General features: G+C 52.4%; 85 protein-coding genes and 1 non-coding gene across 86 annotated transcripts; 38 read left to right on the top strand and 48 right to left on the bottom strand.

The window, feature by feature from the left end:
- Positions 1–246: 246 nt before the first annotated feature.
- Positions 247–1090, bottom strand: LY79DRAFT_215182 (uncharacterized protein). Its single transcript, XM_060551566.1, has one exon. The coding sequence runs from the start codon at positions 926–928 to the stop codon at positions 440–442; it is 489 nt and encodes a 162-aa protein (XP_060414091.1). The 5' UTR covers positions 929–1090; the 3' UTR covers positions 247–439.
- A 188-nt stretch (positions 1091–1278) lies between these two features.
- On the bottom strand, positions 1279–3707 carry LY79DRAFT_515589 (family 92 glycosyl hydrolase; the record flags this gene model as incomplete). The annotated part of the gene is made up of 3 exons (XM_060554730.1): positions 1279–1864; positions 1919–2596; positions 2647–3707. The coding sequence occupies 3 exons, from the start codon at positions 3705–3707 to the stop codon at positions 1279–1281; spliced, it is 2325 nt and encodes a 774-aa protein (XP_060414090.1).
- Positions 3708–4459: 752 nt separating this feature from the next.
- LY79DRAFT_554349 (major facilitator superfamily transporter) lies at positions 4460–6401 on the top strand. The gene is made up of 3 exons (XM_060557851.1): positions 4460–5070; positions 5130–5621; positions 5677–6401. The coding sequence occupies exons 1-3, from the start codon at positions 4873–4875 to the stop codon at positions 6307–6309; spliced, it is 1323 nt and encodes a 440-aa protein (XP_060414089.1). The 5' UTR covers positions 4460–4872; the 3' UTR covers positions 6310–6401.
- A 417-nt stretch (positions 6402–6818) lies between these two features.
- LY79DRAFT_649824 (uncharacterized protein) lies at positions 6819–9114 on the bottom strand (the record flags this gene model as incomplete). Its single annotated transcript, XM_060562528.1, has 8 exons — positions 6819–7165; positions 7255–7867; positions 7921–8075; positions 8164–8523; positions 8582–8629; positions 8686–8765; positions 8817–8893; positions 8942–9114. The coding sequence occupies 8 exons, from the start codon at positions 9112–9114 to the stop codon at positions 6995–6997; spliced, it is 1677 nt and encodes a 558-aa protein (XP_060414088.1). The 3' UTR covers positions 6819–6994.
- A 1639-nt stretch (positions 9115–10753) lies between these two features.
- Positions 10754–11887, bottom strand: LY79DRAFT_590327 (dihydrodipicolinate synthetase; the record flags this gene model as incomplete). Its single annotated transcript, XM_060561135.1, has 1 exon — positions 10754–11887. One exon carries the CDS (start codon positions 11885–11887, stop codon positions 10754–10756), a length of 1134 nt encoding a protein of 377 aa, XP_060414087.1.
- Positions 11888–12954: 1067 nt separating this feature from the next.
- On the bottom strand, positions 12955–13628 carry LY79DRAFT_215152 (uncharacterized protein). The gene has a single exon (XM_060551565.1). It carries the CDS (start codon positions 13517–13519, stop codon positions 13070–13072), a length of 450 nt encoding a protein of 149 aa, XP_060414086.1. The 5' UTR covers positions 13520–13628; the 3' UTR covers positions 12955–13069.
- Positions 13629–18419: 4791 nt separating this feature from the next.
- LY79DRAFT_554331 (Alpha/Beta hydrolase protein) lies at positions 18420–19577 on the bottom strand. Its single transcript, XM_060557850.1, has one exon. It carries the CDS (start codon positions 19524–19526, stop codon positions 18528–18530), a length of 999 nt encoding a protein of 332 aa, XP_060414085.1. The 5' UTR covers positions 19527–19577; the 3' UTR covers positions 18420–18527.
- Positions 19578–19792: 215 nt separating this feature from the next.
- LY79DRAFT_515673 (uncharacterized protein) lies at positions 19793–20461 on the bottom strand (the record flags this gene model as incomplete). Its single annotated transcript, XM_060554738.1, has 1 exon — positions 19793–20461. The coding sequence occupies one exon, from the start codon at positions 20459–20461 to the stop codon at positions 19793–19795; it is 669 nt and encodes a 222-aa protein (XP_060414084.1).
- A 4406-nt stretch (positions 20462–24867) lies between these two features.
- LY79DRAFT_515625 (uncharacterized protein) lies at positions 24868–25754 on the top strand (the record flags this gene model as incomplete). Its single annotated transcript, XM_060554733.1, has 2 exons — positions 24868–25448; positions 25514–25754. 2 exons carry the CDS (start codon positions 24868–24870, stop codon positions 25752–25754), a joined length of 822 nt encoding a protein of 273 aa, XP_060414083.1.
- An 814-nt stretch (positions 25755–26568) lies between these two features.
- Positions 26569–28596, bottom strand: LY79DRAFT_215080 (uncharacterized protein). Its single transcript, XM_060551564.1, has 2 exons — positions 27744–28596; positions 26569–27542 (listed from the first exon to the last, which is right to left on the bottom strand). Exons 1-2 carry the CDS (start codon positions 28097–28099, stop codon positions 26681–26683), a joined length of 1218 nt encoding a protein of 405 aa, XP_060414082.1. The 5' UTR covers positions 28100–28596; the 3' UTR covers positions 26569–26680.
- Positions 28597–28601: 5 nt separating this feature from the next.
- Positions 28602–29436, bottom strand: LY79DRAFT_554318 (uncharacterized protein). Its single transcript, XM_060557849.1, has one exon. It carries the CDS (start codon positions 29053–29055, stop codon positions 28717–28719), a length of 339 nt encoding a protein of 112 aa, XP_060414081.1. The 5' UTR covers positions 29056–29436; the 3' UTR covers positions 28602–28716.
- Positions 29437–30824: 1388 nt separating this feature from the next.
- LY79DRAFT_579834 (family 16 glycosyl hydrolase) lies at positions 30825–32019 on the top strand (the record flags this gene model as incomplete). Its single annotated transcript, XM_060560052.1, has 2 exons — positions 30825–30921; positions 31013–32019. The coding sequence occupies 2 exons, from the start codon at positions 30825–30827 to the stop codon at positions 32017–32019; spliced, it is 1104 nt and encodes a 367-aa protein (XP_060414080.1).
- Positions 32020–32116: 97 nt separating this feature from the next.
- LY79DRAFT_214749 (uncharacterized protein) lies at positions 32117–32722 on the bottom strand. Its single transcript, XM_060551563.1, has 2 exons — positions 32258–32722; positions 32117–32157 (listed from the first exon to the last, which is right to left on the bottom strand). Exon 1 carries the CDS (start codon positions 32572–32574, stop codon positions 32269–32271), a length of 306 nt encoding a protein of 101 aa, XP_060414079.1. The 5' UTR covers positions 32575–32722; the 3' UTR covers positions 32117–32157; positions 32258–32268.
- Positions 32723–36746: 4024 nt separating this feature from the next.
- On the top strand, positions 36747–37823 carry LY79DRAFT_590322 (zinc-binding dehydrogenase; the record flags this gene model as incomplete). The annotated part of the gene is made up of 1 exon (XM_060561134.1): positions 36747–37823. The coding sequence occupies one exon, from the start codon at positions 36747–36749 to the stop codon at positions 37821–37823; it is 1077 nt and encodes a 358-aa protein (XP_060414078.1).
- Positions 37824–38651: 828 nt separating this feature from the next.
- Positions 38652–39653, top strand: LY79DRAFT_669810 (Sir2 family protein; the record flags this gene model as incomplete). The annotated part of the gene is made up of 2 exons (XM_060563697.1): positions 38652–38970; positions 39076–39653. The coding sequence occupies 2 exons, from the start codon at positions 38652–38654 to the stop codon at positions 39651–39653; spliced, it is 897 nt and encodes a 298-aa protein (XP_060414077.1).
- Positions 39654–46258: 6605 nt separating this feature from the next.
- On the top strand, positions 46259–48701 carry LY79DRAFT_515711 (fungal-specific transcription factor domain-containing protein; the record flags this gene model as incomplete). Its single annotated transcript, XM_060554740.1, has 2 exons — positions 46259–46599; positions 46853–48701. The coding sequence occupies 2 exons, from the start codon at positions 46259–46261 to the stop codon at positions 48699–48701; spliced, it is 2190 nt and encodes a 729-aa protein (XP_060414076.1).
- Positions 48702–50739: 2038 nt separating this feature from the next.
- Positions 50740–52198, top strand: LY79DRAFT_554291 (CWC16 protein). Its single transcript, XM_060557848.1, has one exon. It carries the CDS (start codon positions 50937–50939, stop codon positions 52038–52040), a length of 1104 nt encoding a protein of 367 aa, XP_060414075.1. The 5' UTR covers positions 50740–50936; the 3' UTR covers positions 52041–52198.
- A 501-nt stretch (positions 52199–52699) lies between these two features.
- LY79DRAFT_590320 (ubiquitin-conjugating enzyme) lies at positions 52700–53754 on the bottom strand (the record flags this gene model as incomplete). Its single annotated transcript, XM_060561133.1, has 6 exons — positions 52700–52836; positions 52904–53085; positions 53168–53282; positions 53334–53371; positions 53559–53584; positions 53722–53754. 6 exons carry the CDS (start codon positions 53752–53754, stop codon positions 52700–52702), a joined length of 531 nt encoding a protein of 176 aa, XP_060414074.1.
- A 1742-nt stretch (positions 53755–55496) lies between these two features.
- On the top strand, positions 55497–56582 carry LY79DRAFT_590319 (ketopantoate hydroxymethyltransferase; the record flags this gene model as incomplete). Its single annotated transcript, XM_060561132.1, has 2 exons — positions 55497–55913; positions 55971–56582. The coding sequence occupies 2 exons, from the start codon at positions 55497–55499 to the stop codon at positions 56580–56582; spliced, it is 1029 nt and encodes a 342-aa protein (XP_060414073.1).
- A 201-nt stretch (positions 56583–56783) lies between these two features.
- On the bottom strand, positions 56784–57384 carry LY79DRAFT_554280 (ubiquitin-like autophagy protein Apg12-domain-containing protein). The gene has a single exon (XM_060557847.1). It carries the CDS (start codon positions 57249–57251, stop codon positions 56820–56822), a length of 432 nt encoding a protein of 143 aa, XP_060414072.1. The 5' UTR covers positions 57252–57384; the 3' UTR covers positions 56784–56819.
- A 1009-nt stretch (positions 57385–58393) lies between these two features.
- Positions 58394–60568, top strand: LY79DRAFT_590318 (phenylalanine ammonia-lyase; the record flags this gene model as incomplete). Its single annotated transcript, XM_060561131.1, has 1 exon — positions 58394–60568. One exon carries the CDS (start codon positions 58394–58396, stop codon positions 60566–60568), a length of 2175 nt encoding a protein of 724 aa, XP_060414071.1.
- A 428-nt stretch (positions 60569–60996) lies between these two features.
- LY79DRAFT_t127 lies at positions 60997–61103 on the bottom strand. Its single transcript has one exon. It is a non-coding gene; the product is annotated as a tRNA-Met (tRNA).
- A 1947-nt stretch (positions 61104–63050) lies between these two features.
- Positions 63051–65068, bottom strand: LY79DRAFT_590317 (Dfp1/Him1; the record flags this gene model as incomplete). The annotated part of the gene is made up of 3 exons (XM_060561130.1): positions 63051–63194; positions 63243–64598; positions 64661–65068. 3 exons carry the CDS (start codon positions 65066–65068, stop codon positions 63051–63053), a joined length of 1908 nt encoding a protein of 635 aa, XP_060414070.1.
- A 1263-nt stretch (positions 65069–66331) lies between these two features.
- Positions 66332–68447, top strand: LY79DRAFT_554274 (metallopeptidase family M24). The gene is made up of 2 exons (XM_060557846.1): positions 66332–66872; positions 67041–68447. The coding sequence occupies exons 1-2, from the start codon at positions 66677–66679 to the stop codon at positions 68318–68320; spliced, it is 1476 nt and encodes a 491-aa protein (XP_060414069.1). The 5' UTR covers positions 66332–66676; the 3' UTR covers positions 68321–68447.
- Positions 68448–69115: 668 nt separating this feature from the next.
- LY79DRAFT_515578 (helix-loop-helix DNA-binding domain-containing protein) lies at positions 69116–70745 on the bottom strand (the record flags this gene model as incomplete). Its single annotated transcript, XM_060554729.1, has 3 exons — positions 69116–69307; positions 69367–70171; positions 70237–70745. 3 exons carry the CDS (start codon positions 70743–70745, stop codon positions 69116–69118), a joined length of 1506 nt encoding a protein of 501 aa, XP_060414068.1.
- LY79DRAFT_214330 (uncharacterized protein) lies at positions 70719–71992 on the bottom strand. Its single transcript, XM_060551562.1, has 2 exons — positions 71356–71992; positions 70719–71157 (listed from the first exon to the last, which is right to left on the bottom strand). The coding sequence occupies exons 1-2, from the start codon at positions 71788–71790 to the stop codon at positions 70879–70881; spliced, it is 714 nt and encodes a 237-aa protein (XP_060414067.1). The 5' UTR covers positions 71791–71992; the 3' UTR covers positions 70719–70878.
- Positions 71993–72339: 347 nt separating this feature from the next.
- On the top strand, positions 72340–73278 carry LY79DRAFT_579819 (uncharacterized protein; the record flags this gene model as incomplete). The annotated part of the gene is made up of 3 exons (XM_060560051.1): positions 72340–72417; positions 72629–72770; positions 72983–73278. 3 exons carry the CDS (start codon positions 72340–72342, stop codon positions 73276–73278), a joined length of 516 nt encoding a protein of 171 aa, XP_060414066.1.
- A 2791-nt stretch (positions 73279–76069) lies between these two features.
- LY79DRAFT_214242 (uncharacterized protein) lies at positions 76070–78535 on the top strand. Its single transcript, XM_060551561.1, has 6 exons — positions 76070–77086; positions 77142–77359; positions 77409–77630; positions 77682–77738; positions 77791–78064; positions 78122–78535. The coding sequence occupies exons 1-6, from the start codon at positions 76489–76491 to the stop codon at positions 78292–78294; spliced, it is 1542 nt and encodes a 513-aa protein (XP_060414065.1). The 5' UTR covers positions 76070–76488; the 3' UTR covers positions 78295–78535.
- A 49-nt stretch (positions 78536–78584) lies between these two features.
- LY79DRAFT_554256 (carbon-nitrogen hydrolase) lies at positions 78585–80014 on the top strand. The gene is made up of 2 exons (XM_060557845.1): positions 78585–78821; positions 78985–80014. Exons 1-2 carry the CDS (start codon positions 78777–78779, stop codon positions 79858–79860), a joined length of 921 nt encoding a protein of 306 aa, XP_060414064.1. The 5' UTR covers positions 78585–78776; the 3' UTR covers positions 79861–80014.
- On the bottom strand, positions 79996–83107 carry LY79DRAFT_214153 (Rap1 Myb domain-containing protein). Its single transcript, XM_060551560.1, has 4 exons — positions 82601–83107; positions 82205–82546; positions 81809–82153; positions 79996–81755 (listed from the first exon to the last, which is right to left on the bottom strand). The coding sequence occupies exons 1-4, from the start codon at positions 82718–82720 to the stop codon at positions 80136–80138; spliced, it is 2427 nt and encodes an 808-aa protein (XP_060414063.1). The 5' UTR covers positions 82721–83107; the 3' UTR covers positions 79996–80135.
- A 391-nt stretch (positions 83108–83498) lies between these two features.
- On the top strand, positions 83499–85133 carry LY79DRAFT_214045 (DHHC zinc finger domain-containing protein). Its single transcript, XM_060551559.1, has 3 exons — positions 83499–83709; positions 83789–83942; positions 84007–85133. The coding sequence occupies exons 1-3, from the start codon at positions 83621–83623 to the stop codon at positions 84976–84978; spliced, it is 1215 nt and encodes a 404-aa protein (XP_060414062.1). The 5' UTR covers positions 83499–83620; the 3' UTR covers positions 84979–85133.
- A 308-nt stretch (positions 85134–85441) lies between these two features.
- LY79DRAFT_590310 (activator of Hsp90 ATPase) lies at positions 85442–86682 on the bottom strand (the record flags this gene model as incomplete). Its single annotated transcript, XM_060561129.1, has 4 exons — positions 85442–85460; positions 85523–86178; positions 86247–86329; positions 86460–86682. 4 exons carry the CDS (start codon positions 86680–86682, stop codon positions 85442–85444), a joined length of 981 nt encoding a protein of 326 aa, XP_060414061.1.
- A 2870-nt stretch (positions 86683–89552) lies between these two features.
- LY79DRAFT_213963 (uncharacterized protein) lies at positions 89553–93885 on the top strand. Its single transcript, XM_060551558.1, has 3 exons — positions 89553–89595; positions 89666–90258; positions 90316–93885. The coding sequence occupies exons 2-3, from the start codon at positions 90030–90032 to the stop codon at positions 93642–93644; spliced, it is 3558 nt and encodes a 1185-aa protein (XP_060414060.1). The 5' UTR covers positions 89553–89595; positions 89666–90029; the 3' UTR covers positions 93645–93885.
- Positions 93886–94233: 348 nt separating this feature from the next.
- On the bottom strand, positions 94234–94557 carry LY79DRAFT_579813 (FMC1 protein family; the record flags this gene model as incomplete). The annotated part of the gene is made up of 1 exon (XM_060560050.1): positions 94234–94557. The coding sequence occupies one exon, from the start codon at positions 94555–94557 to the stop codon at positions 94234–94236; it is 324 nt and encodes a 107-aa protein (XP_060414059.1).
- A 1008-nt stretch (positions 94558–95565) lies between these two features.
- Positions 95566–96636, top strand: LY79DRAFT_515499 (3',5'-bisphosphate nucleotidase; the record flags this gene model as incomplete). Its single annotated transcript, XM_060554721.1, has 1 exon — positions 95566–96636. The coding sequence occupies one exon, from the start codon at positions 95566–95568 to the stop codon at positions 96634–96636; it is 1071 nt and encodes a 356-aa protein (XP_060414058.1).
- Positions 96637–96749: 113 nt separating this feature from the next.
- Positions 96750–97968, bottom strand: LY79DRAFT_213925 (ribosomal protein L6). The gene is made up of 3 exons (XM_060551557.1): positions 97550–97968; positions 97362–97475; positions 96750–97231 (listed from the first exon to the last, which is right to left on the bottom strand). The coding sequence occupies exons 1-3, from the start codon at positions 97827–97829 to the stop codon at positions 96864–96866; spliced, it is 762 nt and encodes a 253-aa protein (XP_060414057.1). The 5' UTR covers positions 97830–97968; the 3' UTR covers positions 96750–96863.
- A 121-nt stretch (positions 97969–98089) lies between these two features.
- LY79DRAFT_554226 (beta-tubulin) lies at positions 98090–100343 on the bottom strand. Its single transcript, XM_060557844.1, has 7 exons — positions 100146–100343; positions 99920–99943; positions 99835–99860; positions 99718–99759; positions 99603–99657; positions 98743–99533; positions 98090–98684 (listed from the first exon to the last, which is right to left on the bottom strand). Exons 1-7 carry the CDS (start codon positions 100155–100157, stop codon positions 98291–98293), a joined length of 1344 nt encoding a protein of 447 aa, XP_060414056.1. The 5' UTR covers positions 100158–100343; the 3' UTR covers positions 98090–98290.
- A 782-nt stretch (positions 100344–101125) lies between these two features.
- Positions 101126–103491, bottom strand: LY79DRAFT_669790 (ABC transporter; the record flags this gene model as incomplete). The annotated part of the gene is made up of 3 exons (XM_060563696.1): positions 101126–102511; positions 102569–102649; positions 102706–103491. The coding sequence occupies 3 exons, from the start codon at positions 103489–103491 to the stop codon at positions 101126–101128; spliced, it is 2253 nt and encodes a 750-aa protein (XP_060414055.1).
- Positions 103492–106858: 3367 nt separating this feature from the next.
- On the bottom strand, positions 106859–108068 carry LY79DRAFT_213869 (uncharacterized protein). The gene has a single exon (XM_060551556.1). The coding sequence runs from the start codon at positions 107869–107871 to the stop codon at positions 107134–107136; it is 738 nt and encodes a 245-aa protein (XP_060414054.1). The 5' UTR covers positions 107872–108068; the 3' UTR covers positions 106859–107133.
- Positions 108069–113009: 4941 nt separating this feature from the next.
- Positions 113010–116647, top strand: LY79DRAFT_669789 (uncharacterized protein; the record flags this gene model as incomplete). Its single annotated transcript, XM_060563695.1, has 2 exons — positions 113010–113027; positions 113297–116647. The coding sequence occupies 2 exons, from the start codon at positions 113010–113012 to the stop codon at positions 116645–116647; spliced, it is 3369 nt and encodes a 1122-aa protein (XP_060414053.1).
- Positions 116648–119730: 3083 nt separating this feature from the next.
- On the bottom strand, positions 119731–125465 carry LY79DRAFT_488104 (uncharacterized protein; the record flags this gene model as incomplete). The annotated part of the gene is made up of 6 exons (XM_060553303.1): positions 119731–119998; positions 120419–123178; positions 123359–123685; positions 123749–124526; positions 124788–124872; positions 124932–125465. Coding segments are annotated over 6 exons (4752 nt in total), but the record flags the coding sequence as incomplete, so codon positions are not given.
- A 1663-nt stretch (positions 125466–127128) lies between these two features.
- On the bottom strand, positions 127129–127931 carry LY79DRAFT_213695 (uncharacterized protein). The gene has a single exon (XM_060551555.1). It carries the CDS (start codon positions 127765–127767, stop codon positions 127354–127356), a length of 414 nt encoding a protein of 137 aa, XP_060414051.1. The 5' UTR covers positions 127768–127931; the 3' UTR covers positions 127129–127353.
- Positions 127932–129064: 1133 nt separating this feature from the next.
- On the top strand, positions 129065–129821 carry LY79DRAFT_554210 (uncharacterized protein). The gene is made up of 3 exons (XM_060557843.1): positions 129065–129087; positions 129142–129227; positions 129286–129821. Exon 3 carries the CDS (start codon positions 129389–129391, stop codon positions 129569–129571), a length of 183 nt encoding a protein of 60 aa, XP_060414050.1. The 5' UTR covers positions 129065–129087; positions 129142–129227; positions 129286–129388; the 3' UTR covers positions 129572–129821.
- Positions 129822–130196: 375 nt separating this feature from the next.
- On the bottom strand, positions 130197–132561 carry LY79DRAFT_632209 (spermine/spermidine synthase). The gene is made up of 3 exons (XM_060562193.1): positions 131144–132561; positions 130787–131090; positions 130197–130729 (listed from the first exon to the last, which is right to left on the bottom strand). The coding sequence occupies exons 1-3, from the start codon at positions 132169–132171 to the stop codon at positions 130325–130327; spliced, it is 1737 nt and encodes a 578-aa protein (XP_060414049.1). The 5' UTR covers positions 132172–132561; the 3' UTR covers positions 130197–130324.
- Positions 132562–132695: 134 nt separating this feature from the next.
- LY79DRAFT_607196 (mandelate racemase/muconate lactonizing enzyme domain-containing protein) lies at positions 132696–134970 on the bottom strand. Its single transcript, XM_060561892.1, has 2 exons — positions 134424–134970; positions 132696–134361 (listed from the first exon to the last, which is right to left on the bottom strand). The coding sequence occupies exons 1-2, from the start codon at positions 134580–134582 to the stop codon at positions 133165–133167; spliced, it is 1356 nt and encodes a 451-aa protein (XP_060414048.1). The 5' UTR covers positions 134583–134970; the 3' UTR covers positions 132696–133164.
- Positions 134971–135868: 898 nt separating this feature from the next.
- Positions 135869–136834, bottom strand: LY79DRAFT_590299 (uncharacterized protein; the record flags this gene model as incomplete). Its single annotated transcript, XM_060561128.1, has 1 exon — positions 135869–136834. The coding sequence occupies one exon, from the start codon at positions 136832–136834 to the stop codon at positions 135869–135871; it is 966 nt and encodes a 321-aa protein (XP_060414047.1).
- Positions 136835–139198: 2364 nt separating this feature from the next.
- On the top strand, positions 139199–140008 carry LY79DRAFT_669785 (uncharacterized protein; the record flags this gene model as incomplete). The annotated part of the gene is made up of 1 exon (XM_060563694.1): positions 139199–140008. One exon carries the CDS (start codon positions 139199–139201, stop codon positions 140006–140008), a length of 810 nt encoding a protein of 269 aa, XP_060414046.1.
- A 566-nt stretch (positions 140009–140574) lies between these two features.
- LY79DRAFT_515737 (DNA repair protein rad10) lies at positions 140575–141853 on the top strand (the record flags this gene model as incomplete). Its single annotated transcript, XM_060554744.1, has 2 exons — positions 140575–140939; positions 141004–141853. The coding sequence occupies 2 exons, from the start codon at positions 140575–140577 to the stop codon at positions 141851–141853; spliced, it is 1215 nt and encodes a 404-aa protein (XP_060414045.1).
- A 522-nt stretch (positions 141854–142375) lies between these two features.
- Positions 142376–143264, top strand: LY79DRAFT_213477 (uncharacterized protein). Its single transcript, XM_060551553.1, has one exon. It carries the CDS (start codon positions 142471–142473, stop codon positions 142936–142938), a length of 468 nt encoding a protein of 155 aa, XP_060414044.1. The 5' UTR covers positions 142376–142470; the 3' UTR covers positions 142939–143264.
- A 326-nt stretch (positions 143265–143590) lies between these two features.
- On the top strand, positions 143591–145317 carry LY79DRAFT_515642 (family 47 glycosyl hydrolase; the record flags this gene model as incomplete). The annotated part of the gene is made up of 4 exons (XM_060554735.1): positions 143591–143811; positions 143877–144049; positions 144108–144689; positions 144743–145317. The coding sequence occupies 4 exons, from the start codon at positions 143591–143593 to the stop codon at positions 145315–145317; spliced, it is 1551 nt and encodes a 516-aa protein (XP_060414043.1).
- Positions 145318–146701: 1384 nt separating this feature from the next.
- On the bottom strand, positions 146702–147205 carry LY79DRAFT_554201 (uncharacterized protein). The gene has a single exon (XM_060557842.1). The coding sequence runs from the start codon at positions 146937–146939 to the stop codon at positions 146757–146759; it is 183 nt and encodes a 60-aa protein (XP_060414042.1). The 5' UTR covers positions 146940–147205; the 3' UTR covers positions 146702–146756.
- Positions 147206–148124: 919 nt separating this feature from the next.
- Positions 148125–149178, top strand: LY79DRAFT_669782 (integral membrane protein DUF125; the record flags this gene model as incomplete). The annotated part of the gene is made up of 2 exons (XM_060563693.1): positions 148125–148570; positions 148632–149178. 2 exons carry the CDS (start codon positions 148125–148127, stop codon positions 149176–149178), a joined length of 993 nt encoding a protein of 330 aa, XP_060414041.1.
- Positions 149179–149921: 743 nt separating this feature from the next.
- On the bottom strand, positions 149922–151549 carry LY79DRAFT_554194 (NAPE-hydrolyzing phospholipase D). The gene is made up of 2 exons (XM_060557841.1): positions 151121–151549; positions 149922–151034 (listed from the first exon to the last, which is right to left on the bottom strand). The coding sequence occupies exons 1-2, from the start codon at positions 151399–151401 to the stop codon at positions 150044–150046; spliced, it is 1272 nt and encodes a 423-aa protein (XP_060414040.1). The 5' UTR covers positions 151402–151549; the 3' UTR covers positions 149922–150043.
- A 413-nt stretch (positions 151550–151962) lies between these two features.
- LY79DRAFT_669780 (uncharacterized protein) lies at positions 151963–152553 on the bottom strand (the record flags this gene model as incomplete). Its single annotated transcript, XM_060563692.1, has 1 exon — positions 151963–152553. The coding sequence occupies one exon, from the start codon at positions 152551–152553 to the stop codon at positions 151963–151965; it is 591 nt and encodes a 196-aa protein (XP_060414039.1).
- A 567-nt stretch (positions 152554–153120) lies between these two features.
- LY79DRAFT_213413 (HEC/Ndc80p family protein) lies at positions 153121–155900 on the bottom strand. The gene is made up of 4 exons (XM_060551552.1): positions 155618–155900; positions 153738–155540; positions 153550–153680; positions 153121–153495 (listed from the first exon to the last, which is right to left on the bottom strand). Exons 1-4 carry the CDS (start codon positions 155657–155659, stop codon positions 153294–153296), a joined length of 2178 nt encoding a protein of 725 aa, XP_060414038.1. The 5' UTR covers positions 155660–155900; the 3' UTR covers positions 153121–153293.
- Positions 155901–156058: 158 nt separating this feature from the next.
- Positions 156059–157898, top strand: LY79DRAFT_554189 (peroxisomal membrane anchor protein conserved region-domain-containing protein). The gene is made up of 4 exons (XM_060557840.1): positions 156059–156291; positions 156344–156350; positions 156405–156718; positions 156774–157898. The coding sequence occupies exons 1-4, from the start codon at positions 156259–156261 to the stop codon at positions 157479–157481; spliced, it is 1062 nt and encodes a 353-aa protein (XP_060414037.1). The 5' UTR covers positions 156059–156258; the 3' UTR covers positions 157482–157898.
- A 1549-nt stretch (positions 157899–159447) lies between these two features.
- Positions 159448–160937, top strand: LY79DRAFT_515502 (alpha/beta hydrolase fold-domain-containing protein; the record flags this gene model as incomplete). The annotated part of the gene is made up of 2 exons (XM_060554722.1): positions 159448–160166; positions 160220–160937. 2 exons carry the CDS (start codon positions 159448–159450, stop codon positions 160935–160937), a joined length of 1437 nt encoding a protein of 478 aa, XP_060414036.1.
- Positions 160938–161789: 852 nt separating this feature from the next.
- Positions 161790–163358, top strand: LY79DRAFT_515529 (FAD binding domain-containing protein; the record flags this gene model as incomplete). The annotated part of the gene is made up of 1 exon (XM_060554725.1): positions 161790–163358. One exon carries the CDS (start codon positions 161790–161792, stop codon positions 163356–163358), a length of 1569 nt encoding a protein of 522 aa, XP_060414035.1.
- Positions 163359–163982: 624 nt separating this feature from the next.
- Positions 163983–165759, bottom strand: LY79DRAFT_669776 (hydroxymethylglutaryl-CoA synthase; the record flags this gene model as incomplete). The annotated part of the gene is made up of 4 exons (XM_060563691.1): positions 163983–164120; positions 164180–165267; positions 165330–165432; positions 165625–165759. The coding sequence occupies 4 exons, from the start codon at positions 165757–165759 to the stop codon at positions 163983–163985; spliced, it is 1464 nt and encodes a 487-aa protein (XP_060414034.1).
- Positions 165760–170147: 4388 nt separating this feature from the next.
- LY79DRAFT_669775 (BCS1 N terminal-domain-containing protein) lies at positions 170148–172190 on the bottom strand (the record flags this gene model as incomplete). Its single annotated transcript, XM_060563690.1, has 1 exon — positions 170148–172190. One exon carries the CDS (start codon positions 172188–172190, stop codon positions 170148–170150), a length of 2043 nt encoding a protein of 680 aa, XP_060414033.1.
- Positions 172191–173452: 1262 nt separating this feature from the next.
- Positions 173453–174888, bottom strand: LY79DRAFT_554172 (uncharacterized protein). The gene has a single exon (XM_060557839.1). It carries the CDS (start codon positions 174489–174491, stop codon positions 173811–173813), a length of 681 nt encoding a protein of 226 aa, XP_060414032.1. The 5' UTR covers positions 174492–174888; the 3' UTR covers positions 173453–173810.
- A 113-nt stretch (positions 174889–175001) lies between these two features.
- Positions 175002–175652, bottom strand: LY79DRAFT_554171 (uncharacterized protein). Its single transcript, XM_060557838.1, has one exon. The coding sequence runs from the start codon at positions 175624–175626 to the stop codon at positions 175384–175386; it is 243 nt and encodes an 80-aa protein (XP_060414031.1). The 5' UTR covers positions 175627–175652; the 3' UTR covers positions 175002–175383.
- A 4130-nt stretch (positions 175653–179782) lies between these two features.
- LY79DRAFT_515698 (uncharacterized protein) lies at positions 179783–182151 on the top strand (the record flags this gene model as incomplete). The annotated part of the gene is made up of 2 exons (XM_060554739.1): positions 179783–180942; positions 180999–182151. 2 exons carry the CDS (start codon positions 179783–179785, stop codon positions 182149–182151), a joined length of 2313 nt encoding a protein of 770 aa, XP_060414030.1.
- A 460-nt stretch (positions 182152–182611) lies between these two features.
- Positions 182612–183913, bottom strand: LY79DRAFT_554167 (uncharacterized protein). Its single transcript, XM_060557837.1, has one exon. The coding sequence runs from the start codon at positions 183705–183707 to the stop codon at positions 182649–182651; it is 1059 nt and encodes a 352-aa protein (XP_060414029.1). The 5' UTR covers positions 183708–183913; the 3' UTR covers positions 182612–182648.
- Positions 183914–184987, bottom strand: LY79DRAFT_554162 (uncharacterized protein). Its single transcript, XM_060557836.1, has 2 exons — positions 184737–184987; positions 183914–184667 (listed from the first exon to the last, which is right to left on the bottom strand). Exons 1-2 carry the CDS (start codon positions 184839–184841, stop codon positions 184386–184388), a joined length of 387 nt encoding a protein of 128 aa, XP_060414028.1. The 5' UTR covers positions 184842–184987; the 3' UTR covers positions 183914–184385.
- Positions 184988–186095: 1108 nt separating this feature from the next.
- LY79DRAFT_213072 (putative methyltransferase-domain-containing protein) lies at positions 186096–187348 on the top strand. Its single transcript, XM_060551551.1, has 3 exons — positions 186096–186337; positions 186407–186636; positions 186695–187348. The coding sequence occupies exons 1-3, from the start codon at positions 186195–186197 to the stop codon at positions 187180–187182; spliced, it is 861 nt and encodes a 286-aa protein (XP_060414027.1). The 5' UTR covers positions 186096–186194; the 3' UTR covers positions 187183–187348.
- A 736-nt stretch (positions 187349–188084) lies between these two features.
- LY79DRAFT_213060 (PXA domain-containing protein) lies at positions 188085–192252 on the top strand. Its single transcript, XM_060551550.1, has 2 exons — positions 188085–191900; positions 191957–192252. The coding sequence occupies exons 1-2, from the start codon at positions 188269–188271 to the stop codon at positions 192009–192011; spliced, it is 3687 nt and encodes a 1228-aa protein (XP_060414026.1). The 5' UTR covers positions 188085–188268; the 3' UTR covers positions 192012–192252.
- A 2851-nt stretch (positions 192253–195103) lies between these two features.
- Positions 195104–197188, top strand: LY79DRAFT_213010 (uncharacterized protein). Its single transcript, XM_060551549.1, has 7 exons — positions 195104–195289; positions 195367–195495; positions 195640–195809; positions 196195–196271; positions 196328–196424; positions 196480–196889; positions 196951–197188. Coding segments are annotated over exons 1-7 (936 nt in total). The 5' UTR covers positions 195104–195237; the 3' UTR covers positions 196952–197188.
- Positions 197189–197725: 537 nt separating this feature from the next.
- On the bottom strand, positions 197726–198507 carry LY79DRAFT_515657 (peroxisomal biogenesis factor 11; the record flags this gene model as incomplete). Its single annotated transcript, XM_060554737.1, has 2 exons — positions 197726–197888; positions 197966–198507. 2 exons carry the CDS (start codon positions 198505–198507, stop codon positions 197726–197728), a joined length of 705 nt encoding a protein of 234 aa, XP_060414024.1.
- A 1963-nt stretch (positions 198508–200470) lies between these two features.
- LY79DRAFT_590281 (fructose-1-6-bisphosphatase) lies at positions 200471–201621 on the top strand (the record flags this gene model as incomplete). The annotated part of the gene is made up of 3 exons (XM_060561127.1): positions 200471–200595; positions 200652–201433; positions 201491–201621. 3 exons carry the CDS (start codon positions 200471–200473, stop codon positions 201619–201621), a joined length of 1038 nt encoding a protein of 345 aa, XP_060414023.1.
- A 362-nt stretch (positions 201622–201983) lies between these two features.
- Positions 201984–203140, bottom strand: LY79DRAFT_515515 (uncharacterized protein; the record flags this gene model as incomplete). The annotated part of the gene is made up of 3 exons (XM_060554723.1): positions 201984–202278; positions 202383–202719; positions 202789–203140. 3 exons carry the CDS (start codon positions 203138–203140, stop codon positions 201984–201986), a joined length of 984 nt encoding a protein of 327 aa, XP_060414022.1.
- Positions 203141–203447: 307 nt separating this feature from the next.
- Positions 203448–204868, top strand: LY79DRAFT_554132 (homoserine dehydrogenase). Its single transcript, XM_060557835.1, has 2 exons — positions 203448–203642; positions 203751–204868. Exons 1-2 carry the CDS (start codon positions 203606–203608, stop codon positions 204809–204811), a joined length of 1098 nt encoding a protein of 365 aa, XP_060414021.1. The 5' UTR covers positions 203448–203605; the 3' UTR covers positions 204812–204868.
- Positions 204869–205930, bottom strand: LY79DRAFT_554129 (complex I intermediate-associated protein 30). The gene is made up of 3 exons (XM_060557834.1): positions 205778–205930; positions 205217–205660; positions 204869–205160 (listed from the first exon to the last, which is right to left on the bottom strand). The coding sequence occupies exons 1-3, from the start codon at positions 205819–205821 to the stop codon at positions 204980–204982; spliced, it is 669 nt and encodes a 222-aa protein (XP_060414020.1). The 5' UTR covers positions 205822–205930; the 3' UTR covers positions 204869–204979.
- Positions 205931–209418: 3488 nt separating this feature from the next.
- Positions 209419–210629, bottom strand: LY79DRAFT_212655 (uncharacterized protein). Its single transcript, XM_060551548.1, has 3 exons — positions 210333–210629; positions 209753–210261; positions 209419–209695 (listed from the first exon to the last, which is right to left on the bottom strand). Exons 1-3 carry the CDS (start codon positions 210520–210522, stop codon positions 209579–209581), a joined length of 816 nt encoding a protein of 271 aa, XP_060414019.1. The 5' UTR covers positions 210523–210629; the 3' UTR covers positions 209419–209578.
- A 1736-nt stretch (positions 210630–212365) lies between these two features.
- LY79DRAFT_554125 (uncharacterized protein) lies at positions 212366–212955 on the top strand. The gene has a single exon (XM_060557833.1). It carries the CDS (start codon positions 212604–212606, stop codon positions 212865–212867), a length of 264 nt encoding a protein of 87 aa, XP_060414018.1. The 5' UTR covers positions 212366–212603; the 3' UTR covers positions 212868–212955.
- A 4886-nt stretch (positions 212956–217841) lies between these two features.
- On the top strand, positions 217842–218804 carry LY79DRAFT_212571 (uncharacterized protein). Its single transcript, XM_060551547.1, has 2 exons — positions 217842–218205; positions 218256–218804. Exons 1-2 carry the CDS (start codon positions 217972–217974, stop codon positions 218643–218645), a joined length of 624 nt encoding a protein of 207 aa, XP_060414017.1. The 5' UTR covers positions 217842–217971; the 3' UTR covers positions 218646–218804.
- Positions 218805–221619: 2815 nt separating this feature from the next.
- On the bottom strand, positions 221620–221972 carry LY79DRAFT_554090 (uncharacterized protein). The gene has a single exon (XM_060557832.1). The coding sequence runs from the start codon at positions 221913–221915 to the stop codon at positions 221631–221633; it is 285 nt and encodes a 94-aa protein (XP_060414016.1). The 5' UTR covers positions 221916–221972; the 3' UTR covers positions 221620–221630.
- Positions 221973–225423: 3451 nt separating this feature from the next.
- Positions 225424–226717, bottom strand: LY79DRAFT_515731 (cell differentiation family protein; the record flags this gene model as incomplete). Its single annotated transcript, XM_060554742.1, has 4 exons — positions 225424–225607; positions 225673–226048; positions 226111–226266; positions 226324–226717. The coding sequence occupies 4 exons, from the start codon at positions 226715–226717 to the stop codon at positions 225424–225426; spliced, it is 1110 nt and encodes a 369-aa protein (XP_060414015.1).
- A 1059-nt stretch (positions 226718–227776) lies between these two features.
- LY79DRAFT_212393 (uncharacterized protein) lies at positions 227777–231470 on the bottom strand. Its single transcript, XM_060551546.1, has 3 exons — positions 230584–231470; positions 229880–230510; positions 227777–229826 (listed from the first exon to the last, which is right to left on the bottom strand). Exons 1-3 carry the CDS (start codon positions 231262–231264, stop codon positions 227899–227901), a joined length of 3240 nt encoding a protein of 1079 aa, XP_060414014.1. The 5' UTR covers positions 231265–231470; the 3' UTR covers positions 227777–227898.
- A 467-nt stretch (positions 231471–231937) lies between these two features.
- On the bottom strand, positions 231938–232910 carry LY79DRAFT_554082 (uncharacterized protein). Its single transcript, XM_060557831.1, is given in 3 exon segments — positions 231938–232366; positions 232442–232831; positions 232842–232910. The coding sequence occupies 2 exon segments, from the start codon at positions 232719–232721 to the stop codon at positions 232197–232199; spliced, it is 450 nt and encodes a 149-aa protein (XP_060414013.1). The 5' UTR covers positions 232722–232831; positions 232842–232910; the 3' UTR covers positions 231938–232196.
- Positions 232911–233456: 546 nt separating this feature from the next.
- On the top strand, positions 233457–235701 carry LY79DRAFT_515521 (uncharacterized protein; the record flags this gene model as incomplete). Its single annotated transcript, XM_060554724.1, has 2 exons — positions 233457–233665; positions 233751–235701. 2 exons carry the CDS (start codon positions 233457–233459, stop codon positions 235699–235701), a joined length of 2160 nt encoding a protein of 719 aa, XP_060414012.1.
- A 1912-nt stretch (positions 235702–237613) lies between these two features.
- Positions 237614–238734, top strand: LY79DRAFT_669758 (stress response protein Whi2; the record flags this gene model as incomplete). The annotated part of the gene is made up of 5 exons (XM_060563689.1): positions 237614–237689; positions 237747–237783; positions 237838–237973; positions 238044–238390; positions 238449–238734. The coding sequence occupies 5 exons, from the start codon at positions 237614–237616 to the stop codon at positions 238732–238734; spliced, it is 882 nt and encodes a 293-aa protein (XP_060414011.1).
- Positions 238735–239437: 703 nt separating this feature from the next.
- LY79DRAFT_687254 (uncharacterized protein) lies at positions 239438–240694 on the top strand (the record flags this gene model as incomplete). The annotated part of the gene is made up of 3 exons (XM_060564680.1): positions 239438–239542; positions 240067–240183; positions 240236–240694. 3 exons carry the CDS (start codon positions 239438–239440, stop codon positions 240554–240556), a joined length of 543 nt encoding a protein of 180 aa, XP_060414010.1. The 3' UTR covers positions 240557–240694.
- Positions 240695–241324: 630 nt separating this feature from the next.
- LY79DRAFT_212057 (protein transporter sec-13) lies at positions 241325–243079 on the bottom strand. Its single transcript, XM_060551545.1, has 5 exons — positions 243019–243079; positions 242807–242961; positions 242701–242745; positions 242424–242539; positions 241325–242361 (listed from the first exon to the last, which is right to left on the bottom strand). Exons 2-5 carry the CDS (start codon positions 242807–242809, stop codon positions 241614–241616), a joined length of 912 nt encoding a protein of 303 aa, XP_060414009.1. The 5' UTR covers positions 242810–242961; positions 243019–243079; the 3' UTR covers positions 241325–241613.
- Positions 243080–243592: 513 nt separating this feature from the next.
- Positions 243593–244851, top strand: LY79DRAFT_590270 (uncharacterized protein; the record flags this gene model as incomplete). Its single annotated transcript, XM_060561126.1, has 2 exons — positions 243593–243706; positions 243763–244851. 2 exons carry the CDS (start codon positions 243593–243595, stop codon positions 244849–244851), a joined length of 1203 nt encoding a protein of 400 aa, XP_060414008.1.
- A 772-nt stretch (positions 244852–245623) lies between these two features.
- LY79DRAFT_211983 (bZIP transcription factor) lies at positions 245624–246862 on the bottom strand. The gene is made up of 3 exons (XM_060551544.1): positions 246647–246862; positions 246479–246596; positions 245624–246429 (listed from the first exon to the last, which is right to left on the bottom strand). The coding sequence occupies exons 2-3, from the start codon at positions 246489–246491 to the stop codon at positions 245714–245716; spliced, it is 729 nt and encodes a 242-aa protein (XP_060414007.1). The 5' UTR covers positions 246492–246596; positions 246647–246862; the 3' UTR covers positions 245624–245713.
- Positions 246863–258916: the final 12054 nt, after the last annotated feature.

Below are 258916 nucleotides of genomic sequence, written 5' to 3'. Positions count from 1 at the left end.
TGGTAGCAGCACAGCTCCCGCTTGCCAGAGACCCAGTGGCTGCAATGCCGTAGTCAACCGCTTCCTTGCTAGGAACCCGCCAACCATGATGTGTAGAACTTTCTCTGCGCCATCTGTTATCATGGGCGCGGAGCTGTATTCTGCGGTCCTTCGAGATTCTTTGGGGTCCAAAGACGCTCCCCTATTAAACTAGCGGATACGAGCGCCACGTTTGGCCGCAAGTCAGCCGGGCTACACTCCAAGCCGGCACCCCAAGTCTAGCCCCGGTCCTACTAGTTGCGTTAGTCTCCTCATGTTGAAGCCGCAGAGGCAGTTTGAGAAAGAGCGTAAAAAGTATAAGTTGTCCGGCTTAATGTTAAAATCCTAGAACGGCTAGACTTAGACGCCTTACTGCACTCTTTCAAGACATCTAGTAGCTAGATATCCATGTAGAAAGATATTAGAAGAGTATCAAGCACTGTAGCGGGACCCTATAGACAACCACTCTCGCATCTGCGTCTATAGCTGAATCAAACTTAAAGTCGTTGAATGAGCAAACGTTTACATTTAGCCCTGGATTGGCTGGGCCTAGTCTAGGCAATAAGTTCGTGAGGTGGACAGATAGGGCGCCGTCTTCGATACAATGCAGCTTGGCTGACTGGCGACTAAATCTGGCAATAGTACCTAGTAGCGCTAGGTTGGCAGGGAGCGTGCTCTTGGACCCTAAGAACTGTGTTTTGTGTGCATTGTCTTCAAGATATCCCCGGGCCCGGATGGTTATTGCCAAGACCCGATGGATCTGGCCCATCTCAGTCATCGGAATCCTTTGTTCCCAGATGCCGCATAAAAGTCTGGAAACCTGAGAAGTTCTATAGATCAGCGTTGACAGGCCGGATGACGACGCAGATGGTTGCGTTCTGTTGAAGCTTGAGGCTTGGCCCACCTTCATTGAGATACACCGGCATTATGAGTCCAACAGCCTGAATGCGCTGGGACGACAGTTCATAGTCTTGACCAAGCCGTGTTATGATGCTGGCTCTGACATCCGTCAGAGAACCAGTGCCGCGTAAACCGTTCCTTGTGGTTCAGAAGCAGCGACTCGAGAAGCCCCTGTTTCCAATCCGACTAAATGTATGTCCGCAGTGCAATAAATGAGTATATGCCAGACGCAAAAATGACTGCTGACAGTTTTTGGGCTGTCGAACTGTTAAGAAAGCAAAAGTCGTGCTCGGAAAAAGTTGTGGTGACCCGTCCGAGATGGACAAATGAAGTATGTTCAAGAAGCTATCGACATCAAGCTCACGACTTCGACACAGCGACATAGCTCGGCGGCCTGGCCTCTCTACTCCTCCCCCAGTCGGACTCCTTATCCCCCAACGTCAACTCCAATGTCTTGCCTTGCCCGAAAAAATCGTGGCCGATCCAGCTCCTGTTGTACGTCTCGCCGTCAAGCTTGGCACTCTGGACATAGATGTTCTTGTACGCGGCATCAAACCCCACGCATCTCACCGTCGCGGTCTTGCCTGTAGTGGGGCTCTTGATGCTGACCTCCTCGAAGAACGGCGGCGTGATGAGATACACGTCCTGCCCTGCCACGGGGAACAAGCCCATCGCGGAGAACGCGTAGAAGGCGCCCATGGCGCCCGAGTCATCGTTCCCGGCCAGTCCGCCGAGCGAGGAGTTGAACGACGAAGGAATATACTGGTGGATCCGCTCCGCCGACAGGCCCGGGCGGCCGGCGTAGTGGTAGAGATAGACGGTGAGGAACACGGGCTCGTTGGAAATGTCGGCCAGGGGTGAGGCATGGAAGTAGTTGAGGCGGGAGACGAAACCCTCGTCGCCACCCATCAAGTCGATCAGGGTCGAGGTCGAGTGCGGGACAATGCTGCGGGGGATTAGCTTGCCGGTTACTGACGGAGCAGATTGTGACGTGACTTACAACTGGTACTGCCAGATGCTCGCCTCGAACGTCTCGCTCGGGTTCGTTGTCAATGAGCAGAATCCGGCGAGGTTCGAGCAAGCTATTGGGTCTTGAAAGCCCCACGTCCCGTTCAGGTACTTTGGCTGGAAGAACCCGGTGAAATTCGTGTCGGCTCCGTTGATCAGAGACTTCTGGTCGGCTTTCCACAGATTTTGCCAGTTCATGCTCCGCGCCAAATACTTGCTATGGAGCGCATCCTCTCCCAAACCCCGTGCCAGTGTTGCGAGGCAGTAGTCGTTGTAAGAGTATTCCAGGGTCCTCGACACGCTCCTCGAGTTCGTGCCGAAGCCAACGGGGTCGAAGTCGAGGTACGGAATGTAGTGGAGGTTCTTCCAGCTTGTGAGTCCACCACGACCCTCGTATGACCAGACTGGTGGCTCGTTCTCGGCGTCTTTGGTAATTGCTTCGAGGGCTAGGTTCCAGTCTATCGAGGTCAGGTTCTTGACGTAGGCGTCGACAAGGACCACGTCGGCGTTGGAGCCTCCCTGCGTCCAGCCTTTGCACATGGACATACGGCAGTCCGGCAGCCAACCTTCGTGCCTGTATATGTCGAGCATCGAGTTGACCATCTGCGTCTGAGCGGCAGGGTCAATCACTGTGAGTAGCGGGTGTTGGGCGCGGAAGCTGTCCCACATGCTGCCCACTTGTTAGCGAGGTCTGTTTGGGGATAGAGGCCGGTTTCTTACCAGTAAAAGGAGTCAAAGTACGGGATACCACTATCCCAATACGGATTTTCACCGGTGTAGTTCTGAGGCGAGATCATGTTGCGATACAAGCCGCTCCAGAAACTCTTCTGAATATCTTCCGTCGCACCACCTGCTTTGATCGAAACTGGGCTCAGCTTCTCCCGCCAGGCGTCCTTGGCTGTCTCGACAAGCGAGTCAAAACTGCCCAGCGGGTCGGCAATCTCCTTTTCGGCGTTCCGGCACGCCTGATCGCTGCTCTTGAACGACACACCCACCCTGGCGGTGACGGTGTTGTTGGTCAGTTCCTTGAAGCGAACGAAGCCGCCGCCCTGGAGGTAGAACATGTTGAAGCCCCTGGTAATGAAGAGCTCCTTGGGCTCATTCCCAGCGCGACTGTTGACCCAGACCCCGGTATCGAAGACCTTGGCCCCGAAGAAGTCAACACAGTAGTAAAGCGCATAGGTCCCGGCACCGAAGCTTGGAAGAAAGGTGCCGTTGCCAAGCATTCGACCGGTAGGGGTGTCGACCGTCACGGAAGCATTCTGTCGACTGGCCCAGAGGTCGGTCAGGTCTAACAGAATGAGCGGGTGCTCGTCACCACTCGGAAACTCGAATCGCATGAGTGCCGCATGCTGGGACACTGTCATGTCGGCCTTCACGCCCGAAGTCAATTCGACGGAGAAGTAACCCGGCTCGGCGACGGTCTTGTTCGGGTCATATTGCGTCGCACGGTCCCCGATGCGGAAGCGACAGTTGTTGAGTTCGTCGCCGGGGCAGACCTGGGGGAAAAGCGGGAAATTGCCGAGGCTCGGGTTCCCCCCCGTTCCGCTGTCGTGAAGAATGCTGAAGCCGGTGATGTTGCTGCCGTCCGTTGAGAAGCCGCCTGTGTTTTGTCCGTCGACGTCGGCGACGGCTTTAGCGAGGCCGTAGGGTAATGTTGCGCCTGCGAAGACGTTGCCGCCATTCCGAGACCCAATCAAGGGGTCGACATAGGCGAGGGGGTCGAACGACTGACAGACCGCCGCCACCGTGAGGGCAGCGACTGGGGGGAGCAGACGCATTGTACGGGGTGCAGTCAAGTCGACTTGCGAAGGATTAGACCAGGCATGCTCAGACGAGGCGAGGCGAGGTGCTTTCTTTTATACAAATTGGCTTCGAAGAAGGTTGCGAAACCGATCAATGCGCAATTACGAATTTGAGGCCTTGATGCAACCTCATTCCATATGCCTAGTAATTATCATATGTGATTCAGCAAACCCTGCTCTGCTAATAAAACCTTAATGGTTGACCCCGCGGCTGTGCCAAGCTGAAGGTGGTATTACCTGGCCTGGTGACCCCTCGCGGGAGCTCTGGATTATCAGATAAAGACACCGGACAAACTGGCTTTGCCCGGATCTCCGACTGCGCGCGCACGCACGCACGCACGCACCGCAGCAGACTTCAGCGAGTGTCCGGCTCTGAAGCTCATTGGTAGAGCTTGAGATGCTAAATGCTCGCCTGATTGCACCCATCCATATCTGATGGCTGACTTGTTCGGTAATGGCATTTTGAGGGTTGTGTAGATGCGATGGAGGTGCGCTGTGGTGTTGGCAGCCCGTCTGCGAATGTTTGTTTCCTCGAGGTCTAGGTTGTTTGTCGTGTTCGAAACATGACTGTACCTAGGTGATCTAGATTACCTGCCTGTATGTACGTACCGTACCTAGCCTAGGTACCTAGGTGGGTATTGGTTGTACCTAGAGAATTACCGGGGTAGCTCGCAGGCAGAGTTACCCGCCCGCTATTATCTCCCCATCCCTTTGTCCTCTTTCATCCTCTCCAACGTCTATTCAATTATCAATATCAGCTGCTTTACGCTTTATGCTCACGGAATAGAATTGGGCCCTGCCCGCTTTCGTCCGAGCTCCGTTTCCCCTCCCTTGGACCAGACGAACACGAACCCAATGATTCGAATGCTAAGCTACCTGTTTGAAGGGGGCCCGAAACACTCCTTGCTCCAGCTTGGTTCCCAGGATATCGCCCCGTTTCAATGGAGAAGGACACCTGGATCCTTTCGATGCACTCGAATCTCTTCGCATGCCCTCATCTTCATATTCATCTTGCTTTAGTTCATTCTTCAAACGCTGTCCGTACATCAATTTGACTCTAACGTCTTCTCATGTCGTCGTCCCCTGTCTCGTGAACCAAGCTATCCAGAAACACGTTCTATAGCCAATAGCTGCCGCCGCAATGTTGGATATATACCAGATCAACCTTGCAGGTCTGCTCCTCGCCTGCGGCACGCTCTTCGCCTCGGGTAGCCAGGAGAAGCAAAATGTTGCCAAGAAGGATGAAAAGAAGGACACCAAGCAGAAACCCAAGCAGCAGGGCTCTCAATGGGCCTTCTACGTCGTCTATGCTCTCGTCATGGGCTCCGACTGGCTACAGGTCATTTTCACGCTCGCACCCTATCAGTTCTCGGGTCTTATACTGACGCACACGCCCAGGGCCCATTCCTCTACTCGCTCTACAAGAACGAGCACCAAATCCCGTCGGACCTTGTTCCGACCCTCTTCACCACCGGCTTCGTCTCGGGTGCCGTGGCCGGTTACTTCATTGGCTCTCTGGCCGACCGTCATGGCCGCAAGGCGAGCTGCCTCTTCTTCTGCGCCGCCTATGCTCTCTCCTGCGTCTTGACCACGATCCCCAGCGTCCCGTTGCTCTTCCTCGGCCGCGTCCTCGGCGGGTTGGGTACGAGTCTGCTCTTCAGCGTCTTTGAGAGCTGGATGGTGACGGATTTTCATGCCCGCCAGCTGGGTGACCAGGGCCTGGACCTGTCCCGCACGTTCGGCATGATGAGCACCGTCAACAGCATCGTTGCCATTGTGAGCGGCGTCGTGAGCGAGTGGCTCGTCTCCGCAACGGGGACGCGCAAGGCACCCTTCCTGGCCAGTGTGGGCTTGTTAGTCGTTGCCGCAGGGGTCATTGCTAGCAAATGGGTGAGTTACACAATCTCATTAAGTTTGCCAACCCATCTACTAACTGGCAGTAAAGGATGAAAACTACGGCTCAGCGGGCCAATCGTCATCGGAAGCATCAAGGAGCAAGAAGACCACCAGCCTCTGGTCCACCATGACCGACAGCCGCGTTCTCGCCATCGGCCTCGCCTCAACCATGTTCGAGGGATCCATGTATCTCTTTGTAGTCCTCTGGTCCCCCGTTCTCGTCTCGGCCTCGTCTTCCCCGGAGACCCTTCCCTACGGTATCATCTTCGCCTCTTTCATGGCCTCGACCCTCCTCGCCTCTCTACTTTATCCGCGTCTCCTCGCTCTCGTCTCTACGCCATCCCGGCTCCTGCTCTCAGTTCTTTTCGCCGCCAACGCCGTCTTCTTCGCCCTCGGCACTGGTGCACCGCGCGCGGAGCAGGTCACCTTTTGGCTGTTCTGCCTGTTCGAGGCCTGTGTTGGTCTGTATTTCCCCTCCATGGGGTATCTCAAAGGAAAGGTTGTCGACGACGGTGTTAGAGCACAGGTCTACGGCGTGCTTAGGATCCCCCTTAACGTCTTTGTCGTCGTAAGCCTTATGTTCAGCAGCGACGGGCAGGCGGGCAAGGTGTTTCTCGTTTGTGCCATGTTGCTCCAGGCGAGCTGCGGCGCTTTGTGGCTCATGGGTGGTCAAGATGCGTAGGCTGTTTCTGCCGTGGACATATTTCCAATGAAAGAGGACAAACAAAACTATAATGACCATGTTCGTGTTTGCAAAGAAGCGAGTTATCCCTCCAGGTCCACATCGCCGTCGCATCGGAATCTCGATTGCCACCCCGTCATACGTCCGTGAGCCGTTGTCACTGACTGACGTCTACTTAAGCGCCCGTAAGACACTATCACGGAACAGGCCCATCGGGCCGTCTAAGCACCACCTCACTCGCTCGCCCTGGTGTCGGGTCCCGTGGTGCCAGGCCTTGGTATTCTGGTGTTTCTGCCGTTGGTACCTTTCCACCACCACCATCAACAACATTGTCCGACGTTGCGCAGTGTGCAGGCACACCTTGTGTTTCTTGAACTGAGCGATAATGTATACCAAAGACCCACCCTCAGGGCGTGCAAAGAATCTGAACGTCACCTGATGGGTTAGAGAGGCACAACGCCAAAAAGACCGCCGTTTATACCACATTCTTCCTTCAACTTGAAATGAGTGCTATTGCGTACCATGGACGACTATCAGCAACTTTCGCAGCACTTGATCGCGATATTGGTTCAAAACAAACCAAAAAAGAAAAAAGAAAAAAAAACCCAAACCCCAAAACCCATGTATCCCATCATCCCGTATTCCTTCAAGGAAGCACGGTGTGCCGCGACCCGTGGATACTTCGTTATTGCCACAAATGGTTACCTGTGGCAAAGGGTCGCGCCAGCACGGGACGGATCAGCGCTGCACCAAGCGTCGGTAGTTTATCCAGGGAATCCGGCGGAACGACGTCTACACCCTCCACTTCGATCTTCAAGCTCGGGACGCGAGCCAACGACTGCGTTGTACCATCCAACTGAGTAAACTTGCGTTAGCGTACGCATCCTATCTCCTAAAGCTTGACCGTATGCTCAACGAGATCGTGGGTGCGGAGGTCGTACTCACGTTATTGATCACAACCTCTAGCCCGTCACCAATGATGCCTACCGCATTCTTCGTTGAAAGCCTGCTGACACCCACTGCCTCCACGCCTCTGCTCAGGGGAATCTCATCGTAACTCCTCCCTTGCTTGGGCATATCAAGTAACGTAAACGACCCAGCCAGCCTGCCCTTGAGGAAAAGCTGCACTTGACAGGGCAGATCTAGCTCACTCCTTTCAACCTCGACCTTGGCGAAGTACTCCCGTTTGGGCATCCCCTTGCGTCTCCTCAAGCCCCCGAACAAGTACCGCCTCTGCCACTGCTCCTGTTCCAGAGGGCCGTAGAGGGCGTTCACCGTCCTACTAACCGCCATTTTGGTCTCCCCCGGCGCCTGGTCCCAGAACCGCATTGGCGCGTACGTGTAGCCCCAGTCACGTACGTGTGTCACTGACTCACTGGTTAGAGGCCCACCTCCTGAGCCCATGAACGGCCAGATGGGGTACTGCGGCGTGACGGTCGTCCCGGCCGGAGTGGCGAACGTCGTGTCAGAGGCGTACGAGAAGTGCATCGTCGCGTTCTCGAAGTAGAGGGCTTGCCAGAAGGCGACGAGACGGTCAACATTGGCGTGATGGAGCCAGCTGGACGCAAGTCAAAAGAAATGACGTGGAGTGTGGGGGGTATCGCCACTTACAACAACGGTTCAAAGGCAGAGGTTGAGAGGAAGACCAGATCTTGGCCACATGCTGCTGCGACGTGGACTTCGCCATGGGGTCCTTCAAAGTTGGCACCCTGGTTTTGGGCCGAGACCATCTCATCGAAAGAGCGAGCCCTGACAAAGACATTGTACTACAAAACGTCAACAAGAAGAAGCCCATGACGCAGCCGCCCAAAAATCTCTCTCTCATCAATATTGACCGCGGGACTGGCGACTCACCACCTTCTCCTTCAAGCTAAAACCTGCAAGCATCTCATTGGCCGTGGCTGGATAACTCTCGCCATCCTTGACGCAGCGACTCGTGTGGTTCTCCCCGTTGAACGCACCAAACTGGCCATCGAGAGCCGACTTGGGGTATTGGAAACGGTAGAGAGGATTATGGACGATCGTGGCCTGCACCATGCCGTCAGCAGGCTTGTTGATGACCACGGTCGGCATTGCCGTCGCGGGTGGGACATGGTAGTCAGCGGCCCAGTCCCAGTACGCGATTCGTAGCCGTTCTGCGGCATCCATGTATCTCTTCCTGTGAGGTTCCGGGTAAGAAAGAGCGATGCGCTTGGCCTGGTGCACCAGAACCTGCTGCAGAGGGGTCAGGCCCCGATAATAGGAAGCGAAGTTTGTGATCGGTTGTACGAACCTCATAGAGCGAGAGATAGCCGCGATGCCAGGTCCCAAACAAGGCTTGCTTGGACATGTCAGTCGTGGTTGGTTTGGTAATGTTGATATCATTAGACGACGTACGTTGTGTGGACAGTATCCTGTGTGTGCCCCTGTCTGTGGTCCGCCGCCGGACCAAGCCATGTATGGCTGACCATGGATTCCTGATAGACTAAGCACAGTGAACAAGAACAACAGATTTTGCAGATACGAACCCGCTACTTGGAAGTATGATGTTGCATCCGTCTCATTTGCATCTTGCATAGCAATAAGAGCACCGATGTAGAGGTCCCTATGTTATCGTGAGCAACCATGGCCTCCTTACAAGCGCCAGTCTTACCACTGCGGCCCTCTCTCGTTGTATATACTGTTGATATTCCTCCGTACAGGCACCTCACCGGTCCGCATATTGATGCCGGACCTTGCCCCGACGATTGGAATCTCTTGCGTAGAGACAGTCCATCTCACGGTCGCCAGAACACTAAACACGAGTGTGAACTGAGGAGCAATCATTGTAACTGAGAGAAAGGTCTGCAGTCAACCTTGTCGGTAATAAAGAGCACGACAATAAAAATTTCGGCGTGAGAAAAAATAAGGAGGAAATAGCAATTCCTTATATATCACCCATCTGGGGGCGGTCAATTATCCTGTCGACCCAGGAATGGAGCAAACGAAGCCCGTTGCACCGTACCGTTTGCCCCGTACTGCCAGCAGCCTTGTGACTCGCTCAGCATGTGGAAAGTGAAGACTTGTAACGGCCCACACTGATGCCGTTGCGTGACATGGTGACGATATCAGTCCTCTCCTGGAACTGGCGGATGGGCCCATGGAAAGCTGGTGACGGGAGATTTCACTTACAGGAACGATTGTATGACTGCCTTTTTCAGATGTGGTACGAAGAGAGAAAAGGCTCCTGTCCATGTATCACGTTCAACCAAATCCGCGCTTCGCGTTGCGTCTCGGTGCGTACTGGCTTGTTCTGAGAATGGGGACCAGAGGCCACATCTGGAAGGGAACAGTGCCTTTCTCGCCAGACTCTCGGCAGATTTCGAATCCATATACTCGTCGGGTCGCTGCGTTCGTATTCCAACCTAAGCACTGGGGAACAAACGGAGCGATAATGGAGCGGTCAGAGCCTCCCTCTTTTTGGGCGCTTGGACAGCTTCCCCTGGTATAACCACGTTGATCGTCTGCCCGCTTGGCGCCGATAGGTAGCTTGCACTGCCAGCTACTGACCACAACCTACCTCGAGGTGTACAAAGAGTGCCATTCACATCGTTTACGCATAGTTGCCGCTCTTCCGAGATGCTAGTAGCCGCTGGTGGAACCGAGCGGACGAAGCCCATCTTTCATGGTTCGTATGCTGCTCTCCTCACCGCTTTCGGGCTTGAATCGGAGTTATACAGGTTTCCCAATACGGTATATGCATTGGCCAGTTATTCCCAGTCATTACAGCTCCTATGCTGCACGAAGCGTATGAAGTAGTCTGACGTGGCAAATCTGAAGTTATATAACCGCCATTAAAATGGCCTTCCTGACAAGATTACGAGATACAATGTGCTACTAACTTGCAAGATGCTGGTAAATGTGAGTGGTCGCCACTAGTGAGAGATTCGAGCGAAAATAGTGAATGCAGTATGTCGTCAATTTGATTGTGCGCCTGCAGAGTTGTGGCTGTTTCGCCAGAAATATCTTGAATTTATGTCGTCAACACTTTGTGGAATCAAGTCTATACGTACGGTATGTTTCGTGGATATTTGTAGGTTTTGAAATGTTTCTATTCAAATAAACACCAGTGCAATTGAAATGTTGACGTGCTAGAAATGTAAAATGCCCATGTGACCAAAGCTAAAAGGTAAGCTAGAGATAAAGTCAAGCAGATCTCTTTCTTCGGTAACACAACTTTTGGTTCAAACAAGATATGAAGGATGAAATGCAGTTGCCCTGGATAAGAATGCACCCAGAGGCAAAGTCAGAAAGAGCCAGTCGTAAGTAACTCTTGGCCAGAGGCAACATTATCCATAACCCGACTTTTCCTAGGAAACAAGCATGACTCCGTATGTTCATGAGATCCTTCTTTTCGGTCCAACGCAGAGTTGGGACAAGACTCGCGAGACTGGAAAAGATGACCCGTGATGCGATCGCATCAGTCTCACAAAGATTTCTCAAGAACGACAAGGTCTCGGAACCCTTCTTTCCACTTCTTCATCTGTTCCATCGTGGGCTTTGGCAGGGGGCTCCTGGCGACGCCTCCGTAGCCCAACCAAGCTTGAAGACCAGCCTTGACACCTACGACGCCCCCTTGGATGGCGGTCCAGTCGCCTTGCGAGACGACCTCTTGCATGTCCTGAGCTTCCTGGTAGTTTCCCTCTTGGTAAAGCTCGATTGTTCTAATACAGGCTTTGGGAGCAATGTTGGCCAGACCCGCAAGGATGCCATGTCCCCCAGCCACCAGGGACTGGATTGAAAAGTCGGCCGAGCCGGCAAGAACAAGGAATTCTGGAACTCCGGCGCTGGGATTCTTGGCCAACTTCCTCGTAGAGGCGGCGACGCGGTTCAGCTTGCCCGTGTTTCCGCATGTGAGCTTGACGCCGACAATGTTCGGATGTTGAGACAACTGCACAATGACGTCGGAAGATAGGTCCAGCCCCCCCACTGCGCCGGGGAAGTTGTAGATTATGAGCGGGATCGGCGACGAATCTGCCACGGCGTTGAAGTATTCCACGATGGTTTCTGACGACGGCGCAAACAAGCCCGAGTAATAAGATGGGGGGAGAACCAGGGCGTAGTCTCCGCCAGCCGCCCAGGCCTCGGTGCAGTATTGTATAGTCTCGCGTGTACTCTGACTTCCGCATCCGACAATTATGGGCATATGAGAGAAACCAGCATCGTTGATGGCTTGACGAGTCGTTGCCGTGACGAGCTGGCGTTCGGCGTGAGTAAGATGAACTGCTTCTCCATTGGACCCTTGCGTGGCCAGGCCTGTGACACCGGCCTGGGCGAGTCGCACAGCATGGCGAGCAATGGTCTCGATATCCACATTCTCCGTACCCGGCTCAAAGAAGCACACGGTCGGTACGTAGACTCCGGGAACGAGCGGTCGGGTTTCATGGAGGTCCACACCGAGCGATGCGCTGTTGTATGAGCTGCTGAGAGGTGAGTGGGAGCCGGTGGCCGCTAGGCTGCCGACTTTGAGGTTTGACGAAGTATTGGGCCGGAAGGAGACTCCATCGAAGCCGGTTGTGAAACTCCCTGCCGGTGAGGGTGCGTCTTGGTGAGGAGCCATGCCTGGTGCAGAGGTCTTTTGGGAGGTGTTCTTGGTCCTGAGTAGGACGACGGAACGCACGACGTATGTCGTATGAAGCGTGCCAGATATGTAAGGCAAAGTTGATTCGGTACGACAGAAGGCCCTTCTCGGTGGTAGGGTAAACAAGGTACCAAACAGATATTTCGAAGAGCTAGCGGACTTGAGAATACAAGGAGGCCAGCATAAACGAACAGCTCATGGGAAGGGGGGGGGGAGGCGTCGAGCACCTTTTATCATGAGAGGTATGATGGGAAAGAAGCTGAGCAAAAAGAAGTGCTCAAAATAGGTTGCTTCTTCCTCGACAAGTCTTTCTTAGCCCATCTGCAGATTGCGGCGTCCGAGGTAACTGGGTGGTATATTCTCACTTGCGACGGCTCGCCCCAATGCGGTAAGCCAACGTCATTCACCCAAGATCGACATATGGAACAGGGCTCGAACAGGCGAACAAATAAATGTGTGTACAAGATAGTACCTGCCGCCAGTATAGTGTACAAGAGCCAGTCACGCCATACGAATGAAAGGGAGAAACAGGCCGGCCATTCTGACCTGCGTCGAGCAGTCGACCTGCACGGCTGCATGTAGTACGAAGAATGCAGCAATAGACAAGGGATTCATCTCCAGGAGACTCTGGCGCCTGATCGAGGTCCGCTGCGACACAGTGCGTGAAGGCTGGGGCAGGGCCGGTGTTTCGTCCATGCAAGTGAACAAGAGGTCAGCGTAGTGTGTATGCGAGAGAAGAGGATGTCTAGAGATACAAAGCAAAGCTGACCCAACCCAAAACTAACCATGCCAAACGTGGTTGGGGTTGAAGAGGGGTCTCTTCTGGGGAACGCCCCCCCCCCAGACGCACCTGAGTGGGGGTTAGCTCCAATAGACCCGGACGTATCGTACGTAGTGTCAATACCGGTACACAATAAGGCGGGGCATTTCATCTGGGAGCCTGGACAAAAGCAGCCGCCGTCGTCGTCGGAAAGTTCTCCGAGGGTCCAAGAGCCTATCGTGCTATTTGAAGATGCCCAAAACAAACCGGATCCTCGCTGTGCTTTGAGCTGATGGCCCAATGGTATGCGTTCCTAGATTCAGGGTCGTCGTTACGGACGTGACGGTGAGACATCACCGGTCAGGATGAGCCCACATGGCGGGCGTCCCGTCCGTAAAGTCTCACGAGGAGCCAGCAAAGGGCCCATCCAGCGACTCGTGGAAAGCTTCAATAGGTCGATTGAAAACCGTCGGGCGCTGGCCGATGCCTACCTGACCAGATGATTTCGGGCTCATCTGGCCGGTGAAGCAGGCTGCAGGCATGCCCCGCGATCTATGAAGAAACGACGACCGTAGACCGACGTTGACGGACTGCAAGGGACAATCGTGTCTTGGACGTCTGTTCATTGGCCCAGCCAACTTTTTGGGGCTGCGGGAACTTGCCATCAATATCTGCCGACGGAAAGAAAGTGTGAATGAACCCAATGAACGGTCAGAGACAGTAAAGCGCGATTTTACTGCTGATCTGGCCCAGGTGTTGTTGCCAAGTACGCATTTCATGACCGCCAGGCTTCCATTTACCCACCATGGGATGCTCAAATGGCCCTCGAGCAACTGCTGTGAAAGAGGCATGGTGTCGACAAAACATCAATGGTCATGTGGCATAAGACTCTGATGATGCGCCGTCATCAAACCAGCCCGGGTCGTGGGTCAACCCCGGATGCTTGCGGCCATACAGGTTTCGAGGGCCGCTGGGACAAAAGCCTCGAATTCGTCTACGCAGGACCTCGGGATCTTGCAGCCAATTGCCTGTTGCCCAAAGCCAGCGGCTGCATACGTAGGACACGGGATCACAACCATGGCGCAGGGCATGTGACTTGAGAAATGCAGTGTCTGCAGGTCCAGAAGAAAGTGAAGCAGCCGCGCAGCTCGGCCGAAGCAGCGGGAATAAAGACCGTTGTTATTGAAATGCAGCGCTGGTGTACGTATGATGGCAAGGGCAGAACGGGATCGTGCTGCATCAGTTGAGCTGCCTGCCGTTGGTTGACGTGGCGATGCCATGATAGCGCGATGCAGACTGGGCAATCAAAAGTACGGGCCGATGAGATGTTCTCATTGCTGAGATGCTCATGGACAACGTGGCATAAGCCGCGCCTGCTTGGGGGCGGGGCGTACGACAACGTCCCTCGGGCAAAGTAAGAAGAACGACTAATATATCGATTATCGACCGTCACCCGCTCACGTAAGCTTGGCTTGTCGACCTGCCCGTCGATTTCAGGGATTTTCCCTTCTGCCCCCCCATGCTGTTTTCGAATAAATCGCCTCGATCCTGGCTGGCGTCCTTTCATTTCAGGGATTACCCAGTTCTTTGACTTCTGGCACGTTGATTATCAGCCCCGACCCTGGCCTTCGTCTGCCTTATTGACAAGCGAGGGGTCAACGCGTTCGTGGCTCGGATAGAAAGCACCGCGGCGCCCGGGTCTCGAGAGCAGGCCGGGAATAAGCCATGTGCGAAGTGACGCTGCCCATTGACGGTATCTCGGATATGGCTCGCTCTTGGCCACTTCAGAAAGAAGGCCGGACACAATGGCGAGACATGCGCCGCCCCCCAGAACCGGACAACACACAGTGTCGAAGACGCAAGTCATCCTTACTGGAACAAACTAAATACCGAGAGGCCTGTTGGCTTGCATGATGCAGAGGTCCCGCAATGGAGCACCACTGCTCGATGACACCCTGATGTTTGTCTAGATTGGGAGTGTGACTTCGTCATGTGCCCAGAATGCTGTTTTTTTCTTTCGAACTAGTATAGCTCTAATCAGTCCCCAGATTTGCGAATCAAACAACAGAGGCAAATAAGCGTTTCGCCCCAGAACGCGCAAATACAGGTACCTACTTTGCCCCCATCGGATACCGGAGGGATCGACGGCCATCAGACGGAACTAACCCCCACGCTAGCCATCCCCGCAAGAGGCCAACCAACCACTTTTAGACTGGGGGCGACGCGGGTACGGTAATACTCCGCCCTTCTCATGGGCTGCCCGTCAACTCCTCGTCGAGGTCAGAGCTTGCGGCGAGCCTTCCCCCAAGTCCGATAGCTCGTCCAAGGTATGTAGCCATGTCAGCCCAGCCGCAGTCTTACACCACTTTGCTCTCAATCTTACTCTACATCAAGTCGGCAATGATGCACCATACCATCTGCCTAGTGCCTACAGAAGCAACACTCCCCGTCATCCTGTGCCCGTCGAGGCCGGATGCGGCTCATGCTGGGCAACGCTGCTTTCGACCCCTGCTTGGCAGAACACGTATCCTCTTCCTTTAGAGGCTTGCATCGGCTCGTGACCGGACAACGCGCTGTAGGTGTGCCCGAGGTCTTGGCCAGAAGCTCGCGACAGTGGGAGTCTCTCATGTCTCTCACAGTGTTTGTCCGCTCTCCAGCCCATTTACCAGCTCGCCCAGCTCGCTGGGGGGGACGTCCACGTTGGTGTGCTCGGATGCATCTGGGGCGTCTGCTGACCTGAATCCCCACAGACTTCTGCAGAACCTGGCCTGGGCCGTGTGGGAAGTGACATCGGAAATGATCATCTTGCTCGACGCGCAGCTGCGCCGCACAACCTCTTCCCAGTTTATTGTCCAATACGCCAACCGTCTGGTTGGATGGTGACACATCTTCATTATCGCCCTCCCGCGCTGTATGGACAGCCTGCTTTCTGCTTTCACCCCGCACTCTTTGATTGACTGATGGATGGCCCGTTCACTACCGAGCTCCTGGCCTCAATCTCTTGCCTCATTTTCTCTCCGCCCCAGCTGACAATCTGCAGCTTCTCGGCTGTGTCAGGCCTTTTAGCGGAACGTACTAATCGCATTGCACGACACACCACACACCCCCGTCTTTGGCCGTTCTGGAGGGAACCAGACTTCTGGCACCATACAGTTTCTTTACAGGGGTTAGTACTGCACCGATGTGCAATATCTGCGGGCTTGGGTAATCCGGGGGGTGTAACGTCATGCGTTGCTGATCTTCAGAGCCTGACCTGCCACGGAGCCTGACATGATACACACTGTTCCCACGTGGATCAAAGCGCATAACTCCGGTCGCTACGCCTTGGAGTAGAAGAATATCTTTCAATATCCCCTTCGTTTCTGATGCAATGGCGGCCTGCTGACAAGACCTTCCCGTCAGCTCGGTCACCAGGGGAGCTCTGGAAAGTAAGTACCTGCCTTTAACTCGCTCGATGCCGAGAGGGCTGAATCAAAGATGAGACCCCTTCTCTACACATACCGTGCAATTATCCGAGTATCTAGAGCCGAATAACAAGCGTTGCTGGTGGTATGGAAGCTGGATATCACAGCCAAACCACTAGCGTATTACATGAACATGTGTCGGCTCCTTGTGGCTTAATCAGTTGCTTGGTAGAACGCATTGATCCAAGCGTTGTTTTCTCCTACCAGAAGTGATTGATCGATGCTCAAAGACATGCTGCGATCACAGTCGGTAATGCGATATTCTCTCCCAACAGGCGAAAGGAAGACGGAGGAGCTTCGTCTGCATATCATCTTCCGGCAACATGCACACATTAAGCTCCTGGCCAACTGTTCTCCTCTGATTTGTTATTACGTGCCATGGCCATTGTTGATATAGAACTTGAAAAGGCAAACTCTTGGTTTCGATTCATCTATCAAGAAACCACCTTTTAGCTGCGGCCTGTGTAATCGTTTCGCCAGGGTGCAGTTAGACTAACGATTTCCCTGGATTCATATATGATTCTTCGTCTTGACCACGGCTGAAGCTTACATTACACATCGGTAGACATCTTCCTGACGTTAACGCTTACGAGTGACCCTTGCAATCATTCCACAACCCCACATCTGACCGAGGTGACCGTCTCGCTGAGCCCCCACACCCCACTACTTCCATGTGCAGGCGGGACAAGGGATCTCGATAGTCCTTCCCAAAGAAGCTCAGGTGAATGGCCAAGGAGCCCGTACTTTAACCTTCCAGACGTCACTTTATGACTGGGATGGGATTCCTGGGGCGGTTCTTGGCAGGGGGACCCGGTAAGGTGGTGTATGGATGTTAGCGGAAAGCGATTGGGGGTTTGGCCGGGTCCCGGCTAACCGCCTAGTTGTTGGATGACTCTATTTCAATGACATGTCTTGAAGTCCAATTTTTGAATCATGAATACTGTGATGGATTCATGGGGCCTGGAGGGCATGCGGTCCCGCAGAGGGAAAAGCCCGGCTGGAACAGTGCATGCGATGAGGCGGACCGGCCAGCCAAACCCAAGGTTCTACTACAAGCTGTTCCACCAGAACGACATTAAATATACGATATCGGAGCAAGAATGACGGCGGCTGGTGGAATAAGATTTGTCCTCCAATTGTTGCTCTGGTATGGACTGGGGCCGGAAGGTTACTGGTAGAGGGTCTTTGCCTAAGACTGGGCAGGACGTTGTCTTGGCATTCACGCAACCCACGTTTACCTCTCTCTCTTACGTTCAGTTATGAGTCCCATTCAGGTAAGAGTACTGCTTATCAAAAGTATCAGTGTGTCTTTCTGCCTTGGTAACATCCCTTCTGTTACTTTTCTGCTCAACAGCCGGTGATGAGCATCAAACTTGGGCAGTCGCAGCGCAATGACTCAACTATTCAGCAGGTCTCCTTGATGACTTACGCATTTATTGAACTTATTGATGGATATGTGGAACTTATTGATGGACCACGGAGCATAGACGCACCGAATGAGTACAACAACCGAGTCACTTGCGACTCAGTCGGGCTCTCTCATAGCTTGGCCAGAACGACGCATCTTTGTCATTGAGCTCACCAGCCCGCCATTGGGCTTGAAATGACCACATGAACTCGTTTTAGTCCTGAAACGGCTATTACAGAGGCTAAATGTGAGTAACAGAATGCCGACGATGTATCTGGCCTCTCACCAACTCAAGCCTCAAAGAGCCATCCATCTTGGTCACGGCTCACCTTATCTGCTCGGCGTTCTGTTGATAGAGGGCACGTAATGGCTCGAGCTGTTTGCACATTGCATCTAGTCTCGTGAATTTTGTCACACAGCCCGGGAAACCCATTGAGAGAAGAGGTTCATCTTCTGGGACCAAACGTTTCCAAGAATCCGTTCCATGGTATTTCTCTGATAAAAAGGTATGATGAAGACCCAAGCCACCACGCTGGCTAACGAAAAGGGTAGTGATTAATAGTAGCAGCTAGAAAGTTCATGTTCGGAGTCATCAGGCTCACCTCAAGGTACTCGGATAGCTAAATAGCTAATAAGTGCGTAGCTTAAGTAAGTGTAGTACCTGGGTTAGATCCCTTTTCAGCTGCTTTCCTATCTGTAGATTCATACGATCCATGGGTAGTAGTAAGGCCTCCGGATCCCACAAAATAAGCACGCGATACCCGTTTAACCGCGATTAGTTCCCTGCGGGAGACGGCTCGGGCGATTCGGTACCATACTACCTGGAACTCAATTCTTGAAATGACATGCTTAAACTTGTGTTGACGTTTGTCCTCATTCCCGATGAGTCATTGATTATGGAGATCCCTAAACCTGATGAAATTTCACCTGCTCAATTACTATATTCATGTTATTAATTCATCAGTGTATGAGGTCAACTTGATTGGTTCACTCCTGCCTCTCTTCAGGCTTATCAATACCTTTCGACCCGGTCCCCTTGCCTCCAAACGCTTCAACCATGTCTTGTAACATATCCTCTGAATACCAGTGATTCAGTTCAGAGTATATCCTAAGGTTGACATTGCAACCCATCAGTCGCAGTATCCTGCAGGCCTGTTGACTATATTGAGGCAGCACCTTGTCGTCTTTGCTTCCATGGCCCAGAAACACGGGTGTTTTCTGGAACGGTGGTTCTGATTTTGATGAGTGTGATGGAAGGTCAACCTCTTCTCGAATAATAACCAAAGCCTGTTCAAGTGGATTGGTTTCGGAGTCATCTCTCTTCCGACTAAAGTGTGATTCGTGATTTGATGACTCGAAGACGTCGTCGTCCGAATCTATTGGGGCCTCGTCCTGATACTCATCATTCACAGTATGAGCACGCTCTCGCAGAACGCCCTCGATAGTGTCGGCCATAGGCAGCATCCCGCACATGCCCAAAATCCCACCGAGGGGTTCGCCTTCCCATAACAACGAACAGAGGAGTGCAGCAGCGCATCCTTGACTGAAGCCGCCTAAGAATACTCTGTCTTCGCCACCTACAATCTGGGCTTCGTCTCTGATGAGCGCATGTACGAAACGGACGGTCTCCCGAGCATTCCCCAACACCGTCTCCTCCCAATCACCACTTCCGTCATACCATTGGTTGATGATGGAGCGCCTATAAAGTGTTGCCCTGGACCGCGACGCAGTTGGGAAGGTGAACCGCGTGTGCGGCAGTGCTTCTCTTAACGTGATAATATTTGAATCTTGGCCACGGACAGGCGTGGCAAGAAACGGTGGCGCAAACATACGCGCACTTGACCCTCGACCATGCAAAAAGATTAGGGAATGCAGATGTGGCTGCTTCAGTGGCGGTATAACTATGGGGCTTGGAAATATGTGTAATGGAAGGCGTGTTTCATCGGCAACGTTCGCAGTAGATGTAGGGCCGTTGTTTTCAAGCATTTTCAATGATATGTGGTAGATGAAACATTGCTAACCTGCAGCCAACCGCTGTGAAGTGGGACGAAGTTCGCTTATCAGGCCGAAAGGTCTCCACCCGGGGCCGGAGCCCGGAACCCTTCTCGGACCGTGTCCCCTCCCCGCTTATATGCCAGATAAAGAAAAGCTCGAACACAGCTGAAAACACGAACCTATAACGCCATTCGCAAATGCATTGCGAGTAAAAATTAGACTAGATTGTGCTTTATGTCTTCTGCCTTCGCGCACATTCAATACAGAACCTCGTGGGCAGGCTTCATGAGAGCAAGTTCAATTCGCCAAGGTTCCAGTATTTCCTCCACCGCTCCGTCCCTATCGAAGTCTGGCTCGTTGTTGTATGATAACTTGGCCTTGACGAACTCCCAGTAAAGGGGATAGTAGCCAGCTTCCGACCAGTTCCCAATCGCCAAGACATCTCCCGTCCTCTCCGAGATGTAAATGTTGTCCGCTGTAAGGTTTCCGTGCGTGAAGACCAGCTCGTTCCTGGATGAGGCGAGCTCGTCAACAAACTCCACTGCGCTGCGGACAAGATCTGAATCATACGATACAGACGCAACACTGTCTCTGAGAATGCGTACAAATTCCTTATTATCCTTGTAGACCCTTATTCGGTTGGCGGGATTGCACCCAGGACGAGACACGTAGCGATCGGCAATGACAGGGCGTTGAGGTATGTCTCTGGGCTTGGTGGTCCGCAGCGCCTTAAACATCTCCCTAGTTTGCACTACAACGCGATATTTTTGTCTTTCGTCCATCATGCTCCAAACTTGACCCAGCCTTATTACACCCTCTTCGCTGATCTGGTCCTCGAGAACTGCTTCAATGCCAGTCAAAGTCGACGTTGCGATTCGGAAGGGAGGGACGCGTATGCTGGTTTCGTTTGCAAAGTGTAGAAACATTCGAAGTCTCCAGTGATGGTCGGGACTAGCGCGTGTTAGACTGAGGGAAGGTGTCGGGGCTCTTGAACCCGAGAGCAGGAGCTTGTTGGAGGTGCTTTTAGTTCCAGAGTCGCCAGAATCCTGTGTCGTGTTGCTTCCATGAAAGGACTCTCCAATCAGGCAAAGATTCCCCTGTTGGTAGGTTTCGACCTGATCCGTTAGAAAGAATCGACCGAAGTAATTCAGAATGGTCATCATAGAAATATAGAATGGATCCACGGTAGAAGAGGCCATGATGGGGTCGAATGAATGTGAAAGGCCGGGGGAGTGGTCGATGATATAATGCCGCATAACGTCTTGGTAACTGCTAGATGAAACGATCGCGGAATGATCGCGAGAAGGAGCAGCCACCTTATAGACATAATCTCCTATCCAAGATGACGCCTTGCGCGGCTACGGGTTTCATACATAAAGTTCAGATTGACAAGGCTTAAGGGGAAAACGACCCATATTCATGGTTAAAACAACATTCGTACAAACGTTCGGGGATCAAATTCGGACGTTATACACACACACACACACACACAAACACACACACATATATATATGACTTCCACTTTCTGGAGTCTTTATCCCTCTCTTTCGTTTATACATCCTGCTCGGCGTGTCTATCAGAAACTGGGGAAACACGGTCTCGCGCATGCGTGGTGTGCATTCGGACCATAGATGTCCCCATCGAAGGATCTTGAACGACAAGACGCTTGAAACCAGGCAGGTGACTTGGATAAGTGTTGGATGGATGAGGCTGATCCACAAAACCGGCTGCGCCTTATAATCTATCAAGATTTCCGTTCGCGCACTGCTGCTGTTAACCTGTGTGGAAGTTCTATCTATGACTCTGACCCCCAATTTAATCTATTGGATCTTCTCCCATCAGTGCCCCAAATACCGGGATCGCTGCTATGTCTTTTCGCCCTTGGCTGTCCCAAAGTTTCAACCAAACTCAGGCTGCACCACAGCTGCACCCATCCCAACCAAAGCACCCAGAAACTTTATGCTGATTGCCAGGTCCTTAAAGTGTCTGATAATAAGACATTTCTTTCAAGTTTTCTGGCTAAATTCTATAACACCCTGATATATGATGAGATTTCCAAAGGGCTCGTTGAACGGCTTTTTGTTCGAAGGAGCCATGAGTGAAGGAATAGCAGTTTTGGATGGGAGGCTCGAGTTCATCCTGTCTTCTCCTTTGTATGAATGTTGCTAATCCCCCTTCAGAAGCCAACATCTGGCCACTACCTCTATTTAAGTCACTCAGCGGCAGGCAGTCCTGCTCCCTTTACGATTATGGACTTCACCCTCGACTCATCAACGAGAACCATCAATTCCCACTTTATCCCACAGAAAACATACTTCTGATCCCAAAATTCAACATTATTGCAAGAACTTTCATGCATATGTTTTGAAGGAGCAATATGCCATCTAACGATTTCCACATAGCCTCCAACAAGTTGTATGCAAACAATCCCCCCTTCTCCTTCAGGTGTTTCTGTTCCTCCCACTAAATTGGCTGGTATTTGGTGATAAAGGTGACGTTTAGAACTTCATCAAGTAGGAGATCGGGTCAAATCAGCCTTCCAGGAGGCATTACAAGCATTAATACATAATAATGAAGTTCTAATATAGTGATGAATGCGATTCCTATATCCTGCAGTTGTAGGTGCCGTTCTAGCCATACATCTACGCCACCTACACGAATCATGTACGTAACTGCTTTAGACCCGTATTGAGGTTAATTCATTCCACTCAGCCTCGATCTATCCGAATTTTGTTGCGTCAAGAACGATACAGCCTATGATTGAAAAGAAAATGTTCTTGGAGTTTATTTCGTAGCAATTAGCTCTTCGAAATACCTTGAGTGCCGTCAGTCGGACACACAATGGTCTTGAAAATCACCCGTGTGAGCCGGTAGTTTCCAGCACCTTTCTGGAGAGAGCCATAGGTTCGCAACTCTCTAAACCTGTTGCTTGACCCAAATCCACCTGCCTAGCTAGAACACTACTTATATAAGTCAGGCCGTCTTGGTGCTCTGTTAAAAGCCATCAGGACTGAATTCAGCCGCGGTGTAGCCGCGGTGTATCGCAACCTACATCTCCTTTGATGCTCGTGACCAAGAGAGCCTCAGATAGCATACCCATTGACCTTGAGGCATAGCACCAGTGTGGCACAGGATGGTTGAAGAGAGAAGAACTACTGAGGGACAAGACGGCCTCAGACACGGAATAAATCGGTACAAAACTGTGCTATCAAGCTCTTTGTTCTCTATCATCTCTCTCATGAATCATACGAGACGCGGTTCCGAGCCTCTGTGCAGTCGGCCATCGTCTGACGTATGACATGTCGTGGCGACCAGCTGTTCGCCCAATCCCCCACAATTGGGCCAGTTTCACTAGTTCATCAGAAGGAGACGCTTCTAAAAGACTCGCAATGACTCTTCCGTTGTACGTATGGTAGTTTCTGTGTGCTGTATATGCTTAGCTCTGCAATGGTTCGTGTGTAACTTTTTGCCTTCAATCTTGGTGAAAGGTTTAGAATGGGCTAAGAACCACCTTGCGAGTAAACTGGAGATATATCTCAGTTAAATGAAGTCGTTATTGACAAAATTTGATTAGAACTTGGCCAAATGGCTCGTTTGTAAATAATTAAAGCCCCGCATTCATACACGTGTCTGCATGTGAGACCCGCGCAGGTATCTGTGACACGTGTATTGAACTTGGTCCTGTGACCTCTCTATGATACTTGACACGTTGCTAGATATTGAGACATTGCGAGAGTGCAGTCATCAATGGCCTTAATTATGCATATCCAAAGCCGCATCGAGAATCACTCTCAAGCCTTGCACTGGCCGCGGCCAAGCTTCAATAAGAATAAAGTAAAAGGAATGAGAGTTCAATTCAAGACAGTGGAATTTCAAGACCATCATGCATCTGGTCTAACTCACTGACCGTATAAATACTGAGAGCTTCCGAGTCGCGAGGCCGGGAACAATCACAACGCAGTGATGGTGTGTCATGACCAAGGTCCGGAACACGACCAATGATGAGGCAATTGCTTGTTTACTTACACGTAGAATCTTCGTTCTAGCTATAGAATAAAATATAAGCAGACACGGAACTCACTTTCCTGCCTTCCATCCTCGCAACGACGTGGAGAAATGGAGGAAGATCTCACAACGTCCGGCTGGCCAGTTCAGAGCACAACAGGTATCAAGCGATCAACGGGATTCATACAACGAGTTCTCCGACCTCGTTGGGCTGATGGGTCTCTATTGAGCCAACAGAGGACCAACATCAGAGAGCGCTGAGTGCATCATAGTGTACTAATGCTTCGAAGTTGCTTAGCACACCGGAGGCGCCAACGCGAAGGACTCGGACATGTATATATACAGAACTAACCATGATGGCAGTGACGTTCAATCCATACCCATTCAAAATAAGTTGAAACAATATGGCAGCATTTGCTTATCACGTCGTCATGGAGACCCCTGTTACTTCGCGAGGAAAGCTCTCCACGGGGAAACCGTCAAAAGTCTTATCCGCCGATAAGCTTGGGGTTAAGCATACCTACTAGTGGAAAGGCAAGGCCACAAGTCTCATCTGCCACTACCGGTATGCGATTTGAGACCGACTGAGAAATGCTCAAGGTACGGTGTGCGGTCAGCCCTACGTCACTAGCCCTAGTACTCATTGGGCACCGATGCGGTCATGATGATATGATTCTAATGGCGATTGGAAGCCCCGTCAAAAAGCACCGCCGGGGGTCGATGACCACCCAAGAGAGCGGGGGATAAACACACAGTAAAATGCAAGTAAGATTTCGAGCCTCTCACTGAAGTCCAAAACACGTCGGGCAAGGCTTTCATGCCTTGGCTCGATGCGCGCACATGCACACAGGCACGCTGACACGGCTATGTGGCTCACTCCCAAGCCCAGGCGATGTGTCACTGAGTCCCGTCCCTGTGGCCTCTGCAGACCGCATGAGCGCTTGAAAACACCGGCTTTTCTTTTCGGAATGTGATGCGATGTGATGTATGGCCGCCCGCCCCTTATTATGGGGCCAGGGCCTTCTGCTGTTCCTTCCTTGTCGTCGCCGTTACGTGGCGATGACGATGGTCAGCCACAATACTGCCCACTTTGCGGCGTTCCAAGATACCGCCTCCGAAGCGCATCATTATGTTGGTGTTGTATAGAAGCGCTGAGCGTACATAAGAAAGGGGACTGGCCGCGGCTTTGTGAACGGTATCCTAGATAACAATAACATCGATTCATTCTCAAACATAGCAACACTCACCTCGGCGCGCCATACCATCCAGCATTGGTGACACAGCTACACCCAACAGTCTTCCGGTCTCACCCAAGAATCGTTTCGCGATGGCCTCAATGAGCCAGCGTCATCCTATGGACGCCCCCCTCGACGTTCCTGTCCGTCAAGAGAAGCCCGCGGGTCTCCTCACCCGCTTCGTCCCTGCCCGTCTCCAGCACTCCAAATTCTACAGTCTCTTCCTACGCCTCACGCGCGTGCTGCAGTTCCTCTCATCCGTCATCTCTCTCGGCATCTTCTCTCAGCGTTTCTTCAAGGTCTACCGCCTCGTCAACTCCACCAAGACTCGGCGTGGCGTCAACGGTTCCTACGGCGCGGTCGAGGGCATCCTTGCCGCCGCCGTGTTGTACACCCTCATCACGACCCTTCTCGGATGCGTTAAGAAGAACTCTAGTCCAGGCACCAAGTCTTGGCTTCGCTGGTTGTGGGTCGTGCTCGACCTCCTATTCATGGGCGCCTTCATCGCCGTCGCCGTGATCACCTCACCCAATGGTGGCATGGCTGGCCCGAGGCATTGCTACAGCCAGGGACGTCTCAGTAATGGATCCAACAGCACTACTGGCGAGAACGTAAGCACCGATGATACTTGCAACCTGCCGTGGGGTACCTTTATTCTGGGAATCATCAGCACGTAAGTTCCGGAAAACCATGTGCTATCGTAAACTGGATTGCCATACTGACAGCTTCTTGCAATAGCCTCCTCCACGCTATCACTGCTTCCTTCCACGAGGTCAGAGACCGTCGTCGCAGAAACAAGCTCAACATTGCCGAGGAGGAGAAGGCTATTCATACCGCACCCGTCCACAATGCATCCGGCCATGTTAGCGGCGCTCACAACGGGTCTGGACCCGTCGGACATGGACAAACTGGACATACTGGGAACACAGCAGGGTACACCAACAACTCAGTACCTACTGCAAACAATGCTCGCTACTAGCGATACCAAGTTTCTCGACTATGAATTCGTCTTGCGGCGCACATGAGCTCGATGAGTTCTGGTCTTATGTGGTAAGCGATGTTATCAACCAGGCCAGAGCATATCAAGCCGAAGATTATTTACGATTGGATTTTCGAGGATTTTTTATAGGGGCGAATGAGCTCTAATATCAGCAGCAACAAAGATACCGATAAAACTGCCTACCTAATAGACACATCAAAATTGTGTTCAGAATAGTGTGTTTCTTCAAAGTGACGATGTCTGAATGATCTATTGGGAATATTCACGTATTAGTTTGGCCCACGTACCTGTGCCGTCATATTAGCCCATAATATGAAAATGGCGAAACTGAGTTGATCAGAAGAAGTGACGTTCGTCGTTGGCGGTCAATCGTCTGCTTTATTCGAATCCGCCAACGATCACTTGGCCTATTTCTAGCCGACATAGGTGAACACCTTGTAGTCGCGTCCGAGACAACCGCGTTATCACGGTGGTTTGTTGTGCGGGACATTGGATCAAGGTTCGGCGTGAAAAATGACCGATATGGAGCATGAACCTGGGCTGATGAAGTGTCAGACACTGATACAGATTGAACAGCATGCAGCATGACCGCCCAGTGGGAGCTGGTCGGATACGACATACCCTTCGGGCCCGAGTCGTGAACCTGGCCGCGGTTGGGCCACCAGTCTCGCGGCGTCTCATGAGCGAGGAAGAAGTGAAGACAGGTGCAAAGAGCGACAAGGCTGAAGGAAGAGGCCAGTCATCTGCGAGCAGACATGAATGACGAGGGTGGATATGACATGCAGCACAGATAGAGGGGCTTTTACGAGGTATCTGTCAACGGTCAGCGGAGGGGTGTCAGGTGCTCCATCTAGCATAGCACGCCGCTTTTGTCGCCTTAACCGCCCCTGACTCGTTGGTGTTAATTATAGAGATGCCGCTGGCGCTAGCGGTGCGCTCCTGGCTCGTGAGGGCTCGCTTTCCAAGGATCGATCCGCCCGGATGGTTTTTTTTTTTTTTTTTTTTTTTTGGAACGATTTGCCGGGGGATGGCGGCATCGCATATGTTTTTCTTTTGAGATGCCAGCGACTGGGGAAACCTGTCTCTCGAAGGCTGGAAGAGGAACCAGGTGGCGGGGTTGAAAGAAAGCAGATGCCAAAGTATCCGTATATCGTCGACTGTTGGCTAGCACAGCCACCGCCTGACAGCTCGCTAGACGTGGGTTTGAGGCAGCCCGGCCAACTGGATACGAGTGCTCGCAGCCCATGGAAGGAACGAACGCTGCAGCCAGTTTGGAGCTTGGGTTGGGGATAGTTTGACCTCTCGATATGACGATGATTGATTGCATGAGACGGACGACGCCGATGCAGCCGTTCTGGCCCCCGACGCAGCAGCCATTCACACACCCCGCTAGAACGGACTCGAGTGGCGGGTTCATCTTCATGAAACGTTGCGGTCAGCAGCGCGGAGCGACCTTCTCTCACTTTTTTTCTCTTTCTTTTCTTTTCTTTCGGAACCCACTGACTGGTGGCGGCGGCGGCAACGGCGGCGGTTGACTCGACTCGGAAACCCGCTTTCGCTCTGAGACCAAAGCCGGAGGCAAAAGCGATCGGCACAATAGTCCTTCCTCCTGAGCAATCTTGGCCTCTTCTCTCGTGTTGTGTAATGCCGCGTGATGGGCAGGAGCCCTGCGTTGGCCTTGGACCCGTTGACGGTTGCAGCGGAGAATTACGAAGATCTCTGGACCCGTTTTCCCGGGGTGTCCTCGGCGCGAATGGGCGGAAAAGGCTAAGAGAGGGTTTGGATTTAGCCGTTTACATATTTGTACCCTTGTCTCCGTGCACGTGTGCGAAAATAACAATTACTTGACGGCAATAACAAGAAACGATGGAGAGAGGTGAGGAATCTCGCAAACGATGGTGGGAAAAGGAAACTTGTTGGCACTGTGGTCCAGGTACTCCGTACCTATCTGGGTATCTTGGTACGTACCTACCTGGGTATCTAGGTAGCCAGTCAAGGAGGAAGCCCGAAGGTAGCCAGCCAGCCCACTGTTCAACTCTTCGGCCCGCCTCTGGTTCGAGGCTGGAAAATCCAATCCCAACGGATTTACGAGAAAAGAAAAATATGTCAGCTTGCTCTAGGCGAATGCAGCGTACTTTTACTCCTGATTCAAGCACGGCGACACAGGAGAGTGGCAGCCAGCTGTTCCGGTTCGCGATAGGCCGGAAACACAGACGCCATGTGTTCCGGTTTCTGTGCTGACGGGACTGGATGGCGGGCGGGCTTTGATGGAACGATGGAGTAAAGCGACAATTTTTGATAGCATACGGAGTATGTACGGCCATGATTGGCGGACCGTGCTCGGTCTGTCTTACAGTCCTTCATAGGTAGCGCGGTGCGGTGGGCGCGTCGACCATGGGAGCCCTGAAAGATTGCTCAACTCATTTCCTCCCATCATCCATCCATCCCCTGGTAGCCTCATGAGCTGAGCCAAGCAAAGGGTCGTCGCAAAGTAGCCCGTGTTCAAGGGCTGTCGTCTCCTGCATAGCTGGGCGCAGCTTTGCTTACTCCCCGTATGATGCGCTCGCGCTCTCCCAAACCTCGTCCAAGTTAAGGCGGGGGGGTTGTTTTGGCAGTAGTCCAATTAAACTAGCTGTTGGAGATCTGCCTACTTCGGCGGATGAGCCAGAGTTTGGCCTTGCAGCAGGATGCACAGGGCCAAGAGCGGCACCACCAGCGGGCGACGGGGCCCCGAGATTGCACTGTCTCTTGTGTTGCTGTTTTGTGACCAGGGCGGCAAGCTTAGTCCAACTTGGATGGAGAGACCAGAGTGGAAGAGGCGCGCGCACTCAGACACACACACACACACACACACAATATTTAAGCAAGTCGAATGGATAAACCTGCGTGGGTCGTCGACGAAGACATGGGCCAAGTCCAAGGTCGGCTATGCACGGTGTTGTTATAGGCCGGTTCTGACCAGTAGGAATACGGATGGATTCTGGTCAGCGTGTGTCGGCGCGACACAGCGGGCTTGACCAGTGGCGCATGGCGGCTGGGTCTGGAATGCGGCAGAGCGAAACAAAGGAAGCGGGCGGCTCGACGGACAATGAGCAAAGCAAGCAAGCAAGCAGCTGGCTGACACATTCGGACCCCCACCCAGGGGAATGGACCGGCCTCGTGGCTTGGGCAGTGCAGCGCTGGAACGCGCTGGAAACGGGCCGGGTGGACGGAGACGGATGAGATGGATGGATGGGATAGTTGGTTGGTTCGGCGGCAACGCAGCGTCGACGAGAGGCATATGGTGTTTGTATTGATTCGTATGTATCGAGGAGCGGAATTCCACTCGGGGTCAGACGTACACCGTACGGTTACCACCAGTATAGTACATGCTATGCTTATTCGGCGTTGCGTGCATGCATCCTTCGACTAATGTTCTAACGTCGCAAATTGCTTTTGCCAGGAAATTATGCTTGATTGCCCGTGGAACACCCGCAATGATGTAGGTAGGAGATGTACGGATAAACTGCAGTGAAAATAGACTTACGGCCATGGTCCACTAGGGACCATCCATCAGCGTCTTTCTGGCCCTGTGCCTTGCATCTGATCATCTGATCTACCTGACTTTTCTACGTGCATCGCTGCAGGCAGCTGTCAGAGATAGCGAAAAAAAAAATAAGGATAAATATATATATTTAAAGTGTTCTTTTATTACCTTTTAGACACATGGTATACGATGCGCACCGAGTGCAACCCCCAGCAGATGCCCTCAGGAATGCAGCAACACAGGAACGGCAGGAACAGATGACCTGTCTCTCTTCCCTCTTTCCCCAATCCTTTCTTTACATGGGACGTTTTTGTCCACTCTCTGTGGTTCCTTCCTGCCTTCCCTTCCTCAAGTGGGACACGGTACGATGTACATGGGTACTCATGCCTTACAAAGCGGCTGCCTAGGTTCCGGAAAGGAGATGCCGGCTGAGAAGGAGGACAGTGCCACTCCACCCGCTACCTTGCCCTGCTTGCTTATTCAGGCAAAGTGAAGGAATCTTGCATCAACCACTGGTCCTTTGCACAGGCAAATTGATTAATCCTTTTGGGGACTTTTGAGCAGAAAAGGGGCCCATCAGCCCCCTCCCCCCTTAGCCCAAGCCCACATCCAGTTTGCATCCCTTTTTTTTTTTTTTTTTTTTTTAATCTTTGTAGTCACGCTGCTACTCATTCACAAGTCGCGACTTGCAACTCCCACTTCACAACATGGTACACTATTCATTCGTACTGTGCTGTCTGGGCGCACATATACTCTCACCTATACAGCGAAACGGATGCCGAATCGCCTGCCCTGTGTCAAAATGAACGGTCACAGCCCAGTTACTCCCAGGCTTGAACCTGACCTTTCCCTGAAGAGCCAAGTGGCTCAGGGGTGCCCGAGGTCCAGTCTTGCCTGCTGACCACCCCTCCCAGGACGTTAAGCAGGCGCAGGGTTCTGGTTAAGGTACAAGGTCGTATTGATTCGCCCTAGCCACCAGACCGAGCAGGGACATGCCATCCCCTGTCTGTGGACAAACCGAGACCAAGAATTGCCTTTGGCCTGGTCTGCTCATGCTGCCTACGTAGTACCCATCCAGTGTGCCTGCCATTATGCCGTTACCGTGAGTTTTCATTGCTACGTACAGGTGGTGCTGGGTGTTGCTGTGCCTCATCTTGACGAGACTAATAAAACCATCTCCCCCGTTCGTGTGATCTTCCTTCGATACCTCTCCCTCTCCCTCTCCCTCTCCCTCTCCCTCTCTCTCTTCCTCACCTCGTCCTACTTTGCCTCCTCCTCACGAGCTTCCTCTTGTCTTTTCTTACGGTATTTGCCAGTCTCTCGTTAATCGGCATTATTTCCACCACTCTCGCTCGCTTCAAGCCACCCGCAAGCCTCAAGCTCCAGCAACAGGCCCGCCTCCTTTTAATACATCCCTCGAGCCTTTGATATTTCTCTCGTCGATCTACTTCCCGGCACCCTTTTCCCTCATCCGATCTCATTCTTCCCATCGAAGTCCGCAAACCGACAAACAGGGGGAAAAGATGTTCTCCAAGATCCTCTCCGTCGCAACCGTGGCTCTCGCCACCACCTCGCTGGTCTCTGCCCAGACCTTCACCACCTGCGATCCTACCAAGAAGGGTATGCGACCCCCAGTCCCCCGTCATGGGGCATGGTCTCCTTGAATTTGATTTCATGTCGTGATGGAATAGCCTTGCTGACTCGTCTCCAGACTGCCCTGCCGACCCCGCTCTGGGCAAGTCCGTGGATATTGACTTCACCAAGGGCAACGATGACTCCGTCTTCCGCCAGCTTGATGGTACCGATGTCAAGTTCGAGGATGGCGGTGCTCTCTTCTCCATCAGCAAGGAGAGCGAGGCTCCCACTATGGCGACCAAGAAGTACATCTTCTTCGGCAAGATCGACGTCGTCCTCAAGGCCGCTCCCGGCCAGGGTGTCGTCACCTCCATCGTCCTCCAGTCCGACGACCTCGACGAGATCGACTGGGAGTGGGTTGGCGGCGACAACACCCAGGTCCAGACCAACTACTTCGGCAAGGGTGATACCAGCACCTACGACCGTGGTGCCTTCCACACCGTCAGCAACCCCCTGAGCGACTACCACACCTACACCATCGACTGGACCCAGGACTCGGTCAAGTGGATCATCGACGGCGCCCTCGTCCGCGAGCTCAAGTACGCCGACGCCAAGGGCGGCGCCATGTTCCCCCAGACTCCCATGGAGGTCAAGATCGGTACCTGGGTCGCTGGCCGCAAGGACGCCCCCAAGGGCACCGTCGATTGGGCTGGTGGCTACGCCGACTTCAGCAAGGGTCCCTCCAACGCATACTACAAGAGCATCTCCATCACCGACTACCAGGGCAACAAGGGTGCCAAGGGCGCCAAGCAGTACGTCTACGGCGACCGCACCGGCAGCTGGGAGTCCATCGTCATCAAGACCGATGGCGGTGACGACGACACTTCTTCCTCTGCCAGCAAGACCGCCACCAAGACCACTCTGAGCACCGTCACCGCTACCGGATCCAGCTCTGTCTCCGCCACCGCTTCCAGGGAGGCCTCTGCTACCGAGGATGCTTCCGCCTCCGCCACCGGCTCTGCCGACTCCGGCTCTGCCGCCTCCGCCTCTGCCCCCTCGACCGTTGCCGCCAGCTCTGGCTTCGCGACCAAGGCCAACCTTGCTCTCGGCGCCGTCGGCCTGTTCTTCACCTTTGTGCTGTAAGCAGGGTTCTCCGGGACTTTGGATCAATGACTGTACATGCGCATGAAGACAATACAAATCATTCCGCCGATGGCGAGCGGGTTGTACAACTTTTTTGTAACCTTCGACACGATCCTTATCACGACTGAGCTACGCGGGCTTCCCTCGGAGCCTTGGGCGGAGCAGTCGAGGCCAATCTTGACTTAATCAGGTACTTTTAATGATGTCTCTTTCCACGGTATCGTCCTCGGGCTCCGGGGAGGATGCTGTTTACTGCAACGACCCCGCGCAAACATTGAGGCGTTTGTTTTTGTTCGAGCGCGAGGTAGAGGGGAACGACAGAAACATGTCAGCATAAGGGCATTTCATTTCGGATCGAGTTGGTTTAGAAGTTGGTTGTGGACTATGATACCTTGGGGAGAGGCAGTTGGAGATACCTTTGGCCATTTCGCCAAAGGTGGCCGGACGACCTGAAATCAAAATCTTGACAAACATTGGCTTGGCTCCCGTTGCGATCCCTGTTTGAGTGATGAAGTATCCTTTTGTGTGGATGTCACGCCAAGAATAGACTCGCATCCAAGTCGTCAGGCGTGATGCGGTTGCCCCGGTCGTGTGGAACGGTTCAGCAGCAGAGACGTTGCAATTTCACCTCATACTCAGTAGACGAGGGATTTGGCGTTTGGCTCAAAGAGGAGAAGGGGCCGGGGCCCAGCGCTCCCGCGCTCTACCTTATTCGGACCTAATCTCCACTGCCCCTGCATCGCTTACGTACCGTCCCATGAAGCGAGGCAGGCAACGCAGCTTCACACAACTCAGACCCGACCCTATGTATGCACCGTCCATCTATCATGGATTGTATCGTAGCGGGTGACCCTAGTCCGTTGAACATAGAAGAATCATGCAATAATGGACATGTTGCAACATGACAGATGTTCTACCATTAGCCTCAGTGAAGGCGGTCACGAAAGTTACTGACAAAATCGACTTACCAACCAATGGCAACAGCACGGCGCCAATCAGCGTGAGAACAGCTCTTGAACCAAAATGACTTTCCCGCCGTTCCAAGTATCCTTGGCGACATCTCTGCATTATCTGCAGGCTTGAAAACCAATGACAGAAACAGTCGGTCTACAGGCCTGTTTTCATTCTGTCGATTGCTCCCTAATTGTCGGCTGGCGAGTAGACTACTGATTATGAGCATGCGAACACAGTCTTTGCAGTGTCAACACCGCCCTTGCCAACTTACACTGCCTCCTCCATGGCGGCGGTCTTGGTCTTCGCCCGACCCTGGGTGAGCTGTTATTTGCCTCAGTGGGTCAAATGGACACGGACAAATCAAAATGGATCTCCTACCAGGGGGGGGGAGGGGGGGGTTGATTTGTCGGGCTCCCCCTTTTCTCCGACGCAGAGGTCTGGGCTGTCCAGTAAAAACCAAAGTTCCCACCTAGCCCTGGAGCTTGGTTTCCAACCAGCCGTTGAGGGTTATGACTGTGTAGGCTGGCATGATCTGGGCCGTGGTTTCGGTAGTTGAATAAGGCAGTTATAGTTGGACCAACGTCATCTTTATAGCAGCTTAGTGTCCCAAAAAGTGCCCTTGGCCTATGTGACTGAGATCCAACTTTGACTGTCGGCTGCAAACTCGGTCAATTGGGTTAGTTCGATACCCTGATACTTCCATATATTGTGTTTCTTCTAGGAACCTTATTGCACTGCGTTTTTCCAACTGCGTCAAGAGAACCTGTGCGACCTTAACAGAGACCGTCTTGGATACGTACCTAAGTATCCCCCAGCGGCTGCTTTGGGGCCCTTGTTACCCGCGTCGTTAGAGTATTCGTATACCAGTGCTCATTCATTGATGACGGGGGGCGGCTGCTTGGCGTGTTGTGGGCGTGCGTTCTCTCAGGCCGGGGATACGAGAATGACAGTTTCAGTGGAGGAAAGGGAAGAGGAGGATAATGAGCGAAGAGAGGGGGGGCGAGACGGCCGCGGCTCTCAATCTCCCGTTGTCTCGTCCATATGGAGTCGCGGGCCTGTCCTTTTTGGGGGAGGCAAGTGCCAGCTAGACCGGGCTGTTGGAAGAGCAGCCTTAGTTTCTCACCTTTGGCGCTTTTCTATCCAAAGTCGAGCGGTCCGAGAGGGGAGATGAATTCCATCGGCATCGGGGATAGTCTCCGCTTTGTTCCGTCTCCTTCCCGTGGGAAGCTCCCGAGGCAAAACCAGAGTTAGACGGCGTTGTGGGGCCGGCAACTCCCGAAGTGTGCATGTGTGCGTGCCGTATCGGCAATGTAAGACCCTCCAAGGATATGCAGGTACGGCGCATGGTGATGATGCTAGTAGCATTTTGTGTGGCCATTTGGGCGAAGTCCAGTGGCGAACATACTTGGGGGGGGGGGGGGCGCTAAGGAGGGATAATGTTCCACTGTGATCCTGCGGGCATGCAATGGTGATCGTTCTGTTGGGGATCATGTAGCTGGCTTATTGGGGTCTTCTGCGAATAAATAAATAAATGTATGTAAAAAGACAAAAGCCCAAAAGCCCAGCAACAAATCTAGCAACCAATATCTCCACCCCCCTTGCGAAGTTTATCTGTCCAAGAGAGTAGGTACCTGGCACACTCAGTGACCTGGAGCACTCGGTGAATTAGTTTACAGCATTGATCAAGGTATGACAGGAAACCTTTATCTATCGACAAAAACATATGGGGTCAGATGCAGTCTTCGGCGCCGCGACGCCTGAAAATGAGGGAAGGCTGATTAGACTCAGAATTGAGAGATGTCAAAGAAAGAGAGTTTCGGCTTTTTCCTTGGCGGAGACGCGGGATCTGACGGACCGCAGGTAGGGGTCCAACGGCATCTAAATTATCTGCACGTAACATGGTGGTTTGTGCAGCTCCAGCCAAAACTTATTTTGATGAGGCGGGGGATCTAGGCCACTCTCGGTGCAGCAGTGGCGGCGGCGGCGGCACGAGAGCGACTGCATGAAGCCGGAATCCAACATTGTTTCCGCAGTTTATTTATGTTCTTGGCGGGATAACTCCGTCTGGCCGCGACGGCAAAGATAGTTCCGGGATCTGGAAGGGACCCGCGTGCGAGTACCGGTGAGGGAATGTCCTGTATGTGCTCCACTTTTCACCGGAAGATGCAGGCAGGGTGTGGTCTTGACAGCCTCCTCGGCCGGCGGCAACCACTATAAGATTGAGAGAGTGACGTCATGCATTGTATATCTAAAGTTTAGGAACGAGTATGATTGAAGATGATCGGCTGCGAGCGAGCGGGATACGTAGCAATTAACCACTTTGCGGTTTACTGCTCATCAACGACGGCAGATCAAGGTGGCGTACCGGTGGACCCTGCACGGCAAAAGTTTTTGAAGCCGGGTCCCGTCCCCACCAAAAAGCACGTTTTCTGAAAGCTTGACAGAGCTCGGCGAAGCCCGAACCAACGCCGCGGAAAGAGCCCGCACTTGACGTAAGGCAGACAGCCGCGAAGGGGCAACAAGTGTCTTGGTACTGTAGGTACCTACCCTGCTACCTAGGTACCTGGTGAGTGATACATGCATGCCTTGGTCGGTGAGGCAGGTGTCTTGTGGGAGAAGCAATGGCAGCTTTGCTCCTCTTGGGGATGCCGAAATTCACCCGTGCTGGCAATGACAGGACCAGAAGATGGTTTGAGCATTTTCCCAAACCGCCGCAAGACGGTAACTCCATTTTTTTTCCTCCTCTTCTTTTCTCTTCTTTCATGCACGCACGTCTAGATTCCTTGCCCTCCTCGCCCCTCAGTTGGCGGTGTGAAGCCTTCCAACTGCCGAATAATACCGGGGTCGATGACATCAAACCCCCATGAACCACCACGAGCCTCCACGAACCTCCACGAAACTCTACGACTACTTGACAGCGGCGGCCAGCAAGATCCCTACCTGTCCTTCTCTGTCACCGCTTTCTCGCAGAATCGACGTGTACGATGTACAGCGTACGATATACACTAGACAAAGCAAAACTTTGGACCCTCCCTTCTTCGTCCTCGTCCCGGAACGGAGTCGGAGAGTCTTGACCTCCGTCAAAGAGGGCGAGAGACAGAGCGGCAGAGTCGAGACCCCCCGGGGGGTCGAGAGCCGCTCGCTGTTCTCGCGTGTTGTCCCCGCCCCGTCCAAACCACCCCTATCTCGGGACTAAAGATATCCTGGATTTCTAAGCCAGATTTCAGAGTCTATCCACCCAGGCCCGGCCCTGCGTATCATGATGACGCCTCCCGACCTTTTTTTTGGTCCGCTCTGGAAAGGTCCCGCACCGCCCAAACGGCGATGATTGAATACCACACACGGCCCGCCCAACGGGGGGGATCCTCGCCTTGGTCTAGTTGCTCCCAATCGGCCTTTGAACTGCGGCATCGAGCCGCACTTGGGCCCATCTAGGGGCTACCGATCTATTCCCAGTCTGTTCCCGCTCGTTCGACTCCACCCACCTCAAAGTTTTTTTCTCTGGTGCGCGGATTCTATGTCCAGCTTCACTGTTCCTTGGACGACCGGCGTTAACACCCTCTTTCGCCGACAAGTTTAGGACTTAACCTAACATGTTTTGCAAGATGGGTAACTTCAAGTCTATAAGACGAGGGCTGCTCCCGCTTCTGAGGTATAGACAAGCCCCCTATTCACTTATACTATATCCTCCCCGTTTGTGACAAGTCTTCCCTCGGATACTCCATCATCACCCCCTTTCGCATCCTCTTGGCAAGAACAAAACACGCATCACAATGGCCGCTACCGACTACAAGTTCGAGGGCTGGGTTGGCCTGGACGAGAAGTCGTCCGAGGGCAACATGGTCTGGCAGGAGTACGAGCCCAAGCCTTGGGAGGAGACAGACGTCGACATCCAGATCACCCACTCCGGTGTCTGCGGCTCAGACATCCACGTGCTGCGCTCCGGCTGGGGCCCCGCCCCCTACCCCGTCTGCGTCGGCCACGAGATCGTCGGTGTCGCCGTCCGTGTTGGCTCCAAGGCCGAGGGCGACATCAATGTCGGTGACCGCGTCGGCGTCGGTGCCCAGTCCGACTCCTGCCTCGGCCGCCAGGGCCCCTGCGAGCCCTGCCAGTCCAAGAAAGAGCAGTACTGCCCCAAGTTTGTCCAGACCTATGGCGCCTTCCACTACAACGGCGGCAAGGCCATGGGCGGCCACGCCAAGTACCACCGCTGCCCCTCTCACTTCGTCGTCAAGATCCCCGACGGCCTGGAATCGGCCTACGCCGCGCCCATGCTGTGCGGCGGTGTCACCGTCTTCTCCCCGCTCAAGCACCACGGCTGCGGCCCCGGCAAGACCGTCGCCGTCAGCGGCGTCGGCGGTCTCGGCCACATGGCCATCATGCTCGCCAAGGCCATGGGCGCCGACAGGGTTGTCGGCATCTCCCGCAAGGCCGACAAGCGCGACGAGGTCCTGAAGATGGGCGCCGACGACTACATCGCGACGGGCGAGGAGGGCGACTGGGCCAAGAAGTATGCCAACACCTTTGACCTCGTCATCTCTACCGTCTCCTCTTCCAAGGTCCCCATGCAGGACTTCCTCAACCTCGTCAAGCTCGACGGCTCCCTCGTCCAGGTCGGCTTGCCCGACGACGGCGCCTACACCATCTCCCCCGTGCCCATGATCATGCGCCGCGTCAACTTCACCGGCTCTCTGATCGGCTCCCCCCACGAGATCCGCGAGATGTGGGAGCTTGCCGCCAAGAAGGGCGTCAAGCCCTGGATTCAGGTCCGCCCCATGAGCGAGGCCAACCAGGCCATTGTCGATCTCGAGGACGGCAAGGCCCGCTACCGCTACGTTCTCGAGAACTAAGCCGGGCATCAGGACGGCCTAATCATCCGAGCTACTCTGGGAATGGTGTATATAGGACGGGGTTGGTGAAATGATTTATGTGTGCAGATAAGGACATAGCGATTTGGTTACATTGTAGACATGGACATGGACAAAATATCAGGAGCCGCCGCTCCAATTTTCATGACGAAATTTCACTTCCAATACGAGCACGTATATGCAATGTGATGTGTGTGTAAAGGTGCAGAATATCAATGCTAGTTGCTGGTCATAGCCATCAGAAGATCAAGATGATGATGCCCGTGGTGAGATTGGCCAACATAGACAAGTGATCGATCGGGGCGGTCGAGGAGGTGTGATGTCATACCGTTTCGCTGAAGGACTTGGCATTTGCGGGGTGATATAGAGTTCGGTGGCATCTTCACCTCAGCATCTCACCCGCACACATCACTCTGTCTTCCTCATAGACGTTGTACAAGGTAATCTCCTGTCGAGCTGAAAGTACGTACAAATGTCATATACGCATAGCGAGCCAATCATCCTTGCCTGCATCAGGCACCAACGCTAACCTGCCTACCTAGGCATACAAATTTATCTCGGAGGTCGGTTCTGCCTCCGGACGCCTGATGGCGAACCAAACCTAGGTCGTCGCACCGACCGACTGTTGCTATAAAAGGCCAAGCAACAAAACACCCAAGAATGCGAGGAGGCATCGTGGTCCATGTCGGTAATCCTGTCAGAAGCATCAAGCTCCGGCCATCACCGCCGAGCCCATCACGCACGCCTCACCAAACCGCAGCCCAGCACGCAACGCCGCCAGCCTCTCGCCGCAGCATCTCCTCCGCAGTCATGGCGCCTCACAACGACGTTGCCGCCTTCCACGAAGCTCTGCGCTCCAGCAAGCGCATCTTAGCTCTCTGCGGCGCCGGCCTCTCCGCCTCCTCCGGCCTGCCGACCTTCCGCGGCGCTGGCGGCCTCTGGCGTAACCACGACGCCACGGCTCTCGCGACCATGGACGCGTTCAGCCGCGACCCGGGGCTCGTCTGGCTGTTTTACGCGTACCGTAGGCACATGGCGCTCAACGCGCAGCCCAATCCGGCCCACTACGCGCTGGCGGCGCTGGCGGAGAAGAACCCGGACTTTCTGTGCTTGACGCAGAACGTGGATGGTGAGTGAGGACCTGCCGTGTCCATCTATTTTCATATGATATATATATATATATATACATATATATGTCTGTAAACTACAAGGCTAAGGCAGCTAACACAGCCAGACCTATCACCCCGGGCAGGACACAAGACGGAGCAGCTCCGCCGCCTCCACGGAAGCCTCTTCGACATCAAATGCGCCAATCCGAGTTGCACCCACGTCGACCGCAACAATACCCTGGACCCGCTCTGCCCGGCCCTCGCCCCGGCCTCGGAGGACGTCAAAGACCCTTCCCAGACCCTTCCGCTTCTCGATCCGACCCAGGAGCTAGCGCGCATCGACGACGCCGACCTCCCGCACTGCCCATCGTGCAAGACGGGGCTCCTGCGCCCGGGCGTCGTGTGGTTTAATGAGAGCCTCGACGAGGCGATGCTGAATGGCATCGACGAGTGGATCCGCAAGGGCAGAGTCGACCTCATGCTCGTCATCGGCACGTCCGCCAAGGTATACCCCGCCGCCGGCTACATCCTCGAGGCGCGCAGGGCCGGCGCCCGGGTGTGCATCATCAACCCCGAGGCCGAGGTCAAGGGCCAGAGGAGGCCCAAATTGAAGCCAGGGGATTTCGCGTTCGCAAGAGACGCGGCCGAGGTATTACCGCTACTGCTGGAGCCCGTCATTGGGAAGATGCCGACGGACGGGTAGACTCACACGGAGGCGCAGAGGTCGGGGTAGACGAGCGGCAGAAGGAACGGGGCTTCGGCCCGGGGTCTACAAAGGGGCGGCCAGGAAGTGTGCGTGGGCGGCGGCGGCTGAGTCTCCTCCGGCACCCAAAGATGTACCAGCAGCAAAAGCACCACAATGGTCGACTACATCACGATGTAGCGCGTCAAGGATATGTCTAAACGCTTCTCCCACTCGAGCATCTTCGTCGACAGCCACGTCTCGTCGCACCCCCCCCCCCCCCCCCCCCCCCCCATATCTCCAAATTCCTCGTCAACAAGTCCCACAGCCACGACTCACTGCCACCCGGCAGGCATGTTATCAGTCTTCGCCCTAGATCCTTCCGGTCCCTTGCTGCCTCCGTAATTCCCCACATCACTGAGCTCCACGAGCACGTCGCCTCTGACGCGCCCTTGACCACCTCGCTCACCGCCCGCCGCGTGTCCTTGTCGCCCGAGTCGACGCCGCCGTCCCCGAGTCCACCTCTAACCACAAGGCCAGCTCTTCGTGGGATACAGCCGGCCCCAACAGCGGCCACAGTACAGTCGCCGCCTCCTTTACGGAATGATACAGATACATCGTCCGGCCTCCTCGTCGTCCTTGGTAAATAGACGGAGAGCGATGGCAAAGGAGGAGAGCGGCCCGCCTCTGGAGTATCTCACCGCCTATGACTCCGCCGCATCGACGGCACACAGGAGGGCAGTGGGTTCACTGCCCTTTCTCCATAAGTTGGTTTCAGTCTTTCCTTGTCTCGCCGCATGCTTGATCCGCATTCCAAAAGCGTCATTGCCTCCCGCTCGTTGGGCATACTATCTATCCCCACGCCTTGGCAGTCTCCTCCCATCATCTCACCTATCTGCTCCCCCGGTCCCGATATTTTCCATCGCGTGCAAATTCCGGCGAAACTCGTATCTTTCAATTGGTCCTACCTGCGACAGTTGATACCTATATGTTCTTGCCTGCGTCCGAGAACGGCGCTGATGCCGTGCTTGCCTGTTCGATGTCCATGACATGTCTCGATCGCTCCGACTTCGGTGTTTTCAAGCAAATGTGGGCCAAACACCACCTCTTCCCAGGGGGGGTTCCTGACAAAGCCGGATCCTAGAGCATCAGTCGGTTTTGTCTCGCTTCTAGAACGCCCAAATTGTCGGTTTTCATTTCGGCGACACTCCGCGGGGACCACACTTGTGGTTTCCATTCCCAGTACAACTGACGGATGGATACCTGCAAAGCACTTACCTCGCAAGGGCACCAATTCTGAACTCCGATTGCCGACTCTCCATGGGCCTCATCCGAAGGTTCGGACCCGCCGACACTAGTAGTGTTCGGCGCCGGGAAACCAAAGACGCCCGACGGATCCATTAGATCTTACCTTCTTCTGCACCGACTCCCAGTCCCGGGGCCGCGGTGTAGGGACTGTGCTGATAAGAGCTGTCGCGGAGGTGGTGCAGGCTGAGGGATTCTCTGTGTTCCCCGTGAGCACGATGGACGCTGTGCTGTTCTACGAAAAGCTTGGGTTTGTACGGACCAGAGGCTTTTGGGTGTATATCCCGCTCGGTATAGCCCACCAGATCTTAAGGCAGGGGTTTACAAGAATGCATTTATGATACTCGACTGAGAATTCACATCCGTCGGCGAGTTATCCAACCCCAATGTGTTCATATGAGAGACGGCGGACGACTGCATGTGATGTATAGACCCCGGCGAGATAGCAAAGAAGATCAAACAACTGGCCCCCAAAGGATACTAAGATCGGCGAGGAGTGTGGTTAGACCATCATCGAAGCCCTGGTCGCTGCAGCATAAATCTCTCTAATGGATGTTCATAGATTAGCAGACCAACCGCAGGCCTGAGAGCAACGAGAAGCACTTTGCCTTGAGCGTGATTGTTCATCAGTTGAGCGTTGGCATTGTGGCCGTTTGGAGTAGAGTGGAGATACGACTAAAATGGCTGTCGTTGCCTTCGCAGAGCGCGATTGGGAAAGTCATTGATATGAAGATGTTGCTTGCATCGACTCGACGTCCCCACAAACCATGTTACATGTCTCTCGGCAATGCTGATATCTGTTTCCAGGCGGCGAGACTCAAGTGAGCGTGTGTGGAAGCTCATACGTCTTCTGTACCGCCGACAAACCCCGGGAGCGCTAGCGATAGAGCCGGCGGGCCGACATCGTGAGTCTAGCGCAATTGGGAGCTCGATGACGCAAGTGCCGGCTGGGCAGGTCGATAACCCCCTGCTTGATTTTGGTGCTGATGGGTTAAGGTGATGTGATGGGTGTGAGTTCATGATGCGGCACGACGCATGGGGCAGTCCCCCCACGAGGGATGTACACCATTTCTTGGGAACGAGCAGCTTGTGACTCGCGGATTGTTGAAACGAGGCGGTCGGGAGATGCAGGATGCAAGGATCTGCGGGGGTCTCCCGCAAGAGAGGGTGGGAGGGAGAGAGAGAGAGAGTAAAGGCTGCCAATCAGTCTAGAGACGTTGTTGAAATGGTCATTTTGTCGTAAGAGGTCAGAAGGCGGCTGAGCACGAGGACGATCGAGTGCCCCTTGGTTGCCTTTCCTTTTCGGCAGAGTAGCCGACGTGGCAGAGCGGAATGGAAATCAACTGAATGATGGGCAAGACCTTTGGCCAAGGATGAAGGGGATGGGAAGGTTGGCAAGATGGCTGTGCGGTCAATGGCGGTGGGAGGGCGAGCGTGGTGGTGTGGGCTGGTCAAGACCATGATAGACTAATGTGGATGGTCGTGAGTGTTTTTCTGGCCCTGGTCGGGTCGGCTCGCCTGCGGACGTTGTATGTGATGCCGGCGGCAAGACAAAGTCGATGTCGAGTTTTGTGAGATTTGCATGGTTGGCATGATGAGCAGCGAAACAGGGCTGATGATTCGCAGGAGATCAAGTGCCCCGCAACCCCGCGTTACCAGGAGGGTGCTATTCGTGCGTCTGCATCTTTCGTGTCGAGTCCTTGTGTCATTGGTTCTCAAGGGCGGACGGGCATTGACTTGGCGTGGAATGGCTACGGTAGACCATCCGTCGTGTCATTTATTGGACGATGTGTGGTTGAACCGGCATGTAATGGAAATCACAGACATGGTCTGGTCTCCTCTGGCGGTTCGCATGTGGGTAGGGGGGCATGTTGACGTTCCAGGGAAGATGGTGGTAGACTTGCGTGTGTATGTGCGCTCAAACTAGGCACTGGAGTAAGGTAAGTAAGTAGTGTAAGTGTGTAGGTAGGTAGGTATCTTACGGATACTCGACGCAGAAATGCATTTACACTACCGTACGAAAGCAAAGAAAGATTGAAGTGAGGAAGGATGCTGACAAAAGAGAAAGAGGCAACAGGCGGCGTGCCGACGGCCTTGTCTGACTCGGCGAGGGTCCAACTGTTACGTTATGGGTGTCACGACGCTAGTCCCGAAAAGGTAACAACCGAGCTTTCTATAAGGTAATGGGAGCCACTTTCGCTAAAGGGGTGGGGGGCACGCACGCTCTTGCACCCTCTGACAGGTCTGGCAAGCAGTCAGTGCAATGAGTGCAGCAGTTTGCCGGAAGACGGTACGGTACGGTACTGCCTTCTGTACGGATACCAGTGCGCTACAAGCGCTCGTGGGGACGGAAAGCGGCAACCTGACTGCAGACAGGCAGTCCAAGAATATGGGTCTCAAGTTCCGCCCGGGTACCGCCGAGTCGGATCGTGCAGCTGGGCTGGCCTGGGTACACAGCTCACGCTATATCTCTCTCTCTATCTTTCTCCTTCGCAGGCTACGTTACCCGCTAGGGAACAGGACGGGGGTGGGGTGGGGAGGTGAAATGTACGAGACGTGATTTGCCCGTTTATCATTATGTATTACTGTCTCGTAGCATCTTTCCAGAACTCTCACCCTGGAATGGACAGAGATAAGGCCGCAAATGTCTCGTGCTTCAGTTTTTTAGTCTACCGGTAGTACAGGGTAGTATGTCGCCGTCCCTCCGACGCCCCTTGTCGATGTCACTCCCCTCACCAGCCAGCTCACCCCAAGCTAAATTGCCATGTGCTTTTGTGGGGAATCCTCATCCGTCCGTCAACCTCGCGTCCAGTCAACAGCCCATCCCCTTGCCCTACAGATAATTATCTTGCTTCACGTAACGACACAACCTAGGTAGTGGGCATATAGTGTATACAAATGGACATTGTCCCATCTGGACTTGGCCGCCTAACACTTCGGCCAAAAGCTACCTTTTCTCTGCCATTGGACAGCCTCAACTTGACTTTTTCGACACATGCCCATCCCACCCCCCCGTGGAGGCCAAGGCATAGTCCTCGCCCCGTTGATTCCGGGACCTGTTTCCTACCCCTAGGTACGGATAAAGTTCTTTGAGTAGTTCCTCTGTGTCATATTATGATATGTCACTGGCACTCTCGTTTGTTGCTTGTCCCCCGAAACTTTGATACCAGCGCATATGCCTGGTCGGTGAAGGTCGCGCAGAGGAGGGTGAGGCCATGCCCATCCCATCCCATCCGTCCCGTCTTATTCGATTCTCCATGTCCATGCTCTTCCGTCCCCATCTTGATCCCCGCACACCATCAGATTTTCTCCTTCACATTCCCCCCTCCTCCCTTTTTTCGTCGCTTGGTCCGTCACTGGACCCTCACATCGTCAGATAGGAGTTGGGATGACAAAAAAAGAAAGAAAAAAAAACTTGCCTTACACTTCTGCATATTCTGCCGACGGTCAGAGAGAGCTAGAGTCTAATGCTTCGTGCTTCGTCTGAATGGTTCCAATCCTGCCAGATGTCGCCTCACAACGGTTTTTTATTTTATTTTGATTTTTCTTTCTCTTTTCACCACGTAGTAACATTCTAGCCTCCGGGTTCTTGAGAGATATGCGACACAGCCGATCGAGACTGACCGAAGGAGAGATATCCATGAGAGGGGCAGCCGCGAGGGGAACCCATAATCTGCTTGGCATTCGAATCCCCCCGGATGGATGAGTTTTTTGTGCCCCCCCCCCCCCCCCCTCTCCCCTACTGTGGTTGGGCCGGGTTTATACTGTTACCTAGCTAGTTGAGGATGAGCAACCATATTGCTGTTTTCTCCTACGCATTCCCCTTAAACTGGTTCCTCTTCTTTTTCTCTCCCTTCTTCCCTTCCCTCTCCCTATTCTTTCTCCGTCATCTTCCATCCTCGCCACCGAATACCCATCATATTAGTATCGTTACGTCTCCCCGGTACGGTGCAAAGAACGTCCAGTAATTAATGGGTATTACTTGAAGCGCCGAACCAGACAGGGAGAGAGAGAGAGATTCCCTCTTACATAGTGTATACGTCTTTTAATGACACCGATAAGCCAGGCTTATCTCATCCTTGCCTCCATCGTCACTTGAGTCCACCGATATCGATCCATCAACTCAACGCCTGTCCAATCCCGAGCCGCTGTTTCTCCCGGGCCCCAAAACCTGCCCTGCAGCCACACCCCTCCAAAAAACGACCACAACCGAAACCGCATTTCCATCACCAAAAACGGCCGCAAATCAAACCGCCTCGCCCACTCCCAAGCGGCCCCTCCGCGACCTTATCTCTCTCTATCCCCAAGGGACTCAACCAGCGATGCACCCCCTCATCGGACAGTGTGCGTCCCACCCCGGATCTAACTAAGGGAACCAACCACTCAGTGAACAGACAAAGCACTTCCTCAAATTCACCTTGCGCCGTTTCTGATTCCCGCTGCCGCTTATCTCGTACCCCCCTCGCATGCGACACAAGGACAAGATACTCTCCTCCAACTTGTGGACCAATACCCGTCAGCTTCCCACCTTGCACACAATACTCGCGTGGCCTTTGTTCCGCGCCTCTGCTTTACGCGTAGTCCCAACACCACTCCGGTTCCCCCATGAGGCACGTCGAAGCCTCGCAATCACTCCTGGTCGTCCTCCCTCTGCCGCAACCCACCCACCGCCACCTACCTACCTACCTACAAACTTGAAACTTCCTAATCTCAACCCGCCTCGGCGCATCAAAAGTGTCATCTCACCACATCGTGATAGCCCGTCGACTCTCTTGTCTTGCAACACAGGCTTACTCGTTGATTGGACTTTGGCGAGGTCGAGTTAGCCTGGCCAGTCTTGCTTGGCGGATCCTGCATTCGCCCTACGCACACAATTCCGAATCTCACTTCCATTCGCCTTCGAATATCATCCTTTTGCCTATCGGCTTGGTGGCGACCGACCCCAAGACCTGACAAGCCAGGAACATTACATCACTTGCATTTCGTCGCTTGCCGCACCCCGTGGGTCGCATTGCCCAGTTCATATCCCGGCGAGTGTGCCAGCCTCTCTGCTTCTTGAGGAAGCCTATCGTCCTATCACCGTTTTCATATCTGCGGCCAACTCTAGGAGTAACTCACGCCCGCTTCATCCCCCTTCCCCCCCCTAATCTCTACCTAGACCAGACCAGACCAGACCAGACCAGGGCCCGGGGCCCCGTCTTGACAAGCCGGGTCCGTCCGTCCGTCCGTTCATCTGTCTGTCTGTGTGTACCTTCCCCTGCGTTGGCCAAGCCCTGTTCGTATACATATCTTTCGACTGCCACACGCGTGGACTGCCCATCATGTCCAACCCAAGTGCCGTCATCAGGACGGCTCCCATTGCCATCGCACCCAAGCCTCCCCGTCGCCAGAACTCTTATCGCCAAGACAGATTTGCGAACATTGAGCTTTTCCGCGGCAGCATGCCTGCAAGGGAAATCGCCGAGTCCGTTGGCTCCTACACAACTCGGTCTCTCAGCCCTTGCGAATCCTGCCAACAGTCTAAAGTCAAGTGCATCGTGAGCGACGACGAAGACAGCTGCATACCCTGCCAAGCTAGCGGCTCCGACTGCTCCTTGCTCAACAGCCCCCAGCCAAGGAAACGAAAGCTAGGCGGCGACTTCGACGACAGCGGTAAAAGAAGGTGAGTCAGCTCCCATTCTTCTGTTCATGCTATGTATTCGTCTTATTGCCTTTTCCTCCTTGTGGCATACACACACATACACTGCGTGTCCAGAATACCTATTCCTTCTCATCAGAGCTCGGTCACCTTATCCTTTCTTTCCTTGGCGCCCGCTCGATGTTTCTTGGGCCGCCATGGATTCAGCTGCAGTCAGTGGGGGGGGGGCCACTGTTGATAACGAGCCTTAATCTCTGACATGTGATTGGTTCATTAGTTCACCCGCCAGGACCGATATCAGAAGTCGAAGGCAACACCAGCCCAGCCTCTCCAGCACCACCGGAAGCAGCTCCTTTCTTGAAGATATGGCGAACGTCGGAGGTCCAACTCTATTGAAGCGGACGCTGGGTCTCCAGAGTGACCGCTACAGCCAGTATATCGGTCCGACGACCGATTTCGAGCCCTCTCTTATCAACCTCTCACCTTTCAACCCGCAGGATGAGAGCCTTTTGGCCCGCGGCACGCTGCGGAAGGTCAGTGACGATGACACCTTCCTCCTGTTACCTGACTTCAACACGCCGGGCCACGAACACGTCCTCGAGGATATCGAAGAGATCGAGAACCTTGTGAGGCCACACGGCCGGAAGCTGATAGACCTGTATTTCCGCATCGTCCACCCCGCCTTTCCTATCATTCAGAAGACCGTCTTCCTGGAAAAGTACGAACGCAGTTACCGCGAGTTCTCGCCTTGTCTACTGGCCGCCGTCTACCTATTCGCCATTAACTGGTGGGAACACGATGAAGAGCTCGCACGGGTTCCTCGTCCGAACATTCCCAACTTGGAACGAATCATCCGCACAACTCTGGCCGACGCCATGTACCGGCCGAAACTGTCCACCATCCAGGCCGGCCTCCTCCTCTCCCAGCGACCCGAGGGCGATCAGTGGGCCCCAACCGCCCAACTTGTCGCCATCGCTCAGGAACTTGGTCTTCATCTCGACTGCACGCATTGGAAGATACCGCCTTGGGAGAAGGGGCTGCGGAAACGCCTCGCCTGGGCTTTGTACATGCAGGACAAATGGGGCTCCCTGGTTCACGGCCGGCCCTCACACATCTTCTCCTCCAACTGGGGGGTGCCGGCTCTCACGCAGCACGATTTTCCCGATGTGGAATGGGACGAAAACGATGTGGAGGAGAAGCTGGAAATCGAGCGCGGCCGTACGCTGTTCGGCCAGATGGTGCAGCTGTCGCAAATCCTGGCCGAGATCCTTGATACCTTCTACTCGTTGCAAGCCATGCAAACTGTAACCAACGCTGGCGGGCAAGGCACGCACCTGATTCTGGGCATGGCCAAGCCGATCCAATTGAAGCTCAAGGAGTGGTATGCCAACCTGCCCACGGCAATCCGCATGGATAACACGTACACGACAAACCCGACCCCTTCAAGCCGTTTGTCGAGCATAGGATACCTTCACCTCGCCTACTTTGCCACCGAAATCACGCTCCACCGTCGCATCATTCGCTCTCTCGAAGCCACCGGATCGGCCGTCGATCAGTACGTGCAACAGATCTGCCGGAGCGCAGCAAAGGCGCGTCTCATCTCTGCCATGGACTTTGTCAACCGTTTGAACTCGTCCCATCTGCGTTCATTTTGGTATTTCGCATCCAAGACTAACTTCGCCCTCATCGGCACTTTCGGGTCGCTTCTTTGGGCAACATCGCCAGGGAGAGAGGAAGCCGACTGGTACCGAAGGCGCTTGGCGGAATACCGCTGGACACTCTCCGTGAGCTCAAAGCCTGGTGAAGGCAAGGGCCTGACAGAGTTCGCCATGACGATGCTCGACATTTCGACCGGTCTTCTCAAGAAATTGCCAGAGAAGCCATCGATGAGCCGCAGTGGTAGCGTCGTGGATATCGGGCCTGGCAGTATGAGTAGCAGCTATGCCGGCAACGGTTTACTCGCCTTGGGCCAGAGTGCACCGCCTGCAATGACTTTTGCAGCGTTCGGTGGGTTCCAAAGTGCCGATGTGAGCAACGCACAAAGCCCAATAAGCGACGACAGCAGCGACGATGAGATGTATGAGACCTTCGCCCCGACGGCGGGCATGGCGGGTTTGGGCGAATGAACAACGCAACGGCTTCGTTCAGGATGGGAAGCCGGCCAACTACAACAACACGGAGAAACAACACACGCTCACTCGAGTATCCATCCTTTATGATTATTTTGATCGTGGGAAGAAAGAAAAAAACGGGCGGTGGTCTTCTCTCTTAGCAATAAAAAATGGGAGCGCATGATGATCTGCGGGATACCCACTGGGGTGGGCACTGGACGGCGGGCTCACTACAAGGTTGACAAAAGGGGCGTAATAGGGAGAACGTCGTCCACGGCTCATGGCCCCAACTTGATGACGTTTGGACTTTATGCTTTTGTTTTGGGATTGACGACGCAAAGAAAGGGAACGAACCGTTATTACCAGGTGTTGGCGTATACTCTTAGGGAGGGTTATACCGTCCACCTTTTTCAAGCGGAAAAGCAGAGATGCATCATGCTTTATCTTCTCCAGCACGTTGAGCGATCCATACATCTCAGCATAGGTCTCAGGGCTTTCGGAAATGAATGATATCTCTCGATGTCTTGTGACTATATTCATGCTTACTCACTTGGCGTCCTGGTGAAATGCTTGTGTGGCGTGCTGCAATGTGAAGTGCGGTGGGACTTTCAACCACACCTTCAGGTCGCCCACGCTCAGTGTTTGAACGATAGGGCCTAAAATAAAGGAAGCTTGCTGATACATAGGGCCTGCCATAGGTTGCTGAGGCTTTTGGTAGTAGTCAATTGTGTAATCTGTGCCTGACTACCGGGACTTACGCCTTCGGATGCTGGCACTGAAGCCTGGTATACGATCCGGGGCTGCAACACTGCAGAGACACAGGGTGGATAAGTTTGCGTGCGCAAGTGTTTGATGATAAAGTGTGTTCCTGCCTTTTGGTAGCGCTACAGCCGTTTCAAAAAGTCGAGGGCGTCCCAAGATTGTCGTCTTCGGTGTATGTTCGGCTTTATGGGCACGGTATACAAGGCGACGAAGGCAGATCGGGAAGGAAAACCGGTCTTTGTCGGATGAGACTAAGCCAAATGTCAGCTCGTTGAAGCCAGCCCGCCGTCTGTCAAGGAGCGGTGTAAAACAGCGCAGATCTGGGCTGGGACCGAATCTCTCTGAAGTCTGCCAAGGAGCGCTGCATGTGTGTTATTGTTGCTGTTGCTGTTATATCCCACGATAGTCTCTGAGAGTTGCCGTCGTGGTTTGTCGTAGAGTACCTGGCTGTTGAGGAACTTCTAACTTATAACAGCCCCTGCATCACTAAGCAAGCAGCTTCATATAGAACTGAACACTGAAGGTTTGTCTTGGAGGGGCCGTCCGAGAGCCCTTAAAGAGTTTGTCAGGCTTACATGCCATCTCATGCGTCATACCTGGCGAGACGTGACAGGTGGAAACAGAGGTGTTCGCCCAGAAGTGCGATGGGCGCAAGCCGGTAAAACTCATAATAGCCTGGAGGTGGCTTCTTCAAGATCAAAGAGCGACGCGACCTCGTTGGTGACAGCCAAGAAATGAGACAAATGAAGATCTTTGCAGTTTAGACAAGGCACTCGGTCCTTTGGAGAGGCTCCAAGGGCAAGAGAAACGACGTCTTAAGTATTCGAGCCCCAATCGAATCACGCAATCGACGGTGACATTTGCCCATCGGCTTCGAAATCAACGGGTAAGAACGCCATGATCGCAAGCCTGCATGGATTGGAAACGGAAAGCATCGGCCTTGCGCAAGAGTCCCGAAAAGCAAGAGGGTACGTCTCGTGGCCGATAGATGCCCTCAAATGAGACGTGGTTATCAAGTTGCAGCCGTGTTTACCAGAGGCAGCTCGCAGCCATATGCTGCATTACGTCTTGGACGATACCACACTGGGCGGCTAAGACGGCACGGTTCAGCCAACTGGAAACCCCATCGAACTTGACGGGCGAGGTACTCCGTATCATGCCGGACTTCGAATCAATCCAGAAGAAAGTATGAAGTCAGGTCGAACCGGGATGAATGGAGTGGAGTGGTGGCAATCTTCAAGTGTGATACGTGCGCATTTCAGAAAATACTCTGTATTACATAATCTCACTGTCCCATACATACATACCCCGCCATATCCGCAATTCCATCATCAAGAACCACAGAGTTCCGAAAGAAACCCATATCCGACGAACATTGAATTCCGTCGCCGCCGGCGCCGCCATCCACGACAATCCCCAACCCCGCTTCCCAACCTCAAACGGATTCTAAGGACCTCCGTCCCACAAGCAGGCAAGCAAGCGCCCAAGATGCAGGGCTTCAACATGGGACGCTATGTCCCGCCCGAAGTCGAGGGTACCATCTCGGGCAACAAGCTCCACGGGAAGCACGCCCTCGGCGCGCGCGCCTCCAAGCTCGCCTCGTCCGGCGCCCTTACCGTCCGCTTCGAAATGCCCTATGCCATATGGTGCTCCACCTGCCCCAAGCCCACCATCATCGGCCAGGGCGTGCGCTTCAACGCCGAGAAGAAGCGCGTCGGCAGCTATCACTCGACACCCGTATGGCAGTTCCGCATGCGCCACGCCGACTGCGGCGGCTGGATCGAGATTCAGACGGACCCGCAGAACACGGCATACGTCGTCGTCTCGGGGGCAAAGAAGCGGGACACTGGGGACGAGGGTGGGAGCGTCAAGGCGCCGAGGGAGGGGGAGATGGTCATCATGACGGATGAGGAGCGCCAGAAGTTGCGCAGCAGCGCGTTCGCGAGCCTCGAGAAGACGATACAGGACCGCGAACAGCTGGCCGAGGCGACGGAGCGCATCGACGAGCTCGAGGACATCTCGAAGAAGCGATGGGACGACCCCTACGCACGCAACAAGGCGCTGCGCAAGTCATTCCGCGCGGGACGGCATCAGCGTGAGAAGGATGCTGCTGTGGGTGAGACTCTGAAAGACAGGATGAGCCTGGGCATCGACCTCGTCCCCGCGACGGAGGAGGATGCACGGAGGGCTAGCCTGGTGGACTTTGGGCCCGAGGACGGACACGAAGGGGATGCGGGGCACAAGGCGCTTGCAAAGCCGCTTTTCCCTTCGACGGCGCTGGCGGCCATGGACGGGAAGCCGAAGGCAAACGGAAAGGCACTACCCAAGGGGACGCCCAAGGCAGAGGTCCTTGCGTCCAAGAGGAGGGAGGCCATTGTGTCCGAGATTGTCGGAAACACGAGAATGGCGCGGGATCCATTCCTTGTCGAGCCCAAGTCGGAGCGGACGCCGGTGAGAATTTGTGGGTTGAAACGCAAGCGCGGCGTGGATGAGGAGAAAGAAAAAGGAGAGAAGCGAAAGGTCCAGGATGACGTTCGGCCGCGGTTACTCCCTTCCAACCCCCTGGTGGGGTATGATTCCGAGTCGGACTAAAGGAGTTTCGGCTGTGTGGTTTGGCGTTTGGGAGTTTAGGATTAGATCAAGATACCCCGAGATCGTCTTTACATCAGCAAAGACGTTGAGGCTGACAACAACGGCACATCTACAACTTATAAAAGGCTTATAACCCTATGCAAGGAACTGCAGATACAAGCGGGTGCATGTCTCGAATATAACGATGAATACCCTTGAGAAGGATACCAAAACAGAGTCACGTAAAATTCATAGAAATCAGCGTGTTCTGTTTGTGAGTGCAGCCATTACAACTATATAATGACCCTTGGTGCAACTGAACCAACTTCCCCGAAAAGCTAGGGATCCAATCTGGGGTGGGATATGTATGCTAGCACACGCCCCGTCTTCCCCGTCATCATTGGCCGAGTCTCACTATCTCGAGGCGCAGTCCGGTCCTCATTCCTTCATATTTCGTCTCGTGTAGAAAACTCCAAAGGTTAGTCCCCATCAAATGCCTTGCCTTATTCCTTGAACACAAAAGAAAAGAAAAGAAACTCCCAGCCGCCAACTTCTCTCCATAGGGCAGGGAATGTGTGAGAATGCAAAGACCAGCCGAAACCCGAGGGATACAAATTCCCTGCGACGCCATTTCCATAATGCTCTTCTAACAGAGGTTCTCTTCCGACTCGATCGCGTCTTCATACGTCATCTAATCGGCCCGCGGGCTCTTCATCATCGTCCCCAAAACTGCCGACGGAGGACATATCATCGTCGTCATCGCTCTCGGCACCGCCTTCGTCGGCGGCGTCTTTGCTCGCGTACTTTTGGACATATTCTGCATTCCTCTCATCAGCGAGGTCACTTCATAATACCCTCTGTTTAAAGGGGTAATTCTTCCGCACCCTTAACTTTGGCGTCGTAGCTCTTGGGTTCCCTGATCATTAAAGCAGCAGCCTCCCCATTGAGAGGATCCGTCGGGTTCGGGTATCGAAGTAGCTGGGGCAGGAAAACCTCAAAGATGTTGATCATGTCGAACATGGGCGACCAGGTCTGGTTGATGACGTCCAGGCAAACGGATCCCGATCTATCCCGGGTTGCCCAGTCAGTTCCGCGCTCTATCCCCTGCGATATAGTATACAAAAGGCTCCCGCATATTCACTACTCACAGCTCGTCGATGTTGGGGTGGAAGATGCGATTAACGAATCCGATGCTTGGAGACTTGTAGGGGTATTGGTCTGGAAGTTCGACGTGGACCTTCCAGACGCCGCCTTCGAACGGAGCTGCGCAGTGTCAATACAGCAAATGATTTTATGCGGTTATCTTGCACTAACTCTCTGTGGGCCCCTTGAATCTCACGTAGAACTCTTGCCTGTGTGTAGTCGTTAGGGTGGAAGGACGTCGATGGGTGAACCTAGGCCTTACACTTGGGCATGTTAGTCGCAGCAGATCTAGAAGCAGTTTGAGAACGGTGCCAAAGGTAGGACATACTATTGTCGTTTACCAAAGTGACTTCATAGTCACTCATCAACCTGCACGGGTCAGTATAAGTAGCAGACAATAGTCCATCGGCGGTTCGCACATCCTATGTCAGGTTAGTTGGGTGTCAAAAGTGCGATGGGTCTTGGGCGTTTGTACTTCATAACCTAGGAGAGAAGCAGCTCTGTCAGTGTCCCGAAATGTTTCATAGCCATATAATGTAGGAGGCGGCGATGGTCTTACATCAGTTTCGATTCTTCTGCGTGGGCTACTCATCTCGTCGGTTGCGCGCGGGGCGTTCGGGAAATGGTCAGATGTAGAGGGTTGTCAGTCCGCTATGCTATGGATGGTTTGTTGTGCGTGTGTAAAGTCGCAGTATGCCAGGACTTGGATGTGGAGTATCGCTCCAGCGCTGGTCTCGAGAGAAAGTTATGAGCCGGTAATGGTGCTGGGGTCGAAAGAGAGTTGTTGTATGCAAAGAGGGGAGGAGGAGAAGGAGGTCGGATCGGGTTCCTGACGCCAAGTCACGCGCAATGATGATGTGGGCGACACTGGACCGTTGCTGATAAGTGCTAGCGATAAGGGGGAAAGAGGAAAGGTGGGCCCGAAGATTAAGCGGCTAGACTCGGATCTTTCCCAGCCTGCCGTTGTCTCCCCATTCTGGAGGGAAGGAAGGATTGAGTGAGGCCACAGCAAGACAAGACAAAGCGACCTTGCTTTGTCGCAGGAACCGCAGCAACAATGCCCAAGGCTGCAGAGAGAGGTTGGGGAAGTCGGGAGTTCTCAGAGCCAATAGGTAGGTACACTTGGGCACCTAGGAGGTACCTAGGTACCGGCAGCCTGCTATCCGTACTCGCGCCCGGGAATTGGGGCTTGCATTCTATAGTGTCTGCAATGCACACAAACCCCTCCCTGGGCTTGACCCAACTTACTCAGTCACTCCTGAGCGCAAGATCATCAGCCCTCCCGGCTCATGGAAGCCGCAAAGATGATACAGTCAGTCTGTGCCACGACAACAGCCAGATCTGTCGATATTGTTCGCAAAGAACAACGGATCGTGCTACAACAAGACTGATGCTATTACTACATGTACCTAGCTAGGTAGCTAAAGGCAATGTATCCGCTGTCACGGGCCAGCGATGCATTTCAGCTTGTCCCTATGGAGGAAAGTACCCGGCTGCCCGGTAGGAAAGATTACCGTGTTGGCAAGCGGTATTGCCTCCAGATTTATTGGTCCATCGGGTTCTGCGGTAAAATGCCAAATAGGCCCATTCTCGCTGAAAAAGTCTAGTCACACGGACACCATGGCTGAGTCTGAAGAACGACCTGGATCAAAGGGGAACCTTGGGCTACTCCAGCGTCGTCCCTGCGGAAGACCGAGATAATTAGCCACCCGCCGAGCCCGAGGCAAAATTGCCTCGGTCTAGGTTTCAACACCGCCAGCTCTCAGTGCAGACGTACAGTAGGTACCTATGTACCTCTGTAGGGAGGTAGGTAAGTAGGTACCTACCTAGGTAACCAGAAGGCGGCGCCGTCCTAGCGTCTCTAGGGCGGTGGGTGCACCGTGGTGTAGGTAGTGTATAGCACCGAACGGCTCACTAATTCTGGCGGGAAAAGACGTGGAGCGGATCTCAGCCAATAACGGAAGTTTCTTGCCTCGGACCGGAGCCAGTTTACTGGGACTTTGCACCTGGGAATAGTGTAAGCAGCGCACTTTCTGTCTCCACTTTTCCTCCCTTCCACCGAAGCGGCGGGAACGAAACACCACGAGTAGTTTTTGGAGATACTCAATTCTACGCAGCAAAAACCATCATGACCTCGACAATAAAACATGCGCTTTGCCCTAAAATCAATGGTTTTCAAAATTTTCCTTCCGCAAAGAATCGTTTTTTTATACCGCGCCATTATTGCAATCAAAATTTCCTCTGAAGATTGCCCCTCTTAACCCCCTCTGCACGCCTGTATTACATTCACACGCTTAATTCCCGTACTGTACGAAAAGGTACTTGGTCGCACACATGTCTCTCCATACTGTCCGAAGTACCTGGGCAAGGTCGTGTGTCTCCACGATTAAAGGCACGCGACCCTCAACACCATCGCCCCTGATGCGGTCCGCCTATCCCGCCCTCATGCGACAACTCCAGTTGCGACACAGCTCCCATTCCCCCATGGGTACGCCTTCTGCGAACCAGAGAAAGAAAGTCACCATTGGTTCCCTGCGCAATCTGTACAAGAAGCGCGAGCCAATTACAGTCATCACGGCTCACGACTTCCCAAGTGCCCACGTTGCTGACCATGCCGGTATGGATATTATTCTGGTAGGCGATAGCTTGGCCATGGTTGCACTCGGCATGGAAGACACGAGCGAGGTTGTGGTTGAGGAAATGCTGCTTCATTGTCGCTCTGTTGCAAGGGCTACCAAGTCCGCCTTCACTGTGAGTCTACCACCCTGCATTGCAACCCCCGGACCCCCCCAGCTGACCGAGAACCAGGTCGGGGACTTGCCAATGGGCAGCTACGAGATTGCACCGGAACAGGCCCTGGAGACGGCCATCCGCTTTGTCAAAGAGGGCCGGGTGCAAGGTGTCAAGCTCGAAGGCGGCAAGGAGATGGCGCCCACAATCCGGAAAATCGCATCTGCGGGCATTCCTGTACTCGGCCATGTGGGTTTGACGCCGCAACGGCAGAACTCATTGGGCGGCTTCAGAGTCCAGGGCAAGACCTCGGACGGCGCTCTCAGACTCCTCGAGGATGCGCTGGCTGTACAAGAGGCTGGCGCATTTGCCATGGTAGTTGAAGCCGTCCCGGCTGAGGTGGCTGCGCTCGTCACCGAGAAGCTGTCGGTCCCCACGATCGGCATCGGTGCAGGCAACGGCTGCTCGGGTCAGGTCTTGGTGCAAGTCGACATGACCGGAAACTTCCCTCCGGGACGCTTCCTGCCCAAGTTTGTCAAGAGGTACGGCGATGTCTGGAGCGAGAGCCTCAAGGCTATCGAGGCCTACCGCGATGAGGTGAAGAGCCGGCAGTATCCTGGGCCGGAACATACATATCCTATTTCCAAGGAGGAACTCGAGGCGTTTTCCAAGACTCTGGAGAGGTTGTGAGAAGCTGCTGGCTGTCAGCTGCTGGAGCGTTGCATAGCATTAGATTCGGGCTGCATTATTGGTGTTGAGGCGGTTGGAGGCGGGCCCATTTTTTTTTTTTTTTCCCTCGTTTAGTAGGTAACCCTGTGTTGGATACCGTTTAATAGCGTAGTTGCCAAATCTCAGCCAAAGGCCGGATTCATGGCGTAAGAAATAACAAGCTGTCCGCTTGAGTCTTTGAAACACTGTTACCACATGTCAGCAAGCGTGGCAGTGATGTGCGAGCCGTCTGTTACTTACATTATGCAGGTTGCCAACGATCTCGTCGAGAGAGGGTGCGAAGGAGTCATTAACGTAGCAAAAGACGCTGTCTGTCTCTTGGAGCTTGAGCCTTTTGCGCAGATACCAGATGACGGTATGAAATGTCTGGGTGGAGGAGATTTTGGCCACGCCCCGGGTGAGGGCAGGGGCGTTCCCGACAGCCTTGAACTTGACGACGACCTTATCCGACGGGTACTCGCCGGCACTGGCCAGGGCGGAGGCCACGTCGCGTGGTTGAGCCGTAAGGATAGCTGAGGCGGACATGGTTAGAGGTATCTCGGGAGAGGCTGGACGGTCCGGGATGGTTGCTGGAGCAGGCGAGGCCGAGCCTGACCTCGGGACGCCCGGTGAGGGAGGGCTTGTCGCCATTTTGGGCGCTTGGGTGTGATACTTGGGATTTTATCAAGGTGTTAATTCCTGAGCCAGCAAGCGGTCTCTAGATTGTGGCTGTTGTATGTTGGTAGATTGCCTGTGGTCGCGCTGAGAGTGTGTGGGGTAAGGAAGGTTAGGTGTTGCAGGCAGCCAGACGTGATTGTGGGACACCGTCCGCTTTAGCAATGCCTGACCGCAACCCGGTTTCCTACTGCCCCGCGAAGTACACACTCTCCTGGCGACATCACCCTCTGAAAAGGTACTGGTGGTAGGTACCAGAGAACAAGTGGCTTGAACGAACATGTACTATCTACCTAGGTAAGTATGCAAACATATCTTGCTTGAGTTTTTTAAGCAATGCAGTGACAATCCCTACCAAAGGTTGGCCTTCAGCTCCGCTCAGCGTCTTTTTGTCCACGAACATGCCCAAATGCCGAGACACCTGGTAGGACTGACCGTTGGCGCAGCCTCCAGAGGCCGTTCGGCCCGTAGGCGTGCATGGGGAGGATTTTACGACGAGACACTCCAACGCAAAAGGCTACCGGTATGGATGGATGTTCAGATGGAGTGCGGCCACCATTTCTTGGCCTTACGGACGGTGTGTGGCGCCGAATCGGCTTCCTTCCCCTCTCACCGCACATTCCGTGTAGTATGTATACGGACCGCATAGCACTTTCCAACTGCCATCGACTCGGGTCGAGAGGTAGGCGAGGCGCTGGAAGAAAACGAAGCCAGGCCACTCCTGTTGTTATCGGCCATGCGGATGAGGATAATGTTAACAGGAAAGTGGCGACTTGATTGAACTTGGAGTTAACTGGTCGACGTTTGGGCAGCAGTCGTAAGAGAATCCTGCACGGAGACAGACTGTTGAAGACAGTCCCAGTTCACTTGTCCTTTCTTCTTTCTAAGCCACGCAGCCACTAAACATTCTGCACACCTAGGTAGGTATGTTGGTGATTCACCTCTAGCTGTCGTCATCTGTCTAGGTATGCAACACTGCACTTTTGTCCTGCCACCGTATCCCCTTTTGTACGACTCTGGCCCGCAAGTATCTGGATATGCTACATTGAATTTCACCCGTCCCCTTCGTCGCTAGTTTAGGCCTGACACATCACTGGATTTTCACATCAATATCAGAAATGGCCATACCACCGGGTCTCGCATTACCGCACGCTTCGTCTCTGAGGAATGATCTGAATAAGCTGCGAACTTTGCAGTTTTCCGATGCGGAACTCTCGTTGGACGGCAACAATCTCGACGTTGCTACTGTCGTCGCTGTTGCTCGACATGGACTTATGCCTCGCATGAAGGACGACCCGGAGATCGAGAGGAAGGTTCTTCAGAGTACCCACGTCCTCGACCGCTATGTTGAGAACGGTTGGGTGGTGTACGGCGTCAACACGGGCTTTGGTGGCAGTGCAGACTCACGAACGGAGCAACTCAAGAGGCTCCAAATCTCTTTGCTTCAACACACGCAAAGCGCCATCATCACCTCTACAGACTTGGCACAGGGCCAGGTCGACCAAGATGGACAGTCGCACGTCATTCCCTCGGCTTGGGTCAAAGCCGCCATGGTCGTCAGAGCCAACCAGAACCTTCGGGGCCACAGTGCCGTCAGGATTGAAGTCATCGAACTTTTACTCAGTCTCCTCCGCCACGACATCACACCGATGGTGCCCCTACGAGGAACCATATCGGCATCAGGAGACTTGATGCCGCTGTCTTACATTGCGGGGACTTTGATTGGGGACCCCGGCGTTTTGGTCGCCGTCGGATCAGGCTGCAACAGGAAAGTCATGTCAGCGTGTGAGGCCTTGAAGAGATGCGATATCCAGCCTGTCGAACTGCAGCCGAAGGAGGGTCTCGGCCTGATCAACGGAACTGCCCCATCTGCCGCTTTGGCTAGCTTGGTTATCCACGAGGCGAATCAACTCGCGGTGCTCGCTCAGGCCCTAACGGCATTTACTGCAGAGTGTCTCATTGGGAATGTTGAGTGGGCAAACGAGTTCATACACAAGATTCGGCCCCATATTGGGCAAGTAGAGGCAGCACGCAATATCCGAAGCTTCCTCAAGTCGTCCGACTTCGTGCTCGGTCTCGAGACCAAGAGGAGGACGGGACATGGTCTATGGCAGGATAGATATTCCACAAGAACGGCACCGCAGTGGATCGGACCCTATCTCGAGGATCTCATGCTTGCACAACATCAAATCGAGGTAGAACTTAACTCGACATCCGACAATCCAGTGATCGACGTCGGCACAGGTGGTGACAGTACTGTTGGAGATATTTACTCCGGAGGCAACTTCCAGGCAACAGCTATTACTTCAGCCATGGACAAAACAAGAATGGCTCTCCAGATGATTGGTCGTATGCTCTTTTCTCAGTGCTCCGAGTTGATCAATCCTGCGACGAACAACGGACTCGACCCGAACCTGGTCTTTGGAGACCCTGGCGAGTCCTACACCATGAAGGGTATCGACGTCAACATGAGTGCTTACATGTCAGAATTGGCCGCCCTTGCCCATCCTGTCTCATCCCACGTACAATCGGCTGAGATGCACAATCAAGGCATCAACTCCCTCGCTTTCCTCTCCGGCCGAAGAACCATGGAAGCCGTCGACGTTCTTTCGCACATGTGCGCTGCTCACCTGCTTGTTTGTTGCCAGGCGGCCGACTTGAGGGACTACTACGCAAGATTTCTGAGCTCGATTCCCGTCACCAAACTTTTCAATGAAACCAATATGGGACTTGACAGTGGCCAGTTGGAAAAGTTGACGATTGGCCTAGACGAGTCGATCCGAGCCTGGTGGAACGAGGCAAACAAGCTTGGCCATGCACAGCGGTGCTCCGTCGTTGCTTCCAAAGTTACAGCTCACGTCATGGACTTCATCATGAAAGAAGAGATTGGAGGTGTGTCCCTGAAAGCTGTCGTGGGTGTTCAAGAAAAGCTTTGCCATAGCATGGAGGGGTGGTTCAAGGACATTACCAACAACCCCAATATCATCCACTCAAACTCGACAGCCATTCACGTTGCGTATCTCGAGGGGCTGGGACAAGGCTCTTCACTACTTTTCGACCTTGTCCGAGGTAAGCTGGACATCGCGTTCCACCAGGGGCTGAGGGAGGAGCAGAGAAGTACCATCGGTACCAGTGTGTCCCGTATTTATGAAGCGATCCGAGAGGGTGTTGTCGTTCCGGCGCTGATGCCGTGTCTCGAGGACGATAAAGGCAAGTCTTTAGAAACGGGAACAGAAACTCCGACAAGCAGTGACGCCAGTGTCGGCTCGGCCGGTGTTCCAGGGAGAATGTAGGATATCGCGAAGATGAGGCAGATATGGTGTGCGGCCACTCAGCTCAGAACGGGGTTATTTGCCTACAGAGGCGCTCAACCCACCCTAGAAGTATCCCTAATCAATTTTACTCGATATCAGTTCCTACCGCCACAAACTATCTATACTCATTCGTGAAGGGAGTTAAACAGATAGTGGTATGTAAACAATGTAAACAAATACGATTGTAAAATACTTGCTGGCGACGTGGTGGAAATGCACCTGAGCTCGTTCACTCACCAAGGCAACACGCCTGCACAACCGCAATGAGAATCCAGAAAAAAAGAAAAAAAGAAAGCACCATGTTGAAGGAGAGCACTTGCACTCGAAGTGCTTTGCAAAACAAGATGAGAAGAAACGCCCGAGATGAGACATAGAAAAAGGTAGTTTGCCCATCAGGCAAAATAAAATGTCCCTAGCAAGGCTCGAACTTGCGACCTTTGGATGTCCCGACCTACAGGCAGGGTCATATAGATATTATATGAGACCAACGCTCTACCGACTGAGCCATAGAGACTTTTTAAATCAAGATTGGAGAAGTGATTACATAGTGGGCAATAAGAAGGGTAGCGTAACAAGTGGAACGACTCGTGCTGCCCGTGCGTTAGAGTGGGATCCATACAACACACTCTGCTCGAGGGACCCCGTGCCACTCTAGCAGACGAGTAGTAGGCGACTGCCTAGAGAATTGCAAGAGAATTATCTCTAAAAATTAGCTTCTGTTTAATCAAAGAAAAAGACACCTCCTAACAAAATACTAAGATTCTGCCTCGTTCTATTGGACTATGTGGCCGCTGTTTATGTCTCCTATCCCTTTGACCTCTAGCTGACCTTTGTTATTGTGACAGGGGGGGTAGTGTAAGTCGTTAGATGATTACCTAGCTTTGAGGTTGCCCGACTGTGTGAGGTGTCTGTGGTGGCGGGATAAGGCGCCCTACAGTGTGTAGATGCCGTATAGACAATGTCATACACTTCTAACCCATATTTGCATCTATATGACCCTACCTCTAGATCGAGATATCCAAAGGTCGCAGGTTACGCTCCTAATATTCTTGTATCACGAAGCCACAGAGACTGTCGGTAGAGCATTGGTCTCATACCCCTTCATATCGGGACATCCAAAGGTCGCAAGTTTGCGCCTTGCCAAGGACATTCATTTTGCTCTCGCAGCTACTTTGCCTTTCGTTTTCACTTCTTCCCCCCCCCCCCCCCACTGTCTTAAGCCATAGAGACTAAGTTTGAAATTGTCATGTGTTCCGGGTTCCGATTAGGCTATGTGGTACAACTTGGTGGAGACCAAGGTTTATCGAGATTGCACGAGTGGACCACACGCTTCCGGCGCGGGCGCACTACCTACGCGGGCACGGGCGCGGGTGGGTGCTTGAACGCGTGGGTTCGCCCGGTCCATGGCTCCTTCATCATGATGACGGCCTTTGCCCACTCCGCGTCGAAAACCCGCCCGCTTGCATCTCGTCCCCTCCCCTCCCCGTGCCAACCGGTTGATCCAACTGCGCAAGCAGAATGAAGAACAGTATGCCTCAAGACCGCCGGGCGATTTTTCAATGGCTTATTCCGTTATCGGGCGGCTCTTTCATCGTTGTGACGGTCAAACGGACACGGGTAATCACTCCCCTGGACTTTAAGCTCGGGCCGCCATCTAGACGCTGGTTCGTGAGATGACGTTCCCAGCCTCTCCCGACTAAATTAGCCAGCAAACCGATTTCCGACCACCGGACATCGTGGCTATCAATGCACCCCCCCCCCCCCCCCCCCCCCCCCAACTTCGGAGATTTCCATCATTGACGCCCTCCCGTCCTGGTGCTGTCACAGTGAACTTGCATCAGCATGAGAAATGGAAAGATGAAAATGCTTGAATTTGCCTCAACGCCCTTCTGAAGGAAACGATGCCTTGACCTGCCCCTAGGTACACCCGCAGCGGCATGCTTTTCCAAACCATGCAGTTTCTTCGTGTTCAACGTACAGTATACACAAGCATAGACTGTTCAATGATATATCTACACCATACTTTCATTATGACGCGCCGTCTTGGTCTCTTCCCTCCTGCCTGCATGCCGCTGCCTCTAATCATGTACGGCCTTTGCCGTCCGCCCTTTCCCGCGCCAAATAAGGAAAACTGAGCCGTCGTGGTATAAAATGCTCCATGCCGAACGCCATTGTGCATGCAATGCTTTCAGTGCGAGCCGCCAATTAGAGGATGATGAAGTGAAGAGAAAATAAACATGACCGGATACCAAACATGGTTTCGTGTTGGCCAGTACTCTGGTATCGTTGGTTCCACTAGACGTGGAACAAATCCGTAGCTTTTGGTAATGTGCGCCGTGCTTTTGAAGGTGATGGCGTCAGCAAGGGGGGGGGGGGGGGGGGGATGCTATTTGGGAACGGGGCAGAATCGGTATCAAAACACCGGGCAATATAGATGAAGTGATCCGTGGACTGAGCATGCCTACAAGGACTCATCCGCGTAGCCGTCATTGTGGGAGTGTTTGGAATATCTGGGTGCTCTGCCTAGTTGGCTGAGAAGCTCATCCAGCTCGGCCCAGTTGTCGGTGTTTTCGGCAAACTTGCGATGTTTGCGAGTGAGGATATGCTTTCAAGATATTAGCTTGGCGCGACATAATGTTCGGTATCGACCTACCTCATCGAAGTCCTTGAACTTATCCTGGCAATTCTCACAATATCCCGGCTTCAGATCACGCCTGCTCTTGGGAGCCGGTGCTGTCGTTTTGGAACTGGCTCTGGAGAGCTTAGAACTCTGCTTGTCGGTATCCTCCTCAATGAGCTCCATTCGCCTGCTAGTAGTCCTGGAGACACTAGTGGACCTGGTAGAGGTCGCTTCCAACGACATCTCGGTCAGTCGCCGAGAGCTGGCATCTGGAGGCGTGGGGGCTCCTCTTTGCAGCACCTTGCGTTGTAGGCCATGCACTTCCTTGCTAGTACCAGCCTTTGCGCCGTTGATACCAGACGTAGACGAAATCATCTGCGAGCGGATGGCCGATGTGATGTTGGAAGGCTGCACTCCAGAAGCCACAGGCTCGCCAGCAAAGAAGCGGCCAGTACCAGTGCGGCCGGTGAAAGCATTTTGCGTTCGTCCAAAATCGATCGAGTTGGAAACCACAGCCTTGGGAGGGTTGAACACGTCCATGGGCTTCGCCGCAGTCCCCGCCCTGTGTTGCTCATCTTGCATTTCAGAGAGCGTACGCTTGCCAATGACAGCCTTGGGAGCAGAGACCTCCGGGGGATGAAGGGATTGGCGCTCCTCAGCCGCGGCCTTCGTCGCAGTACGCTCCTTCCTTTCCTTTTGCTGCGTCGATGGCTTTCGGCCAGGGCGTTCGGCTGGCTCCGGCTCTTCGACAAATGGACAGCGTCCGTCCGTGACGGTTCTGAACTGGGGCCACTCGCCATCGTACTTGTTATTGACCTTGGGATACTCTCGCACCATGATTGGCTTCTGCTTCTCATCAATGTCGTAGACATAAATGTACGGGCCCTTGAAGTTGATCATTTCTCTGCTGGTCACAGCATCAGAAGGACCGTTCAGTCGTTCGTGCTGCAACAACTGCAATAGACCAGGTTCCTCCATCATCTTCTTGGTCCCCAGGTTCCTCGCATGCTCGCCCTTGGCGCCGTAGGCGGCGACAACATGCGGATCCGGCTCCAGTAGGAACTGAAGCATCCTCTGGAACTTCTCGACGGACCAAATCTTCTTACCCATATCACGGGCTTTATGGAGAACATCGTTACTCTGGGTTGATCGCGTTCGCCTGGTTCTGTCGTCCTGCGGCTGGGTGAGGGTATGGGCTCGTCTCGACGTGGTCTCCAGCAGAAGACGTCTCCGTGCATCGGTCGAGCGGTCGAGAAGAGACGGGTTGATAGTTTGGGGTTGCTCTTCGGGCCCAGTGTCGTGTGCAGTCGCTTGCACGTCCTCTTGCGCTGGTATTGGGCGGGCGGTCACAACGTGGGTGATGCTGCTCGAAAAGAATCGTTCGTCCCTCTATAGAAGTACGGTGTCAGCCAAAGATGCCCACGATGTTGAGGTCTACATGCAAGACGTACGGCTCCGAGAGACTGTGCATGCCTGGAAAGCTTGGCTCTCTGATCTTCGGGAATACTATCAAAGTAGAAGACCATTTTTGGAAACCTTCCCCGGTACTCGGCCTGCCACTGACGAATTCTCTCAACGCTGGCGTCATCGTGATGTGTCGATCGTTCCTTTGTGACAGGACGGCCCACACGTTGGGGTAGCTGAGAGGCCTTGGTGATCTTAGACGGAGACCGTAGTTGACGCGACCCGGCATTTTCGACAGCCTGCTTTTTGTAGGGCGGCGGCTGGGCGTAGAGCTCTTCTCGCTGTATATTAGCGTGAGATCGCTTCTGCTTGGCCTGAGCCATAGCAGAAGTAGCTCTCAAGGGCGAATTGGCCACATTGGGGTTGCTAGACAAAGGTGTTCGTCTAGCGGACATGGCCGGGGGAGGGACGAGGTTCGGTGATAGGGATATGGCTGCCATAAAAATGCCCAATCAATATGGTCGACGAGAAGAGAATGATAGAGCTCGTTTGATTTGTCGAGGTGGAATTGTTGTTCGACAAGATAGACAGACAAACAAGCAAACAGAGAAAGAGAGAGAGAGACTGTGTGTGTGTGTGTGTGGTGGTGGTGGCACTGGTGGTGGTGTCGAGAGGGGTTGCTCTGTGGACGACGGGCACGCGACGTGGTAAGCTCGCACACGTCGCTCACGCGTACCAACAGAGACCGTGTCGAAGTCCTTACAAAGACATTGAAGAGCGCTGCGAGAGCTGAGAAATGTTACGGAACCACCGGAGCGAGGAAGTAGTGAGGGACGAAGAGGAGGATGTCGTCAGGAGTCGGTACGAGCAGCACCACGAGGTGTGTGGTTTGGTGTGGGCAGGTTTGGAAAGAGCTTTATTAACGAAGAGAATGGTTGATCGATGGATGTTGTGTGGTGCGTGGGAGAAGGTCCCCCCCGTCGATGGAGCCGAATGACCCAAGTCGCGCTTGACGGGTTTGGGAGGGGAACAACAGCGCTAATCCCAGTTGGACACGACCAAAAACACGCACGGGCCAGCCGCCTCTCCAGCAACCGGCCAAATTTTGCTTGGCCCAGCGCGTCTCACAGTGACCTGCGGCAGCGGTGGTACAGTGAAGGGTCACTGTAAATGGAGACCAACAACAACCCCAACCGAGCTGTTAGCCTGTAATAGGCGACGGCAGCCTGGAAATTGGATGGAGCCCTTGAGAGAAAATCCTGCTCCTTTCCAGGGACCCTGCTGGGTCCATTTCCCGGTGTGTTTACGCAATGGTTCGCTTCTAACGCAATGTTGTACTCTATGTATCCGTACTCCGTACAGTACCTATAATGTTATTTGCCTTATCTAATATGATGTGTTGGCTGGGTATTTGGGTCGGGGTCGAAGACATGAAAAGGACCATTTCGCACAACGTCGAATCCTTCCATAACCAACATCCATTCCATGGCACACATAAGTACGTGTCTCCCTCGGCCCCTTGACTTGATAATACCTACATAGCTATATTCGCTGAACCGAGTTACTTGCTTGACCAGCCCAAGTAGGTAGGTATCTAATGTACACACTGTACCTACATGGGTTGGTAGGGTGTGGGGTGCAACAAACCATGCGTGCTGCACGGATAGGAGAGCATGCAACAACACTTGCAGATGCAGAACCACAACTCTTCGTTAGATACATAAAACAACAATGATCCACATCGTCCTCGATCACAAATCTCATTCAACCAGCTCGACTCGTCATTGTGGCACGATAGCTGGAGGGGGAAAAAAGTGACTTCTAGGCCGTCTTGGTCTTCATCCTTCTCAATACTCACTCACTTCTCACTCCTCAGTCTAAGGGCAAGTCCGTATGCGCTTGGCCCAGTTATCGAGTCAGCCGCCTCGCAATTGCCAGTGCGCCCGTCGCACCTTTGCTGCAGGATACAGAGGAGATGACCTCATCCAAGTTGTAGTCCTCCACTTTCTCCGGCACCCTTCCTACCTTTCTACCCTTAGTCACCCATCATCATATATCCTGCCATGAGCGCTTCACGGCCGGTATGCCGCGCCCTTCGAGCTGCACAGAGAATACGCCCCTTGTCGGCGGCAGCGCCAAGGCGCCCGTCTTTCTTCACCAACCTTCACCTCCGGCGCTATTCCGCAGTCTCTGCCGCCGAGCTGCAGTTCGGGCAGCCGGTGCATGAGACTCACCCTCACATTCTTGAGGCCGGCGAGAGTCAGTAGCCATCCAGTCCATGTTGTAAATAAGCCCCGGTCATGCACTTCTCGATTGCCTCGTGAGCCGTGAGACAAGGAAGATGAAACGAAGATGGAAAACCCCCGAGGAGCAACATATGCCCAACAGGGGCTACGTCAAGCGAACTGTACTGACACTGTCACTTAGTCACACCCGGCGTCACGGCTCGGGAATACTGGGAACGTCGCGCCCGGCTTGCCGAGAAGCTTCCGGACAATGGCGTCGCCGTCCTCGTCGCCGCCGACCTCAAATATCGATCTGGCGCCGTCTTCTTCCCTTACCGCCAAGAATCCAACTTCCTCTACCTCACCGGCTGGAACGAGAGCGATTCAGTTGCCGTCATTCAGAAAACCGGCAAAGGCTTTGGTGACTTTATCTTTCACCTCTTCACGAAGCCAAAGGATCCCGTCGCTGAGCAGTGGATGGGGCCCCGCAACGGTGTCCAGGCCGCTGTCGACATATTCAACGCCGACAAGGCCGCCGACATCGCCAAGATCGACCGTCACCTGCCTGAGATCCTCAAGGGTGCCAGTCGCGTCTATGCCGACATCGAGAAACCGCGACAGGGCGAGCAGGAAGGCAAGCTCTGGCAGTTGATGAAGGCCGACAAGTCCTGGTTTCCCTCGGCTAAGCTGCCTCTGTACCCCCTCGTCAACTCTCTGAGAGCCATCAAGTCCCCGGCCGAGGTCACCAATATGCGCCGCGCCGGCCAGATCTCGGGCCGCGTCATCACCGACGCCATGCGGAGATCGTGGACCCGAGAGAAGGACCTACATGCTTTCCTCGACTACCGCTTCACTGCCGACGGCTGCGATGGCCCGGCCTACGTCCCCGTCGTCGCTGGCGGCCAGAACGGCCTCTGCATTCACTACGTTGTAAATAACAACGTCCTCCGCGACGGCGAGATGGTCCTCGTCGACGCCGGCGGCGAGTACGGTACCTACATCACCGATATTTCCCGTACCTGGCCCGTGAACGGCAAGTTCACGCCGGCTCAGAGAGACCTCTATGAAGCTGTGCTCACGGTCCAGCGCTCTAGCATCTCGCTGTGCCGGGAGAACGCCAACCTCTCTCTAGACGACATCCATGACCACACCTCGGCAGGACTGCTCGAGCAGCTCAAGGGCCTGGGCTTCGACATAACGACACGAGACATAGACGTCTTATTTCCCCACCACGTCGGTCACTATGTCGGCTTGGATGTCCACGATGTGCCGGGCTACGGCAGAAGGACTCCCTTAAAGAAGGGTCACTGCGTGACTATTGAGCCAGGAATCTATGTCCCAGACACGGACCGGTGGCCGGAACACTTCCGGGGCCTCGGCGTACGGATCGAGGACAGCATCTGTGTGGATGAGGACTCGCCGTACATCCTTACCACAGAGGCTGTTAAGGAGATCGCCGATATTGAGGCTCTGAGAGACTGAAAAGGGCAATGTACAACACTTGAAACCTGTAAAACAATGTATTCATTGCTGTGACATTAAGGTACAATGCCAGATTCAGTACTGACCATCAGTCAATTTTATAAGAGAATATAAGGATTTCTAGATTGACAGAACGCCGCCAGGTATTTCCGTAAATAAATCACCATCGGTAAGACATAGCCAAGCTATTTGCAAAGTTGTTCTCACTTGGCTGAGACTCTCAGTCCATAGCACCATCCAAACACAAGGAACCAGGGATCCTGAACTGCTTGAAGCTCGGACACCGAAAGTGGAAGTTCGTCAAGCACGTTCCTAGTATGGAACGGGTCGGCCCGTTCGTGTCACAGGCTGACCTTGCTTGTCATCTGGTGTTCATTTGGAAACTTGGCTTCTATGCGGAATATAGCCGGCGACCGGGTGTCAAGTATAAAGAAATGGATCAAGTGGCGGTGGATACGATAGATGACCGCCTCTACTAGTTGTCTCGGAGGCATTTCAGGTATCAGTACGGTATCGCAGATGCCTCATCAATGTTATTTATTACGAGTAAAATTCGGCAGGCAGGCGACAAGTGAGCTATGGCAACTTCCCAGGAATCGTTGCGAACCAATAGTACGGGATCAACATGCAAAAGTGTATCGCAGGTCTGAGGGTCTGTGATTATGTATGTATGCATGCCTGCTCATTCCTCATGACTGGCTGCAATGGTATATTTTGGGGCAAATCGCAGCCCATGACAATGTAATATGTACATTCGCAATCGTAATGCGTAAATGTGGCAAGAGGAGAGAGATATCAACAAAAGCCTCTTGGGTCAAAGAGGGTTCTGCTATAGTTCGGCATTGGGAAAGGTTGCCGCGCCTGTGCGCTCAAGAGCTGCTCAAAGGCTTGTAGGCGCCTCGCGAGTTCCTGGTGCTCGCGCATAATGGCCTTATTCCTTCTTTCCAGGTAATGAATATATTCTGTGGCTTTCGTGAGGACAGTACCCTGCGACGTTCTGTAAGTAAACATCCAACGAATCGCTTGGAGCGGTTGCAAGTCCTCACCTTGCTGACTTTAGGGCCACGCGATTGGCCATCTGCCTCGGCATCTTCGCCCCCTTCCTCAGGTATTGACCTGAGTGACGGGACCGCGTCGCGCAGCTCTGAAATTCTGTCTTTCAGATTGGTACGATATTTCCTCTCAATGTCATTATGTGCTGTTCGGTCGCCCGTCTTCGATTTGTCTCTAGACTTTTCAGATGTGCCAGTAGCATTGGTGTTGGTTCGCGATACCTGCGGCCGTTGCGGCTGAGCCTCCTCCTTTACAGTGTCCTTTTCTTTTTGTTTGCCTTTTTCAAGAGCCGACTGTTTGGGGCCTTTGGTGTCGTTCAGATTCCCTGTAGCCATGTTCGCGTCGAAGTTTTCCAGGCTCGCAAACTCGGGTCCCAGATCAGCTCCAAGACCAAAGCCCAGACCAGAACCTAGACCGGTTGCTGATAATCGGCCACCAGTATTGAGGGCTATTGCCAGAAGCCGTCGCTGTTCAGGGTCAAGCATGGGCGCGCCCATGCTACCCAAGCCGCCCATTCCGAAAAGAGGGTTCATCCTCAGCCCGGGTGCTGGCTTTTCCCAACTCAGGGGCGTTGAGTATAGGCCCTCCCTGGGAGGTACCTCCTGGGGTGGTTGAGAATCAATCTTGCCAAGTTGCTCGCCGAGATTCATCGATTCGAAGAAATCGTCATCATCAGACAGGGCATTATCGAGGGCGGTGTCATCCATAAAGTCTTCTGGCTTAAATACAGGGTTGGTGTATAATCCCGTACCCAGGCCAGGTGTCGTAGACATTGGATTCAGACGGTTTGCGGCTGGTCTAGTGACTGTCAGTCCGTTGACCCTACCGTGGTAAGTTTGAGTAGGTACGGTAGTAAAGATTACCTTAGTCGGTAGTTAGGAGTGGGATTGCTACGCCTCGAAAAGTCAATCTCAAAGCTACCACCAAGCTTCTGTTCCTCGTCATCATCGAATTGGATCCAGTAGTCGACCGACTCTAGCGCAGCAGCTTCAGAATCGACCTTGATGCGCTTGCGCGCATGGCCATCTCTCCGCCGCGAGTCCTGGCCCAGGGCAGGCCTGTTCGGCAGGCTGTTCCTGGGTTGGCCATGGCTGAACTGCATCTGAGCTGGCATGGAGCCCAAGCCGAAGTTCGTGCTACCGGGAGATGTCTGGGCAAAAGATGGCAGCGATGTGGAAGGGCCATTAGACGCTGACTCGGAGTTTGCTTGATCACCCGCTAGGGAGTCCCAAAGAGACTTATTGGGTGCATTTCTGGCGGCACCTGTAGCGGATGACTCGGCGGATGACTCGGCGGATTGTTCGGCGGGGTTAGTGGCCTGATTATTGGGGACGGCAAAGTAGTCGAGGTTCCTGAGGAAGTTGGAGTCCATCACCAAGCCAGCATTTCGGCCCCCGAATTATCGGCGGTCGTCGATCCAGAAATCAGTATGTGAACTGTAGAGTGGGTGTAGAGCGGCCCGGCGGCTTGCTGATTGTTTCTGAGAACAGGAACGCTCAGATCTCTTATGCTGCTTCTCGATCGGGAGACGAGTTTGACCGTTTAAGGTGGCCAGTCGTACCACCTCGCGTCGTACTACCAGGCGGTGCCGAGCAAGCTCGCGCTGTCATCCAGTGGCAACGGACGTCAATGAAGAGAAGGATACTGCAGCAGTGGCCAGCGTCGGCAGGGGTAGCTGGGGAGGCAGGATGCAGTGAAGAGCAAAAAGGCTGCTCGCACCTGTACCGTAAATGGTGTCGGTCGCAAACGGCGGGCAGTGCGACGATGGCGGCGGGCGTCAGGTGCTTGGCTTGTTGAAATCAGCTGAGGTTTGGAAGACTTGAGAGTCGGTCGAAGACGAGGGTTGACGGCCAAGACGAATCAAAGGTAGACAGAGGGCAGAAGCACGGAGACGTCGACAAGCATGGGGAAGGGTAATAAAAGAGTTAAGGGTTGGGCAGGACTTTGTGGAGGTAGGGACGAGAATGACTGGTTGTCCATACCTTAAGTTTCCGGCCAGGGACGTGTGGAAGGCGGCAAGAGGTTCGCTGAGCGGAAGTAGAGAAGCCAAGGAGGTGCGGGTGGGGGTTAGCAACGGCGACAACAGGCAGAAAAGTGTGCAGATCGCGAATTGCCGCAAAAAGGCGCTGGAGAGGAAGGTCGACAGCGGAAAGTCGACTGATGTTCAAAGAAGGTGAGTGACCCTCGCCGGTTTCCACGATATGGACGGGAGAGGGAGGGGGGTGGGTGATGATGACTCGGGCCAGGACGGCCGAAAGGAGAAGAGTAAAAGGCTGCGGAGAGGGAAGAAAAAAGGGTGCAGAGAGTCGCCAATTGGACGCGAAAGAATGATTGAGGATGGGAAGGAATGGCCTGACATGGAATTTGCCAGTGGCCGGGGGACACTGACTGAGCGTGTCAAAAACCGACCACTTCATCTTGACAATCGTATGATGGACAAGGCTGCTGGAGGAGAGTCGTGCGATGTGCACCAACTCCCGCGACAGGCCCGTTTCATTGGGTGTCTGTCGATCCAGCCCCGCTGGACTCCACCCCGGTTGTCAGCCTTGCAGCATGGCCCGAGCATTGCCCCCAGAATAGACTTCCCGCGCCGTTAGGGTCCGCCTTGGTAATACTGCTTGCTTTTCTCCGTTAGCGGCTCGGACCCATATTGCCTTCAGCATTGGTCCTTGGGGGTCGACGCACACGACACGTTCCATTCTACCTGCTGTATCTAATAGTACCTAGAACAGGCAAACACGCAAGCCACCATCGCGCGGACAGGTGAACAGGCAGGACAGTCATGGCCCCAAGGGTATTGTACTGCATAGTGTAGTTACCTGCCGGCCTGTTGCCTCTTGGCTGCAAGGGACTCGACTTCATTCGCCCGCATGCGACGCCCTCAAAAAGAAGGCCCCTCTCCTTTTTTGCCACCGGGGTGGCATCGGAATAAGAGACGTCATCGCACGAGAAAACCCAATAAGAGAATGGCCAGCCTCCAGTCGCCAGGTGCTGCCGCCTCTCTCCATTCCGGCATCTCTCGCCATTCTATGCCCCCACTTCCCGTAAGTTGGAGGAGGCAATTGTCTCGTTGCTGGCTGCAACCCACGTGGGATATCCAAGATAGGTAGAAGGTAGACAGACACCAGCCAAGTAAGACATCCTTGGTGCCCGGTCGCGCCGTTGGGTAAACAACGTGCGAAGACGTTGCGTCGCGAGCTCTCTCTCTCCTTCTCCCTTGCATACCGGGTGTCTTCTACACCTCGTGCTCACCAGTCGCTTTGCTTTCAAGACCGTTTGCTCTCTTTCCGATCACATGCTACTTCTGACGAAAGGTTGCGTCTCATTTCCTACGCGTCCCCTGATGTGTGGTCGGTTCTGCAACTGCAACAAAGCACTTACCGAGCAAGCGCTTCAAGTAAGTGGTTTGGGAAACAACAATCTCCAAGCGGTGCAACTTCCGACAAAGGTCGAAAGGAAACATCGTACCCCATTCGGCACCAGTGCTTTCCCTCCCGGTAGGTCAGAGGTTTTAAGTACGAGTACTCTCCCACTTGTTCAGAATATGGGACCGTCACATCATCATTCATCGATTTGTTCCCTACTCAAAACCAAAAGAATCTCCTCTAGCCATCATGAAGCTTGTCAACATCATCACCGTTGTCCTGGCCCCAATGTCAGCCAAGGCCGTCTCTCAAAAGCCCGTCCACACTCCGAACCCACACGTCGAGCCAATGTGGTCCAATTGCATCAAATTTCACCAGTCTCTGCCCAACGACACTTGCCAAACTCTTGCCGACAAGAACGGCCTCGATCTCGCTGAGTTTATTGCCTTGAATCGCGGCGTAGGGGGGCTGAGTGGCTGCTCCAGGGGAAACGTGATTACAGGCTACTGGTACTGCGTCAAGCCGAACGTTTGGGAATAAGTACAAGGTATCGAGAAGTCCTGATCCTGAGATTGGGGAAATTTCACCTTGAGGATGGAAGAGCTTTACTTTAGGCAAAAATTTAGTTAACGAGTCAGCGATTTGCACCGATTCAAGAACGCCTGGAACTAAATTCTGCAAGTAGCAAAGCTAGTTCAACAATCAACTTCGACAGGCCTCGTCTTCTTTCTCGCAAACAGATTTTTTTCCTTTCTCGAATCGTTATAGAGGCATTGATATGGAACAATGCCATGTTAGAATGTGGGATTCTTATTGACGTCGAGGGTTTGGATCAGCCGCTCGATTGGCGCAGTCAGTACAAAGCCCGGGCCAGGAGATTACATCGTGCTTGGGTTTGGGTCCTTTGCATCCTTTGCCCATACCAGAACACCACTCGATATTGTGGAAGCCTGTGTGGCCGCATTCGAACTGCTTGTCAATCTGCTTGCACATGATTTTGGAAATCACAGCTCGCATTTCCAAGTCTCACTCTCTCGTCTCTTCTCGTGACCAGTATTTGCTTTCAGTACACGTCAGCGGCTTTTGGTCGTGTCAAGACCACTTCTTTACCTACGGCATTGAGCCCACAGAGAGATCCATACAGTTAATACCTGAGCACCAATACCCTCAACTGTGTGATTGCCCGTGACTCGGTTCTTCCCAAGGCTTCAGAAGCCTTTGAACGGATTGACTCTGTTCTCCGCCTTCTCAGCCGGTCTGCTTCGGACTGGGAGGTCTTAGACTGTCTAATAACAGCAGGAAGCGTGGACGGAAAAAGCAGCTTGCCTCGGACCTCAAGGCATCGAAGCTGCTATAGAGTATCCCATAAGAGTCTATGGTAGAGGAGAACAGATAATGTTGGCATCAAAGACGAACAGGTAGGTATAGATAGGCAGAATGATTATTTTGGGGAGATTTTGAGTCTTAACGAAGCCCGAGCAAAGTTCGCTGGTGGTGTAGGGTTGAAAGGAGACCAACACCTCCCCTTCTTATGCAAACGATGAAATAAGACATTGAGCAATGTACAACAGATACCATGTACCCCGTAGTCCGAGCCTTTCGGGCGCCCTGCCGCATTCCGCGGTACTGGAGACTGCAGCCATCCCTGAACAGAGGCGCAGGTAGCCATTAATGACAGCAGGCCGTTGGAGATATCATATCTCAGCAACTGCAGAGTGATTTTAACACCTTGAATGGCGCCAAGATTGAAATGGTGGCACTAGTGGACATTGTGACGGGAAGACAGGGGGGTCGGCCCCTCCCCCCTCAGGATTTGGACCGCATTTGTTTCTTCTCGTCAGACTCTCTCTTTCACCTGGAATTTTCCATCATGAAAGACCAACCGACGCCACTTCGGCGGACGGCCTCGTGGTTTCACTTCTCCTCCATCATGTAGACTATCAAGCGGCTTCGGCATTGGACTGCCCGGCTGCTTGCAGAGGAACATTATACGCAAGAAGAGGTGTAAGATGAAGGGTATGGGGGGTGGTTTTGGCGCAGATATTGGTAAGAGGATCAGGGCAGTGACGAAGTCCGTAGGGAGTGATGTCAAAATGTGGGGGCTAGTGTGGTGCTATTCATTGTTTAAAGACCCTAGATCCCTGCTGACACCTATGGGGCAAATCCCCGCCTAGTCCTATCACATCACATACTTGACGGGTAGTACTGGTTTTGACAGATGATCTCCCTCATGGTGCCAAATGTCAAGCATCTCGGTTCAGAGTGCTATGGGAGTTCCCTTTTCAGCCGCAACCATGGCAGAGATGGATGTGAGCCAACCCCTCCCCCCCTGGTAAGCTTACTGAAGTGAGACATGAGGGGCAGGATCCAACGTTGAATACTTCCGGGTACAGAAGTCTGTGGTCGTCAAGTCTTTTCGAGCGACAAGGCCACTGTGAGCGCCTGCACAAATGGGCTGATACTGTTGGTCCTTTTCGCTGACACCTTTTCCAGACGCACGTTGCACGCACATGTTGTTCGTACAACAGTAGTCTGCCATCCCATACTCGAGGTCCCCGCCCGAGTGGAGGGCAACGATGCTCGTTTCGCTGCAGGATCGTCAGAGTCCAGCCCGGCTGTGACGAGACCTGGAAGGATCCATCCGCATTGAGGTTCTTGTATGACATCTTTCGGGTTTGTCATCGAGGCGCCAGAGCTTCTAGCGGCTGGGTGCATTTCTGGCCGTCACTCCTGCGCGTTGGTTGGATCCCTTAGTTTCTAAGCAGTTGTTTTCAGGCAGCAACTGATGAGAAACATGACGGCTTTTGCCTAGGTGCCATATTGTAAATGGTTCAACAACCTTGGACGCCCAATCCCGAAAAGGGGCTTGGGTCCCCTTACCGAATCTTCAAGGGTATATGCGTTTTCCAATAGTGTGTGGGGGTGAAACCGATCACTCTTGAGAGTATTTCTCTCAAAAGGAGGTGAATAGCAAGTTGCATCCCTCATGCCCTTTCTGTGTTTTACTGATACTTAATTCCATGTTTAACTTGAGTTGAGATCGAAGAAGAGGTATGCGTATGAAACTCGATGAGTGACTTCCTCATATTCCTCATATTGAACTACGGTTACCGGCAAACGAGTGAGTTGATTGCCTCGACGCAGCGTCGATACACCAACATGGCATTACCACTCCTAAACAATTCAATCGGAAATTTACGTCGGCAACTTGGGTTTACGAGACATTCTATACTATCACCATCTGCTGTATATTCTCTTCTCTACATAGGGTTGCACCTGGTCTACACGGCGTCGTGATGTCCCCTCCTCTTCAACCACTCTCTGAGAGGGCACCTTCCCATCCAAGCGAATACATACCCCACATACTACACCTGCCGCTTTCATTTTCCTTCTCAGATGGACATGAATCTCGTTATGGAAGGAACGTTTCATGATTTGTACCGCACAATACCTAGTGTACCCACCTGGGTACCTTAAAGTAGGTAGGTAGCTATACGGAAACTAGTACCGTCCTTTAACACCTGCCCCTCTCGTCGACGGCCACTGCCGTCGACCTTGGCTTGTCAACATCATCATCTACCTAGTTATCCACCTCTCATCCTCCCTCACGCTTCTACGGATCACATACGAACCCTTCTCACCCCAGAACCTACGAGAAATACCTCGGACTCGATAGTTCGCTGGCCCCCTACTGTGGTCAAGGCACAGCTTCACTTGCACCAACCACAGCGCCCGCTCCACTCTTGGGATATGATGTGTCGAAGTGTTCTCCTGATCCTCCTAGGATCGTTGATGACGCTGTCCTGTATCGAAAACGTCGGCGCGTTTTCATGGGGCGGTAATGGGGGGCGTTCGACCTTGCTCCAAGCATCGGAAGAGCGCATCGTGAACCCCTCAATTTCAACCCAGGACAAGTCACGCTTACCGAACGTCTACGCCGTTGCCATGCAGGAGCTTCAAGAGCTGGAGTCCGAACCTTTGTGCCATCGTATCGCTGCCAGCCTACTGGTCAACAACTGTCAGCTACTCGACGGCAAGGACGATGCTACCATTCTCACTGATAGCGGCAGACAAGTTCGCGATTTTGTAGACTCTTACGCCGCTAGTCTCGCCATTTGTGACCTTGAAAGAGGTAGTTTTGCCATTCCCTCGAGCTGCGCGCCATTTCGAGAGCGCTCTTTGGTAAATATACCCGACTCGAGCATTCCACGCCTTCACGCCTCCCCTCAACAAATCGACTCCTGTCTTTCGGGACTGGCTAAGTCAGACTCCGCATGGAACACTTGGGTCAGCTATCGTCACAAGGCTTTGAGATTCTGTGAAGCTGCTCGTGCGGATAACGAGAAAGGTACGCATGCCCCCATCCCGGACATTGAGATTGACGTTCACCATGTTCTATCTAGCCCAGAGCATTCGCCTCCACCAGCGACTTACAGAAGTTCTTTCTAAACTTTCCGAAGGAGTTGAACAAGAACTCGAGGCTCATCTTAGAACCATCAATATCCGAGCGACTGAGGCAACCGATCATCTACGGCACATGATTCCAGACATCGAACAGCTACGACATAACCTTCAGGATTTGGACCGGACAATTTCCGAGGATATGATTCAGATATCTCAGGTCAGTAACGTGCGATATAGTCCATACACATATCTAACTCGCGAGGTAGGAGTCAAAATCTATGATGAGAGACGGTCTTGAAGATGCTCAGAACCTACGTCAGCTGCTGGGCGTTCTTCTCAGAACGGTTATGAGCAACAATGCCGAAGTTGCGGCATCTCAAGAAATGGCGCTGGCAACTATCAGAGAGCACGCTAACTCCGAGTTTTCTGTTGTCATGTCTACGATTGCAACAGCTGCAGCGTCTTCCGCTTCTCTTCGGAGTTTGATGGTTGGCGCATTCAATCCTCTGAGATCGCACACTAAGCTGATCATGATTCAGGAGCTCTCACATGTTCGAGTGGTCGAGCTAGCTGATCGCCAAGAACACCTCGAGAAGGTGAGTAACATCACTTGAGTTTACTCATAGATTCTTAATTAACTTTTCACAGGGAATGATGAGACTACTAGACATCACCGAAGAACTCTCGTCGAGGTACGAGTCGCATACAGAGAAACTAGGCATGGCCCAGCAAATATCGGCCGATCTTCTTGAAACACTGGATGATATGGCGATGTCGACATCAGGGTTCCGTAACTCTCTAGGTCACGGAGCCAGCTGGATAAGCTGGATGCCATATGTCATCTGCCCAGCTGCATCTTTGCTCATGGGTTCGTACGGTCTTCCGCCGTCTGCGATCCGCAACATCGGGCTCATTGTGCTAGGTGAGCTGGAAGGCGCCATCCGTTTTATCGTCTTGAATGCTGATTTTCCTGCCAAAGGCGAAATGGCTGGCTTCGTTATATCTCACGCTCAAAACTTCACGTTGGGCGTTCTCAAGATCTCTCGGCCTGAGCTCCCCCCCTTCATCGACAAAAACACCACAATTGCTTTCCGTCCGGCAGAAAATGATATACTACACAGCCTACCGCTGAATATGCGCAAAACCAGCTGATTAAGGCCGCTGAGGGACGTTTACCGACCAACTATCATCAAAATATCTACACATCGAAATACTTACACGGTAATGACAACTGGTCTCGGGGATATTGACTTTGGCGTTCTTCATTGGCCGGTTTGCTAGACACTTTGCTCTTCATTTTCGAAATCAGACTGATGATGGGTTGTTTAACGAGAGGTGCCGAGGTGGCGGGATTGCAGCAGTAGGTAGAAGCGATGGGGTCGCCTCTGACATCATTTCTCGCAATATGGACTTCGCAAATCGCGCATTCGGGGTACATCGGTCAACTGACATCTTCTTCTATTCTTTTGCGACCACTAATACCAATGTATGCCAAGCTGCGGGGAATTACATGAACACTGCCACTCTTCATAGCCAGAACCTGACCTGCAACGAAACTTTGCTGTTGTCTCCGAACCATCTAACTGCCTTGAAGCTACGAAATTGCCTCCAAGACCAGACGAAGGATAGCGGCGATGGCGGATAGGTTCAAGATCGCACTCATACAAATGCATCCCAAGGTCAGCGAGCCCAAGACCACACCAAACAAAGACGCCCAAGCCGGGTTTAGCTCCCGCGTTCCTCTTTCATGCGCGCCTTGATCGTCAACCTGATTCACGCAGGACCCACGGCAACGCCAGGATACGGAACGGCCATAGAATAGTGTTCTAACAAGCATCACAGGTCGTCGCACCAGAAGACAACTTCGCCAAAGCAGAGTCGTACATTCGTTCAGCTGCTTCCCAAGGCTGCTCGCTTGCAGTCCTGCCCGAGTACCATCTCACGTCATGGGTCCCCGACCATCCCAAGTTTGTGCCGAGCTGCGCGCAATCCGGGGTCTACCTGGAGAAGTACCAGGCGCTGGCCAGAAATCTAGGTATCTCCATCGTACCGGGGACCATCATTGAACTCGACGGCGAAGAGGGCGACGACGACCTCAATCTCCTCAACGTCGCGTACTTCATCGGCCCGGACGGTGGCGTGCTAGGGCAGTATACTAAGAAGAACCTGTGGCACAACGAACGGCTGCACCTCACCAAGGGCCCGGAGCCGCACGGTGCCTTTGAAACGCCGCTGGGAAGGGCGGGGATGCTGGTGTGCTGGGACCTGGCGTTCCCTGAAGCGTTTCGGGAGCTCGTCCGTGACGGGGCGCGGGTAATCGTGTGCCCCGCCTTCTGGCTCGCTGACGAGTATAAGCGCGAGGACGGGGACGAGGGCGCACAGGTGGTGAACCGGGACTCGGAGAAGGTGTTTCTGGAGAACGTGATGGTGGCAAGGGCGTTTGAGAACACAGCCGCCGTGGTCCTTGTCAACGCGGGCGGGCCCGTGGGCGGGGGCGGGGTGGAAGTCCGAGAGAGCGGTGCGCGGGTGCGGTACTGTGGTGTTAGTCAGGTCGCGATGCCACTCATCGGGCCGCAGGGAAAGTTAGGCGCCGAGGAGGCGATGGAGGTCGTCGAGGTTGATCTTGGGCTGTTGGACGTTGCCGAGGGGGCGTACAAGGTGAGAGAGGATATGAAGAAGGAAGGGTGGCATTATGGATATTCCATCGTCAAGGAGTGAACAATAGGATGAGGATTATACACAGTTGGGAAGAAGTAGATAAAGAAAGGGAAGAGGAAGGGGGGGCTCCAAACAAGTGGAACAGAAACGAATGGATGGACAACAGGACACGAGATAGAAACATGTTGGCAAATAATGACGGTTCATAACGGATGGTCATTTATTACGGAAGCCCGCGTATCGGTGGCATGTATTGTTCTTCAAGGGAGCCAAGCCCCAGTCAAGAAAAAAAGAAAGAAAAAAGAGATTACCATATAACGGCATCCTCTGTCAGCTCACTGGGAGCTCTGAGCGACTTCATCCAGGTACGCCAAAAACTCTCTCCTCCGCTGGATCCGCTCTTGCGTGTGTTTCTTCACGAGATAATCCCAGTATTTTTGCAGCTTCGCCCGATGACGCCCAGCCTCCAAATTCCCGTCATCAACCCGTCGGAGCCGCCTATCATCGTTAGTCGTCCAGACCCCCTGCCAGTTGTTAGGCAGCTCCTTGTGCTTCTTGAGATGCTTGAGCAGATCTGTGGCTAGTGGAGTGCAGAGTGAAGTGGCCTTAAGCGCAGTAATGATATCCTTGCGCGCGTAGCCAAACGTGTCGAAGCGCTCAATCAAGTCCTCAAGCTCGGCAGTCTTATCTAACGAATCTTGAGAATCGGGGATGGCACGCTCTTTCCGTTCTTTGGGGGCTACTTCGATGGTCTCGGCGGGCAACCCTCGTGCGGTAGATGAGATTGTAGCCGGTTCCCTCTCAACCCCCTTACCCTTGTCCTTGAACGACAGAGGCATGGGTGTCACGAATTCCACAGCGTCTACCTCGCCAAGAAGCTGCTGTGACGGTGAAATGTCAAACTCGGCACTGCCTTGTGTTTCTTGTCTAGGGACATCTTCGAAGGCAAAGTCTTGAGTCTCTGGTTCGAAGCGACGAGCTCTCCTAGAAGGGGACTGCTCAACCTGTCCTTCCATATCTACGTCTTCCTCACCATGAATTACCCTGGGTCCCTGTCCGGCGCTGAGCGAGGGGCTGGGGCCAATGTTCCCAAAACTTGCGATACCTAACCTCTCGTCAGGAGTGGAAGGGATTTCATCATCTGAGGCAAAACGCTGTCTCTTTTTTCTACCATTTGGAGTTGATGGTGTACCGAGAGGATTCATGGCGATAGCCAGTCTTTTCTTGGAGGTGCTTAGAGTAGCATCTGATTGCATGTCTTGAGGTTTCGACAGGATTCCTAGGTCAAGCTCGTCCTTTTCTGACTGAGATGTTTCGTCGTCATCTTCGGATTCCGCATCGGGCTCGTCCAACACGCCACTGGCGGCAAATTCGAAGACATAGTCTGTGTAGTACTGCTGTAATGGCTGGGCAGCCTCGCTCTGCAGGCCTAGAGATTTCGCGGCTGCTTCCCAATCGATTTCAACACCTCCTTGCAGGTACTGGTCCCTGACGACTTGCCAAAGAAGATATGTGTCGATGGGTTGCCCATTGATTTTGGGATTGATGCCAAGGTCCAATTCGTTGATTCCGGAACCGGCGGCACCTTTCAACCTTCTAAACTCCCAGAATCCCTTCAGATGATCGAAGAAGAATTCTCTCGAGATACCTTGGGATGCTACGCCATCGCCTTGTGTCTCTGGCGTCTGAGTGCTGTAATCTTCTTCTGCTGTAGGCCGTGAGACTAGGGGCGCAACAGGCCCCGACGTCTTGGTGATGGGAAGAGTATCGAGTTGCCTGGCCTGTTCATTTTGTCGACTTAATTGACCGCTGCAGGCGGTGTCTTGCTTAAGCGTGTGGTTATTCATGGACAGCTCCTTAGGTAAAGGATTCTTTCCCTCAAAATCTTCATCTAGCAATGGTTTCAAAATGTCTGTCCAATGCTTTCTCCAGGCAACCAAAGAGTGGCTGGTATTCTGTCGCGTGTCAGCTCGGTGTTCATGTTCACCAAGGAAGAAGTGCAACGTACTCTGTCTGCGAATGCCTGGAAAAAGCGGGTAGTGAGTGGAGGGCCATGCTCCCTGGCCGCCTGTATAAGTTCATCATCTTCAGCCTTGGTGAACTTGTTTCTCTTCGAGGGAGTCAGTTCTGGTTTGGCTTCAGCCCGCGGTGTCTCCGCTGCCGGCAGTTGCGCAACAGCTGGTGCAACAGGGGCGAGCGATCGTCTCCTTCCTGCTTGAGCTATTTCGGGGAATGGTGTTGAATGCTGGATATCAGGAGCGGAAGCGACCAAGCTGTCAAGTGCCGCTTGAGACAACTTGGAGACCTTCTTCACCCAGCGATCTCTCCAAGACTGCCTAGTATGGCGATTGTTCTTTTATACATCAGTGGCCCGCTAGAGTATACTTCTGAAGGAGAAACCCACCATCTCCTCAAGTGTTTTATATACTTCATTGCCGCTTCTCTTGTTTATTGGGTGCGAGAGCACCCATTTGGCAAGTATCGCATCGTCGGCTGCAGTGAATGGAGTGCGGGTTCCCTTGAGTGGCGCCGACAACGCGGGAGAACGAGAAGACCCGACCAGACGCGAAGTGATAGGCGACTGGTGAATCAAATACTTATCAGTCTCCTGTATAGCACCGTTATCGACGGAATCCTTGATAAATTTCCAATGAAGTGACGTGGACGGATATTCTGGCCTGGGATGATCGGCGATGATTATGTCCGCCTTATTAGTATCCGTCTTGACGATCTTGCCGCCGTTTTGCTATTAACGTAAGCCTAGAATTTCACCGTGTAAGGAGCGCGGGCGCAGACGTACTGTGATTAGATCCAGGATGGTCTTCCTATCGGGAACGCGCTGGAAAACATAGAAACTAGTCTCCTTGAAGAGCACACCTCGGGCACCGGGCACCCCGCTGTATGTGGTTGCTGCTGACATTCTGTGAGATCAACTATATTCTGGAAGGGATACCAAGCGGGTGGTCTCGGTAGATTCAATCTGTCCAGTCCTGAAGATGCCTTGCGTGTCGCTGATTGTGGGCTCACACAAGCGGTTGAGATGATAGAGAGTTTGCGTGTACCGGGGCAGACACCGAGAGGTATGAACTGCAGGCGCCAGGTGGGGAAGCACGTATTGGTGTATTTTTTAAACGTGACGAGGGGATTCGCAGAGAGGTTGCGCTTATCAGCGAGGTCGGATTTCCCAACTAGGCGAACATGAATATGGGACCAGACGACGACCACTCTTGCGTTTGATGCAAGGAAAATGGATGTTGTTGTTTGGCTCAAGCCTGATAGACAGATCTGCAGATGACTCTTTGTCTCGTGCAACCTTGTTACACTGATGCAGTGACGCGCAGCTTCCTGTCTGCGTCGCGTGATCACGTGTGGACAAAGAATTCATGCACCTAGAGGACATAACTCTATAAAGGCTATATGGCCTTCCTCCAACGAAACGCCACGACCTCTACTGGCCGATACAACAATCAATGCTCTGGCACATTTGATGACATCGCTCTCAATGAACCTTCGTCGTACCGAGTGCTTCAAGCCTTCTCATCGGTCAATCAGCCCATGTCTGACAAAAAAGTATAGTGAGACCAGCCGGTGTTCTTGTAGCTCCAAGATCATTGGGACGCGGTGGGCCTTGGCTGACACCTCAGGTTTTATCCACTCACTACCGCCGCTAACTTGAGCTTCTTACTGCACTGCCCGCTTCAGCCGATCTAAAACTCGAGCCTGACGAGACACCTTTAGACAAACGCTTGTCTCCTTCACCGTTTCCTCTCCAATAAACTATGATTCACGAGAAGTGATAGTAGCTTGAAACTCAGTCATCATGGGAACTTTAAGGAATGCGGCTCTCTTTGTGTTGGGCATCTCTTTCATGGTCTTTGTCGCCTTCTTCGGCCGGCTACCGGCTTTAAGGTTCGTAACCTCACCCAGTTCGTCGGGAGTTGGACCTACCGTATATAGCTTGAAAGATTTATTTGCTAACCACCAGCAGGCACACACCTATCGCAACGCTGCATAGAGTCATGTGGATCCGTATCCCGGACGGCTTCCTAGCTGTAGACAGACTTCTGACTGGAGGAAGGTTCTCAACCTCCATGATGCGCTTCGGCAACTACATGATGTATGACCGGCATCCCACTGTGGTCGTAAGTGGCTGGATAAGAGAACAAATACCGTGCCCTCGTTGTTCAGACGAGCTGACATCCGCAGATCTTCTTCCTTCTCATCCTTTCCGTGTCGGAATACTTATACCTACCTGGCGCCTGGCCCCAGCTCTCTAGCTTCCACAAAGTCACCGGTTCCATCGCCGTTGTGCTTCCATACCTCTTTCTCTACCTCTCCGTCACGGCCGACCCGGGCTACATCACACCCGCGAACCACGCATACTACATGTCCCTCTATCCTTACGACTACTCCATCTTCTTCCCTGGCCAGATGTGTAGCACCTGTAACCTCATCAAGCCGCCCCGCTCCAAGCACTGCAGCATCTGCAAGCGCTGCGTCGCCAAGCTTGACCACCATTGTATATTTATCAACGGCTGTGTAGGCTACCAAAACCAACACTACTTCGTTCTGCTCTTGCTGTCCACGGCCGTTCTCACCTCGTATGGTGCTCTACTCGGCTTCTCCCTGCTGGCTGGCAAGATTGGCTCGCAGTATCCAACGTGGTCGTTCTGGCCACCAAAGGGCATGGAGGTCAAAGAGTACCTGCTCATCTGGAGCTGGGCCCTGCAAGACAGTGTCGGTATGGGCGCCGTCACTCTGCTCGCTGCCATGACGTCGCCCTTGGTCTGGGGGTTACTAAGCTACACTGTCTGGCTGATCTACTGCGGCACCACCACCAACGAATCGCTGAAGTGGTCGGACTGGAAGGCCGAGATGGACGATGGCTGTGCTTTCAAGCGCAGCATGTCCGCGAATCGTGTAAAGGACACGCGTTTCGAGCCAAAGCGGACGCGCTGGCCTCTAGAGGCTGTGCAGGTACTGGCGAGGACCGACGACGGGATGCCTCCCCCCGATCACGGGCCGGGTGCGGGTGAATGGGAGCGGGTCTGGAATCTGAAAGATGTTGAAAACCTGTACGACCTGGGTCTATGGGATAACTTGGCAGACATTTTCGTCTCCAACTACGACTTCAATGTCAAGCGCGATCAGCCACCCGTGGAGAATCCCGGACGATAGAGGCACGCATCTAAATCTTGACCCTTGTAGCCACATCACTCGATCCAAAGATATTTGTTGTAATAGTGTTTAATGTAACATATCCGCCTTGGTCAATGGCGTGCTGATGGCGTTATGCACCGAATGTTTGTTTTAGCCCCTCTTTCATTGTTTAAATTTGACCAGGTCAGACATACAGGAAACAATCAGATAGGGCTTCGCACGAGGGATATGGTTTTGGCGTTTATCTTCGTTTCATTTTAACATGTCTCATCTAGTTCGTACCTGCTGGGCCCAAGGATTCTCAGACGCCCAGCTGCTCAGGATTTGATGAGCCAACCTCGAGAATCTACTGATTATGCTATCGTTTCTTGCACTGCCCGTCCAACGTGGCCGACTACCGAAAGCTTCACGCTTCCTTGTGAACTTATTCGACAGCCGTCGAGTACCCTGAAAAGCCTGTTCTTGCTCAGAAAGTGTGCGTTCAGAGGATGGTGCCGAAACTGGGGAAAGTGTCAGTACATTGGATTCACAGCATGTGTACAGCTTCGAAACAAGAACATACCCAAAGGTGCGCTTGATGCTGTTGACGTAGTATTCCTGCCAGTTGCGCTTGGTCGCCTCCTCCTCGCCAACGGGGACCCCGTCCCAGTTGACGCGCATCAGCGTAACATGGTCAACGTCATTCTGATCGAACTCAATGCTGAGCTTGGAGAAGTGACCCTCGGGCCACTGCTTCAGGCGCCAGCTCTGGGCAATCTTCTTCGGGGGGTCAAGCTCGAGGTACTCGCCAGTGACGTTTCCATCAAACAGCTCAAACTTTGCGCCCTTGATGGCGCCCTGGAAGACCTTGGGAGGTGCACGGGTGAAGGCGGCGATGCGTGCGGGGTCGACGAAGGTCTGGTAGGCCTCCTCGGCGGTAGTGCGGAATTCGGCTGTGTCGGTGAGGGTCGTGGTGTTGACGACCTTGCCGCTGCCGGTCTTGACACTCGTCGAAGTGGAGGTCGACTTTGCGGATGAGGCTGGAGGGTGATACTTGGGCGTGGAGAAGCCGCTCGAAGGGTTGGAGCCGGGAGCATGCTGGATATCCTTACCATGCTCGGCGATCAAAGCTGCAGGAAGCTTGATGAACTCCTGGCGCAGTTGAGGTAGAAGCTTGGAGCGAACCAGGTCCTTGACAGGCTGCTTCTCCTTGGCATCTGAGTAAATGTCGATGTCGAACTGTTGAGGCGGAGATCTTCAGTAAAACGGGGTCTATGGAACGGCAGAGATTTCACACTTGGACCCACCACAAAGTCGTTTTCCTCAGTATCGTGGGCGACCTCAGGAATGGTGATGGTGCCCGAGACCTCAGTCTCGTCAGAGGTGGTGCCTACGCTACGTTAGCGAGGCCCCAATCGACTACTTCACACAAAACGATACGATGGCAGACAGAGGTTTGGCGTTGTTGGACGAGGTATTATGGGATAAAACACATGTGTTTGCATTCAAGTATGACCTACCGGTGTATTCTAAGACGAGCTTAACATCATAAATGGTGATGACCTTGCCCTTCCTCTGGCTAACGTCGACGTCGCCATCCATGCTCACAACCTTGCTAATCTTTGCCGTGACACCGCCATCGGCAGACTCGACCTTGGTCAAGCTCTCCTCAAGATACTGTTTGGCCCAGGCCGAGGCATCCTTGTTGACCCAGTGCCAGTTGTTGGGGTTATGGAGGACCATCTTGTCGGCGGTGACTCGGTTTCTGATTTCAGGCTGCGAGGTAGGAAAACGGGTGGCTGTAGGGTCCGAACGGCGGGTTAGCAAAGAAGGAGACGAAATGTGACGGTGAGGTGTTGTAGGAGGTTGATTGGTGTCCCGGATCAGTGGTTGGTCAAAAGACCGCAGCGTTTTTCATCAAAGATGGGAGTACAAATCACTCTATGACTGGTGCCAGCTGGCGTATCATCATGTTGGGAGGGAAGGCGTGGGTAAATAAAAGGAGACGGGGAATAGGGGATGCTGTCCTTACCTCAGTGCGGATTGGCGCGTTGGGGTGTCATGTCCAGAAGCGTTTGCGCATGGAAAGAAAGAGAAGAAGGAATTAAATCTGAGCGTGGGACCTTCTTTTGAAAGAAAGCTCTAGAATTCTGACGGTCCTCAGCTGGCGGGCGGTAAATTTTCGGCCGTTTGGTTTGCCCGCTCTTGCGGCATGCTGCCTCCCCCACCTTTAGCTCCATTGCTGCCACAGTCAGTACAGCGGTGCTACGCCTATTTGTGGCCTGTGCTCCGATTACGGAAGGGAAAGAAGCTTCGCAGTAGGTATACGTACCTACTGCCGTTAGAAAATGGATACGTACCTAATTACCTCTCCAGCGTGATGCTTCACTTCCCCTCCTTTTCTTCATACCTGCCAGCTCGTTCGCGTCTTCGTCTGCATAGGTTGGTGGTCCTTGTCGCATCAGCTGGATGCCATTTACCACTTGAAGAACGCCTTGCATGGTCAACATCGTCATCCAGCCTATATACACTTCATGTCGAACCCATGTTCCAACTCCATTCTTTTCATTCTCCTTTCAAGGCATGCTGCGATGCCGCGCCTCTCTATGGCCGCTTGATTTTCCAACTCACCATACACCACCTCTGCGGATCGCACAAACATGATATCTTGCGGTCAGCATACATGAAATCTCCATTCACACATGTTGACTCGTTGGACAACGAGTGATCTTGAGTTTTTCCCTCTCCAACTTCAAAGAGAATCCACCACTGAGGTTTATTACTTGATCTCCTTTGCGACGCAGACCATTAACCGAACACTGCCTAGGTAGAGAATGACGAGCTGCCAAAGAAGCACCCGTAGCATGCGACTGCACGGCTCAGATATCGATCGGCTCGTCTTATTAAGCCCCCCTCGATAGCAACTTACAGCCACCTAAAATTGAACCTGCCCATATGTGAAACGTGCTGCCATGTGGACCTATTAGCACTATGGATAGTTTCCAAGCCGAATTCTGGAAGCCGGATGTGGTCACTCCCGGTCGGCCCGGTGTCCGCACTTGACGTGACCGTGTCTCTCCGAATGATTTGTATGTATTGCGAGAGCCGTCAAGTAATGATGTCTTGACCACCGCATTCACACGATGTTACCATGCGGAAGCAGAGGCGTCATCTCAACAGCTTGCGCGACGCCGATGAACCCCATCGAGGCCACAAGGTGCATTAAGACTTCAACATAATAAGCTGAAGATGACATTGGTGAATGCAATTCCAGGCTCACGGATACCTCGCCAGTCGAATAACGGAGTCAACGAATGACAGTAATGGAAATAGAACATCTCCGTCTGTTCTTGAGTCTCCCCGCAACGCCAGTCTAATCACGCTGGAGAACCTCCTCGTCATGTGCAAGCCCCCCTCGGTACCTGACGCATCTCCAAACCAACCACCCGAAGTATCTTGCCGACAGACAAGGTGAGTGATAGAGTCGGTGAGAACAAGTCCTGGTTGCTGACTAGGACTAAAGCTTTGCCAGACGCTAATGCATACCTGTTCATGAGGCTGCCAGGCCAGGATTCGAATGGGAAGTGCGAGCACAGAAGAGGAGACACGGCTAGGATAACAACCGTACCTTAGTTGGCCTCTCGGACAAATCAATGATCATTTTAAGCGCCGACAACCACCTCGACAATCTTTCACAATGCTACCAACCAATCACGCTCTCGAAATGCACATGGTACTAGCCAGGGTCCGAGGAGGGTTCTAAGAATAGATCGACCACCCGTTAGACAGCCGACCAATCGTTGCTGTGCCCCACCAACATCTCCACGAGTTTCTTCTCTTGGCTCCATCAAAAGACAGGCCACTTTGGAGAGAACCCTGGCGCAATGCTCACTCGCCTTTCCTCTTGGGTGGTAGCAGGTCGATACGGGAGTTCCTCAATACTATAGTGTACCGTCTTCCATTCCCGCATCTTCTCTTTGGAAGTTCATGCCAAGATCTCAAGGTCCGCCGGCCATATTGACACTACGCTACAATCTTGGCTTCGAGCTCCTCTTCCCCGCTCCTCCAGGTTGCTGCTCTGGCCGACGGGCGATGGTGACAGTACGGAGCAGGTACCATGCCACTCTGTTGTTCTGCAATGGGAAAAGAAAACCAGAGATTGAAATGAAGGAACAGAGTCAACAAAAGCAAGGCGGATAGCAGCATTCCGCCTTCTGCATGCTGTTATCACGCAGTCGCAACCACATGAGATATTGATGGTCCCGTCTCAGGACAGCACCCTTGGCCACCCTGATGCTACCAGAGCAAAGAGAATCTACCTCAGTTCCCCTGTCGTGCCCCGTACCCCGCTATGAGGTACATTTGTGCCATGCATTAACCAATGTCTGGGAGCAAGCAACTCTCCCGTCTCAAAGGCAGTTAGTTGTTTGCTTCATCGACCTGTAGTCGAGCCTCGACTGCTTTAGCCCGGACTTTTAGATCCACCATCAGGTTTTCGCCCCGGGGCTCGGCTGCTATCCCTGTCTTGCCGTGGTTGCTACCGAGAGCCCGCTTTCTCCGGGTCCCCTCCCTATTTTCTGATTGTCTTGCCTCAACCTTCCAAGACTTAGGTGTCGCAGGGGGAAGGGTGCGCTTCTTGTTGGCAGGCGATCAAGTGTGAGCCACTATCCCCGGTACCCTCCCACATGCGTGCACCCCCCGTATGCAGGAGTTGACCACACTGCAGCTGCACCAGACCAGGCCTGGCCGCAGACATATCTTTTATCTTCTCCATCCTCCCACCAGAAATTGTTTCCTCTGCTTCAGCCGCGCCCTCCCACCTTTCGGTGTAACACGACCTTACCTGTCGGCTGCCTATCCGCTCTCTCGGTTGTGTGGTGTGCTCCGCGACATGAGACTGTCGTCTCTCCAGTCAAGTTGAACGGGTTGGCAAAGCGAGGAAGAACAGCAGTGGCCAACAAGTTGCTGCTGGCTCGGGTCTGCCTTTGCCCTCACCTTTCAAACCACCTTGGGATTCTCCTCGAATCCCAACCTTTGCTCAAATCTTAGCCGTTCCTCAAGCCGCTCAGCATTCACCAACCTGACTGATCATGAGTAACCCTCGAGATCCAACCAGGCTCCGACAGGGTCTTAATCCGTTGCTGACCCAGTCCTTGGGTGCATACCACAGCCAGATCAACACCCCGCTGTCTGCAGTGTCTTCGACGCACTTGCACTCAGCTCACACACCGGCGAGCGCAATCCAGCCCTACAACCCGCAAGAATGGATAGCTTCACCCGCCACTGGTCCCGAGCGACCACATCAGTTTCCAGAGCAGGGTAAAACCTTTGACAAACCCCAGCCGCGCAGGGTTGGCTTTGCTAACAGTCTTTGAGGATCGCCGTTGCCCCCGCCTCCATATAGCCCTCCACGGAGCCAACGACCGCCGAGTGGTATCTTCGAGTCCTCACCAGCGGCCAATACATCGGCGGCACGCATTCCTCCCACGAATCTTCATAGGCCATCCCCAGAACCTTCTACAAACACATCTTTTCCTCCGCCACCGGGTGCCAATGGCCGAGGTGGCTCCCGGGAAAGGCGATTTGGCTTCCCTTCCTTGAGGCGGAGTAGAGAGCACCACGATTCAAGTCCTCCGGAGCCCATGCCACCTATTTCGCTGTCGAGACCTGCACCCCTTCAGATACAGATCCCACGCTCTATGCCACACCCCAACGATTCTGGCTCATCCCAGGTGCCGCCCGCAGCTCGACGAGCTGCTTCTGCAAGTGCTATTGAGACGCCGACTTCGGCTCGTTCACGCTCAGCATCACAAACAAGATGGGAGCCCGGAATGCCACTTCCACCACCGCCACCGGTGCCACCATCGGCTTCGTCTCGATCTCAGAGTGTTCAAAGCTTACATAGAACAACCACGCCGATGGCATCGCCACCTACGAGGCGGCCACCGCCAAGCGGCGTGGCAGCTCTGGGACCAGTTCCCCCGACACCTGCAGATTGGGTTGACCAACCCGAAGAGGCGAATAGTGCTTCTCAGCGTAGGCCTTCTCCGGGCCTGGCTGTTGATACCGCGAGTGCCTCAAGCTCAACTCAGACGGGAGAGTCAAGCAACTCTGGCGCACTGAGCTCTGGTGGAAGTCTCAGTCGGGCGAGAGCAGTCCGTCACGACAAAACCATCGTCCAACGTCGTTCAGAAAGCCGCACTAGACATGGGGGTCCACACAACTCAATAGACGGTGCCATCAACCCGGTCCAGCTTAGCGATATTGTCGTTCCGAATGGAGGCATACTGTCTCGCCGGTTAACGATCAGTAAATCAACACCGAGAAGTGGAGGACAGACAGCAAATGACACACCTAGGACACATGAGCAGTCAACAACACCGCGGGCACCCGGGTCATCACAGCGGTCTCGGGTCGAAGCTGCCACGCCGCCTTTCTCGCCTCACCCATCAAAAGGTACCCCCGTGGTTGATGGATCACCAAGCATAGCCCCAAAAGCACTTCCGACACCCCCTCTCCAAGCTCGATCGGCGTCCAGCTCCCAGACAAGGTTCAGTTCCGTAACCCCTGCGGATGGGCTCCCGTCAGCATTTATGTCGGCCACAAAACATGCTGCCATCATACAGACCGCCGATCAATTCTGCACTGAGACGATTGAACGGTTTCAAGCATTCGCCATGCAAGAGACCACGGCAGCCTCCGATGCCGAGCGTGTTCGGCTATTTGCTGACTTTATTGTAAGTGAGTCGAGGATCAGACGCGAAAGATATTCATCCGCAATTGGTGCCATGGGCTCGGAAATCTTCGATTTGACAAGAGATTTGTTCCGCCCCATGGTGGTGAGACGAGAATCCGGGGCCTCCCAGGCTGAATGGACGCCTCAGTCTTCTGAGCCGACCCGGTCGCATCGCGGTTCGCTCAACTCAATCTATCGTGAGACTCCCGGAGAGTCCAGCTCAGCCCCTGCGTCAGCAAACATGCCAGGTTCGCCCATTGGAGGTCCTGCAAACCCCAATTATTCCTCTAACTATATGCCGTCACTTTCTCCGATATTGAGTCTCAGTGTCAGCGACAACTACGACGGCGATTCCCGTGGACGCCCAGCAAGCAGGTGGTGGGAAGCAGATTCTTCAGGAGCGGGCGGCAAATTGATCGAAAGGTCTAAGAGGGAGTCCAAGTATATGGGCGTGCCCAAGGAAGCTCGAGAAGCACTTCAGTGGGAGGACAGTCCGCAAAGACCTGATGCGTTCGCAGGGCCCAGTAATTTAGGATCGTCGAACGACAGTTACCCTCCTGAGAAGACGGGATGGCACGAGCCGGAGACCGTAGTTACACCCCAGCAAGTGCGATACTCTACAAACTCCCTCGGATCATCAGCTTCGCCCACAACACCGAACCCGGCCCACTTGGATGTCTCGCGTCTTGTCACTCTGCCACCGCCGTATCCCCGCCATCACCCGGCTGTGAACAACAACCATCCCGAGCTAGCCGAGACGAGGATGGCCGTCCGCCAGATTAGCGACCTCTCTGAGATTGAAGCCACCAGGGAAAGGTTCCAAGCGACTAGTACCAAGAAGCGCGAGGAGGCCGCAAAAGCCTCTGCCGAGCGCCGACATTCTCTGCGGACTAACCTCCAGCAGGAAGTCAACGTCGGAAACATGTCCTTCGCCGAAGCATCAGCTATCGAGCAAGACTCGGTGGCCGCCGAGAAAGAGAAACTGAAAGAACTTGGAAAGACGGAATTTGAGCAGTTCCAAAGTCAGGTTGTAATGCCGCTCAACGACCTTGTCACCGGTCGCATCGCGAAGGCCACAGCATTGTTCGACAAACTGGCGAGTGGTCTCTTTGACGACATGGCAAGTGCGGCAGACATGCCACAGGAAGAAGGCGACGACAAGCCTGAGCTACTCGAAAAACTGACGCTGCTCAAGTGGATATTTGAGGCTAGGGAAATGCTGCACCGGGCCATCTACGACATCCTCACAGACCGGAATAACCGGTACCGTGACGTTGTGCTGACGCCATATCGGCTCGCCGGCAACGAGGAGAAGCTCCGCAATGCTGAGGGATTCTTCGCCGAGGACGCCGCGAAGCGGCAGCTGACTTTTGCGCATGAGGTGTTTGCGCGCACACAGGAGTTCCAGACCGTCATGGAGCAGAATGTGATGCGTGGTGTAGAGGTGCAGCTCTCAGCGTTCTGGGACATCGCGCCGCCCCTGTGCCGGCTGCTGGAAAATATCCCGCCTTACCTGGAGAACTTCAACATCCAGATCCCGACAGCCGAGTATGAGGAGAACCCGTCGTACCGTAGGCACCCACTGCAATATCTGTTCAGCCTGCTCCTGCACACGGAGAAGAGCACATACCAGTTCATCGAGTCGCAGACGAACCTGCTCTGCCTACTACACGAGGTCAAAGAGGCCGTGACGCACGCCAAGGCCAGGGTCGTCCAGAGCGAGGCCGAGGACGGCGACATTGAGGAGTACGGCGACGAGGAGCGCGAGGCGCGGGCGCAACGTCTGCGGCAGGAGGAGGGCCTGGTGCTGACAAACGACCTGAAGGAGAAGGTGCGCGTCGTCCAGGACCAGTGGACCAGCGCCCTGGGCGAGAAGATCAAGAATGTTAAGCAGATGTTGGGGGAGTATCTGTTAGAGACGGGGGGTTGGGACGAGACCCTTGAAGAGGGCGGCGTGGGAAGTGTCTAGAGAACGTCGGCGTCGGGAAGACTTGGAAGAGGCAAGACGATGGGTTATAGATTTTTGCTCACGGCTTCAACGACGTTGATACCCCTTTGCGTATGTAATGATTTTTATTTTACACTTGTATGTACTTGAGAAGCGCTGGATCTTGGATCTGCAGCCCAGGAACCCACTAGATATGACACGAAGAGATGGAAGTGAGAAGTTCTATTTTCTCAGCCTGATGCGAGTGTTTTGGGAATGTGATAATACGTTCCCGTTTTCAAGCGCATTGGTCCTCTGGAGATTTTCGCATGTTGATGATAGATTCTTGAACGTATTTTCCGACCCAAACGCCTGCCCCTGGTAATGTACATATTAAAATAAGACGCGTAAAAGAGAGGCATTGACGGTGGAGAAACTCGCCAAGACCGTAGTATATCCGTATTCGTAACAAGGAGATGCCCCGACAGTCATTGTGGTAGACGGTCTTCATTCTCGGCCGATAATGTCGGATGTCCCGCCCGTGCAACCGAGCCTCGTGGCTCGACCGGCACCCGTCTGCATCTCCCGCGAGCCTCCAACACTCTACAGTTCAACTCAGTCACAAAGCCGATCAATTCAACCGATCTTTAAACTCCTTGGGCAAGTCCATGCCGACTCTCCGGGCCGTAAGGCGCACGCGTTCCTCCTCGTCCATGTCCATGCCCGGGTTGTAGCGCTCGAGAAGGGTAACATAGGTGCGCTGGGCGCGGAGATAGGCGGCGAGCTGCTCGGCCTCCGCAGTGACAGCTTCGGTGTTGGCGTTGGCGTTGGTCTGGGCGAAGCTGGCGCGCAGGCGGTTGTGGATGGAGGAGCGCTCGCGGGCGAGGACGGGACGGGGAGGGAGCTCGCGCAGGAGGGAGCGGTAGATGGAGCGTAGGCGGGGTGCGGCCGTCATCGTGTATCTATAATTGGGCAGATTTGATGGTTGTTTTTTGCTGTCGTTGTCGTTGGTCTTGTTGTCGTCGTTGTCGTCGTCGTTGCAGTATGGTGCCGGTTGCAGACGTCGAGGTGGTGTTGGCGCGGTGATTGTAGTGGATAATTTTCTGCAGCGGTTCACGATGGAATGGAAGTGGTCGGGGTCCTCCTCGTCTTTATTTTGGAGCTTACCTTACGGTCCCTATCTACCTAGGTAGGAAGGTAGCGGCGGTGGATCCTTGCTGCTGCTGCCGCTGCACGCTGTACAGTGCATAGCACCTTGGGGCTCTCAACTCACCACCTGCAGCGGCAGTCGTTACGCACTGCACTTCCGCTATCGGCCACGATTCCCCACACCAGCACAGGGAGCAGTGGGCACGCATGGAGGGGTGTTACCTAAATGCCCCTCGACAGCGCATTCTCAGCCCTCAGACCTATCTGTCTCGTCCCCCTCTTCCGACCCTTCCTCTCTGCTCAGGCGTATATCCACAGAATGAGAAGTGGATGATCTAGTGAAAAGTCGATTGGTACTGTACTGGAAGTTGCTGGCTATTCCACCCCCTCTGTGTGCATGTGTGTGCGTGTGTCCACATTTATATTGAAAAAAAAAAACCGTGCCATAGGATATCCCTCCAAGCACCCTCGCTCGTATGACGCAACAGCTCTGCTTTCTTGGACTATCCCGGCCAGATCAGACCCAAAAGCCTACCCATCTCCGGCCTCCTACACCCCTCTATATACACCTTTTACCTCGTCCGAGAGTTCTATGCCCTCCGACGTCCAACCATCCAACAAAACGAGACAGAAACCCGCCAGCATCTCGTCTATACCCTTCCTCCTCATCTCCGTATTCGTTGCGACGCTGGCCATCCTGTCCCTACGAGCCATCCCCCGGCTCTCCCTCCTCTCGGACCACTTCCTCCCCGCCACCCTCTTCACCAACACCCCGCGCGCCTTCTTCTCGACTTCCAAGAGCCCGTCGCCTGCCATGCCCTTGTACGCCAAGGAGCTCGAGGTCGCCCAGCTGGCCGTCCAGCGCGCCTCTATCCTCACCAAGCGCGTCTTCCACGAGAAGGCAAAGGGCACCGTCGACAAGAACGACAAGTCCCCCGTTACCATTGGTGACTTCGGCGCCCAGGCCCTCATCATCTCCGCCCTCCGCCATCACTTCCCCGACGACGAGATCGTTGCCGAGGAGGAGGCCGCCCAGCTGCGCTCCGAACCCGCCCTGCGTGACCAGATCTGGGAACTCGTCCGCACCACCAAGCTCGATGACTCGTCGGCCGAGTCCTTCCTCGGTGGCGCCATTGAATCTCCCGAGAGCATGATGGATCTCATCGATCACGGAAACAGCAAGGGGGGTGCCGCCGGCCGCATATGGGCCATCGACCCCATCGACGGTACCAAGGGCTTCCTCCGTGGCGGCCAGTACGCCGTTTGCCTCGGCCTCATGGTTGACGGCGACGTCAAGGTCGGCGTCCTCGGCTGCCCTAACCTTCCCGTCGACGATAAGGCGCCTCTGACGGCCGACATTGGCTCCAACGCCAATGACGCCACGGGTTACGGCGTCATCTTCTCCGCTGTTCTCGGCCAGGGCGCCACCTCCCGCCCGCTGCGGACGGGCACCATCGCCGAGGGTGCCCCCATCTCCATGCGGCCCATCACCGAGATGTCGGCGGCGACCTTCTGCGAAAGCGTCGAGGCCGGTCACAGCGCACACGATGACCAGGCGCAGATCGCTGCCAAGCTCGGCATCACCAAGCCCAGTGTCCGCATGGACAGCCAGAGCAAGTACGGCTCCATCGCACGCGGCGCCGGCGATATTTACCTTCGCCTGCCCGTCAGTGCGACATACCAGGAGAAGATCTGGGACCACGCGGCGGGAGACCTCATCGTGCGCGAGGCCGGCGGCCAGGTCACTGATATCCATGGCAAGAGATTGGACTTTTCCGTCGGCCGGACGTTGGCAAACAACAAGGGTGTCATCGCCGCGCCGGCCGCAGTGCACGGAGATGTCTTGAAGGTTGTACAGGACGTTCTAAGCTCAAAATCCAGCTAGGCAAATGCAAGAGGATAGATCCGTCACTTTTGTTTCTGAAAAACAGCGAAACGAAAGAGAAAAAGTAATAGTATACAATGCGTCTTTTTTCTTCCCCGTCCGCACAGTGATATCAATATAGCTATACACAGCCCTCCGGCTTTTCCGTTGGATACGCACCGCATTCGGGTCCATTGTAGCGGTGCCATAAATCCATCCACACATCTCGTCTGCCAACTCTGCCTCATCTATTTGATCTTCTTCTGCTTCAGCTTGATGGTCTGGTCGTTGATGAAGACACCCTTGCCCTTGTACGGTTCCGGCGGCCGCCACTTGCGCACGCGGCCAGCAAAGCTCATGATCTCCTCCCGGTCTATGCCCTCAAGAAGGATACGCGTCGGGCTCGCTGCCGTCGCCTTGACGCCACGCGGGATGCCCAGCTCGACCGGGTGCGTGAAGCCAAGCTTGAGGCAGAGAAATTTCTGGCCTGGGAACTCTTCCTTGCCGCCTCGCTGCTCGACGGTCGCGCGGTATCCGATGCCTACGAGACGGAGAATCGCCGTATGACCTTCCGAGACGCCCATGATGTAGCGCTGGAGGTAGGCCCATGTCGTGCCTGTTAGATGGAGAATCAGTCAGCAAACGGTTCAGTTGACGGTTTTGTAAGAACGGAGAGCCATTTCGGCACGAGCCAGAGCTCAGGCTTGCTTCAGATAGATACACTGGAGACCTGGGTAGCAACTCACCCCACATCTCGCTCTGCTCCTTGACATTCGAGTCCTCGACGCTAAGAAGCGCCCGCTTGCCCTCGACATCGTGGTCGATATTTAAAAAAGACGGGATCTCAAGATCCAATTTGCCTGATCCAACCCATTGGTTAGCATTTCCTACACCTCTGTTTCCGTGGGCAGTTTTAGCCAGGACAAGCACGAACCCAGGGGCCCGGTGACGGTGACGGTCCTCTTGTACACCTTGAGATAGCTCGTCGGATCCTTCTTCAGCTTGGGCTCGCTGATGGCCAGCTCCACACCAGGCGGAATCGATAGAGGCGTTCGGCCAAGCTTCGAATGCCGTGTCGGCGTCGAGGAGAACTGTCGTCGGGACAGCAGGAAATTTTGCTGCTGTAGGAATGGCGCAAGAAAAGCCGGTATCGTCGTAGCTGGCGAGGCGGCAAACACCTGCCTCAAGGCCGTTCCTCGGCTGGAGGCAAGCATTGTGGTCGTGGAATGGCAAGCTTCACCCTCCAAATATGCTCTCCTTCGCGTGTTGCTTGACAGATGAGATTAGGGACCTACAGGAACTTTTCCGCGTCTTAGTCATCCACATCAGATCCACTTTGAGGCTTCTTCCGATTGGCCCCGGTTCAGCTCAAGGGTGTCCACGTTAGATATAGGTAACCTATCAGTCACGAAAGAGGATTCGAATACTTGAGCTCTGGTAAGCTTAGAGATGTCACAATTGCCATAAAACCATGCATTGATATCAATGTTGCCAATAATTTGTACAGAGTAATCTCTGATTCTTCGTACTCATTTTGATACGCCAGGCGAACTACTAAGAGAGGTATATCTAGAAGCCCATTTCCAGTGTAGAGCTGGAATAGTGAAGCGAAATGTCACCGCAGATGGGTTGGGTGGAGACATGGCCAAGGTGGCACAGCGTTTTCAGACAACGTTTAAACCTCCTCCTCCAGGGGGGCGTCATCCTCGTACTCCTCCTCCTCCTCGTCAACACCAGCGTCCTGGTACTGCTGGTACTCAGAGACCAAGTCGTTCATGTTGGACTCAGCCTCAGTGAACTCCATCTCGTCCATACCCTCGCCAGTGTACCAATGCAAGAAAGCCTTACGACGGAACATGGCAGTGAACTGCTCACCGACACGCTTGAAGAGCTCCTGGATGGCGGTAGAGTTACCGACAAAGGTGGAGGACATCTTGAGGCCGCGGGGAGGAATAGAGCAGAGGGCGGTCTGGACATTGTTGGGGATCCACTCGACGAAGTAGGAAGAGTTCTTGTTCTGGACGTTGCGCATCTGGTCCTCGACGTCCTTCATGGCGACCTTACCACGGCTGAGAGGCAGCTGTTAGTAAGTGTTGACATTGTAGGGTGGTTGGAAATGACACTTACAAGATGGCAGAGCAGGTCAGGTAGCGACCGTTGCGGAAGTCAGAGGCAGCCATCATGTTCTTGGGGTCGAACATCTGCTGAGTGAGCTCAGGAACGCTGACAGCGCGGAAAGAGTGGGCACCACGGCTGGTCAGGGGAGCGAATCCGACCATGAAGAAGTGAAGACGGGGGAAGGGAACCATGTTGACGGCCAGCTTACGCAGGTCAGAGTTCAGCTGACCAGGGAAACGCAAGCAGGTGGTAACACCGGACATGACGGCAGAGACGAGATGGTTCAGGTCGCCGTACGAGGGGTTAGAGAGCTTGAGAGTACGCATGCAGATGTCGTAGAGAGCCTCGTTATCAATGCAGAAGGTTTCATCGGAGTTCTCAACCAGCTGGTGGACGGAGAGAGTGGCGTTGTAGGGCTCAACAACGGTGTCGGAAACCTTAGGGGAGGGAACGACGGAAAAAGTCGCCATCATGCGGTCGGGGAACTCCTCGCGAATCTTGGAGATCAACAGAGTACCCATACCAGCACCAGTACCTCCACCAAGGGAGTGGGTGATCTGGAAGCCCTGAAGGCAGTCGCAGCCCTCAGCCTCGCGGCGGACGACGTCAAGGACCTGGTCGACAAGCTCAGCTCCTTCGGTGTAGTGACCCTTGGCCCAGTTGTTGCCGGCACCGGACTGGCCAAAGACGAAGTTGTCGGGGCGGAAAAGCTGGCCGAAGGGACCGGCGCGGACGGCATCCATGGTACCGGGCTCCAAGTCGACGAGGACGGCGCGAGGGACATACTTGTTGCCGGAAGCCTGGGTGCGTGACAAGGTCAGTATTCGTCAATAGGTTTGTCTGCTCCCTGGGGAACTAGGATGACAAACTTCGTTGAAGTAGACGCTCATGCGCTCGAGCTGGAGCTCAGAGGTGCCATTGTAACTGTTGAGAAATTAGCGGTGAACTCGAGGAAGTGGCCAGATCTGGAGGTTGGCAACATACACGCCATTGCTGTCGAGGCCGTGCTCGCCAGAGATGTTTTGCCTGTGCCCGGATTAATATTCAATGTCTTTTCGAGACCGATCTCGCCGAGTCGGTGGTGTCGATCTGGATACGCACCAAAAGGCAGCACCAATCTGGTTACCCTATTCAAATAAGTTAGCCCCGCACCTTGGATTGTTGGTCGGGATCAGGAAAGACTTACGCACTGGCCGGTCTGGAGGTGAACCTATCGAGTATAACAATCAATGGTCAGCAATGTATCCCCAAGGTGTATACTGTTGGTGATGGCAATCATGGTCGTGTTCGGTGAGGACCAGTGTTGGGTGGAATTGTCGGCGGGGTACGTTCAGGGGCAAGGTCGACGATTTGACGCCAAACGCGTCGGTCGCAGGTTTATTTGTTACGAATGGGAGAGGGGAAGGACTTACAATCTCACGCATTGTGGATGATGAAAAGCTCTTGAGCTGACTGGGCCGACGATGAGCAATGGAGAGGAAGAGTGGGAGGTGCTTGAGAGCTGCGCGAAGCTTCCAAGGCGGACGTGGTTCGAGAGTGGGTGAGGTTAAGGTGTGGTTAGGTAGGGGGAAAGGTTGTTGATTTTTGTTTGCGGGTAAAAGTGATTTTGTTCACCGCCACGGGCCCGGGTGGACAGCAGAAGAACAGGCCAGCGGCCCAGAGACAGGCCAGAGAGGAAAGGGTGCAGCTCGCTTGTTTACTATTGGGATCCGTGCACGATCCTGATTGGGGAAAGACCATTCCGAGGCACTATTTGATGGTGGGGTCGCAACAAGTCGAGGGCTCAGATCGGTGTTGATTGGCAGGCACGACGTGTTACCTGGGTACGTACCTGCCCGCCCAATTATCCCTATTCTGCTCCTCTGTTCTCTCCGATCCAAGACCCGGCCGGGATGACCGACTGCACTGAGGCTTCCAAGTATCTAATAACACGACACGCCTAGACAGCCATAATCTATGTATCACAAGGCATGAGACTTTGGCACTCCGGAGCAGTCAGCAAGGGGGCTCCAACGACAAGAGGTAGCCAGCCGTCTGTGCATTACTTATGCCGGGGAGATGCACCACCGCTAGCCCCAACCCACCAAGCCTCCGCCAATTGAGCTATCCGGCCTTGTCTCCAAGCGCTGGTCAACAACGCTAAATTACAAAGTGGAGCCAAATGTGCAGGGGTTCTATTGCTGCCAAATTGAGCCGACGGTGTGCCTGAGAGCCATCAAACTGGGCTGGTACGCTGGGCAGGACGACACGAGCAGTAGTGTAATTCAACTTCCTCAAGGAGGCGCGTGGTGACTGACAACTCAGGCATCCCTATTCTCCACAAAATTAAGTAAAAGAAATGGTTCGGCGTCTATGGAAAAACTATCTTCCCAAGCACGAGTATCATTCTCCCTTAGTGAGCCTTGACAACACCAGCCGCATCGGCCTGAGATGCGATTCTCTTCTTGTAGGCTTGAACATCGCCAGAGAACTTCTCGACCGTGCCTCCATCGCACACCCAGAGAGAAGTGCACACTGTCTGCAACATGGTGACATCGTGAGAAACCATGAGGACACCGCCCTGGAATTCCTTTAGAGCAGAAGCAAGCGCGTCCATGGCCTCAATATCGAGATGGTTAGAAGGCTCGTCGAGAACCAAAATATGCGGGTTGGTAAGCGCAAGACAGGCAAAGGCGACACGAGACTTTTGACCACCAGAAAGCACCGCCATCTTCTGCAGACCAGTTGTACCCGTGATGCCAAAGGCACCCAGTTGTCTACGATACTCCTCGTCGGTCTTACCCGGGTATTCCTTGGCCATGAACCCAACGGCGCTCATGGTCAAGTCCAATGCATCAACGTGATGCTGGGCAAAGAAACCAACGCGCAGACGGGGGTTCTGCGAAATGAGACCGGAAGTAGGGGACAGCTTTCCAATCAACAGCTTGAGGACAGTTGTTTTACCCGCACCGTTGGGTCCGACGATGCCGATTCGAGAATCCAGCTGCACGTCGAGATCAACGTTGCGCAACAAGATCTTGTCCTTGCTATACCCGAACGTCACGCCAGTCATCTGAATGATGGGGGGCGTCATCTTTTCGACGTCGGGGAACTTGAAGTGCACGCTATACTCGGTCTCAGGCGGTTCGAGTACTGGCATTTTCTCGAGTTTCTTGATGCGCGACTGAGCTTCCGAAGACTTGGCTGCGTTGTATCTGAATTTGTCGATGAAAGCCTGGAGATGGGCGCGCTGTGCCATTTGGTTCTCGTACTCTCTCTTAGCCGTCTTCTTACGCTCTTCACGTGTAGCGTAGAAGGACTCGAAGTTGGCGCCGCGATAGTAGTCGAGGCGCTGAGAGTGCTGGTGAATGATATCCGTTGCGATTTCGTTGAGGAAGGCTCTGTCGTGGGAAACAACCAATACGGTGCTGGGATATCCTTGTAGGTAGTTCGAAAGGAAGGCAATGGAGGGAACGTCCAACATGTTGGACGGTTCGTCAAGAAGCAACAGATCGGGTTCGCAGAATAGTGCTCTCGCAAGAGCCAGACGCATACGCCAACCACCGGAGAAGGTCTTGGTGGGATATTGTTGGCGCTCAGCTGAGAAACCAAGACCAGCCAAAATACTTGCGGCTCTTGATTCGGCCTTGTCGGATTCCATCTCAGCCAGCTTGCCCTGGATGTCGCCGAGGCGGCTGTCCTGGGCTTCCCTCTCTTTGTCGAGCCTCGCAGCGTCAGCTGAGGTATCAGCCAAGCCGGTCCGTTGACTCTCAATATCTGCCAGCTTCTGTGTGATTTCCTAATGAATTGTCAACATACAGGAGACCCAAATGATTATGGTTGAAGGGTAACCTACAGCCTGCTCTTTGAGAAGAACCTTACGCCACACATCGGCATCGAGCACGGCTTGGATTGCAGGGGTATCATCTCCGGTAAGCTAGATGGGCGTCAGTCATGAAGTGGGGCAAAAACCGAATACTCTATCATCCTTACCTCCTGTTCGACGTGAAGAATGGTGATATGGGGTGGAATAGGCAATTCTCTGCGAGACAAAGCACGGAGAAGCGTAGATTTACCGACACCGTTGTGACCAACAAGACCGTATCTGTGACCGTAGGACAGGGTCAGGTCGGTATCGGTAACAATACGCTGACCACCGATGGACACGTCAATGTTGTCCAACTTGATATCTTTGGTCTTGTTCGCACCGGAACCGCCGATTTGCAGCGGGTTGACCGCCATGTAGAACTCCTCGTATGATTGAGTAGACTCTGGCTCATCGAGCAACCTGGAAGCCTCGTATTCAACTGTTTTGAATGTCTTCTTCTGCTGCTTGGCGGCGATCTTGCGCTCGGCCTTCTCCAATTTCTTGCGGTCGACCTTGGACTCGACCTTGCGAGCGTTTGCGGACTCGAGGTCAACGGCTCCAGTTGAAACGGCCAAGGTGGAAGACATATTTCGTTGAGAGCTAACCTGGAAGGTCTCGTCAAGTCGCTTCACAGCAGAAGGACCACTCCGAATACCACCGTTAGCTTCAGTGTACTTCTCGACCCATTTCTCAACGAGCTTCTCAATCTTCTCTTGGAGCTTGGCATCGGGCTTTCCAGAAGCAGAAAGCAGCAACTCGATAACAGCAGCAGCAGCCTCCGCAATGGGTGAAGGGCCGGACTGGTCCTCCTCATCGGAATAGATGGTCGATGCGTGGGTCAGGTACCCGACGGAGTACTCAGAGAGCACCGGGTCGATGTTGGGCAACACGGTTCTGATTTCAGCGTCCATTCTGACAGTGGCGTGAAGTGATTGGAGGGGCTAGCTTGGGAAACAGGATGCTTCACTCTGTGAACAAACGTTTCGGAGTGCAAAACGTTGGCAAGAACTGACTTTGTGTAGTCCTCCCTTCGCCTGACTGGTTCACGTAGCTGTTGGCGATCTCATCGGTAGCCGTTTGCGATATTCAGAATGAGCCTCAAAGATGTGGGCCCCGTTTGCCCTGCCCGGGCCGGCGGTCAATCCATGGATAAACCTCGGCTCGCGGCCACTACAGCATCCATAAAGTAACCTAAAAACAGCCAACTCGACCGATCGGTAGTAGTTTTGCATCACCAGCTTGGCGGAACGATTCTGAATCCTTCACCAAAAGGCGCACTCATACTCGGAGTAAGCCGCACGACAACATTCCTATTCCAGTCGCATCGAGTGTATTCTCTACACGATGTGCACGTATACATCTGCCTACGGGTTCCTACCAGAGATAAGACGGACCCCATGTTTTTGAATAACCCGACTAGGTGGGTGACGGTCGATGATTGATATGCCCGTGGAGTCGGTTGAGACAAACGGGCGGAATAGTACCGGTAACATTCCACGGTTGGGATGGAATGCCCCATCGATCAGGCCTTGCCACCACCGTCACCGACATTTCCTGGACGAAACCTTCTGAAACTTACAGTCTCAATCTGACAGAGGCCAGCCGAGATGTACTTGCAAAACCTAGCTCAACCCGTGCCAACGAATCAGAATGCGTAAATCATCAGAAACCTTCGGGTTGGGTACCATGTCGTGTGTTGACCACCAAGATTCGACGCGCGACCTGCAGAGATGAGTGAACGTCATCTATTTTGTTTCGCGCAGCTGCATGCAAACCGGCGGGAACTGTAGCACACGCGCGACAACTTGCAAGGATTCGTGTGTTGCGTGGCAACCAACCAAAGGCCGGCTCTGCTCGAAAACGCACAATTCTGGCCTCCTAACGAGCCTCACAAGGGGATGGCGATTTGAGCGATGCCGAAGAAGTTTTGGCTCCATTCTGCGCCATGTTACGCTATGTGTTGGATGTCCATCCAGGGATCCCCATCAACAAGTAAAGAAAGCTGCTCCGATGTTGGATGCTTCGCTGCACAGACGAATATGTACAAGCCCAGACAGCACCCATCTATGTATGCTTTCATCCGCTAGGATGGGACCCGCGAGGACTAAATGGGCATCATCGCCGTAGTCGGTGTCTTGGATTGAAATGAAGCATGGGATTCGAGAAATAAATGCAGAAATCTTGCAATTTACAACATTGCAGCGGCTGCATGGCAACATCTGGCATTGTCGACTGCAGGGAGCAGCTTGGCATATCCTTCTGGAGAGGACTCCACGTCATCTTTCAAGTCACAGTTCGGTCATTGTCTCCTCACTCCAGCGGAACCAACATACACGAGGTCTAATGCGGGAACGCCCCCCGGTCTTTATCGAAACAGACGCCGCACTCTCGGAAGCTAGTCGTGCTACTTCTTGGCCTTCCTGCTCTATCAATACCACCATAAAATGAACCTTGTTCCCGCTCAGAGTTGCATGCGGACATATGGTGCAACCATTGAGGCTTCGCATAAGCGGTTCCCGAAGGGAAACCTTGTTACGGATGCGAAGGAGATGCAGGAGACAATGGTAACCTGTTCTCACGTCTACCACGACCTTGGTGCAACGAGAAATGTTCGAATTGAGTGATTTGCATTGATCCAGGCCCACCCCCAGGATTCCCCAGGGTCCTCTGTATTTGCGAGATGCCATATTGGGATCTTACATCCGCTGAGGACTTACGAAACGCAAGCTCATTGGGGAAGCTTCCGATGGGTGCCATGTCATGATAGTGCAATAACCCAGCGCCAGCTTGTCTTATTCTACAAACCATGATCTTTTGAGACTCGGAGTCAACATTCTCAATCGGAGCCCCTTCTGTCAACCTTGCCCGATTGCAACCCTGCTCTGGTTAACTGGGGCGGAGCTAAATAAAGCGCGATTTCCTTATTTCTTTCCTCCTTTCTTTTTTGTGTAAGCGGCCCTTTACCAGGCAGGCTTCCCTGCTCGAACTCCTCTCTACCACCAGTTCCGCATAGGTACCTAGGTAGACGATTGAGGAGATGCCCATCGAGCTTTCGGCACTGGAGACTGTCACTTCTCAGCATGACCAGTCGGGCCAGGGCTTTTCTGGCTCAAGGGATCTAGAGCGTCGGCCTTCTCTCTATTTTAGCTTGTGGGTGGTAGCACTACCAACGGATCCCGCATTTAAAGTGTATGGGAAGATGACGGGCAGCCAGACCCAGCCATCCAAGTGAAGGATCTTCAGGGCTAAGAGATGAGTGGGAGGGGCGCTGTACTCGGCATTTTTTATGGACAAAGAGTAGGTGACATGTCGCGCCAACAAACCTGCCGAGCAGGGTCATCAGGTGGCCCCGTCTCGAAGGAGAAAATGAATTAAAATGAAAATAAAAATAAAAAGGGCAACGAAGAGGCTCCCGGCGTCCAATACGATAGGTAGCATCGGACCCGGATAGGTGCAACCCTCTGCTTCAACCTCGTCCCGTCGTATTCGCCTCCCCTCCAAGGCGCCGTACCAGATACCACGTTCTCGTACCGAACCCCGCGGGATAGACAGAGGAGGCTTTTTTTGTTTCAAGTTTCACGCGGTCAGGCCTGCTAGCAGGGTGATAACAATCCATGTGGAATTCTCCGTGCATGTTCAATGCGGGAGCCCGGCCGCATTGTCGCGCTCTCTTCGTGGCAACTTGAAAAATACATCCTTCATTGGTCCCGAGCTGATGCACCTGTTGCATGGCTAGCTTCCGGCCATGCGCTTTTTCTTTGGCAGGACGAATCCCAAACGGGTCGGAAACCCTGGCCTGCCGCTAATCGATTTCATACTTTTCCCCTCATAGCGGGCAAAAGAGCAAGCTCTTCCGGTTTGCCGTCTCCTATAATTGCCAGCATATATACCCATACTTGGTCAACCCCCGGGCTAGGCGTGGGCCGACTAGCACGGCGATAGCAATGACAACTACGGATACTTGGCCATACCTTGGCGTGCGCTTCCTGGCCAAATCGCTTACGGGCTTACGTAGCAGTCGGCCGGTCGTAGGTATTGAGCAGCATTGAGGGTTGTTCCACCTTATCAAGGGAAGGTCATGACTGGCACACAGGTTTTCTTATGCAATTCCAACAAGAGAAATGAAAGACGTACGGGGCAACGGTTTAACCAAATCGGGCAACGCCCAAAAGAAAAGAAGAAAACAACCGTAGTAGAAGACGGGGCTTGTTTGTGTTTCTTTTGTTGTAGGCTCTAGTCCAACGGCCGCGGATGGCATGCCTGGGAGCCGAACCAGTCTCGCTACGAACATTTGCTAAGGGTCTTGGTCGTGGATCCTTGGTGACTTCAAACTTTCGGAACGACGATGCCCAGAGTTGAGTCGAAGTGATTGCGAGTTCCGTCTCTCAGGCCTCACAACTGGGGCTGCTAGGACTGGCCAAGCCTTTCTCTGCCAGACGTTCCGAAGCGTACACGGCGGAATAAGAACAAGAGGGGAGGGGCCTGAGAGCCTACGTTGTGCAAGGCCAGATGCAGATGGCGGGACGCATGTTGTCATTGGAATCATCCTTCTTCTACATGTACATGTCCCTTCTCGAAGGAATCCACCTTGGCCATGCCCGCCCACATCTAGCCTGCGCTAGAGAGCCGCCAGGCGGGGGTCGCCCACAACCAAGTAAAAGCGCCGGGCTGGCTCCGCTCCAACACTGGTGAGATGCGTTGTTGTTGGTTTGACGAACGGACGAGGTGGGATTCCGTAGTGAGACAGGATGCCAAACGTTGAGTAGAGTTTGCCTAGTCGGCGACGAACCCAGGTGTTTCCACAATGCGTGGTTGATGATCACGGGGCGGAAAGGGAAGAGAGGAAGCAAAGAACGAAACATGGGTGGCGGGAGGCTACCTACACGAGCTTGCCAAGTTCCCAACCGTCGTGCCAGCCATGGTTTTTGCAGAAGTCCAGTGAGAGAGAGGATTCCGGGAAACTCGAGGCTGGCTGGCGGGGGAAAGAGTCCTAGAGCCTCAAGGCGGAGCCCATCGTCACTCGCCAGCCGCCCTGGGCCTGATTGCTTGAGCAGAGCGGGGAGAAACAGTGGGAACATTGTGTACCCCAAACACCAATCGGGGGCCGGGCTTGATCGGGTATGCAGAGAGTTGGCAAGAGAGCCAGCGTCTTTGACGGTCCCCAACAACGTCAGCAACGTCGCAGACGACATAACAGGACGATAATTGGGGGAGGGGCAAGCCGGGGCCGGCAGACCACCTACTTGCGGCATTGCCCGGAGGACACAGCAAGCTTGACGAAGCCGCGACATCGGCTCTTTCTTGCATTATAAGCAAGACACGGCATACGCATGTTGAAACGGGTCTGCGGTATCACCTCATCAACAAACAAGACAAGGCAAGGCAGCGGCAGCAGCAGCAGCAGCAGCAGCAGCAAGGCAACGGTAAAGCCCTGTCTGCGCATTGTAAGTTCCGTCCGATGCGTCACACACACATGGTTGAGAGAGATGGGTCGTGTATGTGTTTACACTAAACGAAGGAGATGAGGGGTCGATGGCCACTTTGGGTAGCTTGTTTACTTTGTCTTGCTTTCCTACCTAAACTAGCTAGCTTGGTTGGGCGGTGTATGGCGTTGTGTTGTTGTTTTGTTGTTGCAGCCACCGCAACCCCAAACACAAGCCAGCAGGCGACCCACCACTGGATCCCGGGGCCCTTGTTCGTCCCCTCTCCTTCCATCCCATGTCACCTCGTCACTATGGGGTCGGGGCGGTCACATCACAACATCAGACCGCAGGCCATCCAGCTGAATCCGTCCCGACGCCTTTCTTTTGTTCTTTATCCCCGGCCGGCTCTTGATGTCCCGCCCAGCCGCGCGCTTTTGCGTTGTCGTACATGATCTGGTAAAACAGATCCTGTTGATGGGGCAATGCGTGAGTTTGGTTCTACAGAGATCGTCCGTGGTAGCGGCAGATGCAGATGCACGTGACACCATACATACCGTACACTAGTAATGCAGGACGTACGTACAGGACGTATGGTGTGGATATACCACACCAACTTGTACCAGATCACTTGTTAGTGTGGTTGTCTACCTAGATGAGATTAGAGGAAGATGAGACTAAAAGCGACAACTGATGAGATGCAGAGGGCAAGCATCGGCCGTGTCTCTCGGATGCTCCATTGTTCCTCCTGTCTGGTCTCCAATTAAGCATTGTCCGAACTATCTCCCAGCACAGATGCTTCAGCCGGCACGTACAAGAGCCGGCACCACTGAACAGACCATCAGACGTGGCCAGCTCTGTGTTGTTTATGCGACCGTGCCCTCGCAATCTTGGGGCGGGAACTAGAATGAGGTGGCCGAAAACAAGGGCAGCTCCTTTACGTATCTATTCTGCCTCCGGTTTCAATTTAGAGAGCTCACGAGAGTCCTCGCCTGATAATTGCGACTCTCTCTGGCTCGTGTACTGGTAGACGAGAGCATGTCTGATGCATGTCTTTGGATGAGGCATATCGACAGAGATGGAAAAGACCGACCACAGGGGACATGCAGATGCCCATGGGTTGAAAGGGCGACGACTGAGCGACACGAGGAGCGGTAATAGCGGCGCCAGGGCAGGCAGGGCAGGGCAGGGCAAAGCCGTAAGAGAGACTCAGTCAGCTGCTCTCTCGGAAGCAGAGATGAATTGCTGCATGTGTCAGAAGCCAAGCGAGCGTGGCTTGACGCCGTGCAGCTGTGCACAGAAGTAGGGGAAGAAGTAAGGAGACACCAGAGCTGAGGATTCTGCCACCAATGATGGGACAACCCATGCTTGGCCCGGCACCTTGATATCCAACGGACTCACAAGACCGAGTGAGTTTGCCCTCTATGCATCCGCTAGCACTGGCTGGTGGGCTTCTACCGACCGGGCCCGTGACCAAACGGCGTAGGATGTTCCCAAACTTGGCCGCGTGTTGCGGCGCTTTCTTGGTGGTGGGAGGGGGGAAGGATTGTGGAAAACGCCGCTTAGGGTTGGTTCCCTGGGCTCTCGGGCATGGCCATGGCGCAGCAGCTTCAGACAGGTTCAGGACCGGGTAGGGTAGTTATCTAGCAGTATCCTCGCAGCGGCTTTTGCTAGCCAGATTGTGCCATCGTCTAAATTACCATTATCGGCAACACGCGAAGCTCTCGGGGCCACCGGAGAAAAGCGAGTGATAGCAAGATAGAAGGAGGCAGAGGGACCGCAAAGTGGTCGGTGCCCATCTCATTTACGGGTTTTGGTCGAGATCGTTGGAACGATGTTGATCCGTATCGTGTGGTGTAGATATTTTAGGGAAACGCACTTGACCCTCTGGCAGACCGGGGGATATGAGATAGCAGGTCTCAGCCGATACGCGCTAGGACCGATGTCAATCCTTCCTGATCGCCCCTGGTCCCGTTCTACCAAGTGTCTTTTCTTCTCCCGTCCACCTGGCCCAGCAGCCAGTTTTCTCCAGTATCCATCCCATCGGGGTTCGACGGCGGCCATGAGGGACTGGGGTCCGATCCGACTGGGGTCCAACTTGGGCCGCTTGTGGGAAAACAAGGGAGGCAGAAGGGGATGGACATGGCCTAGCCCGGACGAGAGAGGGTCAACAAAGAAGCTATGAGGTTACGATGGAGGCTGGGTAGCACGTGTGGCATTAGAGGTTAGTAGTAAGGTAGTGGGTGGGTGGTGTGGTTGGTCTGATACTGGGGCGAGCAGCGGCGGCGAGGAGGTGAAGAAACGGACATAATGGGTGGCGGCGGGTTTACCAGATGGCTGTCCGAATAAGGTGGCCGAGAAAACAGGGAAGGCGTTCCGTTCTTCATCGCTTGGGTTAGTCGGAAAGGGATGGTGGTACGGAAAGGGAGGACGAGAATGAGGATACCAGATGCTCGTCTGGTGCGATATTGGTTGGCATTGGTAGTAACCGTGACATTGTCAGTTGTAGCGAGAAACTGAGGGACACCCGGTGGAATAAGCAGGTAGGCAGGCAGGTATAGGTATTGCCTGACCCGCTCTCCCTCACGGGGAATGATGGACCTGCCGCGTCTTGACGACAGCCGATGCGGGCGGAGCGATGCGAGGACAAAGAGAATACTATATCCGTACGGAGTATCCGTACATGACGGACGGATGAAAGAATGAATCAAGGAATGAATGGATGGATATACACCACTAGGTCGTAGCTTACACTACCTAGGATAGGTGTAGGTAGTAGGTAGTAGATATTAGGGTCGGTATGACTATGGATGCATGGGCGAGGAAAGCGGCTGAGCGGTCTGCTGCGGGAGGCAGGAGGAGGAGAAGGCCTCTCTCTCTTTCGCTCTCTCTCTCTCTCCTTCTCTCCCCCTTCTGTCTCTGTCTTGTTTGCAGTACATTTCTGTCGTAGGGGGGTGAAGAAGAAAGGAAGAAAGGAAGAAGGAAGGAAAGAAATCATGCGGCGGCAGCGGGCATAACACGGCGAGTTGGGCATTGTTATTATTGTGTTATTTGGCTGCTTATTTACGCCGTACTTGATTGAGGCAAGTAGAGCGAGCTGCAGGCAAGGAATGGGCCAATGAGTAGTGCAGGACATGACAGGCAGCCCCCTGACTACGCGCTGACCACACCAACCATGGAAGACGAGCACGCAAGTCGAGGCAGGCAGGCAGGCAGGCAACAGGGCAGGGAAGGGCGTCTCCAGGCAGGCTCGAATCGCTGCAGGAGTTGCTGCACGAGGGGAATCAGCGGGTGGCTTCTCACTGGCTCAGGCTCTCCGATGTCCCTCAGCAGTCATCTCCTGTTGCTCCAGTCGTGGTCCACCCGCCTTATGCACGCCGCCTCGCCAGGTACGATGGGGGTGTGTACTATATCTCCCGCGCTACGTACCTGGCCACACTGCACCCACTGCGTTGCGCGTACCGAAACTACCCAAGGTACAGACGCCAAGTACCGTCGGTAGATACTTGGATATGTAGGTAGGGCATACCTATACAGTAGTACAGCACCTAAATCACCTTAGTGCCTACCTAGGTACCTACAGCATCTGCTGTAGAGTACCTACCTACCTACCGTACAGTTCCTGCAAACATGGGCCCGCCCCTCCTCTATCGCATCAACAAGGCGAATATGGACTAAGAGGCAAGGTACCTTGGCGCAAGTATTGGCCTGTGCCTACCCCACTCGACCCATGCCCTCTCGGGCCCGGTGTCATTTTCTTCTCCAAAGAAACGACCGGGGAGGGAAAAATAAGAGAGAGAGAGACACACACACATACAAACACTGAGGGAGCGAGAAAGACGGAGCGCGCGCGCGTGTGAAGGACGGGACGTTGCCTATCCCACCTGAGAAAAGCAAAGTAGAGCAAGCCGGAGACAGCTCTACTACTAGAGATAGATATACGGATACTACCAACCTCTTTGTACACACACTACCTACCTACCAGATATTGGGTAGTGTACTCTGTATCCGTTCTCTGTACACGTACAGAGACACAGCAAAACAGAGCTGTGAGGGCAAGACTCGCATTCTTTCCTCTCTCTCTCTCTCTCTCCCGAAAGTTCATCCCCCCCCTTGCACTTCCTCTCTCTCTCTCTCGCTCCACGTCTACCGTCATCCTCGAATCCCAGTCTCCAGCTCGCCTGGTTCAACCCCGACTTATCCTCCATTACGGCCATTGACCCGACCCTCCCCAGCCCAGTTCAGTCCAGTCCGAGCAGCCTTGACTTTTCAACCTTGGCCTGGCCCGGGACCAGGACCACCTGGACCTGCTTGTACCTGGACCACCATCCAAAAGAACGAACGAACGTCCGTTCCTCCCTCCCACACGCTCCATCTACCTCCAATCCCACTGCCCTCACCCACCCACCCTTTCAACCTTTACTTCGACCTACCTTGCCTCTCTACCGCGTTCGACCTGCCTGCGCGCGTCCTCTTCCTTCTCTTCGCTCCGCACCCCCTTCCTTTCTACTCTTTCACTTCTATTCCTGGTCTGACCGGGCTTTCTGGAGCCATTGGTCGCTCGCATCGCCTCGACATCCCCAGATAGTTTGTTCCTGAGATCGCGGTTGCGCTTGACCTTTCCCCCTCTCCTTTCGCCCGCTACATACCGTCTTTCTTCCGTTCTGGACCTCACTCTCGTTGACCTCTTTGCGACGCCGCCTGAGTTTTGATTTTCCCCTTGCTTGCCGTTACTTCTTCGCCTCGACATCGTCCTGATTTCACGAGACCCCTCGCCATCTTCTCACGTCGCCGAGACCGCCAAAACACACCCACCCGCTCTGCGCTCACCGCGGGCCACAACACCGATAGTAGACGCGCATTCCTCACCACAAGATCCGAGATACTGGCCCATATGTCTTGACGATGCTGAACACGTCTCTCGAGAGCATTCACGACCCTTTCGCCCGCATGCTCGCCCTCGGTCTCTTCTGCTGGTTCTCCGCGTAGAATAGTAACGTTCTGCCATCATGCAGACCGTTCCCAGTGTAAGTTGCTTTGCTTCCGCTCCATGGTCATACCCGCCCACACATGCCGTGCCGACAGGCATCCCCCAAACACCGCCCAGCACAATCCTGTCGACGCTTTCTTCTCCCACACCCACGAGACACACCGACGCCCGTGCTATATGGGGCTTCCTCATTTCTCATATACTCCTCCATTCCCATCCCCCAATACTTATGCTCCCTGATGCATGCTGCCTTTGCGTGGTTCATCCCATCCCCCAAAGCTGACTCGTCGCCTCTCTTTCCTCTAGCTCGTGGGAACTGGCACTGCCGTTGCTGCGGCGGCCCTCGGTCTCGTCTTTGCTCATCCCGACGACGAGTTGAGTTCCACACAGTCCGCCTCGAACAGGAGGAAACTAGCCTCAGACAAAGACATTCCTCCGAACCATTCACTGAGCGGTCCCACTGTCTCTTTGCGCCCCGACACCAGTTCTGGCGCCCAGCAGTTGCCGACTCCTACAGAAGACGCACGCTACACGACTTTTCCCAACCAACAATTCTCCTTTTCGAACTCCAACGAGCCCTCGTCTGCGCGCCCTTCTCGTCCACTCAGCTCGCATTTCAGCTTTGCGCCGTCGTTGCTGCACAGCAGAAGAGCGTCGTACGTGAAGCAGGGAGACCAGGTGGCACCGCCCTACAACCCGGAGGATCCCAGAGACTCTGTTTCGTCCAATGGGTCCTGGATGAGGCGCTTGTCACTCCGGCCATTGTCACAACACGGGAGCATTAGATCAAGTCTGGGCCTCGACAGCCACTCCGTCGCCTTTTCACACGGTTCCGCGGCCCCGATTCTATCGCCGACCGGCTCGATCCCTCCGCCGTTGCCTCCCAACAAACTAGTAAAGCGACCCCCTTCGTCACAACGCAATGATCCTGTAACGCGCCGCCGATCCAAAACGCACCTTCCCAGTCTTCGTCGGCCCGCCACCAGTCACCAGAGATCTGCCACTTTGCACCGGATCCATCACGACGTGAACCCCGTTGAGCCCGATACCGACCCGAAATTCTCCTTCGACCGCTACCTCCAAAACGCCGGAGATAGTGCTGCAACTCCCCCGCCGCAAGAAAGCGACCCGACTTTCCAAAAACCGAATTCGAGTACTAAGTGGACCTCGTTCTTCCACACGCGCAGAGCCAATGTCACTGCACGGATCGCTCCTGATCGCCTAGTTGACCGCAGTCCCAGCACACGATCCTCCTCGGCGACAACAAGGCGTCTGTTGGTGTCCAACGACAGAAAGCACGGTATCTACCTGGTTGGTGGTGGTATGCTGGGGAACACCGTTGCGCCTCCCGAAGACGTCCCATCGCTTGTGGAAGACGAAGCGGTGGCTGAGGACGCGTGCGACGTTGGAGACACAAGGGAGCCCGAAGAAGACAACACGCCAGCAACGCCAGACGACACGCCGTCCAAACGCACCCGAATCTCAATGCATTTCAACTCTCCCAATTGGATCCCGAGGGCGGGTAGTCTTCGACGGACAAAGCGTGGAGCAGGACCCAAAGGCGGTGGTGGGAGTAAGCGGCACGTCTCTGCGCCTACGTCGATATCCCCCGGCCGCGCCCAAGACGACGAGCATGCTGCGCCTGCGGACGCAGACGACTTCCAAACGCCGCCGTACCATCGAACAGCAGCCAACCTGGAGCTCGCATCAACTGCACATTTGAGTCCACGCAGTTCTCCGTCGCCTCTTCCCCCGCTATCGCGACTTTCCAGCTTCAATGTCGACGTTTCCCGAATAGGCTCATCGGGAGGCGCTGGTCCATCCCCCCGGTCCATCCAACCATCTGGCAGTTCTCAGGGCTCGTCGGCGTTCGCTGCGTACAACCGCAGCGCCCCGACCGATCGAAGCTCGACTTTGAACAGCTCCGACTTCGACTCCCGGGATTTCATCTCGGGTGATGATGACACGGACTTCAAGAGCGAGACCATCTTTGACTCATTTCGAACCGCCGAGTCCGACCGTAACCGCGCGGTCGAGACCCCGCTCGACCACATGTTTGACGAGTCGCCGCCAGGCACTGCTGGACATCTCAGGGCCAAGCGACTGTCTATCCATGAGATTCTCGGCCGCTCATGGGATGCGGATGACAGAATCATGGAGGAGGACGAGAACATGCCGACGCCGGTTCGTGTCAACCACGAGCCAAGAATACGCACCGACTCAGATGTAATGGCACCACGCTACAGCTTGGAGCGACCTTCGAATGAGTATTCTCTCGGAAGTAAGGACTTTGGCCGCTTGTCAATCGAGGACGATTTCGACGACGACGACTGGGCCCGTGACGAGGATGACATGGCCTGGAGCAACCAGCTCTCGCCCCCAAGCTCGATGAACTCTCGTGGCGTCAGTCCCCATCTGCGCATGGCACTTGCTAGTATCAGCGGTAATGGAAACGCCGATGCGGCGCACGACTCTAGCGAACGGCCTCGCAGCAATATTTTTGATTGGAGCGAGCCGACGCAGGAAAAGCCAGATCACAGCAGTTCGTTCCGGCCGAAAACTGCCTACGGAAAGCAGGAACTCGATATGAGAGGTGGTCGTACTGCGGTTCGAAAGGGCCCAACGGCCATGCACGTTCGCAGTCAGAGTGTGCCCGTTGTCCATGATCCCACAGATGGCGCGACAATGAACCCGAAGTTTGGCACATGGGGGCTGAGCAGCAAGACTGTGAGCGAGGACTGGGACGATGACTTCGAGTTTGACGGTAACGAGAACGAGGACAAGGAAGCTGACAATGCATTTGCCATGGTTGTGCCCGCCTCCATCCAGGCCTCGCAGCCGAGCCTCAAGCAACATACTGGTCACATCAGAGAGTTGTCTTTGCTCGTCAATGACCTCAAACGGTTGTGTCGACTCGGTCGCGATTTGGACATGCTCAGTGGATCCAATGCCGGTGTCTGGAAGGAAGCTGAGGGGATTATCGCGCTGGCATCGCCCGACGAAGATGAGTTGGAGGGCATGGACGTGGACTCATCCTCCATTATGAGCGGCTTTGACGCTGTGTCGCCCGCTCCTATCGAAAAAGGAGACCCCTTCGACGAGGTTCACGAACTGAACGTCTCCAAGACAGCAGTTATTCGGGAGCGAACCGCCGGCCGCAGACGTTCCGTCTTCTCGCCAGACGATGACATTTTTGGCGGAAACGGCCTAATTTTGGACGAGCCTCCTCCTCCACGCCCAAAGACACCTGAGAACAATATCAACATGGGCGGTCACGATGTCACTGATATCGTCAGATCCGTCCTCGACGCCATGCAGCAGCGGTCCGTTTCTGACTCGGCACGCGATGACAAGCTCCACTTCGGCACCAACAGCCTCAAGGCTTTGGTCAAGCGCGCAGGCGATCTTCGAGACACACTGTCAGAGGTCGTGCGCCGCGCAGACCAGATCACATCGAGCCCTGCCCGGACGCCCCGTCAGCACAACGACAGTCCGGCCTTTACCCGGGTCTTTACCCCAGACCATACTCCGTCCCCGTCGAGCCCACCAAAGAAGTTGCCTCACAGCAGGAGCACGAATTCTGGGCTCGGGCGCGGATCGGTCGATGCTTCGCCATCGAGTGGCTTGCAACGGATGCAAATGATGACGGTCAGCTGAGCTCGGGGGCGCGAAGTGGGGCCTCAACATTGAAACCCCTTCAGAAGCTCCAAAGTCAGCATCTGTCACGGGTCATGTCGACCCTGTACATGTACGAATAATTGTCGATTTTTCTTGTCTGCATAGCGTCGGCTTAGGGTTTACTGGGTTCTTGGTCCTTTTCTTTTACTCGCTGCAACATACAACATAAAGACCCAGCCTCACCACTGTCCACTTGGGGGACATGCAGAATCTTTTCTACCGCGATATCTGTGGCTGGCACGAAGCCGAGTACACAGAAGCACTTTGACTCTTTTGTCTCTTCCCCCCCTACTTCTTCTGTTCCCAGCTGGATATCCCTGACGGCTTTATCATCTTCTTACAAAACGGAGAAGGCTTATGACGACATTACCACGCACCATCTCGCCAAACGAACCTGAGTGCCCAGGCAAATTCAAACGTCTGGCAACGGACAGCCATCGCTTGGTGACGGAATGGGAGGACGACGATACGGGTATGCGAATGAGGAAAGAAAGGGAATGATGAGGAATAGAATCGATAAACCACATACGATGCTCGCCGATGTTGCCACGATGAGGAGGACCACGAGCCAATCCAAAAGGTCGACCTCGCGCCGGGGCCTTATTTTCGTATTTTGATTCTTCTCGGCCGGTTCAGCTTCTGGTATTGTACAAATGGTTAGACGAACAGCAAAAGCAAAAAAAAAAAAAAAAGAAAAAAAAAAGAGAGACTGAATCAGGCTGTCGGACGACCCGTTGCTTGGATCACGGACTCGCTACCTCGTCAACAGCATTCGCACGGACTTCCAATCGGCCGTGTTACTCCTCTTCTCATGGCGGCATTCTTTCTCGCCATTTCCGATGTTTCATGATCATGAGGCGGACGGACGGGCATATACATACATGTTCACGCTCCATCGCGGCACCATTAGATTGGAGGGGGCAAATGTTCATTTCTCCGCATGAAGGACACTCTTGCCCGGATAGAGGATTTCATTTCTTCTTTTCGCATCCGCATCTCAAGGACGGTAACCCCCTCGTTATATCCTTCTCTTCGGCAAGAGAGGGATGTTTATGGACTATTACGCTACGGTTAAAATAATACATGGGTCTTGGGCAAAACGGAAATGGCATTGCGGGTTGGGGTTTCTTTTCATGAGTTTGTTTCCAGAAAAGGATGTTGGTTACATCAGGGCTTACGAGGGTAGCATGGAGGACGGTGACAGATGGCACGTGGGGATCGTACATAGGCTGATGAAAACACACCTTACTTTGGTACCTCCCAGACTTGCTGTGGCCGACCACCTGGAAAAGGCATATGAAACGCAACTGGGTGGCCCTAGGTATCCAGCGGGAGCACTGCTATTTTCAGGCACGATATGTTGAAGGGGCGGGTCTTCAACATGCATGTCCTCGCACGATACTCACTTCAACCTCGCCCCTGAAGGTTTACTTGGATGTGGCCAGCGCTTCCCCATTTACTCAATAACAGAGGGTTCGATCATCGCTTGTTCGACGGAGTGGCTGTATCAGTCATGCTGTATAGAGTTTACGATCCCACGTTCTCTTCATTTGTCGATTTCACACTCCTGGTTACGGTAATAGTACACATGAAAACAGAGACTACAAAATCCGTGGTTCTTTTCCAAGTCCTAACGCGGGCTAGCAAGTGAATGGTTGGCTCTGCTAGGAAAAGAGCTCTCTCATTAAATAGATTGTGTATGAGTGCTGTTCCCGCTAATTATTGTAACAGAGGACTTGCAATAACAGTCTGAATAAGTAGCAGGAGGGTATCCAGGAGAATTTGGGGACCTGATAGGAAGAATGCAAGTAATAAAAAAGCAAGGAGAATATGAAAACAGTTGACACTGTCGAGTGTGTGTGTGTGTGTGTGTGTTTTTGTGTGCAAGATCAATCCAAACCCCCTCGCTATGTAAAGACCTTCCCTGTTCGTACATCGTCATCATCGCTTATCTCTCCTACCCTGCTTGATCTACCTGGTATACCTCTCAAAGTTTCATCTGCCAAATCATCCAGGAAACTTGCAGCCTCCCCGGCTCACCGCTTTTAATAACGGAAGACGACTTTGGAGACTGACGGCTTGACCGCACTGTCGAGCCAGTCGCGCCCGTTACCACGGGGCGTCAAGCGTCGGAGTTCGGCGCCGTAGAAGCGGTTCCACATCATTTGACCGTTAAAGCTGACGAGCTCCGAGGGCGACGAAGCAGACAGGTCGGCCTTGGCACGGCTGACACGCAAACGGCGGGCCTCAGCGTCTTCGGCCTTCATGGGCGCGGTGTCGTGTGCGTGCAGACGGGGCTTGGTCGGCGGTATCCACATGATACCAGTGTCCTGTGGGATTTTCACCACCGGAGCAGACCAGAGAGGAACGACATGGGATGCTGAAATTGGGCTGGTGAGTCCCTCAGGCATGGAAGAGAAGGATTCTCCGGTAAGCGCTAGTGACGGGCTGAAGAAGACTGGGTTGGCGACGGCGGGATCGCAGATCGCTGTTGTTTGGACGGAACCTGCAAAGGCCGGGTGGGACTTGGCGGCATCGAAGGAGGAGGATTCTCCAGTAAGTGCTAGTGACGGGCTGAAGAAGACTGGGTTGGCGACGGCGGGATCGCAGATCGCTGTTGTTTGGACGGAACCTGCAAAGGCGGGGTGGGACTTGGCGGCGTCGAAGGAGGCCGTAATGGCTTGGTTCAGTGCCGAGGCCCATTGCGCGGGAGTGGCCTCGACGCGAACAAGGCGCGGGGACGGGATGGCCTGGATAGCCTCGTTGAGCGCGGCCTCCCACTCCGCGGGCGTGGCCTTGGTGCGGCGGAAAGGTTCCGGCCGCGGCCCTGCCTGGGCTGGGGGGGACAACTTGGTCTTGAAGGAATCCCACCAAGTAGCCTTCTTAACGGGGACATCAGGCAAAGGTTCAAAGTCTGACACGGCCTCCTCATCGTCGGATCTCGTTGATGCGGTATCCAAAGATGGTGTCGAGCGACCCAGAGAGGCCACCTCCAAAGGTGAGCCGGGCCTGGCAGTGGAGAAGGACATCCAGTTCTCGACCCGAGTCACAACAGGAGTAGGGGACCAGAGGCTTGTTGACATGAGCTGTGGCAGCTCCTCAGATGTCACTCTGGCACCCGAAGGCATGCCAAGGCCAACAGGCTCGGCCGACGTTGTCCTGAAGCAGGCACGCTTATGGCTGGTATTGAACAGGCCGGTGGACTCGGTATAGACGACGGGAGCCTGGGCGACCCACAGCGTCCTGGCAGCCCGTTGCTGCGGCTTAGTCCACATCAGACCAGTCGCCTTTGACGTTATCTTCTTTGCTAGCGGGGCCCAGAGAGCGGTGCTGTGGATGACAGCAGGCTCTGGGACACGTTCACGAACGCGCGGGGCGGCTTCCAGCTTCTCGACGTAGCTTTCCCATGTGCGAGCGTCAGGTTGCGGAAGACCTACAGCCTTACGGGAGTAGGTAGTGGCAGGCTGAGCCACCCACAGTGTCCTGGCAGCCTGCTGATGCGGCTTAGTCCACATCAGACCAGTCGTCTTTGACGTTATCTTCTTTGCTAGCGGGGCCCAGAGAGCGGTGCTGTGGATGACAGCAGGCTCTGGGACACGTTCACAAACGCGCGGGGCGGCTTCCAGCTTCTCGACGTAGCTTTCCCATGTGCGAGCGTCAGGTTGCGGAAGACCTACAGCCTTACGGGAGTAGGTAACAGCAGGCCGAGCCCACAGCATTCTGGCAGTCCGTTGGTGAGGGTTATTCCACATTGGACCGGTCGTCTTTGACGTTGTCTTCTTTGCTGGCAAGGTCCAGAGGGCGGTGCTGTGGATGACAGCAGGTTCCAGGACACACTCACGGACGCGCGGGGCGGCTTCCAGCTTCTCGACGTAGCTTTCCCATGTGCGAGCGTCAGGTTGCGGGAGACCTGTGACCTTGCGGGCGGTAGAGAAGCTCTTTGACCCGGGGGCCCAAAGAAGAGAAATTGGTTCCGGCGCGGCGGGCATGGCCGCGGCAGCGATGGTGATGACCATGCTGTCGTGCTTTGTGTCCTCGTCTGCCATGGAGGTTTCCTCCTCGGAGCCTTCGTACTCGGATTGTGAGCGCGGGGAAGAGTGCTCCTCCTCGACGAATGAGTCAGGTCGGTAGTATGCTGGCAGGGGAAGCAGGCTGTTCTTGGAAGGCACCTGGTCCGACTGCAAGAGGCTGGCGATCTCCCAGAGGGTAGTCTCGTCGAAGCCGTCGTCACTGTTGTTATCGAGTTCAATGTCGGAAACTTCGTCGTCGCCCTCCTCCTCCTCGTCGTAATCGTCAAAGAAGGACGAAGAGTACTCTGCAGACTCGAGTTGCTGTGCGCGAGCTTCCAATGCGGCACGAATTGCTGATCCACCAGTTGACATAGTACCAGGCATAGCCATCAACATATGACTGGGCCGCGGCTGGACTGTCGCAGTGTCCGACTTCTCGCCCCAGGGAAACTGGAAGATGCCGAGGGTGCCACGCTTGTCGGGAAGAGGCTGCGGGCTCTCGAGGATGTCGGGTAGGAGAGTGACGCGTTTGTTTCGCCTTGGCGGTCGCTGTGTGACGGGACGCGGCTGGGGTTTGGGAGGTTCAGGGACCCAAGAGGCACGCCATAATCCGGAGGTGGTCCGCAGCTTTTTAGCAGCGGTGTGGTCAGGCTGCCAGAGTCTCGAACTCGAGATATTGAGGGGTTCGAAGACCTTGCGCGTCGCAGGGCGGACGGATAGGCCAGGCAGGGAGTGGCCATCGCCGCTCGGGACAGACGACTTAGTCGCGACATGACGGTGTGCCGGGGCCCAAAGCAGCGACGGTTGCTCGCGCTCAAAATAAACTGGCGAGTCGGGGCTCCAGAGGCCTTCCGGTGGTGTGGCTCGCTCGCTCGGCCTGAGCCTCGCGAGTATCTGAGCGTCGTCGGGGTCGGACTCGTCGGTGTCCGGTGGGGTAGGACTGCCCAGCTGCAACGCCGTGGCGCTCAAGGGTGCCTTTGAGACAGACAAGAAATTGAGGTTTCGCTTTGCCAATAGTTCGGATGCGTTCTCCATATATTCCATCTGGGCATCTGCCAGCCGCTGTTGCCAGAGGCTAGTGCGGTTGTCGCTTGAGTTGGACTGGGACGAGATGGACGAAGCGCTTCTCAGGTCCTCGTCAGATGACTTGCTGATGACCCTCATCTGAGAGCGGCGCGCGGCTTGGCGTTCCAACGATATGTCGTTGCGCTGGGGAATCACTTGAGGCACAACGTCGATGCTGGGAACGGCTGGCGAGTTAGCCATCGCAAGCTCGCTCTGCGAGTTGCGGACCGAACTTGTTCCAACCGTGGAAAGCGAGTTGCGGCTGAGGCCGTGCTGCATCTCGTGCCACTGGCTCTCTTGCTGCCCCATCTCGGCCTCCAAGGACTCGAGCAGACGAATCCTCTGGCTTTCGCTCTCATACGAGTCCCTACTGGGCTCCTCCAGTTTCTTAAGCTGCGCCTGGATCATCTCGTACGCATGCTGCGGCGACTCCAAGGGGGAAGGCTCAGCGGCATGCATCACAATCGCCATTTTCTTGACGGGAGACCGCAACTGAAGAGGCATCGGCGGGGGCTGTCTGCGCGACTGTACTTTTTCCTTGCGCTCAGTGAAGGTGATGCTCTCATCACCAATGCGGCGATGCCAGCGAGCACGCTGGTCGGCGACGCTCACGTCAGGGAGATCGGCAGGGTTTTGGCGTGCCGGAGGAGCCTCGGTCAGGTCTATATCGTGTTCCATGGATGCGTCGAGCATAATCGTCATGACCTCCTTGCCATCATTTTGACTAATCATAGATAGGTCTCGAGGGTTTCGCTCGTCGCGTGGCTGAATCCACGTGGGCTTGGGCATGTGCGTAACGTCTTGGATGTTGACCGCAGCCACCGGCGAATGGATTGATCCCCAATTCGTCGTCGTTTCCTCGTCGCGAGTTCTCGCAGTCCTTACCTCACTGAACTCAGAAACGCTATGGTTGCGGACCGGAATGACCGGTGATGATCGCCGGTTGGCTCCGTCGTAGGACGGCTTGGCCCAGGCACTTTCGTTCGCTGGAAGGGCGGGAATCCAAGAGTCGTGCTCGTCGGGCCTGCCAGTAATGACCGACGTGTCGACACTGAACTTGGACGTGAAGCGAGGTGGTACATCCGGGAGGGCTTCTTCTTCTTCCCCCATCTCCAGAATGCTGCGAGTACGGATGGAAGTCTTGGTCGAGCGATCGGACTGCTTCGACTGATCGTGATTGCTTCTGGAATCCAATGCGCCCTTTCCCTCAGTAGCATAGTCGCCTGTTAGCATATAAGACGACGGAACAAGAGGCATCTCTGGAATCGACGTTCTAGGTTGGCCGTTCGCATCAGTGCTGCTACCAAGAGCTACGGGAAAGAAGAGGTCCATCTTCTCGTCAAAGGTCATGCTCCTGGTATCGTTGGGTAGCGCTCGTATGGGTTGGCCACCGGCACTCTTGGGCGGCGGTGGGAGAGGCGGCAGCTGAGTGGGACTTCCGGGATTCGACATCAAAATGGACCTTCTGTTCACGATGGAGCCGCCCGACTTGCTCCTCTTGTGATTAGGAGAGTTCTCGGCAGGGAAAATTGGACGGTCCTTGCCCTGCTGTCGGGGGATGGGGCGAGGTCGATGGACAACGGAATTCGAGGATTTCAGCGGTGGAGCGGGAGACTGCAGCGGCAGAGGCGTCTTGGCGGCCTGATTCGTAGCTCCTTGGATGATATTCTGCACAGCTGTGGGGTCGTTGTACTGAATGTTGTTGACGAACATGACCGTCTGCTCTTGGGGAGCAGAATGTTCCTTGGCCACGGGTTTCATTGTCATCGCTCTCGGGTTAGATGGCAGACCACCGGTTGGCCTCCGTTGCAGAGAAGCAACTGGTGGTGTCTTTGGAGATGGCGGCCTCTGCCTAGACGGCCGAATCGTTGGGTCGACTACTTTCTGGATAGGCCAAGTGGATGGGAGGTCCGGCTTCTTCGGTGACGTCAAACGAGCAGCGCTCTTGGGTGGAGGGACCAAGGCCGTTGGAGGCGACGTGGTTTGGACGGATGACGCTGTAGACTTCTGGCTCGCGGACCGATCAAGCGTGGTTTGGCTCAGGGACGTCTCTGCAGTACGTTGGCTCGCAGATCGCTCAACCTTCTCAAAGGAACTCAGGGGTTGTTCCGGTCGCGAGGGACGAGGCAGAGAGTTGCTAGACTCTGGAATCGGCTGCTGGGGCGTGGCCGATCTTGTCTCCCGGTCTTGTTGGTAGTCCTCGGGCGACTGTCTGGGAGACCTACGTCTTATCTCTTCGACCCCCGGGGATAGCTGAGCAGATGAAGTTGTTGCCGGAGGATTCGACATCAGTCCCGCGGATCTAAGCTGAGGAGGCTCCGCCGGAGCTGAGACCAATCCCACCTCCTTCCGCTTCCCACTCTGAGCTCGCCTGAGGGCCTCATCCGGGGTGATAGCGGGGGGGTTGGGAGCGGGGCGATGGGCGTTGAAAGTGCTGGAGTTTCGGTTCAACGTCAGTCCGTTGCCCCGTCTTTCCCTGTCATTCTTTGCAGCAGTGGCGAGATCAATTGTAGCGATCTTGCTGAGGGGGTTCTTTTCGCCAGTTTCCTGGAGAATTGGGTTAGAGATCGCGTTCCTCAAGTTCGAGGCTGACCCAGCCTTGTCAAAGATGCTCCTCTTATTCAAGAGGGTAGGCTTGACGTCGATTCTCCGGCTTTCTCTGACAGGAGCGGTCTGTGAACGGGTCGGTGGGAATAGCTGGCCCTGGACAGGAACTCCGCCGACCCCGATGCTGGCCTGTCCCGGAATGGATCCGGCAATGGTGGGTAGAGCGCCACCAGCACCTCCCATGAAGTCTCTCGGCTGGTTGAACGTTGTTACAGTGGTCATCGCGCCGGCCTTCAAGTCCTCGTATCGCGAGGGGGGGTAATCGGTGTCGGAGGTCGAGAGGTCTCTGCTGGAGCTAATGTTACGTGGTGACTGGGCATCTGGGTGAACAGCTTGCTTTTGGCGAGCAGGAAGCAAAGATCCAAAGTTACTCGTGAGGATAGCTACTAAGCGTTAGCCAAAAAAGAGATGTAGCAAAGCCCAAATTGCCTACGTACCAAGGAGGATCGACAGGCCAGTGGCAGGGAGAGCAGTTCTGAAGAGCAACTCCGTATCAATACCCAGAAGTAGCGGGATGCTTGTCTACGGTTGCGACATATGGTCAGTGTTCTGCAGCATCAAGTTTACGACGTATTACCCACCCCAGTCCAAAGCCCCAAGCCCACAACCGTCCACATGGCGGCCTTTTTACTTTGTACGGGCGTGATACCGATCGAGCTGGCTCTAAACGCAAGCATGGCGATTATGACGAAGTCGATGGCCACGACAACGGCTCCCATAGCCAAGAGATTGTTCCTAGCTACACAGACAGTGGAGAGCTGTGCCTTTTGGAACGCAACAAAGACGCCACCCATAACGAATCGCACACCGAGGACCGCCTGGTAGGCTACTGCGCCAGTAGGCGCGCTGGCTTTGGCGTTGATGGCCCATAACAGGAACTGTTCGATGGCGAATCGCGCCAGTTGATCGAAGACGGAGTTGAAAATTACGACGACTTGGCAACCGGAAGTCGAGGTCGGATCGAGAGTAAGGCCGATAAAGTCGATTTGAGCCCATAGGACAGAGGATACAAGGAATGTGATGAGGACCAGCCTCAGGCCGTCCCGAAATATATTTGAGCCATGGCCCTTTAGTAAAGGAAAGACGAAGGGCGTCGCGGCTTGGATGACGATCCCACTGTTTTGCTATAAGTTAGCGCAGTCGTTCCCCTCTCATCTCATGCTTCCGCGACTCTTCCTCCATCCCCCCCCCCCCCCCCTCATGTGCCCCATCCTCCCAACTATTCCCAAATTCAACGAGACATCAAGAGGGCGACTGACAAGGTAAGGGCCGCAATTAAGGCTTGGACGATTCCTGGAATGAACATTTCGTTTGTTGAGGCCGCGGGCCGGCCGGGTAGAATCGAAGGAAACCCAGTCAATGGGGGGTGGGGGAGGATGCTGGAAGACTAAAATCTTAGGAGAGAAAAGAAATCATGATGAGAATGCTCTCGCACTATGGTAGCATTCGACAATCAAGCAAAAAAGAACATAACAGGACAGATACCCCACGGAGTGGCGGATGAGATGGTATGAAAGACAGTTGGTTGGAGTTTCGATGGGTAAAGCGAGTTGGGCGACAGTTCTCTCGATCCTCTTCGGGGACGCAGGAGAGTGGAGAGAGAGAGAGAGAGACGAGCACACAGACAAAGATGGAAGAGTGTGTGTTTGCAGCAAGCGGCCTCGGGCGGCAAGACACGACGGGACAGGTGCTGATCTTGCGGCTGCGTCTGCATCTGGATCGATTGATAAGCCTGGAGGAGGCGTTACGGAAAGGGGGAGAAAAGTACAACAGCAGAAGGCCTCCTTGTTCTCGCCGCTCGTCGCCTTCACAAGGTTATTCTCGATACGATACCCTGGCCCAGCCAGATGTCACCTTGACAGGGAGCTATGGGCCAATCCCAGTGTCCCAAACGGGAAATACGTAGTCGGTGAGGAGTCCCTGGTTCCCGAAGACCAGAGGCCAAGAGAGAGCGGAAGAGAGAAAGAGACGAAATGAGCAGCTCAAACCGGCAGAGGACAGGGTGCTGTATGAGATCTCTCGATACATCGTTCATGCCGGTAAGAATCAGGGTCTTGATTGGGTCGACATGAAGCTAGCAGGGTAGAGAACCTTGTTCTATCCACCTCGACGCCGTGGCGTGCATCGACTCTGTTTCAGTGACGAAACCCACGGTGTTCGGGGTGGAGGGGTCCAGGGTCGTCGCCAGAGGTCCATCCATCAGTCTTTAGCCCCCGTCTTGTCTTGTATAATAGCTTTTCACCTCGTGCACTTGGGATTATAATATAACGTGATACCCTGTGTCGTCGGAACAGAAGCGACCATCAGAGCCTTTGTGGACCGTGGGGTCTGTCTACGCCCAGGTTTGAAAGGATGGACTCGGGCTGGGCGGCCAGAAATAACACCCTAGGCATGTTCGAGATTATTTATTGTACTTCGCTGTCATCTCCTGACAAAATAGGTCGATGGGCCGCTGAGATGCAACCTTGAGACTAATCAGCCCACCGACTTGCAACACGAGAGGAAGAGAGAGAGGTTAGGTTAGTTCGACGCCTGCTTGAGTATCTCCACAGAACCGCCCAGAGATGGACAGACTCGAGCAATCGGTAACAGTAAAGGGCAATGTGGCAGCACCGTTTGTCACTTGCCCAAAGTCTGAAGCTGATGCCGGCTCCCACAGGCGGGTTTGGATAAGAAGGTATTGACATGCAGCCACCCACTCGCATCAGACAAAGTCAAGTAGGCCAGGTAGAGAGAGCAACTGCCAATTGGACAATATTGAACTGAGGGTTGGCTTGCTCGACTCAGCGGCTGCTCCTCGACTTTTGAGAGCGCATTCTCCTGGTTCATCCTAGGGATCGAAACAAAACGTCATCGAACGCCCCGACTCCCGAAGCAGTAGTCCGCCTCTGCTGGAGTCGGTCGCTCTCCCATGGCGAAGGGGAATAAGGTAGACCCAGCTGAAGACGACAGAATCAGAGGGCGGGCACAGGCCGGTGGCGGCAGGGGTTGCTCTAAAGCAGCTCAGACTTGGTACCAAAGAGGGTGCCGCCGATTCTGGACTTCTTTCAGCCATTTGGCCAGACCAAGAAGTTTGTTCCCGAGATTTCTCAGGGGCTTCGGTAGTCTTGGCACGTCTTTTTTTGTAGGTGGTGGGGAACCGCTGACGAGGGCTTCCCTGTGACGGCGGGACAGCGGCCACGAGGAGAACCGAACGGACAGACAACTTTCTTTATCCCTTTTCTGTTCCCTCCCTCCCTCCATTTCTTTTCCTCTTCGACTCGTGCCTAGGTACGGATAAGTACGGATACGCACAAATACATAGTATAATGGTTTGCATAGTACATCGTAGTTCACGTGGCAACTCGGACCTGCACCTGCGTTTATTCTGCAACGCCCATCAGCACTGATCCAGACCCTGACTCTGATCTTTCTCATCCAACGTCTGCAGGGCACACAGACTGCTTTTTGGGGGGGGAGCTTTGACCGTACAATTGTCTTGCGTTTCGGCTACAACCGAGTCCGGCCAGAGATTGGGCTCAATCATTGGCTTCCAATCATTGTCACGTCGCGGCTCTTGGACTCTGCCTTTATTTCGCTTCTACCGCCTCTGCATGCCTATACTTTGTTTCCTAATTTGCCTCTCAACCGGGTCGCTGGTTTCCACCTCACAAGACGACGCACGTGCCGGGTGTGGGCGGCTTGCTAGCTGTAGCTGCCTCTTCTTCTGTCCCATGATAGCTTGTCTCCTACGGCCGCCTCGGCTTCAGAAGGAGCGTATGTCATGTGGCCAAGAAGTATCAAGACGGGTCCGATGGCCTCGCTGCCTGATCGACGCGGTGGTGAAGCTCGCCTGTGCCTTTATAGGTCGACGTCCTTTTCTCTTGCCTACCGAGCCTGTACCGTCTGATGGGCCGTTTGGGGACGGACTTGATCGGCGTCGGTAGTTACTGCCTACCCACCCCGTTCGATAAGCCGCCGACCTAGTATTGCTTCCCGAGTGGATGAGTGTACACTCTGAGACGACGTCAGCTATGTTGGTGCATTGATCAGCCCAATGGCACATTAGCGGGCTCTGAGCGATTGGCATGGCATGGCACCAGGTAAATGATTAGCCTTTCGCCGACTCTTCTAGATCACTAATAGCCCGAGGTGAGGAGGCAAGGCATCCGGATTCGAACACCCCTTTCCATTGCGTAATGGTATGAAATACCAGCATTCGCCTGGTCATGGGTTCTGTTCGCAGCCCGCTATGCGCCTTCGTCTGGCTGTCACTCTGCCCAGTCGGTAGTCGCTGGGTTTGTCATAACGGCATATCATGGGCGCATCACGACGAACTGTCGTCGAGTTAATGCTCTTTCGGCATGATGGAGGGGCGCCAGGTATATATACTCCATCGTACACGGTAGTTCCGCTCCGCGTTCGGCCTCTGATTTTTATTGTCAAGTCAACGTGGCAGAGCAGGTGCTGGACGAACACCCTCAAGTAGACGTCAGCGGCGGTTGGATGAATGGGCTGACTGGCTAGACCTCCTCAAACCCGTCAGGCGTGCTCCATGCCGCCTGCGGTGCTGAGCCTTCCCCGTTGGCTCAATCCGCCCCTCTCTCCATGTCGGAACCAGATTCGAAGATACATTCCAATACGGCCACTCGACCCCGTTCTCCAATGAGTCAACTCTGCGGGGGGGGGGGGCTGATAGGCGTATCTGGTCCCATCACCATCACCCTAGTGTCGACGCTTGAGCCGCCAGGGATATAGGTATATAATTTTCCTTCAGAAACAAAGAGAGAGATTGTAACGTTTCTGAGATAGTGTGAGTCCCTTGATATTTTCCTGTGAACTTGCCATCATGCCACACACCGAACGATACAGCATTGTCAACCGGTATAGCCCCCGTGGTGAGTCCGCACTCGAAGCGATGAGTGAATACATCGTCCGTTAATAACAGGTTCCCAGAGCGCCATATGCCCTCCGCACAATCCAAGCAACTATAGATACCAGTCCTGTCATTCATATCTCCTTTAACGCTCCCGGCTCTCTGTTCCCCGTCATCCTCCCTATGCTTGGGCAGATAGGCCCCTTCGCTAGCCTGTCTGCCGACGAGGACGACGCCCTCGACTTCTCCTTGCAAGGCTACGGCTTCTCTCGCATCATGAACACCTTGTGCCGATCTTCATCCGAGACCCCCGGCCCCCCCGTCTGCGTCGCAGCATCTTACCTCGACAGCCTAGTTTTGTCCTGACTCCCAACTTGTACAGCTACAACTACCGCTCCGCCGTGCACTTCGGTCACGTCTCCATAGCTGAGGAGCCGTACGAGCGACTGTGCGCCATGCGGCTCATCACCGAAGACGTCATAACCGATCGATGGGGAAACACCCGCGTACCGCCCAACCGGGCCGAGATGACATCGACGAGCGTACTAAAGGTGAGGGTTTCCGGAAAGCCCCCAGAACCCCGAGGATCCGCCGGGGGGGGGGGGGGTCCAAGAAACACGACAAGAAAAACGGCGGGGCAGTCAGGAATGTGTGGACGGGCGTTGTACCGGTATATTAGACGCTCGGGCAGCTGGCGCTGGTGCTTTTTAATCAAGTGGAGGGGGTTCCTGGTACTTGAAGGGGTTTGTTGAGGATTCAAACGGAGGGGGCAAGGGAAGCAGCTGTTGCGGCAGCGATGAAACTTCCGACCAAGTGTGATTACGACTGATGAGAAAGAGAAGCCGGAAAGCTTACTGGTGGTGATGAAGGAAGACCTACAAAACATAATTTGCATTGACGACGGGCGAGCAGAACCAGGGGGTGAGTTGTGTGATCAGAGCCTCCTTGACTCTTAAATTTGTAACTGCGAGCGGAAAAGCCATTTTAAGTCATTTGTGGATATCACAGTATATTTACAATCCTTTATGAAGTATGTACAGAGGCATTTTCCTCTCAACGACGTCGCTTTCTATACGATCGATATTCACAGCACCTCTTCCCAGAGCAAAGCACATGACTTTACCACATCTCCCAAATCTTGTCTGGCAAGACGACCCGCATTACCTCCCAGTGACCCAATGCGCTCTTCTCGTGCCACTTGGTCAGCTGCTCGGTGTTGTTATTCGTGAGAATGCCAAAGTCGCCTTCCAGGAAGTGCTTGTCGAAAACTTCGTGATAGGGCATCAGGAAGGCGCGGCGAGTACGGCTAGCGAGGAAATCATCTTCGACGGGAGCCCGGAATTTGAGCCTGCCGCTCGTCTTCTTGCAAAATATGACCATGTTGGTGAAGTCCTGACCATCCTCGGCGATCTTCTCCTTAGTGGGGTGCTCCGACTCGCGGAAGATACGACACGAAGGGAACACCTGTTTGATGGTGTCGACAATGAGCTTCGGAGCCGGGTGGAGGAAATCGCCGGCGTAATTCTGGATTTATCAGTCAACTAAGACTTACGTGGGAGAAAAGGAACTGGCAAGACTCACAATGGCAATGGCGCCATCGGGCTTAAGGAGCGAGTTGAGGCCTTGAAGGAACTCGAGTGTGAAGAGGGGAACGGGCTCGGCGCCTCCGGTGAAGACGTCGTGGACAATATAGTCGAATCTAGCATCCGGGTCATCGGCAAGCTTGCGCGTGTAGCCCACTGCATCCGCAATGATGGGGGTGTGGTTCGACGGCAGCTGGAAGTACTTGGAGGCAAACTCATGCACAGCGGGGTCAATCTCAACAATCGTCGTGTCGACGCCGTGGGCGACGAGAGCAGCTGGGGTAGTGCCGATGCCGAGACCACTTATCGACAATTAGCCCCTGGCCTACAAGGTTCGTATAGATCTACAACTTACATGTTGAGGGCCTTGGCCTCATTGTCGGGCACAGCATTTGCAGTCTTGACAAGCCGGACAGCCTCCAGCATGACGAACACGCCGTAGATTGGCTCCGCAACTCGGGGCCCTTTGTGGATAACCCACTCGCCACCAAGGAGAGAGTGGTCGCATCGCATGACCCTGTAGCCGTGTTCTTTGCTCTCAAGAACGGAGACGTATCCGGTAAGAGACTCCCTGCGGTCCAGCAGGGTCCAATTGTTAGTTTGCAGAGTGCTGTTGAGCGAAGCGGACGCCATGGGAGTCAGGGCATGCGTGTTCAGCACAGCCGTGTGCAAGGCGGCCGGAATGGCGAGGAGCAGCAGCTTGGAAGGCGCGTAGATGGAGTATGCGGCAGCGAGCAGCGCCTCGAGGCCGACTCTGGTCTGGAAGAAGGAGCTGCCGACATACGTCCGGAGGTATTCTCCCGACAGCTTCTCCATGAACTTGAAGAGCCCCCATGATCCCAAGCCAGGGCCCGCATCAGCGATGAACTTTGGTAGTTTCGAGAGGTCGGCCTTCTCCAGCTCATTTGCCACGCAGCTCACTGAGACTACAATGAGGAGGAACAAGGTGACGCTTTCTGTGAGCAAGGGACCCCAATACGCCGTGAGCACACCACTCGTCAGATACAGGTAGAACTGAATAGTCGGGACCCAGAAGGCGACCACAGGCAGCAGTTTGTCCGGGTTGAAGGGCAGTGAGCGGTTCAGGAACATATTGCCGGCCCAACCAAAGAAGCAGGCAGCCATGACGAGCTTAGCATGGTAGATGGACGACGGGATGGAGCCGTAAACAGGCGAGAGGGCCAACTGAGAGACGTTGCTGTAGACGGCGGCAAGGGCGAGTAGAATGGCCGACTTGAGGTAGGCTGAGGCCTGCTGCTGGAGAAATCGACCCCTAGTCTCGCCCTTGGCCTTGGCTGCCAGGCTCTTCAGCTCCTTTTCGAACCTCTCGGGCGTGAATCCCTCAGGGGTGGCATCCGCCCTAAGTGTTGGCTTTGGTGGCATCGCGGGCGACTGAATTGGTGACGCCGGGCGAGGTTTGGAGGATTCGTGAGCGAAACAAATGAGGATATGCGTGCGAGTGAGGGGTGGTTGTGAGTGACTGAATATACAGATGTAAATGAGGGTATGGATGATGAGCGCGTCCGGGCCCTTTGCAGAAGCCGGGGAGAGAACAAAAGATGATACAGCAGGCGAACAACAGGCAGGCTAGCGTTGCATATCTATGGTACCCAACAGCCCGCTGTTGAAGTTATGGTTTCTTTCCCTTGAAGTAGGGTAGGTAGGCAGGTAGGTAGTAGGTATAGGTATGAAAGGGCGAGAGCTGAGACTCGAAATCAGGAACAGGTCGTGTGTTGTGACTTGTCTGCTACTCCTTTTGCTGCGTTTTGAAACGTCTCCTCAGCTCATCCTTCAATTACTGCTGGCCGCCAAAAATCCCCGGGTCTTTGTGGCGTGAGCTTTGAGCTTGGTGTGGCTGAGGCGTGGCGGTGCAGTCGCACTCTTAGTTAAATTACTGCGCGGCCGGCCATTTTCCTTCCGCATCTAGGTAGGTAGATGGGTACAGGATCAACTGACGTCTCGTCTAGATAATAACGTCTGTTCTCATTATTTCGCTATCGCATAGAGAGCCTTTTGTTCCAAGCCATGCAAGATGTCATCGTTGCCTTTCGGAATGGCTTCCGTAGCCAAACCCCTCCCCCCTTTTCTCAACTGCAAGAAGACAACAAAACCAACCGCTAAAAAGGGATGCGTCACAGAACCAAGCTGTGCCATACAGGATGCCATCGTTGCCCTGCGGGATGGCTCTCTTTTCGGCCAAACCCCCTCGATTACTCTTCATACTTTGCCCAAGTAATGCAGTCCGCCTTACCCATGCATGAGGATAGCCAATGTCCCTGACTGTACAGGATGCCATCGTTTCCCTGCGGACAAGCATCCGTGTCTTTGCTTGAGCCCTGGAAGCCACGACACGATATACGTGATTACAGCTCCCCTTTATATCTTCTCTCCCTCGATAATAGGCTTGGCCTCATCGCTGGTCCACCAGCTGACGCCGGGCTTGCCGGGGTAGCTGAACTTGTCCATGCTATCGGCCTTCATCTCAACACTATAGCCAGGTTCCGTAGGGGTCTGATAATATCCGTCCTTGATGATGGACGGATTGAGGAAGTGTTCGTGGAGGTGGTCGACATATTCCAGGACAGAGAGCTTGCCGCTGACGACAACGTAGTCGATGGTGCTCAGGTGCTGGGTGTACTCGGGGAGACCGACACCACCCGAGTGAGGCACGATGGGGACGTTGTACTTCTTGGCCATCAGCAAGACGGCGAGGACTTCGTTGACACCGCCCATGCGGCATGCGTCGATCTGGCAGATGTCGATGGCTCCTGACATGAGCAGCTGCTTGAAAACGACACGGTTCTGGCACATCTCGCCGGTGGCCACGCCGATGCCGTAGGGCTTCAGAGCTTCACGGATGGCCTTGTGGCCGAGGATGTCATCGGGGGAGGTGGGCTCCTCGATGAACCAGGGCTTGAAGTCCTTGAGCTCCTTCATATACTCAATGGCTTCGGGTACAGACCAGACCTGGTTGGCGTCAACCATGAGGATGTTGCCGCTGTCGTAGCCGATGACCTCACGTGCAATGCTCAAACGTCTCTTGTCCTGCTCGACACTGCTGCCAACCTTGAGCTTGAAGTGACGATAACCCTTGCCAAGGGTCTCCTGCAGCAGGCCCTTCATCTTGTCCTCGCCATACCCAAGCCAACCGGCACTGGTGGTGTAAGCCGGGACGGCGCGGCTGTTCTCGGCGTCTTTGATGCGCTGGGCCTTGGTAGGCTCTTGTTCCTTGAGGAGCTGGATGGCCTCCTGGGGGGTGATGGCGTCGGTGATGTAGCGGAAGTCGATACAGGCAACAAACTCTTCGGGGCTCATGTCGGCAACAATGCGCCAGACGGGCTTACCGAGGACCTTGGCCCACAGGTCCCAAATGGCGTTGACAACGGAGCCGAGGGCCAGGTGGATGACGCCCTTCTCGGGGCCAATCCACCTCAGCTGGCTGTCGTTGACGAGATACCTCCAGGTCTTGCCCCAATTTGAGACAAGATCCGACAACTTCTTGCCCTTTACTCTCTCGACGAGGTAGTCAATTGCTTTACAGACGATATCGTTTCCGCGGCCGATAGTGAACGTCTGCAGAACAACACTTATTAGCGGTTACGTGCAAGACTGGATACGAAGAATGAGAAACATACCATGCCGTGCCCAGCAAACTTGGAGTCGGTCTCGAGAATGCAGTAGGCGGCGGAGTAATCGCCGGCGGCGTTCATGGCATCAGAGCCGGTCTTGTCTAGCGAAGTGGGAAAGCGCACATCGCGCGTCTGCCACCCCGTGATGGTAATGTCGAGGCTCATGATGACGGGAATGAAGGGGAAAGAACAGTTCGAACGAAGCAAGGGAATGGAGGACAAGATTTCAAGAGAAATTGAATATTGAGGGTATCTTCAAGAGGGACGAAGAGAGGACGATGCGGGATAATGGGTTCAATAGAAAGAGGCACATGAGACTTTATAGTGTCCGACGATGTATCTCCTTCCCCCACCTTTGCCAATAGCGGCATGGCCTGACCAGCGACATGCCGCAACGCTTGACGTTTCCATCTGTTGCTTGATCCCCAGTCTAGAGCTGGGCCGGAGGGGCAGTAGTATGAGATAGGTGGGAGAGGTAGGAGAGGTGGGGGACATTGGACAATGAGGGGGAGGGGCATGCGCCCGAAAGGGTCCCTTTTGGTGGAGAATTGCTCCAGACAGGAGACAACCCGGCCTAAAGACCGAGTGCCAGCGCCGGGGGTTACATAACCTAGCTGAGCGGGAGCCGGCTACGGACCCTCTGCTTCAAGGCCTATGATTGATGGAGAAATTCTTCCATCACAACGTCTAGCTCGGCCTCCACTCCGCCAAACCTCCAAAGTTAGGGTTTTTGACGATGCAATGCGAGAGAACGAGGAAGTGGTTGAGCGCTTGCTACACACAGTCAGTCTACCTCTTCCATCAGACGTATATTACTCGCATGTGCAGGAGATGTGGCACGGACTAAACATGAGCTCGTTAGGATCAATGTGTCGTAAACGTAGGGTATTTATTGTACACCTGGCATCATATCCACGAAGTCATCTCTTCAAGGCGACAAGCTCCTGCCACGTCGATTATATGTTGTAGGCGATATTTTATATAGGAACCATGTGCTCTTGTCTCACAAATATAATGGTCTGCTCCGAGGTCATGGTTTGCGAGAAGCTTGGGAGTGGACATGCTTTCTGTCTTGTGGCTTGGTGTTACTATATCTAGCTCTTGTTTGCAAGCATGTCATTCGGAGATACGGCTGCGGTGCACGACTAAGATCCGTCGGGTTCAGACTAGCCGGGAAGAAGCCTGGTGATGAAGAAAATCACCCGATCATAGATGAAGCAATGCGATGGCGGATACCGTTAGAACCGAGTTGTTCTCAACGCACCGGAAGCCAAAGCAGGGGATGTAAAGATGAGAAACACGGAAAACAAGATGGGAGCTTTGCACAGCGATGCTCAACGTCAATGAGCAGGTCCGTAAACAGCCTCTGCGAACTTCTAGTAGAGCCAGTGAGACTCAGCATACTGGACAACATCTACAGCAACAAACAGTTTGTCCTTGTTATCATGAGCTCATCGCCATGAAAGTATCACGCACCTACATGGCGCCTGTTCACTTTCCATTGCTTGGACAACATGTTCTTGAGACGGCGGGTTGACGCCTGGTGTGAGATGGGGGTTTAGACGCTTGCGAGCGGATTCGAGCAGTTCGACGACTTCCCCGAGGCCGCCCGACCGTGCCACTTGCTCGACCGAGACCTCAAAGTACCGACGGGCCCCCCTCCGAAATAATACCGCCCGGCCGCATGAGTCGGTGTGGTAAGATGCCAGGTAATCCTCCAAAACCGTTTCGTTTTCGGACGAGGTGGCCCAAGAACGATCAGCCGGGGCTGGCCACGGCTTCTCGGCGTCGCTCAAATGGACTGGATCGACGACGACATAGAGAGTGCGAAGGGCACGGGAGCCCCACAGGGTGAGCAGGCCGTTAAGAGCTTCCGAGTAGTAGAAAGCACCACGGCCGTCTGATGCGCTAGTTCGATTTGGGCCGGGCCAGGCGAGGGCCAGCAGTCGCAAGGGAGTTGGCAGCTGGAGACGGAATACACTGCTCGTGCTAATCAGACGGCACGGCCACTGCCACCCGGTGTCAAGAATGAGCAGATCGTTGGCGGCGTCGATTTCCATGTGGTAGGGAACAGAGGGATCCTGACCTCGGAGAAGGAAAGGACGGGAAGGCTTGATGGAGCTGTAAGCACGTGTTGCGACGGCGAAGGAGCGACGACAGGTGACAAGCATGCCAGACAGAGTGGCTATGACGCAGTCGCGATCGGCCAGATTCGGGTTGGAATCGGGTGGAAGGCGGTAGAGAAGAACTCTGTCTTTTACATTATAACTGTCGATGGAGCCGTCGAGAGCACGACCCATTGGTTGACGGACGAGTCTCGCATGGAACGCCGTGGGAGCGGGCGGGGGTATGGCAGCCTCCCAAACCTTGTCCTGTAGCTCCAGAGGGAGGTGCAGAAAACAAGTGAAGCCAACCATGGCGGATGAGGTATTGCGGTGTGTCGAGAGCGACATCGTCGCTCGCCGACCCTGGCCGAGGCGGAGAAGTCGGCATAGAGCGTGGCGAACAAAGCACGGACGGGCAAGGTGTTGTTGAAAGCCCGGAGTCCGGCCGGGGATATATGACAGAGGGCGGTAGTGAGATAGGGATATAGGATGTTGTCGTCAATCAATGTTGGTGCCGGTGACAGCGCCCGTCCTTGATGACGACAACCAGGTGACTGAAGACGTGGACCACGAGCTGAAGAATCGGAATGAAGAAAAGAGAAGTGAGTCAGCCAGCCAGCCAGCTAGAGGTCACGTACGCTGTAGGTACCTAGGTAAGTAGTGAAGGGTGGGAGGGGAGGTATTCTTGTGAGTTGATCGGCTCATCATGGCCACTGTACGGAGTAGTGAGGCATGAGAGGAAAGCACGGGACAAGGGTCCAATGATGACATCAGCCAATCGTGTCCTTTCCGCCATTCCTGGCAAGCCCACTAGATCACCTACCAGGTAGGTACCTGCCTGTATGTACGATGTACAGTACTATGCACTCGTTGTACAGCCCCCATCTGGCTCCACTGCACACCCAAAACACAGCCAGGAAATGCCGTGCTCTACCACCTAGAAAACGGGCCATCGCGGGGGAAAGCGGGGCACGCTGGATCGCCGGAATATCAACGGGAACGGGCATTATCAAATGACAATCATGCCCGAAAGACAGTGGCAATGGGCGGTACCTTGGGGCAACGATTCCCACAACCGTCTTCATATTGGGGCTGATATACGCGTCTTTGGCAGATGAAAACCTAATCGTAGATCCCTCCAATTTCACCACCTTAGCCACTCCTTATCTGGTCCTGACTTCCCACCCGATTCCGAACCAGCCCAACCAACCCGTAGATTGCATCCTTGGGGGAGCGCGAGTCGACATTGGAGATACGATCCTTGTTCACGGTCCGGATGCTTACCACCATAACCGCCCGCCAATACATCCCTGACCGGGTCTGAGCTTCGTCCGCCGCCCTCCACCGTGATGATGACGCGGGGGTGCAAGGATGCACTCGGCTTCTTATCCTGCCCACCCATGCATTTGTCTGCTTTCTGGACCACAATGCTAGACTACCCACCTAGGGAGTTTACATTTTAGTTTACGAGTACGTTCATGTACCCTTACTCAAGGTTGACACCAACAGTCTGTCCATGTGCACAGAGGAAAACGCATACAATCGCATCCCTGCCGAGCCCGACGGGTTCTCTGTATCGAGCCACCCGTATGCGCTGTCCACCTCACATCACTCTGAACTTACCTAGCCTTGACCTGGCTCCCACTCGGGACTGAACTAATTACCACCTAGAGTACGCCGCAGGAAAACCAGGCATCTCTAGCTACCTACCCTTCCCCGAGGAACATGCCTACGTACCTCATCCCGGCATGCCCTCCAATGACTGCATCTCTTGGAGAGTCAAATCCTGTTTCGAGCCCAGTCCACTTGGACTTCCCACGACTCAATCTTTTAGTTTGGTTTTAAACTATTTACATGCATATATCCTGCTGTCCGTACGTGTGGGTGCCTGCCCTGACTTTCCCGGAGTATATCATCTCTCCCTCTCGCTATCCCCTAACGCCCGCAAGCGAATCTGTGCATACATGGAACGAGGCATTCCTGTCTGTACCTTTTTGACTCTTCATCCGTGGTCATCATTTGCTTGCCCGATAGAATCACGAGTCACGCCAGCAAAGATTAGTCAACACATATACGACACATGTAAAACCCCGATGTGTTTATTTACTGCCTTGTAGCGACTGCGCACCTCACAAAAGCTTGTCACCATAGGTATCGGCCTGCTCTCGATTTCCGTCGATTTAATCTCCCCGTACTCTCAACCTTGGAAACATGGATCCTTCACGCGGGCCTTCGCCGGTATCGCCAGCCGCCAGCCCAACCAAGCCCCTAGAGCCTTCTCATCGCCTGCGACGCAAGTTACAGAAAACATTTCCCAAACAGAGGTTCCTATCCATCCGACGTCCCGCACCTATCGACCCGTCCGTGCCAAACAAACCTAATACCGGGGTGGCAGTGACTGTCCAACAAGCCGGACCAGTCGGCCAACCTTCATTGCGCCTGTCACCAGACCTCAGCGATGCCAAATGGCACCAATACTTAGGAGAAAGCAACGCAGTGCAAGATACTACGGGCACACCTAGAACGCCCGATAAACCCACAAAGGTTTCCTTCGACACGTCCAGCTCGACCTTCGTTCCAGAGTTCTCTCACCTTGCCGTCACCAGCGCAGCCCGTCGGCCCTCTCTCGACAGCTCACTCAGCTCGCCAACCTCGTCGATAAGCACGAGATCCAGCATGAGACGTCGCGCCAAGACTCCCATCTACGCTATCGGCCAGCTCGAGAGCCCCAAATTCGGTAGGGATTCGACGGTTGCCGACAAGGTGTCAAGCGTCGATCTCATTGCCGACCAGTACACGGCGCTCCTCGAAACACAGGACAACAGCTCAGTAAATACAGACGCCCGATCCGACCCTCTCCCCTCGCGGCAATCCTCACACAGGCGGTCTTCTCTTTCACAGTATCACTACAGTGTTGGAGAGACACCTGCAAAGTTGCGGCCAGATGTCTACAGGCCGGCACCGATACGCAACGTCCCGGTATATTCCCCGAAATCCGGCGACGGCACTTTGGTTGCCTTTGACGAAGAGGCGATATACTTCAAGCCAATGTCCTTTTCGCCAGAGTTCCCATCCACGCAGTCACCGCCGTCGCCACCACCGCCGCCGCCGCCGCCGCGAAATCGGGCCCGACTGCAGCCCAACTCTTCATCCCAAGCATCATCGTCGAACCACAACCTAAGCTTGCAGATTGCCACGGACCTGCTGACCCGCGAGCTATCAGCAACCATGTTGGACATGTCGAAGCAGACGGAGACGGATATGTCATCTCTCCAAGTCTGGGTCATGATCGAAGCATATGAGAGACTGAGGGACCGGGTCATGGAGACGACGGAACAGCAGAGCGAAGACGCCAAGAATATGGAGGCCATGTTTGATACTTGGCTAAGAGCACTGTACAACATGCACGATAAGATGACCAGTGACGCGGCATCCTGCGGGAGCCATTACGATGAAGCTGGGCTGGGGATGGAGGATTTCGACTGACGGCACCAGCTGACTTTGATATCCATGGAATGTTGATGAAGGCGTTCAAACGAGCTTTGGGCTTGTGAGGCTACCTAGGTAGGTAGATCGAGGAGACAGCAATGTCAATGTCAGCGCCAGCCCCACGAAGGCATCGGCCACCACAGCTTAGAGAGGAACAACTAAAGAAGTAAAATAAGAATAAATTAGGGGTTGTCAAATAAACGGGATCAGGCTCTCTTTCTTCCATCGACGTTCTGGCTTCTGTCGGAATGCAGTGCGGCTTTTGAACAAACCCCGCGGTCGAAGCCGCCGGTTAACCCAGCACGGCGGGCGCCTTCTCCACTACCAGGTACCTATGTACCTAGATAGGCAGGTACATAGGTACCCAAGTACCTGAATTGGAGTTTCCTTCCACCACTGCCACTGGCCACTGGCGCGCGTGCATTCTCTCTTGTCCTCTCCAACATCGTTATTGCAACCGGACTTGCCATCCTCGCATATCGGCCCGGTTGCAAGGACATAATTGCCACTCGCCTTCTTCGCCAACAACCCACCCCTTCACTGATATCCTATTGCATACAACCATGGACGACGAATTTGGTGCCGACGAAGACTTCCTAGCAGCCCTCGCTTCATCGAATCCGGTCCCCACACGCCCCCAGACTCAACCGCCTCGTCCTCGCCTTCAGCAGCCAACCCCCCAGAAAATACAGCAACCGACACCGCAGCGGTTAGATAAAGCGCCGCCTACGAATGCTTCGTCCCGCGGCAAAGTCGTTCAGCCGACGCCGCAAGCTCTTCCTCAGCGAGGATCTGGATCTGCCATTCTCGTGTCCCCTCGCCAAAGGGGCAACCCAGTGCTTGCTTCGTTGAAGTCGATGCCATGGGAATACAGTGATATTGTGGCCGATTACAGTCTTGGCCTGACAACATGTGCGTTGTTTCTGAGGTCAGTCGGCTCCTGTCGCCGGTTTCTTTACGCCGCTAGCTTGCTAACAGATGATCGTGTCAAGCCTCAAATACCACCGCCTCCATCCCGAGTACATCTACACGCGAATCCGAAACTTGCAAGGCAAATACAACCTGCGCATCATGTTGACCATGGTTGACATACCAAACCACGAAGAGGTACTGCGCGAGCTGTCCAAAACATCATTGGTCAACAATGTCACCATCATCCTCTGTTGGTCGGCTGCCGAGGCCGCGCGTTACCTTGAACTTTACAAGTCGTATGAGCACGCCAATTTCAGCGCTATTCGCGGCCAACAAGCGTCGACGTATGCTGAAAAGCTTGTCGAATTCGTCACCGTTCCCAGGAGCGTTAACAAGTCAGATGCGGTCGCATTGGTCAGCAACTTTGGCAGCTTGAAGAACGCCATCAATGCAGATCCCGAACAGATCGGTATCATTGCCGGATGGGGGGCTATCAAGGTTAACAAATGGGCCAGGGCTGTTGAGGAGCCCTTCCGAGCCAAGAAATCCGCAAAACGACAGTTGGATCGGACGGAAAACGCCGAGGGCGGAAGACCGGCTCGGACAGCGAAGCTGGATCAAGCCGTGCCTCTCAGCAGAGTCCCGCTACGTGAAATGGAATCGATTAGAGGGACCTCACAAGGTTCACCAGTAATTGACAGGCCAGCTAGTAGCCAGGGGAAGTTGGAAAGGGGCAATCCTAACTTGGACGATGAAGAAGAAATGATTGCTGCTGCCATTAAAGAATCGAAACGGACAGCCGCGGTATACACAGTTGCACGAACACAGACACAGGTACAAGCGGGAGAAGCAGACGACGAAGGCCCAAAGGGTGATTCACTTCCAGGCGGAGTTGCTGCAGCACTCGCAAAGTTGCGGGAGCAGGGCTAAATCGTCCCTTGTATGAGATTGCACTGCATAAACGAAAGGGCCTGGTTCAGTCTTGGCAATATATAGGCCGAAGCTAAATCGACTTTTGCAAAGTTGATTCGCCTCTCGAAACAGCCTCGCGCATATCGCATTCTCCGGGTGTTGCGAAGCTAGCTTGCTTGCAATTCAAAAACCAAAGGCTCTTTACTGGGCCTGGTGTCGTCTGTTTTGGCTGATGCATGATCACGGCACAGAATAGGCAGAGAAATCGGATCGAAGGATGAACTAAACTTTCCGATTCTCGAAGATACCCTTGACCATGGTCAAACCATTCCACATCAAACCGGCGAGGGCTCTGGAAGGCTATATTAGACTGATCGCCCAGTCGGGCAGAGGACATAAAGTCAGTAGCTGCGGCATGTCGTCTTCGCTGCAATCTGGGTGACATGCCGCACTATTCTCACGTTCTCCTCATGCTCGTAGCATGATGAAGTGCGGGAGGGTGGATAGGGGCATTGCTGCAGGTGCAGAATTTGATTCGAGTCGAGAGTCGGAGATGATGATCGTCACGCACGCAGTTCTGTCTCTACAATGAGACCCTTCTGACCCTGTCAAGTGGCCTACCGTAGGTTTGGTTGATGAGACGGCGGATATTAGTCCTGGCACCACGCCATTTCTCATCCTGCATGCATTCGCAATGTACGACACACCACGGCCTGTGGGTGAGGTTGTTGAAGCGCGTCGCAAAACAGGGCAGCGAAGCCGAGCATGCAGGGCCTCCGACACCCAGTGGTTGGCAGTCCCGGTCCGGCCATCTGACCGGGATGCAGTCTTTTAACCCGCCGGCACCAAGGATGAAGGCCGCAACCGACTGTCACCAGGTGGAGGATGAACTTGGTCAACAGCACTCGGAGGCTCGGGTAGCTTGCATTCACACCCTAGGTATGCAACGCAACGCTGCGTTTAAACTTTGGGTAACACCAATAAGGCCCCTCCCTCAAAGGCTTCTCCGCACGTGCTTGGCTCATCAGGCACGGACGTGCCTGGTGACTTTCCCACTGCCAAGTGCGCGACGAACTCGGGAAGATCTGCCCTGCTCGTGTTGATGTCAGTCATTACGGCAACCGACGGATATCGCCCGCGTGACAGACAGTCAGTCGCTCTCCGCTTGGTTACATTGCAGCCTTACCGAAGTGCAGCCACCCCTGGATGCGCTTGCCGCAAGAGAATGTCTGGCTTGTTCGTCTAGTCCTAGCTGCACCGCAGTCATCTGGTGAGGGTGTTATTGGATGGAACAGCAGGGACCAGAAGCCGGAGATGAGAAAGGGGGGCCGCAGCGGTGAATAGCGCATACTGAACAGTAGACAAGAAAGCACGAGCGGCCGCAGGCGCCAAAGCAGAAGCAGGCGGAAGGCAGGAGAAAAGCAGGGGTGTGGTAGAAGGCCTAAGCATGAGACAAGAGCAAGGCCGAACCCGGAGTCGAATGGGCAAATTGGCTTTCCATCCGATGCCGTGGTGCCTGCTCACACTCCAATCTCTGTCTGATAGTCTACCTAGTCAACTGGTCCCTGGGGGGTTGCATCAATACGCCAACCAGTTCCATATATCATACTTTCGTGTATCTCGGCAATCCCGTCCGGGATTCGCTCGCATACACATCCACGCACACATATATATATCCATACGTCTTTGGCTTTCAACCTTGTGTCGCTTTCACCAGCATCTCCTCCAACACAGGGGCTCTCAGTTTACGACACGATGCGTATTTCAGGACGTGCGTTGGCTGTCGCTGGGCTTGTCATCCAGGCGTACGCCTCGCCTCAAACCACGGAATCGGTCGCTGCCCCAAATTATGTTAACCAGCCGGAGAGAGCCAACGCCGTAAAGGAGGCTTTCCAGCGCTCGTGGGATGGGTACCGAAAGTTTGCGTTTCCAAACGATACCCTGTTGCCCGTGTCGAAATCGTCCGACAATGACAGGTAAGTCATCAGAGGTCCTGCTCCAGAGCGAAATGAAGACGGAATTTGCTAACATGCGTCTCTAGAAACGGCTGGGGCGCCAGCGCAGTGGACGCCTTGAGCACTGCCATCATCATGGAGAACAAGGACGTTGTCGGCCAAATATTGAATTTCGTGCCCAACATCAACTTTGACGTAACAGATAGCGAGGTTTCTGTGTTTGAAACAACCATCCGATACTTGGGAGGCTTATTAGCTGGTGAGAATGGTCATCTTCCGACTGGTATGATGTGAATACTAAGGCTACTGCCGGACAGGACATGACTTATTGAAAGGGCCGCTTAAAGACGTTGCAGATAACATCACCGGCGTGGATGCGCTGCTCACCCAGGCAAAGCGGCTCGCAGATAACCTTAAAGTTGCTTTCGATACTCCCACTGGAGTGCCGGACAACACTCTTGTATACGATCCGAAGCCGCGCAGAAATGGCTCGGAAACAAACAGCATCGCCACCATCGGAACTTTGGTGCTCGAGTGGACTCGTCTGAGCGATCTTACCGGGGACAAGCAATACGGTGAACTGTCACAAAAAGGTGAAGACTTTCTTCTGAAGCCCAACGAAGAGGTGTTCCCTGGTCTGCTGGGATCGGATGTCTTCATTGCCAATGGCACGTTTGCAAACCGCTTTGGTGGCTGGAACGGAGGAACTGACAGCTTTTACGAATACCTCATCAAGATGTGGGTCTACGATCAAGACCGTTTCTCTCTCTACAGAGACCGATGGGTTGCAGCTGCCGACTCTTCAATCAAGTTTCTCGCGTCAAGCCCAACGACACGACCTGACCTGACCTTCCTGGCCGCCTACAACAACGCGAATCTGAGGTTTATCAGCACCCATCGTGAGTTCATGATGTTACCCGTCGTACCGCACAAGAGCTGACTGTAAGCCAAGTGGCATGTTTTGATGGCGGCAACTTCATTCTAGGCGGTCTTGTGCTCAAGGAGAAAAAGTACGTAGACTTCGGCCTCAATCTGACCGCGGCTTGCCGTGAGACGTATAAGCAGACAGCAACTGGAATTGGCCCAGAAATATTCCGCTGGCAAGATGACCGGCCGCCAGTCAACAAGACCCTAAACCCCGACCCGCCCGCCAACCAGACCGAGTTCTACCAGCGTGCTGGTTTCTGGATCACGAACGGCGGGTCAGGTTACGTTCTCCGCCCTGAGGTCATTGAGAGTTACTACTATGCATATCGCGCGACGGGCGACACCAAGTATCAGGATTGGGCGTGGGACGCCTTCCTGGCCATCAACAAGACCTGTAATGTCGGCGATGGCTTCTCGGGCATCGCAGACGTCAACAATCCCAAGGGTGGGATGCCCGACGACTTTCAGGAGAGCTTCTGGTTCGCGGAGGTGCTCAAGTACAGCTACTTGATCCAGGCCACGGACGCCAAGGTCCAGGTCGAAGTTGCGGACAACAAGTGGGTGTTCAACACCGAAGCGCATCCGTTTCGAGTAGGGTAGTGCGGAGATTGGGTCACTGAGCAGGGGTATGGTAAGCGTACATAATCAGTGAGATGGGAGTTGTATTGCTAGCCGGTATAACCATCGTGTATCAATACGGTGGGACCCCCTTTGCCTAACGTGGAATTGGTGTTTGTGTCTGTCAACGTGCACCTTACGAGCCACCATCTCTCTTGGCATACTCCTCTTCTATTGCTTCCTCGTAAAGCCGGTCGGCCTCAAGCTCGGCTTCCGTCTTTGGGCGGGTCGTACCGGCTCCAGTGTCCCCGCCGGCGCCGGTGGCTTGCTCCGTTTGTGAGTGGCTCTGGTCATTGGTGGGTTGAGTGTTTTGTGCTCGGGCATGTTCGTCTTCAGGGACTTTCGGGACGCCGAGCTTGATAGGCTGGCCCATGTTGGCAATGCAGCGAAGATAAGTGAGCGAGATGTGAGTTGGGAAGAGCCTTTGCAGCAGCAGCGGCTTCACAAGAGGGAACGATGCGATGTGAGAGAAGTGGCTGAAGATGAAGACGGAGCTGGTGCAGGGCCAAGCCGTGAGTATTTATGTAGGTTCGTCGCGGTTAAGTGGCAATGGCAAATGGTCGAAGTGGTCGGGCCCAGGTGGCTGCCAGCGAGGACTTGTGAATTTGTGTGGCGAATATGAGGGTATAATGGTTCTCAGCAGTTCAGCTGACCGTGCCTACCCAGAACCCCCGCAAATCTCGCAGCGCAGTTCGGATCCGAGATTGTGGCGAACCGATCCGCCTCATCGGCTCCGGGGCTAACGAGACTGGATACGTTACGTGATCTCCAGTCTTGCGAACCCATGCATAATACTTCGTAAGGGTGGAAGAAACCATTCAGTAGCAAGACACTGCGGACACGGTTCCAATGCTCATGTCAAGCGTGGCACCCCCATCCATCTAGACATTCTTGGCCGGTGTTGCTGGGGAAAGTGTGTGGAACGGGAAAGCGCCATTTCTGCAGTATCAAGAGTCGGGCGGTGTGCTCGAGAACTGCCGCCCATGCCACGATCAGAAACACAGGAGCTATTCGGTCGAGTGTACGTTAGTGTGATGCCAAGGCTGTTTTTATGTTCTCTCTCTCTCTCTCCCTCTCTCTCTCTCTCTCTCTCTACTTCCTCATAGCGGTGTCGTTCCTTTGGCATCTCGGGCGATGATGAGTAGCACCAGCGCTCCAGAGCGTACATGTGCTGTGACGCCTCGCCGTTGAGCTTGCGGGGGGCCGCGAACACCGACAGTGCTGCACCAGCAAACGCAAGGATGCTATGGGCGGTTGCACACACCTAGTTCAGAGCAGGCAGGCCAATCGATGTTTATTGAATGGTCGAAGAATGGCGTTGCGCTACAGGAAATAGTTTCTTGGGCAACATCATGATTGGTTCCCCAGAGGAGTATGAGCCTGTACCTTGTGGGAGCTTTCCGCTGCATCGGAGGCAGCACTCAGAGGAAACGCCTACCGCCTTCCATGCGTCGTGATTCAGCAACGCGCTTGCTCGTCTGGTGACCCGAAACCGCAAGTGGCCAGTCAGTGCTGCATTGAAATCCACTACACCGTGCCGAGAACCGAGCGGAATTCGATGCTTTGGTCAGTGAGATGAGTGGTACGATTGGGATTCTCCCCATCCTCTAGTCTTGTTTTATATCTTTGCCAAAAGCGTTTGGGTGGCAGCGAGAAATAACCCCGGAAGGCTCAACTATCATACCCGCCATGTCGGACGGTGAACACGGGACCAATCACCGGCGACCCTCGAGACCGTCTTGGACCCGAAAGAGGCAAGTTGATGGAAGATTCCTGAGTTTGCCCTATACCGTACTCTGACCTGTGCTCTTCTCAATCCCGAGCTCTGTGACCCCCCCAACCGGCCGGGGGGGTGTCGCCCGAACCAATGGTAGGCCTTGGAGATGCTGTTTTACTCCGAGATTGACCAATGACGGTCGCGGTAATGCTGATTACTCGTCCGAAGTGTAACGCGGGACCGCAAGGTGACCCAGGACCCCCACAAGCCTGCAGACGATGACAGGCAGGCAAGCTTCGAACTGGGCCCTTGCCATGGGTAGCTACCCGTCAACGGGCGAACGAGAGAAAAGTAAAGCGCCAGAAGAGAGGAGCTTGGCCCTTCTAGACCGCTGCTCCCTGGGGGCTTTGCAAGGTTTCGATCTGCTCCTCCGTTGCCCAGTTTGTGTTGTGAGTCTACCAGGTTTTATTTTTTATTTTACAAGTCACAAGAAAGGGAAAACCCAAAACCTTTGTGGAATTTTAAAGTGTTGGAGGGCCGCTCTTACACTGGAATGCCTATACCGCGTATCTCATCTTCCTTCCACACACGCGCACACACATAATTTCACTCTCCCTCTCTCTCTCCCTCTCTCTCTCACCCACTCTTTCTCTCCTCTACCTCTGGCTTTCATCACCAAGGTAGTAATACCAAATAAATAAACAACTGAATACCCCGGACTCGATCTTGCAGTCTTCCATCTGTGTCACCTCAGTAGGGGGGAAAGGCAAAGATCCCTCTCCCTTCACAGAACTTTCAACAACTTCTTTTCATCTTTTCATCTTTTCATCTTTTCATCTTTTCATCTTTTCATCTTTTCATCTTTTCATCTTTTCATCTTTTCATCTTTTCATCTTTTCATCTTTTCATCTTTTCATCTTTTGACTCTTTTGGCCCTTTTACTTGGTCAGGGAAGAGAGATATCATACTCTCCGTCTCAGGTTCCGGGTCACCCTCGACTGACGCTCAACACATAGAGCGTGTATCACCAACTCTAGTGGCAGAGGAAGTTGTTACCTTGCAACAAGAAAACATGGGCCTCGTCACATTAAAAAACCTCCTCTTCGGTCGCACGCCGCCCCCCGCCCGGTCCAAGACCGCCAGCGCTACCAACGAGCGCGCTGAAAGCACGATGTCGGATGAGACCATCATTGACGGCGGCGAGCTTGAGAGGCAACCCCTGCTGGGGCCCGGGGCCCGGACAGCGTCGACGGCGACCATGGCGACGACGACCTCGGAAACCTCTTCCACCTCAACAGTGTCTCCCGAGAGCGAGTCTCGTCGCTTCCGCTTCGACGCCCGCATCATCTCCGACGCTACAATTGGACTTTCAGACGGCCTGACAGTACCCTTCGCCCTCACGGCTGGGCTGTCTGCCCTGGGGCAGACAAAGGTCGTTGTCTTTGGTGGCATGGCTGAGTTGATTGCTGGGGCGATATCCATGGGTCTGGGCGGTTACCTCGGAGCCAAGAGCGAAGCGTAAGGCCCCTCTTCCTCGGGTCCCCTTTCTCATTCTCCTCGTCACTAACACACATCGCAGCGCCTCGTACAAGGAAACCCGCAACGAGTGCACCCGTCTGACCCGCGAGGACCCGGCTCTCGCCCGCGCCCAGGTCTTCGAGGTCCTCGAGCTCTACGGTTTGCCAAAGCATACCCTCGAAGAGGTAACGGACCACCTTTCCATGTCGCCCCGCCTCATCGACTTCCTCATGCATTTCCACCACTGCGAGCAGGAGCCCGCCTCGAACCGCGCCTTCGTCTCCGCCTTGACCATTGCTGCGGGCTACTTGCTCGGTGGCCTAGTGCCGCTGTTCCCATACTTCTTCGTCCCCGCCGAGGACGTCTATCTCGCGCTCTACATCTCCGTCGCCGTCATGGCCGTTGCGCTGTTCGCATTTGGCTACGTCAAGACGTGCATCGTCTCAGGCTGGTCGGGCGTGCGGTGCGTGAGACAAGCTGTCGTCGGTGGGCTAGAGATGATTATCGTTGGTGGTGCTGCGGCCGGTGCGGCCATGGGCCTGGTGAAAGCCTTTGATCAGCTGGCGCAATCTGAGGATATGTCGGCATTGAAGAGCACGATATTCTGATATTTCTTTACCTACCTACCTACCCCCCCCCCCCCCCCCCCTTTTTTTTTTTTTTTTTTTACCATGAAAAGTACTGCACACTTCCCCTTCTATTTTTTCTGCTTTCAGAATGCTATGCATTAGCATGTATACCGAATCGGGTCCCCTGAATTGGAACACCCAGTTGAAACCCCGGCTGGAAAAATGTTGAGGGATTCTCCCATGTTTGCATTATATGGCGTTTACGCGGAACGAGGTCCTTAATCATGGTCACCTGGGGATATAAGATGGATGACGGTTGGCAGGGACGCCGAATTGGCATTGGTGTAAGAGTCGTTCGACTAAACTAAAAGAATCTAAAAGCCAGGCACTGCCATGTGAGAACAATAATTACAGAACACTACTCTGTTAATATACTCGGGGTTGTCTCTGTGATATGTCGCCCATTATGCATTCTTAGTGTGAACCATGATGATAATTCAAACGCTCGACTGGTAGCTAGGTCCCCTGAGTCCGATATCTTCCTTGACAGGTATATGGAGCGCTGTATGCATCGCTGAAAATATCAGAGTCGAATCTTCTGGTTTGCAACTTGCCACTTGATTCTGTGTGTTAGGGAGTTAGAAGACAGCTGATGCTGTCTCGAGTTGAATGAAACCGTTCGCACCTTAAAATCACTGGGAATCACTTGTGCGTCACAATGCTGATAAGGGAGAAGCCCTGTTGGAAGTTTGCGAAAGCGACGGTCGACTTCTGTGAGATGAAGATTGGTTGAAAGGGCATTGTATGGATCGACTCTGTCTATGGTATATAGGATCCGTTTTCCAACCCAGAAATGCCGACGCTATTATTTAAACATCACCCCCAGTGGTATCACTTACCAACATTAGAACTCCCTGCTCTCCCCAATATCGCAAACATCAAACACGCCCGTCGGCGGAAGCCCCTTGCGTTTCATGGCATTCTGCAGGAGCTTCGGCGGCTCCAAGACCTCTTCCAGGGTTAGCGCCCACGTGCCCCAGTGGATACCCATGGCGCGCTCGCACCTTGTATCCTGGAATATCTCGACAGAATCAAAGGGATTTGCGTGCATTCCCGAGAAGGCCACACGAGGATAATATGCGCCGATGGGAATCAGGCCGAGGTCGAAAGGCCCGCGCAGGTCGCCGATCTGCTTGAACTGCGGACAGATGGGCAGGTGGGCGTACTCTGGGCCGTAGTCATCCACGTCGAGTGGGACCCGTGGCACGGCGCGGTATCCAGTGTCGCCGCCAAACCAGACCGACTTCCCAGCAGACTTGACACCCCACGAGGCCCACAGGGTGGTGTCCTTGTCGAACGGTGTGCGTGCGGAGGTGTGTTGGCTGGGGAGACAAGAAATCTGGGCGGAGATGGTCTCGGGGACATGGTCGACGCCCTTGTCCACGATCAGAGAGATCTCGGCGTCCTCCCACCAGTCGAGCTCGGTTACATTTCTCAAGCCAGCATTCCTAAACCACGTCTCAAGGCCTAGACCGACGAAGAAGTGGGCCTTTGGGTTGTGCTTCTGGATGGTGAGGACGGACTGGTGGGACAGGTGGTCGTAGTGGCTGTGGCTGATGAGGACGGCGTCGACAAATGGGATGTCAACGAGATCGCAGGGCTTTGAGGTGTATCGCTTGGGACCCATGAAGGATAAGGGCGAGCAACGATCCTCGAAGACGGGGTCGAAGAGCACGCGCAGGCCCGAAGGGAACTCAACGTAGTAGCAGGCGTGGCCGAGCCAGGTTGCGCGTAGCTTATTGGAGGCGGTGCGGGTAGGGAGGAAGTCGGGCTTGATGACTTTGACAGTCGGCGGCGAGGTGTCAGGGGACTTTAGGTCGCCGATCAACCGGGGCCTGCATAGGGCAGATTTCGCGTTAGTGGCCGGGCTTGATCGGCATCTTGTGGCCGGGGCCGGCAGGGCCAGTGCGGTGATACATACCAGACGACAAGTCGCAAGAGTTGGGGAGGGCCAACACTATCGCCATAAGAAGGGTGCAAGTTTTTGAAGCCAACGGTGTTGCCATGCTTCTTGACGTGATGCGGCTTGGAGGATGCGTCACGGGGCGCGGGGCCTAGGTCCGGGGTCTTAGTGACGGTGGTCGTGTATGAAGCCATTGATAGGGCGCAGAGGGAGGCCGGAGTAGTCGAAGCTGTTCGAGCACCAGGGAGTTTGGGTGGTTGTTGGAAAAAGGTACGAAAAAACTGCCTGAACCTGAACATGATTCTTCCTTGGAGCTGGCGTAGAGGGAGTCGGAGGGAGTGACGAGATATATGGACAGACGGAGTTCTCTGAAAGTGAAGGTAGATTGAGCTTTGCTGCTTCTCAGGTACCCGGCGTCAGATAAGCATGGATCAATGACGCTGGTCAGCCACGACAGCGCCTGTTGGTGGAGTTATCGGACATAAAGTGCTGCAGACGAATTGTCCGTACCAGGGAGTCCGGCTCGTCCTTCTTTACCTAGATACCTTGCTTGATACAGCCCTCACTCTCACATACAATGAGGTTAATTGTCCTAATTGGTCCATCAGCAATCGGCTGCATTCGTTGCCCTCTCATAGACACGTTGTGTTTGTTTACGGGTTGTTTTTGTGCTCGCAATCGATCCATCATCTTCTTGTTCAATCTATTGTAAACCAACCAGTCCTTCTGCAGACTCAGCTGCATGATTAATATAGTGAATTGGCTGCAAAACAACCAATACTTGGCCCTTTCACCAAGTTGACAAGTTCGATAGAATGAATGACAACCAACGTTCCAAGCTGACCCCTTCAGCCATGGTCTCAGAAGGTCCAGCTGTGTCTCGCAAGAGCAACTTCGTCACGCTCCCAATCCTGCCTCTCCATCGCCCGCTTGTACTGCACCTTTGCCTGACGCATATTCACCGGCCACTTGTAGTTCATCGCCAGCACCAGCCGATGTGTCTCCTGCTCTTCCTCTCGCCGCAGTCGGTTCGTCTCGTCAGACCAGGTGTGTCGTCTTGGAGGCTCCGACTGGTTGTCGTTCAACATGTCGTACTCTTCTTCTTGATTCACTTCCTCGAAGGTCGCCATCGCCTCTTTCACCAGCTCGAGACTCAGATGCCGCGGTGCACCACTTATTTCTGTGTGTATTTCCCCTTTTTGCAGCTGAACTTCACCTACGCTCTTGGCTTCACGCCCATTAGGGCTTGTAGACGTGCCGAGAACACCAAGATTCTTATCCTCTTGTCCAGTCCATCGTCGTAGCTTGGCAAGACGATATGGGATTAGTTCAAATCGAATCGTCTTGGTCGAAAGCTTGTTCCGAAGTCGGTACAGCTCGGTCTGGCAGTCCTGCACTATGCCGCTGTATAGAGTATAATTGGCCTTGCAGCCATTTGCTCCGTCCTCCATGGTACGGCATTCGCGAAGCCATTCTTCCACTCTGACTTGCGCATCCAACGGTAGGCGGCGTTCTTGGACAAGACTCCGTATATCCCAGGAGTTCGCACCGTCAAACCCATTCTGCAAGGTCTCAAGCTTCTTGTCGAGTCGTGAAATGCTACTATGTCTGCACACTGCAGGAGAGGAGGCTTGCTGGATAGCTTTGCCGTTCACAGCTTTGCCTAGATGGAAAATTGGTCCATCTCCAGCAGGTGGTTGTATTGTTGTTGTAGTCGCCATTGCCAGGTTGCTCTTGGGATAGTCATATGGCTTTTGCTGAAGTTCCTCTGCATTTAGGCATGGCATGTCTATGTCTAGATGTTTACCTCGTCAACTAGCAATCGTTTTTGTGATGCTTTCTCCGAAACTCACAGTGCAATACCGAGCATGACAACCCAACGGCGGGCGCCTTTCCCGCCAAGGTCCTCAAATCAAGTCCTCGGCCATTGTTTCTACAAAGTCAACCAACACACGAAGGCGAAGCGGTGCTGGAAGAAAAACACATCCTAGACAACAAGCAGAAATTGAAATTTGATGGTGACTGCGCAGGTTCCCTATAACCGTCATTATCCGTCGTCATGGTATCGAGAAACAAGAAAACCAAGTATGCCCTGGACCAAAACTGCGCCTGAACGCTCAGCAAACAACCGACAGGAGAGTGTCCTCACAAAAGGCGTCCATCGAGCCGCCTAAGACTTCCTAAAAGCAGTTTACATATCCAGATTCCTGGTATCCTCTCTCATCTCGTCGCTGCCCAGCTCCTTTTCGAGCTCGTCGGTAACGAAGCCCTCATAGTCGTCGAGGTTTCTCTGCACATGGATCTTGAACTTGATGACATCATTGAGCATCCGATCAATCTCCGTATGAAGCTCTTCTCGCAGGGAGTTTGCGCGAAGAACAAGCTGTTCGTACCTGCAGCCCTCATTAGTATTAAGGCAGAGCCATGCACGACACATGTCAACGTACTCGATACTGGTATTCATCTCGCGTTGCTCCATTAGCTGCACTGACTCGGTCAAGGTCGCTCGCATTTTTGCGAGTTCCTTTTCCATCTTTTCAATTTGTGCGTCAGAGGCCATCTTTTGCGTCGTTGTCACCTGTGACATGCCAGTTAGCAGAAGCACCCCAATATTTCTAGCCTCTGTTGACCATACCTCCTTCGTTTTCTCGTACTCCTCCTCCGCGGCACGGACACGGTGCTCCAGGGCCTCAACCTCGTTACGCTTGTCCTCGATCGCCTCCTTGATACCATCGAGTAGGTCATGGTCCTTCATCATCATGTCTATGGCAACGGTCCTCCTCTCAGAGATCTCTTTCCTAAGTGTGAGGAAGCTGCTCTTGACCTGGCCCCGCAGGTCGAGGTTAAGAATGTGGGCAGGCTGGTACCCAGTGACAGGATCGGCAAGGAGACGGTCGCTTGACGAAGCACTGCTGGATCCCTTTAGTTGCGACGCGCTGAAATCTGGGCCGTCGTTGACCGTGATCTGTAGCTCGTAGTCCTTGCCGTTGGCGTTGACCGCCGTCGCAGGTATCAAGCCAATTTGGTACGCCAGGGTGTTATACCTGTCGACCATTCGTTCGAGTTCATCAAGCTTTCTGCTCGCTTCAAGTTCTTTGTCGGCGACCTTTCTCTTGACTTCCTCTAGCCTTTGTGTAGCGGACTCAATGCCCTTCTGTAAGCGTTCTCGTTCAGACGTCATGCGATCGATATCCTGCATGCTGATGCCTAGATCGTCCACAGCCTTTTGCAATCCTCGCCGCTCGTCCTCAACTTCCCGCAGCTCCTCATTGAGTTTTTCAAGCTCCTCTTGTAGAACCTGTATCCGTGCTTCGTATTTGTCTGACCTTTGCATTGCGAGTGCATTGTATTCCTCGAATTTGACCTTGTCTTCTTCCATGATTCTGAAGTGATTGTCGAGTACAGCGGGATCAGGTGTGGACTTCTCGAGGTCTTCGATCTCGCGCAGCAGCCGGCTATTCTCCCCTTCAAGCATCTCAAGTTCAGAGGTGTATTTGGAGTTGGACTGCTCGAAAGCCTGTGCCATCCGTTCTATGTGAGGGGCCAGTGCTCGATTCGCATCCTCATCGTCGGCGTCCTCGTCCATGGCAAGCCAGTCCCTATATGCGCTGCTTAGAAAGTCGAAGATGATATGGTCACCGGTCACGTCAATGCCGCTCTCGAGGCACGCATCGTCGTATCGGTTACAAGCATAGCCATCCAACATCTGCGCCAGTTGCATCATCCAGTGCAGCAGTCCCAAGAAAGTACTCCAGTTCTGACCACCAACAGCTGCGATCTGACTTTTGGTGATGCTTCTTTCGTATGGATATCGAAGCTGCTTTAGGATTGGCGGTACCTCTTGGTCGATATTCTTCTGGAACTTATGGCTCGGATCGATGCGGCGGTACAGCCATTGGAACATGTAGTTGAAATCCTTCTGTGTCGGAGATTTGATGATGTTCTGAGAAAGGGTATGCTTCATCTGCATTTCGAAGTTGTTCTGGGCGAGGTAGTCCAGCAGTTCCTGCCCTATTCTGGCCTGATATGATCGGTCTCTCAACGGGCGAGGGTCTCGGGGCACGCCGGCAGGTTGAGGTGCTTGCTGGAAGAAGCTCTGGTGACTCATTGGTCCAGCGTTGGAAGTTCTTGCACGGTATACACTGCTCCTCCTATCCGCATCTTGCGAAGAACGTCCCGGTGCTGGTGTTGGAGCAAAGGACTTGTCGCGCATCGAAGTTCGCTTCACGGAAGAAAGGCCAAGGTCGGCGAGGTTGGTGCCTGACGAAGAGCGCTGGAACATGGGCTGGCTAGGTCGTGATAGCGCCAGCGAGTGTCTGGAGCCTGACATTGAGCGTCCATGGCTGTTTGAGTATGGCGCACCTGCGCCTGAGGCGGATCGTTTCATGGCGGATGCGGGTTGTGGTAAGCCGGTGTTGTAGTTGATTCCCGCTAAGGTCTGCGCGATGTATCAGCGAATCTAGTTCTAGGAAGGCTGTGTTGTTGCGACACGTTCGTCTCGAGGGTAGAGCTGACCTCTCTTGGTCGGCGCACGCTCCACAGGCCGGTGTCCGACATGGTGGGAGAGCCAGACAGAAGTGATTCAGGGGTCTAGTCGCAGCCCACTGACTGACGAAGAGACTGGGTTATTGAAGTGAATATATCCGTAATCTTTGGCAGTTGCGATTCGTTTCGCGACAGTTGATGGTCAAGGTGTCGCGGTTTGCGCACACGCGGATGGGTTGTCGATGGGTGTGGGTTGGATGACAGGAGCAAATGTTGACGGTGTTGTTGCTCTGGAAGCAAGTAAACAAATCGCGCGGCTCGTCGTTGATTGGCTGCGCACGCCGTCCCCTCTCGAACAACGGGGGCCTAGACCACTATGTATCTCACTGATGCCCAACACGTGACGAGGGGTAGAGTGGACTTCCAGACGGACTTGCTCGGCACTTCGGCTCGTTAGGTAATCACTTTAGACGCTCCCCAGCCGCTGCTGGCGCGAAGCCTCGGTCCAGAGCCGGCCACCCATTACTACGTATCTGTGGCAGGCGATCCATCTGTCGGCTTTTCCTCCATTCTCCAGTTGCATACGCCACTTGCTCTTCATCGCCTTTGTCACAAAGCACCTCCTCCACTGAAGGAGAATGCGACGGGGTTGACAAGGCAACATACTTAAGATGGCGATTCGAGAGGATATCGTCGCTTCGGCGGTACGCAGGCCCTCCCCCCATATTTGGCGACTTGCGGCTAACTTCAACCCAGACGCAGTGTTAGTATACTACAAAGCGGGTGAACATGTGCCAGCAAACTGATCGTCTTGTAGTTTTGCAAGACCCAAGCGTTGCGAGCTCATCGATTGAAAACCGCGTGGCATTTCTGCGGACGAAGAACCTTACCCAAGAAGAGATCGATGCCGCGTTGGCAAGAGTAGGCGCTCAGCCCGTACCGGCTGCTGCGACGGGTTCGATGACAGTCGCTCAGCAACAGCAGCAACAACAACCGTACTATCAGCCCTACCCCCCTCAGTATGCAGCCTGGCAGCCACCGCCCACGTCCCCTAAGAGAGATTGGAGAGATTGGTTTATCATGGCAACTGTTGTCGGCGGTGTCAGCTATGGTGCATATACGTTGGCCAAGGTACGATTTTCGTGTTTGCTGGTCAGTGAAACAGATGTGGCTGACAGTTTGTTAGCGATACGTGTATCCTCTGATTGCGCCACCGACTCCCGAAAGGCTTGAACAAGACAAGAAGTCAATCGAGGAGCAGTTTGACAAGGCTTTCGGCCTTGTCGAACAGCTCGCAAAGGACACAGAGGAACTCAAGGCGGCGGAGCAACAACGCACAGAGAAGCTGGACACGGCTCTGGCGGACCTGGAATCGATTATGCAGGAGCTGAGGTCTGCGAATACGCGTCGGGAGATTGAGACACAACGCGTCAAGGACGACGTACAAATTCTCAAGGACTCGATCCCGAAGGCCATGAACACCCAGAAGGACCTCACCGACTCGAGACTGAAGGAAGTGAACTCGGAGCTTACTAGCCTCAAAACGCTGATTACCCAGCGCATGAACGCGGCGTCATCGGCCAGTACGAACAATCTGCGGACCGGCGGAAACGCTGCGTCTACTTCTTCAGGACTGAACCGCCCTGCTGCAACGGGTAGTGATTCTCAAACGGGCAGCACCGAGGCGGCTGCCAACTCTGATACGCCCAAGACAACTGGCACGCCCACATATAACCGATCCTCGCCTTTCAGTGGCGCCACAGGCGCAAAGGCGTCAATCCCGGCATGGCAGATGGCCATGGCTAACAAGGAAAAGGACTCCGTAGTCTCTTCGACACCACCAAACGAAACTGGGGACGACAGCTCACAACAGCAACCAGCCGGAAGTGTGTAGTACCGTATCGTGCTTTGAGTCAACGTTCTGTACAGTAAACAACATCAATGATTTCATTGCGTTACGGAGTGGGAGAATAACCGATATAATTGAGCTTTGGGCTCGGTTGTATACATGTACTAGATATGAGCATTGAAAGCTAGTACTCTGATAACGGCACGAAGCATCTGAATGACAAATTTGGCGTCTCAGGATTAAGTACAGAAGCCAGTGATGAGCCCTAGAACGCTGCTTCAGGGTCGTCGACATGAATGCGAAGCTGACGCGTTCTTTGACTTGGTTCACACGGGACGGCTGCTATTCGCGTGCTGCTACCTTGATCCTTCTTCTCGTGAGGCAAATCTTCGGCTTACCCTTGGTCGTGAAGATTGGGTGACGATGTCTCAAGTCGGATTGCAATGCGGCTGGTTGCACCCGAAGCAGCCCGCAAGTGCCGACCATGGGCCGGTGCTTTTTGCCAGGGCCATCCGTAGCTTTGGTTATGTCTCTTTTTTTCTTCTCCCCCCGAGCGACGTTTGAGCAGCATCGGCATATGAGCAGGGGGCTACTCAAACGCTGTAGCACGAATCTCTTTGTGCTATCAATTTGGCAATAGGTGCAGCTCTTGTCCTCTACGAGGTACCTGGCTCCCTGCATGGAGTATAGGTATACACTGAGTACTAAATTACTATGTACGGTAGGAAATGCAGTACGTATTGAAGGAGTGGTGTTGCAAACACCTTCGATCCGTGACTGATCCCCGACTCAGCTTTCCGCAACTATTTCCTCTTTCGTCCATCCTTGCGGCCCTGCCCCAGATGATAGACGCACTGTCATGGCCGGTTTCTCTCTGAGCCAGGATCGTAAGTGAAGACAAAACAGCTCAGATACCAGGTCTATCCCCGCACCGCATATACCATCTTGGGTATTCATCGTTACACCATAAGCAACTGACCTCTTGCACTCACTCCACCCATCAACTTCGAGGTGCATGCCCCTCGCAAATATACCTAGTTTACACCGTGTTAAGTAATCAAGAACTGCACATCCTTCTTCCCGGCCACTTCCGGCTTCTAGAATCCTTCACATTACGGTGCTCTTGATTGCTGTTCGCCACTTATATTCCCTATCCGACCCTTCGCTTATGACACAAGCCTCCATCTTCGTTGCTGGCATTGGCCGAACTAATTACTATTAGTGATGGAATTGTCGGGGTGGCCTCTCTCACGACGCGACGACATTGGTATCCTCCGGCAGAAAACGCGTTGGCCTAAACCAAGGAGCTGATGGTGCGATGAGGCGGACTAAATTAACCGTGTGTGTATCCAGCTGACAACCACAAGTGATTCATCGATTAAATTCCGTCGTCAACCGAGGCACATGCCAAGCGACATGTCATCGACTTGTTCACAGTCTACGTCCCTCGTCTCTCATACATCAACCACTCTGGCCTCCTTAGTTCCCTATTTACCTTCCATACTATTTACTTAAATTGTGTCGGTGGTATTCGATCTTATCTGCCGACGTTGCATGCGGACTCTTCTTTCATTTTCCGTCCGGTCTGCAAGCACATTCCCACGACAGCGACTACTTCCAATTCTCTCCAAGCCCTACACTGCAATCTCAGTCGCCCTCTTCGCGAGTCCATCTTGGTACACTGTCTCCAATATCGAGATACGTTCAAGGGGCCGATCTGTGGGGGGGTGGTGTGGCTACCGCATCCGTTGTCAGGGGACCGCAACCTACCCTATGTCCATCCGAGCATCTTGTCGACCCCAAGTCCTTGACCGTTGCTACCTAACAGTGTACGAAATTACAGCCTTCTTATTCCGGGGTAGCGTGTCGTTGATGTGTTTCAATCCTGTAAGGCAATAGCGCCTTCTTGCTTCTTCCTCTCCGTTGAATACCCTTAATTAGGTGCCCTCTGCCGCCCCATTCTTCTGTCGAAATGTCTACCTCCTCGTTCATCTTCCCAAATCCCCTCAACATGCACCCTGCGCAACTCAAATTGTTACTCTCGCTATTGCCCAAGATACCCTTGATAGCGCGGGTGGCCCTTCTTCATATCTTGCACATATCTAAGTCGTCGCAGTATCTTGACCTGCGGAGCGACCTCATTATCTCGGTCCTACGTTCATACCTGCAGCCGAGCAAGCCACGATCCATCACTTCCACCCAGAAGCTCGCCAACCGGGATAGCGGCGTAAAGGGAAGAATATGGGTCTCCACATACGCCAGTTCGGTCCCGGAAACCGATGTTCGTAATGCTCTGGCCGAGGCCATTCAGTCATTGAGGACACCAGATACACCAGAGATTGCTTTACGGTTGCCGGACATTGTGCCCGTTGAGGGTGAATGGACAGGTTACCGTTCTGGTGCCACGAGCGAGGAACGGCAACCCCAGATCGGAGAAAAGGAGAAATACGAAAACCTCCAAAAAGAGGTCACCAGTCCCCTGACGGTCTTATACTTTCATGGTGGAGCATACTACCTCCTTGACCCGTCAAGTCACCGTCCGACTACTAAGAAGATAGCCAAGCTGACTGGCGGACGAGTGTTCTCGGTCCGTTACCGACTTGCCCCGCAAAACCCCTTTCCGGCAGCTCTGCTGGATGCTCTCATCTCCTACTTAACACTTCTATATCCGCCTTCCGACGCTTACAACCAACCGGTTGACCCGAGACATATAGTTATTGCTGGAGACAGGTAAGCCGTACAATGCCGTCGAACCCAAGGTTACAATACTAACCAAAACAAAGTGCCGGAGGCAACTTGAGCCTTGCCTTGCTTCAACTCTTATTGGAACTGCGCCGACAAAACAGAAGAATCCTCTGGCATGGCCAAGAACGAGACATTTTACTACCTGGCGGGCTTGCTCTGAACTCCCCATGGCTTGACATTACACAAAGCTCAGCAAGCTGGAGCGTGAACAAGGACTTTGATTATCTTCCGGCTGCTGAGGTATATGCCAAGCACAGTCCGCCACCATGCGATGCATGGCCCGCGAACCCCCCACGAATGGCTTTGTACGCAGACGATGATCTTCTAGCGCACCCGCTGGTGACACTTGTCATGAGCCGAAACTGGAAAGGCGCGCCGCCTGTATTCATTTGTACTGGATGGGAGTTGCTGGCGGACGAAGATAAGTACATGGCTCGCAAACTGCACGAGGATGGCGTGCCAGTAGTGTTTGAAGAGTACGAGGGCATGCCGCACTGCTTCGCCCTCATCTTGACAACAACACCAAACGCTAGACGTTGCTTCGACGGCTGGACTGGCTTCATGAAGAAGATCGTGACGCATCCGGATACCATCGATTCCAAGGCTATTACAGTCAAGGCCAAGACACTCGAGGAAGTCTCGCTGACTTTTGAGTCTTTGTTGAGCGATGTCAGCGAGGAGGACATACGCCAGAGGGTCCTAAAGAAGACAGAGGCAAGTTTGGCATCTTCTCCAGAATTAGTACCAAAGCTATAGAGACATCAACCTCTTGACGAGCTACGAGCCCCGAGAAAGCACCGATGGTTCTATATTCAACATCATGCGATGTAACTCCTTTGAAGTCATGGGCCAAAGAAAGCATGACGGGATGAACGTATAGTGGGGAGGGCGTTATGGAATAAGACTAGGTGTCGTCAATTCATTTTGCGTTCTAAGCTGGTTCCATTGGACGGCAGACGAATCACCGAAGTCAAGACAAGGCCCCAAATGACAATTGTAGGAGCTTGCGGGTGACAAGCGCAGATACCGAGTCGATTTCCTCGGAATTTGTTTGCTTGTGATAAGCTGGTGAGAAAAGACATGAGCGTGCTGTTCCAGCGGCCACCCATAAAGAAGAACGCGGCACGATATCGAACTACATACGGAGTAGTTGAGTTAGCACCCAGTTTCGGCGACGACTACGCTCGCCCCCAGTGCCTAACAGTCAATGGCTGCAAATTTCCCCGACTGCCAGGTCCGCCACGCAGTGGAACCACCCCGGAAGCTCCCCTCCCCTCTAGGCAGGCAGGCACGTACTAGGTACCTAGGTAGTGTACATACCTAATGCATATCCCCCTTCCCTGTCACAAACCTTGTTTAAGCTACCTAGGTAGGTACGTAAGTACGACGCAGAACGCGACGCTGCGGCGCGCGACGATAGGGAAGAAAAGAAAAAAGGAAAAAAAAAAGGGAAAAAAACCATCTCGTTTCCCTTCACTCACACCGGGTGGTGACATATCGAGATTTCCGGTCGGATTTCACAGTCCACAGGCAAGACCACACCGCCTTTCATTGTATACCCGCACTACCACGTGGATTGTATTTCCCCGGAGACCTGCAACCTACAGAATGGAGCGCCACCAAAAGACTGTGTCCAAGATCGCCGCCGCGGTGCGGTCCTTCTTCGACCGCCGAGAGCCGTACCGCATCTTCCATGGCTCGACCAACAGCACCCGGCCCTTCCGCCGGGACCGTTTCATCGACATCAGCGCCCTCGGTAACGTCCTCGAGGTGGACAAGGCTCGCCGTACCGCCCTTGTTGAGCCCAACGTGCCCATGGACCGCCTCGTCGAGAGCACCCTGCGCCACGGCCTCGTCCCGCCTGTCGTCATGGAGTTTCCCGGCATCACGGCCGGTGGAGGTTATGCCGGCACTGCGGGCGAGTCTTCAAGTTTCAAACACGGCTTCTTTGACGATACCATCAACGAGGTCGAGCTTGTCCTGGCCAATGGCGACGTTGTCCGCGCCAACCGGAGTGAGCGCGCTGACCTCTTTCGCGGCGCCGCCGGTGCCGTCGGCACTCTTGGTGTCACCACCATGATCGAGCTGCAACTCATTGAGGCCAAGAAGTATGTCAAAACGACATACCACCGCACTCATAGCGTTGCCGAGGCCGTCGAGACCGTTCAGGCCGAAACCCTCAACGCCGACAACGACTACGTTGACGGCATCCTCTTCTCAAAGGACCATGGCGTCGTCATCACCGGTAGGCTCACGGACGAGATCCCCGAAGGCAGCAAGCCCCAGACCTTCAGCGGTGCCTGGGACCCCTGGTTCTACATGCACGTCAGGGACCGCACGCTCACCGCCGGCTCGGGTCACGGAGACTCCGCGGCACCTGTTGTCGACTTTGTGCCGCTGGCCGAGTATCTCTTCCGCTACGACCGCGCCGGATTCTGGGTCGGCGCCGCCGCCTTCGACTACTTCAAGTTCGTCCCCTTTACGCGCTTCACTCGCTGGTTCCTCGACGACTTTCTGCATACTCGCATGCTCTACCGTGCTCTGCATGGCAGCGGCGAGTCGGCGCGCTTCGTCGTCCAGGACCTGGCACTGCCATACAAGAACGCTGAGCGTTTCGTCGACTACACGGCCGAAACCTTCAACATCTGGCCTCTGTGGCTGTGCCCGCTGAAGCAGACGGCTCCGCCGACCTTCCACCCCCACACCGGCGAGGTCGAGACACTCCCCGCGACAACGGCGGGTGGGGGCTCCAGCGATGGCGGCAGCATCGTCACGGCACCGAAGCCCATGCTCAACATAGGCCTCTGGGGCTGGGGACCCGCAAACCCTGACGAGTTTGTGGCGAAGAACCGCGCGCTCGAGCACAAACTGCGCGAGCTAGGCGGCATGAAGTGGCTGTACGCGCACACGTACTACACCGAGGACGAGTTCTGGCAGTCATACAACCGGCAGTGGTACGACGGCCTGCGCGAAAAGTACGGTGCTACGACGCTGCCGACCGTCTACAACAAAGTCAAGGTTGACGTCGATGCGCGTAAGGATGAACTGAAGAGTTGGCGCAATATCGTCAAGTCCAAGCCACCCATCGGCGGGCTCTATGGCATCTACAAGGCCATTCGGAGCAAGGACTACCATCTACACCGCCATGCCGAGTGGAAATACAAGGGTGAGAAATGAGGGGCAGAAATGTGGCAAAGCTCATATTGGAAGTGGTAATAACGATTATGTCCGACAAAATCCCAAGTTGCACAAACTCATGATGGAGACGGCCAAGTAGAGCTAGCACGCCTTTGTTGTCGTGTGATATGTATTAGTAGCGTAGCATCACGCCCACCCGGAAAAAGGGGGCTAACAATTTGGCATATAGACAAAGCGTGATATCGTATGGCGCATAAGGTATTTTGGCCTGGAGATATTTCAGCAAAAGAAAAGAAAGAGAAAGAGAAAAACAAGTATGGCGCAAACAGAGAACAGAATGCAAAAGCCGTAGGTCCAATTCATTCATTTCCACTCCCAGCTTCATCCATGGTGATGCTCAAATACGCCCATCTGGCCCGGTATATACAACTGGCCCTCATATGCGGCGCTATTTCCACGCGACATGGTTTTCTCTCCTGTCGAGTACTCCCGTCTGGTTGTGATCCGTGACGCGCTTCTAAAAGTTCCTCCGCTGATTAAACTACCTCGCGCTAGCCGTGCTTCTTTAGCAATAATGATGTCGCAAGATCTATGCATCCCACTTCTATTTGTTCGCGGTTCCAAAGGTCCAAAAACATGCTTTTTCTGCAAAGGCGCGAGGCTCTATGCCTTGACGCTGTAGGTACGCTGGAACTTCTCGTTGACGTGCTCAAGGTAGTAAGTACCAGGTGCGATGGTGGAAGGGTCGCCCTTGGGCTTATAGTCCTTCTGGAGGTGAGCCTGGTGACGGAGATCGCACATCTACAACCCTTCTGTCAGTAGGCCATCTCTTGTCTTCATGGGCAGGGGATTATTCTTACCGCTTCGTAAGCCTCAGGGGCCAGCTTGCGACGGGCCTCAAGCCTGGCGGGAATGTCAAGGGCCTTGGCGAGGGGAGAAACGTCTCCGTTGACGCGCAGGGACAGGAAGCTGGCAGCCAGACCGGAGCCGTAGCTGAAGACACCAACACGCTTGCCGCTGAGAGTGGCGGCATCGACGTAACAGAGCAAGCTGGCAACGCCACCCCAGACGCTACCGCAGTACATGTTGCCGATCAGTGTAGCGACCTGGGCACCTGGAGCGACTCTTTCCTGGTACTTCTTCTTGGTGAGGCCCATAAAGGTCTTCTCGACGACCTTGTCGGTCAGCGACTTCTCGTAGTCCATATCGCGAAGCTCGGGAGCAACCTCGGCGAAGACGGAGCTGTCGGCATCGGCGAGATAGTCGTGGTACAAAAGACGGGCGTACGACTTGGCGACAAGCTTACAGTTGGGAGCGTGGAAGGCCAGGTAGTCGAAACGGTCCAAGCCGGTCTTGGGGAGTTTGGCCTCGCCGTTGGTGCCATTGCCGTTGGCATGGCCGTTGGCAGCCTTGGAAAGCTTGGCCTCGCGCTTGTTGTATTCGCGGTAGGCAGCATCGAGGGCCTTGGTGTAGCAGGTCAGGGAGTAGTGGCCATCGACGTAGGGGTACTCGCTGGTGAGGTCAGGCTTGTAGAAGTCGTAGACATGGGACATGTAGGTGCCGCGCAGACCGGGTTCGACAACTACGGGGGCGTTGGGGCCAACAAGCATGGCGACGGCGCCGGCGCCTCCAGTGGGGCGAGCGTTACCCTTGGCATAAAGGGCAATGTCACCAGCGACCACAATGGCATCACGACCGTCCCAGGATGAAGACTCGATCCAGTTGACGGCGTTGAAGAAGGCATTGGTACCTCCGTAGCAGGCGTTGACAGTGTCGACACCTTCAATGTTGGTGTTGTCACCAAAAAGCTGCATCAGCACAGACTTGACCGACTTGGACTTGTCCAGGATGGTCTCAGTGCCAACCTCGAGACGGCCGATCGAGTTGGTGTCGATGTTGTACTTCTTAATGAGGTTGGAGGTGACAGTCAGGGCGAAAGAGTAGATGTCTGCAAAGGAGCATCTCGTGTTAGGACGGGCAGGGAAACATAGAATCGGCAGGTTAACTCACCCTCGCGGTCGTCGCAGAAGGCCATCTTGGTCTGGCCGAGACCAATGGTGTACTTGCCGGCGCTGACGCCATCGAAAGTCTCCAGCTCGGTCTGCTCGACATACTAAGTGGTGGCAACCATTTTGTCAGTAGGGAATTCACTGTGGCGCGGCGATTTCCGACGCGGACAGCGCGCAGGATAATGTGGGCAGGAGAAGCAAGACACGAGGGGTAACTTTGGGGGAGGTGGATTGCGATTTCGGGGACGAGGGGCAGCGCATGTTTCCCCCCCCCCCCTCGGTCCCCCTGTCCCTACCCCCTCCTCCTCTGTGGCCTGAGGTTCTCTTGTGATGGTGCGAGCGGCGTGACTAGTGGCAGGAATGAGACCAACCTGGCTGGGGAAGTAAATCTCAATGGCCTTGATGCCAATGTTCTCGGGGCGGGAGGCCATTTTGGGTGGCGCGTTCGAGTAGACTGAAGATTGGGGTGAAGGGTTTTGGGGAGAGAGAGGGAGAGACTTGGAAGTCTAGAAAGAGGTGAGAGTTTAGTCTCCAGTTCTCACTTATAAACTTGAACGACTTTCACCGCCGTTTCGACCACCCGGCAAAATAGTGACAAAAGGTACCCAACGTGCAGAACGAAGAGACAAGGGTCTTCCAGCACAGGGTGGTGAGTGAAGGGTACGAGGAGGGGGAGGGGCACCGAAGTCCAACGCACCTACTAGCACAGAGAAGGCGACTCTTCGACGAAGAAATGTATGATGCGGTAAGTTTGGAAGGAGGAGAGACAGTCGAAAAGGAAGAAGCTGAAGAGAGGGATGGTGAGAGAGGGGAGGTGGTATTGGGATGAGACGAGAGCAGAAACGTATCGAGGGGTTGAGGGGCGTTGATCTCTGGGGTTTTCCCTTCCCTTTTGTTTTTTTTTTACCCTGCTTGGTTTCCCACAAGCTCTTCTGCAGGCAATAGGAGACCAACGGCTACTGTACAAGGTAGGAGAGAGGTAGGGACGGGGGAGTAGTGTTTAATATTAAAATCTCCACTGACGTAGCAACACACACCCACCACAGCGTCGCTCGAAAAAAAAAAAAAAAAAAAAAAAGTGAAAAAAAAAAGTCAAGCATTCGTTGATGGGATGGGATTGATTTTGGTCTATTACACGTAGTACTACGAGTACGAAGATACAAGACGGGACGCGGACAAGACGGGACGCGGACAAGACGGGACGCGGACAAGACGGGACGCGCACCGCATCCCATTCGTACCTCACCATTCTCAATTTGGGACACCATAAGAGGAATAGCGGCAGCGGGGGGTGTGACAGGCATCAACTTGGTTGGGAAGGGAGGGGAGTGCGCACAACACGACACCAGCACCCAGCCCGGTACGATTTTTTTAATCCGTACTCTCTTTTAATTTATTCGCACCTATATGGTACATATGTACGGAGTGTGTACGTATATATGAACAGTTGGTTTCCCCTTCTTTGTTCCCCTCTCTACGCAGTAGGTTGATTTACGGAGTAACCACCCACACCCTTGGCCCCTACCCGTCCTTTATCTCCCCAAGCAACCCCGGGAGCTTGATGAGGTAGTCTCGACAAGGCAATCGGAATATATAAACTAGCAGGTATTATATAGGTCAAGCCGCTGGCATAACTGAGGTGAAAATGACCTCCCAAACCTCCGTAGGCAAAGGGCCGGCAGGCAAGGTATGGGCGATTGATTGATTACCTTATGCAGAATGGTTGTGGGGTGCCGTAGTGTACGAGTGAATAATGTGTAGGTGTTCGTATGTGTGTGCTGCCACACCGGAAGAAATACACAGGCCCTCAACGCGGACCTTGCTCGCTTGGCCTTCTTGTCGCCCAGGTAAGTTGAAGTTTGTCATGCTTTCTGGAAAAAAAAAAAGGTAGAGGATGGGTCAAGCCCTTCCCGAAGCGTACATCGTTCCGCGATGAACCATATGTCCTGCGGGGACTCAAATAACGTAGGCGCGACGCGTAAACGGGATGGGCGGCGGAAGGATGGGAAATGCGAGGGGATGTCTTACCTCTATCAGAGCAACGGTACGTACCCGCACTCAGCACCTGCCTACCTACCTGGGTAGGTAGGTACCTACTTACTAAGTAGGAGGTTTCATCCATTGCGAGAGTGATAGCGAAATGGCCGCAGTGGACCTGGGTGGTAGCACTAGAGAAAGAGGTACCGTTGAGCGGGACTGACATGCCAAAAGGTACTTATCTAGGTACTTAGGTAGAGAGTACCTTGGTAAGGGTAGCTGCCTCTCTCCAGGCATTATATTCTCTCTCCATTGGGGTTGGTGTGGTGGTGTGCCAATGGGATCGCCGTAGGCCAATGAAGAACAATAAAGGCGGTGGTTATTCCTATCAGTGCTTATCTTGTCGATTCCAGCAAAGTAAGTGCATACGACTCATGATGATGATACGAGTGATCAGACAAGCTGATAGTGTCCCCCCCCCCCCCTCCCTGTCAACCCGAGAGTACCGTGCACAATAACAGCGATAAACCTCATATCCTATCAGCTTGTCTGATCACTCCCTTCAATGCATTGCAGAAGGAATGCGTTGTGTTGAAGAAACGGTCCGACTTATACATACACCGGGCGAGCGATGGGTAATTTACCAACACGTAGGTATCCGTAGGGAAACTGTCACTATAATTGTGTACCTATGCGACCTCAAGAGGATCTGCCTTAGTAGGTATCCGTAGGAGACGCCCATCAGACCACACGCATGTTTCCTGTCAGCTTCGCTAATTACCTACCTACCAAGATAGTCGTCCATCCCCTCTCGAGACATTTCCCCTTCCTTCCTTCCTTCCTTCCTCCCCCCGGTCCGGCTACATACCCCTTGGGCAAAGAGATGGTAGAGAAAAGGTGGAAGTTGAGGAGGCTGCACGGTGGGCGTGCGTTGGTGTCCCTCACAGTGTGATTGAGTCACTCTTACTACATAGTAGTTTACTCCAACCTAGCGTTTACCACCAACAAGTATCCATTATTTTGTGACTGGCTAAGCTTGTTTGAGTTAACTCGACCATGAAACGGCTATGCACCTCGGGATGCAGGTATTTCGCCCCGTCACCAACACTTTCCTAACCTCTGATCCCAACGCATCTTCACATATTTATTTTATTATCTTACTCCAACACCTCAACTGCTGTTCTTTTTCGCTCAGCCAATCTAGTTTCTAGAGAGCGCAGCTAGTGATGTAAGTCAGTCTGGAAGGGAAAGTGTCGGGGGGGTTTTTTTTTTGGGGGGGGGGGGGGGGGGGGGGGGCTTTTACAGAACAAAAGCTTTGACCTTTTTTGCTTTTATTTTTTAGGTGATCTTGCTAAAAGCAGTTGGATACGGTGTAGTTCGCATTCCCCCCTAGCCAGGCACAGGCTCAAGCAAGCGATTAAGGGTGCACCCGCCCGTGCGCTACAGGTGCTGTGTAAACTACCTATCCTACCTACCTACCTGCCTAAAACTGCAAGTGGAAATCAAATAATTCAAGGTGTTGGTGACAGGTGTGCCACCAAGCCACCGCACCACATCGCGCAAGCGTCAATCCACCTTGATATATTATCTCGTCAAAAAGCCCGGGGATTCGACTTCACCGTGGCTGTGCCGAGCCTCCCATCCTGCCCGTTGTACCCAACTTGGATTCTGCAAGCTTACCGAAGCTTCACGGGAACCCTTGCAGCGTCAATGGCAAACTGCTTCTGCCAACCCTGTTGACATCTGGCCCCTGCACAGCTGACAACCGCCTTGCTTAGTGTGACGGCATCCCTGCAAATTCGCACGCCCTATCTTGACTTTCGCCGAGTCTCCGAATGTCGACGACCTACCTATCTATCTCGCATCCTCAATCTCGTAGTTTCGGCTTCGCATCGCCGCTTCGGTTCTCCGACATTCACATCCGTCTTATTCTACCTCCTCCTCCGATGATTGCGAGGACCAGCACACGCGACTTATCCACACGACTGATCGCCCCTCCGCGATATGCCGTACGAGCCCTGCAATTGTGTCTGTGTAAAAAGCCTTGCCGATTTGCACCCCGCCAGCTAGCTCCATTTCCGAGGCCCTTCGACCGATTCGACCAAGTGGCTCTATAACTCACCTCGACCGGAACTCGCATCGGCCATCTTGCCTAGGTCAGATGGCCTGAACCCTTCCCCGTTTCCGAGTCGTCTCAAAATTGGGAAACTTGGGCAGAATTTTCGGGAACGCAGCACCACATAGCACGGCAAAGCAGAGAGGCATGTGAGTGCCTCCGCCGTCTAAAATCATCGCACCCGCCACGCCCCCACCCTCTATCGTGCCATCATGGCATTGTCTCGGAAACCATCGGTGCCTGGTGCAAAGCATAGTCAGACCCCTTTCTTCGACGCACCGAACCGTGAATGATGATGTTCTGCTTCGTTGCCATCTCCCACGAAAGCTGTTGTTGCAGCTGCCCGTGTCCACGTCCTCGAGGCTCTGTGACATGGCCTGGGTGCATCTGCTGGGTGCGCTTGTCTGGCCAATGATAAATAACCATTGCATGTGCTGATGACTGTCAAGCCGGTGTTCGTCAAGACACCAACAACACCGACCAAGGCACTGGGGCTTAACGCCATTGCACTGCCGTCAGGCTGGCTGCTGACTCGCGACGGCAGACTTTTGACAATTTTGCGTCCAAAGCATAGTCAAGCATAGTCATGCATTGTCGATACCCCAACTTGGCGTGAGTATTAACTCATTGGTCTGTGTGGCAAACACATTCGCTATGACACGGGATCGCGGTGGTCCTCCGTATCCTCCCCAGAAGCCTAAAAGAGAATAATGTACAAGTTAAAACTCAAACCTCCACTGGGGTTCCGTACCCCGAGTCTCGCTTTTGCTTGGCTTCGTCCACCCCATTTGGGGGTTTGACGTCCGAGACCACTGGCCTGCTCTTCGTCTCTTCCGCCGCCGCCGCCGTTGTCACCGTCACCTTGATTGGGGCTTCCGATTCCGACCCGGAGCCGGAACCGGAATCGGACGAATCAGAAGAATCAGAAACCTCCTTGTTGTGTCTGCTCTTCTTCTCGCTCCTGCGCTTTTTCTTTCTCTCCTCCTTCCGCCTGTCCTTTTCCTGCTTCTTCTTTTCCTCCGCCTCCTCCTTGCGCTTCTTCTCCTCTTCATCCTTCTTCTTAGCCTCGGCCTGCCGTTTCTCCTCGGCGGCCTTGAGCTCCTTGTCCTTCTTCTCCTTGCGCGTCTCCGTAACCCAGTCCTCGGCTCCGGCGACAGCCGCCTCGGCGCTCCGCTTGTGCTTCATCAGGTAGCCCTGTATTTCAGCAGGGCTGAACTCGTGCGCGGGAATCCTGTCAACAAACGCCTTGGACAGAGCCTCGACGTTGGCAACGATGTCAGCGGTGCGCTTGGCAGCCTGCGCGGCAAGCGTCGTTTCGGTCTCGAGGCTCAGTGCCTTGTCCGGGTGCTGCATGGGGTTGTCGTCCTCGTCGCCTTCAAGGGGCGCATAGATAGCTCGGAAGATGGCCCCGATGATCTCATCGTCGGCCAGGGTGAACCTGACGATCTGGTCTACGCGACCGGGACGGATGAGGGCCTTGTCGAGCTTCTCAACATGGTTTGTCGTCATGATGAGAACACGGCCCTCCTGGCTGGCTACACCGTCGAGGATGTTGAGCAGGCCCGAGAGGGAAAGACGGCCGCTGGGCTGATTGGTGGGGTTGCCTGGGGTCAGCTGTCCAGGAACCATCTCTCCACCTCCTTCCTTATGTTCAGTCGCGTCGTTAGTTCCGACATCCTCTCTTGTGTGCGTAAGGCCGGCGGTGTCGATATCCTCCAGGAGAACGACACATCGCCGAGGCAGCTCAGCGAAAAGCGTTGCAAGATTCTCTTCGTTGGCCGAGATGGAGCTCAAGCTCACAATGTAAATTCTCATCTTAAAGAAGCCAGCCAGCGCGAGTGATAGCGAAGACTTGCCGGTCCCAGGAGGACCGGTAAGAAGATAGCCGCGCCTCCAAGGGATACCGCGGTTTGAATACCACTTACGGGTCGTGGGAGACAGGTAGTCGGCGACATCGTCGACAATGTCCTTCTTCGTCTTCTCGTTGAGTATAACGGTCGAGAAGGGCCGGGAGGTTCGGGCCATGCAGCGCTGCCACGTGGGCTCAGTGGAGCCTGCGCGCGTGCTGCCGCGATAGATCATGGTCTTTTGCGAGTCCTTCTTCTGGTACTCGGCCCGGGCCTCCTGAAGAAGTTCCTTGAGAATCCAGGGATTGCGGCCGAAGCACGAGAGGCTGATCTCCTCGCGCTCGCTAACAACCAGGTAGGAGGCCTGCTCGCGGTTCTGGCTCCGCTTGAAGAGCAGCAGGTGACCGCGGTACCAGAAGGAATGACTGCCAAAGCTGGGTGTGTAGGCGAGGGGCTTCTTCTTTTGGCCGAACTCAGAGGGGGATCCGTCCGTGGAGGAAGCATCATCGTTCTCTTCCTCGTCATCGTCCCAGCGCCAGAGGAACCAGGAACGCGAGCTCAGGTTGGTGTTGACAACAAAGCGACGTGAGTTCTTGGCGAAGCGTTGGGCGGCAACCCAGGACATGAGTATGTTGTATATCTCATCGTCGGTGCGGACCTCAACGGTAGACATTAGATGCTTTTCAACTTTTTCCCACAAGTACTCGCTGAAGTAGCGCCAGGCAAACGTAGCGCCGCCGCAGAGGATAACGAGAGGGATGTATACGTTTAGGTCGATACCAAGGTACTTCTGGAAAGCGGTCGTGAAGACACTGAAGCCGGGGAAGAAAAAGTCGAGTAGCGCCAGCTGCGGCGCGGGTTGGGGCAGGCTCGACGAGACGTTGATGGGTTCCGCGTACGCGGACTGGGCGGATGTGCTCATGACGAAAACGGTGTCGAAGATTTCTACAAGAGAAGCCAGCCCAGAGAAAGGAACGTCGATACTGGACTGCTGATCGTCTAAAGACGGCCCGTCCCTGCTGACGGATGCTGTGGTTTATCTAGGCCTGGAGAGCGGGGGCCCAATGGTTCTTTGTACAATAGTCAGAGATGGGTTTCGTGAGTGATTGAAGTGGGACACTGCATGATCGGCCGGCGGATGTAAGGAAATGGTTCGATACTATATACTCGGCTGCCGATGAGGTATAAACCTACACATGCAGGTGAGGCAACCACGTCAACAGCAGCGAGGCGCCCACACGTTGTGATCACGGGTCCAGCCCGTAAGGCGGACGTACCATCCACCCCACCACGCAAAAGGAATGGGAGAGACGCATGTCCCTTAGGATGGTTCACTACCCAATTGGTATCAAGGCGATACTGCATGAGGCCGCCGAATGAAAACCCCTTCACGTGAGTCACTCCGGACTGCGCTAGGACAGCGGCGAGAAAAAAGCAGGTCCTATGCAATGTACTCTTGCACGCTGCCTCAGCAAGAGTTGGAGAAGCTCTCTGAGGGTGATGATCGGACCTTGACCAGACCCCCGCTAGTTAGGCAACAGTGCCACCGGTGAGCTTGGAGGCATGAGACTATGATGAGGGGGCTAATTAGAGAGGGCCCCCAACCCAGCTAAATGATTTACGAGCCCCTATTCGGGATGGTAAATCGCGAGTTTACCGGTAGAGCTCTGGAATCCCCCGTGACAAACGAGCAAGTGGAAGAATGCGATACTTTCTGTGGGCTGCAATACATTGGTGGGGAGCAACACAGCCGCGGTAGCTGTGGCTCAGGATGACTGCATATCAACGACCATGTGTAACCCATAAGTGAATGGCCATATGAGTGGATGAAAAGAAGTACTAAACCCTTTTTGGGCGAGCAAATGACACGCTAGGGCTCTTGCAAGAAAATGTCGGTTTTCGTGCCAATCCTGAGCGCATGCGTACGAGATGCACACTTTGAGACCAATGATGTGGTGACTACAAAAAGCTACGCATATTGAAGATGCACAGTCAAGGATCCATAGTGTATGGGGCTGTGATGCGTGAGGCCAATCCTTGGCTGGGACCAAGCTCAGCCACGGCCGCGAGCTGCTAGTTACAGCGGCTTCTCCGGATGACGCAGAGCAAGCCCCGGAGGGTTTGAAGCTTGTTTTTCCTTTTCAAAATCTTATTGAGATGAGTCCCTCTTGCCAACAACCCGAGATGGCGTCACATCAAATCATGTTGTCATGTCGCTACTAGGTCCACAACGATGGCAACCTAGGAGTATCAAATTTGGTTGGTACAGAGAGGTATTTCCATGTGAACATATCGTTGGAATAAGCATTGAATCAGATATTATAAGTCATCAAATCCTTCACCCTCCAACCCCCTCCGCCTCCTTGAAGGTTCTGTGTTTCCCTTCGGTGTCCTGGGTACTAATCGGGGGGAGGGGCTTTGAGTAGTATTTTGGTGGTTCAAACGCCAAACCTAAAAAGAAGACAAAATAAAATAAAATACAAGCAAAAGGAAATCAACACCCGATTGGGTACGGTATCGACAATATTCAAAGACGGTCTGTCTACTCCCAGTCATCGTACTTTCCTGGGTGATTGCCGCCGCCACCACCACCACTCAGGTCGAAGAAAGCCGGGGCCCCGCCGCTATCAGCAGGGGGAGGCGGTGGAGGCGGCGGATAGAATCCGGGGTTCAAGTCGAAGAAGCCGGGGCCCTCGTCGTACACGGGAGCACCCGGAGGCGTCATGAAGTGCGGAGGTGGCGGCGGTGGATGGTTGAACGGGGGTGGGTGCTGGTGCGTGTGCGGGGGCGCGGTGAAGCGAGGCCGGCCATGTGCATTCGGCCCTCTGCGACGCCGTCCGCTGCTCCGGCTATCGGACCTGGAGGCGATCTCGGAGATGCTATCGTCCCATTTCGGTTTGACCCAGGCGTACGTGGTGTATGAGACGTTGCTGTAGATGCTGGCACTGTCGTCGTCGTCGTCGTCATAGTCCCAGGCCCCCTGGAGCTCGCGGACTTTGGTCTTGCGCAGGGACATTGGCTTGCCGAAAGGGGCTCCGGCAGTATATTTCATGAGGGAGACAGCCCAATGGTCACTCTTGATATTGGAATGGGACACCTGGGACGACCTTGACTTCTTGGAACTTCCCGAGCTCGAGGATGACCTCGAGGACGAACGGGAAGAACCAGCGGATGAGTAGCTTGAGATGGACGAAGCATCGTCCATGTGGCGATGGTGGCCCATGGCTGCAATTGGACACCGGCAGGCTGTATATGGTTTAGGCTGGACGGGCTATGCAAAGCAAGCAGCGGCGGTAGATGCAAGGTGCAGAGGGGGAGAGAGAGAGGGGGGAAGGAAGGGACGAAAGGGGGCAACTCGGTACGACACGGCAGAAGGAAGGAATTGGAGGCCAAGCTCGGACCCCTCGCAGCTCAGGTTGAGTTTGCTGGTCACCGAAGAAGAGATGAAGCAAGAAGTAGTAAACAAGCAGCCGGCGAGCACTGGGCAGCAGGTCGCTGGGATGGACCTTGATCATATACTTGTCGCACTCTGCACTGCAGGTGGAACGGTCGAGCGCAGCCGTGAATGACCACATCTGTGGTCGACGTTGCTCGCCTCGTCTTATCCTTGGGGCTTGGGCAAAGCAGTGGCCTATGCAGCACAATGTGCATGATGCAAAGTGCAAAAGCAAGGGGACGCCGTGCCTCACAACGCTACCTCGCCAAGCTTAAGGGCTGCCTACTCCAGATCGAACCAATAATGGTCAAGCGAGGGATGTGAACAAGGCTACGGCCTTTGCATGCGGGGTTCAACACCCCCCCAGCAGCAAACCTGGGACGTTGAGCACTCACCTTCCGCCCTGTTTCCATGGCAGGCCTGTACCGACCACCATACATACCTACACTACCCGTGTTTCAAACCGATCTTTTGAGACAACTCAAAGTCTATTGGGACAGCATAGGCATCGAGTCTGGCAGCTACCCTATGCCGAGTTGCACGACCTATGCTATATCAGGAGGCAGCGTAGGAAATGCCAAGGGGGGGGAGATAACCTGATAAGAGAGGAAAGGAAATCGAGTATCTGCAGACATCGGCTTGCACTTTGAGTAACACAAAGGCAATACCAGAACGGGCATCATAGCTCGCGTGATAGTCTATCAGAGAAGCCCGCAACTCGCAGAGCCAGTGATGAAACATCGGCCAGTGTCGAGCAGCATGCATCTACACGAGCAGTAACCCAATCCAGCGCTCCGCGGCAGACCATAGTCACCAATTGCCATCCACCATCTTCGGGGACCACGAGACCCGAGTATGTGGGACAGAAAACAAGGCTGCAAGTGCAGAAGAAAATGCTCAAGGGACAGCCAACGGAATCCATAATTCCAAGCACCCCTGGAACCAAAAGGGCGGCGATTCACTCACATCTCGTTGCTGGCAATAGGTAGGGGGGATGACTAGATGAAAACGGGGCTGTTCAACGTGGGAGCGACAGCCAGTCGGCAACACATCTTGTCTTGACGTGCAGTAGTTCGAGGCCCTGCGACCATACAAGAGAGACCGTGGCAACCATCTCGTCCACTTCCAATCGCTTGAACAAGAGAATGAAGAGTGTACGCGCGGTGGCCGTAGCCGATGCGATCTTGTATTGCCTTCTGGATTGGAAGAATTCCGCCAGGCAGAGTGACTGGAAGGGGGCGCGCCCGTCCTTTGTCGCCTGCTCCTCGGCTTTCAGTCACTAGATGCTAGGGAGGGTCACACCGAAATTGAGTGGATAGGCACGGAGGATGTCATGACTTGGCATGCCCGAGAATCCAGCCGCTCGTTCAGCCAGCAGGCGGGTGTTTATGGTGCTGGCTGCTGGCGGTCACAGCCCGTATGTTCACAGCTGCTTACAAGAGCTACTGGGTTCGGCTGTGAGGGTTGGATGATGGATGGATGGATAGATGGTGGGCTGCTGGGCTGAGGGGGCAGCTAGCGGTGCCGGGACTGATATAAGGCTTATGCTGCTTGCTTGCAGTATACTGACTGCATCTACTTACCTTGGTACCTACCTAGTGTACAAAGGAATGCGTCGCAGCGTTTGCTTGGCTTCTGCCTAGCTGGCTGCCTTGTCAGTTGGCCGCCAGAGCCGCACACTGAATGTGCCGATGGCAAATGCCAAGGCGAACCGATCGATTTGACAAGCACCCAGGGCGTGGAGGACCGGGGGATCCGTCCCGGAAGGCAAGGAGGTCAGAAGAGCCAGGGTTTTGGTATCATGAGGCTCTGTCTTGGGGAGTTGGGAGAAGGGAGCGCCCAGAAACCTAGGGCCACTGTACCCCCTGCTGAAAGCAAGATGGAGCATCGTTGGTGGCATTAATGCAATCTCCAATTTGAGGAAACGACGGGAAGAAAAACAAGAGACTGCCCAGCGGCGAAGAGAGCGCAGAGCAGTTATCAGCGACCAACATGCAGCGACCCGGAAGGCTTCCTACCGCACAGTCTCCCGACGCAAGCGGCCGGGAAAGATTGCCGTTTGAGGGTACTCGGTTCGGGTTAAGTTGAACTCTAACAGAGGGGATGTGATGTGATGTAGGATGTAGGATGTACGTGAGATGCTCAACAGGTACTTACCTAGGTAGAAATCTATCTACCGGTACCTACACCTCGAATTCCACGGTACTCCGTACACTAGGTTAGGACGTACTCGTACTTGGTGGTATTGCACGACCTAGGTAGGAGGTAATAAATGCAAGGTACCTACCTGTTTATGTGCTCGTACACGTGTGTGTGCGCGCGTGTGCGTGTGTTCTCTCTCGTAGTGTACAGTATTACTTGGTTGTATTCCTGTGTGAAAAGAAGTTCAAGAGCAAGCAGCAGCACTCACGTCCCCATTATAAGGATCGGTCTTGCCAGTAGGTATGCCGGTGGGGGATGTACAATGTACGTGGTAGATAATCCTCGTGGGGTCGTGAATGGTCTTAGTCCATACATGGTTGTTTCCTTGGCGAAGACCCCGGATGCTAGGGTGAAGCTCGTGTGCTGGTAGCCTGGTAGTCAAACTGGGATCTGTGACTGGTCCTGTTGTCTTGCCCGGCTGAGGCTGGGATTGGGTGCTCTCCCGTCCGTACCTCCTTTTCTGTGGGCGCATTCCTTGTCAGGACGGAATGGATTCGAGGATTCGAGGATTCGGAGAGTAGGTACACCAACCAACGTACCTTGGTAGGGCCATCCCTCGATATCCGTCTCTCCCATTCCGGTTTATCCAGCTGGCTACCTAGGTAAGTATCTATCTGTCCTTCAAGCTTCTTGGCAGCGCTCGGCTTGCCGTTCGCCTGCCTTTCCGAAGCCGCGCCGAAGAAACACAATGGCTACTTGAAGCGGGAACCCCACTGTTTGCCAAACGTCTGAAACTTTGCACTGTGACAGCGCCGGCAAAGGACTTGTAGTGTGCCAACGGTCGGCGCAAGCACGAGAGAAGGGGAAGCAAGAATTACTCAAGGCCGAGGTTGTATCCGTAGTGTAGTCGCTACAAGAATAAGGATGCCGGTAGTGATGGGGAAGATGCCAACAATATACATCGGGATTGACGGCCCTCTTTGCAGATCAGGTGCGATGTGAACAACTCGGCGATTCAACTAGGCTGAGTTGTCTGGTGCCGGTTCGGTGTCTTGGCCCCTCCGTCCCAGCGGCTACGTGAATCATGACGAACGAACGAGAACAGAAGGCCATTGTTTTATGATCGACCACCCGCACACTCTTCCTCTCAAGTTAACCAGGTCCAGCGTGTCTTGTAACCACCTAATTTTGCCTAGGTAGAAGGGATGTCAGCAGCACGTGGGTCCGTCCACCTGTACCTGTGTGTAGTGTAAGAATAGGTGGTTAACGTTGTGGTGCCTCGGGAGAAGATACAGATACGTGCACATGAAGAACGAGATGAGCCCTGTAGCAACCGGCCAATGCTACGCTCTCCACCGTTCAAACACACAAACGAACCAACGAACGCCTGCCCCTACAGCTTCAGTGAGAGGAGACGGCGGGGGCTCCTGGCTTGTCGCCATGGGTTGAAACCCACAACACAGGCATCCACTCATTCCTTGATTCTTCTTGAAGAGGGGCTTCCTCCGGTCCGCGCCTCCGTTTCTTTACGTCGCGGTTGCGCACCATCCATCCGCATCATTCACAGAGTGTGAGTAACTACTCAATACAAGTAAAGTACAGAGCGAAACTGACTACATTAAGCTCGCGAAAAAGAAAAAGAAAAGAAAAGAAAAATAGCCTGGTCATTCTGTAGCTTTCGGAGCCCGCCACTGCGTGGCAACTCCCCCTGCGCTACATGCCTCTACCTAGGTACCTACCCAGGTACCTACCTTACCTGGCTTACCCCATCGGCCGGCCGCCTTTTGCATCTCGCTGACGCTGATGCTAGATCGGGGGGAAGAACACACGTTCCTCGTCTCCAACCAAGCTGGACGGGAGGTACATGTTTCATCTGCGACTACACATACTTGTATCTTGTACCTCCCCTCTCCTCTCCTCCCACGGCCTTCACTTCACTTTACATGCCTGGGCTCAAGGATTCTGCCCGGCCCCGGGTCAGAGACCGAAGTCTTGCACACTACCTACCAGGGGGCACCTGGCACCCTGCACCTACCCAAGGACAGCTTGGCGGCCCCTTCCTCTCCCCTTCCCTCCTCCCTCCATCTTTTTTCTTTCTTTCGTTTTTTTCTTCTCGGCTCCGTTCTTTGTTCCACCTTCTTCTCTCCTAAAACAAAGTACAAGTCCTTAGTCCTAGTGTCTGCACACCAGAGCGAGGGATTGTACTTCTACCACCCCCCAAAAGGCATTGATTGGCTCTCTTTTTGATATACGCTAAACTGCCCGCCTACCTGCCTACTTTAGGTAGGCAGGTACCGGAAGACCATCGGTACGTACCGATCTTCAGTAGCGTATCTGCTTATCTAGGTACGTTATCGTACTTACCTACAGTAGTGTAGGTACCTGAGTGATTCAGGTAGTGCAGCCGGTAGACAAGAGAAAAAGAGGGGCCCATTTCCTAATGCCACCAATGGCACGTTTGGACTCTTCGTGTCGGACCCCAAACCCAAACTGTTCCTGAATCGTCCAACCTTGTCTGGTATTACCCTCCCGCACCCGCACTCCCACTCCCACTTTTCGCCCTGTTCTACGCCTATTCCTCCTTCTCCTCCACCACCTAAGCCTACCATACGCCTTTCCCTTACCTTTGCCTTTCCTTTCCACGCTGCCAACTCATTTCATCAGTTCGCTCCTACGCAACAAATACCAGACAAAACTCTTCAATTTTAATTCCATCGCCTTATACGACGACTATTGTCCTGCGGCACCCTAATTTCATTCACACGGCGACGACTGGCTCGAAGCGGCAAATCTTCCAGGCGACAAGAGAGGCACCGAGGGACCGGATCTGGGCCTCTGGGGTCAGCCGCCGACGCCCATGTTGTAAATTTGGTACCACCATACTCCTGATCGGCCGCAGCTCGTCGTTGATTTGCGACCATAACAACGACATCGCCATGGATCATTTCCAGGGCAAGACGGGTAACGAGCGGAGGGCTTCCGTTCGAATGTCTGCCAGAACCTCGCTCACGGCCGACGATGATGACGACTACGCCTTGGCAGCCATGGGTATCTCAGATGGCTTCCGTCCGGACCACCTCTCCGCTGCCCATCAACCCATCACCTCGACCACAAACCCTTCGACTGGCTCGGCGGTTGTGTCACGAGATTTCCCCGGCACTCAGCGAGTCACACCTGCCCGACCTTCGAGCATCGCGAAACCCCCGCGCTCCCACGATCCTCTGGCTCTTCGTCACGATGGCTCCGCCTCTCAACCAAACGGCGCCCCCATCTCCCGTGTTTCCAGCACTTCGACCGATTCCCCCATTATTCGATCCGAGAGTCCCTACGAAGGGCCATCCGGTCCCTCCCATCCGTACCAAATGTACCCGCAACGGACAAACAGTGTGGCAACATCGACCACTGCCCGCATGTCTGAACGCTCATACGCAGGACCCCGCGGGCCGACGCACCCCTACACTCTCTACACGCAGAACACCGTGCCTGTTGATACGAATGAGGGCGACAATATTCCCGTGGGCTTCTCAGGGCGTTCTGACGGCTACCATCGACGAATCGGTCCTGAAGGAGAAGAAATTGCCGACTTGATCGGCCCTTTGGGACACACGGAAGAGCTCCCACCATACACCAGGTATCCTGAGCAGGCGTACGCAAGGAAACAACCAGGCGAGCCACAATCGGTACCAGGGCAGCAGTCACCACAACCCGAGCAGCATCAACGCCACCAGTCGTCGCCGCCGCCGCCGCCGCCGCCGCAGCAGCAGCAGCAACAGCAACAACAATCACAGCAGCATCCAATTCCTGTCACGAATGCCTCGGTTGCACCCATTCCCGGCGCCGGTGGCCTAGGGCTTGCTACTCGCAACCCAGAATTCGAGTCACGAGAGGACCTTCGCCTGCAGCCGTCCCGGATGTCATCTCGGACACTGACCTCTGATACCGCTAGCCATCACGAAATCAACACTGCCGCCAAGGTTTATGCTGAGAAGGGTGAAGCCAATTCCGACCGCAAGTGGCAAAAAAGAGCAAAGATGCGATTGTTTGGTGTGATCCCCTACTGGGCTATTTGCTTACTGGCAGTCGGATTGGTGATGATGTGAGTACTGATCTTTGGACTGCAAGGTTTCTCTCCAAGGCTAACAAGTCGCTCAGGGGCATCATCTTGGGTGCTGTCATTGGCACTTTCTTCGCCAAGCACAGGAGACCACCTGGGAGACACCAAGATGAAGAGCCCATCCCCCTTGTTATCCCGACGGCAACAGTGGATATCAGACCCCTAGCTACACTACCGCCAGACCTTCCACCGATGGATATTGGCATATTCGGTCTGCCGCCCCTTATTGCGAGCCAAGCACCAAACACCTGTTTCAATGACACCACACAATCGCAAGCCTGGACCTGCAATATTCCCTTTACTAGCTACGTCATGGGCGTTTCCCGGATCGCCAACGAACTACCCATATCCGACTACACCTTGAAACTTACCACTTTCAACGACAGCGACCCCTATGACGACTCGCGAGTCAACATGTTCTCATGGGGCACTCAGCCACCTTTGATCATAGATCCGCTGAAGATGCGGCTGGTGAATGATACCTCCGAACCAAGCCGGGGCGCCGCTTGGTTTGCTCAGATGACGTACAACAAGACAGTTATCGTGGCGGAGGATAGGTTTCCTGGCGTCAGCACACCGAAGAAGCAGCAGCCACAATCCAAGCGAGGGTGGGGTGGCTCGTCGCCCCAACTGGGAGATTACAGCAGAAAAGGCGTGAAAGGAGCACAGGCAGGCGACAGGCCATGGATCTGTACGTGGCCTGGCACCCTTCTTGAAGTATTTGTCTATCCGGCGCAGAACAACAGCTATCATAAGCCGACCTCGACCACGCGCGCCACCCCGTCTGCAACCTTTCCACCAACAACCTCGACACAGTTCTTGGTCCGTCATGGCTTACAGACTGGGGCGCCTCAATCAACCTCGATTCCCAATGATCGGCCTCCATGGATACCACCGCCACCATACTCTCAGGTAATCAAGTTTGAAGAGCGTCGCGTATCACTTGATGGGACAAAAAATGCCGTTTGTCGACAAGTCGAAGTCTGCGAGGACGGCGTGACCACTGTCCCTGTTCTGACGGACGAGGGCCAGCCGATTGAAGTCACAATCATAGAAAACCGGCAAACTGTGGCGATTGCCGACTCAACAAAGCGTTGGATCCATGAAGACAGTCTTATGGTGTCTCCCCGAGACCGGCCGGCCAGGACTAGTCAGTTGAGCGATTGCGGGTGCATATGGTGGTTTACCTAGCGCGGAAATCTCTGGCGACAAAATTATCATGGCTACAACAAAAACCCGGATTTTACCATATGACTAATGTACCCCCTCGCTCATTCTCCCATCCTATCACCTGCACACTCTATTTTATCGGCGAAATGGGTTGTGTTCAACATGTTTTATAGGCGTTATTCCGGTCTGGCTGAGCATCATGGGCGTATTTATTTGTGGCACAGTGGGCAGGCGATTGTATATACCTAGCGGATATCTATGGGCGGGCAAACAACTCCCCCGTCCTTGGAAGGAGGCCTCTCTTTGATGTGTGATGACGGGGGAGGACGCTGTTCCAGTCACCTCCAAGGTTGGTCAAATACTATTTGAAAAGACTTTGTTTGATGTTGCAGGTTTGGATTAGTCTTGCACGTCAACCCATGTTAGTATTAGTTTCTGAAGAACGGGAAAATAAAGCTGCAGTTGATCATCACCATTGATAATGACCATGCTCTATGAATCGACGACATGCCTTTTTGTTACCTTGATTCAGTGTTGCTGCCCATATCGGCTGCCAGACCGTCCAAGAAGCTGTCGGCCAGCTTTTTAGCCCTCCTCACCTCGACGTCCTTTCGTCGCTGCTCAATCTCCCTGCGCCTCGCCTCCCTAATCTCCTCCCGCTCCTTCCTCGCAGCCTCCGTCTGAATCCTCTCCTGTTCGAGATTCTGAAACTCCTTTTGCCGCGTCTCCTCGTCTTTGCTGAATTTGTAGAAGCCTGTACCCTTTGTGCGAATCTCGCTGTCAGCGTCGTAGTGACTGGCCTCAGGCGGCGTGGCGCTGCGATCGCGCTTGCGTGCCAGCTCTTCCATTCTGTCCGGGTCCTCGGGATTAAAGGCCATGGTCTGAATGGCGTCGCCGTAAAGGAGCTTCGAAGGAGCAGCGGGGCGAGCGGACATGCGCTCAAGCTCCTCGGCACCGAGGAGGCCGCGACGGCGCTGGCGCTCGAGGCGTTCTTTGTCTGCTCGTGTGCCGCGGCGAAGACGGCCAAATTCATCTTCGTATTCTATGACTTCCTTGTCACCGTCCTCGTCCTGATCAGCTCCGTCGTCGGACCCAGAGCTCGTTTCGTCGTTCCAGTCCTTGCCCGCTTCCGACTCGGCCCATTTTCGGTCAAAGTCAATGAGGGGAGCAGCCTCGTTTTCCTTAGGGACATAGTCACCACGCTTCATAGCAGCATAAAGGCGTGCCTTTTCCTCCATCTTGCGTCGTGCTTGGGCGAGATTGGAGGAATCTTCTTCCGTGCCGAGGGGTTCTCGAAGGTTGAGCTTGTTGGATGCATCTGTTAAGCCGCTGCCAACTTTGTTTTGCCCGCTGCCGGCGTCGTTGTCGCCATCGCGACGTTTGCGTCTTGCGCTACCAAATATACTGTCTTTTGTTTTCGAGGGTCGCGGTCGGGCGGGCGTGGAGGGTGTGGTAGACGATGCGGACATTAGGGATGTGAGCTGGGCTGTGAAGTCGAGGGAGCTGCTGAGCGCAGCGCTGCTGGCCTTGCGCTTTTTGGGCGGCGGTTGACCGTAGAGGTTTGGGTCTTGAGGCATATTGATATATGAACCAAAGCAAACAATCTCTGTTCACTTGTAGTAAGCCTGCTACGGAAATGCTGGAGGAACTAGTCGGAAGGGTGGCTTGGCGTATAAGAATGATGATGGTGTTGTCAACGTTAGAGTTGATGTCGAGGCGCTGTTAGTTATTCCCCACAGAAGGTAAATCGTTATCGTTATCTGGGCTGCGGGATGCACGCGCCTGGTTTGCACCGGTCAGAGACGGGAGACAAACGGGAGCCATCCGACCACCCAGCCAACAAGCCTCTTTGGTGCTAAACAGGTGGTCGGGAAGCCTACTTGATCAAGCTTTTATTCCTCTGAAAGTAATCGATTATCAGTGACTCTCTCTGAATTCCAAAGTAGCTGCGAGGCAGCTACAAGTAGTGTACGTCTCAGCTCAATCATGAACAGGGGCCCCTTGGGAAAAGGAAGTCATTTCTCCGTTAGCCGTGCCTGGTTTAGCTCAACAACACCTTTTGGTATTCTCTAAAAGCAGCCGCTGTCACTAAGCCTAAGTAGAGTAGATCACGCACAGGAATCCGATACGAAAGCAGATCATCGAGGAACACTTTGCCGAGGCAACCAGAACAAGCATGTTCATCAGCTTAGAGAAAACCCGCACGCTCGAAGCACAGCTCTCGTCCCTTCATCGTAACGTCGCACGCGCCCCGTTTACCCGGACGACACGTCGTTACCATCCCCAGACTTGCTTAGATGCTGTATACGTTTCCGCACAGCGCCTGTCGCCGTCGAGGTCACGATCGGTGTCCCTTCCACGACTTCTGGCGGGAGCTTGTGCAGTTGCAGTTGCTGCAACCGCTGCTCATGCGGGTGCGATGGCTGGTTCTGATATCGGTTCCAGGGGCGACTCCAACATATCCTGTAAATGTAGATGCCAAAGTCCACTGCAATGAGCAGGATGATGGGTATGATGAACACAAAGCCCAGAGCGATCTTTGGTGGACCTTGTAAGCGTGCTGGCTGCGACAAGAAATCGAGGAGGATGGAGTGAGCAAAACTTACGAAGGCGCCGGAGATGTACCTGACAACAGTAGGATAGGCGGATGACAGTAACGAGTACGTCATCATGGTGTCGTACCACGATGTTGGTTGCGCGCGAATATCCATGAAGAAGGGGGCTGCGAGAGCAGCGGAAGCCTTTTGGGATCCTGGTACGTTCCGCTAAGGTTCAAGGAGTAGTGCTGGCTCGATCCCTGTGACAAGAAAAAGTGCGAGGGAGGCACACAAACACACAGAGGAGAGAGAGAGAGAGAGAGAGAGAGAGAGAGAGAGAGAGAGAGAGCGACTGCAATGGCTAAATGCGACTCGAAGGAGATAATATTGTTTATCCCACTGTAAGAATGGTTAAGTGGACGTGAGAACGGCGTGTGTGATGACGGAAACTGCGGTGTCTGTTGAGGGTAGAATGACTGCTTATGAGAGAATCGTTGAGAATATCGGCAAGGTACCTAGCTACCTAGGTAGGTAGTGTACGGACGGATAGTCGTGGAAGTGTGTGCTTGGTGGCAGGAGGGGGCTTGGGGGCCTTTCCCAGGTTATTGAATAATGGGACGATCCGTAGAAGAACCATTGACCACGCCGGTGGCGTGAGACTGTCTGTTAAGGTATAATGGACGGACTACGGGCAAAGAATGAGGATTGGATCATGAGGCCACTAGCAGATGCAAATAAATACTCACACGGAAGACGTTAGCTATGGAGATGTGTCTAATGGGCTGGCTACCTGGCGTTGTTGGGTGTTTTCCAAGGGACTGTGTGTTTGGTTTGAACGTCTGCAAGACTTTGGCCCGCTTCTTATTCTACCTACGTTCGTGCCCTTCTGTCAGGCAGATATGGACGGATGCAGGATGCAAGGGAGCACCACAGCTGCAATAAGTCTCCTTAGTTCATAGAGGCACACGTGTGCATGCCTCTTGGGGTGTCCGTCATGTCTTGAAACCGAAACCAACCGCTTTTCTCCTTTGGACAGTGGCAGCCACATTACCTCACCTTGGAGAGCCTGCCTGTGTTTTCTTAATGCATTTACAAAATACTCCAAACCGTCCTCGTAGTCCCTTTCAGCGAATGTGCTAGCTTCGGCCCCTTGGCGCCCCTTAATGTGGCCCCTCCAGCTGTTCGGCAGTGACATGGTTGTTCCTAAGGTACCTCCCATTAGGGTACCTACCTACCTAGGTAGGTTCTTTGGGATCCGTCAAAGTTGTCTTCAGCGAAGCTCCGATGCAACTCTTTACCGCCTGCCCAATCGGCAGGTCCCGCCATAATTCCCCCGCCATGCGTCGATCGCAACTTTTTTGTATTTTCAGGCGGCCAATCTTTCACTTCCCTTGTGTGTGCATATCGCACGGCTCCCTGTCCCGAACCTTTGTGTGCCTGCAAACTGCTTGGCTAGGCTGGTCTTTCTTTCTTTCTCTGTTTCAATACCATATGTCATAAAGCAAAAACTCCGACGGCCCGAACATCATGGGTAGAGCCAAAAACAAGAGCACCAAGCGTGAGGAATATCGCAATGCGCGTAATCAGGAGGGCGTGGCGGAGTTGCCCAGAAAGAAGTTTTATCGCCAACGCGCTCATGCGAACCCCTTCTCGGACCATCAATTAGTCTAGTTGAGTCTCATGCCATTCGATTCTCCAGGTCTCGCATGGTTGCTTACCGCGCACTCTTTTGACCGCAGCCCTGCGAGCCCAGAGTCCATGAACTGGACGCAGTACTACCCTGCCTTTGCCGCCGAAGACGACAGGCCCTCTTTGGCTGGTGCGACATCCTCCGACGCAACTGCCTTGGATGTCTCGAAGCCAAAAACCCGTAGTTTGAGGAAAGACGTCGAAGTGGTGGACATTGGGTGCGGCTTCGGCGGGCTACTCGTGGCATTGTCCTCGATCCTGCCAGAGACCCTCGTTCTCGGTACACACACCCGGCATGCTTGCTGTTGGCTGGTCTGCCTGCTAACCCTTCTGGATAGGCCTAGAGATTCGCACTTCGGTAACGGAATACGTCCAGGAGCGCATCAAAGCCCTCAGAGCGCAGAATCAGAAGGATGGCCTATACCAGAACATTAGCTGCCTGCGCGCTAACAGCATGAAGTTCCTCCCCAACTTCTTCAAAAAGGCGCAGCTCTCCAAGATCTTCATCTGTTTCCCCGATCCACACTTCAAGGCGCGCAAGCACAAAGCCAGAATTGTGTCGACGACGCTCAACTCCGAGTACGCCTTTGCGTTGCGCCCAGGCGGCATTGTCTATACCATCACCGACGTCGAACCCCTGCACCAGTGGATGGTCGGCCATTTCAACGCCCACCCTTCTTTCGAGCGTGTATCTGAGGAAGAGCAGGACGCGGATGAGTGTGTCAAGGTGATGACATCGGAGACGGAGGAGAGTAAGAAGGTGACACGGAACCAGGGGCAAAAGTACGTGGCTCTGTTTCGCAGACTCGAAGACCCCCCATGGTGAGTAGGAAATAGAGTGACAAGATTCGGAAGCGAAATAGTCTCAGAAAGTGAGAAGTCGTGGTCTAATATCGGCCCTGAGAAGATCAATAATACCCTTCATTGTTCATTGTGGCAGCACTGTTGAAGCCCCAGGATGTCCTCCAGCGTTGTCCGTCACGGAACTGGATCGAAAATCATTTCACAAAGGTATTCGCCAGCGATCTACATCGGGTTTGACGACTTTGATTGCCATGTCAGTTCGCCCGTGATGGGCGAGTTACCCTCAAACAGTTCGTAGCGACGAATTGCATATCCATTGTCGGCCCAAGTGACAGCTCTCAGGCCCACCTCAAGTCACGGACCCTGCGGCAAGCTATAGCAATGAAGATACCTAGGTACCGTACTGTGAAGGGCCAGGCCTACTAATGTGGGCGTAGTTCGGCTGCCAGCGAATCTCTGCCTTCCGTTACCCATTACATGGGGCTCAGTGGGTGGACCCAGTGGGCGGACGTAGTGGCGTGCACTACCCATTGAGCCATCCGGTCGGATAGTCAAAAGGTACATAACTACAAGTCCCTGACTTGTTGTTTGGCAGCACTTATGAAGGCGCTTGCCATGGGCTTCCAGCCCATGCCAATTGGCCGGGCATAGCCCGTAACACTAAGGATAATAATAGTATATATTATAAGATATAATATAACACTAAGCTATATTACTATATATAACTTAAAAATACTACTCTTATGCCTAAGGTAGAGAGATATTTAGATAGTTGAGTAGTAGTGTTAGTAAGCTTAAGGTGGTGCACTGTATGGTGATCTCAGACTCGTGAGTCCCCACTGTACCTACCTAACTGTCTAGCTAGGCACTTAGGTACATTGGCCACCTCCAGCAGACCTGGAACGAACCACAGCTCAACAACATGCCATTCACACGTGTCTTTCGATCCGCACCCGCCTCCCCTCCTCTTAATCGATAAGGCCCAGCCAAGCCAAGCTTCCCTCCTACTTCATCCAAATCATCCGACCCAGCAGCTCCTGCGAGCGCCGCAAACCTCGACGACATACAATGTAGCGGCAGCCTATCGCCCCTTGAATTATTCTGGATTATGGCCCTGCAAGGCAGAGACCTGATCCTTGCCTTCATCACATGCTTCATAGCTTGGGGCTACGCCGTCAGTTGGTTGCCAACTTTGCGATGGATGGGCTACGCCTTGGTGGGAGGAGTCGTCTTGGCCACCGTCATCTTGTTCGCCTTCATACTGCTCACGTCGCGCGGTTCCAGACGCAGTTTGCGACATCGATCGCCACGTCCGAATGGCCCTGCGTTCCTTGCGCCAAAGGCCTGGGCCCACGAGGTCGCTGGTCTCCAGACACGACAGGCCTACTCGAAAGTGCCGCTCGACCCTGACTCCCGCCGCATCTCCAAAGCTCTCGACGACCTTATCGAGCTCATAATCCGCGACTTTGTTAGTTCGTGGTACTCCAACATCAGCAAAAACCCCGTCTTCTCAAACCAAGTCGACAAAGCTGTGCGCGATGCCCTTATCAGTATCCGGGAGCGACTTCAGGAGCTCGATCTTGTGGATATCGTTACCACGCGAGTTGTTCCAATATTGACAGCACACTTCCGAGACTTCTACGAGGCCGAAAGAGCTGTGCGGGGGAAGAAATTGAACCGATCCGTAACGGAATCCGAGGAGCTGGATCTTGCCATCGCCTCCAAGTACAAGGACGGAAAACTTCATCCCGCAGCTTCATTGTCGTTCCCTGACACGAAACTCGTACAACAGGATTATTTGCGGAATATGGTCTCTGGAATCTTGCCAAAAGTTCTTCCGCCCAATGTGCTTGCCAGTCGAGCCGTATCTACCATCATTCGAGAGATCGTGGCTTGCGCCGTGCTGTTTCCTGTGATGCAGATCCTGGCCGAACCTGATACCTGGAACCAAGTGATGGAGAACTATGGCCGCTCCATGTTGCAGGACCGATCAACGGTCCGCAAGCTCAGAGCGGCATTAGACCAGCATGCCTCCCCGACGCCGAGGTCTAGCAAGGCCACCATCATCCCCCGGCTCTCGCCCACTGATAGTGAGAGAAAGTTTGAAAAGTTCATTCGCGCGATACGCAAAGTCAACAATCTCTCTGATGCCAGGAGATTACGAAGCGAGGTTGCAAGCCAACTGAAACGTGATTCCCTGGAAGAAAATCAAGATCAGGTTTATCTTCGCCGGTTGGAGATGGGCAAGCGGCTGTTAGATCAACGCGTCCAACTTCTTGCAGCGGGCGGCAGCCGGCAAGCTTCTGCAACTCTGCCTGCTCGCCCGGCTAGTGTTCCTCGGGCAGTCTCAAAACTCGAAAACGCAGCACTGGTCGACTTGCTTCGAGACGCATCCGGCTTATCCTATTTCATGGAGTTTATGGACCGCCACCGCATGATGCCTCTTGTCCAGTTTTGGCTGGTTGTGGACGGCTTCCGAAACCCTTTGGAGGATGAGGGTCAAGATGACGAGCACTTGCCCTCCAATTTACCAATGTGGACTGATTCTGACCGTCTGGACCTGGCCCAGATCGATCACGCCTATCTAGGCAAGGCCGAACTGAAGGTCTCACAAGCCTGCCGAGATGAGGTCCGAGCCTTTTTAGACGCCGACAAAACAGCAACCCCTGAGCAATACTACAAGGCACGCAGGGCCATACTGAGGGCTCAGGCTGATGTCTTGGAGAAAATGCAAGCTCAATACTTTCAGGCCTTTAAGAAGTCCGATCTCTTCTACAAGTGCCTGGCAGCGCAAGAAGCATCAGCAAACGTCGCACACGCCCCCGTCGAAGAGACATCTGCATTGTCGCAAGCACATCCACCAATGTATCGAAGTTCTCAGTCGTATCAGTCCAAGCCAAACCCTGTCGCCCGCTTGGCTCCTAGACTTTCACGCCCGCTATCTAGGCGTGCCGGATCCGCATCCGATTTGACGAGTCTCAATACTAATGGCAGTGGCTCAGAATCGGTACCGCGGCAACGTCATTCTCTCGATGAAGAAACCCCAACGCCATTGTTTGATGACGACGATTTTGACCAAGACGGCATGATGGACTCTATTCAGAGCCTTGACCAGGATGCAGGCAAGCCTGTTCCAGATACCAATATAGTGCAGGCCATGGAGGAAGCGTTGAACAACATCATGGAGGATAACCGACCGCAAACAGCCGAAGAGTTTCGAGCTTCGCTTTTTGGCCCCGACGATACGCTCGACCGTTCAAGCTTGTTTTCCGGAGACAACGACTCTCAGCGTGGATCGCTTGAGGTGTCAAGATCTGCTGCGCAATCCTCCAAGGAGGCCGAGAAGCCAAGTCTAGCGTCCCTAGGGCTTGTTAGCGCGGCATCGCGCATAGGAGTTTTTGTGGATGATGACTTGTTCGGCGACGAGGATAAGTACCTCTCCGACGAAAGAGACGACGGGGACGATGAGGGGAACGGAGATGTAGAAGACGAGGTGCACGAAGCAGCACCAGGCGATCTTGGATTAGCAGAAGCCATCACAGCGCTATCCAACGATATCGACCGTCTTGTTGCGCAAGATGCCATCGTTGAGTCACTGACGAAGAAGGCGGAGCTTACTAATAACACAGCCGAACTTCGGATTCTCCGGAAGTCCAAGGCAAGTTTACAACGCGAAATTCGTCGCAAAGAACTCCAAAGGCAGCAATACGTCGTGCAGGAGAGCGATAATAGCTTGTACGGACGGTCCACTATCAAGATTAAGGCTATTCAGGTGGGACGAGAAGAAGACGGCAGAGAGTTCGCCTTGTACGTGGTTGAGGTGCAGAGAGATGCCGGTGAAAAGATGCCGGCAGCGACATGGATGATTACCCGCCGATATAGCGAGTTTCATGAGTTGCATCAGAAGCTTCGCTCGAGATATCCTTCAGTCCGCAATCTCGACTTCCCACGTAGGCGAATGGTCATGAAGTTCCAGAGCGAGTTTCTTCGTAAGCGCCGGGCAGCCCTAGAACAGTATCTTCGGGAGCTTCTGATGCTGCCAGATGTCTGCAGGAGCCGGGACCTGCGAGCGTTCTTATCTCAGAGTGTGATCGCGCAGGGCACAGACATCATGGATCGCGAAGACAAAAAAGATATGATCACAAGGTTGTACGACTCTGTGACAGATGGCGTAGAAGACATTCTAGGTAATATTCCAGTCCTAGACCAGCTATCACTGGCTGGTCAAAACCTCATCGCGGCAGCAACAAACCAGCTCAACGCCATTCCAATGCCTGTTAACGAGGACGGCGTAAGCGCTGCCGAAGCCGAAGCCGAATTGAATGCGTTTGAGAACAAGGAACTAGAGTCTTTCATCAAGCCCATCTGCGACATTTTTCTCGAAGTCTTCGAACTCAACCGAGGCAACAACTGGCTCCGTGGGCGTGCTGTGGTAGTTGTTCTGCAACAGCTTCTTGGCGGCACGATTGAGCGGAAAGTTCGGGACAATGTCAAAATGTTGGTCCAGGAAGACGCGGTGGTTAGGTACATTGCCCTCCTCAGGGACAGCATGTGGCCGGGCGGTGAGATAAATAAGAACCGGCAACCGCGGACATTATTGGAGAAGAAGAAGACAAGAACGGAAGCCAGTTTGATGCTGGCAACTCTCGTACCAGATCTAGCTGGGAGCGTGGTTGGAAGAGTGAATGCTCAGGCAGCCAGCCGGCGGGTGTTTGCCACTTTCAACAATTCCAGGCTCAAGTAAGTCATCCTTCTCAGCCTCGATTGTTGTCGAGCGTAGCGAGCTAACGATGTAGTGCACATCTGGCCTTCACGTTTATGGATGAACTGGTGGAGATCTTATTTGGTTGAGCTCTGGGTTCGTCGTCTTACGTGTTGGTTGTTTGAAACTATGAAATCATCTTCGAGTGCGTCGGCAACTGGCAAAGTGCGACGTCTGCCGGGACTGCTTCCGTTCATAATACAAGCTGGGGCGTGTTGGATGAAATTACGGGGCTGCATTAGCAGGCGTCCGATTTTCAATTTCTTGGTCAGGCACCGCTACTCAGTGCATGACTAGAGGAGACGGTCCACGATGCGGTTCATAATGTGAAATGTTAGATAGATCTGTCGAAGGCGACAAGATGACAATAGATGATACGAGGCTAAAATATTTGAGAGCCCCAAACGACTAGATGAAACGTGGGCGTTGAATCACGATGCTTCGAGAACGAAGGGGGAAGGCAACATGGGCACAGCGTTCCGACTAATACGAAACGCGTGTGGAGTGATGGCAGAAACTGTAGCGAATTCCATTCAGCGACTCACATCTGACGACGCAAGTACCTAGTTGATGTTTTTACCTTCGGTACCGGCGAGCGCTGTCGTTTGGATATGCTTCTCCGCCAGGGATGGGGGCATAGTAGGTAGAGGGAAAGGGGGAACAGTGGAGAATCGAGCAAAAGAAAATGAGAAGGAAAAAGAAAAACAAAAGGGGGGCGGCGGGGGTTCGTCCTGTTACAGATCCAGGATGGGATGAATTGGGACTTGAGTACCCGTGAGTTTCGAACTCGGGCTAGCCTCGGCGTTGAAGCAGCAGTCTGCAGGTCGGTGAATATCGTGACGACTGGATGGCCACTGAGAGATTGGCTATTCTGGAGCTGGGTTGGCAGTCGAATTGAATGATTCTGGATTACAGCAATCGACGTCTTGTCTGAAGTGTACTATCCACTACTCCCAGTACCTGTAGTCCGGCACCCGGGTGACAAAGATACGGCCGCTTTTCCTTACCACTACCATATGGCAACCGGCCATCTTTTTTGTCATCCGGGTGCCTGGCCATCCTTCATCCTAGCAACTACGGATACCCCGTTTTAATTAAAACATACACGATTCATCACGATGCGTGCCTGCCTACCTGCACAACAGGATTCAGTATCGGCGAGAGCAGACGTGTTGGCACAACAAACAACTTGGCATCTCCACATCCGTAACAGTGATCTCCAGATTCGCCTCAAGTCCATGGTAATCTCAGACACAGTCATCAGAATAGAGTGTGGTTGTTGATACCGCGGGTTTTCACTATTGGTACCGTAGCCGCTACAAATGACACCGTATCCGGAATAGGGTCAGTGGCTAGGGTGGGTTAGGGTTTTGTGTGGGATAAGTTTGGGTTACGAGTATGTTATATTATCGGGAAGAGGATACGGTATCAATAACCGGAACCGGACTTATCAGAACTGCCCTCACGGGAAAATAGCCAGGATCGGAGATGTTGATACTCGCTTGCTTTTGGTGGCTTGTGACACGGGGCAGGAGCTGTTTTGCTTGCTTGGCTCGGCGGTTCCTATACTGGGTAGGGGCTAGGGAGTGATACGGATTGGGCGATCGAGCCGTTGTTCTCTACTAAAATCCGTCACGGCGGTTCCCACAAGACTAATTTGGACTTGAGATGGCAATATGTATGGGAAACTTACAGGGAACATTTTGGCTATTCGGCGAAGATCTGGGTGTCATCTGGGCACGGCAAGATGTTGCCGGTCAGCTCCAAAGTAGCTACCCCTGACGAAGATCTCCCTGTATTGTGTTCTTCTTTGCGATACTGCTGAAGTTCCTTCGGCCGACGATCGCTGATCGTTGACGGCTGGCGCTGCACGCAGTTGACCTCGATGAATGGGACGTTTCGCGCTCTTTAATCATGAATAATGCGCCTCAGAGCTTCCTGCTTTCTAAAGGGTCGCATTATCCTTGAAATGGAGGACTGTCGTTATCATTACTTTTATCATTATCATTTTGGTTTCATTGATTTTGGTTTTTGATTATTATTATTTCAAAGAAAACGTTTAGCTTCCAGGCTAAAGAACCCTCAAGGTACCAAGGACTTTTTGACAGACGACTCAGTTGGAGAAATGAAGCCTGTTGTCATGTGCAACAGTGTGCGTATGTTTTGTCGGCAGAAATCTCGTTGTGGTCCAATCTCTGAGCGTGTGCAAGCTCTTGATACCTTGAGAAACGAAAAGATTTCCGATGATCAGCGCAACTTATCGATCACAATGCGACCTGAGCCAGGTGACAGCAATGCGACTGTTCAAAGAGCGCGAGGTACACAACACACACTGGCGAGAAGCATGTACCTCACCGCAAGCTGCAATCAGAGAGGGTACACGTGGTAGCTCAGTGTACAGACAGGAGTTCTATACCAGGGTATGATGTGATTTTATTGGTCGATGCTACCTTGATCCTCGGCGGCCCAACTCGCCCAGGCCCAGCGTCCTCCTCCCCATGTCCATCTTTCTTTTGCTCCCCACCCTTCTTCTTTCGACCTGTGTATGTGTGTGGTTCTTTTTCTCTTCGCATCTGTCGTGGGTCATCCTCGCAAGGAACACACAGGTCTTCCTCCAGGCCCAGGTCGTGGCTCGGTAAGCTAACCGCAGCGGCTTTCCATCCCTACCTCGACCAGGAACGATACCAAGCAACAATATCAAATAACTACTTCGGCTGACCGCACCTCACCCTAGCTTTCTGCCTCTGCCTCATCCTCCCTCAACCGCACTACCTTCAATACCACCACCACCACCACCACCACCGCCACCTCCTCCTCCTCCTCCTCACCCTCATCCTCACCCTCACCCCCATCCTCTCCTTCTCCCTCTCCTTTCCCTTCTACCAGAGACACCACCTTCTGCATCAGCCCATCTTAAGCCAACCGATTGGCGTAGCACCGCTTTCCTGCCCTCGAAATTCCTGGATTCTCCAATCACAGGTCCCCGGCATCTCTTGGTTATTTCCCTCCCGCATTTTCCGAGCGACGACTGAGCCACGAGATCCATACCCTTCCTATCCCGTCAGTATACTTGCTCTTTTGCGCCTACGAAGTCTGGTTTTCTCGTTGAACTCTTGTTGTTGTTGGTCTGGAGTTTGTGTCGATTGCTGCTCATCGCAACTGTTGACCAGTTCTACTCTGGTGAACGCCTTGGGCTTTTTCCTGCCGAACCTTCCCCATCTACGGATCATCGCCTCTGCAACCCCTCCTTCAGCCTGGAATCTTCTCTCCTCTGCTACTTTGACTGATTTGTCAAGGACGCAACCGCCAGTTACCATGACTGAGGTATCCTCCACCAGGTTGTACCTGGGAAACCTTCCTCGTAATGGTAAGCTTAGCCTCTGCGCACGCCAGTCGCGCCGTTCCTGGTCGCAAACTACTGCTAACCCGAGCGCGCTTTGACAGCCACGAAGGCCGACGTCGAGGCCCATTTTGCGACCCATGGTACTGGTGAAATCACCGAAATCAAGCTTATGAATGGATTCGGCTTCATTGAGTACAAGGATGCAATGGATGCTCGTGATGTTGTGCCTGGTAAGTCGCCATTCTCTGTTCCTCAGGCTCCAAGTCGCCTCGTCACTGACTCCTTTACGAACCAGCTTTCCGTATGTCCTAACGCGCCGTTTCGTTGACAACCACACTCTTCCGCTCCGGTCCGCTAACCCTAGCGTCAAAAAGATGGATCCGACTTCATGGGCGAACGCCTGACCGTACAATTTGCCCGTGGAACCCGGCATCGGGAAGGCGGCAGTGCCCCCGGCTTCAACAACGAGCGCGCTCCCCCGAGACCTCGGCGCACTCCCCACCGTATGCAGATTACGGGGCTTCCCACCGATACCAGTTGGCAGGTCTGTTGATTCTCTCCCATTCTCTATGCTGGATTCCTGGATTCCCTCCCATTGGTGGCGCACAACGCGTCTGGACCTTCACGCTACCCCTCAAGATGGACTTTCCGGCACGTTCTGCGGCCTCGACTCCAAGCATCCGCTGCCCATTAGTCGATCGGTCTGGACTGCGCTACGCTCCCGAGGTTTGCTTCATCAGATTCGGGGTCGTTGCTCTGAGGCGGCCCAGGCCCTGCTAGAGCAGTGACAGATCCTCAAGGCCGGACGCCGCCACCTGTGGTCTCACCCCCTTTGCCTGGCCGCTGGCTGGTTGTGATTCCCGGATTATCAGCCCTCTACGGCCATCACACCTCTCCTGGACACCAACTTACATGGACTCTGGATATAGGACCTGAAAGACTTCGCCCGCCAATCAAGCCTTGACGTTGTCTACTCCGAGACTGGTCGCGATGGCAATGGACGAGGGTAAGTTCAATCTCCCACAACCTACGTATGGGCATTGCTAATTGAGGCCTGTTCAGCTTCGTTGAGTTCGAGACCGCGGCAGATTTGAGGACTGCCGTTGAGAAGCTCGATGGTCGAGAATTCAAGGGAAGTCGCGTCACTTGTGTCGCCGACGTAAGTAAAAAAATGCATGATTAAATCAAGTGACAACGAGCTCACATAGTTGCAGACCCAGCCCGACATGCCGCCTCGTGACTTGCGTGGCGCACGTTCCCGTTCCCCTGGCGGCGGCCGTCGACCCTACCCACCTCCGGTCGATGACTATGACCGACGTGGTCCCCCGCGTGGCTATAGCCCGCGCAGAGACGGTTACCGCGATGGCTACCGTGAGCGAAGTCCCCGCCGCGAGTATTACGATGAACGCGCTCGGTATCGCTCGCCTCCCCGTCGTCCCATCGACGATTATCCCCCTCCGCGAGGTCGTTACGACGATCCGTACCGCCGGGATTACCCCCCACCGCCTGACCCGTACGTTAATGGTAGGCCTTACGACCGCCCTCCAAGGGATTTCCCTCCCCGGGATGCGGGTTACCCGCGTGATGGGTACCCTCGCGAGTATGAACGTGGTGGCCGTTACTGGTAACTCACCCCTGCTCAAACGCTTGCCTCAAAGGGGCTGTCCTTGACTCTGAATATCTAGATCCTGGAGGCACCTTAAACCCAACAGTCTGGGCCCAGAAAACAGCCCTTTCACCAGCAACAAGCGGGGTGTAATATGAGAAGGGGATGAGTCTGGTGAGCACGGCCAGGTTGTTTTTTTCTTCTTCTTTTTTTCCCTGGTTTTATTGTGGCATCCTTGCGGATGCTGAATGCCGGGTCACGGACATGCGGAAGGATTTCGATGTCTTTCTGGCGCCAGGTGGAATACGGCTATAGGCAGCAACCTGGACGCCGTTAAGCTGGGGAAAAGTAGTTAATTGCCCGATGTATTATGTACGATTACACGCATGGATATCCATCTGAGCAAAAATGAACTGAGTTCTTTCCCCATCTCCAAAATTGAATATGCTCCGTACTGCAGCCCGTGTAAAAATTTGCAATTTGATTTGGGTCGAATGAAAGACCTTTTGGCCAGGCTTACAGGTTCATCGGTACCTAGACACGGAGTAGGAGCATGACCCACCTGAGAATGCTGGAAAGTGTTTTACTTGGCAGCGAAGTTGGCTATCATGCCCACTTCAACCGCGGAGAGCGGCTAGCAAGCTGCCCATATTTCCCCAGCTGTTGTGGTAACTGTGCCTTCAACCATAGCTGGATACATCCGGAACGCCCCATGGTCCAAAGCATTACCACCTTGTGTTTCCTACACCACCAAATACTCAAAGCACTTGCACATCGTGACCAACAGTCCGGCAGAGAGCCCACATGTCAGCATGCACGTACATGCAAGACATCCGTCTCCCCCCGAAACCCAATTATGCCGTCTTCTTCCACTGGGTATAGACGCCGATTAAACTGCTCACAGTACCGGCAAGGCCAACAATGCCGTCGTCAAAGTTGAGCCAGGCAAGGGCAGAGGTGGGAACGGTCAAGTCGCAGAGGTCGGAGATCAGCTGCAGGCGACTGGCGGCGCGCTCACTGTCAATGAGTGTTAGCTACGGATTCCGTCAAGGCAACAATGGGGGTGCACATCGCCTCCGAGTGACAGGACTTACATGGCTATCCTCTTAGCCTCAACAACGCCCTCGCCCTCCTTTTTGTCGACCTTGGCCTCGCGCTGTTGAAGACGATAGAGAGTGTAAGTCTGGGCGATGACACTGAAGATGAGACCGATGGCCCAGAAGCGGAAGGCTTCCTTCTGCAGCTTCTTGGCGCCCTCCCACTTCTTGATGCCGGCAGCGTCAAGGACGGTAGCGGCGTCAAAAGTCAGGTAGCCGGCATAGCCCAGCTGTCGACCGACTGCGGCATATCGAAGGACGGGGTCGGTAGTCTTTGCGTCGGAGGCAACTGCGGCGGCCTTGAAATGCTCGATATTCTTGCCGACGCGCATGATCTTGCGAGTCAGGCCAAACTGCTTCTTGATGGCCTCCCAAGGCGCGATCTCGGCCTTTGAGCCATTAGTGCGGAAGAGGTACCAGGCGTAGAAGCGAGCAAAGTACTGCAGTGTGCGGAGGACCTTGTCACGGCCAACAGTTGTGGCAACAAACTTGTTGTAGTGAGCCACCGATGGGTGGTAGATGAGGGCGTCGGCGACCATTCTGCGAGATGACTTTAAAATCCCCGGGTCAGTTGTCGGGAAGAAATCCGATGGCGATGTTGGAAAAGGGTTAGGCGTTTAGCGATGGAGATGTCTTTTGATGAACGGGGTGGGCTTGATTCACGGAGTTTGCGGGATGGAAATCACGAGTGTCTTTGACAATGAAAGGGACGGAAACATGTTATCGGGGAGTTGATTTTGGGAACAGCATTGGACGTGCCGACCGGCTGGAAGATATGCTACCACATGCCGAGGTCCGCCAAAGAGCCCGAGACATCAGCGACAACAACTACCAGCGCTGAGACCGGGGGGCGCTTGGTTTTGGGTTCTTGCTGGGAACTTGCGGCGCGGAGAAAACCCCCCCTTCTCACGTGCCTCTCCCCTAGCGCGTTGCACGTGTAGACTGTCCTGTTTTTCAGCCCAACTAGGTACATGGAGTGGAGTCGAGATGGTGGACTACATGGTACCTGGGTAGAGTGGTAGAGTGGTAGGTACCTTAGATTTAGAGGCTCGTACAAAGTATGTGCCCATTTGTTTATGCCTAAGGGTTCAATTGCTTGATTCAAGAGGCTGAGCCATCAACGAACATGGCTTGTGAAGACAACGTGTTTCTGTGATGATCTACATCGTATGTGTATTCTCCTCTCCTCTCCACATCCAATGTTTAGAGTCTGATTTTCTATTGAATTACTGCTTAACAATATTGGCGGCATCGGCCACCCAAGGCGGTTACTCTGCACCAAACTTTCCGGCTCACCCCATTTTGTTTCCAATCGATAGTACTTCTTGCTGTTCAACCTCCAGTGGATCATGAAGTACTCTACATCGCCATGACTGTATGTGCTGGACCTGCACTGGAATCTTGGTAACGCCGATGCCGATCTAGCTGCAACCAACCAGAACGCATGGGACGGATGGACAAAGACTCTTCCTTTATAGTTCGACGAACTTAAGCCACAACAGCCACAAGCGTGTCCAGAAACCGAGCTTCTTTAACGAGGAGTGGCATTGCATCTGTCAGGTCTGGCAGCGTGCAGTCAGCCACATATCGACAGGATAAAAACCAAACCGACGTCTTACTCCAAGCTACTGGGATCGGACGGATAGGTAATCATTCTTCACTTACTAGCCTCGTTCAGCCACCCACATGATGTCACCCAGTCCCTTTTTCCAATATCATACCCTACCTCCGATTCGCCTATCCCCGACAGCAAACTCCCCTCAGTACCCGCAGTAATCCTGATGCGAAATACGTCCCCGGGGCCCCAGGGGACAAGGTTTACTTTCGTCCCAGCCCCATTGCATCCCCAGAGATGAAAGAAACCCGGCCAAAGCCCAAAGACAGCCACCCGTGGTCAACCGCAGCATCGTGCCCGCTCGCTGCATACCGCGCCGAGGATTTCCGAAAAATCCTCGAGGAGTACCTCGCGCCCTGTGCTTTCTGCCCCCTTGTCCCCATGTCTCGGGTTCCCCTCGGCCGGAGGTGCTTGCTGTTCGCTCCACTTTGGTCGTGGTGACCCGGGATCGCGCGCGATAATAGGACGTGATCCTGTGATAGCCGTATGCCGAACTGAGGGGCACAATCGCCCATGAGTGACTACCCCCCATCAAGCCGCAAAGACAAGAGCTTCCGGCAAAGCTGAAGTTTTGTTCCAGACCCGGAACTACAAACACGAAACATTTCCTCCGGTTGCCTGTCTTTGCACCATCCCGCCTCTCTTCCTCCTACAAACATTTATCTACATCATACTTCCGATTCCTCGTCAGCCTAACTTTTTCGGTCCTTTGTGTCATTACCCCATCCCTCTTTGTTAGAACCACTGCGAACCCCGCCATCACAAGCTTCCACCTTTCGTCGTCAACACGCTCCTCTTCGCCTAATCGTAGACCAAGGCATCCGTATCCCACACTCGTCGCTGAAGCTTTCATTCCGTTGCAATAACCCGGTCGCTCTCAGCCTATTATGTCGGCCTACACAACAAACGGTACTGGTCAGGAGACCGAGAAGATCAACACCAACATCGTAACCCTGACCAGGTTCCTTACGGAAGAGCAAGCCAAACATAAGGAGGCTACTGGAGATTTCACGTAGGCATTACACAGCTTCCCGCGCCCGGCAACAGCTTCCTGACCATTCCCATTAGTCTTTTATGCCACGCGCTGCAATTTTCCTTCAAGTCCATCGCATACTATATCCGTCGAGCTACCCTGGTCAACTTGACGGGTCTGGCCGGTTCCTCCAACACCACTGGCGACGACCAGAAGAAGCTTGATGTAATCTCCAACGACCTCTTCATCGAGGCCATGAGATCTTCTGGCAAGTGCGCTTTGTTAGTTTCGGAAGAGGAGGAGGAGGTCATTTTCTTCAAGGACGCTACTGGTGCCCGTTATGCTGTCGCATGCGACCCCATTGACGGCAGTTCCAACTTGGACGCCGGTGTGTCGGTCGGCACCATCTTTGGGATCCATAAGCTGCCCGAGGGCTCCACCGGAACCAAGGAGGATATCCTCAAGCCAGGCACCGAGCTCTTGGCTGCCGGCTTCACCATGTACGGCGCTTCTGCACAGCTCGTCATTACCATGAAGGGCGGTACCGTCAACGGCTTCACCCTGGACAACGGCGTCGGCGAGTTCATCCTCACCCACCCTGACATGCGTCTACCCAAGGCCCGTGCTATCTATTCTGTCAACGAGGGTAACTCCCTCTACTGGGAGGACCGTACCAACAATTACTTCAACTCGCTAAAGACCCCTCAGGAAAACGGCAAGCCGTATAGCGCGCGCTACATCGGTTCCATGGTAGCTGATGCGTACCGCACTTTACTATACGGTGGTGTATTCGCTTACCCAGCCGACAAGAAGAGCCCCAAGGGCAAGCTCCGTATTCTGTACGAATGTGCGCCCATGGCCCTAGTATTCGAGAACGGTTGGTGCCTCTGCCTACAATTTTTCCGAGTTGCACAATGCTAACAACACTTGAAAGCTGGCGGTCAGGCAGTAGACAGCCAAATGAGAAGAATGTTGGAGGTGGTACCCGAGCACATCCACGATAGGGCCGGTATCTTTATGGGCAGCTTCGATGAGGTCGAGAAAGTCAAGCAATTCCATCTGTAAATCGTCAGGATGAGATGTCAACGGACGCAGCAACACCTTACGCCAACAGGCGGAAACATTGCGCAATGATTACGGTTTGTTAAGCCCAATGGGCAACTGGACCCCCCTGTTCCTTTTCCATATTCTTTGCGGCGCTCTGGGTACCGGACTACACTATTTGAAAAGGTACCATGGTATGTCAGGAAATGGGACAGGTTTTTTTTGCGGAACATGAGAGATGGATTGAGCACTCTTCGGCTTGTACCAGAGAATGACATCCAGTAGATTGGACTCAAGAGTTACTGTTATATGAAATGAAGCAAATTACTTTCGAACTGTGCTCGGATGCACTCGCCAATGACACTGCCATAACGCTATCATACTCAAAAGACCTTGGGGAAAAGCTTCGGAGTATTCTTCTTCCACTCCTGGTAGTCCTTGCGGTCTCCGTAGCGCTCATCGTACTTCTTCTCGCTAAGAGGCACTCCGGAAACCTTGAGTAGGAGGAAACTGACAAAGGCCGGGCTCACATAGGACAGGCACACCGCGGTAAGCCGTCCAACAACGCCGCCCGATAGACCAAGAGCCACCTGGATTGGCTTAAGGAGAAGGTTACCGGCCGCCGCGGTGGCGATGCCGGTCCAGAGAGAGATCTCGCCGAAGTAGTTGGGGTATTGGCTGGGCAGCATTAGTTAGCTTTCCCTCGCTCGCATGCGTTACGCTCGTTGCCATTCTTCCAGTGCGGACATATTAGCATGCACCCACGGGAACCAAAAACGTACCTAACGCTCCATAGACCTCCGGTCATGAACTGTTCATCATGGATCTTCTCACGTCTCTCGCGAAGCCATCTGCTTTTCTGCCGGTCCGCCGTGATCTCGAACGCAAAACCAGCGACGTAAATGAGTAAGCCAAGAATATCAGAGGCCTTGACGGCCGGCAAAGCGGCGAATGCGGAGGCGGGAACGGCGTTCAGAGTAATGACGGGCATGAGACAGAGAGAGACCCATGTGGCCTGGGCAAAGAAGGCACCTGCAAACCTGGTCGGAGATTTTTTTATCTCATCGAAGCGGGAGTCTTTGCCTTCTTCCAAGATGCGCTGGAAGAGATACGACCCCACTGAGTGAGCAGATATGTCAGCACTGGTTCCAAGGCTTTACTGACAGGTCTTCAAAACGAGAGACTTACGTCTGATGGCCCAGAAAATGACGGCACCACTGAGGGCAACCTGTCTCCAGTTCGGAGCTCCCGTGGCTCCAGGGCTAGTGAAACGCGCAAGAAAATCGGGCAGCACTGTCGAAGCATTGGCAAGGGTCGGCGTGTACTTTGCACGCAGGGTGGGCAGGTACAGGCTTAGAGCGGTAACGGAAAGGTAAGTAAGCGAGCCGGAGAAGTCGTAGAAGCGTTCATTCTGGGCGAGTATCGACGGCACAGCAAATACTGCCTGAATGGCATAAGCCGCAGAGATGGCGGGAACAAGAGTCCGTAGCAAGGGGTTCTTAAAGTTGGTGAGGTGAAGTAGGGACTGTAGAAGCGACATGGTGGTAAGTGACGTGGAATCGAATAACGCTACCCCGATGATTCTCCCAAGACGTTAATCAAGAGAAAAGCACTTTGATGAGCTGCAGGTAAGACGCAAGCTGGTGCAGGATCAGCCCTACAGTTTTTGTATGAGGAATGACACTTGGTCAAGCTTAGCCTCACAGTGTGGATGACGACAAGACCTGGAGGGGAGGGCCCAAGCTTCTTCGGCTTTGTAGGTGCAGAATGCCGACACGCCGGATCCGGCTTTCGGTAAAGGTCCTCGGTGATCGGTGAGTGTGAGAAGGCTTGTACATTACACCGATAAAATCGAGGTCTGGGCGGGGGTTGCTCCACCACAAGCTGCCCCGCGGTCCGAGGGATTGATTTCGAATGAGTGTGTGTGTTTTATTTCCCACTGCCTGCCTTTCTTAATAGGTACAGCCATATTGCATCAAACGGGGAAAACGAACAGCAATTGATCATGGCATCGTCCAAGCAAATCTTTATCGCCATCATTGGTAGGAACCTCAACTGAGACCCCTCCCGAATCTCTCCTGCTTGCCGTTCTACTTGCATACGGAAGACTGAATGTATCTATGCTGACGACTTCCTTGGTGGGCTAACAGGCGCTGGCGGGGTTGGAAAGAGCTTCCTCTCCCAGCTTGATGCATTGGCCAGTCGACGACCCTCTCCGAAGCTAAACCTGATCTACATCTCGACTAGCAAGAAGGCCCTGTACGACGCCAGCTACTCCCCAATCCCCATCGCCGGCGCGATCGAGAAGCTTGCCACCGTCTCGCAAGCCCCTCCTGCTCTGCCACAGCTCGCCGACTACCTTGCCGCCGCCCCCGCCAAGGTCGTCCTTGTTGACAACACGAGCTCCCAAGACGTTGCCGACGCCTACCCCGATTTCCTCGGCCGTGGCATCAGCGTCGTGACCCCCAACAAGAAGGCATTCTCCGGCTCCTACCATCTGTGGAAGGACATCTTCGCCGCTGCTGAAAAATCCGGCGCTAAGGTTTACCATGAGTCTTCCGTTGGCGCAGGTCTGCCCGTCATCTCAACTCTCAAGGACCTCGTCGACACGGGCGACCATGTGACCAAGATCGAGGGTGTCTTTAGCGGCACAATGTCTTTCCTCTTCAACTCATTTGCTCCGACGTCGGGCTCGGGCGGCAAATGGTCTGCAGAAGTGGCCAAAGCCAAGGAGCTGGGCTACACAGAGCCTGACCCGAGAGATGATCTCAATGGTCTTGATGTCGCTCGTAAGCTGACTATTCTCGCGAGACTAGCAGGACTACCTATTGAGTCGCCCTCATCCTTCCCCGTTCAGAGCTTGATCCCGAAGGAGCTCGAGTCCTGCACGAGCGGGGGTGAGTTCCTGCAGAAACTGCCAGAGTTTGACATGCAGATGGAGGAGACCAAGAAGGCTGCTGAGAAGCAAGGCAAGGTGGTCCGCTTTGTTGGCAGCATTGAAGTCGCCAGCAAACAGGTCAAGGTTGGTCTGGAGCAGTTCGATGCATCTCATCCCATCGCTGCTCTCAAGGGCAGCGACAACATCATCAGCTTCTATACGGAGCGCTACGGCAGCAATCCTCTCATCATTCAGGGTGCCGGCGCTGGTGGCGACGTCACGGCCATGGGTGTGACAAGCGACTTGATCAAAGTGTTGGGCCAGATTGTATGAAGTTCTCAATTAGCCCTGTGTGTAGAACCAATGGCCTACGCTGGAATTAGAAAGACTTGTTGGTTCTCTTGGACATTCCACCGCAAACTGTGACTATGTTTTACCCCCTGTCTTCCTCGCATGGATGGACATCCTGTTCGACTTCCTGGGCCGCGTTGTTTATTCGAGTCATCTAGCCCATCCGCAAACCCAACCCCACCAGGATGGCGGGGTAGCTTCGTCCGGTACATGTACAGCAGCACCATCTTTCTCAAATGACCCGTCGGAGCCGGATGATGTGGGCCGATTGCTGAAGGCGGCTAGGTGCGCAATTGTTAAGCTGAAGTCACCCTCTTGGGTGCCAAAGAAGCTGCAATATCGCATCAAAAAATGTCGTAGATGATATCAGAGGGATGTGCTTCTTACCTTCGCATCATGAAGCTGATCCTCTTGATATTGGACACATCTAGGGGCTTGGCGTCGGTTTTGGGCCTGCCTCTGTAGGTAGGCTTCAGGTCATCCCATGAGATCTTAACCTCTCCAGCCTCGGGTATGAAATCATACTCCCAGCTGATCGTGCTTTGGTCACGGCCATCCTCTCTTGGCGGCAAGATTTCGTCTTTGATGGTGAGAGTGTACTTCTTGGAGTCACTTTGCAAGATGTTGATGGCAAGCCCGTCGTATTGGCTCAGATCCAGATGGAGCGTGCCAATTGTTCTTTGAGATGCGAAACCAGCCCCTCCCAGGGCTGAGATATCCAGGCTCCCAAAAAATTTGGCCTTTTCCGGTGACTCGCAGTGCAAGTGAGATTGGCTCTTGCCGCCGCGTACTCGATCATCGGAATCGGTCCAAAGACTCGAATCCCAGGGGCTAAGGACTAGTGTCAACAGCGCATGTTCACATTGGGGAGAAGAGACTACGCCGGAAGACGGAAGACGGGGGATAGATTCGATGAGACGTCTGTGTATCTTCTCTATGCACACCTACTTGTCGCCTCCGTAGAGGTAGAGCAACTGCCAGTCGGGAGCCATGACCGGCGGTTTTCTTGTTGGATGAAGTTGGCTGAATGCCTCGGATGCTATCTCAGGCGGTTTTTGTTTTTATTTTGTAAGTAGTTGTAATTGAGTGCGACACATTGAGGTTGAGTGGGACCTGTCCTTGGACGGGGCGCAGCAGCCAATCATGATTGTGCCTGATGTCCAAGATGCGGTATGTACCGTTTCTGGGGAGTGGCTGTGGTCGTCGGGCTGTGGAGGAGGCTGTGGAGGAGACTGTGTCACTGCCTGCACCTATGAAGCATCTAAACATAAGTGGAATACAATTAATTCCGTTGATGTGAATCTCTGATACCATGTGGATCTCAAGCATATCCGGTCGGTGATGAACACCGGCAGGCTGCTGGTTTTGCTTCTATTCGGTCTGGTATAAACATTCACATAGTCAGTCACCTTTTGATGGCTAAGACGATCTCCCAGACTTCGGCTGATTAAAGCTTCCGAAGCACTCTTGAGTTACTCTTTTGGCCTCGAGCACACCGATAGACTCGGAGGGCTTTAAGAACGGGATGGGCTGGGCACAAGGCTAGAATTAACGCGATGATGGCGTTCAATTGCTAGTAGTTTTTTTTTTAGTTTTTTTTTTTTGTGGGGGGGGGGGGAGGGGGGGGGGGAGCGGTACACTGCTGTGGTACAGTGCAATCCGGCTCTGGCTCAGTTGGACTCAATTCGGAACGACGCGGACAGGGTAAAACTGAGATCTTTTTGTGGGTAATCTTTCTTTGACATGGTTGCCCGCACCAGATCTTCCATTCGTTGCCGAGGTTTGATCCTGTCATGTGTGTCTACGGATTCTCATAGTGACATATAAAAGTCTATATGTCTCCCTGAGAGATTGCTTGCTAAATTGGGATTGTTTTGTTTCGACGCACAAAGAGCATCATGACCTTGTATCAGCCTTCGACTGAGAACTCGAGAGTTGGAATCGGACAGGATGACAACGGAGAAGATGGTATCCAGACGAAGTGAGATGCAACCGTTTTGTATACATCCAGACGGACATGGCATTGAGTGCGTGAAATGATCTGGACCGTGCTGATGAGCCATTGAGACGGGGGCTTCTGTCATACGTTTGTAGATCACTTCAGCCCTTTGACCGAAGTGTGCGAAGGCACGGTGCTACTTAGACTATTCGCTAGTGTCGTCGAATGTGGATATTGTACTGGTTTAGGCGACGAGAACATTGAATTCATTGCCTTGCTCTACTTGGCCTAACTTTCTGACTACACGCCCAATTCCGCGCCAAATTCCGCTTCCTGCGGCACATGAAGCGACTAACGGCGACATGTTTATACACTCTCTCCATAACTCGGATGGGCTACGGATATAACAGCCACCAGTCGAAAATAGTAAGAGCACATGCAATGGAGAACTGAGGGCGTGTGCATTATTTCGGCTTCTTGAGTCGTAGCATTGCGGGGAACTCGTAGCCTCGTGTCTCGGCATCGCTCGCACAAGGATTCGGAAGGATGGAGAAAGGATTTGGTCAACAAGTAATAACCATACTGAGCTTCGCCCTTTCCAATTTCGAAGGCGACTTCTATTTACGACAGCTCGGACGAATTGTCAGTAAATCCTAGCTCCGAGTATCAAGTTTACTTTCCCGCTAGGATCCGCAGCCCTGGACTTAACTCCGGAGAAGAGGGGGGATACGCACACGCCCCTATACCCTTTTTCACACCACCTACCTAGGTAGATCCCTACCTGTAACTAGATGCCTTGGGTACCTAGGTAGGGGTACGTTGCTCGCGTCCTCACCCTCGGTCTCAGGCCTTTGCTTTCCTCGAGATGGACAATCCCATCTGTCCTACAGTCCCTATCCAGAACCCCAATCTCCTGCCGTGACGTCCCGAAAACCTTAGCTTAGACCGGTTTGCCTCCCCAATGTCCTAACTAAGCGTATGTCCATCTGCGTCCATGGGAAACGCTGTGTCGCCAGCGACTCCCAATTCAATGGTAGTCACGCGATGACGCAGTTGTCGGCAACTCTGCAACACTTCATTCAACTTATCATACTCCCTACGCTTCTTCAGGCGGGAGGGTTATCGTGACCACGTCATGGGCCAAGGTTCCCAAGGACCCCAAACAAGTGAACGGTTCAATACGCGCATGTATTTCCGCTATTGTCCGTCCTTGAACGATCCATGAGGCATTGTTGTTCCTAGGCCATGCAATGCCCTGCAGATGCAAGCCGCAAAGGCTAGGCGTAAAACCGAGAGGTCTTCTCGACGCCCGCGTTTACCCACCACCCCAACTGAGCCGATCTCGTTACGGTCTGCCTTGTCGTGAACCATCTCGTGTTTTCTCGCATGTCGCCGCTCACATCGAGAAGATGCAGCCGAGACGAGGACGCCGGGCTTGACAGTGCCCGTGGATGTTTCTTAGAAACGCCCCCTCCCTCCTTTTTTTCTGGTTCCATATGGGAGACCCAGAGATAATATCTCAACACAGATTCCACATTCGCAAATCTCGCTCACCAGCTCCTGCCTGCTACGAGGGCCCAAAGGTTTCTCCTGCCTCGGCGTCCGACTGAAAACGCCCAGCATAGCATGACAACTGCGTAATAGGCTGCTGTGTCATCCAGACAGCGTTTTCGTAACGCAGAGTCCCGTCGGTGGCTGTTCTTGCGCGCAGAAGCAATGAGTCGTATCTCCCAAATCTTCTCAATGGCTCGTTCCATGTAAAAGACCACACCATCCACCATCGGTGGGTGTTTGTCATGCCGCAGCCGGGTCGTTGTTCCTCTACCACATGATCCCGCACCATCCCTCCATCTCATTCTCCTACCTTGAACCCTGCCTCGTACTCACCTGTGGCGGATCGGTAGACTCGTCCGTGGGTGCTACCCGAATGTCGTCGTTTACCTCTAGCGTCGGAACTGTTATTGCGGCCACCCTAGCTGCCGTCAAGTCGCATCATATGGTTTTTGAGCGAGTAAATCCATGCACTGCGCCACACCTTGGGTTCCGTCTGGTGATTTAGCAGCTCCGGGTCCTTTCACACACGCTACTCATGGTTAACCTTGTCCCAGGGCTGTTCCTTACCATGTTTTGTCAGCACCCGCAGGTTTGACCACTGACTGTATCCCATATGCAATGCTACGCCCGGATCTCGACCGGCTTTAAGACTCTCTCCCGCGTCGGACTCGGCTAGAATCGCCTTTAACCCCCCATTCTGGCATACCTGCGCATGTCCGCCATCGTGTCAACGAATGTTACTTGCCTTCCGCGCCCTTCGCTGTGAATCATCCTTACGGCCACAGCACTTCTCCTCCTCCTTCTTCTTTATTCTTTTAAGGGGGTCGAAGATTTTGACATAACAGGCCATGATGATTTCGTATGAGCACTGGGAGATTGGCAGCCAGAAACATTTGTTTGACCAAGATAGAGTTCTCTTGACCTTGGTATGGAGCATAAGACACGTGTAATATAACAATCTCGCCTTTTGAATTTTCGCCTGCCGTGTTCAGCCTTGTAACAGAGCTGCACTCAGTGGAACAGTTCACCCAAGTTGAAACTCCATCGCCTGTTCCCAGATCATAGCTCCATAAGGTCGAGCGCTTCGACCATTTCATGCAATCCAGATGCTCCCAAACTCCTGGCCCAAGCCACCCCGTATATATAGGAGAATGAGAAAGAAAGTAATAAGAAAAGCAACGAGTCCAGAATAGTAGCCACAAGAATGCCACGCTTCGCCCAAAAACATTGTCGCATGGTCCTGTCAACGTCCGTCTCTATTGCTGGGCCATACCAGGAGATCCTGGCATCGATAGTGGTGTAGTGGGATACTCGTAACCAGCGTCGGAGCAGTTGGCTGAGTGGTCGAAAGAGTGCGAGAGCGGAGGGGTCTGCTCAACAATCCATCAGCATCATGGATCGCGGGAAGGTGGTTGTCGCATATAACTCACATGAGGGTTCGCGGTGTCGTAGGAGCCGGGCGCATGCATGTCGATGCCAGGCATATAGCCGTAGTTCATGTATGGGGGAAAACCGTCGTCGCTCGGGTACGATTCGCGCTTTATAGCGTCGTTGAAGTGGTTCATGGGTGGCAACGTCACCGGCACTGCGGGCGCGAGGTATCCAGGGTACGCCTCAGCAGTGGTCATGGGGTACGGTAGTGTAGTGTATGTGGGAGCCATAATCATCTCCTCGGGCGGGGGGTAGGCAGAGTATGCAAGGAACGGGGGCGTGTTGGATCTCTCACGGCCATCCTCGTAGTGTTGGGCAAAGAAAACTTCGTCGTCTTGCATAGGAGGGGTGAACTGGCCCTGGTTCATGGTCTTTGTCGAGGCTGGCGGTTTTTGTGTCTTGTTCGCGGACTTCTTGGTCTTGGTCTGAGCAGGTTTCTCTGCGGCGGATGTACCTTCCTGGCCGGCACGCCTCTCGAGGTCTTCCAAGCGTCTCTTGAGTTTCTTACCTACACGAGCATGTCAGTACTGGGTGTCTGGGCAGAGCGCAGTTGTGTTCCGTGGGTTGACTGTGACATACGGTAGTTGCGCTGGGCAATGCGGTTCTGGATCCTCCGGCGCTCAGCAAGGTCAGAGATCTTGGTCCAGTCTTCGTCGGGGTTGGCAGAGCTGCTAAAGGCACTGCTGGTACCATGGCCCGAGTATGCTCTGGGTGCGGGAGCAGTGGCCGGGTAGGCGTACTGATGTTGAGACATGGTGAACATTGACATTGGGAGAAGCTGGTTGGTGTTGGCTGAGCTTTGTGGATTGACACAAGTTGTAACTTAAGAAGAGTCTGTTCTGTGGGAGGTCAAACTGTTCGGGGTGAGGGGAGGTGAAAGAAGGGGAGAGGAAGCTATTAAATAAAAAGTCACCCAAGGCTCACATACACACACACACTCTCTCTCTCTCTCTGTCTCTCTCTCTCTCTCTCTTTCTCTAGAGCTCAAGCTGAACGACCAGCAAGTCGAGAGCAATGACATGGCCGGCGGCGTGGGTGCGAGAGGTCCACAGGTAGGGGTGCTTGTCCTCGCAGGGCGTCAACCATTGGAGGTTCCACAGAGCAGGCAGACGAAGGGTACCCGTGCCTGGTGCAGGGTACTGGTGAGAGGGAGGGGGGCGTGGCTGTGAAAGGAGTACGAGAGTCAACGAGTGAGCGACTGTTAAGAAAGGTGTGCTGTATTTCCAAGATATTGGCTGGGGTCCGAAGGAGGACCAGAGGAAGACATGGGAGAAGGAGGGGAGTGTGAGCATGGGAGTGTGTGGAGGTGTGAGATGAGTGGTAGGGCAGAGGGAGCGGCATCCGGCCGCAGACACAAGAGGCAGGCAGGCAGGAGGCGGGGAAAACAGAGAAGGCAGAGAGGGAGGCAGCGGGGGTATGGGATGTAACTTTCGGAAACGGAACGATCCAGGAGGAGCGGCGCCTCGTTCAAGTGACTCTTGGGCGGGCAGGCGGGTCCAAGGAATTGATCGGAGCAGACTAGCGGAATGATGGGCGGCGCCCTAAGGCTAAGTGAACTGGACTAGAGCGGCCACAGTAAGAGATTGACGGAGGGGACCATAACAGACGACGGCCAGGTCAGGTCGCTGGGTTTCAAGACATGTACGGATGGATATTTAATGCAATGCAAATTTGAGGCGGACTCGGGATGAACAATTGTGTGCACCCTAACTAGGTAGATATCTGCTCTGTACCTATGTAAGCTACCTACCTACCTACCTACACCTACCCACTATGTCGTGTAGAGGGGCAGGAGTGAATCTTGAAGAAAGGTGATGGGGAGGGGAGGGATGCTGTTGTAGGGCAAGGTCGTCCGTCGGTTGTCCACGCGAAGGTACGGTGGAGGTACGTACTTGTAGTCTGAGCTCGCACCACCCGGGATGGCAGCGGTGGAGTACGTACCCGAACCCTTGGTCAGGTACGTATTCTTGCCAATCGAGGAAATGGTTACGATGCTCCGTACTACCTAATTATTATATTGTGGGCTGGTCTGGGCTAGGCAGGACAGGATAAGAAGACAGTACCGTATCCACTGAGTAAACCCGCCTTTAGCTACTGCACGAGCTAACGGCAAGGGGTATAGTAGCCGCGTATGGCGTTAAGCCTATTATAGAAAGCGGTCAACACATCCACCCACTTGCCCACTTGCCCACTTGCCCACTTGCCCTTTATTTACTGTTCTTACGCTTTGACTTCCTGCTTACGTAAATGACCAGCCCCTGCTTTTGTCTTTCTAGATCCCTGTTTCTGCCAGCACGCCAGCCCTTATTTGGCGGCCGCGATACCCCTTGCCGTTAGCTCGTGCAGTAGCTAAAGGCGGGTTTACTCAGTGGATACGGTATGTAGGTCGGTACCTTATGAGCAGGGGGCCAGGGGCGGCTCCTGCGGCCGCGGTCTGTTGCTCGGGGTTCAAACAGCGGCGGCGGCTGCTGCTACTGTTTGAATGCTGACAGTGTACAGCGCCGCTATACGAATCCAATGACTGGACAGCTTGTACGAGAAACGCAAATGGGTTTGGCGCGGTGGGCCAAACGGTAACATCATCATCATTATCATCGACGACGACAACAACAACAACAACAACAACAGCTACAACAGCAAGATACCTTCTCCAGTCTCCCATATATAATCGACATCGTCATTGCTGAACTCCAGGGGAAAGTGGGACGATAGGATAAAACCGTGAAAGGGGTACAGGGCACCGAGCGGCACAACGAATGATTCCATTGCACCTGCAGTTGCTGATTTGGGTTAATTTTGCCCACTTGCATCCGCTCTTTGTCAATACACACTCGCCTCGCCTTGTCTGTCATGTGTGCCACACAGGTATCCGTACTCCGTAGATGTTTAGGAATGCAGTTGCTGCTTTGGACTAATTTTGCCCACTTGTATCCGCTTTCTGTCAACACACGCTCGCCTCGCCTTGTCTGTCATGTGTGTCATCCTTGGTATTTAGGAATGCCCAACCTTGTTCTGGTACTGAAATCAGTCTCGACTTGCCCGGCAGGGCGTGCACTTGAAAGGTTGCGGCCCGAATTTCGATCAGCTATTATATCGGTCAGCATCGAATCGTGACAGCCATATCGAATCGTTCGGTATGGTTGTGGTCAAGGGTCATTTCGGCTGTCTCGTGTTGATTTGTAAGTTTCTTGATATATCCGATATGCACGAGAAAAGTTTCCGCGTCGACCAAGTACAGACGGCCGTGGAGGAGCAGCCAGACAGATACTCTGCGTAGTGCCAAGGATCGTGACCCCTGTCGGTTCTCATGTTACACAAGAGAGAACGCGAATAAAGTGTGGGCGGACATGAGGATGGTACCCAATTGATTTTCAACGGAAGCGGCTTACCGTTCGTTCCCTGACGCAAGGCCCGTATAACACAGACTGCTCTAGAGCTCAGCGGCCGCCGTTTTGTCATAGGGCTGCCCACAGAGAGTCGAGTGCTGCTTCGTCTTTGGTGCCTTTTCCCTCACACCCCCCCCTTTCCTTCATCCTCCGTCATCCGCGCTCTCCTGGTCACAAAGGCCCGAAGGGCATCTGCCAGCGAAGTCAAAGGATCCGTTCCGCACTACCTCGATTTGCACTATCGCAGCGCCTCGAAGGATGAACGGCAGAACGAGAGAGGCCCATCCACGTCAACTCACATCCTTTGGAATGCCAGATCCGAAGCTTTGCCTTGTTGTCTGGTCTGTGGAACAGCCGATCCTTCCCCCCGCCTCCATGAACTTGTCCCTCTAGCAAACATCTGAGGGTCTCCAGTTTACAGTTCTGGAAGCACTGCTTCCCCGAGCTACCTAGCTCAGCCCGCAGGATGGGCCTAGCTTTCCCAAAGTTCCTCACACAGCGCGCTAAGATACCGTACGTTTCCTTATCAGGGCGCATGATGGCCGTCTTCAACCCCGCTTTAACGTCCCTCCCGAGATACTGCCCGTAGCTGATACAACATGCTTTGGTCATTGGAACTTGCCACCAGGGATTCCGAAGATTGTACACGTATCTCTGCTACAGTGCTATTTACCCGGGGAGTGAAACCAACAATGGTAATGGCATCATAGGGCCCTGGACACGATAAGGAAAGCGTCCCCTTCCCCCAAGGGCACAATGTCAGTATCTCGAGGTATGTCTTGCAGGGCTGGCACGGTCGCTAACACGACCCTTCATGCCCAGCAAGTGTCATGATGAGCCACCATGATGCACCACGCCTGTCCACCGTTAGAATCCGACCCCGTAGGGAACTTCTTCATCCCAACTTCAGACGGCCCGCCCCCTTGGAAATACTATGGCACCTGTATAACCGCAATGATACCAGTTCGGCTATGCTCGTACAGACAACGCGCGCGCAGGGCGTGGCCCCACGCCCGGCATCGCAGGTATCAGAGGGCGCGGAGGCGCGAGCGCAGATCCCATCTGCCCATGCTATTCACGTCCATACAACCTGTCCCTGAAGGGCTTGGCTAGCTGGGAACCCAGCTATTGATCATTACCTGACCAGGTCCGTGGAAAGACGGGGAACATGCCGTCAGGAGATCGGACGACGATGATGACAAACTGTGATTAGAAATGCACCAGCGCACCAAGAGAATTCGATGCAACATAGAGCCAGGCAGGCATCCAGCCGCGAAAAGACCAATCCCAAGCACGCGTTTGCATGGATTCTGTCAGGCTTTCCATCTGCGTACAACTAATTAACTGAATTTCACCCATGCCCATAGTTGTCTCCGTACTTGGATTGAGCCTTGAGAAGTCAGACATGGCAGTCATTTCTACACTGCGTACGTAGTAAGGGTCAAGGACAGGAGGGGACAGGGAAGGACATCCGTGGCCAGCCGGCAGAGTGTACGGGACTTGGTGGTACCCCGGATCGAGGCTTGGCGGAACCATTCCGGAAGAGGGAATTCGTAACCTTGACCAATCCCGCGGCTTGAAATGGATATGTCGCTCTGGGGGGCCAAGCTTTTTCGTCTTGGGACAGTGCACTGAACGTCAAGCGGCGGCACCACGGTTCGTGCAGCAAGAGTCCGTAGGCCCCACTGGAGCTTGTCGCACGGAGAATGTGGAGTGTCTGTGGTCCTGGCGCGGAGCTCACCCCTCTTGTCGGATCCAGGATCATTTCGCTCATCCTTGATTCCACGCTACGCTACCCCTAAACTTGGCTACCTACGGAGGTAACAGTACCGGTATGTATACCTAGTACAGGTGGTTTGGCTCGGCGATACTGAACACACTCACCCGCCAACCAGGACCGAGAAAATATGATTGCCTGGAGAGAAGTGGGGAGCCTCCGTGATCGAGGCTGGCCAAATGGCGGCCCATCTTCCAACTGCACGCTCGCATCGGCGGGTTTCGCTACTCCCCCAGTAGGTGATTATGAGGTCCCCTACAGAGCCGGCATGCAAAAGAGGTAAAGAGGAATCATGGCAGGCCACCACTCCTTAACCCAAAGGTGGAAAGAAGCTATTCCAACAAGTACCAAGCCACAGCGTCGCGTCCATCAGCCTGTTTTGGCCCCTGCCATGTCCGAAGCCCAAGGGCTGTCTGTCATGGTGACCAGACCAAGCCATCCTACATTATGGTCACTTGGTTCCCAGCTAGGAGTTCGCATCGCCAAACATATCGGCCAAGTTGATCCTGACTGTTGCATCTTGTGTGATGATGCTCTTCTGGTTGTCACTCAGGTAGTTTAGGTCATGTCCTGGAATGACTCAAAGCGTGTGTTGTGAGCCGAAGCCATACTCAGGGCATCCGAACTCCGTGTTACACGCAATTGCGACGACACAAGGGGCGTGTGTCTCGGCAATAAGGGCGGCAATACCACGTAAACTTGCTAGTAGCATTACGACCAAAGTGACTACCCAGGTAGTGAAGAGGAGGACATGGTGCCCTACGGATACAGACCATGATCAGGCAGGCCCCTTCGTTGCAACCACTTTGGCCGAGATGGAGATGAGCGGGTAACATTGCGGCCGCTGAGCATGATGGTACCGTAGGCAAGGCCCGCCCGCGCGCATCTCCACAGAGGCCTAGCCGCCTGTCTTGATGTCGGCGGTGGACCGCAATACGATGAGATGCTCGTCATGACGCTTCGCGTCGTCCCCAAGCCCCTGAACCTGAACTCCGCACCGTAGTGTAAAATCATCCGTCAGATCCCTTGGAGTGGAGACCAGTGCGAAAAGGCCAAAGAGGGACCGAGGAGCATGTTATGCCTTGCCTTGCCTTGCCTTGCCTACCTAACCTTACTGGCCCTTCTGAAAAGACGGCTTCTTGTCGACTTCGATGTGCACTACCGTAGTGCATCCTGCCTGCACTTCTTCTACCCTCCTTCCCTTCACTTTGGGGTGGCGCTCTCTCGGCCCCCAATGACGAAGCTTCCACGTGCTTTGTAAGACGTCTATTTTTGCCTGGTTAATTAGCAAGACAGTGGCAGCCACACGATTCGTCCATCTGCCGTCACACACACCCTCTTCTTTCCCATGCCCGCTTTCTCACTAGGTAGGTAATTACAGATACTCTGTACGTGACCCGTGGATGCGCAGATACTACCTTACCTTGCTCATCCGCACACGGAATACTAATGTCTACAGGAGCACTGATGCGATTTTCTTACCAGAGTTGAATCGCAATCCACTCGCCCACCCGTGAATTTTGGCCATCAACGCCCGCAAAAGCCGACCGGCTGAAACCCCCCCGCGCGCCAAATGCCTGGATCTTCACTGTAGCCTGGGCCCATTCAACATTGAACCAGAGGTGGGACTCGGACTCTCAGCCAACCATCGCCCGCAGGTCGTCAGCCCCAACAGGGCTGCATGTGCCGTCGATACTATTCCCGACAGTTACGCCCCTTTTCCCTCTTCAAGCGTTCAGTACGAATACATATCTCGCCTCAATCACCAAGCAGAGATGCAGCGTATGTCTGCCTCATGTACCACATCAATCAATCCTCCTCGCCGGTCTACTACGCGACAGTCAATTCTAGTGATGGGCAAACGTATGATGAGACACAACGAGGCATGGTGCTAAACCTGTCGAGGTAGACTTCCTTTTCGATGGTGCCCGCCATGTCGTCTCTGTCGGTTAACTCTTAGTGATAGTGTAGGTGCACTACTTGTGCTCATGTTTGCAAAGCCCTAGCAACTATGGGATTACGGATAGGGTGCTGTGACTCGACCACGTATCGAGACTTGCGTTGGCGTTGCGGGATCAGCACACTTGGACACCAGCGGACGATTACAGTGCCGGCCCTCCTACTGGATAGCCCTACGCGCTGCCGAAATTGGCTTCGTCCAAGCAAGGGCAAGCAAGCAAAGGGATAAATTCATCAGTGGCTTAGGCCCCAGCCCGCGACTTTGAATCCTCGGGCGTCTGGCAGGGGGGCGGCAACTGGCCAATGGGCTTGAGGCTTTTGCATCAACTATTGATCTTCTGCGTGACCATGGCTGGAATGGGGGCTGCGTTGGCCCCTTCTCGTCAGCATGAGTATGTTGTCTATTTCTTGGTTACCAATCATGTTTCACGGGACTAGTGACCTAGGACTGCTCTTGTTGGGATCCGATCCAGCGACGTCTTTTGAGTTCTGACGAAGCCCACACAATCATCAGTTCAGACTGGCTACCAAGCCCGGATTTCTAAATGCTTCGCCCGAAAGGTGCAGAACTTCGCGGGTGTGGCTTTCGGTACTAATCCATTTCCCCGTCTTCCCTCACCACCAAGATGCTCGTCGGGAAGCCGTTGGTCGGGAGGCAGCACGGACACGGTGCACCAGGTGGCAAGCGCTTCTCCGTCCGTTTCCTCTTGAAATCTTGGGACCCGTCACCACTTAAACTTGTCACCAAGGGCTGCGACTGGCCAGCTCGCATTTGCTGTGAGTGTGCCCCGCCTGCTTCCCCTCTGTCGCTGGCTGCTCGTACGACCTGACCCATTCCCCGGGTTTGATCTACTACAGGTATGTGCGAATGTCCGTACACTAATTAATTACCTACACAGATGGAATTCCTTTGCAGACCGGGGTGTCAAAATGAACGGTGTTGCGGAAAATGGCGCTGCTGCTTGGTAAACTCCGCCGGACGAAGACACCGAGAACCCCCGAATGCTGCTGCCTAAAGACGGCCAACCAATAGGTTCCGCTCGCACATCGTTCCGATGGATATTTGTTTCCTGGTCTATTTCTGGACGAGTTGACAATGACGGCTCTGTCTGCGCCGGTGAGTAGCCAGTGGATGGTGGATGATTGCCTTCATCCGGCCATGTTTTTGTGCGGTACAGAATCATCAACGACGACCCGCTTTCTCCCTCCATCCATTCCTCCCCCGTTCCTGGTTTGGTGTATCCAGCAGCTGCGCCCCTTGCACTCCACGCCAAACATCTTGGCCCCCAAAGTTGACCGGCGCGCCGTTTTTTCTTTTCTTTTTGTGGAGGTCCCGGTCCCAAACCCAGGCTGCCGGAGTATTGAGCTGACGCTCATCAGCATCTTGACCGGGAGCAACAGGAAGGGGGGGTGTCTTTACGAATTGTGCTCAACTTCCTTTGCCCCCTCCCCTCTTATCTAAACGCGGCATCGGCCCGAAGAAGAAGTGCCCGGCACATGGACAAATGTATCGTTTGCAGTGACTGTATCGAACAACAAACTCACAGCAGTGGTGGGTACAACATCTGCAGCACGACGTGGCCTGAGGCTGGGAAGCGTACCCTTTTCATCCTCGTCATCTCTCTACGGAGGCGGAGGGCTCGGTGCAGGAGCGGCCGTAGCATTGTCTACGTGCAATATGATGGGGTCGGCTGTTCGGCGACTATCTGCATCATCCACGCCGCACAGCAAGATGATGGGTTTATATGCGCCAGTAAGACGTTTATTTGAAAAGGGGCGGAGGCTCGTAGGGCTGTGTGGCACCTTATGGCAACGCAGCTCTCCCCCACACCCGCCGTCGCCCTTCCACCCGTACCGCGAGGTACCTACGGTAAGGTCGTTTGCAGTGCGCACGGGAGGGGCACGGTTACGGATGCAACGTGTGCTCTGGATGATGCCGCATGCGTATGGCTGAGGGTGGCTGGGACAGAGTGTGAGCGAAATATATAACCCGACCTAAACTATCTCGGCGCTTGGAGCTAGCTGGGTGGGTAGGCATCCTGTCGGCGGGGGACGGAAAGTCAACCAAGTAATCAGCTACCTTGGCTGTCAAGGGATAAAATGTTGGGTTCGCCGTCTTCTGGTCACAACCATCACCAAGGCTTGAAGGCAGCGCATGCATAAGGGTATGTAACGGAACAAACGGTCATCTCTGGCCCTGTGTGAAGCATACCTAGCAAGGCATTGATTGCAAAAGGCGCACTCATCCAGAGGAAGAAGAGGGTGGAGGGCGTTCAGTGCTCTGGCGGTGTGGCTAACTAAGGCAGGTAACTCGAGCTTGGAGAAGCAGACGGTAGATAGTACCGCAGACAGAGAGCCGGTGTCAGTCGAGTACATTTGAAATCAACTAGACTGCTCATACTGACCATGACGTGCGGTATGCAGAGCAGAGTCCTGTTCCTCGTGCAGCAGCATGAGGCTCCCGGCTTGGCCAGTTTTGGGAGGAATTCGAAAGATGAAAAAGACATGCCTATAGCACATTGTTGCATTTGCCGATTTGGGCAAGGGGAGTGCGAGTAGGCATGTAAGAGGAGAAGAAGGTGGGGGTGTGTTATGTAAGCCAATAGGCATGGGAGCTCGTTGCACACGCATGTCGTAGGCGCGCGCAGGCGACCTTTCGGTGGAGAGGGGTCAGGCACGTCTATCCGTCGCGCGAGTTGTGAGGGGAAAAGGCGGAGGAGACGTGTTACACAGGGCTTGAGGGACTGACTGATGAGGACGAAGCAGGCGAGAAAAGGACTGATATGGGAGCAAGAGGCGGAGGACCATGGCGGGGTTGAAGGAGCATTGGTGCACACGCCAAGCGTCGGCGACACCGCAAAGGAGCAGGGGGCTGTAGGGCTGAAGGAGCGACATAGGCAGCTGCTGATTGGGCATTTTGTGTCAGCACTTAGAAAACACAAGGGGGGGGGGGGGGTGTGTGTGTTTCCTGTGTGACCCCAACTTGGCCTGCCCGTAGCAGGACGTGACCTCGCCTATGCGCGGACCTTTGGCTAGTGTTCCCACCTACCCAGGTAGGTAGCGGGCCTGTCCATGCATGTACCAAGTCCTGTAGGACAGGCTGCAACAACCGAACGCTCGGGCGAGACACCCCGAACTTTCCGCCGTTTGCTCGGTCTTCTTACATTGCCCTGTCAGCCACTGGCCGAGACATGATGCTACCGTCCCATCTCGAAGTTGCCCTTCCATTGTCCATGTGTTTGCATCTTCCGATCTCTGATGCACATTAACCGTCAGTCATTGTGCTGTCAACGGCCTTTAGAGAACATCGTCACATTATCTCGCCCAGACTAGGCAAAACCCTCATGCCTTGCCATGCCCAGTGTGTGCGCATCAAATCTCCCTCTAAGAGCATCCGCTCATCTCAATCCCGACCATAGCCGGGGCCACTGCAGGGTGTGTGTATGTGTGCGTCTGTCTTGACCATGTCCAGGTAGACAGTGTACACTACCTACGCGGCCTGCTACCGTACCCGAAGCCACTCGACATCGGATCCCACCCGCAGGTTCGGGATTTGGGGTTATCAACACAAACACCGATGCAGACAATTGATTGTAACGTCGGGCTCCACTTCGACATGGCGACGTCTCGGGTAGCATGGCTGGGCTACCTAGGTACTTGCGTGTCCGAGAGGTGACAAGCCATTCAAGCCAGTGACGGTCGGTGTGGCGGCCACCAAGTGCGAGGGCTACGAGATGACACGCAACAGTGGGCATGGCCACTGGACGTGGCTCTGGCCGTGGCCCTTGGCATCTGTCGATGGTTGGCAGTCGTCAGGGGCTCACCCTAATACCAGAATGCCTACCTCTCAGCCTGGCCTGCTATGAAGCAACGATGGCCGGCACGGCGGGACTTTTGTTTCCTTCTAGTATACGTATACGACACATGGGCCGCGACTGGTTCGGTTGATGGCCAATCCCAAGGCAACGTCTCTGTAGCGAGTGCCTGCTGGGGCAGCCTCCTCTTGGCTAGTAGCTCGACGGGAGTCTCGACTTGGACTGGCTAGACACAGGGGGGGCATTGCCTTGGTGTCTTCACCTGCGCGTATGATTGTCCAATCGAACATGCCCTGCATGCACCCTGCATGCGTCTGAAGGTATGGTCGGGCCGTAGGAGTCACGCCGAAACGACAGGGAAGCTAATCAAGCCGGTCCAGAAAGCCTACCAGTTTTACACTCGTGAAGGTACTGCGTATGTGATCAGTGTCTTGCAAGGGAGTAGTCTACTGGCGTGTAGGGCAATCGCTCTTCGCTTGCTGTTCATGGCCCCCGATCGCAGGATGTCTGCCGCTAGTGCGGGCTGCGCAGGGTGGTCGCGCAAGTAGTACAGCCGAAAGGATAGGGTGCCCTCTGTACGACGACAAATGCGAATGAATTCCAAGTTCTCATCATTATGAGTTTGCATCTGGATCTTTCTTCGCGTCTGCATCGGTACGCACGAATGCGACCGTTGGTCTATGACGGACGCCGTCGTCTATCAAACTCGTTTGTGGGCTTGAGACGTCGGTAGTACAACGAGATAGGGAAAATGTACGCCGAGACGGGCATTTAGACACCCGCTCCTCCTCCCAATACGACTGATTGGGCTTGATGGCGCGTCCGCCCCTCGGCGGACATACCGTATCCTCTCATCAAACACGAAGTCCGCACAGGCCATACGCTAGTCCCATTATAACAGGCGGTCAACCTACCTACACACACACCCACCCATATAACCCTAACCCTTGCCACCTACCTGCTGCTGACGTAAATGAATTCCTGCATTTGCCACATCTAGATCCCTGTTTCTGCCAGCCCGCTTACCCCTTTCCAGCAGCCTGTGGCCTGTGCGGACTTCGTGTTTGATGAGAGGATACGGTATGCGAGTGATTTGTGTACATCTTGGAGCAAGTTCTAAGTGCGACAAGTACTCTATGCGAGTGTGTGTGTGTGTGTGTGTGTTTGTAAACGGGGAGAGGGGGGGGAGGAAACCTTGGGTATGTTTGCAGGTCAAACTCGTCATGCCCGGGCCTGTCTGCGTACGACTTAACCAACGTGTATCCGTCTTGTCCACTCGACGCCGTAAGGCCACCGCCAGTTCTGGGTGTTGCCACCTGTGCTTTGGTGAGGAAAAGGCGGACGACCGGGGGGTGCAGTTGTACGCATCGATAGGTACGTACCGCTACGCACGAGGAGCTGAGCCTGCACCAGCACCTGCACCTGCACCTGCGCCTCCAGAGACAGGCTGGAAGTCTCAGTCTCTGGGCTGGCCCTAAGCCGCATTTTGTGTAACCATTCAAACGGTGTCTATTTGTGGCCTAGCGGCTGTCCTTTTCTCAAATCCCGTTGCATCCGACGTCCTTCGGACCAAATTTCGACTATCAACACATCCGATCCATCCCCCGACCACCAATCTATCAAGCCACCCATCCGTCCGTCTGTTCCGTTCAACTCAGCCAATCCAAACTCTCTGCACCTTTGCTGAGCTAGGCATATACTATCGTCGTGCATTGCGTCGCGTTTGCCAGTTTACAGCCCGACGGGCGCCATGCCCTGCCACCTCCAAATCAGGCAGACGCTTAAAGGTCAACCCGCATGGCAGTAAGGCGCTTTCTTATTGTATTTTCCCTCTCTTCTTTTTTTTCTTTGACTTTTTGAAACCTTGTTTTCATCTGAACAGCACGGCATTGAGTTTCCGTCGCGGCTCTTGCGAGGAAACTACGAGAACGTAGGGCTGGCAAGACGTCCAGCGGTCTCTTGTTTCTCATCTTTGGACCAAGGGGTGCCGCGCCATGAAAACGTGACACAAACTACGATAGACGACAGTCTAATGCTGCCATGCCTTGTCCGATAGGGTTTTGTATGTCTATCTTTAGAAACATGAGTAGCGGTGGTAGATCTTATCAACTACCATCGTCTTTGCCGCCCTCAACCCTCCCAAATCATGCATCAGAGCTTGCCGCCCATTGCCGCGCACCCGACCTGAGATGCTTACTGACGAGTTCATCGAAACCCATGTGTGAGGCCATAAAGCAAGGTCGGATTTATATTTGTCAACTACCCATTGGGATGGATACAAACTGCCCATTTTCCAATGGAAGTGTATTTTAGTGCTGGATTGGTAAGCTTTTAACAGCAGCCCGCCGTACTGATTGCTGCTAAGGGGCAAGCTCTGGTTCCCGAATACCAAAATTTCACCCATGCTCTTATCAACCTGTACATGCTAGCTACCAACATGCTCGTTGCGATACTCACCCGGGTAAGCTTTGCCCGTCACGCTGCCGCAACCCTCCACATATTCTCCAAGAGAAAAGGCTCTGTTCCTTCCCAATTTAGAGCCCGATGCTGGCTTGGAATTTTGGCCGCTGTTTTCTTTCGCCTTGACTTTTGCGACGATGGAGCCGGCTCGGTGGCTTTGGCCTGATGCCATGGGTCATGGATACTCCAGTCGTTGTTCTTGTCAGCGTCAAATGCTGTCTTATTGGTTTCATCCCCCATAACATGAGTCCTAATGTGGACCAGAAGCTATCATCTCATCACTCAATGTCTAGCGTATGACGTGTCTTAATCAGTTATCACTTGAGTGTGTTTATATATTTCACTTTCGGTATCATATACGTGTTGCCGAAAGACGATAGAGTTCAATAGCAATCTCAACTATGATGTTGACAAATCTCAATTTGACTGCGATCGTCAGAGATGAATGTAAGCTCGTGCAGCTTCATATAAAGTGCAAGGTTTCTACCTGGTAATAAAAGTCCCCAAGAGTGGATTCTCTTTGTAATTCCGATGGTGCGAGCTAGTCTGGAGCAGTTTCCCAAACAGCATGATACACTCGGAAAGATGATGTTTTGCTACTGGTTTAGACCAGAAAAGAGCTATGAGGGAGCGCTGGGCTTAAATGTCGAAGCCGGAAACCACATATTCTAGGGCATGAAAGGGAGTGCGGCGATCGATGTCACATGGTACTCTTTACATACAAGCCCCCGGCGGTTGCTACTAGCATTCCTGCAAATCTCATTGTACAATAGTCTCTATAAGCTACCTATATCGCAACGGCTTGGAAGTCAACACCATCTGCCACGAATAATACTAGCGGCAACAATCAAGAAGTAGCAAGTCCACCAGAAGGCTAATATCTGTTTCTCCTGAGTGCAGGTTTGTTTGCTTGTCTTAGGCAGTTGAGATAATGTTAGTGCGCATTCAACCATGTTTGCAACGGTCGCCTTCGGGTTTCAGTACTGTACCAATGCAGATTGGAATCAGTCACCCTAACCTTGGTGTGTGAGAGAGCTTGATGACTGTTTGCTGGTCGAGATCGTTACTTGTCAAACGACCGGCTAGGTGTGCAACACTGTTATATCACAGTCTCCAGCATATGACACTTTTGATCAGAAGCCGTTCCTCTTTGGACAAGTTAGTATGACCAACACTCTACGTATGGTTGAATCCGCCTGTGTGCGGGATCCTGCTGTGTTCAGGTAGACCAAGACAAAGGCGAAGCGACAGTTTACGAGTTCCAACCAGCATGCTCGGCCAATGTGCGCTTATCAATACCAATACGAGCTCACCAGGATTTGATCGCAAATGTAGTTTTTGTCCTGAAGATCGTACATGTACTTGGCAAGGGTGCATAGTTTGTTGTCTCATTGGCTAAGCAGGTCATGGAACATGCTAGCAACATAACCAACGATGAATCACGCACTGAGATCAGCCCTTGCCGATAACACTACACTGCATGTATTACCATGTAGAGGCACTCTCTTCTGCGGTCGGTTTGCAGAAAAACAGCACGCAGACAGACACCAGACCTCATTATAATAAGGGACTGTGCTGCCCAACGCAGAGATACACCAACGTGCAAAGTGATGAATATAAGATCGTGCGAATAGGGAGAGCAACTGAATGGAAAGGGACACAGCGGGTGGTGGTTGGTCTAGTTGAATCAAATTGGATATTGGAATTGAGGGTTGATGTACATGGGAAAGTTGAGTTATATCAACAGCACCAGAATCCCGTACTCCCTTCAACCCGCTGCCAGAAAAGACAGCTCGCATACTTGAGCCACCCAAAAGAAGCCAGTACTGCCATTTTCACCGCCGAACATAAGGCGATACCAACACCACATAGTCTTGCATCGTGCCCAAAGAGCCCGTGACATTCATTCACCCCCCGTCTCCGGCGCCATTTCCAGTCCGACTGCTCCTTACCATATAATCAAATGACGAAATGACGTACCCCCATCGCCAGCCCTGAACGGTGAAGAAAAGAAAAGGAAAAAAAAAAACCCCCTTGCTTTTTGTTCCGTCCCTTCCGATGCTACAGACAAAGAAAGAATGAATGAAAACCGCGAGTCGAAGATGCGTTCCAGATCAACCAGATATGCCCCAAGCCGGAACAAAGGAAGCGGGTATCAATAAGGCCACGACGCTTTTGCGTTTTCCAATGAAATCACTGACCTCCGAGTCGCCGTGTTATGCATGAGTCTATGTTGGCCCGAAAACGTTACAGTATGTCAAGTAAGTCTGGCCTCACAGGCCTGGGTGCCCCCCTTGGGTGGGTTCGACGACATTGTCTGAAAGATTGATGAGAAGTTGCGCTAGACATCTCTTGGTTGCCGCGTCATCCCGAAGCACAGAAGAAAAGGTCGCATCTCGAAGAGGCTCTGGGAGACATTGGCGGAGGGCTTCGCGTGCACGAGCATTGTCGCTTAGCCTGTTCGATGCCTGCCAGTCAGCCATGGACCACAACTGCCATGCAAGAAAATGAGTGAAACGTACCGGAGAAAGCACCTGACGACATGCTTAAGCAAACGTGCAGTCTGCTGTTCAACAAGCTGAGCGACCATGTTACTTAGGACAGTGCCCACGGCATAAAAGCGTTCGTAGGTGGCGCAGATGTAGTTCAGCCCGTTGTCATCCAGGAGAATCTTCTGTACAATGAAGATAGCCACAGTCTTGCTCAACTCGGAGCCCGTTTCCATAATACGAAGACATAGAGGGATGATTTCTGTGGTCAGGAGGAAGTTGATAACCTCGGACGAGTCGTTCTTGACAAGGGCGCCGATGACGCCCAACGACGTCAGGCGCAAGTATTCAAATGGCCTCGATTTCGACGTCGTGTTAAGGAAAGGATAGAGAAAGAGTGGGATATGAGCTAGATGTGTGTGAGCTCATGACCAGATGAGAGTCCCAGAGAGTTGGCGTGGAACGTCATACCGTTCAAGAAAAGCGTGCGCGTATCGTTATGAGATGCGACGCACTGGAGAAGAGCTAGGGCATTGCACACCCTGTTGGATGCCGCAGCCGTGAGTTGGGACGGGTTCAGGAGGGTGTAAACCGAGATAATTTCCTGCAGCAACGAGGTCATGACTCCTAAACTCAGCGTTAGATGATTTATTCGTACATTCTACTTCGAGTATGCAAGCTTACCGAATGAATGCCACAGAATCAAAGCTAGCTCAGGAACTTGCTCTCTCTTCTTACTGAGCTCCAAAAGAGCAGCCTCACGAGTGCTCTCGTTCAAGAGATCAGCTATGTAGGCCATGGTTCTTCGGTTATCCTCCGAAATATTGTCGTGACCTCCATCCGGGGCGTGCGTGTTGCCAAGGGAAGGAACGGCAGAGTGACCTCCAGCGAGTCGGTTATAGTGCTGCTGCTGCTGCTGCTGTTGCTGCTGCTGTTGCTGTTGCTGCTGGACGGCAGAAGCGGCAGCAGCAGCAGCTTGCTGGGCATGGTGATGTTGGGTTGACTGCTGATGCATCCATGCCGAGTCGGCTTGTGGATTGAATTGGTGGTGTCCGTAAACGTGCTGTGCGGGCATCATCTTGAAGACCCAGGTCAGTGCGTTTGGCGGAAGATGTTAAGATGGAAGAAGTCCAAAGTGGTGCCGGGAGGTGAAAGGCTCAGGATTTGTTGACAACCAAATAGTCTTTCTTTGATTATTCTCCAATCTTTCTCAACTTGTGGCGTAGCGGTCGACGGTTCTGACGATGGTAGGTCGCGGTTGTGAGGACGGAGATGTCGATGTGCGGTGGGCGGCGGTCTGTCGGGGTCAATTTCGCGGGGTGCGTGCAGGCTTCGGGTGTCTGCGCGCGCAAGCTGGGTCGCAAGGTATTAGGAGATTGCGGACGAAGGCGCAACGGTGCGTATTGCGGTTGCGCGTATTCGAGCTTTTCGGAAGACCTGAGCGCGTGGGTGAGGAGGCAAGTGCGTATTCGAACTCGAGGTTATGTGAAGCACACAATAAACCAGGGAAGGTTGAAGATTGAGCCAGACAAGGCAAAGGCAAGCAAGGAAGGTACGCAAGGCCAGACGAGGCGACCGCAAGGTGACAGCGTGTGAGCTAACAGCGGATTACCTAATAGAAGAAGGCATCCGGCCTTCCTGTGGTTGGAGGGCGGGCCACCCACACTGGGCCGACTCAGGGACGTTCCCCACAGGCAGCATGGCCACAGCTTACCTCAGGCATGCAATATCTGTACCTAGCCCGGGCCTATAGAGCCGCCGTTGGGGGCGGCTTCGCAGATGGGTCGCGAATTCAAATGCTTGTCATTCTGTGCGGTTTGATGGAAAGTTGTTCAGCTATGCGCCCACCCGAGCCCATATACTTCCGCGGCAGCATGATAAGCATATGCCTTTTGGGGGCCTCGCAACAGACATCACGACTCGGCTCTCACAAACAGCTTTATCCAGAAATGCTGACTCTCCGTAACCAAAAACTGAATTAGTGCCTGTAACAGCATTGCCGTGGTTTGCCTGCATGACGCCTATTCAAACAATGTCATCCTTCCCCAAGCTGTTGACCGTGATAATCGGGCTGCCAATCAACTCGGCGCTAGCAAGGCCGTCGAGACAAAAGGAAATAAATCAAAGGCTAGAAATGGCCATATGATAAGAATGTGCGCCGTCAAATCCACGTTTTGCCCTAGGCCGCTGAAGTCTGCTACCTGGCTCCGGCTAGTCCATGGCCAGTAGTATGCATTGTCTGTTCATGCGTCTGTCCGTCTACAGGCGAAGCTCCCTCAGAACCTGATCGGCCATGTTCTTGTACTGCCATGTGTTTCCCACCAACCGTTTGAATTGAATCCCGTGGAGGGAGAGCAGCGGAACCTTGACGATGAATATTTCGAATTCCAGAACCATACTTCCGCCGAGGTCACTTTGGACGTGTGTGCTCGTCTCACCCGGAACTCTTCGAGATGAGCCTCCCGCCTCCCGCGAGACACTGTCGACTGAGACGTCGGAGTTGGAGCAACTCTGGTCGGCCCCGTTCCTACCGGTGCCACGCGGCGTGATAGGGCCTCGCTCCGTCTCGCGCAAGTCTTCTCTCTCTCGGTCGCCACCTCGGATAGCCCCGAAGCTGAAGCGTCTCCTGTGCCCCGGTGGCGCTTGTCCAGGGCTACCGGGCGGATCCTGTACTTTCTTGAGGTCGATACTAGGTGTATGCTTGCACAAGAAGCCGCCCTTGATCTCGGTGTAATCAACTCCAAGACCCTTGAGCACCCGTTTGATATCCGCCCTAATTTCCGTCACATTCTTGGTCGACGTTGTCGAAACACTGAACAGTCCCTTGAGAAAGACAGGCTTAGCTAGGTCGGAACTATCAAGCCTGTCGGTCGAGACACCGCTCTGGTCGCCTTGCTCATGCTCCTGATCCGTCTCCTCAGGGACATTTGCTTCTCTTGCCTCCTCCCGGCGAAGTCTCCGCTGTTGAATGCTCTCGCGCCTAGCGTGGCCAAGCGACTTGGCTCGCATGGAGGCCGCTCGTGTCTGCTGACTTTCTCTCTGCGCAGGCTGTGGTCTGTCCATGGATGTTGACTGGTCTGACCCACTTGTTGGTGGCGGTTCGTTCAGAGCCCGAGTTGATCCACGGCGACGCAAGTCTGCGGAATTGACGCTAGTAGATCGGCCCAAACCCTTGCGGCGCGGTGACTGACCCCCAGCGGATAAGGGTGGACTGAGAAGGTCACCGTGCTGTGGCTGGCTACTACCAGAGCGCAGTGGGAGAGGGTCGGGCTCTTCACGTTCCCGTCTGCCCCGCCGGATACTGAAGCTCTTGCGGGGCAATGGAGCGGAAGCCTCTGACGGAGAGTGAACTTGAACAACCGGGGGATGAGATCGGTCCCTGTCTAACCTCTCCGGATCTCTGCGTCTTCGGGTGCTGAATCGTCTAAGGATTCCAGCTGCCGTGCTCTCCTTCTTAGGAAGTGGTTCAGGAGGTACCTCCGGTGAAAGAGGTGTTGTCGGTGATAGCTGTGAGTTCTTGACTGCATCGGGGGCCTCGTCTTCCCCGTGAGTTCTGGCGCGAGGACGAGAGCGTCCCCCAGTGGCCCTCTCGCCAGGCATCTCGTAGGCCGATGAATTTGTATGAGCCTCTTGTGGCGGTGTGATCTCGGGAACTGCGGGCTTCTCCTTAGGAGCATTCGGAACACCCGGGTTCTTCTCGAGGTGATCACGGTCCTGTTTCTCTCGTACCAGGTAGTAAATCGAAACCAAGGGACTGAAAGCGTTGAGAGGATCATTGCCAAGTTGCAAAGCCTCGGAACTTGGCGCCGTCAGCGTATCACGGCTGTTACCCGAGTTCCTCCTTTTGTAAAAATCAAAGCCAAAGCCACGCTTCTTTTCGACGTCTCTGGCCGGCTGGGGAAGCTCCTTTTCACGCTGATATAGCTTGACTGCACGCTGATATTCCTCGGATTCAATCGTTCTCGTCAACTGAGCTCTAATGGCGTCTGGGGAGCCAAAGTTAAACCCAGTCATGGCGTTAACTACGTCAGCGTCTAGTGGAAGAGTAAGCGGCTCTCGCGGCGGCAGGCCGTTGTCGGGTGGTCCACTGTATCCTTTGATCATCCATGGATGACTCATGACTTCCTGCATTGTGGCACGTTGTTTGGGATCGGTCACAAGCATTCGAGAGAGTAGGTGCTTGCATTCTGCAGCATGTTAGCGTGCAGTCCAGCAATGAACCACAAAGTCGTAGTCTTACCGCTTGAAAGCCAACTGGGGTAATCAACCAGGCCCTTCTTGATCTTGGCGTGCAGGGCGGGCATACTCTGATCATCGAAAGGAACTTTCCCGCAGACTAGAACGTAGAGGACAATGCCGAAGCTCCACACGTCAACTTCGGGACCCGTATAGGCCCTAGCCTGGAGAAGCTCAGGGGCAGCAAAGTAAAGACTACCGCAAAAGGTTTTCAGGTGACCGCGCGGGGCGAAAAGATTACTCAGGCCAAAGTCGATGATCTTGATGTCTCCATTTTTGCTGATGAGGATATTTTCAATCTTGAGATCTCGGTGGACAATGCTGTTGCGGTGACAGTAATCGAGAGCGCTGGCGATCTGCCGACTGAATTTACGGGCTTGCTTCTCCTTCAACTTGCCGTGCGAGATTATGTAGTCGAGCATCTGTCCGCCATTGACGTATTCGCAGAGCATATACCAATGATAGTTCGTACGCACGACGTCTCGCATGCCGCAGATGTTGGGGTGGCTAAGGAGAGTAACGATGGCAGCTTCTCGGGCGGTTCTGATCTCCTTGGATTGGTCGGCCCTCTCCTTGTCTGCTTTGGTTTGGTGCCCATCCTCTGTGGAACCACGGGGAATGATTTTGCAGGCAACCTAGAGTCAAAAGGGGCAAGGGTCAGGAACGAATGGGAGGACAGTGGAAGTAAAGCGTAGGGAGGGAACGAACCTGCTCGCCTGTGTCCTCCTTGCGGGCCAGTTTCACTTTGCCCATACTCCCAGCACCGATCGTCTTGCCCAGAATCCATTTTCCAGATGGGGTAGGGATAGTGGTACGGGATCTGCTGGTATGCTTCGAGGCGGAAGTCGCGCCGGGGCTTCTTGGGTCGGGTGCGATATGGCTGCTCACGGGAGCTGGCCCAGCGTTGTTGGCGACGGCGGTGTTTGCAGGCATGTCGGAGATGCGATGGTGAGAATTGTGATTGGATGTGGTGCTGCTGTGACGCTGAGGACGCGAGGCGTCGGCGCGGGATGATGAGGGTGGTTGGTCTCTTGGGGCGGTGCGCTTGGAGTAGGAGACTACTTTTGCAGTTTCGTAATCATGTTGCGGGAGCAGATCTTGAACGAGGGGAGGAGGGGCGGCGGCGGCGGCGGCGGCAGTAGTTGTAGAGGAGGATTGTCGGGAGTGGGAGCGTTGCTGGAGTTGTTGACTTCGGCTGTGGTGGTGATGGTGATGGTTTGTGGAGGAGGTACGTTTTGGAGGAGGCCCAGAGGCGGAGACAGGAGGCCGGTTTCGGGTAGAGAGGGAGCGCGCTACAGCGGTTGGCTGAGAGTGAGGATGAGATGGAGGCGGATGGGGAGGAGCATGCGCCGGGGAGGAATCAGAGCTCGCCGGGATTGCTGTTGTCATTGCAGCACGGGACAGAAGAGTAACAGGAGGAGGAGAGGGATGCGACACTGCGACGGCTCGCGGGTGTGCTGGCGGCTGGCACAGGCTCTGTCTGGCTTTGGCTCTGGCTCTGGCGAGGGACGGAGACGGGGGACAGACCGGTCAGGACGTGCTGGAGATGGGACGGGACTGGGGTTGGTAGAACCGAGAGGAGAAGCACAAGGCAGAGAGAACAGGGAAGAAGCGGGCGAGCGAGAAAGGGAGGAAGGGCGAGCGCTACGTCCAAGGTACGTGCGGTCAAGGCAGAGACAATGTGCCTGTTGTTTAGGTATGTCTCGGGCAAAGACAATTTGGTATATCAGGTTCAAAAGTTGTCTTTTTGTCTTTGTTCGACGGGGCGGGCCTTGTTTGTTGTTAGAGAGAGTATGTGTACATGCGTGCGCCCATTATCGGTAATCCGCAATGGTCTTGTCCAAGTATTCGTACACACGTACTCGATGCCATTCTATGTATGCCCCTCTCGAGATTAATTGCCTGGGGCGAGCGGGGGCCGGCAGAAGAGCAGATAATCACTACGTACCCCGACCAAACACACACTAGTAGATGTAATAATAAGGGGAGGGAATTGGGAGGGGTGGCAAGCAATTACGAACAATCAAGATACTCTACTGAGCCAGAAGTAAACCGGCTCCGTCAGAATGTCTTCGAACCTACCGATAGCTTATCTACTAAGCCGATAGACACTTGGCCAAAGCTAGGTACTTTGCCTCAAAAGTTCCTGCATCTCGACAGGATGGAAAAGGACCGAAGCACAAGCATGAAGCAAAATCAAGGCACAGCGCAGCACTGCACACAGCAGGCGTGACGACGAAACCAGGTTCCACCCCCCGCACACCACTTACTTGAAGTGGTTCCCTACGGAGACTCTGTCAGTAGTTACATTGCGTGCCTACCTAGGTAAAGTACCTTAGGGTGTGCCTAAGTAGGTCGGTAATTCGATCAACGACTTGAGAGACATCAAACCACCGATTCCCCTTTATATCTAACGTTGTGTCTTTGGAGGTCAGCTCGTTTGCACCACGAAGCAATTCTCCGAATATACTCAAGCGATACAGTCTTGGTGGTAGAGTTCTCCAGTTCCCTTTGTTCAATCATCTTGGGTGAAGACGAGTACCTACTAAGGTACCTACCTAGATAGGCACTGCGTTTAGGTACGCGTTTAGCAAGGGGTGTGTACACGACCTATCGCCCACCTGGCTTTCTACCTGACCGAGTTGTGTTGGACTGAGCAATGACAACACAGACTGAAGACTGGCTGGTCTAGCCTCTCTGGATAGGTACAGATACTTAGGGACACAAGTACTTCGGTCCCTTGTCAAGGCACCATGGACTGTTGTCGTGTTAGGTAGAGCGGGCGTGGCGGTATTTCCGCGCCTTGTGTGGCAAAACGGGACTACCGCGTGGAGTTGGGCTCCCATGGGAAATTGCCAACTTCGCTATGCCAAATCACCTTCAGGATCTTGAAGGAAAAGGATGGGGACCGCGAAGTACCGCGAAGTACCACGAAGGACCGCGAAGGACCGCGAAGGACCGCGAAGTGTCGCGAGTAAGGTACCTAGATCTACCTACAGTTTAGCACTCTAATCAGCTGCGGACACCAAGTTATGTCCCTCACCCTAGCCCTCCTCTCGAATCATCGTGTGCGATCGGATCCCAAAATATATACATCTACCTACCAAGGAACGTATATCTGTAGGTAGGTAGTAGTTGGCAGTAGGTATTCGCACATAGGTAGTGTCCCCTGCGCGGTGGATGATGGGCACTCGATCCACAACGAAGGCCGACACCCAACAGAGCGGCTAGCCCCGTCATGGCTCGGCCCTGAACCGACTGCAGGCAGGCTACAAGTATGTACGGCTTTGCTCCGTCTACCTATTGCTGCATCAGCACGGTGTCCGATAAGATAAGGGCAGAATAATTAACGTGGAGGTCCATCGGTCCATCGCATCACTTCCACGTCCGTGGCCGAGATCTTGCCTCAACATCGAGACCCACCAGCGGGACGTTGCTTAAGCATTTCTTACTTGAAAGGTACCGCAACCAACCCGACGTCTTAGACTACCAAACGGGCGCCAAATTCCAACCCGCTAATGCTATCCTTCCCTAACCACTACCAGTCGCAGCAGGTTGCACTCGTCGTCACCGTCAGTCCCATGTCGCGTCGCAAGCGGCCGCATACGACGTTTGAGGCCGATCTGTATAATGAAGCCGCCGTGCATGTTGCTTTTGGCACTCCTTTGCCCCCCTTGGACCCAGACGTACGTGACGATGGCTCCTACATCCCTCTGTACAAGCAGGAAGTGAGGGATGATCGTGGACGGCGACGCCTTCACGGTGCTTTCACTGGAGGATGGAGTGCTGGGTAAGTTTCTTGACCCCGCCACAAGTCTTTCAGCCGCGGTATAATAGTATACTGCACCTTTGAATTGACTAACTCTGGTGTCTAGCTACTTCAACACTGTCGGATCAAAGGAAGGCTGGACTCCGTCTACCTTCGTTTCGAGCCGCACTAACCGACGGATGACCAACTTGGATACAGCCCATCACCGACCGGAAGACTATATGGACGAGGAAGATCTTGCCGACGCCGCTGCCGCTCAACAGATCCGGACCACTGATCCATTTGCTGCCCTTGGGGCTTCTGGCCAAGGCAGATGCCATCCCGGCGGGCTGGCCGGGCTGATAAGAACCCAGGGTGATACTATGGGTCTCAAGCTTCTGCGAAAAATGGGCTGGAAGGATGGACAAGGTATTGGGCCAAAAGTACGCCGAAAAGCACGGCTGGATGTTTCTGCCAGCAGCCAGTCTACCGCGTCTGAAGAAACCCATCTGTTTGCCCCAGGAGACGTCGACATGATTACTTTTTCTCGCAAGGCCGACCGGCGAGGTTTGGGCTACCAAGAGGAGGCTCGACTCTCACAGAGCTCTGGATCCGGTACAAATCGAATACACCGGATCGGCTCGGGGGGGGTTGATTTTGACGAGGAGGAATACAGCTCCGCCAGCGGTCCTCAGCCTTCACTGGGCATACCTGGCAAGAAACGGGGGCAAGCACAAAACGGGGGCTTTGGTGTTGGAGTATTAAACGACACCGGCTCTGACGAGGACGATCCGTACGAAATGGGTCCTCATATATCATATAATCGAGTCCTGGGCGGTGACAAAGCGAAGAAGAAGAAGAAGCAGCCAGCGACTAAGACTGTGTCAGCAAACCCAACGCTACGGGTCAAGCCAATTTTCATCTCTAAATCCGGCGTAGTTGGGGATCATGTCCAGACAAATTGTCTAGATGGAAAACCACCATTGAATGGCTTTGTCGCCGGCCACATCTCGGAACCTCAACTGTTCAGGCAGTCACTGTCCTCCTACCCTCCTCCAGATATCCCCCCTGGATGGGTTTCAGTGAAGCGGCGTATAGACACCAATAAAAGAACGGTGTACACGTCGGCGGCAGACGCTGCAAGAGCGGCTCAGCATGATCCCAGAACTCGAGCAGCTGCTCTAGGCGAATCTACCCTCCCTGGAAAGTCTATTTTTGACTACATGTCAGCCGCTGCTCGCGAGCGACTGGCTGCGGCCTCTGGCAGACAGAACCTTCCACCAGCCAAAGGCGAACCTCTGCCAGAACATGCCAAGCCGCCTGGGCAAAGGCTGCAAGACAGGTTGCAGAGCATACCCAGCTTGGCCAAAGAGACGGCCATTGCAGCAATGAGTCGGGGTGCAGGCGCAGGCGGACCTTATGCAAACGATGAGGCTAAACGCGCTCGTTACCGACTCTACCTACAAAGAGCGGCCGGTTTCGGTGGCACCTCTCTTGTAAAGCCCCCAGGCGTGACGAATGATGACTATGTCAAGGAGATCGAGGAGTTTTATGAGTGCGCGCAGCTGTTCAAGCCCATGACGGGATTTATGGCTACCCGATTCACAACTGCCTCAACAGAGAGCACGGTACCCGCGGGTTCGGGATCCAGTTCGGACTCGAACGTACAGCAGATTTCTAAGCCAGCGGATCCAGCCGAAGAGGCAGCCAAGATGGGGATGTACGGGCGTATGACGAGATTGACTGAAGAGTTCTTTCCGACAAGGTTGCTGTGCAAACGCTTCAACGTGCGGCCGCCTGCCCATGCTCTGCTGGATTCGAATCCGGGCGCCTCTTCGGAGATCCGCGGTCTCCACAATGCACTCCCTGCCAGGTTAGATGCAACGAAGCCGTCGTCTTCTTCCCGGGTGGAGACGCACTCAACGGGCGATTTGTCGGGCCCCGACGTAGCAAAGGTTCTGTCAAAGTCAACGGACGAAGTATCCAAAGCCGGATGCGAGATCATTGTTGAGGCCTCACGGCCCGGCGACGAGGTCTTCAAGGCCATCTTTGGCGATAGCAGTGACGAGGATGAATAAAGTAGGTGTCGAACAAATTTGCTGTGGCAACAATACCGGTGATGCCGTGCCCACCCGTTGACCTTGGACACGATATTTGTCCATGACATGCAGCTACGCTTAGTGTTGGCTAAGATGCTGTTTACCGCGACATTCCTCTAGTTGGTATTCTATGACAGCACACCTGGTTCGGAAGATGATACGTCATATCAGATTAGCCGGTTGATTGCGCTCTACATCTTCATGTAAACTTGAGGGTTAAGAAACTGACGGTGATTCCATGAACATGGGCGCCTTTGTCGAATGTGTCGAGGTTCCAAGACTGCAACCTGCCGCGTATCCCATCTTCGTTCAACTCAATACAGCTTAGGACCTACTGCGCAAGGAAACAAGGCGGCTCTGGAAGCCAGAAGTCGTAATACAAGTGTGTGAACGTAGTCAACGCATAGTACATTATTAGCATTGAAACACATATGTGCCATGGGCGGCTAGGAGAGCCAGCAAACCTGGTGAACAGCGTTGCCCATTGGTTGGCAGAATGTGGTTTCTACGTCTCTTTGGTTTAGGCACGTTGCAAGTACTTCTGGCGCCGCACGAGCCTCTAAGACGCCTGACAATGCAATGTTGCAGAGAAGAACACGGCCAGCTTAGATCTCCTCAGCAGGAAGTCAAAGTTCCTGAGGTCCAAACTGGAAGGAGGAGCCTGGGAAAACGAAGGCTACCAAGCAAGAATGAGTCTAGGAAGCTTCGGCGGTGCACTATGGTGATGTGGTCTGGGTAACCTATATGGGGTCATGGAGTCAAGGTACTTCAAGGAGCGAAACGTTAGCCAGGCCGCAAGTGATAAGGAGCCATCCACTTTGCAAAGCAGGGTGCTTAGGAAACGGACGAATGCGGCTTGACATATCCGTATTTGTGGGGCATCCCCCAGTACATACATGTATTAGGTAGGTAGGTAAGCGCCATAATGCCATGCTTGTTTAACCTCATTAAACTATCCCCGACAGACCTCACTCCCAATTTCCTTCCCCCATTTCCATTATCCCATTCAGGAACACTCATTGTTCAATCTAGGTCGGAAGAGGGAAGAAATACCGAAAGAGAAGAAGAATAACAGTCTCAGTCCCTCCCTGCAAACCGACTTGTCTTCCCATACCCGACTGGGACTTTACGCGCTTCTCTTCGTTCTCGCTCCTCGCCAACCACACTATTTCCCGGTACCACCACCACTTTTCCCCGTACGACGACCCATTTATCGCCAGATCGAATAAGGATTTGGCACTTCACTCTGGCGTCGCCATAAATACGCACGAACCACGACCAGATGAGAGCGATTGCGACTGCGTCTTGACCGATCCAACTGCCACTCTGCCACATCAGCCCACGATCTGACCTTTAATACACTCTCGAAACCGCCACCACGTTGCCAAGTTCGCCAGACGCCAGGAACGGGCAGCCCGTGTCCTCCCGGCTTACAGTCACTCTCCAGAGGGGGCAAACTCTCCAGCTTGAAGACAAAGAAGACCAACAACACAACGAGGCAACACCAGGATCCAACCCTCGGGCCCGATCGCCGCCGCCTCAGTACCCCACCTCCGAGGCCTCAGCTTCGCGGCCACCGCCTTTCTCTTCCATAATCGCCTCTCTAGAGAACTCCTGCGATTCTGAAGATAACTGTCACTCAAGTGTTCCGAACATTACTGCCTCTGCCTTATCGGTCGCCGCGCCAGCGTATGCACCTCTAGCCTCCGGTCTCTTTGTGAATCAATCATCATCCATCTCAACCCCAACTTTCTTCCATCAGGCGCTCGCCGAAACCAAGCGTGCGCTCCCCCAAGATACCAAAGGTAGCTCTTCCGGGAAGGACGACGACGTTGAACCACCACCCGCATATTCTGAGGGTCCCAGTCCACTTCAGTCCTTCACGTTCCTAATGGCTACCGCCGGAGGCGCGTCGAGTATTATTACTCAAGTACAGCAAGGTGGCCCGCCCATCAATGCCATTGGAGGTGAGTCCTCTCTGCTCTCCCGTACTGATGCGTACCGGTGTATTGACTTGAGCATAGATGTCGGCGCCGATGAGACGATTGCCATGGACCTTCGGTAGGGCTTGCTATTTCTACCAATAAATCCATACGCTAATGCCGATTCTTGCAGGGGCACAAGGTTCGTGTTGTCGAGGGACGAGCTCTTGACGTTGCCTGAATTCGTGCTCCTGTCTCTCTTTCCGAACGGGCTCTTCCCTGAGGGTCATATGGGTGGATTCCCTGATGGCGATGCTGTCCAGGTCGACGTACGTACAACAATCCTCTTGTGATTTCACATTGCACACGGCTCCTGATCACGCTGACATGCCTGAATAGTATGATCCCGCATCGCTGCAGTACATGCTTGACTTTTTCCGCACTGTCGCGCAGTCGATACCTACCGACGCATCTCCAAGCCCTCCACAGGATGAGGAGGCTGCAAATGGCGATTCCATGGGCTCGAGGGACGACTCGTCAAAGAGAGCGGGTATTATCGTTCTGCGAGAGGACCTCGACTTTTACGTCATTCCCCCACAAGCTGACATTACACAACCCGAGATGATGGAAGTTAAAAGAGCTGCGGGCAAGGCACTTCTCCAACAGAGCGGCATATTTTCAGGCCTGAAACGAAGCGATGAGCCAGGAACTACGGAAGCCCACCTCATTGAGATGTTGACAGCCGGGTAGGTTTTATCACTTATGGATGAATGCACGCCAGACTAGAGGCTTACTTGACAGTAGTGGGTTTAATCATGACGACAATTGGGGTCACCGGGCAGGCGAGCCGAACAAGGCGGTAGTTTGTAGTTTGGCCTTGGCACGTCTACGTAGCGATATTCGGGGCAACGAGATGGGCAACAACGCTGTAGGCATGGCGCAGAAGCTACTACTTTTTTGGCGCAAGCCCGCGAGGCGTTGTTGGTGGGAAGGCGTCGAGCTTGAAAACGTCGAAGGTGTTCAGGGCAAACTTAAGGTCTGGATTAGACGCGTTTGGACCCTGGAGATGAGTGTCATCGGCCTCCGATGAGTCCGGTTGGCTTATTCACAGGTCGTAACTGTTAGCAAGAGGGCGGTACCGGCGTAATGGAGCAGCGCAATGTTGGATTTAGGGGAGTGGGGGGCAAGATCCACTGATTTCCTTGCGTTCACCTAGTTGAGCACACACATACGGGACGCTTGTTGCACTGGGTTGGTTGTGCGTGTGGGTATCATTCGTTCTCCATGGCGAAACATCTTCAGAATAGTATTCAGCGCGTTTGCAATGGCTTCAGACTAAGACCAGCTTTGGCAAGTTTAAAGGACACCTCTTCATAGCTTGCTTACTGTGACCTGTGATCATGCATCGGATTTCTTTGTGTCTATTACTGGCATTTTTCTACTTCATCCAAGAGGATCATTGGTTGATCACGATGTAGGTAGTTGCAAGGCGATGGAGGCGAGTCGACGGTCGGGATGACCCGCATTGGGAAGAGGCCCGGCCGGTGGGTCTGGTCTAGGTTAATCTTGCTGTTTGTCTACCCAGGAAGCCTCTTCATACATATCACATCCCCAAAGTACTGCTCGAATTAAGGCGATTCAAGTTGAAGGCTTGGTGGAGGCATGGAAAGCGGATTGCGAAGCCGGCAACAAAACAGTTTGCTCCCGGCATCTATATATTCCTTATCTCGCGCTTTCTCAGCCCCAGAATTGAAACGGATGAGCTGTCTCTCGAGAGCCGTCAGCCTTCCGTTATGGCATCACCGAATCACTCAGCCATGCTGAGGCTTAGGGGACGGGCTGCTACAATTAATTGGGCTGGTGCTCCTGGCTATTTCGTCATAGACACGGCGTTGTCGGTCAGGACCGTACGCGGGGCACCATTTACGTCCAGCATCTTGGCCTGTCGCCCTTCTCTCAACGTTGCTCTCCTATCACTTGGCGAACACATCAGTGCTATTCTTCCGTGACAGCTTAGAGGGGCTTAGGATAGTCGGTATTGGCATTGCGTTGGGACTTTCTCTGTGGGAGAACGAATGTTATTCCGCGAGCTGTCCAAAGGCGGCAATCACTAGCCGACAGGACCGACACGTAGAGTGAAGGCCTTCTCTTCGCAGCTTCATACCCTGGCCAAGACCTTTTCCAAGACATGCCCCAGTCTCCCTTGTGCTCAATTTCGCTCCGCCGTTGCTGGTTCATTCTCACTATCCGCCATCCGGCTCTCCTCCACTATGATTCGCCTGCTCTGCCTGCTTGTTTTTGCGACAACTCAACGACCATCGAAATCTCTTTAAGCCGGGCTACAAAACGCCTATCGCCGCGCTGAACGTTTCGTCTCATTGCTGAGTGCTACAATCGTCCCCAAAGCACTCTGTTCGATCAGCAAGGAGCTCTCCTGTTTTCTGATGCTAGATCCGGAATTAAACACCTGACGCTGAATGACGACGGCGACACTTATTTGACAGTTTCCAAGGAGCGAACGATTGATGAGTCGTCCGAGGTAAGGCAGTGTCCAAAGCAGTGTTTTACTTCAGTTCGACTAACATTACAAGCCCCATGACTCCAATCTGAACCACGGAATAGGACTACCACCAAATGGTGGTTTCCTTTATGCCTCGACGGCTGACAGAGTCTATGCCTGGTTCTATGATGTCATAGAAGGCATTGCTGGTGACTCCAACAGAACCATCGTCATCAATATGCACAACACTGACCATACGACGCGCACGCTGTTGCTGCCCAATACAAACACCGATATCCTATTAGTATCAAGGGGCAGCGTGGCTGATACCGACGGAGATGCTGCCAGAGAATGCACTGGTCACTCTCAATTTTGCGCATTCGATATCGGGAGCCTTGGTGAAAACTCATAACCGTTCAACTTTACGACTCAAGGCACTGTACCGGGGCAGGGGCTGCGAAATTCTGTCGGAGTTGCAAAGGAGCCCATCACTAGTGGCATTGGGACCGTCGAGAATACGGCTTTCCAGTTGAAGAGAAACTGCGTCGACATACATCGAGACAACCCTGCGAAGGAGCTCAATTTCCACAGGTGCATCGATCGGACCATCGAGAATCTAGGGGCTAGGTACGGCTACCCAAACTGCTTCACACTGTGGTCCACCGAAGCTTTCCGGACAGAGGTAGCATGGGAACGGGGGGCCAATTTGTTCTGGCCTCGTCACGCACTCTCAACGACACGACTGCACCGTTAGTCACATCTCGCCAAGGTTGTCCTTCCAAGCACACTGCCCCGCTAGATATCAACTTCACACCCGACAAGTCCGAAGCCTTTGTTACAATTCATGGAAGCTATGGATTGAGAAGAAGCTGCGCTTTTGCGACTGGATGACGTCTGATTGCTGACACATCAAAGGAACAGAGATGAACCCGTTGGCTACGCACTATCCGGCACGCGCTTTGCAAATGTGTGCCTAGAGCCAACGAATAGCCGAACATTCCTTAACTGACATTTTTAGCAATGCGGATATCACTGACTGCCCGGACAGTTGCTTTCGACCCATACGACTTGCCTGGGATGGCCAGCAGACTATTCATGACATCCAATACTACATGGGAGATATACGATCTTCCAACGGACTGAGGTACCAACGTCAACGAGCTCTTCAGTAGGGTCCGCCGCGACCTCGTCGCGAGGCTCGATCAGTGACGAGACCTGCATGCTACGCACCACATTCAACGGGCTGCCTAGAGGAATGGTGTGCCACGAGCCGACATGATCGTAATGGAATCTCAAGAAAAAAGCCTATTGTTTCTTCCTCTATCGCCCAGTTCCATACCTGCGGCGTCAGGTTCAGGTTTGACTGCAACAGCAGCTTCAATTGGACGTCGAACCCAGGAGGGCAATCGCGTATCTTTGCTCTATCTTGTCGCGAACGCCTTGCATATGGTGACACATTAATATCCGAATCACTCCTCGATACTCTTAACGCATTCCCAATCACCCCTGAGGTTCTCCTTCCACAACGACACTTTGTTGTCACCTCCGCTCACTGCCAGAACGTTGCCGCTCAAGGACCAGCTGACTCTCCAGACGGCGGCATCGAAGGTGAGGATCTTGCAGCTCCACTGTCCCGTACTTGACGCATCTGAGGTCCAGATGCGAACAGTCTTATCTTGGGACGCCGAAGCGATGTACGACTTCTGCAAAACCGTTGGTGACCACGCAACGTCACGAACCCAGTCCGTGTGGCCGGAAAGCGCCTCCTGTTCCTGCTTGTACGACTTTGAGGCCGAGTCGAAGACCCAAATCTTGAGCAGATTGTCACAGCCACCCGTAACAAAACGTCTTACACCTGCTGAACCAGGGCCGGGAGAGCTGCTGATAATGCTTCCAGGTGCCATTGCTGGAGCCCACGAAACAGAGTTGACACCCAACCCATGAGCAGGGAAGGTGACATGGTCGAAACTGTTATCGCGAAATTCAAGGATGCTGACATTCCCGTCCGAGGAGGCGCATGCTAGGAGGCAGCCGGATTCGTGTGGTGACCATGAGACAATATTGACGGAGGCTTTGTGCAAGGCAAAGTCGAAGATCTTCTGCCACTGGTTGTTTTGCTCTCTCCAGATGAAAACCTTGCCGTCATAGCCTGCCGAGGCTAGAATATTTCCATATTTGGGGTGCGCCCACGAAACACACCAGACTGCACCATCATGACTGTCGCAGGGTCAGCGGGAGGAACAAACGTCCAACGCGGTCTAAGTCTGAAGGGTGCCTACCCTTTGAGGGTCTCGACGAGTCGCTGAGAGTCTCCCTCTATTTCGAAGATCTTGATGGTCCGATCGCTTGAGCACGTCGCAAGTCGGCGACCATAGTAATCAAGAACGGCATCGTGCTGTGCGGTAGAACATGATTAGCTCGACAGAACAACGTTGCGTGGCTTGTGGGACATGGAGCCGCAGTGCTTGGTTTTAGTGCCAGGCTCGCAGTCGGGCCTGGAGTGAGCATCAACCAAATACAAAGCAGAACGGGAGGCATCCATGGAGAAACTCGTACAATCATATCATCGTGACCTGGATTCGATATAACCTGGGCAGAAGCCTCCAACCAAGATAGCCTATGTTAGCACCAAACATAGAGGGGGTGAACGGACAGAACGAACCATTGCGAGTGGAAATGTCCAAGGGACCGTCTGTTGTAGGGCCGGACCGATTGAGATGAGTTGATCTAAGGAAAACAAATAATACCGTTCGCTGCACGTCGCCAAGGTGGTGGTAAATGTGATGTTGCTTCAATACAGTAGCCACCTTTCAAGAGCTACTTCCAAGCTAGCCTTAGCTTAAGACCCAATCGTTGGCAATGCTGTGTACGTACCTCGGCGATAACGCAGCATTTCGTGAACTCGAGCATTTGTGGTAGGCGGTATGGGATGGACTACTGGCTCGTGGTCCGTGGATCTTGACGTTCGGCTTAAATATCCTCCGATGAGTTCTCGAGACCCATGATTGGCACGTGAGATTACTTGCGTTTTGCCCCGTTTCCCCCGCCTTCCACTACCGATTACTTCCTGCCTGGGTGGGTACTCGAGGTAGGCTGATGCCGAGGTACTGCATACTACTGTTCTGTATTATCAGTGCATCCGACATTGACAAACCTGTCACAAGGGGCACATCGCCACAATCTCTGGATGCCTTTCCTAGTGGGCACCGTGATCTGGACCGCTTGACCATGAAACCCTCTCCGGACCACCACATCATTTCCCTATACGATAGACAATGTGTATTCTCGTTATAAGTAACATCAGCATTACACCAACGGACCACAGCTTCACCTATCACTTCAAGTCTTTCGGACAGAATCCCTCATCTCGATAATCACCGTATCACTTCTAGTCCAAGACAAAGATAGGTTTTGTTCTTGCCAGTACTTCGGCTTGGATTACTTCGCAATGTCCGATAGCTCCTGTGGCGGCTCCACGGCGTTCAAGAGCCTTGTAGAGCATGGCTCGCATGATCGAAGCCTTCACCAAGATCGTTTCGTCGACGCTCCCCGTGTCCAGCAGGTAAGAGATTTCCTAGGACAGGTGATCCTTTGGCCATTCTACTAATCGAAAGCCAGGGTTTCCGGTCTACCAGCTCAGTCACTTCAGCACAGGCACAAGCGAACTTCGGCGCATTTCTTGGATCAGATTCAACTGGCCAAATCGACTCAACGACGCTTTCAACCTATGTCACCCCTATCACGAGGTCCTTCCAGGCCTCGCAGACGCCTCAGATGCCAGATACTCGGCACCTTCATCGACTCTCTCCTGGTCCAAATCAATCTGCCGTTCCTCGAGTATCGAATTCAGCCGATGGAGCAGCTATGCATACACCACACAGGCAAAATTATGCCGCAAACTCGCCAACAGCGACTCCCACATGGGCGCAGGACTTCACAAGGTTTGTCGGCGGGGTTTCGAATGCAGGGGGCCTACCGTCTGGGTTCATGGCTACCCAATACCGTCCATCGATCCCGCCCGCATTCCCACACAACATGATGCCCCTACAAGCTGGACCATCTATTTCTAGGCCTGTTGGTGGCAGCGCCATCAGTAATGCGGCCAGCGCTGAGGCTGATTTTGATCTTGAAATGGGCCAGTGGGTGGCAACGCACGGAGACGGCCGAATGGAACATGTCGACGCCGTTATGGAACAGATTGCGAAAGAGTTGGAACAGCAAGAAGAACAACAATCTAGCACTGCCGGCCAACCGTTTAGCATCGACCTCGCCGCTTCAGTAGATACCGCCACAATATCACCGCCGAGTGTTTCCTTAGAGAATAACGCGGAGCACACGCGAACACACCTTGTTGCAGAGACTAGCAACCAACAAGTAAATGATGGGCAAAGCCTGTTCGACACGAGGAACGTCGCTGTGCCGAGCAGCAAGAATCATTTGGAGCAAGTACCCGATATGTCACAACTCAAACTCCACGAAACTTCTGAATCGGCAGCTCCCAGGCCCGTAGAGGATGCTCAGTCTCAAACGGAGATATCGGAAGCCGCAAGGCAAATTCTACAGTCAGTTCAGCATGAGAAAGGAGACAAGTGGAAAAACTCCCAATTTCTCCTGCTTATGAAGGATTTTCGGGATGGGAACAAAGACATTGTAAACAACGAAATCCTCGAAACTAGCGCCGGCGGCGAGCGCATAGCCGAGAATTGACTATGGGCGAAAGCCCGGCAGGACATGGTTCACTCGCCAACTCAGTACGAGAGACCGACATCACGACAAAGCTCGCCTCGCGAGCTCTCTGACTGGGCAGAGGAGGCGGTTGCGAGAAGACGGGCCTTGTCACCGTCGCCCACGGAAGCAGCTGATCCTAGCTGGGCTTCAGCCCGGAATCACTAATCTGTGAAACTGGTGACAAGCACGACAGCTGTTACCTTCCTACAAGAGATCCCTGCGGGGGCATTGGTCATTATATGTTTTTACAGAACTGAGCACATTTGGCTCAGAGCCTACTGTTGCCGTTACGCTGCAAATATTACAACACGGGTAATTGGCCAGGACATTCAATTGAGACATCGGAACCAAAGGCAGGCTGCAAGATATAGCCTATACTCACCCTGAACATGGTGCTTCAAGACATACGGCATGAAAATGTGGCCAAACTGAAAGTGATAATTCAGATTTAATATAGCGAGTGAATCAGTGAAGTTCACGAAGTAGGTGGGGTCAAACAAGTATGGTCCAGTCTATCACCACCATCATTTTCCAAAGTCCAGCTTGGAGTTGCTGTCTAACAGACTCTGATGACTTAAGTCATACAGTTTCGGATCTTGAGGAGCGCAGAAGCTTTAAGCGCTGTCAGGTCCTTGGGATCCATTCAGGCAGTCATTCATAAGAAGAAGCTTCATTGGAGGGATATGGAAAGAAAACCATGGGGTCAACTACAATAAAAAACAAAAAGCCTGCCTCGATTATAAATGGCAACATTGAAGGAAATAAAGATGAAGGGAGAAAATGGACCACATGCGGTCTGGGGATCCCCTCCAAGTTCACTAATACGTTCCAGCCCGACAATTCAAGAACGACCCAAAGCAATGCTCTTCCAGTGATCGCGCTCCGCTTCCAATTTGCGGATTTTCTCCTCAAGGTCTTCAAACCGTTGTGCCTTGCGCTCGCGAGACTTGCGAGCAGCAAGGGTATTCCTAGCTCGCTTCATGGCGATAGTGTCACTGGGGTCCTCAACGATGATGGGAGGCAACGGCTTGTCTCGTCGACGAGAGTTAACACCCGAAACGGAGGAATGACGTGCGGAGCCGGAGGGAGATGAGTTGGCAGATTTGCGATGTCCAGAGGAAGACGAGCACTCAACAACCTCGAGGTCATCAGCATTGGTGGCAGACGACTGCTCGACCAGTTGCTGTTTGTCGGCAACAGCGTCCTTACTGGCTGGTGCTGGATCTTGGGGGAACAATGGAAACCATGAGTCACCCGAGGCAGAGTCGAAATCACCAGTGCCGAAGTCGCCAGTACCGAAGTTGGGAGAGACATCATAGCTATCGTTAAACTCCGGAGACTCGTTGTAGACAGAGGGCGAGGTCAAAGCTGTCAAAGCCGTCGAATTTGGAGCAGACATGAAGGGCTCCTGGATAAGCAAGTCCTGAGGAGACACTGTTCCCAAGTGACTGGCACCAGACGCGCTTCCGCCGAGGTCAAAGACAGAGGGCATGACGGGCGATGAGTAGGTGGTAGAGGCGCCGCCCTCAAAGCCAGTAAAGTCATCAAGATCCAAGTCTAAGCTAGGTTAGCGATTGCGGAGAGGCAAATTGAAGAGGCAACATACCTTGCAGGTCCATCTTGGGAGTTACTTGTTCGTGACTGCTCTGGGAAAACAACGGGACAGGCGGGCGCTGACGACGATTCAATGCGGCCGAGGAGGACGGGGCGGATGAAGCGTAGAACTGGGTTGGTTGAGCAGGAGAGTACACCGCAGACAACCGAGGGTGCTGACGTGGGCCAGAAGCCTGAATCCGAGCGAATCGATGGTTGTGATGAGGCTGTACGCGACCTTGCGCTTGGTGCTGGCGAAGATGATGAGACGAGTGACGACGTTGGTTGAGACTAAAGGCAGCTTGTGCAGCTGAGTGCCTAGGTTGATTGGTCCGAGGGTGGTCGAACAAGACGAAGTCCTGTTGAGGTTGCTCGGGTGGGCTGAACTGTTGTTGATGCGCGGGTAATGCCGGCAGGCTGGGTGAACTGGAGGGGAGCCATTGTGATTGGGAATCCGTGGTGAAGACTGGGAAGTCTTGCGGTTGAATGGTTACAGACGAGGGAGAACCTGAGCTAAAGCTGGAAGCCGTAGTGAAATTCAGATCGACCTGAGGAGGTTGAACTGAAGGATTGAACTGGGTGGGGAGAGAAGTTGGTGAAATTGTGGTATGAATTCTTGCGGGCTGGGAAGCGAGAAGACCGGGAGATGGTGATTTAATGCATGGTTGCTGGCCTCTGAGGCAATTTCAACTGGATGTGGTTTCTGTGATAGTGTGGTGATGATGGAGAAGGGAAGGAAAGAGGGCAGGAATTTGGAGGATGGCTCGGAGGGACTAGCGGCCTTTTGTAGCCTGACGGATAATAATAGGCCAAAAATGCCGACAATGAACTTCCGCGAAGGCGACAAGGCGAAGGGCGAACGGTTCGGAAGCCCTGTAAGAAAGGTACATCGGTGGGTACCACGATCTCTTGTACCGATGTTTCTCCCTAGGCACACGAAGGCCGGCTAGGTCACAGAAATACAGTGATTGTATACTGATGCCAGATGTATTTGAAGAGGGGAGACACTAGCTCCGCCTTCGTGAAGGATGGACGCAATCCTTGGTCCGAAGCAAAGTGTGACTCACACTTTTGGTGCTAGGCTAGATTCGGTTTGGCGGAGGGTACAGAGGACATACGGGAATCTGCTCTAATTGGGTTAGAACGTTTCCTGTAGGCGTTTGCTGAGGCGTAGGCAAAGTGGGGCATATAATCTACTAGGCTAGAATAGGTAACACTACAGGAAATTTCCACTAATAGAAGCTTTTACTTTAGTAACTAGCAAGACAGCCTACTAGCTTACTAGTAAGTACTAAGTAGTAACTTTATTTATAATATAATATTAAAGAAAAAAAACTTACTTTTTTTTACTTAAGTAGTATTTATATTATAAAAGAAACTTATATAATAAATGTATATATTATTAGTAAACTATAATAAGAAGTAAGCTACTTTAATATTATATCTTTAAATAATAAAATAATTATTAGTTATACTAAGAATATAGTAATATAGTTAACTATAATAGAGTTTATAAGTAACTAGGTTAGTATTATAATATTAACTATTATAAGTAAATATAAAAGTTATTAGATTAACCTTAATAAATATAAAAGGCTAATATTACTTTTTAATAGTGTTATAATATTAACTACTAATCTATTATAAATAAATATTAGAGTTATTAGATTAACCTTAATAACTTATTACTAGTAAATTCTTAAATAATTAGCTATAGATTCTCTAAGAATTTATATATAATAAGTTAGTTATTTAACTAACTAACCTATAATAATTATTCTTTTTATTTTTATATATAATAAAGAACTATAGTTACCTTAATTATTTATTAATTACTACTAATATATATAGTTAACTATATTAGCTTATTCTTTAGTATTTTTAATACTAATTAGTAGTTAACTTTACTATAAACTATATAGGTTAACTTTATTATAAAAACTATAGATTAGTAAAGTCTATAAGAAAAAGTAATTATTACTAGTGTTAAATAGGCTTTATATATATATATATACTTAGTAAAACGTAAAAGTAAATTAACTTCTTATTAAGTAACTAAATAGGTCTACTCTACTGTTATTATATAAAGTAATTATATACTACTTAAGTATAACTTAAGTTATTCTAGCTAACTAAAAGGTATAATCCCCTCTTAATATAACTAAAGGCTAAACAACTAGTCTATACCCTTTAACCTTAAATTATAACTATTTATAGTTAACTAACTAGGTATTATTATTACAATATTAACTATTACAGATAAATATTAGAGTTATTAGGTTAACCTTAATAACTTATTACTAGTAAATCCTTAGATATTTAGCTATAGATTCTCTAAGGATTTATAGGTAATAAGTTAGTTATTTAACTAATTAACCTATAATAATTATTCTTTTTTTCTTTATATATAATAAAGAACTATAGTTACCCTTATTATTTATTAATTACTACTAGAATATATAGTTAACTATATTAACTTATCCCTTAGTGTTACTAACACTAATTAGTAGTTAACTTTAGTATTAACTATATAGGTTAACTTTACTATCTAAACTATAGATTAGTAAAGACTATAAGAAGAGGTAATTATTACTAGTTAATTATTTATATACCTAGAGTAAGTAAAAACTAAAAAACGCCTTTATAAATACCTTTACTATAATATTATACTAATTACCTATTATAATAGGTTAATTAATAAATATATAACTAGTCCTCTTAACTAGTAAAAACCTTATTAATTTATATCTATTATATAAGCTTTATTATCTTTAGAAAAGTACTTTTAACTATAAAAAACCTTTTACTTTATATACCTATAGCTAACTAGTAATTATTTACTATATCTTATTTATTATAAGCTCTTTAGCTTACTAACTTTTTTTCTTTATATATATACTCCTTTTACTAACTAATAGTGTTAATAAGTTATTAATATAATAGCCTATTATTTCTTCTCCTTTTACTAACTAATAGTGTTAATAAGTAGCTAATATAATAGCCTATTATTTTTCCTTAAGTTATTTATCTATAAGAGTATATTTTTCTCTAACTGTTAATACTACTAGTAGTAATCTTTCTAATAAATATATACGCCTTCTAGTCTACTAGAAGAAACACCTATATTTAAGAGGTTATTAGGCTAATAAAGGATAATAGTAAATAATACTATACCTATAAGTAGAAGACCTAAGCTAAGATAAGTAAATAAGATAAGCTTATAAGTAAGTAAGGCTTATAAGTTACTATACTTTTACTTATAAGGTAATAAAAAGAAAAGATTTATAGTAAATATAATATATTACCTAATATAGTAAAAAAAATAGTAGTAATAAATAATATTATTATTATACTTTTTACTTTTATATAGTATATTTTTTTATACTAATAAAGAAAAGATATTATTATAAGGTTACTAATTAACTTTATAAAGAAGTAATAGTTCTTTATACTTAATACTATTATTATATTTTACCTTAGTAAATCTAAGTATAATAACTACTTTAGTAATAAATTATTTTACTATATATAAGAAGACCTTACTAACTAGCTTATTAGTAACTTTAAGGCTATTAACCTAAAGATCTTAATAGGTCTTGTTAGTATATAGGTAATATAGCTAGAGGCAGTAGGTCATGTGATATACTGCCTACTAGCAGAATCCTCTACCTTTGCCTATACACAAGGGTGCTACTACACTTATGCTCCTACTTTACCTTGTTAACTAGTTAACTATTAATAACTATAAATTTAACTACCTTTTTTTAACCTTTATAATATTATAAGATATAGGATCCTATTAATTAGCTAGTAAAAACTAATATTAATTAATAGTTAATTATTACTAATAACTAGTAATTAATAAGGCTTACTATTACAGGAGTTTGCCTAGCCTACTATAACCTAGTAGACTACTAACTAAGTTAAGTATTATTAAGGCTACTTTACCTCTACAAGAAACACTATAGCGTCTATTACCTATTAGAACCCTTTAATAAGCAAGAATCTCTTCTACGCTAACTATAGCGCTATTAAGAAAGACACTTAAGTAGTAATAATTACTACCTTATTTAACTTTCCTTTTATCTTTATATCTACCTCTTTAGAAAACTATCCTTATCTACCTTATATATATAAAATAACCTAGCACTGTCTAGACTTATAAGTGTAAGTTATATTAAGAAGAAACTTACTACTTAATTACTACTATAAAAGTTATATAGTAATTACTACTAATTAACCTTAATAACTAACCTTATAATAAGTTAATCTAGTAGTACTTTACACCCTAAGGTGCCTACCTCTATAGTAAGATATATTAACTATAAGAAGTATAGCTAAGAAATCCTTCTTAATAAGCAAGACCCTTCTACTATTTACTTTACTTTACCTATTATATAGCTAAATAGGCTAAATATGCCCTTATAGGTTATAAGCTATAGAGGGACTTTTAGTGTTACTTTAATAGATAGGACAAAGACCTCTTTAGTGCTACTAGTAAAACACTACTGTTAATTTTTTATAACTTCCTTCTTAACTAAGGCGTCTTTATACCTAAAGACTATTAACAGATTACCCTATACCTTACTACTATTATTAATAATAATAAGTTTTATATTAATAGATAAAGAAGTTAAAAAGTATAGTATAAGTTAGTAATATTTAATAGGCTTATTAAAATATATAATAGCTTCTTAAATAATATCTAAGTAGTTATATTAGCCTAGAATAGCATAAGTAAAAACAGTAATAGTAACCTATTACCTATATAACTAAATAAAGCCTAGTAATATTTATAAACCTTAAGTAATAACTAGTAATAATATAGACCTAACTTAATAAACAAGTACAGAAGTTATATTAGCAAAAGTAGTAAACCCTAGTATTACTATAGTAACTTAATCTATATAAGATTTACTACTTCCCTATATAACTTAACATAAGGACTATCTTAATAAGGTAATAGTCTATTATCCTTCTCTACCTATTATTAATTATAGTAGGAACCCTTTACTTACTTACACACTAATCCTATAGAACCCTAAGGCATAGGATAGCTACTGCTAATTAAGAGTAGTACTACTAGTAACTATCCTTCTCCTAGTAATTAGGTACCTTAACTAAGATTATTACTAATAAATCTAAGTATACTAGCAAGATATATAATATATTTAACATTAAGTTAAACTTATTCTATAATAACTATAGTAAAATTAGTATTAAGAGACACTAAATAGTATTAGCCTTCTTATTAATACTTAAAGGTAAGGCTTTTACCTTTTATTTTACCTAAATTAGTAGTAGGAATATCTAAGACCTTACTACTATAGTTACCTAAATAAGAGCTTACTTTAAGAGCCCTAAAGCTATTTAGATGTACCTTACTAAGTGGTAAAATACTACCTTTTACTATGTTATACATAATAACCCTAAGAAAAGCAAGCTTAAAGTGCTTAAGAAGCTTATTAACAAACTTACTCTTATCTAACAAGTGCTACCTAATAGCTACTATAATAATAAAGTCCTTTAATCCTAGCTATTAAATGCTTACTCTAGAGTTTACAAGTGTAAATTATCCTATTTAATCTAGTGCCTATATTAAAAGAAGTCTATAACTAACTATAGTTATTAGTAAGTACTATAATAAAACATAACAATAAGTTAGCTAGTACTAGGTAGACCCTAATAATTAATACTAGGTTAACTACACCTACTGTAGCAAGGGTATAACTAGTAGTTTAGTAATAACTATAGTAATAGTAACTATTATAGTAATAATAACAGTAACTATAATACTAAGAAGTACTAGTCTACTATAAGCCTAGTTATTAGTTAATAAAACACACTACTAATAAGTAACACAAGGTATATTAATAATTTAAAAACAACCGCTAGGTAAAAGACTCTTTACTAACTGTGTATTAAACCTTTCTTGCTAACTATAAAGGTAGTTACCTATAAAAAAAGAAGGTAACAAAGATAATAATAAAGACCTTAGTTACTACCTTTAAGGTAACTATACTCTTAAAAGTAGTAAAGATAAACTAAAAGGTAATACCTTTTATACCTCTACTATATTCTTTAGTAGTACTACCTTTAGTAGCAATAAGCTTACCTTTAGCCTAGCTAACTAAGTAGTTTATTACTAGTTAACAAGGATAACCCTAGTGTAGTATTATTAGATCTAGCTACCTCTTTTATGTTAGATTATTACTTATTAGGCACCTTTTAAGGTATTTTGCCTAATATAGGTGTAGTAACCTTCTCTACTACTAGTTACCTATAAGTAACTATATTATAGTAGATCTAACTATTAGTAACTATTAATATAGCTGCCGCTAGCTAAGTAAAGATCTAGTTTAGTAGTAGTAACACTATTTACTTAAAGAGCACTATTATAGTTAGTACACTATTTAGGCCTATTACCTTTTATATAATACCTATAAATATACCTTTCTTGCTCTGCCTAGTAGATATAAATTAACTACTTATTTACTTTAATAACCTTATAAACACCCTTTAATAAGGTAACGTTATAGTACTAGTTATATAAAAATAGGGCATCTGTAGATACTCCTTAGCCTACCTAAACATAGCCTTGCTAGTTACTATTTAACTAATGTAGAGTTATAATAACTTTACTAATAATTTAGGTACCTATTAGTCTACTGCCTTTACAAGGTCCTTTATAAGGCTAGTCACAAGGTTAAGGTTAAGGCTATTAAGCACTTAACTAAATACTACTATTACTACTAGCTCTATAGGAAGGCACCTTTATAATTTAAATTTACCCTACGTAACAACTATTCTTTTAACTATAAGGTTATTATTAACGTTATATACCTTAAAGGTAACTAACTAGTTCTTTATATTATTAATACTACAACTACCTTTAATATAGTATACTTTCTTTATAATATTTCTATAAAGACTATATAGGAAGCACTTTATTACTACTAGATTAACGTCTACTAAGGACCTCTAGACTAGATTATCGCTAACGTAGACAGAAACTTCACTACAACTAAATTTTTATATAAAGCCTACGCAATAGGCATTAAAGTTAAGATTATCCCTATTAAGGCGCACTATAGCATTAAAAAGGTTAAATAATACTACATAGTGCTCTAATAGGCCTATAAAATTATACACAAAGAGTACCTAACTACTAACTATAAATCTATTCTTTAGAGCGTAGTTAAAGTAGTTAATAACACTATAGGCCCTAATAGCCTTATACTAACCCTCTTAGTATTTAGCGCTTACCCCTATATAACTACTAACTCTACCCTTTTACCTAATATTATTTAATAGGCAGCTACTATCTAGAAGGCTACTAATAACCTCTATAAAAGCTATATAATACACTAAGTTTATAAGGCACTTAAGGTATATAATAGCCTAGATACCTCTGCTATTAAGGACCTACCGTTAGGCAGCAAGGTACAAGTATAGCGCAAAAAGAGCAAATAGTCTAGCCTACACTACCTACTATCTATTAATAGTAAAGATTATACTATTAATATTAACAGCCTATATAACTTCTATTCTACCTTAGTTAAACCTTATTACACTAAGAAGAAAGTAAACAAGCCTACTAACGTAAATCCTTAACCTAACTAACCTATAGATACTAACTACACTAGTAAACGCATAAAGAATACTATTATTATTACTACAAGAACAGGAAAACCTATCTAAACAGTAACCTTTCCTCCTCTGTAGTATACCTATAGGCAACTACACAAGACCCTAGTTAATATACTACTATAGAAAACAGATAAACCCTTTAGCGCCTTCCTCTTAGCTAAAGAGGAAGTAGACCTAGCACTTACGCAACAACTGCGCAACCAAGGCGTTATTACTACACCTAGTAAGCCCTTTAAGTAGTTAAGTAAAAGCAAGATCTAAGGCCTTATTAACTACAGTGTGTTTAAGATTATTATATATAATCCTTTTATTTACTAAGGCTACATCTTTAAATCTTGCCTTGTTAATAAAGTTAAAGGTAAAAATAATAAGCTATACAAGAAATTATAACTTATAGTACAAGATTACAGTAATAATAGTAAAAAAACCTTACTAGTTTAGTTACCTATAATTTAGAGAGCTAGCTAGCGTATAATTCTTATGCTTACCTCTTCCCTTATAGCTAACAGTAAAGTAATATAGCTATAAGATATAACGTAGGCCTATATATAGTTAACTTTATAACTTAACTACACTATCTATATATAACTTCCCCTTTAAATCTATAATTACTACCCTTAAGGCACTATTATAAAGGTAGTAAAGCTATTATATAGCCTTACTAAAGTAGGTACCTATTAGTAGGCAACCTATAACTACTACTACTATAAAAAGCTTAATATAGTTACTACTTTATATAACCTATACCTACTTTTTTTATCTATAAAAAACCCTAACTTTATAATAATTAGGATATAAATAAACAATATAATTAGCCTAACTAGCGTTAATTTCTTTAACTATAAAGATAATAAGCTTACTAAGGTAAAGCTCTTTATAAAAGAGAAAATTTTACTTATAGAGAATAAACCTCTAGTATTTAATAGAGGAATTATCTTATTAACTTTAGCTAAAGACACCTCTATTACACTTTACTAAAAAGGCTAAGGCATAAAGCTAAGACTTATTAACAAGAAATTACCTATAGCCTAGTAAGACTATATCTAGTAGCACACTTAAGGTATATATATTACTTCTATCTACTAGCCTAAAGTATACTTTAACCTATTTACTATAGCTTAGCACAAGAAGCTAGACAGTAAAGCTATTTAATAACTTAACTAAAGAATCTAGTAGTAAATAAACATACTTAACTATAGCCTTACCTTTATTCCTTTTAACTTACCTAACGTAAAGCTCTTTATATTTATTAATAGATCTTTTACTAATAATTATAACTTAACTTTATAGTTAGGATTTATTATCTTCCTTACTAATAAAGAGGTTAACGACTAGCAAGGCAAGTTTACCCTCTGTAGCAACGTCCTCTATTTCTTATTAACTAAATCTAAACAAGTAACATAAAGTATTCTTGCGTTAGAAGTCTATAGTATAGTTAAGGGCATTAATATAGTGTACACTCTCTCTATAACTATTATAATAGTAGTAAATAAGCTTAGTAACCTATTAATTTCTACTATTACCTACACTAACTTATACTTACTATATAAGTGCCTAGTAAAGTTAAGTACTACCTACAAGAAGCGCTTAATAATTAACATTATAGCACTATAATAATTATATAAGTAATATAAGCTCTTTAAGGTACAATAGATCTATAGTAATAATAACCCTACTAATAGGTTTACAAAGTCCTTACTAAACTAAGCACTTAAGAGTCTTATCTCTTATAATAAGGTAAAGATATAGATAAAGGGATAGGTTACGTAAACATAACAGGGAATAATAAGAACAACAGGATACAGGATAATAGACACTTAGAGGAGGAAATAGGTCATGTAAACTATATGGATTAACAGTAGTTAAATCTATTTAACGTAGGTATATACCTTTAATAGCTGCAGCTAAAGAGAAATATACCTAAACAAGATAGTGTAAGCCTACCTTTACTAAGTAAATAGATAAATAAATTTACAGCAGTATATAACTACAAAAAGTGTAATACTTTTGCTTATCTTGTTTTTATTACGTTTTTAGGCTTTTTGGGAGGAATAGGAGCACTAGCGACTTTTACTACACAAGAAAGTTGCCAGTGTTAGTATATAGGTGATGCAGCCGGAGGCAGTAGGTCATGTGATATACTGCCTACTAGCAGAATCCTCTACCCTTGCCTATACGCAAGGGTGCTACTACACTTATGCTCCTACTTTACCTTGTTAACTAGTTAACTATTAACAACCACAAATTTAACCACCTTTTCCTAACCTTTGTGATATCACAAGATACAGGATCCCTATTAATTAGCCAGTAAAAACCAACAGGTCTATATAACTTCTTTATTAACTATAGAGTATAGGTTAAGTATAGTAAATACTTATTAATTACCTAATATATATTTAATACTCTTTAATAAGAGAAAGATATCTACTAGACTAATAAAATAATTACTATTATTAAGAGATTATTATATAACTTTAGAAAATACCTTAAAGACCTTAACTTTATTAAAGATATTAAAGGCTATAAGATAATTATATATAAAGTAAAAATAGTTAAAGTATACTTATTACTAGTAACTAGTTACTAAACCTTTTATAATAACTTAACTTTTACTTTACTACTACCTATATTAACACTAAAACTTTATATAATAACTAAAATTAATAGCCTATATATAATAACTACTATACTACTATAAAAGCTTTTATTAACTATAATAATATTAATAGTAATATTAAGGCTAATACTAAAGTAAATAAGTAACCTTATAAAGATATACTTTAATAATAAGGCTATAAAATACACTAGTAGCTAGTATAAGACTATTAACTTAAAATTACTATTATTTTATAACCTTTATATCTAGGTAAGTATAATATAAGACTACTATAAAGTAGTAATTTAAGTAATACTCTAAGGTAAACTATAAGAGTATTATACTTTTACTTTTTACTAATAGGTAAGTAATTTTAATACTCTAATAGTAAAACTTAAAGAATAATTTAAAAGTAATAAGGTATACTTAGCCTATATTACTAAGCTTTACTATATATTATTTAACTTAATTACTTATAAAAACTATAGTAAAAATAAGCTTAAGATTCTTAAGTTACTTATTAAAAAGGTTACTAAGCTAGTTAAAGTAATAACCTATAATAGTTTACCTAAAGATAAAGATTATTATAAGTGCTTTATTATTTATTACTATAGTATACCTAAGTATACTATAGTCTTCTTTAACTTACTAGCTATATTCTATAGCCTTTATATATAATTATATAATAAAGTAGTAAATACTTTACTTTACTATAAGCTACCTATATAATACCTTATAAATAAATCTACTATAAAGGATAAGTAATTTTAGGTTAACTATAAGTATAATAGTAGCTATAATAATTATACTAATCTATAGTAAATATAAGGATCTTTATAAAGTAACTACTATAGTAAAAACTAGTATAGTAATAAATTAACTAAGAAGTATTTTATTTATAGTAAGCCTAGTTATTAGTTAACTAAATATACTAAAGAAGAGTAGTAGTTCTTATTTAACTAGTATAAAAGTACTTACTTTATATAAGCTTTACTAGCTACCTTTAATTACTTTCTTTTTAACTATAAAAGTTATAATATAAGTTATCTTTAAAAAGTAAGTAATAGTAATAAATAACCTATTAGTAATATTAATAACTATATAAATATAGTATTCTTTATATTTACTACTTTTTTTATATAATTATTAATTAATAGCCTAACTATATTCTTTAAGTTATATAACTAGGTAACTACTTATATACTTACTTATAAGAACTTACTAAAGAAGTTATTACTTAGTAAGACTATAAAAACTAATAAGATATTTATACTTAATAAGCACTATTTAGTAGTAACTTTTTATAGTATTATACTTAACACTAGTATAACTAAGAAATTAACTACTAGCTATAAGTAATACTTTATCTTCTAGTACTACTTAGGTAAAAAGATACCTATAGATACTACCTAAGTAAATAAAGTAAGTATTTACTTTAGTAATAGTAATTACTTTAAATCCCTAGGGGTAATTAATATACTTATATTACTTAGTAACTTTATTTTTTATATAATAACTACTAATACTTTATTTCTCTTTTATTTAAAGGATATAGACTATTATAGTATAAAATTTAATAACTTTACTAACTAGCTAATCTAGGGTAATAACGTTATACTTATTATTTACTAATTTAGCTACTTATAGATACTTTTATAACAACTAGAAAAAAGTATTACTAGGTAACACCTAATAAATAGTAAATTATACTAAATTTACTAGTAATTTAGCTACTTATTTATTTAATAACTTTATAAGTTATTTAGATATACTAAAGAAAACACCTTCTTTTTATTAATTAAAGCTATTAATAAGTACTACTACTACTACTAATTATACTCTAAAGCCTTTAGTTACTTTAAGTTTATACTATATAATAATAATAAGTTTAACTATAAGATTTTTATTAATATAATATATCTTAATAGTAATAAACTAGTACTTTATATAGTTAATATAGTAATAGTGTTTAATATAGTAAGATTCTTATAATTTATTACTATAGAGTATATATAAGAAGTACTATAGATATACTAGATTAATATATATCTTAGTCTACCTAATTAGATAATAATAGACACTAGCTTAAATTTTTACTTTAGTAAGTTTAAATATACTACCTATAGGTTATTTATTAAAGTAAAAAAAGTGCTTATTAAAGCCTATTATAGTATTAGTAAAGTTAAGTACTATTATATACCTTTT

The sequence above is a fragment of the Colletotrichum navitas genome, assembly GCF_030913465.1.
Source record: "Colletotrichum navitas strain CBS 125086 chromosome Unknown LY79scaffold_30, whole genome shotgun sequence".
Taxonomy (NCBI): domain Eukaryota; kingdom Fungi; phylum Ascomycota; class Sordariomycetes; order Glomerellales; family Glomerellaceae; genus Colletotrichum; species Colletotrichum navitas.
The sequence above is the reverse complement of the archived record's forward strand: the minus strand, read 5'-3'. Positions and strand labels throughout refer to the sequence as shown.

Coding starts and splice junctions, on each gene's coding strand:
- LY79DRAFT_215182 (XM_060551566.1), bottom strand. CDS start 928: ATGAAGGTGGGCCAAGCCTCAAGCTTCAACAGAACGCAACCATCTGCG.
- LY79DRAFT_554349 (XM_060557851.1), top strand. CDS start 4,873: ATGTTGGATATATACCAGATCAACCTTGCAGGTCTGCTCCTCGCCTGC. Junction 5,071..5,129: donor TGGGCTCCGACTGGCTACAG/GTCATTTTCACG, acceptor GCACACGCCCAG/GGCCCATTCCTCTACTCGCT. Junction 5,622..5,676: donor GGGTCATTGCTAGCAAATGG/GTGAGTTACACA, acceptor CTGGCAGTAAAG/GATGAAAACTACGGCTCAGC.
- LY79DRAFT_215152 (XM_060551565.1), bottom strand. CDS start 13,519: ATGCCTCTTTCACAGCAGTTGCTCGAGGGCCATTTGAGCATCCCATGG.
- LY79DRAFT_554331 (XM_060557850.1), bottom strand. CDS start 19,526: ATGCTTGAAAACAACGGCCCTACATCTACTGCGAACGTTGCCGATGAA.
- LY79DRAFT_215080 (XM_060551564.1), bottom strand. CDS start 28,099: ATGGCCGTACATACTCCGTATGCTATCAAAAATTGTCGCTTTACTCCA. Junction 27,543..27,743: donor CTACCTAGATACCCAGGTAG/GTACGTACCAAG, acceptor ACCCTCTCTTAG/CCTTTTCCGCCCATTCGCGC.
- LY79DRAFT_554318 (XM_060557849.1), bottom strand. CDS start 29,055: ATGCCTCTCGTCGACGCTGCGTTGCCGCCGAACCAACCAACTATCCCA.
- LY79DRAFT_214749 (XM_060551563.1), bottom strand. CDS start 32,574: ATGCGAGTCTATTCTTGGCGTGACATCCACACAAAAGGATACTTCATC.
- LY79DRAFT_554291 (XM_060557848.1), top strand. CDS start 50,937: ATGCAGGGCTTCAACATGGGACGCTATGTCCCGCCCGAAGTCGAGGGT.
- LY79DRAFT_554280 (XM_060557847.1), bottom strand. CDS start 57,251: ATGGCGACAAGCCCTCCCTCACCGGGCGTCCCGAGGTCAGGCTCGGCC.
- LY79DRAFT_554274 (XM_060557846.1), top strand. CDS start 66,677: ATGAGCGCTTCACGGCCGGTATGCCGCGCCCTTCGAGCTGCACAGAGA. Junction 66,873..67,040: donor CATTCTTGAGGCCGGCGAGA/GTCAGTAGCCAT, acceptor ACTGTCACTTAG/TCACACCCGGCGTCACGGCT.
- LY79DRAFT_214330 (XM_060551562.1), bottom strand. CDS start 71,790: ATGAAGTGGTCGGTTTTTGACACGCTCAGTCAGTGTCCCCCGGCCACT. Junction 71,158..71,355: donor TCCCTGGCCGGAAACTTAAG/GTATGGACAACC, acceptor CAACAAGCCAAG/CACCTGACGCCCGCCGCCAT.
- LY79DRAFT_214242 (XM_060551561.1), top strand. CDS start 76,489: ATGATGTGTCGAAGTGTTCTCCTGATCCTCCTAGGATCGTTGATGACG. Junction 77,087..77,141: donor TCGTGCGGATAACGAGAAAG/GTACGCATGCCC, acceptor TGTTCTATCTAG/CCCAGAGCATTCGCCTCCAC. Junction 77,631..77,681: donor CTTCTCTTCGGAGTTTGATG/GTTGGCGCATTC, acceptor ATCATGATTCAG/GAGCTCTCACATGTTCGAGT.
- LY79DRAFT_554256 (XM_060557845.1), top strand. CDS start 78,777: ATGGCGGATAGGTTCAAGATCGCACTCATACAAATGCATCCCAAG. Junction 78,822..78,984: donor TCATACAAATGCATCCCAAG/GTCAGCGAGCCC, acceptor CAAGCATCACAG/GTCGTCGCACCAGAAGACAA.
- LY79DRAFT_214153 (XM_060551560.1), bottom strand. CDS start 82,720: ATGTCAGCAGCAACCACATACAGCGGGGTGCCCGGTGCCCGAGGTGTG. Junction 82,547..82,600: donor CCATCCTGGATCTAATCACA/GTACGTCTGCGC, acceptor TTACGTTAATAG/CAAAACGGCGGCAAGATCGT. Junction 82,154..82,204: donor ATAAAACACTTGAGGAGATG/GTGGGTTTCTCC, acceptor GATGTATAAAAG/AACAATCGCCATACTAGGCA.
- LY79DRAFT_214045 (XM_060551559.1), top strand. CDS start 83,621: ATGGGAACTTTAAGGAATGCGGCTCTCTTTGTGTTGGGCATCTCTTTC. Junction 83,710..83,788: donor GGCCGGCTACCGGCTTTAAG/GTTCGTAACCTC, acceptor AACCACCAGCAG/GCACACACCTATCGCAACGC. Junction 83,943..84,006: donor ACCGGCATCCCACTGTGGTC/GTAAGTGGCTGG, acceptor TGACATCCGCAG/ATCTTCTTCCTTCTCATCCT.
- LY79DRAFT_213963 (XM_060551558.1), top strand. CDS start 90,030: ATGAGTAACCCTCGAGATCCAACCAGGCTCCGACAGGGTCTTAATCCG. Junction 90,259..90,315: donor ACATCAGTTTCCAGAGCAGG/GTAAAACCTTTG, acceptor ACAGTCTTTGAG/GATCGCCGTTGCCCCCGCCT.
- LY79DRAFT_213925 (XM_060551557.1), bottom strand. CDS start 97,829: ATGCTTGCCTCCAGCCGAGGAACGGCCTTGAGGCAGGTGTTTGCCGCC. Junction 97,476..97,549: donor CACCGTCACCGGGCCCCTGG/GTTCGTGCTTGT, acceptor GGGTTGGATCAG/GCAAATTGGATCTTGAGATC. Junction 97,232..97,361: donor GGAGCAGAGCGAGATGTGGG/GTGAGTTGCTAC, acceptor TCCATCTAACAG/GCACGACATGGGCCTACCTC.
- LY79DRAFT_554226 (XM_060557844.1), bottom strand. Junction 99,861..99,919: donor ACCTCCAGACCGGCCAGTGC/GTAAGTCTTTCC, acceptor TTATTTGAATAG/GGTAACCAGATTGGTGCTGC. Junction 99,760..99,834: donor CAGATTGGTGCTGCCTTTTG/GTGCGTATCCAG, acceptor ATCCGGGCACAG/GCAAAACATCTCTGGCGAGC.
- LY79DRAFT_213869 (XM_060551556.1), bottom strand. CDS start 107,871: ATGTCGCGGCTTCGTCAAGCTTGCTGTGTCCTCCGGGCAATGCCGCAA.
- LY79DRAFT_213695 (XM_060551555.1), bottom strand. CDS start 127,767: ATGAGAAAGATCAGAGTCAGGGTCTGGATCAGTGCTGATGGGCGTTGC.
- LY79DRAFT_554210 (XM_060557843.1), top strand. CDS start 129,389: ATGCTTGGGCAGATAGGCCCCTTCGCTAGCCTGTCTGCCGACGAGGAC.
- LY79DRAFT_632209 (XM_060562193.1), bottom strand. CDS start 132,171: ATGCCACCAAAGCCAACACTTAGGGCGGATGCCACCCCTGAGGGATTC. Junction 131,091..131,143: donor GAGGCCAAGGCCCTCAACAT/GTAAGTTGTAGA, acceptor ATTGTCGATAAG/TGGTCTCGGCATCGGCACTA. Junction 130,730..130,786: donor CCGATGGCGCCATTGCCATT/GTGAGTCTTGCC, acceptor TGATAAATCCAG/AATTACGCCGGCGATTTCCT.
- LY79DRAFT_607196 (XM_060561892.1), bottom strand. CDS start 134,582: ATGAGCCTCGACATTACCATCACGGGGTGGCAGACGCGCGATGTGCGC. Junction 134,362..134,423: donor AGTTTGCTGGGCACGGCATG/GTATGTTTCTCA, acceptor GTTGTTCTGCAG/ACGTTCACTATCGGCCGCGG.
- LY79DRAFT_213477 (XM_060551553.1), top strand. CDS start 142,471: ATGAGACGGCGGATATTAGTCCTGGCACCACGCCATTTCTCATCCTGC.
- LY79DRAFT_554201 (XM_060557842.1), bottom strand. CDS start 146,939: ATGGGGAGAATCCCAATCGTACCACTCATCTCACTGACCAAAGCATCG.
- LY79DRAFT_554194 (XM_060557841.1), bottom strand. CDS start 151,401: ATGTTCAGGTTCAGGCAGTTTTTTCGTACCTTTTTCCAACAACCACCC. Junction 151,035..151,120: donor CTCTTGCGACTTGTCGTCTG/GTATGTATCACC, acceptor TGCCCTATGCAG/GCCCCGGTTGATCGGCGACC.
- LY79DRAFT_213413 (XM_060551552.1), bottom strand. CDS start 155,659: ATGTCGGACACCGGCCTGTGGAGCGTGCGCCGACCAAGAGAG. Junction 155,541..155,617: donor GCGTGCGCCGACCAAGAGAG/GTCAGCTCTACC, acceptor TACATCGCGCAG/ACCTTAGCGGGAATCAACTA. Junction 153,681..153,737: donor AGTACGAGAAAACGAAGGAG/GTATGGTCAACA, acceptor GGCATGTCACAG/GTGACAACGACGCAAAAGAT.
- LY79DRAFT_554189 (XM_060557840.1), top strand. CDS start 156,259: ATGGCGATTCGAGAGGATATCGTCGCTTCGGCG. Junction 156,719..156,773: donor GTGCATATACGTTGGCCAAG/GTACGATTTTCG, acceptor ACAGTTTGTTAG/CGATACGTGTATCCTCTGAT.
- LY79DRAFT_554172 (XM_060557839.1), bottom strand. CDS start 174,491: ATGGGCCACCATCGCCACATGGACGATGCTTCGTCCATCTCAAGCTAC.
- LY79DRAFT_554171 (XM_060557838.1), bottom strand. CDS start 175,626: ATGGATTCCGTTGGCTGTCCCTTGAGCATTTTCTTCTGCACTTGCAGC.
- LY79DRAFT_554167 (XM_060557837.1), bottom strand. CDS start 183,707: ATGCCTCAAGACCCAAACCTCTACGGTCAACCGCCGCCCAAAAAGCGC.
- LY79DRAFT_554162 (XM_060557836.1), bottom strand. CDS start 184,841: ATGGATATTCGCGCGCAACCAACATCGTGGTACGACACCATGATGACG. Junction 184,668..184,736: donor GGTACATCTCCGGCGCCTTC/GTAAGTTTTGCT, acceptor GGTCCACCAAAG/ATCGCTCTGGGCTTTGTGTT.
- LY79DRAFT_213072 (XM_060551551.1), top strand. CDS start 186,195: ATGGGTAGAGCCAAAAACAAGAGCACCAAGCGTGAGGAATATCGCAAT. Junction 186,338..186,406: donor TCGGACCATCAATTAGTCTA/GTTGAGTCTCAT, acceptor TTTTGACCGCAG/CCCTGCGAGCCCAGAGTCCA. Junction 186,637..186,694: donor GCCAGAGACCCTCGTTCTCG/GTACACACACCC, acceptor CCTTCTGGATAG/GCCTAGAGATTCGCACTTCG.
- LY79DRAFT_213060 (XM_060551550.1), top strand. CDS start 188,269: ATGGCCCTGCAAGGCAGAGACCTGATCCTTGCCTTCATCACATGCTTC. Junction 191,901..191,956: donor TTCAACAATTCCAGGCTCAA/GTAAGTCATCCT, acceptor CTAACGATGTAG/TGCACATCTGGCCTTCACGT.
- LY79DRAFT_213010 (XM_060551549.1), top strand. CDS start 195,238: ATGACTGAGGTATCCTCCACCAGGTTGTACCTGGGAAACCTTCCTCGT. Junction 195,290..195,366: donor GGGAAACCTTCCTCGTAATG/GTAAGCTTAGCC, acceptor GCGCTTTGACAG/CCACGAAGGCCGACGTCGAG. Junction 195,496..195,639: donor TGCTCGTGATGTTGTGCCTG/GTAAGTCGCCAT, acceptor AGCGTCAAAAAG/ATGGATCCGACTTCATGGGC.
- LY79DRAFT_554132 (XM_060557835.1), top strand. CDS start 203,606: ATGGCATCGTCCAAGCAAATCTTTATCGCCATCATTG. Junction 203,643..203,750: donor AATCTTTATCGCCATCATTG/GTAGGAACCTCA, acceptor GTGGGCTAACAG/GCGCTGGCGGGGTTGGAAAG.
- LY79DRAFT_554129 (XM_060557834.1), bottom strand. CDS start 205,821: ATGGCTCCCGACTGGCAGTTGCTCTACCTCTACGGAGGCGACAA. Junction 205,661..205,777: donor TACCTCTACGGAGGCGACAA/GTAGGTGTGCAT, acceptor ACTAGTCCTTAG/CCCCTGGGATTCGAGTCTTT. Junction 205,161..205,216: donor ATCAGCTTCATGATGCGAAG/GTAAGAAGCACA, acceptor GCGATATTGCAG/CTTCTTTGGCACCCAAGAGG.
- LY79DRAFT_212655 (XM_060551548.1), bottom strand. CDS start 210,522: ATGTCAATGTTCACCATGTCTCAACATCAGTACGCCTACCCGGCCACT. Junction 210,262..210,332: donor CATTGCCCAGCGCAACTACC/GTATGTCACAGT, acceptor ATGCTCGTGTAG/GTAAGAAACTCAAGAGACGC. Junction 209,696..209,752: donor ACGACACCGCGAACCCTCAT/GTGAGTTATATG, acceptor TGGATTGTTGAG/CAGACCCCTCCGCTCTCGCA.
- LY79DRAFT_554125 (XM_060557833.1), top strand. CDS start 212,604: ATGTGTGCCACACAGGTATCCGTACTCCGTAGATGTTTAGGAATGCAG.
- LY79DRAFT_212571 (XM_060551547.1), top strand. CDS start 217,972: ATGACGGCTCTGTCTGCGCCGGTGAGTAGCCAGTGGATGGTGGATGAT. Junction 218,206..218,255: donor TTTCTTTTCTTTTTGTGGAG/GTCCCGGTCCCA, acceptor GACGCTCATCAG/CATCTTGACCGGGAGCAACA.
- LY79DRAFT_554090 (XM_060557832.1), bottom strand. CDS start 221,915: ATGACGAGTTTGACCTGCAAACATACCCAAGGTTTCCTCCCCCCCCTC.
- LY79DRAFT_212393 (XM_060551546.1), bottom strand. CDS start 231,264: ATGACAACAGCAATCCCGGCGAGCTCTGATTCCTCCCCGGCGCATGCT. Junction 230,511..230,583: donor AGGAGGACACAGGCGAGCAG/GTTCGTTCCCTC, acceptor TTTTGACTCTAG/GTTGCCTGCAAAATCATTCC. Junction 229,827..229,879: donor CCCCAGTTGGCTTTCAAGCG/GTAAGACTACGA, acceptor AACATGCTGCAG/AATGCAAGCACCTACTCTCT.
- LY79DRAFT_554082 (XM_060557831.1), bottom strand. CDS start 232,721: ATGGGAGCCCAACTCCACGCGGTAGTCCCGTTTTGCCACACAAGGCGC. Junction 232,367..232,441: donor CGCGTACCTAAACGCAGTGC/CTATCTAGGTAG, acceptor GGAGAACTCTAC/CACCAAGACTGTATCGCTTG.
- LY79DRAFT_212057 (XM_060551545.1), bottom strand. Junction 242,540..242,700: donor CAGGTCACGATGATATGATT/GTACGAGTTTCT, acceptor TCTACCGCACAG/CACGATGCCGTTCTTGATTA. Junction 242,362..242,423: donor CTCGTCGAGACCCTCAAAGG/GTAGGCACCCTT, acceptor ACCCTGCGACAG/TCATGATGGTGCAGTCTGGT.